Source organism: Cydia strobilella, chromosome 20 (genome assembly GCF_947568885.1).
Source record: "Cydia strobilella chromosome 20, ilCydStro3.1, whole genome shotgun sequence".
Classification (NCBI taxonomy): Eukaryota; Metazoa; Arthropoda; class Insecta; order Lepidoptera; family Tortricidae; genus Cydia; species Cydia strobilella.
Window position 1 is genome coordinate 12,050,920 of NC_086060.1, and position 288,358 is coordinate 12,339,277.

The following is a 288,358-nucleotide window of genomic DNA, read 5'->3' on the forward strand; positions in this document are numbered from 1 at the left end:
TTTCGACAAAGAAATTGACACCTAAGAGCATTTCAATAGGTCCGGGTTCATTAAAGCTATCGTCTGCCAGAGGTAAATTTTCAAATAATTTTATTACCGATAAATCTAAGGACTCCTCCGGTAATTCTGACGTAATCCTTTCAATTACGAGCGGTTTTGCTGAGTAGACATGAGGATTGTCAAACCTAGAGCTAAACTTTACCGATGCAAGACCGAATATTTTTTCTGAAATATTTCCGATGCCTTTAACGTTCGAGAAACGATTTTTATTTGAAATTGGTAAAGATAAACGTTTGCAACAGTCAAGAGTAATATAATCCTTTTGCGATCCAGGATCAATCAAAACTCGCAAATATTCACCAGAAGCATAATTCGTTTCTAGAAGTTTAACTTTTGCCGTAGCTAAAAGGGTTAAACAGTCCGCGTCATCGTCATTAGATTCCGCCTCGCTGCTACAAGGCGCGTACGCTACATGGCTTAAAGTGGATCTAGTTTGCAAACTATTATCAACCGTATCTCCTTGAGCGCGCGGTTGCGTATCGTTTGTCGGTTTATGCACAGGTGTGCAAGCGAGTGCCGACGGCGGCACTAAACTGGAAGAACAGTTTTGCGGCGGCATTAAACTAGACTGTTTATTTACCGGCGAATTGAAATGAAGCAGTGTATGATGCCTAGATGCACACACACTGCAGGTTCGTTGAGAACTACAAGCGGACATTTTATGTTTGTAACTAAGACAATTATTGCAAACTGAATTCGATTTTACGAATTTATACCTTTCATGCGGTGTCATTTTTGTAAAAACGGAACACTGATACAAATGTTCATGTTTATCGGTTTTACACAACTGACAAATTGGTGTCTGGGCGGGTCGACTGACAAAAGATTTGGTTTGGATGTTTTTTGGAGTAGGTAAACCTTTATCATGACTAGTAGGTTTAGACGCGTGAAAAGTTTGTTTTGACAGCGAGTGAGGTACGACCTTGGTCTGCTCTTTGATAAACTCAACAAGGTTAGCATAAGACGGGCACTTTTCTTTACGATAAAACATTTCGAATAATTTAACAGATTCCGAATCCAATCTTTGTAATGCGAGATGTAAAAAGAGGAAATCTGCCAAGTCGTTTAACTTGAGCGCCTTTAGCGCCCTTACAGATGCGTCGAATTTGCATAGAAAGGCATCCAAATTTGCTTCCGACCCGGTCGGTATAGTTTTAAAATTCAATAATTGATTAGCGTAGCCAATAGCCAGCGCGCGTTTATCCTCATATTTATCAATAAGAGCTTGCCATATAATGAGATAGTTCTCACCTGTGGCCGGCAGTCCGGCACACACAGACTTCGCCTTGTCCGTCAATTTACCTACTAAAAACTGCACGCGTTCGCTGTCCGATAGACGCGGATTGTTATGAATGACACTTTTGAATTGCTCATAAAATAAAGGCCAATTCTGAATCTCACCGTTAAATGGTAACAATTCAATGGCGGGCAACTTATGCTTTACGGCATAAGATTGACTTTTTTGTACCTCATTCATAGTATCCTTTATTTCAGCCTGCACGCGTTTTATTTGACAATACATCTCATCAAAAGCGATCAAAGGTTGATAATTAACTGTAGCGTTAGGTTTTTGTTGGATTAATCGCGAGTTATAAGTGTCCAAGACACGTTCAAAATCAGACCGCAACTGGTCCAAAGCCGCGACATTATTCACAAACAAATTGCGTTGTATTTCATCTTGTTGCGCCTTAAGTGATAAGGTATAAATATTTTGTAAACGCGTAAAATACGCATTACGTTTACCTTCGAGGATGACAAGTTCACCGGAGCCGGTGATGGCTGCATCTTTATCATCATCGGGCATGGTTAAAACTTGTTACTAAGCGGCAATTTACAACAAATATACCTACAGTAATTAATAATAACAGCGTACAGAAAGCGGCGGTAATTATTCAATACGGTACCAAATTAAACCTTAGTACAAATGAAATAAGAGCGAATTGAAATGCTAATATTATTTCGCGAAATTTAAACAACTAAGCAATGAAATTTATGAATTCACGTATTATAAACGACAAATACTCAATATGAAACTTAAAGTATTTAAAGTGCGTAAAATTATTAAAATCAATGCGGTTTGCGGGAAGAAGGTCGTAACTGTATGCGATACAAGTTGCGCTTACGACCTTTTATGTGAACTATGCAGTCGAACAATCTAGAACGAACGAACCTTCAAATTTCGGGTAGATGTGATATAACTATGCGAAATACTTGTGTTTGAGCGATATTAATGAAATCTCGAACAACTGCGTTTCGAATGATAAAACTAGGTATAAATAACACTTACTTATAATGCCGATTTGCGGGAGCGAAATACGAAATATCAAATTAGTTACCTGCGGTGCGGTATTGAGAAATGAATAAAAAAGGGAGAATAACTAATTTGATTAATCAAGCATAAAGTAGGTACTTAGCCCAGATTTATTTCGAAGCGAATAATAAGTAGTGTGATATTACTGTTATTTAAGAATAGGCTTATCACTTGATAATTAGATTGCAAAACTAATTGAATATTCGGATCGATGTGACCAAAACTATGGGTGATATTAAATCAAAATATTGAAAATCTTTCCCATATAGTTAATTTTATTTTTGCGGTGCGCTTTTTTGTGCTTTTCAGTCACGAGCGCGTTTAGTGGACTGTATTTGACTGATTCTGCGGATGTAAAATAGTGAAAGGAAAAACAGAGGGGAAAATGGGAAATTCACACTCACTTACTTGAAAATGTTCGTTTTGGGAATGCCGGCACGTGTGTTTCTTGCGATCACCACATGAGAGCTGACTTTTCACCAAGGCCTTGGACTTTTCTCGTTGTCTTCGACAAAACACTCATCACACACGTTCATTATACGGATTGTTCGATTAACACATAAATTACACAGATTTTTCTTGATTAGAGACGAGAGGATTCGACACGGAACGCTCAAATCGCCATATTGGATTGGAGACAATTGCTCCGCAAGATGTCGCTCGCAGCACGAGTGCGAGCGAAACAGCAATACACAAGAGTGTGAATATGAGGGAGCGGATGAGGTATAGGAGGATTTTTTAAGGGCGTACAAAATCTAACTATTTACTAAAACGAAACTTAACACGTTCGATATATAATTAATATTATAATAATAATTAATATTATATTATTGTAATAATAGTCCGTACTAATGTACGGACTATTATTCCTTTATGCTAGCGTTATCTATTCAACGACAAACATTCAACTCAAGTTTAAATGAAAACGTAAAAGTATGAATAGGAAATAGTAAAAATAACCTTGTGTAAAATGGATTACCCGGAAGTGAAGTTTTCAATAGAACTTGGCCCGGACTCTACAGTGCACTCCGGCCTTTGACGACGTATGGCAAATCAATATAATTTCATGATTTGCTCATTTTTAAATTGGCATTATTAGTATTACAGTCGTCATCAGACAGAGTTAGGCAAAAATTATCTATTTATGAATAACCGGGAAGATAACTAAATCATCTTTTATTTAAAATAACTAAATAATCCGTCATTTGTTATTTTGAATTTATCTGTCTGTTTTTTTATTCCGTATACTAAAATGACGTTTCATGTGTAGGACATGACATTTCTTAGTACCACATGAAATGTCATTTTACTACGGAATAAAAAAACAGAATTATAAATCAGTTTCATTTTTATCTAGATAAATTAGTTGGGATTTTAAATAAAAGATGAATGTCAGTAGTACAGTGTCAGTGTGACGGTTTGACCCGACGTGATATTCAATAAATTTATTATTATAAGCTTACTTCAATAACAAACGAGGCCAGTTATCTTCATCTAGATAATTTATCTAAATAAAAAAGTTGTCAACGCACTATTTGTGATTGAATTTATCTTCGAATAAATTTATTTGAAATGATTTTATTTGAAATAATTATCTATATAAGAAATTATCTAGATAACGCCCAACTCTGCCATTATATATATCGGCACAAATATCTGGAGTATCTGGACACGAACTTTAGCGAGCGCCTTGACAGTAGAGGCGTGTACAGATATATGTGAGCACCTTGGTTGCTCCGATTTGTCTAATGGCGACTGTACATACATAATCAAACCCCGTTATCAATGTTGTAACTAATTGATAATCAGGGTTGGCAAAAGTATCTACAGTATATACCCAGGTAGCAAAATGACGTCAAATGACGTCAGCGACGTCGTAATGACGTAATAATGCCGTCATTATGACGTCGATCACGTCATTTTACGTCATTTTGCTACCTGGGTAATAATGGACCCTAAGCATGTGCCAGACGGCAGACAACCACAGTTTCTGCAACATGACCTTGGTAGAAGTGAGTGGTTTACAACAAGCGGCTAGACGATTTTAAACCACTGCTTCTGCCATTGGTTGGCAGAGCACGCCTTTCTACCAAGGGCGTTGAAAGGTCATGCAGAATTTGGTTTCAACCACTTGCTGTCTAGTTTCTAGCTTCAACTGTCTAGTTGAAATTTTCATAGATGATGTATTTCTGTTGCTGCTATAACAACAAATACTAAAAACAGAATTGATTGATTGATTGTATGATTAGGTATTGTTGATGAAATTGTATGTAGATCTTTTTAGATTTTAGATATTTATTAATATTTGTATAATTTTTGACATTGTATTTCTGTATTGTGTTTTAATGTAATAAAATAATTTTATAATAAAACAGAATAAAATAGATATTTAAGTGGGGCTCCCATACAACAAACGTGATTTTTTTGCCGTTTTTTGCGTAATGGTGCGGAACCCTTCGTGCGCGAGCCCGACTCGCACTTGGCCGGTTTTTTAAATAAATGTTTAACCAAAATCGTACAGACTCATTTATCTGATAAGGGTTTTCGACAGATTTACCCATTTCAAACGATGTCACACAAAATACCCGTTTACATCGGAAATGAATCATCTTTGACAGCTCATAATACATTATACTATTGTTGTTCAAATTTATTTATAGCTAAAGGTAATTGTACGGTACGCTATTAATAATACATTTACAATACATTTTCTTTGTGGTTGAAGAAAATGTAATCCGCATAACTTATTTTATTATTAAGAGCTGATAAAATATTTTCCTTTAAATACCAATTTTAGGGTTTATGTCAAATTTCTATGAAAGTTTGACTTGGACAATGAAACTCAAGTTATTATTACTATAGAGAAGCCATATCCGTGTCATTCCAGATCTAGAGCAGAGCCCAACTGGGGAAGTACCTCCACCTTACAGAAAACCGCAGCCAAATAACACTAGACCCTACTAATAGTGTTGTGTTCCTGCCAGTAAGTAAGGTTGCCAGAGCTCAACGATGGAGAGGAGTGTTAGGGTCGGCAACGCGCGTGTAATATCTCCGGTGTTGCAGGCGTCCATAGGCTACGGTAACTGCTTACCATCAGGCGGCCCGTATGCTTGATTGCCACCGACGTGGTATAAATAAAAATTATATCAAACAATGAAATTGTCGCAATCACAACCTGTACAACGCGACCAAAACGTAAGCGCCGTAAAATTCATGGCGCTTACGCGTTTAGGTCGCGAGATTCACGCTCCGCTTTGGTTTGATGTAAAAACAAAGATGGCAGTAAAAGTGTGACTACAAAATTTACTATGACAGTAACCCTCTATCATATATTTATCTTTGCTCTAAAAGTAAGTTTAGATTGGCGTCTTGGTTTAGGTATAGTTACCTATCGGTAGGTGGCAACTTATACATATGTTATTTTTGCCATGAAGTCTTCTTAGTAGAGGGATCAAACTTCTTAAACTAAATTTTTGTCTGCCAATGTTTTGCCACTTCTAGCCCTCGGGGTGTGGCCCTCAGGAGATCTTCCTCAGTGCACATCGTTGAGCACAGAGAACACTGTCTCATGTGTATTGTTGTTTGGGTTACTCCACACTCGCAGAATGTATCACCTTGTCGCCCAATTCCGGTGATCAAATAGTGCCTTGAAGTAACGTAGATATTACTCGCATCATATTTCACGCAAGTTATTCCGATGTCGGAAAACAATCTGCGGCCCCCAAGAGAATCTAGGGCATGAGAATGGGGCGAGATTGTATTCTGATTCGTTTTTTATTCTATAAACAAAAACGTCTTGGGATGGTTCAGAAATTCATTCATTCATTCATTTATTCCTTTATAAAACATAGTTTTACATGTCAAATACAGTATTTCATATTTACAACTATTTACATCTAAGTTACATAGCAAAACACATCAGTATGAATATCAGTATTCAGTATTCAGTCATTTATTGCCTTCATAGGTACATAATAAGATGTTACATAATAATTTTGATCAGCTATGAACCCTGTAGAGCACTGCAACTTAATACTCACTAATTAACTACATTCTTACCTACGTAACTTACTAACTAAGTAATTAGTAATAAGTAGCTAAGGATCACGATTATAGGTTACAATACATAATATATTAAATTTGACATTCCAATTAAAGATTATATTACATGTTATTGAATTTCACATTAGATAAGAGATCAAATATTATTAAATTTACATTAAAATGGAATTTTACATTGCGATTGGAGATTAAATATTGTTAAATTTACCTTACGATTGAAGATTACATATTATTACATTTTACATATTAAATATTTTATTATATTATATTTCATATTAGGTATAAGATAATTATGTCGGGTAGGTACAATTATTATTTAAAATTTATTATTTATAGGTTTAAATGATAATTACTTTGTCTCGTATCTATAGGCATATGTTTCTCCGGAAAATTAATGAACATAAAGGTATCCAGAAGGCGGGGAATGTAGAGGTATAGTCAATATCAATAGTAGCGTGAAACAACGCGCCAAAAGCCGCTGCCCCTTCGATTATTTTTCCAAAATATAGAGATGGTTCAAAAGTATCTGAAACATGTTTTGAAACATCAGAGATCCAATAAGATTGTGTCAATGAATGTGAAAAATATCTTATTTTATAAAATCAGCTCTCAGCTCACGACTTTTGCGAGCACAAGTATTGGCTATGTGGATAGTTGTGTGGTAGGGGCAATATACAAGTGACGCCAACGCACGACGTGGTAAAAATTAAAACATCTTCCTCCTTGACCTTTTTCCCATTTACTTGGGGCGGTCCCATAAAAATTTAAACATAATTATACTTACTTTACTCTTTGATATAAACTTTTGCAGGACTACATTTCATACTGGGGTCCCTTTGCATAATTATTAAGACATAATGTAATGATTGTCATATTATCATTAGTCATAATTCTGAAACCGTTAACTTTTCAGGATTTTCCTCGGGTTATCCTATAGATAGGTTAGGTTTGTTTTATGGCAATCCTGAAAAGTTACGCGTTTCTGAGTAAAACCAAATTATGACTAATGTTAATATGACAATCATTACATTATGACTTTCAATAATTATGTCAAACAATAGAGACCCTTTCATACTATTGGGCACCTGCCACCTGTCAAATAAGCATTAACTACGTACCACGCCGCCTATAGGGCGAGTAGGGCGGCGCCACAGTCTGCAAATTTCTAAACACACTTCTGGTGACATATATCAATATGTCACCAGAAGGGCAAAACAATATGGTTTTGTCCATAGAAAAGGACGTTTTTTTTTGAATAAGGAAACAAATTATAGTTTATTAAATTATTACAAGACCCATCGTAGGCAAAACCTTATGGAGGTTTGTGTGCCGATGGGGAGTTCGAGAATAATATAAAGAAAAACAATTTTATATCCTATATCTTATGAGTCTTATCATAAGTATGATTCTTAGTATACATAGCTTGTGTCGTTAGTTTTTAATAAGTGCATTTAATGACTTATTTTATATGTTTACCAATTAAATAGTTAGCACAAACAACTTCTGGCAGATCATTCAATATTTTCAAAAATCGGCAGACTTTTATCTATAGAAAATTACAGACAAGGCGTCTCCGTTTGGTTATATCCTCTAAGTGATTTTGATAAATGGTATACTGAAGTATTTTTTTGCGAGGTATAATTCGATACAATTTAAACGGTTCGCGAGTAACGCAAAGTCATCGTATCCTTTGTACTGAGGTACATTGGCGAAAGATTGATTTAATCCTCTTAGGACATGAATTAGAGAACCTTTTTAAGGAATCTTACAGAAAGTGAAAAATATTTTTCTGAAGCTTTTATTTAACTAGCAATGTTTGGTTGTCGGTGGCTAATATGTTTCTTCGGGTCAAATCTTTCAAGCTAAATAAAATTAGACCCCACTTCCCATTATTCGATTGAGCTGAAACTTCACATACATAGGGTCAATGCGTTAGTTTTCGTCCAGCTCTAGCTTTCGTCCAATTGACGAAATTTGAATATAAACCTACTGCACAAATTTGGACTTATTGCAATCCTTAATGTTTAAACAATATATCTATCTACATAAAAATGATATTTCGCAAATTAAAAATGAAATATATTTGCTAATCCGTCAAGTGGACGAAATCTAGAGCATGGACGGAAACTAGCCCAATTACCCTATGTAAGTTGGGAGTCAACGCAATATTATTGTAGGTACCATCGAGCTGATCTGATAATGGATATTGGAGTTCTCCATAGAAACTCTGTCATAAAACAACGCAAACTCATTGTGTTTGGGTTTGTTAGAATTGTCTCGATAGTTGCCTGTTGAAAGGAAAGTACAGTCAGCGATAAGACAAATTATTAAAAAGAATAAGTATAAGTATCAATTTGTTATGACCTACATATAAATAAGTAACACAAAATAGGTACTACATTTAGCTGTATGGAGAACCGGTCATCTCCTTTCCTATTAATAAGTTTGTAGGTACATGTATTTTTTAACTGAAAAGGGGAAAACTTTTACCACAAAACCCAGCTATTTAAACTCCTAATAAGGCACTTATTCTCAAGTACGTGATTACATTTTTATCCTTTACTTCTACCGCTGGAGGAAGTTTTAATCATTTTTCTAAAGGACCACTTAACCTGAAATTTACCCTAATTACTTATGGTAACTTTATTTTTTTCATATTTTTTATACAGAACACAGCTATAAATTATGTTATACTTATACTAATTTTGAACGTATCGCCTATTAATTGGTGGAAAGTCTGGAAAGCGGCGCGAGGAAAAACGATAACAATGTTGCTTTTTAAAATCCACTCTCAAGTACCTCTTCATCATCAAAAGTAGCATTATTTGATAGCTTAACAAAAATATATATTTGTATATATTACATATACCAATTAGATTGTGACAAATACTTTTCGACGTGACCTGTATTCTAGGGTTGCAAAAAGTATTCTAGGGTGTCAGATTTTTTTGGTGCATTGTTTGATGTTACACACGCTAGTATTTCGGCATTTCAGTTATAGTATTTCATGATTTATTTCAACGTAAACATTAAGATAGTAAAAGGTATATAAAAACTAGAGATGCACCGGATATTCGGTTACTATCCGGCCCTTATTTTGATATCCGGCCGTATACCGGATAGTAACCTACTATAGAAATTTTTAGAAATTTAGACTATAACTTTCAGCCAGAAACTACTACTAATACTTTGACGCTACTATTTATAAATGCTAACTGTAACTGTGCATAAAGGGGCCCACTGACTATCAGTCCGCCAGACGATATCGGCTTGTCAGTTAAAACAAAAATTTGACAGCTCCGAACAACTGACAGGCCGATATCGTCCGGCGGACTGATAGTCAGTGGGCCCCTTAAAGAAACCAACATTAGCTTTTATTACAAGCTTTTTATTAACTTACAATGTAACTATGTATGTAAGTGTCAAATCTTGCAAGTTTAATTTGACCCACTACCCGGTTTCCGATGAAGCTGAGAATTTGCATACGTGGAAGTCGGATGACAATGCAATATTATGGTACCATCGAGCTGATCTGAAGATGGAGACGGAAGGTGGCCATAGGAACTCTGTGATAAAACAACGCAACCTAAATTGTGTTTGGGGTTTCTAGAAATTGTCTCGATGAGTATTAGTTACTTATGGAAAGAAAAACACAGTCAGCAGTAAAAGCTTGTACCAAAAATAATTATTTTGCCAAAAACTTATTTTGTTTTCTTCTCTTAATATAAAGAACTCAAAATATCAAAGGTAGAGAGACAGAATTATCATTATCACCAAGCACTGTCATCAAGTTACTTGTATCTTATCATCAGCTGCCGGTAACAATAAATAATCTTCTGAAGAATTGCGTTCGTCTCCGTCCGAGATGGGCGATTATTCTGAAAGTTAATTAAAATGAAATAAAATCTAATCTATTAGTTAAATATACCTACTTTGACAGATTTACATAAATCTATTCATTTAAGGGTCTCCGGCAAGCTCGGTTCTCGATACAAACTTTTTTTAATGCTCTGAAACTTTGTACTTACAATAGGATAAGGTATATCTATGTTTGTAATTAGTTTATTTAGCTTCAGATACCATAGTTAAAAAAATACAACGAATTTAATTTTTTTATAAAAAACTTGTTTTTGCTCTATTTTGTCTGGAGCTATATAAACTAATTTCAGACCTAGATATACCTCATGTCATTGTATGTGCAAAGTTTTATTACAATTCAATACGTAGTTTTAAAACGAGAGCGAAACTACGTTTGTATGGGAAAGTGCAATTCGGCCTAGCTTGCCGGGCTCTTAACTTTGTTTCATAAGTAGGCTTTTCATATGTCAATAAAACTGTCAGGTCTACATCACATTAAATGAAATGAAATGAATATTCTTTAATTCAGACCATGTCCATATACAATTAAATTACATGTAAAATTAATATTAAATTATATAATAAATTTCATTTGTTAGTAGCAGTATTAAGGTGCCGTAGGTTCAGCCATTTTTTTGTAAAAACGTACATTTACAACATACATACATTACACATTTTAACAACATAAGTACATTTTAGGCCAAATTTTGTCAACCAAAAACTATGAATAGAAATCATGAGGCCTTTCTCTAGTAACTTTTTTTTTTATACTAACATTTGTTTGTCGGAGGCAAACAAGCATACTTCATCGATATAGAAATCTGATTACAGTGATTACCTAAACAACTATCGCTCTATAGAAATAATTACTAACATAGGTCTAATCATGCATAGGTCATAGGACGCATGATTAAAAATTTGTAACAATTTTCGCATATAAGATAAAAATGTGAAAATTTCTTGAATGCGCCATTTTATTTTTGATCGAACTCATTGTTTTTAGGGTTCCGTACCCAATGGGTAAAAACGGGACCCTATTACTAAGACTCCGCTGTCCGTCTGTCACCAGGCTGTATCTCATCAGCCGTGATAGCTAGACAGTAGAAATTTTCACAGATGATGTATTTCTGTTGCCGCTATAACAACAAATACTAAAAAGTACGGAACTCTCGGTGCGCGAGTCCGAATCGCACTTGGCCGGTTTTTTTTGTTAAATATAACAAAATAAAAATTCAAAACAATGATATCCATCACGATCACGGGCACGCACAGTAGCCGCGTAGCCAACATGCCAATCGCTTACGCTCCCTAGCGAACGAAACGCAACTGTCACTGTCGCACCAATATGGAAGAGTGATAGAGAGACACAAAGCGATTCGATGGCGAAGCGCAAGTTATCGTCACACGCTCAATGTGTGAGAGAGAGAAGAACCTGAACTTACGGCGCCTTAGACCTGAATCGTGGCTCCTGGACTCGCTAAATAAAATGGCAGACATTTTTGCACATTAAATTATTGCGTGATGTTGGTTAATGAATTACCTTGTTTCATTAATAGCCTAGTCCATTATTATATTTTCTGCCGTTCCTTTTCATCATTCCTCCTGCTGTGAATTTCTACAGATATTTGCGGGGTCTTTGAGTGACATTTTTGACAGCTGTCATCGCAAATGAGAAATCGGAAACGTTTTCTTGTCGTCTATTTGGAACCAAAAATTGTAACAGTGTCGCCATCTAGACGAGCATAGGGCTAAGGTGTGGCGCCATCTATTCGAGAATTTTTTTTTTCCGACGAGCGTTTTATTCTTAGACTTATCTTATACGGAGTTACATATATCTTTTCTCTTACATACAATACCGATGACAAAACGACTCAGAATACACCCCTGAATCATGATGATCGATTGTCTCTCTACTTCGCGAGTCTTCGTCAAAACGTGACTCTTTAACAAAAAGACGTAACTACTGACTGAAGTTCTATAAATTTGAACCTCATTTTAAGTGCAATAAAGTCGAGATTCTGATTAACCAGTAGGTGTAGTAACATCGTTATAGTTTTTAAGTTGCGATAAGGTATTGAAAGTTAGACAATGATGGGTCCATTGTCGATTCTTGGACGTAACGATAAATAATAACGTTGACTTTGTTTGAATTGCGTCGTTCAAAGGTACAGTCAGCTGTGAAGATCGAGCATAAATTAGAGAATAAAGATTTCTTTATGGGTATTAATTTCTGTCGTAATTTAAAAACATCTTCTGACTACTCGTACTTGTTACACAAAAAAATATTTTGACAACATTCTTGAACTAAACGTTTTAGCGATTCAATTAACGATTAGCGATTAAATTTAATTATTGTAAGTTTAGAATTAATTTTGTTATGTTTATGGTTTTCTTTTACTAAACTAGCTTACAAATTAGCTTTAATAGGCTCTATTTAATAGAATTATACAAAATTAACTTTTTAAAGAAATTGTTATTTTTAAGTTTAGAGAACGAAGAGACCCATTCAATTTTCCTGCACGATTTTTTAGGTTGCGTTATTCAGCTCCTATGGCCATCTCCTGTCTTCAACATCAGATCAGCTCAATGGCAACCACTGCCATTAATAACACGATGGACCTTGTTTCGAGCAGGTGATGGGAGTATGAATCAGAAAACATCTCATTTATTCGTGATAAACTATAACATACAAAATTATAAAAACAACAAAGAAATATAAAAATAAAAAGAAATAAATAGTTTACCACGAAATGGTCCCGTCTCAGCATAATGCTAACCCAAAAGTCAGCGCTGATCTTCCGGCGAGACCATAAGAGGGCTACGAACGAACGCAGCTGTACGACACACCTTATGTGTGATAGAATAAAAACGTTAATTCTCTAAAAACCTATCTATAAATAATTATATACACGTTAGGTTGCGCTGACACAAGCAATATGCGTTTATGTCACAGTAAACCAGTGTTACTGTTAAACACTAAAAGTGGCTCACTGATTTAAACTTTCACGATTTTTACTCATTATTATTTACAATGACGGGACTTAATCGCGTAAAATAAGTATTAAACCCACCTCCGACGTTTCGTTTCGTTTCAGTCTTCTCCGAGACCACGGGGACAACGCCGTCCTCGAAACGTCGGAGGTGGGTTTAATACTTATTTTACGCGATTAAGTCCCGTCATTGTAAATAATAATGACTAAAAGTGGCTAATTGCCATATTACAACCATAATATTGAATTGTCACCCAACTTACATTGTGAAGTTTCAGCTCAGCCAAATAATTTTGCCGAGCATACATAAAAACTTCAAGTTAAAAAAAAACCTTGACAACATAATCACTCTTGCCTTCAAACAAGACACAAAAATGTATCAAATAAGTCGTCCGCAATCATAATTTTCCCAGTAACTATGAGGAAAACATGCACATCTCGCCGAATGGCGGAATTAAATAAACAGAAAGATCGTGCAATCTGCTACGTGGGGTAAATGGACGGTTGTTGACACTGGAGGCCGAATCTAATATTAGAATTTGCCATAGAAAATAAGCAAGATAAGTGCTCACTCCATATATAGGTAAAACCTCATTTATAATAAGTTTTAAGCGAACTTTATGAAAACTTGTTTGTAATACAATTTAAGCTTATTTACTATCAAATTTTAAAACTCGTTTAAAACTTATTAATAATACGTTTTACCTTACTCGTAGGTACCTCTCATACAACTTATTATTTCATTATTATTCACAACGACGGGACTTAATCGCTTAAAATAAGTCGTTGTGAATAATAATGAGTAAAAATCGTAAAAGTTTAAATCAACTTATTATTTATTGAGTATGGAACATGTGAGGAGTTAGCTAAGATTCCTTTATGAATTTGTAAAGGTCTTGATCTTATTTTAATAATACTAGACGATCACGCTAACTATTGGTGCGCGTGCGATACCTAATGACATACAAAAATACAAAATACAATAATTACAAAAATTCTTTATTTAATAAATTAGCAATATATAATGATTTAAAGGGATGGAGCCGCCCAGTAAGCATAAGAATGCCTGTGTCGGGAGACAACGCTCTTCCTTAACTATGTTTTTACATAGAAACAATAACACGACTAATACAATCAATTCTAAATTTAACATGCTAACTATAAACTATAACTATGTAAATAAAGTAACCTAAACTAAACAAACATAAATAACTATTTGTTATTATGAACCAATACCTAATAAGGTAATACATATTTAATTTTATGCTTAACTCGTTGGCATCTTTCCTATAACATCGCTAAGTTTCGAGAATCCAAAGCTTATATCTACACCCTTTTTTTGCACCCTTAAAGGCAGGATAAATTATTTTAGTACTTGAGACTAAAGTTATTTGTGCAACAAGAGAGGAAAGTTGGTTTTTCTTTCGAGTGTTTATTTTGAGTCCCAAGAAAGCGAAAGATTCTATAATTGAATCACGAGCGAAGCGAGTGATTCCAAGGTAGAATCTTGAGCGTAGCGAGGGACTCAAAAACACGAGATGTAAAATAACTTTGCTCTCGTGTTGCACACATAATTTTTCACCTCAGTAGTGAGAACATATTAAAGGTTAAAATGTATTTCGAATTACACAGAATAAACAGAAAAAAAAGTATTATCATATGTACGATACGATAAGATACGATACGATACGATACGAGACGAGACGAGACGAGACCGGACCGGACCGGACCGGACCGGATCGTACCGTACCGTACCGTACCATAAAAAAAATGTAATAAAAGTATGAAGTTCATGGCCTTCACTAAATTAAAAAGCTACATTGTTTCACTCCCTGGAGTGAGGAAAGTCGCACTTTCCTCACTCCAGGGAGTGACGAAAGTAGGCTTGTTCGAGCTGCTGAGGTGAAAAAATAATAAAAACACGGTAATAATGAACCTGGGTCGTTCACTTTTACTGTAATGTGTTTGACCAAAAAAAAACTTACCGGTCAATTCGAACAACGTGATAATTACTAGATACGAGAACAATACGAGATCTAATAGATACGTTATAGTTTAGTTCTCAACTAGTTATCTTTTGCAGTTTGATTCGAGAAACCAATTGTCATTTGACGCTACAATTATTGTGACGTTTTGGGATATAAATTAGATATCCATTGGATGTCTAAGTAGTAAGTGTCTTTTGGAATATGGACTTAAGATAAACACAAATAAAACAAAACACATGATTGTTACTAAAAAGCCAATTTCAGAAACACTAGGGCCACTATCCTTAAATAACAAAATAATAGACAGAGTAAAAAGTTATAAGTATCTGGGTTGTTGGTTAAATGAAGACTGGGGATCAGAGAAGGAAATACGGACGAGAATTGAAATAGCCAGAAACACCTTTCAGAACATGAGGAAACTTTTAACTAACAGGAAAATAAACTTAAAACTGAGGTGGCGAATGGTTAAATGTTACATCATCCCAATTCTTATGTATGGTTCCGAAAGCTGGACCCTGAAAAAGAAGTTGGTCAACAAACTAAGGGCTTTTGAAATGTGGATTTATCGAAGGATGCTCAAAATTAAATGGACAGATAGAATAACAAATGTTAGAGTTTTGGAAATCATGAAAAAAGGTTTAAGAAAAGGAAAACAGCATATTTTGGACATATATATATAGAAACAATAAATACAATTTACTGAAATTAATAATTGAAGGAAAAATTGAAGGGAAGCGTGGTAGCGGTAAAAGGCGCACATCATGGACTGGAAATATAAGAGACTGGTTAAAAGTGAAGAGCATAGATAGACTAATTCGCATGACTGAACATAGAGAGACATATAGACATATGGTCGCCGACCTCCTGGACGGAGATGGCACGTAAAGAAGAAGAAGTAATATCTTAAGCAAATCTTAAAGAGATCGTTCAAGAGGACATTCGGAATCGCAGAAATGTCAAATTTGACATGACTTTCTTAAATATCTCGTTACCGTTTCTGTTTCATATCTAGTGGATATCTAGTTGCCCGCTATTCTAAAACTAAATATCCGGCCGGCAAGAGGCGGACTTACCCTACATCATCTCGCATAAATAAGATTGTCGACGATCTCGCCGGATAATTATAACAACTTCAACGCTAAAGCAGCCTTCGCGACATTGCCATAAGGAAAATTGTCACAGTTTTTATTTTCTTGGTTGTAAATATTTTTCACCATACCAGCTCGCTCTTTATTCTCCAAAAACTGAAGAGAAATTTTAGAAATTTGAAATAGGATGGTTGAAAAATGTTGTAAAATAATTAATTATAATTTTACACAAAACTTTATTTAATATTATTATTTATTTTGCATTACATCAAAGCTTTTAACGAGTACTGAATAAGATGATTCACTTTCCCTGTAAAACAAACACGAAACGATAAGTTCTTTAAAATTTATTTAACATTATGTTCTTCATTCTTTTTAATTTAATATATACGTTTTTGTTAAATAGCAATAACAATATTTATATTATTTAATTCAAGAAGCAAGAAATATATGAACTCATATTTAATATTACTTACTTTACTTCCTTTCCTGACTGCGACCTTCACTCTACCTACAATAAACAGTTAAAACGTACCGTAAAAAGGCGCTACTTTGCTCCAATATTTGCTCCACTAAGGAAATTTTAAATATTTTTTAAATTAAATATTTGGATAAGCAAAATATACCGATTATTTGGGGTATTTTTGCTCCTACCTATAGTTTACTTAGGGGCGCAAGTGTGATTCAAATTAATAGGCTAGGCTCCGCGAAAAAAGAAAGATTATGTTATGACTAACGTAGCAATTCAAATTCAATATATATATTCAACTTCGCTGAGTGTATTAATATAACTAATAACATAGAAATATTTTATTTGAATATATTAGACGTTAAATCACTATACTGAATTGGAGCATGCTAATATTGCATATATCTAGAGTTAAAGCGTTTGATGTCTCCCATTATATAATATTATGTACATAATTACCTATACTTACTTACTTACTTAATGGCGCAGCGACCCAAAATGAGTCTTGGCCTCCGACACTACCTATACCTATCATTTAAAGGATTTTGAAACTTACCTCGTTTGTCAACTGTAAATAACAATAAAATAAAATATCATGGTGACTGAAAATTGCTTGTGAGCAAACATAAAACATAGGTTGAAACAACTTGATAAAGTTGTATTTTTGTACTCTATAACCGATTTAAATTACCCCTATTTTTTTTAACTTACCGTCAATATCTTTTATTTTCACTTTGTAAGTGCGTTCCAAAACTGAAAAATAATAATCTTTAGCAAAAACAGAACTGACATCGAAACACATTTTACCGCAATCACAGAAGAATGCGCTAAAATAGGTACCGTCAACCGGGGTGAATAGGGATGGCTGGGGTGAATATACACGGTGTGGCCTGTAATAGGAGCAAAAAATTAAACTATAGGCTGTACTCCTCATACCGACCAACATTTGTTCAGCGACTTTAAAAAAAATGAAGACTTTAAACTTCGTATTTTTCATACAAAATAAATGTTATCTTCAATGTACGCCATTATCATTGTGATTGACGTTGCCTGTCACACCTTAAACATAACAAAATTCGCAATACATTGCGTCTTGGAAAAAACTTTAAAGTGTATTAAAAATCAAAACACAAGTTACTTTTAAAAGTCGCTGAAGAAATGTTGGTAGGTATGAGGAGTACAGCCTACAGTTTAATTTTTTGCTCCCATTACAGGCCACACCGTGTATAGGGTACTATGATTGTGCCGATAAAAGATATGCCTAAGATCCTTCCTGGATCCTCATCAGATCCTTACTTTACGACATTGGAAGCGAATGTGGTGAATATCCCCTATTATCTAAGGTACTATAATAATATATTAGGGTATATTATGTATAATATATACCCTTTAAATAACATTCAAGTTGTCTTCAAAAATCGGGTAAAATACAGTTTTTCATACAGCTGTAATAATAAAAATCCAAAGAACTGAGAACAGTAAAACTACCCGATACTACAACTACGGTCTACAATTTTAATAACAAAAATTCCGTGAGACACAGATATTGAATATATTAATAAGCTCCTGATGACACTTTTCGGTACGGAGTGAAACATGTCGAGCGTTTTTCGACAATACGTGAGTGACCCGTTATTAATATATTTGATAGGGTCTACACAAGTCCAACATTTTATTAAGTATCAATGGCAACGTTATTTTTTTGTACTTTTCTTCCATGTATTTAAAATATTTTGCATTAGGTTTTATTAATATAAATAACTAGCTTTTTCCCGCGACTTCGTCTGCGTGGAATTAGTAAATTGGGTACCTTAATTCTTAAGCAAATCTGCTTTTTAATCCACCCTTTTTCACCCCCAAATTGGTCCACACTATACATTTCCACCCCATTTTTACACCCTTAAGGGATGATTTCGGGGATAAAAGTTATTTTATATCCTTTCCCACAGCTCAAACTATCCCCATACCAAGTTTCATCTAAATCGGTTCAGCGGTTATTGATTTCCCATACAAATTTCCACCCCCCTTTTCACCCCCTTGAGGGGTGAGTTCTGGGATAAAAAGTATCCTGTGTCCTTCCCCGGGACTCAAACTATCTGTATACCAAATTTCAACTAAATCGGTTCAGCGGTTTAAGCGTGAAGAGGTAACACACAGACAGACAGACGGACAGACTTTCGCGTTTATAATATTAGTATGGATAGTCACACCTTAACCTTATTCGAGTTAGCTTTGGACCATAGGTGGAAGGTTTTGAATGAAAGTGGGTGTTGAGTTGCATACTACAATATTTAAAGGAGATGTGAACAAATTGAAAGTGGAAAAATTCACTGTCTTGGGTGGGACTTGAACCCACAACCACCGGATCGCAAGCCCGGTGCTCTTCCATCTGAGCTACCAAAACCTTACCCAATACAGCGAATATTTGTGACGTTTTCAACCACATACAACAACAATAAGTACCCTTTTGGTTGAAAATGGCACATTTCTACCATATATGAGCCTTAGGGAGGCCCCAGCGTCATCTACCGTAAGAGTGTTATACTTTTTAAACGGCTGCCTGAGTTCCAAGTCATATTGTTTCTGTGCTCAATAGCATCGTTGGCAGACATTTCTGTTTGATAAAAAAACCGGCCAAGTGCGAGTCGGACTCGCGCACCGAGGATTCCTTTTTAGTATTTGTTGTTATAGCGGCAACAGAAATACATCATCTGTGAAAATTTCAACTGCCTAGCTATCACGGTTCATGAGATATATCCTGGTGACAGACAGACAGACGGACAGACGGACAGCGGAGTCTTAGTAATAAGGAACCGTTTTTACCCTTTGGGTACGGAACCCTAAAAATTAATTGAGTCTCCATTTTGAATTGGGCTTGTCCTTTGACAGGAGGCCTGCGTCCAGCTATGGGACAAAGTTGGTGAAGATATCTTACCTTTGATCACAGGTTTGATATGGTTGAGCATTGCATTCCGTGGGTACTTTGATGACAGGATTCTTATGTATTTTTTTAAGTCTTTCGTCCATTCGGGCACTGAAAAATACAATAGTCTCGTATGACACGGACATATTAAATACTAGCTTCTGTCCGCAACTTTGTCTGCGACATGACAGGATTCTTATGTATTTTTTCAAGTCTTTCGTCCATTCGGGCACTGAAAAATACAATAGTCTCGTATGACACGGACATATTAAATACTAGCTTCTGTCCGCAACTTTGTCTGCGACATGACAGGATTCTTATGTATTTTTTCAAGTCTTTCGTCCATTCGGGCACTGAAAAATACAATAGTCTCGTATGACACGGACATATTAAATACTAGCTTCTGTCCGCAACTTTGTCTGCGACATGACAGGATTCTTATGTATTTTTTCAAGTCTTTCGTCCATTCGGGCACTGAAAAATACAATAGTCTCGTATGACACGGACATATTAAATACTAGCTTCTGTCCGCAACTTTGTCTGCGTAGAATAATAATGATGATGATTACTTCGTCTCCGTAAAATAATGATGATGATGATTACTTCTTCTGCGTAGAATAATGATGATGATGATTACTTCTTCTGCGTAGAATAATGATGATGATGATACAAATAGGTAAGATTGTGTCAGATATTTTGCGGCCTTCGTTGTGTCACATATTATTGCAGGTGACTGTACTTTCTTTATTTGCTTGGTTCTGGGTTTCTTCTTGACTAAGAATATTTAAAAATAAGCTTACTCTTTTTTGATTTAACGCTCTGCTGCCTCTGGAACTTTTCTGGATTATCTGTAAGTTTTAGGTTAAAATTTAAATACATAATTATTTTTACTTTATTTTTAGTAAAACTGAATTGAGTTCCCAATCACATTGAGGAATGCCGGTACTTTGTGTAATACGTAATTTGTTAACACATATTGCACAGAAAGATTCTGATGCGTTTTTAGTTATTAATAACATACACTCACTTTTTGTTAAAAAATCTGTTTTAAAAGTTTTCATAATAGATGCACATGCGTTGATGTGCTATTAGAGCCCGTTCCCACTATGTCGGATGTCGGGACGACTTTTAATCGGGTGTCGGCGCCTCTGTTCACACTAGTCGGCTGTCGGGACGATTTTTAATCGGGTGTCGGTGCCTCTGTTCACACTAGTCGGCTGTCGGCCACGACCGCAGCTGGTGCCATTTGAGGTTCTCATTTGACGCGCGGGAGGCACAGGGGGTGCGGCGCGGGCGGGGTCGGTCCGACATCCGACATCATGTGAACAGCGCCTCCGACACGATTTTTTTCCGGACGGAGGGCTGACAAAACACACGATATTTTATGTCGGATCCGACACAAAATCGTTGTCGTTCGTGTGTGAATAGCTTCATATAAAATTTTCTGTCGCTACGACACCCGATTAAAAATCGGACAGACATCCGACATAGTGGGAACGAGCTCTTACTGTTATAATTAGTATTGTGTGTGTGTCATTATTAATGTGATAACTTCAGTTGTTCTTTTTTATCGGTTTAGGCACTCACCATCCGAATTATCATCTGAAAATAAACAGATTATAACAAAAAAAAAGGATTTGCAAAAGTTAGCGTCTATAAAATAACAAGTAAATTATTAAAATAAATTATATTTTCTCTAATATCTTTTTTATTAAGTCTCTTGATTCGTGACTATGGCAACGAGTTTAAATTACAAACAAGTAGAAAATACCTAAAATGACCATTAATGTTAGTCACTTACTGTATTTTTTTTACTTTGTAAGTATTATTATATGAGGGAACCGCTTAAAATAAATGTTTAAGAATTATAAGTGATATTTAGGTGATTAAATTTCTCGATTACCTTCTCGTACTAAAGAAATGGTTTGTTCTCGACTAGAATCATCATCTGTAAAAGTAGAACACAAAATAAATATATTATATTTATGTAAGTATATCATATAAACTAAAGTATATGTTTAAGTTTATGAATTCATAGTATATTAATTAGTATTTACTTTGTAAATACTTATTTTGTCAATAGTAGGTAGCGATTATCGTTTTAATTTTTCGAGTATTAATCCTGCACCTAACAACCATCTCTTTTTAGCCCAGTGGTTGACTGGTAGAGAATGCCTTATGGCATTAAGTCCGCCATTTGTACTTATAATTTTATGTGCAATAAAGTTTAAATTAATTCATTAAATAAATATATATGTAGGTAACTAATATTAATAATAAATAGTGTAATCCGGCAGCTTGGGCACTGCCCCGCATAATGTTTTGTATTTTTTAATGTGTTTTTATATTTTACTTTTATATCTTTTTTAAATTTTATTTTATTAGTTATATAAATGTATTTTCTGATGTTGACATGTAATATTTTAAGAATATTATTAATAAATTAGTAAGAGTATGAGTATCTATTCTAAAATGCTTAACAGAGGAATAAGTAAATACAGGAATAGTGTAATTATTCTTGGTCCAGAAAGATGAGCAAAATTAGCTACCGACTGGGCCGAGACAGGGCAGACCAAATAAGAGACAGCGGGACGACTATTTGTGTAGACTGGTGGAAGATAGGGGAGACCTTTGCCCAGTTGTCCAGCCGTGGGACCCAATACAAAAAACATTTACAAAAAACATTAGAAATGAGAGATTCTTATCTCTCATTTAATAAGCTGAAAGTTTGGGTACACTTTCATTATGACGTTTTAAATTTGGTTTGCAGCTTATTATCTCTCATTCCAAGTGAAACCCTTAATTTGGCTGAGTGTAGGTATAAACTAATCATAATACGAGTATAGACTTACCTTCGATGCCTCCAGTTTGCAAATAAGTAAGCGCTTCTTCAGTTTCCTGTGATTCTTCTAGAGTAACAAAACATAATTATCATTATCACTCATCAACTCATCATCATTATTATTTTTTAGTTCAAGACAAAATCATCACTTCTCTCCATAGATTCCAGAGGGCCTAATGATGTGTACCTTTATCAGGGGGGTGTCACTGCGCAGTTTAGGTATATTTGGCCGGCGCACCGCCCGGGAAGGTGTATGGCAGTGGGCTGCCGCTCGGCTCGCACGATAGTCGTGTCACGTGGCGCTCGCGCAAAATTGAAAATACGCAATGGCTTCGAAACCTAAATCGCGATCTAATCTTTATAAAAGATAATGTTCTGTTTACGGATGTCTGAATAAACGGAAGAAAAAACATATTTTTTAAATTCCGGACTATATTAACCGACATATTTTCAAAGGAATAAGTACTTCTGTGGCATACCTACTTCCGTGAGAATCAGACATACTATCTCCGGCTAAAAATTTTATGTTTACAGAATCAACGTTTGTAATTCCTACATATTTATCTTAAAAATAATAAATCAGTTGGTATAGGTACAAAAACTTGTCAAGTGACAACCCCGTGCCGACACTCGCAGCTCGGTCATAAAACTGCGGAGCGCAAAGAAGATTCACGGTTTGTGAGAATAAGTTTCAATTTTGCTTGCAGGCGGCGAGTGTAGGTATAATTTTATACCTAAATCTGGCTTTTGTGAAGGAGTGAATTTTCTGTACGGTAGTACTATTAGTTATTCTGTGCCTTTATGCAAAAATAGTTGTGTCATCAAAGCAGAACGTCATAAAAAACCGGACAAGTACGAGTCAGACTCGCCCATCGAGGGTTGCGTACTTTTTAGTATTTGTGACGTTTTCAATCAAAAGGTACTGTTCGCGTCCGTATACTGCATAGTAACTGCATACAAGGTTTACCAAATTTCACGCTAGATGTCGCTGACCAGACCGGGCAACTAGCTAACGATGTTCTTACAGAGCTTAGGTATAAGGTTTGAAAATTAATTTTAATATATTGGCTTTATTTGTGAGGTTAATGGTTTTATCATTCTATCCCATCCCAAGTAAAGAGCGCCCTTTTTGAAATTAGGAGTACAAACATATGGTCCTTCGAACCGGATTGTACTGGGCCTTAGTATTTAGTGGTGCGTTCCTGCGTCAAGTGGCAACGGATTGTTGTCGAGGACGCAGTCTCCGAGGGCGGCAGCGGATTGGAGCAGTCGACGGAGTCAGCAGCGCCGTGACCTTGAGTGACGTCACGGTGGATCAACTTGGCGGGAAGATTCAACTAAGGTTCAAGTACTAGTGAAGTGAAGTGTAAGAAGATTTCAAACTGTGAGTACATTTATGTTTATCTGTGCAAAGTGTCATTAATTGGAACTGTCACCTGTCAAAATAATATTGGAAAATAGAACTGTCAAATTTGGACTTAGAAAAATTCATAGACAGAAGACAATTTCAAAGTGTTTAGGACTTAGAATAATTTAAGAAAAAGTGAACCGACGGGGAACCTATGCCCGATTTCATATCGAAGTACATCAGCCAAACACTTAGAAAATTTATGAGCAAAAACAAAAAACACGTAACTTTTCAAGATTTACTGTTTGAGGACTTAGCAAATTTACGTGACTATTTGGGACTTAGAAATTTTATGATAAGTTTGCTGGGACTTGTAAATTTTCAAGATGAGTAGTAAGATGGAAGCTAGTGTCAATTTTCAAACAGATCAAAGTATTCGTATTACCAAGGCTTTCAGTAATTACAAAAAGTCTCCGAAGGAGCGGATTACCATCTCATACGTTGAAACCAGACTTGAAAGCTTAGAAAAAATATGGGATCAGTTTTCACGTATGCATATGCAGATACTGATGTTGCCAGAGCAAGATATGTTACAAGACACTGCATACATAAAAGACGATGTGTATGATGCAACCAACGAGTCATATATGGATTACAAGTGCGAACTTAAGAACGCTTTGAGCAAGTTAAAGGCAACACCCAGCAATGATAGTCCCATGTTGTCAACTACAGCATCAACGTCAAAATCGAGTCATGTGAAGCTCCCTAAGATCACGATTCCAACTTTTTCGGGAAAGTATGAGGAGTGGATGGGATTCCGGGATTTGTTCACTTCACTCATCCACAAAAATCAGGACATCGATGACATTCAGAAGCTTCACTACCTCAAGGCGCATTTGACAGGCGAAGCTGAACAGCTTCTTAGACACATACCCATTTCTAGTGAAAGTTATGACCAGTGTTGGACCCAGTTAGAGAGTCGCTATAATAATAAGCAATATTTGGCGAATTGCATATTAAAAAGATTTTTTGCACAAAAGCCTCTTTTGACTGAGTCTGCCACTGATATTAAGCATATGTTAGATTGTACCACGGAAACGTTGAATGCATTGTCTGGTCTCAAAATTGATACAAGCACTTGGGATATTATTATCATTTACATTGTTAGTCATAAATTGGATCCAGAAAGTCGGAAAAACTGGGAATGTAAAGTAAGCGAATCTGTATCTCTGTCTGAAGAGTTACCGACACTGGAACAATTTAAAGACTTTTTGCAAACAAGATATCATTCTTTGGAATTTTTGGAACCAAAACCGGGATTCACCCAAAAACCTAAATATGTAAATAACAATTACAAGGGAAATTTTAGTCAGGTCAAGGGCAATCAGGTGCAAAGGGTTAGTAATCTGCATATCTCCAACAATGTATCTTGTAATTACTGTAAAGGTGAGCATAGGATAATACATTGCAAAGATTTCAATGCTTTAGATGTCGATGTTAAGCGTAATTTTGTTCAAACCAACGGGATGTGTTTCAACTGTTTGGGTAATAATCACTCTGCCAGATATTGTAAACTGACAACAAATTGTCAAATCTGTAACAGGCGACATCACTCGCTGCTACATCAAAAAGGGGACACTCAAGCAAATGAAGGCAAGGTGCCATCAGCTAGTCAAACGGTGGCACACGTTCACACACAGGAACTCACAAATCCATCGTTGGAAGCTACACCGGGAACCAGTGTTTCAAATCACTTCTTAAATGAAGTCTCTCAGCATGGGTTACTGGCTACCGCTGTTGTAAAAGCCAAAATGTGGGAAAAGGAAGAATATCATCTAATAAGGGCACTAATAGATCCGGGTTCAGAAGTGTCATTCATCACCTCAGCGACAGTTCAGTTACTCGGGTTAAAACAAACTCCAGCTAAGGTTACAGTGACAGGATTGAGAGGTCAGCTGATTACAGTGCTGAAGTCTACGGTTCAAGTTACAATAGCACCGCGCTCTGACACTAGCAGTGCCATTGAAGTCACAGCATATGTAGTAGACAAAGTTACCTCGAATCAACCTTCTGCAAAGGTATCTATTACATCCTGGCCTGAGTTGCAAAGTGTCGAGCTCGCAGATCCTGAGTATCACACTCCAAATAAAATAGACATGTTGTTAGGAGCAAAGGTCTATGCTCGGATCATTCAACCAGGTTTATTCAAATCTCCCCAGGAGACTACGGTGGCACAAAAGACGTCTCTGGGATGGATTTTATGTGGTGAAATAGGTTTACAGGCGAACATCTCCTGCAAGCTGGTCAGCATGCACACTCAGGTGGAACAGTTGCTGAGGTCCTTTTGGGAACTTGAATCAGAACCTAGCAACAAACAACGGATCTTAACACCTGAAGAACAAAGATGTGAGGAGATATACGAAGCAACTACTACACGGGATGAGAACGGTCGATACGTTGTTAGATTACCGTTCAGGGATGAGCAACCAGCCTGTGTAGATGGTGGGTCCAGAGAGATAGCGTTGCGAAGATTCCACTCTCTGGAAAGGAAACTTCAAACCGATGAGCGCCTGCAAACAGAATACACAAAGGTGTTCCATGAATATAGGGATTTAAATCACATGGAACCTTTGTCAGAACAAGAATCTAAGGAAAAAGGATTTTACTTACCTTACCATGCTGTTGTGCGTGACGACCGGGAAACTACAAAGGTTCGTATAGTTTTCGATGCGTCTTGCAAGGGCACAAACGGGGTGTCCTTAAACAGCGACCTTATGGTGGGTCCTACGTTGCAGTCAGAGTTGAGGCACATAATCATGCGTTGGCGAATGCATCCAGTTGTCTTCATTGCCGACATCGTCAAGATGTACCGGCAAGTATTAGTCGATGAAAGAGACACTAAGTACCAACGCATCCTGTGGAGAGAGAACAACAATGAAAGGGTAAAGGAATACAAGTTAAATAGAGTTACCTTTGGGGTCTCATCAGCTCCATACCTAGCTGTCAAAACGTTGATTCAATTAGCCTTGGATGAGGGTGCAGACTTCCCTCTTGCAGCTAGTCGGATACGTCAGGATTTCTACATGGACGACCTGATGTCTGGTTGTCAATCCGAGCAAGAAGCAGTAGAGATCTACCACCAGATGAAGACGCTATTAAGCAAAGGAGGCTTCGAACTTCAAAAGTGGTCAAGCAATAGTAAAGCTGTGTTAGATGAAATTCGAGAAAGCACAGCAGGGAAAGAAGAGCAAAAAAAAATAGAAATGAAGCAAGAAGCGGTAAATAAAATATTAGGACTTACCTGGGATCGACATCGGGACGAATTTGCTTATACAGTTCAGCTACCTCCACCAACAGCACCTGTAACTAAAAGAAAGGTTACATCAGACATTGCGAAACTATATGATCCTCTTGGATGGATAGCACCTAGCATCGTAAGAGCGAAAATATTCATTCAAAGGCTCTGGTTGGCTGGTATCGAATGGGATCAAGAGCTACCGTCTCCACTGCTTGAGGAATGGTTGAACTATAGGGAAGAATTGTCACAGCTCACCAAATTCAGACTTCCTCGCTGGTCAAATCACAGAACTGATGCCATGTTAGTTGAACTACATGGGTTCAGTGATGCGTCGAACGATGCATATGCCGCGGTGGTGTATTTACGCGTTATTGATGCAGAAGGGTTGATACGCGTCAGTCTGGTGTCATGCAAAACCAAGGTTTCGCCAATTAAGCAAATTTCAATTCCTCGACTGGAATTATGCGGTGCGGTATTACTAGCTAAGGTATTAGTTGAAGTTTCTGAGGTGCTAGACGTGGAAAAATCGAATATACATGCATGGACAGACTCGGAGGTAGTATTAGCGTGGTTAAGCAGTCACCCAAGCAGATGGAAGACTTTTATAGGGAACAGATGTTCAGAGATCTTGACAGCCACTAGTCGGAGCCAATGGTCGCACGTAAAGTCAGAGCAGAACCCGGCCGATTGTGCATCAAGAGGGATCTCAGCATCTGAATTAAGTAACTTTGAACTCTGGCTAACCGGACCAGCTTGGCTGAAACAAGAAGTGATTAACTACAAAACATCAAAGACAGTCAATACTCACCTAGAAGAAAGGAAAATACATACTCACTTGGAAACTGTGGTAACTGAATCGGATGGTGAAGATCCTATGTGGTCGAAGTATTCTTCACTCACGAAGATGTTGAGAGTTGTTGCATACTGCCGAAGATTCCTGAAAAATAAAAGAAAAAATCATACCTACTTGCTGAAAGTTGAGTTAGACGAAGCTTTAGCAATCATGGTAAAAAAGAGTCAGCAACAAGCATATGCGGAAGAAATAGAGGAAATCAAAAAAGGTAGACTAAAGAAGAAAGGCCAACTTACCTCGTTTACTCCACAGCTCGACGATTTCGGAATAATTCGTGTTGGTGGGCGGCTCCAGAGCGCGGACATGGCCTACGATCAAAAACATCCAATGTTGTTGCCGAAATCAGCGTGGTTGACTCAGCTTATCATTCGGGATGCACATTTCCAGACTTTACATGGAGGAGCACCGCTAATGGTTAATTACATTAGGGCTAAATTCTGTATACCAGGTCTCAAGAACTTAGCTAAAACACATGTCAGGAAATGTATTCCATGTGTTCGTAACGCAGCCATCATTCGGAACCAATTAATGGGGCAATTACCCTCGCCTAGGGTGAACATAGCAAGACCGTTTGTACATAGTGGGGTAGATTACGCCGGGCCCATCAATATACGTGTTTCCAAGGGTAGGGGAAACAAGTCATACAAAGGGTATATTTGCCTATTTGTATGCATGGCTACCAAAGCCGTTCATATAGAAGCAGTTAGTGACCTATCAACTGCCGGATTTCTCGCTGCATTCAAAAGGTTTGTCGCGAGACGAGGTTACTGCAGCGACCTCTATAGTGATAACGGGTCTAATTTCGTGGGTGCGGCCAAGGAACTTCAATATCTGTTCAATGCAGAAAGGTCAAGTTTAGTTCCCGAGCTGGCTGACTGGATGGCCTCCAACGGGACTCAATGGCATTTTATACCTCCTTACGCCCCCAACTTTGGAGGACTTTGGGAGGCAGGGATAAAATCCTGTAAATTTCATCTCAAACGCGTAATTGGGAATGCCACACTCACATTTGAAGAGACCAGTACGGTTCTATCGCAGATTGAGGCGTGCCTGAATTCAAGGCCACTGTGGCGCATTGATGACAATGGAGAATCTCTTCCGTTAACACCAGGTCATTTCCTAGTGGGAGAACCTCTGATTGTAGCACCAGATCAGTGTTATGACCAAGTACCAATTTCGCCATTACGTAGATGGCAATTATGCCAACGTATGATGCAGGATTTCTGGCGGCGCTGGTCTCAAGAGTATTTAAATCAGTACCTACAAAGGCACAAGTGGACTCAGCAAACTCCAGAACCTAAGATAGGCGATGTAGTTCTAGTGAAAGAGCCTGACTTACCACCGGCTAGATGGCTCCTCGGTCAAGTGGTTGAAACACATCCAGGTTTGGACAGGGTAACGCGAGTTGTTACTCTTAGATCAAAAAATAGTCTTATAAAAAGACCTACTTCGAGAATTTGTGTTTTGCCATTAGCCGATTAAATGTTAACTATATTTAAGTTAAATTTATGTTGAAAGCAATATTTCTGTTAAAGATATAATATTTCTCTGAAAGTTATAAGTTTATTTGTTATTCTGTATTATGTTAAGAACAGTTGTTCTTGGTGGGCGGCATGTTCGCGTCCGTATACTGCATAGTAACTGCATACAAGGTTTACCAAATTTCACGCTAGATGTCGCTGACCAGACCGGGCAACTAGCTAACGATGTTCTTACAGAGCTTAGGTATAAGGTTTGAAAATTAATTTTAATATATTGGCTTTATTTGTGAGGTTAATGGTTTTATCATTCTATCCCATCCCAAGTAAAGAGCGCCCTTTTTGAAATTAGGAGTACAAACAGGTACCACATTGTCGCTTACCATAAGGACGAAATTAGATTGTATCTTTATACGAATAACCTGTCAGAGCGGTAACCTTTTGATTGAAAACGACACATTTGTTGTTATAGCGGCAACATAAATACGTCATCTGTGAAAAGTTTAAAACGTTAAATAAGTAGGTACAAACTTTTTTCCGGCGAACTGTTTGGCATTACAGTACGCATGATCGGAAGTCCATCATCATGTTCATCAGCGTCGGATTCTAATTAAAAAAAAAAATATCAAACATCTAGTACCTAAATATTACAACCATCATGCATTATAATTCGCTTGCGTTTGAGCATCAAATATATATTAGTGACGGCCAAAAATATCTTAGATAACAATAACACCACCACTTTATTACCAATAAGGAATTAACTATGTGTTTCGATCTATTTATTTAATGTAGTATGTACCTACATATTATAATTTATTGGTGTTAAGATAAAAAAAATCAAACAGATAATAACAATTTGTCAATGGGATACACACAAATACATACTAAATATAGTAGATATTATTTTTAATTTGTAGCAAAAATTTGGAAATTTACTTACCCTCTGAGGATTTTGGCCTTTTGCGCAAATAATCGGCATCTGAGAAAGCGACCTTTGTAATCTTATAAAATCTAAATAGTTTAATACCTTATCTTATCTTATCTTATAGTTTCGGGGGCCCTTACGGATACACTTCGACCCATAGGGATCTTTTGTGCAGTTTAATACCTACTTGAAGTCATTTCTAACGATCCAGCAAGGAAATAGATTTATTTAGATACAGTTATAGTTGTAGTTTATAGTAATTAAGGTTTATTTTTGGATTCAATTACCATGTTTTTTTTACCTAACCTAAACATAAACAAGGTTTTGTTTCAATTAGAGTTTTGAATGATTCACGGTTAGTTTCACTAGACTTATATTGACCGGGATATAGACCGTGATTAACTTTTGTATTATTTGTGAGCTCCCGATATTTCGACGCAGTTACATGCATCATGTTCACGGGTGACTGAAGATAGCGGGTGGGATATTGTCAAAGTTGTGTAGACAGCGCTCTGTCTGTGTGTGTGTGAACATGATGCATGTAACTGCTTCGAAATATCGTGAGCTCACAAATAATACAAAAGGTAATCACGGTCTATATCCCGGTCAATATAAGTCTAGTAAGGTTTTGTTTCGTTTAAGTCGGCACGGGTGGGTGGCACGTTTTTGGTAGCCACTGTAGCCAGCCACATATAATGGTTTTGTTTATTTATTTTGTTTTATTTGTAAAAATCTCTTGCGGGTTTAAGATATTAGGGTCTCATTTTAGCCTTAAGGCTAAAATTATATTGATAGGTAAGTCGATTCGGTCGTACGTAACCTATCTATTTAAAATCATCGCCGTTTATTAAGGTCATTTACTGACAGATAACAGGAATTTATTGTAATTACTCACTTTGCTGCAGGTTTTCATCATCTAAAAAAATTACAGATGTAGATAAAATCACAATCATCTATCAGAAAGTGAGAATTTCTTGCTGGGTGACATTTGTACCTAGGTACCGTCGATTAAATCGACAAAATATCCAAAAACTTAATTGAAAAAATCCGTAAACTGAGTATCAATAACAGTTTATAGGTAGTAGCGAATTCCATTGGTCGCGGGTTCAAACTCCGGCTCGTAACAATACCTTTTTTGGAACCTATGTACGATTTATCATTTGATATTTATCGGTCACATTTCGCTTTCGTAAAACTAGTGCCTGACGCGAATTCTGGGATTACAAGCGGCTTCCATGAGTCGTGGCGACAATCCGGGATATACGCGAGAAAATGTAGTTAATAAATAAATAGTAAAAAATTGCCACTTATTTTGTGACTTTCTACTTTTTTACTCTTTCCATCAAATAAAGGACTTATTCGATTTTCCATATATCTTTGAAACTTTCTCTTAATGTTACGCCATAATAATAATACATACCGAAATAACATCAAATTGCACATAAGTATATAATTTCACAGTTTAAATGAGTGGCATCACAAAAGCGGTAAATATAAATCATCATTCTCTTGCCCTTGTCCCATTCACTTGGGGTCGGCGCAGCATGTCTTTTTCCATACATCTCTGTCACCCGTCATCTCATCATTCACTTGCGTTAGCTTCATATCAAAAGCGGTAAATATAAATATAGACACTTATTTTTTATTGGGATTTCAATTGCTAAAAAATACCAACGTAATTTTTTTTAATGAACTACAGAAAATTTTAACAAAATCAGGATTCTGAGTACAATACAAATTTTCCTTCAGGTATTGTACTACGTTGCAAATAAACAAAATTTTAATACATTTATTTTACACAAGTACAAATACAATAGAAATATTTACTCACTTTTTCGTTTTTCTTTCGGATGTAGGCGTACATTTATGTCAACATTCATTTCTGTAAAAAAATAACATTTTCAGATTATTAAAAACCTACCAAATAACCAACACTAATAATTATTTCCCATAATACTTACTCTCGAGTAATTCATCTAGCCCTCCGCGCAAAGCTGCTCGCTCGACAGGACTAGAATCTGTAAATGCGTTATTTTTTATTACATAGCTGTTTTTTTAATTATTATCAGAGTTTGTTGTTCGCTCCTAACTTTTCTAATAATCATTCCAATAATTATTCCCAATAGTGCTTACTCTCGAGAAATTCATCTAGCCCTCCGCGCACGGCTGGTCGCCTGGCAGGATTGGAATCTGTAAATTTGGTTTTGTTATTACATAGCGATTTTTTATTATTATCAGAGTTTAATGTTCGCTCGTAACTTTTCTAAATCATTTACTACTACTAACCCTAGAAAGAGCCCAGAGAGCGGTACTAAAGGTAGCTACTTCCCGCCCATTTTTATACCCTACTGACCTCCTTTATAAATCATGGAAAGTACTAACTGTTCGTCAATTATATATATTAAGCACAACACTAAAGCAGCACGCCAGAATTCCTTTCAACCCTGAATACAGAAACAAAAGGCGCAAAGATATAATAGGTATTCAAACCGTTCAAAGGAAACACGTATTTTCATCTAGATTTTTTGTCTTCTTGGGCCCATTTTTGTACAACAGGTTAAATGTAAAACTAGACCTATACCCACTTAGCTATGCTTGTTGTAAAAATACTCTACGACGCGCCCTTCAAAATATGACGTACGATCGGTACGATGATACAGAGAACCTACAAATAGTCGTAACATGATTGTGTACTTTGAAATTTAATACTTAAGACCCATTTTGTTAAGGCGATAAGACTTCTATTGTGTAAGTACTACTATTAATTTATAATTAAGTGAATAATTAAAAATTGATTAATTTTGTCCTTCGCTGCCTGAAACACAGGAACTCCTAGTTCAGGCATTCGTAAACCACTTTCCTCTACTAGCAACTCTTAGTCTTTAAGATGAACCTCTGTACAATACTTTTTTCAATAAATTATTTGTATTTGTATTTGTATTTCCAATAGTGCTTACTTTCGAGCAATTCATCTAGGCCTCCGCGCACAGCTGGTCGGCTGGCAGAATTAGAATCTGTAAATTAGTTTTTTTTATTATTATCAGTTTTTTGTTCGCTCCTAACTTATCTAATAATCATTCCCAATATTGCTTACTCTCGAGCAATTCATCTTGCCCTCCGCGCACAGCTGGTCGGCTGGCAGGATTGGAATCTGTAAATTTGGTTTTGTTATTACATAGCGATTTTTTATTATTATCAGAGTTTGATGCTCGCTCGTAACTTTTTCTAAATCATTCCCAATAGTGCTTACTCTCGAGCAATTCATCTAGCCCTCCGCGCACAGCTGGTCGGCTGGCAGTATTGGAATCTGTAAATTTGGTTTTGTTATTACATAGCGGTTTTATTATTATTATCAGTTTGATGTTCGTTCGTAACTTTTCTAAATCATTTCCAATAGTGCTTGCTTTCGAGCAATTCATCTTGCCCTCCGCGCACAGCTGGTCGGCTGGCAGGATTGGAATCTGTACATTTGGTTTTGTTATTACATAGCGATTTTTTATTTTTATCAGAGTTTGATGCTCGCTCGTAACTTTTTCTAAATCATTCCCAATAGTGCTTACTTTCGAGCAATTCATCTTGCCCTCCGCGCAAACCTGCTCGCTCGTCAGGATTGGAATCTGTAAAGTAGTTTTTTTTTTATTACACAGCGGGTTTTTTTTATTATTATCAGTCTGTTCGCTCCTAACAAAAAATCGAAAAAAAGTCGATGGGGCATAGCTATGGTTAATATACTACTTACGTCTAACTGTGTAAAAATATTTTCCTTAATATCAATATCCAAATATCCAGAAGGAAAATGGGGACTACGTTTCTATGCCGTCTTCATAGATAGTCCACTATCCTCTTACCAATTTTTGGAAAAACGATTTTCGTAACAAGAATATTACTTACCCATACTACCTGTTAAGTCACTCATCCCCCCTCGCAAAATGGGACGACCATCGGAGTTTATATCTGTAAAATAAGTTTGTGTTTTTCGAAAAAATCATTTTCGAGTTTTTTACAACGACTGTCTTTTCTTTTAATCATCTAGCTTTTTTATCAAATTACGATAATTTGGTGAATAAATAGTCTGTACAAAATGTACAATAGCGCAATTTCACCGTGTATCCTACAAAGTCTGTGTCTCTTCGTGTCTGTCTTTCAACCGTTTCAACACAGATCTTTTTTGCATGTGTAAGTATTTTTGCATGTAGTATACGTGTTACTTTTTCTTAATTTGAGGCTAATTGAACATCAAGGTTTGGACCTAATTTACTTTTCAATATACAATGACCCACGTACTAATTGACTAACACGCAAAGACAAATAAGCTTGTAATAATAAGTTACCGAAAGGTTATAAGTACACAAATTTCGGTTAATATCTATAAATTAAAAAGCTTACCTGACCGAAAACTTCCGAAATCGTTTATTCTTCGTAATGCATTAATTTCAATAAGGATTACGAATATCTGGAAATAATTTAGGTAAGTAGGTACTTACTTTAAAATGATGTACTTTTTTTTGTCACCTACCCCTGTAGGCCCATTTCTCAAAAGCTTGTAACTTGTAATACAAGCAAATGTCACTTTTTGACAGCTTTTGTTAGAAAGGGACTTCCACTTGTATTACAAGCTACAAGCTTTTGAGAAACGGGCCCCAGATGTACCTATTGTTATTAAGACACATTAGGCTGATTACGCAAACGGAATAAATCAGAAACCCGTAAATTTCTACTAAACACTCCATTCTCCGGCGTCACTTGCTAACACACCAGGTAAATGTCGTTCGCTCCAGTCGCTAGATGTAGGTATATGTGTTATGATCAATAGGGGGTATTAATGCAATGTTCTGCTACCAGAGTGCAGCACTTAGCCCGTTTAGTAAACCATAGAGTAACTTATACATACTGTGCCCTTAAACAGTTTTTTGACAAGTTTTCAGAGATAATAAAAACATGACATTGGTGCATCAAGGCGGTTTGTTTACATAGGACCTACCGGGAAACGCGAATCCGAAATTTTGCTATCTGCCTCTTTGTTACTCGAATATGCAAGAGTGACAGAGATGTTAGATAAAGAAATTTCGATTTTCTTGTTTCGCGATAGACCCTCAAGAGTGTGGTAGTGGCGCCCCCTGCGCAGTTTCGCGTAATATTCCCTATAACGATCTATAAATTGTAAATACAGATGTCAATCACAATGAAAAAATGCCTCCTATCCCTCGTTTATATAATTCAACTTTAAAGGAGAAACTTATACCTACTCTCGTAAAATTGTAGAATAGTTAACTTACTGTAACAAAACACAGACACACACTCGTCATTATAATTAGATTTTTTCGACGAATGATTGTCCCTAAATTACGAATAATAAACTGACATGACTACGATCCCTGAATTTAGCGTTCCTAGAGAAACATTGTTTTAACATTGCTTATCTAAGAGTCATAAAAGTTAGTTTCTTTACGCTTATTATCCATTTCTAGCTATAAAATGTACGAAAGGTATTGTATTGTAAGTGTCAGGATGGTCCGCTCCACCGCCATAATCGAGGCGGGGACAAATTGGAATGATTTACATGAATGCACCTATTCCCATCTGTGCCCGGCGGGGACAAATGGGAATACACCGTCAGGATGGCGGGTGGACTTAAGCGAATTTTAATACCACATTACTCGTACTTGTAGTAGGTAGGTAGGTACTCGTATTTGACAACATGTTTATTGCTTATTAAAAAAAAAAACATTTATTTCGGACAACTCCCTAGTCCCTGCAGCACCACCTGCCTCTGCATTATTTGCACCTACCTATATTTTTAATATAAAATATATATATATATGGAAATTGCTCCACCGACAAGAGACTTACTCTTAAGTATATGATGATGATGATGATATTTTTAATAATTTTAAATACGTAATACATAATAATCATAAAATTAAATCGTTAAAAAAAACAAATGATTAGTGAAATCTTTTAATTTCAATACATACTTAATAGATACGTAACTAAATTAACAATAAAAATATGCCTTGCATTATAAAAAGCTACTTATTTACTATAATATAGGTATATAAATCAGGCAGAAAAAATCCTGGAGGCGATAAAACAACGGTACATAATAATAATAGGTAGGTAGGACTTATCATGTCGTCAAAACGACACTTGGCAGTGAGGTTTCAATGTTACATTCTTAGGTTGTTTCTTCAGGGTTTCTATATTCTAACCAATTAAACATAATAAATTAAATAATCAAATTAAATGAGGGCTATCGTTTTTTTGCTCACCAGTTGGCGCCTCTGTTGATGGTGGTCCAAAAGACTATAGAACAGCTGTCAGTCATTGAAGTGACGAACTATGGAAAAGACCACCATCTACATCTAGCGGCGAATTCATACGCGTTAGCCCTCATTCTAGATTACTAGACCATTTACAGTTAGACCAACCTCAACCTTTTTTTTTAAGAGGGCCTTAAAAACGGTTTTCCCTTGTAGCCCCGGTCACAGTTAAACATGTCTCTACAACTATTATCTACGTAATACGTTTTCGGTTATTTCGTTTAATATCGGTTTTAGATTTTGGTTTCGACTTGTAATTTTGATTTCAATTATTTATTCTAGATTCGGTACTTTCTGTTAAATGCCGACTTATTTTTCAAGCCTAACACGTAAAGCTATTATAACTATTGTCAATGTTGTTCCGAAGTAACAGTGAGAGCCCACAAGCCCTCTCCCTATAACGACGTCGACCTTGAGCAGGCCGCTGCCCATGTTGTAACCCATTTTGAAAATGAAATTGTATCGGTTTTTTAATCGAGTCGGTTTTTATTCTGGTTTTGGTTTTTAATTTATTTCCGGTTCTTAATTCTAGTTTTCGCTTTTGACTAGTTTCGGTTACTGATACTGGTGTCGGTTTTTACTCGGTTTCGGTAAATAATTCTAGTTTCGGTATTTAATTATATTTTCGGTTTAACTTTTCATTTCAAATGCCGACTTAATAAATAAACTACTGTCAATGTTGTTCCGGAGTGACACTGAGAGCCAACCGCCCTCTCCCTCTAACGACGTTGACCTTGAGCGGGCCGCTGTTGTTTTCCAAGATGGCTTACACGTCGGTCACCGTTTGGACGGCCGCGCCTTTTATGTCACTATGACTAGTTAGAGGATTTACAAGGACCACCAAGGTTTGAACCCCGTTTAGGTAGGCGGTGGTAGCTGGGTGATTCTGTAGTAGTAATATATGTTAAAATTCTAGATTATTCTAACGGCCTGAATAAACATGTAAAAGTCAAGTGGTATTTTTAGCTCAATTTAACAGTCAAACAACTGTCCTTGCCTTCAGCATCTAAGTATGCAACGATTTCGGTTTTTAATTCTGGTTTCGGTATTTAATTCCTGTTACGGTATCGGTATTTAATTCTAGCATTAAATTAACTCTTCGTTTAAAATTCCAACTTAGAAAAGTAACTATTGTCAATGTTGTTCGGGAGTGACAGAGAGAGCCAACCTCCCTCTCCCTCTAACGACGTCGACCTTGAGCAGGCCGCTGCTGTTTTCCAAGATGGCGTACACGTCGGTCGCCGTTTGCACGGGCTTGCCATTAATGTTGGTCACAATGTCGCCTGGTTGGAGGCCGCCACTGAAAATAAATTATTTATACTTAAATACATATAATTCCGCTATCCAAAGTTATCTAGAAGAGTTCACTCTTTAGAATAGAATAGAATAAGTTTATTTGCAGAAAAGGGCAAGGGGTAAGGGAAAGGGTAGGGTAGGGGGTAAGCAATAGTACCACCGATTGTGGAACCTTTATTTTTAACTTTACTTACTCTGTCCGTAGGCGCTTTCGTTACAAAGCGGAAAAGACGTGTTTATAGGCTACGAGCGTTGCGCGTAATGATTTGTACTGTTTTCTTTTATTAAGCTGTGCATTAAAGAGTATTCTAATTTTATGTTGTGATTATCTTCCGTCCACTCCGTATCAATCCACTCGGCAACCCCAAGAATTGGCTATATTTAACCTTCCAACAGGGGATACTAGGGCTAATAATTATTAGACATAATGTCGTTCACGAGTGAGTGATTTAAATGAACTATATATCTCACTCACTCTTCAACTCACTGATGATTTAACTCGCTCAGTAACTCATCTAGCTCAGTGTTCCTTGCTCGCTCTTTTCCACTCATGATTCGAATGAGCAGGCCGAGTGACGAGCGAGTGAGACGATGCGAATAGGTTTCGGAGCGGTTCGGAAAAAATCGGAGGGTGTCGGGAAAACATGGCGGGAACGTTTTTTATTTAATTTCGATAGCTTCTCTTATGAACCGAGAATAATAGTGACGCTCGGTGGAGAGGACTTTGGGTTTGTGTAGCTCAATCCAGTGATTAGTTACAGTTGTCAGCAAGTGCTCAGCTATTGCAAGATGCTAAAGTGACAGATTATGAACCTAATTATGTACCTACATAATAAGGGGCCCCATCCTCAACCAGCTTTTGCTCGGTCGTCAGAGACGCGATGGACAGGCACCGATGGAGGCAGATTAAAAGAACCAGGTGTGGAGCATCCACATCCACTGATGACCACGATCCTCAGTCATGAGGGAGCGACCACAGAGAGAGATGTACCTACATATATTATGTAGGACTTAAAAGAAATGATTTAAAACGTGTAGTTTGCGTGGGTAATAGGTACATACTTGTAAGCAGGTGATCCTATGATAACTTTCCACACCAGGATGCCATGGTCTATGTCTGTGGGCATCTGCAAAAAAAGTGTACAATATTAAACTATTTGAAATAAAATACCGACCTAGTGCTAATCGGACTCGCGCACGAAGGGTTCCGTACCATTACGCGTAAAACGGCAAAAAAAATCACGTTTGTTATATGGGAGCCCCACTTAAATATTTATTTTATTCTCTTTTTAGTATTTGTTGTTATTGCGGCAACAGAAATACATCATCTGTGAAAATTTCAACTGTCCAGCTATCACGGTTCATGAGATACAGCCTGGTGACAGACAGACAGACAGACAATCAGACAGACCGACAGACAGACAGACAGCGGAGTCTTAGTAATAGGGTCCCGTTTTTACCCTTTGGGTACGGAACCCTAAAAAGGTTTAGCAAAGGTGACAAAACATACCTCTGGATTCCTCATTCTGAGTTCCATGAGTATGTTGGGAGTCAACGACAGCATGGTGATGCCGAGGTACCGCCGGGACACTTGTGGGGACTTTGTTTTCCCTGTAAAATGAAAAACACGTTTCAGGCGGGGAATTGGAACAGCTAGATTGAAGTCGTTTACTGGGATTGGACGTTTGAGGAATTGGATGGTATTGTAGGTCTAATTCCCCGTAGTAAGTAAGAGGGAGAATAGACATTCGGAATATTTGTGTAAGAGATATGAAACGAACGCAAGTGAATGATGAGATGACGGCTGACAGAGAGCTCTGGAAGAAAAAGACATGTTGCGCCGACCCCAAGTGAATGGGACAAGGGCAAGCGAATGATGAGACATTCGGAAAATTGGACATACCGGGCCTGGACATTCAGGGAATGGGACATACTGGGACTTGACGTTCGAGGAATTGGACATTCGAGGCCAGAATCGTTTCACGTTTTCTTTCAAGGTGCATCTACACCGCAGTTAACTTTTGGTCTAACACGGTAACATTAGGTAACTTCTGTAGTTACTCCACAAAAGTTAACTGCGGCAGTTAGGCAGAGTTACTAATAGCAGTAGGGGTAAAGTCGAAAATTTTCGAAAATCGTGCCTCAGATTTGATTTGGAATACATTTTGCTATAAAGAAAGCCGTGTGCGTAATATGGTGGCTATTTTTATGATAGCTGATTTTGTCTTGTATAAAATAGTGGCAAAATAGGTAATAGGGCTAATAGGGCAAATAATACAATTGATTTTGATAGTTTACTATTGTAGGCTGAAGTGGGACTGGGCAGGTCACGTCTGCCGCATGCATCCGGATAGGTGGGCTAGTATAGCCACCAAGTGGATGCCGCAAAAGAAGCGCGGACGTGGCAGGCCCAGGCGGAGATGGCGGGACGACTTAGACACCTTCACTAATAACTGGCCGGAAACAGCTCAACAACGGGAGTCATGGAAATCTAAGGGAGAGGCCTTTGCCCAGCAGTGGGATACTACAGGTTATTAAAAAAAAAAAAAACTATTGTAAAATTAAATTAAATTAATCTTACACTTATTAGCAGAATGCACTATGTATGTATGCGGCATCGCGTTATAATACATTCGGTAGAGACACACTAGAAGAAAACGAACTAAAGGATATCGAACTTAAAGATGTCCTTCTGTTCTGCAGGAAAACAAGAAGATTTGAGGAGAATGGTGTGGGAATGCCGCCGGGACAGTAACCTGCAGCTCCAACTACAGGGAATTGGGCTGAATGAACGCGACATGTGATCGACAGCCCGCCTGCTTCCGGCCGGGCGTCCCTACACTACATCTACATCTACAAATTAAATTAATGCATGTCACGTTTGTGATTTCAAATTCGCATTGTTTAGTTCTATGGCACTAGATCTAGAGATAGTTTAATTAAATTGTACAAACAAGTCTTGTCTGAGCAACCATAATGATCTAATTTCAGTAGTGGAAACTGTGGCTTATGTATGTATAAATTAAAGTGTAATAATATATATGTGTAATTTTTCGCTGTTTGTTTCCCATTATCAATAAATAAATAAAAACTTACGTTTCTGCAGGAACTCCTTCACATAATCAATGGGTATAGCGAACGAGATGCCCGAAGTGACTTTCATACTGTTAATACCGATTGCTTCACCGTCCAGATTTACCAGAGGACCGCCGCTGTTGCCGAATGTGATGGGCGCGTCGGTTTGTATGTAGACCATGTCTTTGCCTGAAACGATTACATGTAATGAGGGAAAAGCCATCAAATTATGTAAAAAAAAACTTAACAAAATGGTACTTTGTGGGAATTTTTGGAAGCGTGGATATATTACCCGCGACTTTGTCAGTAACAGCAGCTAAAGTTTAGTGCCTGGATAAAGGGTAATAGCAATCATTCAATTTGAGCATTAAGCTTAATTGCTTGACACCAATTGGTGTCAGGCAATTCATCATGCAATTTTCACCCCTTTTTTCACTCTTTAGGGATGATTTCCGACATAAAAACTATCCACGGGACTAGAACTATCTATTTGAAACTTGGCAAATTGCGAAAATGTGTCTGTCTGTCTGTTACCTCTTCACGCTTAAACCGCTGAACCGATTTAGTTGTAATTTGGTATACAGATAGTTTGAGTCCCATGGAAGGACATGATACTTTTTATCCCAAAACTCACCCCACAAGGGGTGGGTGAAAATTTGTATGGAGAATCAATAACTGCTGAAACTTGGTATGGGCATAGTTTGAGTTGTGGGTTGTATAGAATAATTTTTATCCCCGTAATCACCCCTGAGTGTACCAATTTGGGGGGGAAAAAGGATGGATTTAAAAGCAGATTTGTTTAAAAATTAAGGTACCGAAATTACTAATTCCATGCAGATGAAGTCGCAGGCAAAAGCTAGTATTTGATAATGCTAACCTCGTAAGCCAAGCTCTGCACTCCCTCTCTGAGTAGAGCTGACAACACCAGCAGTCACTGTATTGCTGAGAGCCAAAGGACTCCCCATTGCAACTACCTGAAAACACACGAAGTATAAGCACAGAATAAGTAATAGTATTATCATACAAAGCGGTCACGCACCGCCCCGCCCCGACTCGAATTACCTCGACCCACGACAGCAGATTGACGGCCGTTTGCCGGCCGCTCAGTACTGTTTTTAAGCAACTTACACAATGACGCATGACGCGTGTACAGACGTGCCGTTCACACATAGAAACGCAAGTGATTTTTGATGTATAGCGTGTCCGCCCTGTGGTATAAGGCTTGATGTCTTTATTAATGGTATTAATCGATCAGGTTTGTTTTTGGGATCAAATGTCTATATGGGATCCATTGCATTAAAGCAATACAAAAGTCAAAAATGATAGTCATCCGACAGTCGTACTTCAGTCGCGAAAAGCTCCTAACAAAACGATAAGTGAACATGACGTCAAGATCAATGAGAGCCCATCATGAATGTATGGAAAATAATTAAAATTGCGTTTATGTCACTGCCAAATTGGTGGTAGCCACAAAGGTGAGAATGTTTAATACAATATTTAGTTAGTAATTGTGTCTGAACACTCAATTTATTTATGATTTCAGTGCATAATGTGATATCAGCCCTTTTATGAAGTAGATGTCATAAACTACTTTGTAACTGACTTTGTAGAAAGAGATTTTTTTACAAGAAAACCATATTTGGGTTAAACTTTTTGTAACACAATATTTTTATTCTGGTAAAATTTATAAAAATCTATAACCTAAATTGTATCTACATAGAGCACATAGTACAAACCCACTCGCCAGGCTTGAGGTCTGCGGAGGTCCCTAGCTTCATTATAGGCAGCCCACGCACTGGGATCCGGAGTGTCGCCAGGTCCGACTTCATGTCTATATCCTCTACTACACCTATGTGGACGGAGCCATCCTGAAAGAGGATAAATACTAATATTCATGTGATGTCAATAACTATTAGTATTTTTGATACAAGAAATGTAATAGGGACAATTTTACTGAGTATCAAATATATATCTGGTATGTGACATGACACTCATACAAGTAATTTAACTTGTAAGTTGTACCTACACTACAAGCAGCACCATTGAAAATAAGACATTCAAAATAAGAGTTTTGAATTCACGTTTAGTTTCACTAGACTTATATTGACCAAGATATGGACCGTGATTACCTTTTGTATTATTTTTGAGCTCCTAATATTACCCGTCAACAAGATCGTATCGTTCTTCAGTCACCCGTGAACAAGATGAATGTCTTCTTCTTCTTCCTCGGTCCCTCATTGCTGAGGATCACGGCCATTTGTGCTCCGTCTCCATAGTGTGCGGTAGTAAGCCTTATAACTAAGATGCATGTAACTGCGTCGAAATATTGGGAGCTCAAAAACAATACAAAAGGTAATCACGGTCCATATCCTGGTCAATATAAGTTTACATTTTAAATAATTTTATACTGGAAGCAACTGATATATTATGCAGTGATACTCCTATACTAAATTAGTATAGTAGCATCCATGTGTAGTGATTGCAGAATGTCTTGTAGTTGTGGTAAGCAATAAATAAGACCGGTAAAATACATCTCACCATAAGTACAGTTAAAGTATGGTATTTGTGAGATGTATTTTTGGTAGGTTCAATTAGTCAATTGAACCAACTAACAGCCCGTTTTCCTACAGTTTGAATAATGCATACAGTTGCTCAATGTTGAATGTTTCATACAAAAGGTTGCATCATCAAATCAATGTATAAAAACACTTACCGACAGCTTTACTCGCACGCTAGCATTCGGCTTATTCACGACCACATGAGCGTTCGTTAATATCAGTCCATCCTCCTTCACTATAAACCCAGAACCATTCGACAACGTTAAAGGCTCTCCAGAAAACAAGTCCATACGCCGACTGTCTTTTATCTCTATATAGACCACGGACGGCGCCGAAACAGCCACCACATCAGAAATAAAGTTAAACTTGTCTCTTCTCCCTTGCAAACCGTTATTTGAGACCGTGGCGGCCGAAATTCGCTCCTTTAAAGATACATAACCTACAACGCCCGCTGCTACCGCTAAAACACCACTGAAATACCTATTTCTACTATCATATTGCTTATTGTATTGTGAGAATTGCACTACGTGACATGAGCACCGATAGCTAGCGTTGGTTAGTGATTTTATTGTAAAATATTTGAAAAACAATCTCCGTGAAATCATTGTTGTGCAAGTGAGTTGTCAAAAATGTCAATCTTGACGTTTGGCGTTTGGTTACAACTGACGTTTCTAGTGCTTGCGTGAATAAGAGATGGTTATTTAAAATACGGTAACGGTTAAATCCAAAGAAACGTGTCGTTATTCTGTTGTCTACAGTGTGGAAAAAAAATTGGGCCCTGGAGGGAAAGTGCCTTAAAACCTTAAGTTAGCTCTACATTGTGTCGTTCTTAAGGGCTTATTACACTGCTAAAATAAGTGACTAACAAGAGGGACGCCGCTATACGTGAGACGCGATAAGAGATACATTCTATCGTTTCTCACGTATAGCGTCGTCCCTCTTGTTAAGTCACTAACTTAGGATAGTGTAATAAGCTCTTTAATACCACTTAAGGCACAGAATAAGTAACAGTATCTTAAGGTACCACATTGTCGCTTACCATAAGGCTGAAATTTTCTTGCATCTCTATACGAATAACCTGTCAGAGCGTCCTTGTTGTAAGCGATAATGTGTCACGTTTTTAGGTCATAATATTATAGCCAGTCAAAAGCTTAATTTAATTATTTATTATAAGTATCACGTTACGTCAATTATTATAGTTATACAAAATCCATAAATACATAATAGATATTGAGTTAAAAATTCAATTCAAAGTCGAATCCATATAATTAATTTTATTATTTATTACCTTTAAGGCCAAACATATAGGATAACAGATAATTATGATCCAGTGGGAGGTTGCGGCGACACAGACTGGTGTAGCATCTTCCTGATAGATTACAGTGCGAGCACACATTTAACTATTACTGATTCTGACACATTTTCTTTTTTGTAACTGAGGTGGCGCTGTTTGTAGAAGGTCTTTACATTTAAGAGGAAAGGGGACGCCCGCTTTTCCATACAAACGTAGTCCCCATTTTCCTCCCTGGATATTGACATTACTAAAAGTTTTCAAAAATAATATCCAGAGAGGAAAATAAGGACTACGTTTGTATGAAATGGCGATTCCGCACGGGTCCTCTTTCATCTTAATTTATTATGGCCTACTAACTAGGCTACTAGGCTTAAGTTTAGTCTTAACTCTTAAGTTATTATTGAATTGTTTTTTATTGTTATGCTGACATTTATTGAATAAATTTAATCTATAAATTATTTATTATGAAATAGATAAAACGTTTGTAGGCATCTTAGTGTCTTTCCAATTCGACAAGTTTTAATGTTTTTACTGTTTGCAATTTATTTTAGATATGAATGTAGGAATGACGGTAATAACATTATCAGATTGTTGTATGTTAAGGAATTAATTTAAATAGGTTTAAGGTTAAAGTGGTGAATAAATAAGAAATTGTATATAAAATAATTTAATCGTATTAAAATTTCTTATATTTACACTTTTTAATCACTTATTGTTACTAAAACGATTGTATTCTATGGATATGTTTTTTGGAACTAGGTATATACTAACTTATTATCTATTATTATTTATATTTATACATATTGTGACAGGTAGGTATTTCTTAGTTTACATATTTATCTAAATATCGAAACATTCCTGCAACTAAAACATTACTGATTTAGGGATTTATTTTGTATAGATATATTTATATTTTTTAACAGATCCTTCTTAATCAATTCAGATCATAAATTATCTTCTTCCTCCATCCCTTAGTCCCAGTTCTATCTGGATCATAATATATACACGACAATAACTTTCCTTAAGAGCGTAACCAAATTTAATCAAACAAACATGTGAATAACATAATAAATATTTTTTAACAAGCAGAAACGTCTGCGATCGATGCTATTAAGCTTAGAATAAATTTAAAAGTGGAAAAATTACTGCCTTGGGTGAGACTTGAACTCACGGCCTCTCAAGGCAGTAATTTTTCCAGTTTTAAATTTATTCTAAGCATAATAAATAATAATCGTAAAAAACAAAAAAAATATAGTTAAATTATTGTCAGGAAATGAAAAGGAACCGGGTATACGTCCGAAAATGTATTTATTTACAGATGTAGTGCATAATTGTTTTCCATCGTATTTTCTCGTTCGTATTTGTTATGCTAGCTCAGTCAATGTCAGTACTTTTTGTACCGAGACTGACTAAAATATCAGGACACGTTCGTATAAGTTTCCGTGAAAATATGATGGATAATAATTACACACTACGCATCTGTACCTCGATGTAACAACTATGGACAAGAATAATAAATTACAGTTGGTCAAACCAATTTGTCAGTCAGTAACAACCAGGAAAATTATACTGGTCCCTTTCTTTTGGATGCTAGTACTAGTGTAAGACGAAGATAGTATGATTCTCTCTGTCTATGTTTGAAATGAGACAGTCCTTTGACAAACTATAGATACCTTCTGGTTAAAAGAGCGTGTGATATTTAAAACATTACAACTATCACTACCCCATGAAAACTAACAATAAAATTCATTTTACTCATTGACACACTAAAACACATCAAAAGATTGTTTGGAATATATATAGCTGTGTGGACAAAACTGCTTAGATCCCGTTCTATAAAACTCGAGCTTTATTAGGATACATTACAATTTTTCATATTATCTAAACCTGCAAGAAGCTGCATAGTTGTCTAAGATGTGCATAATAAAATATTTTATTTTCACATCGTCGTTTTTATTCTCTTAGCAGTTAGTATTGTAGAAAGGCTTTTATGTATCTTGACACAAATATTACTCTTGCCTCTATTGCATAGTACGTCAACACTACACTTTTCACCTGACATTCACTATGGCAGATCTAAAACTAACTCCAATTCATCCAATCCTGACACCCGCAGTTCCCAATAGTCCCATTCACCTTCCCGTTCCCATTCATGTGGTGTTCGGGCGTGTACGTGTAGAGGATCTCACAGAAAGCCGCGTCGTCTCGGGGCAGCTCGTAGTCGAGCTGCTTTGCTGCTAGCCACGCGGCGCCCATAGCGCTTGAGACGCGGAGTCTGACGAGCTCTAGCTCGGGTTTTACCTGAAAAAATTAGGTTAGACGGTGAGCGAGATTTAAAGTTTAAATTTAAACACAAAATTGCAACTCAACACATAAAACTAAATACCTATGACGTAATAAATAATTTGCGGGGAATATCAAAATTTCAGATTTAGAAAAACATGTATTTTTGGAGCGTCCTGGTGGCCTGGCGATAAGGCGTGTAGATTCCAACTATCTAACTGATAGTTCTGTTGTGGGTTGTGGGTTTTAATCACAGCTCGTATTATTACCGCGCGTCGGTATTAATCGTATTATCCGTCACAATTTGTTATACATTGCAAAGAAACCTTACAAATTCCAATAAGGTCTTGATTTTGTAAGAAACTCTTCTAACTTTCTTATTTTATTATTATAATAAAACAAGAGAAAATTGTAATATCAGTCAGTGATAATAAAATAAATTGGGATATAAAAAACACATACCCTCCTAATATTAAGCTCTTTCAGCGCTCCAGGCTTCAACAATTCCCAGCTGTTCCACACAGAGCCAACGCATACGACTCTGACGTGCCTCGCATTAGTCTTTGGGACAAGTGCGGCCACGTGTGCTGCGAGTGCGCTGCCGGCTTCTGCGAATAGGTGCCGGGATAGAGCGTCGCCTCGGAGGGCGAGGTGGGAGAGTTTCTGAGTTAAACCTGAAAAATCAGAGTTATTTACGATTAAGCAGGAAATTGTGGCTATAAGAAGCGCGAAAGTATTCTCAATAAGAAAACAAGGGGAACTTCGTTTTCATGTCATCCGTCTCACCCTTCCTTAACGCCAATTTTTTAAATTGAAATGTTCAGAGCATCCTGCTATTACGGCGAAACAAGAGGTTCTTGTAAAACATCCGTACCGTTCTGAGAAAATTATCGAAGCCATAATTATGTATTTAATAACTACCTAACCTATTTAATATAATTCAATTGATATTTAATAAAATGGCGATACTACAAATCAAAAATGTATTAATTAATACAAAAATATTACGTTGCTAATCCGATAAAAGGTAACGTGCTAGTTAGTCAGTGCTAACTCGTTATACTTACTTGCGTATTATGTTCCCGCCCTCCCACCGCAAAAATAAAGACGCAAATAAATATAACAAACCAGCACCAAAAGAACAATACTAGATACGTTTCGCCTCTCTACGAGGCATCCTCAGGATATGCTGGAGGTTGACGGTCTGACGCCCGGCAGGTTATCTTTTACCGGATTAGCAAAGAAATATTTTTGTATTAATTAATATGGATTTCCGCAAGTCCGCCTGATTCTGTTCATTATTTAAAAAATGTATGTTCATAAACCAAAATATTTTTAAAACAAATTATCAAATGAAACATGAAAATCTACATAACGTCAGTTAAGCTCACCAGCGAACTTGGATTTATCAAAGTTCTTATAAGCATGAGGCAGTAGGTCCACTCTGTTCTCTGTCCCAAAGTGTTCCATGATGACCTCCCAGACGGCGTGTATTGGATGTGGTGAAGGACGCAATCCATCTTCCTCGTCAAAGATAGTCTTTACAGCACGATGAGCTATCCAGTAAGCTGAGAAATTAGAATAGTTGTTTAGAAAAGTTACAGTTTAGAAAACCGCTGGTGGCCTAGCAGTAAGAGCGTGCGACTTGCAATCCGGAGGTCGCGGGTTCAAGTTCAAACCCTAGCAAAGCCTAGCTCGTACCAATGAGTTTTTCGGAACTTCATCATCATTAATTTAAGAGCCTAGCTCTTGTCGGTGGAGCGATTTCCATGTATCTCTTTCCTGAGCCTTTCGTTTGACCGCCTGATACGACACGACGTTTATCTTTTCCTTAAGTTGGTCCATGTATGTTCTTCTTGGTCTCCCTCTCTTTCGCCTTCCTTCTACTTTCCCTTACATAATATTTTTTATGAATTCGTCGTGAACTTATGTACGAAATATAATTTGATTTACCAGTCGCTTTTCGGTGAAGGAGAACATCATGAGGAAACCGGACTAATCCCAACAAGGCCTAGTTTCCCCTCTGGATTGGAAGGTCAGATGGCAGTCGCTTTCGTAAAAACTAGTGCCTACGCCAATTCTTGGGATTAGTTGCCAAGCGGACCCCAGGCTCCCATGAGCCGTGGCAAAATGCCGGGACAACGCGAGGAAGATGATGTTTAGAAAAGTTACAAAAAGGTCAATGCGGGTAAGTTTCGCTACGGGACAAGTACTTGCTATATAGGGACAAGTATAGCGAGATGAATAAAAAGTCAATTACGCACGTTCTAGCGAATATGTCAGGTTAGTATCAAGCTCGTGCTAGGGCTACTTATGCATATAAGATTCATCGCTTAAATGCTATACCATTTGTACCTTTTTTGATGTGGAATAAAGTTTAAATAAATAAATTAATTAATTAACCTCCTCCTTCATCTCCTAAGAGAAAGCCCCAACCACCGCATCCATACTGCTGTTTTCCATTGTACAACAACGCGTTAGATCCCGTGCCTGCAATAGAAAAAATATAGTTTGTCAAAGGACTGTGTCATTTCAAACATAGACAGAGAGAATCATACTATCTTACTTCACTAGAACGTCTAGAACTAGCACCCAAAAAAAAAAGGATGAGTATAGGTTTTTTGGTCTTATTTACTGCCAATTTAGTTTGACCAACTACCTATACATATGTCACGCTCCGTGATTGTTGAACCATTTAGGGTCCTAGCTAAATTGGTTGTTAACCATACGCTATGGAATGTCCAATTTCGCTAGAACCCTAAATGGCGCAACAACCACGGAGCGTGACTATACTTTATAAAATTTGTCATCGTCAATGCATGTTAAAATTATCTATGTAACAATAAATATGCCAAACGGTCTTGCATAAACAGATCGATGGACGTTATTATGATGAGAAACACATTTTACCTAAAGGGTCAGTTGTTCGGAACTGTCAAATTTTTGTTCAAACTGACAGGCTGATATCGTCCGGCGGACTGATAGTCAGTGGGCCCCTTTAAAGGTTCTTTATTGTCAGACCAAAACCGAAAACGGAAAAGTTGCATTTTCAACCTTAAAAAATATAAGTAAAAAAGGAGGTGTGCCAATTTAACGCCTCTACCAACTAACCTTAATAGCTTTTAAATATATATTAATATTCATTAAATTTAGTATAATAATTATACTAACATAAGCCTAATAACGTAGAAACCATAAAAAATAACGAGTTTCGTAAAACCGTTATCAAAAAAATATAACCTCGTTACTTAAAAATAAATCAGTTAAAACTAATTATATTTTCCTATAGCACCTATAGTAGTTATATATATTGTTATTGTATAAGCAAAATGATTAAAGTACGTAGCGTTGGCCCAAGCTAACTGCATGGGATTCGCAGTGACCAAGTGTGGTAATATCATAATTAATGTCTTTATATTATGTATTTCCTGACTAGTCGCACTTGTTAGTAGTACAGATATTGTGTACATGATGTATATTCTACATGTATCTATTACCATGTATTGATGAATAAACTATTGTTATGTATGTGTGCGTGAGCGCACCTCCCCGCTTCCATTGGTACATGTATTAAAGCAGTGTGTCTATAGCCATCGGTTGTTTCACTCGTGCCCTTTCCAAATACAACATTGGCGGCGATCTACCTACGCGAAATTAAAAATGTCCACGTCCAGTGCGCATTTCGGAATTTTGCCAACATTTGATCACCATTCGCAGACCTGGAAAACATTTAAATCTCGCTTATTGCAATGGTTTGTGGCAAATAAAATAAATGCGACGTCGGACGCGACAGGCGAACAAAGGCGAGCGATTTTACTTAGCACACTCATTGACGGTACTTACAAACTCGCAGCGGATTTAGCGTTGCCCAAGAAGATAGAAGAAGTGCCATACGAAGATGTATTAAAGTTGTTGGAAAACCACTTTGTTCCAAAGGTGTTTGGTTTTAGTGAACGGTACAAATTCTATTCGGCCGTTCAACAAAACGGAGAAACGCATACCCAATGGGCGGCAAGGCTACGTGGTTTGTCAGCGGATTGCGACTTCACAAACGTAGAGGAAGTTCTTCGCGACAGATTTATGATGGGCATGCTGCCGGGACGGGAGCGGGACAAGGTTTTCACGCAGGACCTCAAGGAGCTGACGCTTACCAAGGCGGTGGAGTTGGCTAACGCGGTGCGCTGCGCGCGGGAGGTGTCGGCGGGTGCGGGACAAACGGCCTCGACGAGTGACCAGCTGTTCAAGATCACCAGCGAGACCAAGGATTCGGCCCGTGAGAAATGTGCAGTGTGCGGTTATTCAAACCATAAGACGGCCGAATGTCGTTTTTCTAATTATCGATGCAAGAAATGCCGCGGTAAAGGCCATTTAAAAAAAATGTGCAAAACAGTAAAGTGCATTATGGCGAATGACGTGAGCGAGGGAGACGACGGTAAGTTGTTTAATATTCGTTCCATAAAGGGGGAACCCATGTTAGAATGGGTAACCGTACAAGGCGTGCCCTTACAGTTTGAAATTGATAGCGGGGCAGCGGTCACGGCGATGTCACCGCGGCTATTCAACAAGCATTTCTCTAAAGTGACGGGTTGCGCGCCTAAGAAAAATCTGGCGTCATATAACGGCGGTAACCTGGCCTGCATAGGTATGGCGCCAATGCCCATAGAATACGCGGGGCGCACACAGCTGATTGATGTTTACATTATTCGCAATGGTGGCCCGCCGATTTTAGGTCGAGATTTCATTTCATCATTTAACTTAGAAATGACAACAACAGTTAATTACTGTACGCAAAAACGAGATAAAATGGAAATATTGCAAAGTAATTATCCAGCAGTGTTTTCAGACGATTTAGGCCTATTTAATAAGTACAAAGTAGGGTTGCAGCTTAAACCAGACGCGAAACCGGTTTTTTTCAAGGCGCGATCGTTAGCATTTGCTCTAAAAGGAAAAGTAGATAAAGAAATAGACCGCTTAGTAAGTCTAGGGGTGTTAAAGCCTGTTGAGTATTCGGAATACGCATCTCCAATAGTTCCGGTGTTAAAAAATAATGGCACCATGCGTATCTGTGCGGATTACTCGGTCAGCATTAATAAGCAGCTGTGTGTGGAACAATATCCGTTACCCACAATTAAAGAGTTGTTTACTAAATTACACGGAGGACAAACGTTCTCAAAGCTAGACTTATCTTCCGCGTACACTCAGCTTGAGTTAAAGCCAGAGTCTCAACATCTTACCTGCATAAATACGCATCGTGGTTTATTTTTCTATACACGCTTAGTTTTTGGGTTAGCAAGTGCTCCGGCCATATTTCAGCGCGCGATTGATAATTTGCTTAACGGTATGGAAGGAGTACTGTGTTTACTGGACGATATATTAATAACCGGTAAAGACGACAACGAACATTTGCAAAGATTAAACGCGGTTTTAAAAAGATTGGAAAACGCAGGGTTAACCTTGCAAAAAGAAAAATGCGTATTTTTTCAGGAGCAAGTGCAATACTTAGGCTATATAATTGATAAAAACGGGCTTCACAAATCACCTGACAAGGTGAAAGCAATCTTGGAAGCGCCGGTACCGACCAATGTAAATAAATTACAATCATTTTTAGGTTTAGTAAATTACTACCGTAATTTTGTGCAAGGGGCATCCATGATACTTTCACCATTGTATGATTTGTTGAAGAAAGGAGTCAAGTGGGGTTGGAGAGAGGAGCATGATCAAGCATTTGAAAAAATAAAAAAAAGCCTAGCCTCGGATCAAGTTTTAGCTCATTTTGACCCAAATGCCAATCTAGTTTTGACCGTTGACGCATCACCATACGGCCTGGGTGCTATTTTGAGCCAGATACAGCCGGATAACACTGAAAGGCCTATTTCATTCGCTTCACGTACTCTTAACGCGGCAGAAAAAAATTATTCGCAACTTCAAAAAGAAGCCACGGCAATCGTGTTCGCAGTTAAACGCTACCATCAATATCTATTTGGGAGGTCGGTGCCCTTTACGTTGCGAACCGATCATAAACCTCTAATCTCCATTTTCGGCCCTTATAAGGGCATTCCCGAAGTTACGGCTAATCGGTTGCAAAGGTATGCCATTTTCTTAAGCGCATATAATTATAAAATTGAATATATCCGGAGTGCCATGAATAGCGCAGATTATCTGTCTCGAGCTTGTTTACCTGACGACGGCGATAACAGCGAAGGGCCACAGCGGGGGCGCGCGCGCGGGGAGGGACAAGACCCGTTAATACCAGATGATCGCGCGTCATACATCAATTTTGTTATCGAAGGATGCTTACCGTTAACTACGGACGAGTTGCGTGATCAGACAAAGATTGACCCAGATTTAAGTAAGGTTGTAGGTTACGTTTGTAAAGGCTGGCCCAAGAAAATTAATAACGATAAGTTAAAACCGTATTTCCAGTGTAGATTGCAGTTATCTTATGAAAACGGCTGTTTGATGAGAGGCCATAAGGTCGTGATTCCTGCGACTATGCAGTCACGTGCGTTATCTGAGTTACATAATTCTCACTTAGGAATAGTAAAAACCAAAGCGGAGGCTCGGTCCAAATTTTGGTTCCCTAAGATCGACGAAAAGATTGAACAAATGATAGGTTCTTGTGAAACTTGTATTAAGTTGAGGCCCGCTCCCAGTCGTGCACCTTTAGCTCCTTGGAAATTCCCACCGGATCCTTTTACGAGAATCCATTTAGATTTTTTGGGCCCAATCAATGGCAACACCTACTTAGTGATCGTAGATGCACATAGTAAATGGGTTGAGGCGTATAATATGAAAAGCGGTACTAACACGTCGGCGGTGTGCGAAAAGTTGTACGAGTTTATGGCTAGGTTTGGGTTACCGCAAGTGATAGGTAGTGACAACGGGTGCGCATTTACGTCAAAAGAGTTTAAGGAGTTCTGTTTGTTGAATGGCATAACACCGGTGACGTCACCGGCGTACCACGCGGCTAGCAATGGGCAGGCCGAGGCTTCCGTGAAAATAGTCAAAAAGGGAATAAAATCCTGTTTAATAAATAGTCGAAATATTAAAGATTGTAATAATAAGTTACAAAAATATCTTTTTGACTACAGGAATTCAATACATTCCACGACGGGGCACTCGCCTGCTCAGTTAGTTTTCGGCCGTAAACTTCGGACACGCCTTGACATACTTAACCCTTCTACTGCGTCCTCCTCGCACACGTCATTGGATAATTATGTAAAAAAACAACAGTGTTTACAGAGTAAAGCGTATAGTGGAAAAAATAAACAAGAATTTAATATAGGCGATAAAGTTTTATACAAAAAGAACTTTAATAATAATAAGTTTACATGGTGCAAGGGTATAATTAGGGAAAAGTTGGGAAAAGTTGTATATTTAGTACAAGATTGTGAACATTTAGATAAGTATAAAAAACATAAAGACCAAATAATGTTATACAAGGGACAAGAGGACGGTTCGTTTCTAGATGACATCTCTCTAGAAGATTTATTTTCATCAGAACAAACCCTTTCATCGTCGGGTACTACTACCGGCAGCGAGGTGCAAAATAGTGGGGGAGGAGAAGGCGGCCAAGTAGTCGGTCTAAGCGCAGAAGGTGCAGAGTTAACCGGTTCTTTGCCGCCGCCCAACGACGACCCACAGGAACGGTTCGAGGACGCCGAGTCGGACGACACCCCAGTGGAAGGGTCAGATGATCCAGGTGTATCCAACCCGTCTACTACTGTCGGCCAGGACAGAGTCAAACGAAACCGTCCCCAAGTTAATTATAAACCCTATTTTAAGTAATCCTTATATTTAGACTAGTTGTAAACTATGGGGAGGATTGTTATGTATGTGTGCGTGAGCGCACCTCCCCGCTTCCATTGGTACATGTATTAAAGCAGTGTGTCTATAGCCATCGGTTGTTTCACTCGTGCCCTTTCCAAATACAACACTATTATCTATCTATCTATCTATGTATATTATAGATAGATAGACAGATAGATAGCGTTTATTCGTGGCAAAAAAGAGGAAAACACGTACATAGGAAACACAACATAAATAATATAAGCCACGAAATGGTCCCGACTCAGCATGGTGCTAGCCTGGCTGGGCTAGCGCTGATCTTCCGTCGGGGCCATGAACTAGTGCAGTTCTAAGAATACTAACACAGTATAAAACAAATAATAAAAGACACGTCAAGATTAATTAAAACAAACAAGATGCAAAAATAAAAATAAACAACAATTCGTTAAATAATAAAAATGAGAGTGAGTGGCGGTTGCGGAAGGGACAAAAAAGGCAGTAAGTACATACTTAATACACTTATGTAAATATAATAATCTATATTGAATCTAAATGTAGCTTGTCTCAAGTTTGAGGCATTCCTCGTTTAATTGATGTTATGTTATTAAAGTATGACGTTTATAGGATGACCTAACGACACTCCCTCACTCTGTTCTATTCATTCTATTCGTTCTATTCTGCTCTGTTCTGTTCGGTGCAATATGTTAGCTTAACTGATTTTATCCATCGTTTGAGTTTATTAACAGCTATGTTATTTATTACTCGTACCTCGTACCTACTTCCTATGCGCGAAAACAAAGTATAAATTTGCTGATTACGAGATAGCTTTGATGTTCGTAATGAAAAACCGTCAGATAACAGCTGCAATAAGTGTTGATAATATTGATGGGGTTTTTGAACTATGAAACAAGTAGAACATTTTTACAACGTTTTTTACTGAAAACCAAATTTAGATGGTGTTACGTAGTATACAAAATTAGGTACCATTGAAAATATTAAACTAAAATGCAATCATTTTACTAAAGCATATTTTTTGAAAAGTTATGCTTTCAGAGGAAGAAACTGGTTAAATAAAATACGAGAGAAGACATAGGTAATATGTATATACATTATATATTTTTTTTTGTAATAAATATATTATTTTTGAATCTGGCCGAGAAATTACAAATTGTATCACAACGCAATCTAGCTCTAATTCAGTTTTTTTTTTCTCATACAAGTGACAAAAACAATGTTTTTAAATAGTAACTAATCATTGTCATGTTTTTAAATAGTATGTATGACAGGCGTGGAACTACAACTTTCCACTAACATCGAAAGTCAAAACTCGATCCCTCTCGCACCTATGACGTGTAGAAGAGTCATGCACGTCATAACATCACGCATATCAGTTGAACCGGCCCCTTGATACATGATACTTGGTGTACATTGTTGTGTCAGAGGTTATCCAGAGACCTTCGGTTGCCCTAATTTCTGTCTGTTGACCAATATCCTGAATTACGACGTATATGGAGGGCATAAGGGCTTAGGTACATATTGAAAATATTAAGATGTAAAACTTTGAAGAATAATAATATTACGGATATAAAAAAGGAATGAAGTGAATAATTAAGTTTTACGTCCATTTTAATTGTATTATTCTTAACCTTTTTTAAATTCTACACCTTCCCGTGTTTATCGCGGTAACCGAAGACAATATTTTCTACACCTTGATTTTTACAATAATTTAAAAGAATATTTTTTTTTCAAAGTAGTATCAGCATAATATACCTTATCTCCTAAATAACTTAAGGGAAAATTTCTGTTTAGTAATTGTTTATTATTTATTTTGTCTAAATAGGATCTAGGTACGTTACGTTGTATCTTAAACAGCGTCTGTGTTTTGTCTATATTGTCATGAATAGACAACACAAAAATACCAGTAAGTAAACAAAACGAAATTTATAACAATAACAACAAAATCACTAATATGCTAGTACGAGCAAGATGCACTAGAGCATTTTACGTTACAAGTACGATTTTTTTATTTTACTTTTAAGATAAGCAATTGAAATTTGGGTTCAAATGAATTTGTTATAAAATTTCCAATATTTAACTCCCCATTCACTTAACGATACTTTTGCCTAAATTGTTAATTGAAAGTACCCTCAAGAAATACTATAAAGAATTTATACTTAGTCATGTTTAAAAAAAAACACATGCATTTACCTTTCCTCGTATTCGAAATAAAAAGTAGTGTTTAACTCATCATTTTTGAAAGGCATCAATTCAGGCTCGGACTATTGGCGCTCGAACGCAGTGAGAGCGTCAAAAAACCTCGGCAGAAATGCCAGAAATGAGTGCCTTTCATCCCTTGGTTAACAATCTACTATACGCACACACTAGCGAAAATGTTAGTGCCAAACTGGTAGTACTGGTAGTAGGATCTACCGCGAACACCGAATTCGCAAATGGCGGGCATCTTTCTATTTCACTTCAATGAGGGCTAACGCGTATGAATTCGCTGCTAGGGGCGCTAGTGTAGATGGTGGTCTTTTCCATAGTTCGAAATGTCAAATGTCACTTGTCACTTTAATGACTGACAGCTGTTCTTTAGTCTTTTGGACCACCATCAATACCCAAAGATTGATTGAACAGAGGCGCCAACTGGTGAGCAAAAAAACGATAGCCCTCATTAAGGCGTAATTAGAGTGATAGAGAAATTTGCCCGCAATTTGCGGACTTCGATGTTCGCGGTACGCCCTCTGTTTCTAGCCTACATTTCATATTACAAAGGACAACCCTTTGGAGTACAATTTTAACAAAGTATTCATATAGATGTTTTTGATATACCACACCATGTATATATTTTACAAGCAATGAAATTGCAAGTCAACCTACTAGGGAACAAATCAAATTATTTTATGAATATATTTTTTTTATTTGTGTTTTTTTAGGTACTCACACTACTATATATAAATTATAAACTGAAATAGATAACATAAACTAAAGAAAAAGTGACCAAGTCCACCGGTGGCCGATGCGGAATAGCGTATGTTATATATTTCAGTTTATAATCCATGTCAACCTATTGATTTAAGACAACAAGGTAACTGGTTTAAGACAACAATTTAAATGTACTTAAATAAGAGAAGCCACTGCCTAATTTAAGCTCTAATTCTCATCAAAGTCACAATTAAGCAAACACTAGAAACAACCAACATGCACTTGCATTTTCGACACAAGGCTGTGAAGTAAACAATTCTATTTCAATACTGTTTGCTCGCCAAGCCATACATTTGTCGTTGGGGAAATAGGGTTGGTTATTCAGGGTAAATTGACGTCATTATGGTTTAGCTTTTACTTTACCTCTAGTGTACGTGAAAAGTTGAAAACAATCGTAAGTAGGTAGGACAGACGGCGAAACTCACTTAATTATGCCAGTAGAAATAGTAGATTGTGTCACAAGGGAGCAAAATGACATATTTACGGCGAGGGCGTACAATTGAATCCTAAACTAAGCGAAGGATTGTATGATAGAATCCCGAAAGTAGCGAGGGATTCTAAAGTAGAATCCTGAGCGTAGTGAGGGATTCAAGTGTTTTACGCCCAAGATGGAAATAATTTTGCTACCATGTGACACATATTGCTTTTCACATCACCTTGAGGTAATTATAATGTTTAAAAATATTATTTAAGCTAAAAAAATAATACGCAAAAAAAATTAAAAATAGTGTCCTAGAACAGAAAAGTGTTACTTTGATCCTTCCTAACAGGGAAGAAAAGTGCCACTTTGATCCCTCCTAGCAGGGAAGAAAAAACCCTTTTTTGAATTGGTGATGTGAAAAATATGTTGTATGTTTTAACTTGACCGTAAATATATGTATGTAGTGTTACAGCCAAGTTCATTAGTTGGTACAGGAAATAATTTGTAAAATTAAAACGTTTGCACTTCATATTTTTCTATATGTCGCTTAATCCTTTACCAGACTGACAGTTCAACAATCGAATGTCAGTCTTACTCATCGAAAATAGATCACATATTTGAAGTGCTGTATGTGGGAAATATATATAGCCTGGTAAAGAGTTAATTTCAAACTCTGGTAAATCCATTCTAACCTCAGTAAAATAACTTACCCTATTACCTTTTCTCAATACCAAAATAGCATAATCTGACAGATGGATTTACCCATGGTATAATAATATACTCCGTCTGGTACTCTCTTCCGAGACTCGCGAACCACGTGACTAACACAAGCCTACGTCATCGTGAACCTTTTAACAGCACGATGACGTAGGCTTGTGTCAGTCACGTGGTTCGTGAGTCTCGGAAGAGAGTACCTTGATTTATTATAACATGGATTTACCCGAGCGACTCATATGTCGTTTTATCCTACCTTTTTCCGCTGAAACTACCTACTGAACTCTTTTTATCTTAAAATTTGTAAGCCTTCTTTATTTTTTGGAAATATAGGCAGAGAGGAAACGACACGACATTAATATAAATTTCGTGTATAAATGGGAATAAAATTGTAATTGTAACGTGTATAAATAAAATATTACTCACCAGCTATAAGCACCATGCCTCCGTTAGGAGCGCCAGTGAACAGCGAGCCAGCTGTGTCTGAAGCCACATGGACTCTTCTAGCACACGCTGGATCTTTCTGTCTCACTCGTTCCGCCAGCTCCTTGTTACTGCTTTCCTGCTCGCACCCTGAGAGGGTGAGACCCTGGGAACAATTATTGTATCAACATTCAAAAGAAGGTCAAAAGCAGCAGGCAGGATGGATGCAGTAATCTGGAAAGTCGTAAGATGGTCTCAATTAGCGTGCATATTTTAGATGTAAGTAAGTAGGCGGTAATGACATGATCAAACAATTATCCATTCTTGACATTTCGTTAAGAGGCGACTATCATTATCACAATCATAATCATCGTGTCGTTGAGCGCAATGAATATAATTATAAGTAACTTATATTATTATTTCGTAATAATTTACAGAATTTAGACTGCCTGCGTGTATACAATACAAAGTGCATGTAACATGATGTAACACAAAGTCTAAAGTCAATTTAACGTTATCTTTTACTGTCTCTATTATCTATGTTTCTGTACGTAATTGCAGCTGTGAAATAAGAAGTACTGCTAATTATTTCAATAAGATTGAAATACAAAATTAGGTACGTATATGTCGTATATGTTCAATTTTAAGAGACACAATACACGTTCCTTATTTGCAGAAATTTGCATAAACTCAAAAAACATGCATATCAGAAATTAGAAAACTAGAATCTACGTTATGTAGTCAGAACAATAGTTAATTTATCATCACCTTTTGTCCTGTTACAACATAATTTACAATTAGCCTCATGCATGAAGTTTATATTTGAACGAAATATGTTTTATTCGGATGTTTGTTACCATGTTACAAATGCATTTCCGTTTTTAAATTACCATTTAATTACTTAAAATTATAAATAAAAAGTACAAAAATTTGCCCGCGAAAAGCTAGTGAGCGAAACGCTCGAAACGCCACGTGACGTCACGCGTTCGACAGATTAGTGTCATTAGTAGCAAACGTAAGTTGGGCCGCCCAACGTGTGACGTCATCACGCTCTGTCGAATTCGCGCCAAAAATTATGAGCGTTTCAACCGCTCAAAAAATTTCAACATTTTAAATATTTTTTAATAAAATTATGTTAAGGTTTACAAAAGTATTTATAACATTTCCGGTGTTCCAACGATATAAATTATGAATCCAAAAATAAAAATAAATTCATGCATGGAGCTAATTATAAGATAGGTAAATCTATTTATATTTACATTTCTTCTTCCACGCATAAATTTATATCCGTACACATCACAGTCAATTGCAATATATTGGGAATATCTATTGATACCACAAGGGAACACTGAAGGTCGGTTTCATTAAAGTTTAAAATCGTCTGACGTCATTTACTAGGTATATGGTGGCTAATTTAGATCATTGAAGACAAGTGGGTTGACTATCTCTGTTTTACTTTGTTTAACTAGTCTATTATGTGCAATTGGATCGTGAGACCTCCCTTGTATTACTTAGTAAGTAGTTTAACCTAAAATTCGGTCAGTTTTCTGCTATTTGAAAACGCTTCGATATATGCACGGTGTCGATTTCAGTAAAGATAAAACGAACCCAGTGATGACCTTACAGCTATTGATTTGGCCCCCATGTATGTTCAACAAAAAATACAGATGTCGGCGTCGATTTTGTGTTCTTCTAAACCGTGGTAACCTAATTTTTGAAACTTGATTATTTCAAAAAGTATCACTAAGTCGAATATATTTTTTTAAACTAGTCAGACCCAGACCAACCAGATTTGACTGAAAATGTATATGGAATTAATCAATGTATGGACTTGGAGCCAAATTTCAATGATTTTTCCCAAACCATTAGGTACTTATTTCTGAACATACATCGGGGTTGTCAAATTGGTATGTCTTTATTTCCTCTATCATTGGCCTTCGACTAAACGCAACCACCTGTAAAATTAGAATTATCTAGCTATCCATAAATATGACATTGAAATAACTGAGCTATGTACATGGTTGTCTCCCTGGCAGCTAATAACACCCAGGAGCTATTTAACAGTTGAGGACTGTCAAATAATATAGAAACGAAAACAGACAATGAAAGTGGCCAATCACTTTTGTTGGCACAGATTGTAAATGTATGAGTTAGTTCATAACCTTTTCTTCAACAACGTACACACAACACACAACGTACAAACATACAGTTGCCAATTAGTTATTCATGCCACGCTCTGAGAAGAAAACGAAACGCGTCGCGTCTTTTATCACGTATACAATGCATATATTTGTCTTATAATATACCGCCACATATGTTAAAAACTGTAATAGATGTCATATATTAAAGAAAAAGTGACGAAGCCCTCTAGTGGTGAAGGCCGGATTGGAACCAGCGTCTTTAGCTATCGCGGCTAATGCCATGACCCCTAGGCCACCTCGCCACGGCGGTACCCGTCCCAATTTCTCGACTATATGCCATCTTAGTAAGACTAGGCGTCTTTGACCAGCTCTAAGGGCAAGCAGTGCGCGCTTGCGCCTCCTAAACGAATTCCTTACGGAATTACGTTATAGCGAGAGAGACTGGTGCTGCCATCTATGAACAAGTTTGGGAACAAATCAAATTATTTTATTACGTATTATGTATACACTTTTTTTCTAATAAAACACACAATTTGTTGTAATGATCAAAATCTTTAAAGGCTTACCAAACAGTCCAGAGGTTTGTCCAACGGAAATCCAGCATGTTCCTTAGCAGCGTGTATCATGTCTATGATCCTTGTGGCACATTCTTCTATACCAAGTTGCCAGTGATTCGTACCGGGACCTTTAGATGTGGCAACTACTTCTCCGGTTTCGTCACAGATGACCAAGTTTGAATGTGTTGCGCCTCTGAGAAATAAAACAATTATTAATTGTGGTTTTACGAATTCTAATTAAGTTCCAAATAGAAAATTCATTTATAAGGGATTTATTATGCTATCAGCCAACAACTACATTGTTTATGACACATACATACATATAATCAATCACATTACATACTATTTCCCGGAGGGATAGGCAGCGACCACGGATTTCCACTTACTACGATCCTGACATACCTCTTTCGCTTCTTTCACTTTCATAACATTCCTCATACACGCTCGCCGGTTTAGGGTGCTCTTGACGACCTAACCTTTCTTCAGGATTTCCCCGATCTGATCAGTCTTGTTCAGTGATCGTTCTCTGATCAGTGTCTATGAATATTTCATAAAAGGGACTTCCCCTGTACTGCCAATTGTCGCAATGTACTTCAAATCAATATATAGAAATCGCAACTGATAATGTCAAAATTGAATGAGCTATCATCGTTATCGCTAATATAATAGTGATAATATGCTAATATTAATTGATAGTGTGCTTAACTAGTGTGCGTAAATAATTGAAAAATATTCAATGATAAAACAACCTAGGTAATAGAACTAAAGAGAACCTCTAATGTATAAACGAGGCAGACATTTACTTCACCACCTATTTTAAGAGCAATAATTTAGTTTAGAATACTTAATGTATCAGAAGTTGATTTTATTATCTCTCTCTCTCTCTCTCTCTCTCTCTCTCTCGTATTTGGGCTATTAGCCAATAGATATGGCCAATCGGCCAATAGACAATAAGAACATGTTTTTTTGATAATTTTAAATCTACTTTCACATAAAAGACATTGATTCAGTTCATCTAGAATTGATTGATTTACACAATACCACTTTTTGTCTAACAATATAATTGTTTAATTTAAGTTTCTCTTTGTGTTGTACAAAAAATATAAATAATAATAAAAAACCGGCCAAGTGCGAGTCGGACTCGCGCACAAAGGGTTCTGTACCATTACGGAAAAAAACAGCAAAAAAATCACGTTTGTTGTATGGGAGCCCCATTTAAATATTTATATTATTCTGTTTTTAGTATTTGTTGTTATAGCGGCAACAGAAATACATCATCAGTGAAAATTTCAACTGTCTAGCTATCACGGTTCATGAGATACAGCCTGGTGACAAACAGACAGACAGACGGACAGCGGAGTCTTAGTAATAGGGTCCCGTTTTTACCCTTTGGGTACGGAACCCTAAAAAGTAAGAGCTGATAACTTTAAGTACGTTTCTAAATTTATGAAAGGCTGTCAGATAAGAATTGCAGTTTCACTCCAATAAACACGAGTATCAGTAGGCACTACGCATATTGATTAAGAGATATGACGACGTTCGATAAGATACGAAGAGATCGTGAACTTGGCTTTTTGAAGACGGTTTTATTTGTATGTATGTTAAATTGACCGATATGAGTTCTAGCGAAGTTCATAGTCATGCTCTAACGTTTTAATTAGAAAAGATAAAAAAAATTCAAACAAAAGTTATTTCTAATAATACTCTAATAATCATTGGCAGTGCATTTGACATTTTTTTCACAAAAAAAATATATATTTATTTCAGATCAAAAGCGATCCATATTTTGTAAGTAACATTTTAGCCTTAATACTATGTTAGTAATGATAACGTTTTATTATATAACGTTTCATTTTATTATTAGATACTATTGTTTAACATTGTTTTTATTCAGCTTTTAATTATTTTAGAACTTGGCTGTTACACTACGCGTCCTTAGGAAGGTCGTACCCATATTATCTAACATGGCAATTGTTTCTGCCAAGTTAGTTGTCGTTTTATTGTAAAATTATTCAGTAAAACCAGTTATCAATCGTCGATAGGTAGTTTAAAGGAACTGCAACGTCGAAGCCTTTAAAATAAATAAAAATTCAAGGCAATACTTTCAATGGTTAAATTGTTAACATTCCATTTACTTCAACTACATTAGATCTTATGAGTTCATTTTTAAAATGCATTTTGCACTGTTCTAAAATTTCAGGCGTGACTACCATGCCGCCAGTGTTCTCGACTCTGATTGGTCGTTAGACGTTAGGTATTCCCCGAACGATAATAAATACTTACTAGTCAGACCAAGCTGATTAGCTTGGTCTAACTCTATTGATAATTCATTTGTTTAACACTGGTTTTAGGTGACTATATATAATAAATTAAGTATTTTTTTTAATCCATCTAGCGATTAATTCCATCAAGTAATTTGTCTATTTTTTATTTTCACAAAAACTAATCTTGTTAGAAAAATACTTACCTGTGTAGTGTGTACTAAAATAGTACTATGTAATAAAATATAATTTACTACTCTTAGTAGGACAGTCTAAATTGTATAAATAAGCCGAAAATAACATGAATATATTTATAAACTAATAATCACTGGCATTGACATTTAGACAGCATCTATTATAGTAAATATCAATCTATAATTAAAATTCAGTTTGATAATAAAACCATTCAATGTTTGCTAAGTACCTCGTATTAAACGTTTCGAAACACTAGGCATGCCGCATGCCAAGGAGAACCTTTCTACTTTCAACAATACTGCTAAAACTTATTGACTAAAATAACGTTAAATACATCGTTACTCACCCTTCGACACCGCCGAAGTACATTTTGTTAACCATGCTAATTTAAAAGTACACTATAACAAAAGTTCCGGTGTGAAACCAAAATAAACACGATTGGTCGATATTCCCGACAAGACACACTCGCCACGAACACGGCGACTTGACTGACTGATCGACTGATCTATCCTGTGATTCTGTCAGAACGTAGCTGTCAGTGTACGTCACGGCTGCTAGTGCTGCCCGTTTTTTAACGATCGTTATTTCGTTTAGTAAAGTAACGGTATCTATGGTTTTAACGGTTACGTACTTATAAATGGCATGTTTTAGTTGTTGGATCTGTGCTTTTTGTGATGGATTTAGGGTGCCATCTAGTTATGTGTATTAGGAACTGGGTTGCTTGTTCAACTTCATTCCCTAAATGAAAGATGGCGTTATAATAATGCAACTTTTACTTGCGTATTTTCAAAGATAGATATAACTCCGTAATAGATGGATACAGTCTAAGGAAAAAACGTGCCTCGAAAATCACGAAAATTTGATTCTCGATCAGATGGCACAGCTAGTTTTGGCCTACTCTCGCATAGAGGGCGTTGACGGTTTCGTTTGTTATTTACAATTTTAACGCATATAAGTGAAAGAACATGGGTCAAAATCATACAAAAATAATTAATGCAAATAAAAAATCTATTATCCATATTTAAATACATTTTAACGTATTTTTATAAATCTTCATTTTTCGTTTTAAAGTATGTCGATAGATGGCAGTGAATTTACAGTGGTTACAAAATTTACTATGACAGTACCGCTCTATCTTATTATATCCTCTTTGGTATTTTTGATGATAATACTTTAAATTTAGATTTAGAGTGACAGAGTTTTGCCTGGCTATAGGATTTATGGCATTTTTGAAGTTGAATCTTTGCTGATACTAAAAGGCGGCAATTTGAATCATTTATGCGCGAAATTTCTCACATTGAATGTTTTTGGCGCTTTTTTCTGACACATTGAGGTCAATTCAAACTTACATTGTGACATCAAAATGATGTCAGTCGTGCGTACATTTCGCTCACAATTATCCGTAGCTCCGTACCTACATGCATGGGTGCAAGCGAGACGCACGAGCGACTGGCAATAAGGTAGGTAAATGAAAAAATTGCACAAACATCTCATATAATTGTATTTACATAATGTTACAAATACAATCACGTACAGATACACTCTAACCGAGGAGACATGACACCGAATTACGAGGAACATCGAGATCTTTGACTAGTATACGAGGCGGCATCCATTTTGAAATGACCACAGACTGTACTATAAATTCGTGTTAGGTTAGAAAAAACATTAAACTTAACAAAAAGCATGTTCACCTCGGTGACAAGCTCTTAAATAAAGAGAGAAAAAAAAACTATAACTTTTTCTAACTTTTTTCTATCGTCTGCTTATATGATAATGATCCTATCTAGAACGAATTTTTACTCATCTTTTTGCATTTCGTCCAGAACGATTTTTTCTACTCTTATCGGCGCGACCGAGGTTTAAACTCACGATTTTTTTACTATAAACAAACACTTCAAAAATGCAGTTTTAAATAACTTGAAGGATTAAATAAAGATGTTTTTGTGTTTGTGCAACATGAACGATTGAGATTATTTATTTATTTAATCGTATGGCTACAAACTGGTTCTAATTTAAGTTAACATATGATGATAATATCGTAAGTACGGTCTTCGAACAAGCTACGAAGATTTTCACTTCTATTGGTATCAAAGGATTGATTCACCCCGCGCCGCATCGCTTCACTTCGCGTTCGCGTGTTGTTCGCCAACGTAGTACGCTGCGTTATCCGCAATTATCTAAAATCGCATGCCGTTTGTTGCAACGTCGAAGGCTCAAGATGGCCGCTAACCGAACTACTGAGACAAATAATTTTCTTTTTAGTATTTCTTTGCAGATCCAGTACAGCTACTCAGTGGCGTAACTAGGGGCGGGGGGCAGAGGGGGCAAGTGCCCCGGGCGCCATCCAAGGAGGGACGCCAAAATGGGCAAAAGGCAGCAGGGAAACTTTTGTCAGTCGTCAGGGGGCGCAAATTTGGTGACTGCCCTGGGTACCATATCCTCTAGCTACGCCCCTGCAGCTACTTCCAATATGGATGCCACCTGTCTTCCATTAAAATCTAACACGCCAATTAGTCCCTCCAACAAACACACAATAAATATTTACATTATATCTTTATAGCTATATATAACAGTCTTTAGTAAAATACACGTAAGAGTCCATCACCTTCACTAATATTCACTAATGTAAATTAAGGCCATTTTAGAAGAATTAGATAAGCTCTTTACCATCTCTCTTTCTTTTTGTCCCTGTTGATTCAGAGCCTAAATCCAACTCAACTTTGTCTCATCTTTTCTACTCCGTTACCTCTATTTTGTAGAATAGATTTGTGAAGTCCCGCGTTTTTCGTATTTTCATACTCGTTTAATACTTAATTAAGCTACGTTTTGCGGTTATTTTTCTCGACTTTTCTATGAAATATCTGTGTATGCGTAAAGCTACTAAAATTGATATTCTACGGCTTTTTCTATGGCATTTTGGGACAATTTTTTGTGGGGCTTCAAATCAGAAATAAAGTGTTTGCAAGGTCTCGGAGTTCAATTTTTATTTGGTTCTCTATAATACTTGGTTCTCTATAATAGTTGTGTACAAGTTTTTATCTACAATAACCACCAACACAATTATAACTTTTTGTTTTCAGCATTCACCTTTGAGAATGCCTAATTCATTCACGGGACAATTTTTTGCTGATTCCAAGTATTAAGTAATAAGTTTATTTCTACAGTTCATTGTTCATTAGGTCTTCAAGTTTTTTTGACACCTCCAGCTTATCTGCGATTAAGAGTTCTAATTTGTGTTTTTCGGCGGTTTTGATTTAATATTTTAGTAATTCATAGTTTTTTTTAAATAGATATATCAGACATCAAATAATATTCGCAGCTTACGACCATTAAATATTGCATTTTCTTTCTTTTTTGACCATTTCAGGCACTAGAGATTCTTGAAGGAAGCTTTTAAGGGCGTTCGATTGGAATGATGACGGTGCAAGAAGCTATCGGAGAAAGGTGACGGCTCGCTGTCCCTGCTAAACACACGCGACGGTAGCCTGGAATTGGGGGTTTTGCCGTCGCGGGGTTTGACGTCACCTGAAAAGAAACAAATTGGAGTCACGAAAGCAGGAATAAATGTGTAGACTATGTTCTGGCCGCTGGAGAAGAATTTTTGAATGGCTATCGTGAATCGGGTAGATGAAGCTAAGAAAGACCACAAACAAGGCTTTAGTTGACCTGTGGTCACATGCCAAGATCGCAGAGAACCATCAGAGAACCAGATCCTTGTAGGAGGCAATTGTTCAGCAGTGAATATCTCTTTGTAAGCTATACTGTGAAACTGTCTAAGTTCTGGGGGGTCTTTCCGCAATATCGATGGTATGCGCATTGTTACTATCTTGACATATATTTGAGTTAAGTTTTCTCCCTGCACTGTCTGGCAAAGGCCTAGGGCTCTTTTTACAAGCTTTTTATTAACTTGCAATGTACCTATGTAAGTAAGTATGTATGTAATATGTAACTATGTTTGTAAGGGTCAAATCTTGCAAGTTAAAGTTGAACCACTTCCCGGTTTCCGATGAAGCTGAAAATTTGCATACATACGTAGGTAAGTCGGGTGACAATACTGCCAATGCAATATGGTACCATCGAGTGGATCTGATGATGGAAGCAGGAGGTGGTCATAGGAACTCTATGATAAAACAACGCAACCTAATTTTGAAACTCTAGGTCCATGGGGTCCCAGCGCGCATAAGTTGTTTGCAGAAATCGCGAAGCGTCTGGTTGACGTAACTGGTGACCGAAGAGCTGGCGGCTTTCTCGCACAACGTATCAGCATTGCGATACAGCGGGGAAATGCCGCCAGCATCCTTGGTACAATGCCTCAAGGGCCTATTTTAGATTTAAGCTAGTTTTAAGCGTTTAGTAGTACCACTGTATATATCTTGTATGTAAATAAATTTGTAATAATTCATTGTGTTTGGGGTTTTTAGAATTGTCTCGATGAGTATTAGTTGCCTGTGGAAGTACGGTCATCGATAAAAGCTTGTACCAAAAATGGAATTTTTGCCAAAAACTTATTATGTCTAAGCTCTGCAAAGTATTCAGTAACTGTCAATACCTGTCATTGCTCGTGCTGTTAGAGATATCCTGTTCCTCCAACGAAGTCTCGTGAGGCTTGGGCTCGGCGCGGCGCGCGGAGCCGTCCGACCGCCGCCGCGCGCCCGCGCGCCCGCAGAAGCACTTGCAGATTATACGTTTGAATGCGAACCTGAAATGTCAACAAAATGTCTTCATTCATTTGTTCAGCCGTAAACTATTTCCTATGGATGGTATAGAAAGGATGCCAATCTCCTATGGCAGAATTGTTGCATAAGTGACCGCTTTAATCTCTCCGGTGGCGCTAGTTAGGCTCTGGGACATGAGTATAACATGAACCAACAAATAACCCGACCAATTTACGTAGGTTGTTTTTGGTAGTATTTCGGTGTATGGTGGCGCCGCCTAATTAATGTTTTTTGATGGACACTTTTCATACATAGAGATTTGGCTCCTTTATATAGTCTCCATGCTATTTCCTGTGAGCCTTTGAGGTCTCGGACCCCCGCTTCGGGTCGTTCCTGGCGCAGAGGTTGTCCATCGCGGTTCAACGCGGAAACGCGGCGAGCATGGTGGGCACCTTGTCGCCGGGAACGATGCGGGGTGGGTTATTCGAATAGTGTTTAAAGATTAAGTAATTTAGTTTTAGTTTTATTTTTTGTTTTATTAATAGTACCTACATTTCTTAGTTCTTAGGATTTTTAGTTATTGTATTTTTATGTCTGTGTAAATTTAGATATTGTTTACCTGAATAAAGGAATGCTAGCTTTGAGGTTAGTATAGTTTTAAAACGGTTGCCAGAAAAGGTTGATTGGTGCAAAATAAATATAAATTTTAATGGTAGAAGTAGAACTAGTAGAAGTAGCAGTAAGTAGTACGAGCATATTATAAGTAAAAGTATACAGTTCATAATCGTAATGGTATGGTAATGGGCTGGTAACGCGCATGTAACACCCCTAGAGTTGCAGTCGTCCATAGGCTACGGTGGCTGCTTACCATCAGGTAATAGACGTGGTATTATTTTTGTTGAGAAAATTGCATTTGATTTACTTGTCCAAAAAGAATCCAGGATTTACTGACCTACTTATCATTGTTTAAATTCTAGTTAATTGGCGAGAAATGGTTTCTTACCTAAAGTCCTTAGAAAACAGAGCATAAATAAGCGGATTAATAGCCGAGTTGCAGTAACCCAGCCAAAACAGCACGGAGAAGATGATGGAAGGCACGCAGTCCCCACAAAAGGCCCTCACGACATAAACGCTGAAGAAGGGGAGCCAGCAGAAGACGAAGCCTCCGACGATGATGCCGAGGGTCTTGGCTGCTTTGGTCTCCATTTTGAAGCGTTTTACCTGGAAACAGAGGAATGCCGTTTGCACTTACATGTTATATGACAATCGTATAATCGTATTTAAAGTTAAGCAAGTAAGAGGGGCGTCCATTAAAATATTAGGAGACAAAAACACTAGGACTACACGACATACGAAAAAAACAGGATCGCACTATCTACCTTCAAAAGCAGAGGTTGAGGACTTCAGCAAAAATATTCACGTCCCTCAATAACATATGGGATAACGACCAAGAAAACTATTTGAGAAGAAACTTACTTGAGCTTTTATATTCCTCTTCCCCATTCTTCTCGTGGCCCTAGGCTTGTCATCGAACTCATCGTACAGCGGCCCCGGGGCCAAATGATGTGGCGGTCTGACTCTCAGTCTGCTTTCAGTCAATTCTCTGTGAACGTTTCAATTGGAACTTATTCTAGTGATTAGTATTAAAATTAGTGAATTACCTTTTAATAGTTCATCAGGTTAAATTATCTGACAAGTTACAAGGTGAATAACATAATATGTGTGTGCTTGGGAAAGTATTAACTTTATACCGCAAAAGAGTAGGTACTATTGTAATACTGTGTACTGCTCTAAAATACAATAAGAATAAAGTGTGATTACGGTAAACTTTATGAAAACTACGAGTGAAGTAACACTAGAAAAGTACAAAAATAATGCCAATGACAAAGTGAGAAACGGCAAAAGTAACGTAGTTAAATAAAAAATGAAATGATGAAAATGATTACAATGACGATTCTGGTGATGATGATGTCGATGAACATGATGTTGAAGTCGATAAAGATGATGTTGAAGTTGATGATGATCGCGAACCTGCCGTCGCGCTCGTAGTGAACAGCGTACAGCGAGGGGCTTGGGGATCTACTGGGAGACCGGGAGTTCTCGTGCGTCTGACAGATCTGTTCTGACGACGGGTAGGAGACAGAGATTTTGACTTTTTCATGCGCACGTCGGGCACTGGAATGTCTGGAAAAAACGACGACATAGGTCAATAACTAAGGTATCTAATAAACTAAGCAGGCAGGTTTACTGATTTTTAAATTTGGAATAGCAGCATGTTTTCCAACATGCATCAAATCAAATCTTCAAGCAAAAATTATTTTGTATGTCCGGATGTTCTCCTCTATAGGTCGCATTTCTAAACTGATTTCCATGAAACTTTGTAAGCAGATTTTGTTGATTCAGTTTTTGGAAATTTTTCAAAATGGCGTAGCCATGGGAGTTCCCAAGTTCTACAGCTCACAGAGCTATTAGTTTATAACTATACTAAATGTATAACACATTTAAATATCAAAAACATAACAAAACGCGTATAGAGAACGAATCCAAAAAAAAACGCACAAACGAATATTTTTTATTACATTTTACTGCGTACAAAATATGCCTACAAAAACAACAATGCATATAAAATTGTCAGTAAATGAACTGAACTTACTCAATTTGTACAGTGAGAATTTCTGGATGTCTCGCACATCTAATGCGCATCGCCTTACATCTTCGTTGTGGAGATTTTGGGGGTTCCTTTGTAAAGCATCGAACTTTAAATTGTGATTTCGATTTAACATACCTATTAAATTGTTTTAAAACGGGTCACTCATATATTATTAAGTCGAATGTCGACATGTTTCGATCCAATTTCCGGAGCAATCCTCTTCACGGAGCAACGACACGTCTTCACTGGTCGAGGGCGCGCCGTGTGTGTTTATATTATGTCTGAGTCCCACGAGAGTTTTGTAGTTAAAAATGGCGATTTAAAGTTAAATCAGGTACCTTCTAAGTCTCTCAGGGCTGGCACTGAGCGATGTACTCGTAGAATGATTCGAGGCCGTCGATAGAGGAGAGCCGTGAGGCCTAGTGGACCCTCGGCCTCTGTGGATCCGTAGTGTCAGTCTGTTGTCGTCGAATCTGTTGCCCATGCCTTTGCCTGGAATTTGTTGTTAATGGCGGTTAAAACTAGTGTCGTAGATTAATTTGTGATTGCGGGAGGTACAGATATTAACTAACGGACCACTAAATCTGCCCTTCTAATGTAAAGTCATCATCTTCATCGCGTTGTCCCGGCATTTTTGCCGGAGCCTGGGGTCCGCTTGGCAACTAATCCCAAGAATTGGAGTAGGCACTAGTTTTTACGAAAGCGACTGCCCTTCTAATGTAGTGTAATAATTAATTTTGAAATATCATCCAACAAGGTAAACAATTAAATGATATTTAATATGAGTGCTATACACTTTTCGTTAGGAGGGCAGAAATATCGAATAGAGAATATGCCAGAGTATCAGGTTTTAATCAGTTGTTAGCATATTAAAGTAAAATGCATGGAGCTCTGCTTGATGATATTTTTAATTCGTAAAAGATGAAAGCTACAGTAGTATTTTACCAAAGTGCTATTAATTTGACGCTGTTCTTTTACTATTTCTTCTCTACAGTGTACAATCCCGCGGACATCGTAAATTTCAGTTTGATCAAAAATTGTTTTTTTTTAAGGTTCACCAACAGTGGCAACAACAATATATAGACTGACACACTTGCATACTATTAAATTAACTAACCTAACTTTTTCAAGATAAGCGTTCTCCGTAAAAAAGACACACTCAGGTGAATTAATTCCTTACCTTTCGTAGTCCTGAACCCCTGGTTAATCGCCTTAGTAGTCCTCACAGCGGCCTTATAAATCCTCCAATAGAAGAACAGCATAACGAACATGGGGATGTAGAAGGAGCCGAGAGCGGAGTAGACGACGTAGCCTGCGTCGTTGGTCAGCTCGCACGTCCAGGGGCAGTGGGGGTTGGGGGACCAGCCGTCTTTCAGCTCGGCTTCTTCTGTCTGTGTATGAAAAATATTAAGGTTTATAGAAATAATTTATTCGTAAACACAAACGCTAAATTTAATGTCATTAGGAATTTTGTTGTATATTTTTGGCCCGATAACACTGAGAGACTTTCGGGCCTTCGCGAGTCGTTGAGTAGGAGCGATTAGCATGGGCATTCAGGTTTGCTCTAACGTATTTGCATGCTTCTAATATATAAACGGCTGGCAGTGTTAATATCTTATGGGTCTTAAATAGTTCCTTGGCGGGGTGATCGAACGGTTTGTTGGAGATTACACGCAAAGCTCGTTTCTGTATTTTGAATACCTTGTCACGGTTTGCGGCCAGACCCCAGAGATCAACGCCTCGGATAAGGATGGAGTGAAAGTATCCGTAATATGCCTTTTTTAGGTTATTTGGAGACAGGCTTGGCGCGAGTCTGGACAGGGCGAAACACGCCGATGAAAGTGAGTCGCAAAGATAGTCTATATGAGAGGACCACGTTAACCCTGAGTCAATGACATATCCCAAGTATTTAGTTTGTTCCACCTGTGGAACTAGAATATTATTTATTTTAATATTTAGGAGACTTCTGTTGGTGTTCCGTAACTGATGGATAATGGGTCAACAATTAAAGTAAGTCTACAATGGTCTTCAATAAAACTTGAAAATGTCCATTTATGCCAAGGAACCAACACAAATGCGATTGTTGCCTCTTTGAATTGTTAGAATTTTGTGATACATTTTTTTTTACTTTTTTGCATAAATCTTTTTGTGAACATAACGAATAAATGAGTTTATTTTTAGACTTACAAAAGCACTGAAATAGAAGTTCAGCATTCGAACTGAGTTTATTCATCTCCTTTTAACAGTGAAACTTTTCCACATCAAAATTATATTTAGAGCAAACAAATTCGAGAAACAGATAAGTGTCAGGATCAAAAGTACCTTAATAATAATCTGTCTGCCTAAAAGGGTAACCGTGTGAAGGTCAATTTCTACTTTTACATCACAGACGTAGGTATATAAATAGACCACCCAAACAAACCTACTATGCGAGACTACATTTATATTCAAAAGAATTTTAAAGAAGTTAAAAATATATTCTGGTTTTATTTTTGATGTTTATTCGTCTATACTTTATTTTCTGATTTACCTGATATAGATTGTGATAATTATAATCTTGGCATTATCAGAGATGATGGCAAGAGGCCCGATGGGATGTCCTTGGTCCCTTGGAGCTTGGGACGGATGTTGGTGTGGGATGCTACCTGCGTAGACACACTGGCACCATCCCACCTCCAACGGACTAATGTAAAAGCGGGCGGAGCGGCGGAAAGCGCCGAAATTTTAAAACGTAATAAATATAAGAGCCTCGGTAGAGAGTATCATTTCGTTCCATTTGGAGTTGAAACTCTAGGTCCATGGGGTCCCAGCGCGCATAAGTTGTTTGCAGAAATCGCGAAGCGTCTGGTTGACGTAACTGGTGACCGAAGAGCTGGCGGCTTTCTTGCACAACGTATCAGCATTGCGATACAGCGGGGAAATGCCGCCAGCATCCTTGGTACAATGCCTCAAGGGCCTATTTTAGATTTAAGCTAGTTATTAATTTCGTTTACGTAGTACCACTGTATATATCTTTGATTGTGATAATAATTAGGACTATATCTTCTCGTTATAAGGTATGAATCAAAATTGATAAATATGTTTAAAGAAAAGTGATGGTTAATACATGCATATTTTGCCCCTGATTAAAATAAAATCTAGGTTTCTCTGCCATCAGCTGATGGCATCACTACGTCATTGACAAAAAGGGGTAGCAAGCTTGGTTTTTACACAAATTCTTGCACAATACACTTCTACGCGGCATCTATCTAAACAATTGTCTGTGTACCACCTTGATACTTCGATTAAACAGGAATAGTTATTCGAAGCTAATGCTACGGAGCATTTGTAAAACCAAAAGGCAGCTTCAGAAACTGAAATACCCCTCTATCGTAAATGGTATAAGGTTCTTTTTCAATTGAAAAGTAGACATTTGCCTTATTACTTATTGATCCTTGACGTTCGGTCTGGCACCTGTCTAATCGTCTTACCTATTTACACCTACACCGATTTAAAAGCTTACGACATTGAGTAAGAGTCTGTTTTCGTTTGCATTATTGTCTTTTTCAAGTGGTTCTGCTGCCTTTGATTTGGGAACTTATTTTGATACGTATTGATTCCTTGCTTTCTTGCGTTTGAAGGTTTGAGTAATACATCATTTGGAAGCTTTAATTATGCATGTAGACTTCAGTTGGCTAATTTCGTAACTGACAGTGACGTCATTTTGTTTCAAATTAACGGGGGATATGGTTCGAATGTCATTTGTTGAGTCTACTTACATTCTTCAGTTGCCACGCCATTTCGTTGTTAATGTCTTTATAAAATGACGTTGTGGTGATTTTAACAATGGGTATATTTATTTATTGCATAAAAGAAAAGAAGACGTACAAAAGGCAGACTTAACGTTATAAGGAGAATATAAAAAAGTTCAAAATTAAAACCGATAAATAACTTAGGTTTATGAAACAAATTTTGTAGTTCTGATTCATGATGATTGGCTGAAATTGAGCTGTCAGATAAAATTTTATTCTTGTTCCTACATGAGTAAGGAAAGGATATGATTAAAAATAAACTACCTGAGAGAATTTATATGGCAATTAAATAAAATTTTCATTTTAAATATTAGTTTAAATAAATACCTACGCAGATATACAAAACAACTTAACTGGAATGACTTTATTGAAATTGAAAGTCTTTATTTCTGGCCTATCGGCCCATATTCTGTTAGTTTAAAACAAGTCAAAATGCTTTTAAAGTTTTTTTTTATTACACGTGCATGCATTAGCAAGCTTGTTCACACAACATATTGCCAAGGTAAATAATTATATTATTTATTTTGAGAGCAACACTCACAGAATGAGACATCTGGCGTAGTAATTCACACACATGTCCCTACTTAAGCCATAATTTTGCGAATATGGCTAAAGGGGTTTCTCTAATGTATATTTAGAGATGTGGGCCTAAAGTGGCGGCGAATAAGTGTAGTATTAAGGTAAAGGGATTTTCGAGGACCGCAGGATCGGTAAGAGTACTTATATTTAAATTGAGTATATTTAAGTCGGTTGACTTTGAATCCCTTTCATAACGAACAACCAAAAGTAGCATTGATTAACTAGATAAATTTATCAGCGTGATATGGATGATAGATATAGAATAACATAAGCACTTAACATCGCCAGCTAAGGTATAAACTTTCATTTAAGAGTACAGATGGCGTAGCATCTTAATGTATCTTTCTTTTTCGATATTTTTTTACAAGCTTCTGTTTATTTTCATCTGTCTCGTTGTCTGCATGTTTGTAATGAAATATTGCAAGCTAAATTTGACCTACTTCCCAATTTTCGATTAAGCTGAAACTTTAGATCCTTCTATAAGTTGGGTGACAGTGCCCCCGTTATGGTACCATCGAGCTGTTCTGATGATGGAGACCAGAGGTGGCTATAGGAACTGTGATTAAACAACGCAACTTTATTTTGTTAGAATTGTCTCGATGAGTATTAGATGACCGTTGAAAGAAAAGTACAGTCAGCGATAAAAGCTTGTCATGAATAATTTTTTTGTCAAAAAACTTTTTCTTTGTTACTTCTGTTGTTTCTGTAAATGATAATAAACTGACCTTCTTATCCTTCCATCCGACCAGCGGCGGGAAACAGATGACAAACGACAAAACCCACAGCCCAGCTATCAGCGCCTTGGCTCTCTTTCTACTCATGATGCTAGGGTAGCTGACGGGACGGGTGACGGCCACGTATCGGTCGAGAGAGATGGCGCACAGGTTCAGTATGGAGGCTGTGCACATCCACACGTCTACGGCCAGCCAGACAGAGCACCAGACACCGCCGAATATCCATATCTGGAAAAATGAAAATAATAGTATTTAATTTAGGACACTCTATTCCTATACAGAAGAAATAATAAGGGTCCCAAAATAGAACCCTGCGGAACGCCATAATATATAGATCGGAAATTACTTTTTAGCTAGCGAATTTGACAACTTGAGTACTAAGTATTGCTGTTTCAGTTATACTTGTTTCAGTTAATACGTTTTTGGAGAAGTACCGACGTTGAATTTTAATTTCTGTTGCACTATACATGTCACATTTATTTATTTAAACTTTATTGCACAGTAAAAATTGTACAAAAGGCGAACTTAATACCAGAAGCATTCTCTATAAACCTCGGGCCAAACAGAGAACAAAGATTCTCAAAGGTTTCAGATTTATATCATAAGGAGATTCGAAATTTGTCTATACGGTAGTTATTAGGATCACGTCAATTTCTTGCTTTGTGAATAAGATTAAACAAGGCAACTTTACAAGAAGATAATTTAGAAATGATCTATTATTTTTATATCTAAGTACCTATTACCAATGAATACAATTCAAAATCAAACACGCTAAGGCGCCGTATTGCACCATTCATGTGGCAAGGTTGGTTTATCCATAAATCAAGTTAACTACACTACAAATACTTGGTGAGTCACTATTCTTTTTTACAAGCGTTTAATAAAGATTCTATACCATTTTATAATAATTATTCCAACGACACAAGCTATGTATACTAAGAATCATACTTATGATAAGATATAGGATATAATATTGCTTTTCTTTATATTATTCTTGAACTCCCCATCGGCACACACACCTCCTTAAGGTTTTGCCTACGATGGGTCTTGTATTAATTTTAAAAAACTGTAATTTGTTTCCTTATTCAATAAATTAAAAAAATTGCATATAATATATCATATGTGGTATTTTCTATATAAAGGGACCTTATTGTCGATGGCGCTTACGCCATTATTAATAATGCTCCGATATTAATACAATGCCGCGCGACGCTGTGCGGCGTAAGCGCCATCGACAATAAGGTCCCTTTATATAAGAAATACCACATATGATATATTCTATGCAATTTTTTTTAAATTTAGAAATGACTCATATTATCTTTATTGTTATTACTTATTAGCAATAATTTAATTCTGGATTTGTGTGAAGGTAAAGATCTGTGGCGTCTCCTCTGTCAGTAAACAATGGCGTACCACAATATTCTCACAGATGATATTATTAGGACATTCTACATCGCACTTACGAAGTTTCGATTGCCAATGACTACAAAATATAACTCCTAACCAACTCTCAGTAGATTTCGGTCCCAAGGCCCAACACCTGTCTGTAGAGAGTACTCTCTATTGACCCTCTCTACTTTCCACAGTCTTAATCAATTTTCAAGTGGTGAAAGACTAAAAATGTGCCAAACACAACATTTTATCCCTTCTAAAATATTTAAATAAGATAACCCCTCTCCCCACCTCTTTATAGTTATACAGGTTGGCTTAAAAAATATTTATTTATTTATTTATTTTAAACTTTATTGCACAAGAACAAGTACAAAAGGCGGACTTAATGCCTTGAGGCATTCTCTACCAGTCAACCACTGGGCCAAACAGAAATTGAAATTTGAAATTGTTAAGGGTGGTTGGTTGTTGGTTAAGGTTGTAAGGTGTTTGGTGTAAAAAATAAGTGCATTCCCATTGCCAGGGAGGTATTAGGATTATACTGAGCAACTTCTACTATGGGACCAACCACGAAATCGCGAACAAAAATTTACCCTCCCATAGAAAATGGACCAACCAATATGTATGAAACAGCCAAATTTTTTTTGCGATTTCGGGGATGGTCCCATAGTAAAAGTTGCTCAGTATAATCCCAAAACCTCCCTGGCAACGGGAATGCACTTATTTTTAGGGTTCCGTACCCAAAGGGTAAAAACGGGACCCTATTACTAAAACTTGGTTACCTATAATTAGATAAGCATCAGTCATGATTGTTATATAGATTTAAGAGCATGTAAGATGTATTAAATAAATAAATAAAATAAATAAAAAGCCTTTTTATTTTCTTATCAACTACTTACAAACTTGGTAACACTTAATATTGTTAATTTATTTTAATTAATATATATATATGTTTACTTTTTAAAACTTATTTTACTCGGTTAGTATAGTTATTTTACTAATTTTTATGTTTATGTATTTAAAACTAAAAGTTGATCGAAACCCCACTTTATTGGGTAAATGTATTATCTGTTGGTAATCCTAAATAAAAAATAAATAAATAAATAAAACTTTGCTGTCCGTCTGTCTGTCACCAGGCTGTATCTGTACCCAAAGGGTGAAAACGGGACCCTATTACTAAAACTTGGTTACCTATAATTAGATAAGCATCAGTCATGATTGTTATATAGATTTAAGAGCATGTAAGATGTATTAAATAAATAAATAAAATAAATAAAAAGCCTTTTTATTTTCTTATCAACTACTTACAAACTTGGTAACACTTAATATTGTTAATTTATTTTAATTAATATATATATATGTTTACTTTTTAAAACTTATTTTACTCGGTTAGTATAATTATTTTACTTATTTTTATGTTTATGTATTTAAAACTAAAAGTTGATAGATACCCCACTTTATTGGGTAAATGTATTATCTGTTGGTAATCCTAAATAAAAAATAAATAAAACTTTGCTGTCCGTCTGTCTGTCACCAGGCTGTATCTCATGAACAAGAAATACTAAAAAGCCCTCGGTGGGCGAGTCCGACTCGCTTTTGTCCATTTTTTTTAGCCATCGTGTATAATAAATCAAGTACAATTAGCACAATTTATACATTTACTAAAGTAGTATAACGAATGACGTAAACACACCCACGTGCTGGTACTCGTAATTTGAGTCAATTGAGTGGCTTTCCCACTTTCACTAACACCGTAGTTTCAAGTATCAACCCACAGTTTATAATCCATACTTCCATACTATAGGTAATATTATAAATGCGAAAGTCTGTCTGTCTGTCTGTCTATCTTTCTGTCTGTGTGTTCCCTCTTCACGCTTAAACCGCTGAATCGATTTAGATGAAATTTGGCATAGAGATAGGTTGAGTCCCTGAGAAGGACATAGGATAGTTTTTATCCCGAAAATCATCCCTTAAGAAAGTAAAAAGCGGGGTGGAATTGAGATAATTAATGTAGTGCCTGCTAATTTGTGTGCATATGCTCAAATTGAATTATTGCTATGAGATTTTTTCCAGGCGCTACTTTAGCTGCTGTTGCTAAGTCCACGCAGACGAAGTCGCGGGCAAAAGTTAGTATTATATATGATAGGAACATTCTTACGCAAATTGACTAAGTCCCACGGTAAGCTCAAGAAGGCTTGTGTTGGTGGGTACTCAGACAACGATATATTATATAATACTTATACAAATACTTAAATACATAGAAAACATCCATGACTCAGGAACACATGCTCATCACACATATAAATGCCCTTACCGGGATTCGAACCCAGGACCATCGGCTTCACAGGCAGGGTTACTACCCACTAGGCCAGACCGGTCGTCAAGTAAATATAGAAAGTGACAAATTTGTGACCTTAAAAAGTAGTGTGGGCGCAAATAAACTAGGTATACTTAAGGGCTCATTGCATGGTTTTATTAAAGCCCACCCACATCAAACCCACGTAATTATTCAATTTTGTTACTTTTAGTCATTATGGTTGGGGTTTTGTAAAGAAACGCACGTAGGGGGTTTATGCATTATTATTTAACCGAAAGTAAGTATACTTAGGTACAGTCAATATTTGTGACGTTTTCAACCAAAAGGTACCACATTGTCTCTTGTCGATAAGGTTGATTTCTAATTGAAGCTATATGGAAATAGCGCCTTACTGACAAGCGACAATAAGTACCCTTTTGGTTGAAATTGCCACATTTATGTAAAGTAGCGGATCAGACTACGAGCTAAAATATCTACCATTCGTAAATGACTTACCATATTTATATATCATTTCATTTATTTATTCAATAACAATATTACCATCGTGTTTGAAAAATCTTAAATTTAGGCACATGCATACAGAAAATATAACAAAATAAACATAAATAAACTTACAATAAATTTACAATACACACCGCTGCAAATAGGTAGTCCAAAATTTATAAATATATATATATATTTTTTTAATAAAAATAAGAAAAATAAACCTAAAAATGTCAAAAAAAAAACTGTAGAGATTTATGTATATTTAGAAAAAGTTATCCAGGGTAGCAGATACTTTTGGCCCGTTGTTTCATTCGCTATTATTGATGTTGACTTAACATTGTAATGGGTTGATACCTAAATTAATAACATTTTTATTTTTTGTCTTCGGTTACCGCGATAGTTACTCATGAAATAAAACTATGAAAACTATGAAATATGTTGGATGATGCTGGACATTCTGATGTTTTGATAAGATGTGTCCCGCCGAGTTTGTTGCCGGTCCCATATTGGGATACCCTCCTACAATTTAGGAGGGAATTAAATCTTCTCGGGTCCGTGGTGTAGGGTTGGAGCCGGCGTAGTTTTTATCGCGTATATATATATATCTTTACTTGAAAATAATTGTAGTGTATAACTAGCCTTATGAACCGATTTTGCATGTACAACCAGCCTTAAAGTTTGTAGTCTATGATTGTTCATTATTTTAGTATGTGGGTATTTTTGCACTTTGTAATTTTTCCTCAGTCACCCGTTGACCACGAACGCTGTAAAGAGTTCGAAACGTCGGGATGTATTATAAATTCAATATACGCGATATAATCCGTTTTCATAGTTTTATTTTTATTTTTTATTTTTATTTATTTTATAACACAGAAGTGACGGATAAGTAGAGATAGGGTCGCTTAAAAAAATATGTGGCTTACACCCACACATACCTACTCTCAGGTCTGAACCGCTCCATTGAATTGTGAATGTGTGCGAGAAAATGGGCATATTATAAAATCACAGTTTTGTCTTAGTGACCATACCTATAATTTCAACTCCGTGAGGTACAGTCGAAGGCAAAAATATCGATCCAGACAAATGGTTCAAAAATATGTGTACACGACTTTATTGTCTAAGGTGTAAGAGCATACACATATTTTTGAAACTTTGGGAATGTATATATATTTATGCCCTTATTGTACAACAAATCTATTTCAGATATTGAAACCTCGAATGCCTCTGTAGGCTGTATCGTAACCTACATATTTAAACTAGAACAGGAACGACAATTTAACTACGAATATATCAGTACAACATGTGGGCCGTAGCAGGAAAAGGGTTAATGGGAACAGAACAGTCAGTGGGTGGCAACGGAGCGTTTATCCCGGAAAGATATGCAAATGTTGCTCCTATCACGGGACTTATACCGGAAAATATTTTGATATGGCATGGCTTTATATTTATCCATACTAATATTATAAATGCGAAAGTCTGTCTGTCTGTCTTTCTTCCGTGTGTTCCCTCTTAATGCTTAAACCGCTGAAACGAATTAGATGAAATTTGGCATAGAGATAGGTTGAGTCCCTGAGAAGGACATAGGATAGTTTTTATCCCAAGAATCATCCAGTAAGAAAGTAAAAAGCGGGGTGGAATTGAGATAATTAATGAAGTGCCTGCTAATTTGTGTGCATAATATGCTCAAATTGAATGATTGCTATGAGAATTTTTCCAGGCGCTATACTTACTTTAGCTGCTGTTACTAAGTCCACGCAGAAAAAGCGCGCAAAAGCTAGTAGGTATATAATTAAATATTTACAAGATACCACCTACAGAACATGGTAAAAAAAAACAATTTCAATTGAAAGTCTAGGTTAAAGCCTTAAAGCTAACATTTACTCTCCGCAATTAGCGCGTGTCAGATTGCAAATAACACGGCCCTCCTGAAAAGTGTCTTCGATATTTCTTCGATTATTTATACAATCTCAGATATATTTTTTATTTTATTTTACACTATAAGGACGTTTGTCTATTATGTCTATGCTTACTCTGTATTCTGATATGGCATACTACTTTGGAAAAAAAGTACAGTTATACATTTGTAAATATTGCTTCAATCATCAATTTTTTCCTGTATGAATCATATTAAAATCAAGATATATTCTATATAGCTTATCATAAAACTATACTCTGATTTGTAATTAGATTCCAAAAAACTAACCTCACTTTTTCTCTTTTCCGTATGTTTTAAGAAACTAAACAAAGCTAAAAGGCTACATCTATATTTATTTTAAATGCTAGAGTATGTAAAAGGGAAATTTGAGTTTACTTCTTTACATATTTTCCATTATTACGAAAGAAAAAGGATCTGAGTGAGGTTAGTTTTTTGGAATCTAATTACAAATCAGAGTTTAGGGCGTAGATTGTAACTTAAATGTATTATTTGAGGCAACAAAATGAAAAATCTAGATCTTGCCCATTCGACTTCCAATAGTACTCTGGCTCGTCAGGAAGCCAGTATGTTGGCGAGATAAATTTTAATTAAATTAATATTGCCACACGGCTCCTTGTATAATCTGTGCCGTGTCGGGTCAGGATGCTTTATGTTTTAAAACAGGTACAATCGATGATATAAATATGTATACAATTCTAAACCTTAAGGAATTGAAATAAGGTAAAAAGGTGTATACATATTTATGATTTTAATGGTAAAGTAGGTGTTGTTATTAAGCAGGGGATGTCACTTGTCATAGTCATAGTCATAGTCATTTATTCATATAACCATATACATTGCGTTTAAATTTCACATTATATCACAATTACAAATTTTATAAATAACAATTAAAAATTAAAGTATTACAACTATCTAACATAATAACAATTTGGCTTATAATAAAATAAAAAATAATTGTCTTCGGTTACCGCGATAGTTACTCATGAAATAAAACTATGAAAACGGATTATATCGCGTATATTGAATTTATACGATATAATCCGTTTACATAGTTTTATTTCATAAAAAATAATTCCCAAGTCTATGTCAATTCATCTAAATTAATTATTCGTTACTATTACTATTGATTATGTCAGAAAAAAAGAGAAAAAAACGATTTATCAATACTATATTGTACTTACCAATACTATGTTGTGAGTTGTGGTGTCTATTTGAATAAGGATTAGCACTGGTAATAAAAACCTTTTGAAACTTTATAATTGTCCTTTTTTGTTTACATACACTCAGAAAAAATATAATTTTTAATGGACAAAATTCCTTCTGGCTTAATTAATTTACGACGATTACAAATTTGGTTGAAAATGGTTTTTAGCACAATTACACCTTAAGTCCGCCTTTGTACATTGTATATATTTTTGTTCTTTTATTGTGTTTGTAATTTGTCTTATGTACAATAAAGTGTTTACATACATACATACACACATTACATTTTGACTAGATTTATTTTGGATACTATTACTAGAGGATATAATATTATAGAGCGGTACTGTCATAGTAAATTTTGTAACCACAGTAAATTCACTGCCATCTATCGACACACTTTAAAACTAAAAATGAAGATTTATAAAAATACGATAAAATGTATTGAAATATGGATAAATGATTTTTTTTATTTGCATTAATTATTTTTATTATTTTGACCCATGTTCTTTCACTGATATGCGTTAAAATTGTGAAATAACAAACGAAACCGTCAACGCCCTCTATACGAGAGTAGGCCAAAGGTAGTAGCGACATCTGATCGAGAATCAAATTTTCGTGATTTTCGAGGCACGTTTTTTCTTTAGACTGTATCCATCTATTACGGAGTTATATCTATCTTTGCTATTACTTTTGATCCAACTTCAGAATGGTCATTTCAAGTGGACGATTTTCCATTTGTACCTAATGACAGTGAACCTTTTGTTCTACCAAAGTACGGAGTGACCCTTAGAGTGGGCGAATAGGTAAAAGCATTATGAAGTGACCTTTTTGCACAAGTTAGTAGGTTCAGAAGTTTTAGGACTGAACCCTGCCCAGCATAGCTTATAACAGCGAGGGCACTTGACAAATTACCGCAGATTAATATGACGTAATCGAATTCCTACAAAAAATACTAGAAAGTGATGCAACTGCGTCCATTGACGGGCGCGTCGCGTCTCTTCGTCAATGGACGCAGTTGCATTAGAAAATATAGGAGGCGAATTATTGCGATTCGATTCGATTCGCCTCGGCGAGTCTAGTGGACGCCAGCCTTTACGACTAGGCCAGGAGGAAAACATTCCGTTTCTAGCTGTCCGAAAAGCCATTATTACAACAAGGCACGTGTATGAAGTGAACCGAAATAATAGCGTGACCGCGGCGCAGTTATCACGGACAAGTGTCAGGTAAGAAGAAACCGACGAATAAGTCTATTCTAGATGTGACACTGTAGGCAGGCGTGACTCAATCCGCGATTTCATCGCGCCGCTACAAGTACATGCGGCCGCCCCCAGTTCTGAGGTCCAGCCATAGTAATGAGGGCTAACGTTTATTCGCCGCTAGGGGCGCTAGTGTAGATGGTGGTCTTTTCCATAGTTCGAAATGTCAAATGTCATTTGTCACTTCAATGACTGACAGCTGTTCTATAGTCTTTTGGACCACCATCAACAGAGGCGCCAACTGGTGAGCAAAAAAACGATAGCCCTCATTGCCGCGCACCGCTACGGAACGGACGCCACCTAGCGGTCATATTTGTTGTAATAGTCGCGTTTTGTTAGAGAGTGAATCTTCTGTACCTAGTACCTACTATTATTTATTCTGTGCTGTAGGTTAAACTTGTGAGTGTCCAATTATGAGAGAGAGAGAGAGAGAGAGAAAATTTATTTAACATCACAAAACATTATTGAACATAAAATATGTACTTAGTAGTTTACATACTAATGTACCTAACTAGGTACATTACTTCTAAACTAAATTAATTGACATTGGCATTAAAGACAGCGTGATGTTAAAAAGGAGTCTCGACTCAGCATAATGTTGCAGTAATTTTTTTTTTTTTGTTTTTATTTATTTAGAAACAAACAGTCTTATAAAACATGTAGGTGAATAAGCTGACAGCTAGAATTTATTACAATGTAGACCTATAGTTTCCTGTATGTACATTTTAATAAAACTTAATACTATGAAATGCTATCTGAGACAACAGTGAAATTAACAAATAATGAGATAACTTAACCTAGCTTTAATACTAATTTAATAGAGAATAAACTTTCTTCTTAAATAACCCTAACGAACTGCCAAATACATATATCCGCGTTCATGCACTTTTCATTATACAACCTGCATGCGCGTTTAATATATGATTGCTGTGCATATTTAGTGCGACATGTCCCAACACTGAACAGCATTTTGCTCCGACAACCACGTTCTGTTCTACGAGGCACTCGAAAACCTATATTATGTAGAAGTTCAGGGGCATCTACAAGATTATTTATTATTTTAAATAAAAATATCAGATCATTACATGAACGCCTTAATGACAGAGGTTGAAGGTTGTGTCTTGAAATTGAGGAGGCGTAATTTTCGTAGTTACCCCTTATTCGGAATTCGAGAGCTTTAATAAATATTTTTTGCACACTTTCTATTCTCTTTTTATGTACATCATAGCAGGGATTCCATACCACCGAAGCGAATTCCAAGCGGCTTCTGACGTAGCTATTATAAAGTATCCTGTAAGTTAACGGTCTACGAAAAGGTTTAGCAATGCGAAGTATAAACCCTAATTATTTATAAGCCTTATTTAAAATGTTGTCGATATGAGGGATGAAGGTTAGTTTTGTGTCAATTAATATTACTGCAACGCTGGTTTTCAGTTGGATCCTATAAAAAAAAAAAAACACTAAGCCACCTATTACATAATAAAAAGGAATAAAGAAAAAAAAAATTAAGTGATAAAAGGAAAAAGAAACATTAAGTATTAAGAACATTAAATGAGAAAAAGAAAGATAAAGAATAGGTATATGGAAGTTGTATGAAATGAAAATGTGCATTGTGTTGTTGAGTGTGTAGTATTATTATAAGTACTTAAAAAATATAAAGGATTTTTTGTATTTTTGTAGGTTAAGATATTTACCGCCACACTATATCCCTTTCTGAAAAAACACGTTAGTAAGAGACGAAAGCTTGGCCGGTTTTTTCTGAACCACAAATCCGCTTGCTATCAAACAAACACATAATTCAAATCCCGCATCTAATCTCACATTACATCAAAACTGCGTATATTTTTAACAAGCTCCAGCTATTACCGGCACGCAGGGTTCTATTTTTACTGGCCCCTAAAATAATTAGTTGATTACAGCGAGACAAGGGTTCAGTAATGAAATTAGTTTGATACCGAGTTTGGGTAGTTAGACAAGGTGGTAAGTGGGTTGGGTTTCAAGTGAGATGGGACTTTTGTAATGTAAGTTTGGTTTGTGCTTATTTTAGCATTTCTTACGCTATGTAACGTGATGTATTATTGATAGTTGTGTTTTTAGTTGGATATTTTTTGTAACTAAGATTTTTGGCTCCTATTCTAACAATGTTATTCTCTATTCTCCACCGTAGACCGCATCATCACTTGCCATCAGGGGCCCGTTTCTCGAACGATATTAGACTAATATGATTAGTCCACGAACTGTCAAATCGTATGGGTTACCATGGCAACACACTAATAATATTAGACTAATACCGTTCGAAAAATGGGCCCCAGGTGAGATCGTGGTCAAACGCCTGCCTATTCATCATAAAAAAAAAGTAGTTGGGAACAATACCTATCTTTAAAGTGTCTTGATAATGGCTCCTCTGTAGACACGATGGCGCAACGCTGGTCCAGCGAGATGGCCATGCGATGGTTATATCTCCTCTTTACGATGGTCCAGCGCTGACCCATCTAGATGGTCATGCGATGGTTGAGAGCACGCAATATGGAATGGGCCACGTGTAGTACGCACCATCGCTGGCCTACCTGTCATGTGCGGACGAAAAACCGACAACGCGGCCATCCCGCCGCGCCATAAGCCATCCGACACCACTACGACACGCCAACCCATCTTAGTGGGCCAGTATGATGGTCCATCGTGTAGAGGAGCAATTAAGCGTTAATTAAAAAAAAAATGTCCACCTCCTGACCTGACTTTATGATTACCTATTCCTGACTTGATAAATGGTATATTATATCCCAGGTAGCATTTATACGTTATTATGACGTCAGCGACATCATTATGACTTCATGACGACGTCATTATTACGTCATTATGACGTCGCTGACGTCACTTTGCTAACTGGGATTATGTAAAACTGACAATTTAGGGAGGTTACTTTATTAATAACCTTATTTCACAAGTCAGAAGAATGAATGAATTTCATATTAACATTAAAGTTTAATTATTTGACTAGCATCATAAATTTCTACACATTATTAAATTGTAAAACGGGACTTAATCGCGAAAATAATTAAAAGTCAAAATATTTAACTCAATAATGTATGTCAGCAAAAAATATACACACAAAATGTGAGGTTTTCACCCAAAAGGTACCACATTGTCGCTTGTCGATAAGGTTGATTTGTAATTGAAGCTATATGAAAATAGCGCCTTACTGAGAAGCGACAATAAGTACCCTTTTGGTTGAAAATGGCACAAATATTGAAATTACAGTTTTTACATTATCTTATTCAAATTAAATAGAACGAACTATAAACGAACGAATGAACTATAAATTAAAATAATTATATTTAATAAATTATAAGTTGACATTAAAATTAAAATCTGAGGGCACGGTAGTGCCCCCGCCAAGTCGAGCAAATTATACTCTTTTGTAAGTACTATATTTAATAATAGCACTTTTCCAGCAGATTTTAGTGGTATTTACCTACGCTAGTCTTAAAGTATCTGTCGACCCACAAATATATGAAAACTATTTATTACACTCTCCACATCCGATATGTAAATCCGGCATTTCAGTTTATTTGAAAGTACAGACGTGGAATAATCTTTACCTATTCGATTTTTTTAAATCTCAACTTGATTTTATTTACCAAACATTTATTTAACTTGTTCGTGTGTATGCTCTGGAGGTGGCAGAAGGTGGAGGAGGAATTCTGTGATAAAATAACGTAATCTTGTTTAGGTGTTTTAGAATAGGTATACTATTCGTGTTATAGGTAGGTTACTAGTCTCGATAAGTATTAGTTGCCTGTTGAAAAAAAGTATAGTCAGCGATAAAAGCTCTTATCAAAAATGACCATTGTTGACAATTATGTTTATTAAAAGCGGGAAAATTTAACCGTATGCTATATTTTATAAAATTATAAGAGAATAAGTCGATGTTTTCCCGAGGGGTATTAGTATGGTGTTCTTCAAAAAAGGAGTGTACAGGTTTTTAAAGGGTCGGAAACGCGCATGTAATATTTCTGGTGTTACAGGCGTCCATAGGCTACGGTAACTGCTTACCATTAGGCGGGCCGTATGCTTGTTTGCCACCAACGTGGTACAAAAAAAGTCTATTGGTGCGCGCGTGACACGCTGCGAGTCTTATCAAGTTCGTATCATAACAATATCAAGTCAGGTTCATATTTTCAACGTTAAATAGTCATATCGGCAAACCGGTTGAGTTTAGGCTCGCCGCGCATAGTAATTTGAACGTAAACGACTTTGTCATTAGGGAACAGACTGTAGCTAACGATAGCTGGCTGTCTCTTTCGCGAGTTTGTCAAGTTATAGCTATCTCTCTTTGTCGTATTACTTTGTAGTGAGACCAGCCGTCTTCCAGATATAAGGAAAACCGGTTAAAAGTAAAAATATAATTTTGTGATTCTTAAAAGAAAATTGTTTTATAATTGGTCGGCAACTCGCATGTGACATTCATGGAGTTGCAAGCATCCATAGACTAATAATTAATAAATAATAATAATAAGATAATTTAGGATAATAGGATAATTTTTCACTATTAACATCGACCGAAAAAAACAGCTCTTATTTTTTATTTATTTATTTTAATTAGTAAAAAGTAGGTATAAATTTACACGGCCTTGCACATGCCGGTGTGCACACGCGAATGATAACTAAATGAAATCATTTTGATAGTATAGTGTACGTTTAGGTACGGTAATACTATTAGTGTTATTCTGTGGTTTAGGTATAGGTACATATACACTTTTTTGTTTTATTCTAATTTTTATATTTTTAAGGAGTTTAAATCTTCAGTGCGTTCGTTGCCTCGCAATAATAAAGGATGAGCAATGGCGGCAAGCCGCGCTGCCCACCAAAATTAGGTGGAAAGGTGGGATAGATCTGTTTGAGTCAAAGTTTTTGCTACCCACTTCAAACATGCGACGAGTTGCCTAGGTTAAATGACTACCTGGTTTTTATATCTGAAGAATGAAGCTTGAGAAATATAATATGTGTTAGTTGGGTTGTGTGATACCATCGAGCTGATCTAATGATGGGCATACGTGACCATAGGAACTGTGATAAAACAGGTAAAACAACGAAACCTAATTGTGTTTGAGTTTCTGAGTTTTACTTGCCTGTAGAAAGAAAAAGAGATGTTAGTATTTATCAAAACTAAAATTTTCACAAAAAACTTTCTCATACTCACATGCAAAAGCCAGTAACCTGCCCTAAGCGAAAAGCGTAAAAGGCATAACAATGAGATAAACCGTATCAATTTAGACCCGTATTCTGTTGTGTCAGGTCACACGATACTTTGCGGGATCTACTGGGCGTGTAGTGAAAGCGACAAAATTTAAGCGATTGTAAAGATAAGATAAGATAAAGTTAAGTATCAATTTGGACCCGTATTTTGTTGTGTCAGGTCACACGATACTTTCCAGGATATACTGGGGGTGTAGTATAAGCGACAAGATGTAAGCGATTGTAAAGATTAGATAAAGTTGCCGTTTCAAATACACCCGTATTCCGTTGTGTCAGGTCGCTCTGCTACTGTTGCTAATTTGAAAAGTTTTGCACATTTCAAGTCATCACACACACACACGTCACACTTCACACACACTTGTTACACACATTCATAGCACATGTTATGGATTATTTCTACGTAGTTAAACCAAGATAAGCCTGCAGAGATTTTGATAGCACACGCAGTGCAGGTGTTATTTTAAACGTCAAACTTCTATGAAATTATGACGTTTAAATAATACTGGCACTGCGTGTGCTGTCAGGATGTTTTCAGGCTTTTCTTGGTCTAACGCTGTAAAGGTTTTTATATACAAATACGCATATAGTTATCTTTTTCGCCGAATGAGTCTCTTAATATCTGTAACCAACATTTCGTGACGGTGGGACTAAAGTTGGCTGTGGAAATCCTTAACAAACTCTCGGAGACTCAATCTTCTTTAACCTCTAAAGTAAAATTGTGTCATTCAACCGCTAACTCCTTATTCTTCAGCCTAAGTTTACGAAGTTGATAAAATCATATCAATTCTTAAATCGGATAGCGCTAGCGCTCCTGGCCCAGATTCTGTTACGGCACTTTTTATTAAAGAAATCAAAAACACTATCATTAAACCACTAACCTATATTTGTAACCTGAGTTTAATCTCTGAATGCTTCCCAGATAGTTGAAAATTGGCTCAGGTATCTCCTATTTAGAAAAATGGATCTAAAAGTAACCCTAACAATTATCGTCCTATATCGTTTACCCCAACAATTATCGTCCTAGTGTTGGTTTCGTCTTGGCAACATTTTACATGAAAATGTTTTTGATGGGAAAGTTTATTCAGAAAGAGATATACACGGTGTTTCATAACCCACTGAAAACGTAAAAACAGTGTTGAGAACCGATAGGAGAATCGATCGCGCTATGTTTTAATGGGGGTATTTTTTTTACATGCCCATTCTACAGCTTTGTAACAATATGAATAACTAGCATTTGACACGTTATTTGTCATTGAGCAATTGGTAAACCTTATCTCGTTGCAGTAAGGTATGCAAATGGTCTGTTAACAGTGTTTACGATGGTAATTATCAATTGTTTGATGTCACTAAAACGACGAAGCATTTTAGAATTACCAGTCGAATAGAATTGTTAAGAAAACTGAACATCTAATATTTTTGTAAATATTTATCGGATTAAAGAATAAATCCCGCCGTCGCAGGGATCTGCATATTCTTTCTCTTCTTTTTAATGTTCTTTTTATTCCTTCTTCTCCTGTCTATCTCTCACAAAAATTCAAATTTATGGCAGATGGTAGTGGCCATCGCCTTCGATCGAGTGCAAATCTTGCACTGGCAACACCTCATCACAAATCTAGTGCGTATGGTAAATCTTTTGCGGTACGAGCGGTTCAGCTTTGGAATGGGTTGTCTCCCTCCTTAAGGAAATCGCGGTCCGTTGCATCGCTTAAGGGGCAGTTAGGGAAACTGTGGCTATCGGACCAGAATTAACTGTTTGTGACTATGGATGTATATTTATTATAAAAAACGTAGGTATTATATATATTTGTTATACTGTTACTTCAAATTTTTATCTTATTTTATTTATTTTCGCCCTCTTTTATAAATTTATTGACTTTCCTCTAGTCTATTGTACGCAGTGCTATATTTGTCTGCCGTTCTTCATAAATTCTCATCTACTCAAAGGTTAACTGGAAGAAATCCCTTAAAGGGATAAGTTCGCCTTTGTACTGCCTATTTCTGTGCCATATTTGTGTTCTATGTCTTTGTACAATAAAGAGTTTATACATACATACATACATAAATAAATAAATAATCAAGATGAGTTCAAAATAAAAAAATACTGTTGGGGTGTCTCAGGTTTTCAGTGGCTCAAGTAACACCGTTTATACCGTTCTATGACCATAAAGAATTATTTTTTAGCAATAGTACCTTAAACTAAGAATGTTATTTATAGGTACAATTGTATTTACATTATTTTGACATGTAATTATCTATTACTAATAAAATATATGAATATGAATATGAATATGAATATGAATATGAATATGAATATAAAACAATTAGAGCGTGACAGATTATTTTGTTCACAAACTGCAGAGATATAACATTGATTTAAACTTTCAAGATTTTTACTCATTATTATTCACAACGACGGGACTTAATCGCGTAAGATAAGTTGTAAATTTACCTCTCAGTCTTCTCCGAGACCACGGGGACAACACCATCCTCGAAACGACTTGTTTTACGCGATTAGGTCCCGTAGTTGTGAATAATAATATGCAGATATATAACTATAATGCTTGTTGTTTCATAAGCTACTCCTACTATTGATACTAACATTACTGACTGTACAAATGTGACGTTTTCAAGCAACAGGTACCACATTGTCGCTTACTATAAGGACGTAATGTTTGCGCAAGCTCACACGGATGACTACTATGCCATAGTACGCAAGAGAATTGCCTCGTTGCTCTGCAGAGTGCGGGCCAGCTCTTACCCCATCCTGGCCGATACGACTCACCTATAATGCGGCATTTTGAATGTGTCATAACCGCTATTAGGTGATAGTTGTAAGAATTTTATTGCTGTCTGTTTTTGTTTTGTCGCTTTCTGTTTTTTGTTCCACTAACACTAAGTTTTTAATCTTAATTGTTACTAACCGTTATGGGCCAGTGTTGTCTTAAATAAATAAATTAAATTGAATTGAATTGAATTTGCTTGTATCCTTAAAATACGAATAACCTGTCACAGCGTCCTTATGGCAAGCGACATTGTGGTACCTTTTGCTTGAAAACGACACAAATATTGCTCGTGCCTAGTATCAAATCTGAGGACCATCGAGATATAACAAAAATAAGTAACCTGTCAATATTTACGTCTTTCCTGATTCATCAAAAAATCAACCGATCCATTTTTCCACAATATTTTTTGTGAGGCCAATTCCATTTTTATAATTATGATAAGGTTTTGATCTTACTTTATATAATATTAAATATCAAAATTTCGGGCTTTAGCATCGATTTTGAGATTTGTGGCAGCAATGCAGTCGAAAGTAATGTCGCGCTGCAATACTGTAACAGCAATGCTGCCTATTGCATCATATGTCATTGACATTTCACTCGGACTTATTGGTGCGCATTGATGCGAGTCGTGTCTCGTGTCAAAGGGGCCTGCCTCGAAAGAAAATCGAAATTTCGTTATCTGCCTCTCTATCGCTCTTGCATATTCAAGTGTGAGCGCGTGGCCTTTGTGCCTGAGGCTCACACACAATTAGCCACGCGCGCAGGCACAAAGGCCACGCGCTCACACAAAAGAAATAATGGCTTTTGTTTAACAGAATGCCATTGTTCGTACAGGTAAGTGAACGAGCTCAGTAGAGATAACGTTAACTATAATAAAGATGCAGATAAAAAAAAAATAGAATTTAGTTTATAATATTGTCTTCGGTTACCGCGATAGTTACTCATGAAATAAAACTATGAAAACGGATTATATCGCGTATATTGAATTTATAATACATCCCGACGTTTCGAACTCTTTACAGCGTTCGTGGTCAACGGGTGACTCAAACAATCACCCGTTGACCACGAACGCTGTAAAGAGTTCGAAACGTCGGGATGTATTATAAATTCAATATACGCGATATAATCCGTTTTCATAGTTTTAGAATTTAGTTTTTCACGGTAGAGCCCCAAGTTTGTAACAAAAGAGCCTTACCACGACTGCAGACTTAAAGCAGTGTCAAAATGACATAATAAAATTCGCTAACGTACCTAACTTACTTTCTATATATCTCACTCGCACTAATATGCAAGTATGAGCGAGATGAAAGTAAGTTACGCTAGTGAGTATCTCAGTGTCAAACTGGTGGCAGGGAAGCCGTAGGGTAAACTCACATTATTTGGTGACACACCTAATTCGGTGATACAAGTTTTGAAGCATGACACCGAGGAAAGCTAGTGAATTGGGGCCTTTTTAATGGGCCTCACGGCAAAGCCGCCGAAGCCGTAAAGCCGTGAGGTCCTAACTCACTAGCTTTCCTGGGTGTCATGCTTCAAAACTTGTATCATCGAATTAGACGTGTCACCAAATAATGCGAGTTTACCCTAAATATCAAAACCATATCAAAGTTTTGTAACAGAATCGCAACTCAATGTCTTGCCTACGCCGCTTCGAAATAAGACTCGAAGGATTCTATTGGATTACGGACATTACGGCCCGCCATTGATAGAAATAATTGACCCACTTTCCAGCGATATAAAGGGTTTGCAAAGGTGGGCTATTCTTCGGGATTACTACTTTTATAAAACTAGCTGACGGGTTGTTTTGCAATCATGTACTTGGGCAGAAATGTAAATTGGATTTCAATAAGATTATCTTCTATGTAAAGGAATCAAAGGGCCCTTATCTTCTATGTAATGTATGTAAGGAATCAAAGGGCCCGCGACGCCCTGCACACTAACAGGTCAGGCGGTGTACGTGTCGGATGGCCGAGTGTTATGATTTTAAAATAATAATTTCACATAATATTGTCTTCGGTTACCGCGATAGTTACTCATGAAATAAAACTATGAAAACGGATTATCGATAGATAGATAGATAGATAGCGTTTATTCGTGGCAAAAAAGAGGAAAACACGTACATAGGAAACACAACATAAATAATATAAGCCACGAAATGGTCCCGACTCAGCATGGTGCTAGCCTGGCTGGGCTAGCGCTGATCTTCCGTCGGGGCCATGAACTAGTGCAGTTCTAAGAATACTAACACAGTATAAAACAAATAATAAAAGACACGTCAAGATTAATTAAAACAAACAAGATGCAAAAATAAAAATAAACAACAATTCGTTAAATAATAAAAATGAGAGTGAGTGGCGGTTGCGGAAGGGACAAAAAAAGGCAGATATCGCGTATATTGAATTTATAATACATCCCGACGTTTCGAACCCTTTACAGCGTTCGTGGTCAACGGGTGACTGTGGAAAAATGGTGGTCAACGGGACACAGTCAATTTGTGTAAGAATGTCCCTATAATATTTATAGCACTGTCGTGTAAAAAGAATATGAAGATAAATAAAAAAGTTCGTTCCGTTCAACGTTCCGCTCCGACTGTTCTTTACTGTCACCGAGAACAGTCATTGGCAACTGTCAGTAACACTACTTCTCCTTTATTTTGCAGTTGAACCTTATTCGTTAGCCAATAAGGTATAAATCCGAATAAAAGGTGAAATTGTAGCTCGGTATAAGCTCGATATATTTTTATTGACAGGTGCGATGACGTTGAAAGCTAAGTAATGGAGATTGAATGAAAATGTGATTTGTTTTGATAATGTTGGGTGAATTTCATGCCACCAATGGCATGAAACACCCAAATCCCAAGATTTGCAAAGAAATATACACAGGTAACAATAAATTATGGCGGAGGTTGTACAATCGCCATCAGATATATCGGAGCGGCCAAGGTGCTCACAAATATCTGAACACGCCTCTATTGTCAGGGCGTTAGAGTGCGTGTTTAGATATTTTTGAGCACCTCGGGCGCTCCGATATATCTGATGGCGACTGTACCAAGTTGAAAAATGTAAAAATGTATGCTGTTTTCATGAATAAATGCTTTTTATGGTTCCGTACCCTATTACTAAGACTCCGCTGTCCGTCTGTCCATCTGTCCGTCTGTCCGTCTGTCTGTCCGACTGTCTGTCATCAGGCTGTATCTCACGAACCGTGATAGCTAGACAGTTGAAATTTTCACAGATGATGTATTTCTGTTGTCGCTATAACAAATAAACAAAAAATACGGCTAAAAAGTACGAAACCCTCGGTGGGCGAGTCCAACTCGCACTAGTCCGTTTTTTTTACATCTTCGCTGCGGCAATTAGCTTAACTCGTAATTAATCATACTTCGTAAGACGTCTTTAGACCCCCTATCGCAGTGAACGTGTTAAGGGCGTAAAGCCGGGAAGTTGGAAGGGAATACAAGATCCCACCAAAAACATTTTCACAAAATGTTAAAAAGACGAGACCATATCACTCGCACTATCAAAAAGATCTCATGTAGAGCCAAGCTTCTAACTCTACACTTTCAAACTCTACAAGCCCTAACTTCACAAACTCTACACTGTAAGAGCGTTTTCATATTGTTTGTATGTATTTATTTATGCATTAAAAAAATCATTATTACTAAAAAACCGGCCAAGTGCGAGTCGGACTCGCGCACGAAGGGTTCCGTACCATTACGGAAATAAACAGCAAACAAATCACGTTTGTTGTATGGGAGCCCTATTTAAATATTTATATTATTCTGTTTTTAGTATTTGTTGTTATAGCGGCAACAGAAATACATCATCTGTGAAAATTTTAACTGTCTAGCTATCACGGTTCATGAGATACAGCCTAGTGACAGACAGACGGACAGACGGACGGACAGACGGACAGCGGAGTCTTAGTAATAGGGTCCCGTTTTTACCCTTTGGGTACGGAACCCTAAAAACGATAAATAACGCAAAAAAGGCGACAACATAGGTAACGATAGTCACAAGAAAGCCGACTAAAGTAAACCTGAATAGGTACCCAGTTATGAATTCCATAACTATTTAAACTGCATTATAGTATAAGGGGAGATAACAACAAGCCATAATTTTCGTAATTAGACACTTCGCCTGCCCTGAATTTCTCTTCAAAATAACTTTTGCCTTATAATACAATATAAATTGACATCGAAATCGTATAAAACTATACGAAATTAGGTATCACTTTATATTGGGTAAAGGCTTATCCTAAGTTTGCAATGGAAATAGCGGCTGCTAGCAACAGATGTGTCTAGCGAAGGGATAAATTTAAATTCAGCTGGCATTCAAAACACGACTTTAAACTAAGCCATTTAAGTCTAAAATCAATTGACAGCTTTCACGATTTTAGTACACGACAAAAACAAGCGAATATCGACGCTTCGCAGCGAAGCTACGTTCGAAATTCGAATGATCTTTATAGTTGGATGCTGAGATTCAACAAACGATTTTGAGTTCTAAATGCCCTAGACAAGGTTGGATTTTGATCGGAGCACGTTAAACTAGATATGAGTGTCTCTTTATGGAGGTTATTAGAACTTGTACTATTATAAACGCTTACTGAATGAAAGCAATTTAAGCGCTTAGAAGAACCAGTATTAAGTGCGTTTTAACCCCCTAACGCAAAAAAGGGGTGTTATATATATTTGACGCCAATGTCTCACTGTCTGTGATATCATAGCTCTTAAACGAATGGACCGATTTCGATTCGGTTTTTTTACGTGAAAGAGCCTCCTTGCGGTTATTTTAGCTATGTTCGATAGAAATTGATCCAGCAGTTTAAATAGTTGAAAAATCTATGCCATCATCATTTTGAAAAAGAGCTATTGCTGTGTGGCAGTGGCAGTGTTTTTATTTTGAATCTAGAGGTACTAAATGGTTGGAAAACGTTGGATTCTCGTGTAGTAGGTAAGAAATTGGAATACAGTCGGGTCGCATTGAATCGGTTATTTCCGGAATAGCTTTTTGTCCGTCGCCCGTTGGATTTTAAGAAGTAACATGGTTTTGTCCCTTGACTGAGCTGAATAGCCAAAATTTTAAAGGGTAAGAACTTTTAGTTTATGTGACAATGGTAAAATTATAAGTTTTAGACATTTCAACTAGGGAACAAATCAAATTATTTTATGACTAGCGACCCGCCCTGGCTTCGCACGGGTAGTTCAATTAATTAACACAAAATCTTTACAAATTATATCTACATATAAATATTCCTCTTGAATCACTCTATATATTAAAAAAAACCGCATCAAAATCCGTTGCGTAATTTTAAAGATCTACATACAGACAGCGGAAAGCGACTTTGTTTTATATTATGTAATGATATATAAAAAAAAAAAAATTAAGAATATTGTTAAAGCTGTTTAAAAATCTTATATGTGTGCACGGCCCACGCACACATGCATATTGTATTTAATAAGTACTTTCCTAAACACACTTCAGTCTTCAATAAATCGTAGAACAAGCAACACTCATTTGTATTATTTCAAAAAACAGCAAGATCCAAAATCAACCTTATTACAATCAACAAATATATTTATTTTGCACACAAAGATGGGAATTTGCAGATGGAGTATACATGAGGTCCAGGTTGCGCGCATACAGCGGTACATTTATAACAGTATGAACAGGGGTCCCCAAACTAGGCATAGCCTGTATCTTGGGCGACCAGTTAGTGAATTAAAAACTAGATTGAAAAAAAGTAAGTCTAAAGGTGAAGATAGGTGCTAATGCTAATAATGTTTTCATTTGTGTTTTTAAGTAGTCACACCATATAAATTATAAACTGAAATAGATAACATACACTAAAGAAAAAGTTACCAAGTCCACCGGTGGACGAGGCGGGAATCGAACCCGCGTCTTCAGCTTACGCGGCTAATCCTGACCACTAGACCACCCGGCCACGGCGGTAACCGTCCCAAATTCTCTGATGTATGATATCTTTGAAAGGCTAGGTGCCTTTGACCAACTCTAAAAATAAATAAATAAATAAATGAATAAATGAATAAATGAACAAATGAATAAATGAATAAATGAATAAATGAATAAATGAATAAATGATTAAATGAATAAATGAATAAATGAATAAATGAATAAATGAATAAATGAATAAACGAATAAATGAATAAATGATATGATATGATATGATAAGGGTGAGCAGTGTGTGCTTACACTTCCTATACGAATCCTTTACTAGATTACGGTTTCAGACTTTTTTTAGCTGAATGGTTACTTGTGGGTGGCGACAAGCAGCTTTGCTGTTGCAACATTACTGCTGCAGAGTTGACGCAGGCGATTTCATGGTCAATTATCTTAATAAACTGATTTGGTTGGAGTGACAGATTGAACGTTCCAATCGCGACAACAATGCAGCATCGACAGCAATTTGATTGGAGTGACAGATTGAACGATCCAATCGCGACAACAATGCAGCATCGACAGCAATTTGATTGAAGTGACAGTGTGAAAGTTCCAACCGCGACAACAATGCAGCATCGACAGCAATTTGATTGGAGTGACAGAGTGAACGTTCCAATCGCAACAACAATGCAGCATCGACAGCAATTTGATTGAAGTGACAGAGTGAACGTTCCAATCGCGACAACAATGCAGCATCGACAGCAATTTGATTGGAGTGACAGAGTGAACGTTCCAATCGCAACAACAATGCAGCATCGACAGCAATTTGATTGGAGTGACAGAGTGAACGTTCCAATCGCAACAACAATGCAGCATCGACAGCAATTTAATTGGAGTGACAGAGTGAACGTTCCAATCGCGACAATAATGCAGCATCGACAGCAATTTGATTGGAGTGACGGAGTGAACGTTCCAATCGCGACAATAATGCAGCATCAACAGCAATTTGATTGGAGTGACAGATTGAACGTTCCAATCGCGACAATAATGCAGCATCGACAGCAATTTGATTGGAGTGACAGATTGAACGTTCCAATCGCGACAATAATGCAGCATCGACAGCAATTTGATTGGAGTGACAGATTGTACGTTCCAATCGCGACAGCGATGCAGCATCGACAGCAACGCAATTTATCGAGGAAATTGACACTGGCAATGCCCGTTAGCCGCTGCTGCAAGGTCTACAGTCGTAGATCGAATAAAAACTTTTATGAAACAGACCTTTGACGACCAGTCTGGCCTAGTCTGGTAGTGACCCTGCCTGTGAAGCCGATCAACCTGGGTTCCAATCCCGGTAAGGGCATTTATTTGTAATAAGTCATAAGTCATAAGTCATTTATTCATAAAGCTAATTTACACGTTATAAAAATGGAACATATTTACATATGCCGTTAACAAATACACAAAATCAATTTGAAATAAACATAACATCACATAAATCACATTATTCGTAATAATATAGAAATAAAAGAATTAGCTAGTTAACATTAGTTAGTTAGTTTGTGTGATTAGCACAGATATTTGTTCCTGAGTCTGGGTGTTTTCTATGTATTTAAGTATTTATATATTATATATATCGTTGTCTGAGTACCCATAACACAAGCCTCCTTGGGCTTACCGTGGGACTTAGTCAATCTGTGCAAGAATGTCCTATAATATTTATTTATTTATTATTTATTATGAACAATCACAGAAAGAACATCTAAATGTTGGCTAAAAAATCTCTCTATATATCAGACAAGCGCAGACCAAATTCACATTCAAGCACATGTTGCGCAAGTATTTCTTGACAAACTTTCTTCTTCGTCAACTTAATGATTCTCAAGGTATATAAATATATATAGTATCTATGTATGTATGTTTATTTGTATTAAGTATATCAATATAGTCTACATATATTCATTTAATCTTGGTTACAAATTCATTTACTTTAAAAGACACTTCACCTACTTAATCTTACTGGTTTAACCCATTGGTTGACTGGTAGAGAATGCCTTAAGGCATTAAGTCCGCCTTTTGTACTTTAATGTATTGTGCAATAAAGATTAAATAAATAAAAAAGTTTTACCTCTAACTCGCAATTTAATTGACCGAGCGTTAGCGAAGGTCTCCGTTTCAGCTTAGGCAAAGATTCTTTCGTATGTCCGGATATTCTCTACAGGTCGCATTTCTCAATCGATTTTTGTGAGCGGGTTCGATGATTAAATAATAGTTTTTTGCTGATTCGGTTCTTCGAAATTATTCAAATTGGCGGACCCATACTGTTTATATGATATGATATGATAAACTTTATTTCAGACACATTAGGTATCCATAAAATTGGTTAGTAACAAGTGGTAACAAATAACAAAACAAAACAATCCACCTAGATGGTATGCTAACTCATTTGAAGTAGCGCGGTTACTGGCCGGTAACACAAAAAGGGTATAAAAAACAATATCTATAATACGTCAGTGTCATTCCAAACGCGAATACAAAATAATACTATGTAAAAAAAAAACCTGTAGAGTGTAGACTTTTATTGGGGAAGTGGGCAGACGGTTGCGGGAGAGTGGTCATGACCCTCGCTCCGGGTCGTTCCTTTTGCAAAGGTTGTCCATCGCTGTTCAACGTGGCAACGCGGCGAGCGTGATGGGCTCCTTTGCATCTGGAGGGGCGCAGGGCGCATTTTGTGAATAGTTTTTGTGTTTATTAGGTTCTAGTTTAGGTTAAGATTTTTGTAATGTTTTATTATGTATGACATGTGTGTTATAAATTGTTTAAAGTGCTCCAATAAAGAAAGAACCAGAAAGCAACCATCAGTGCCACCAGCAGAGGCCTCTGCCAGCAGCAGACCCGAAACCATACCGGTAAGCCAAGCCTCCTCTGGGTTAGTATAGACATAAAATGCCATTTGCGGAAAGACCTAAGCTCTCCTACGTGAACACGTTCAACGCAGCTGGCCAACTTTATTGCCACGCGTGCAATAGAGTATTTAAGAGCAAGTTCGGCCTGGCCAGCCACATTAGGGCTCACGCTAGACAACGTCCATAATGTTTATTTAGGGTCGCTGTAGCCGCCGTGCAGGTCTCGACGACAAATAAAAAGACTTCGATTTGAAGTAAACTTATAATCAATAGGTGCTGGTTACTTTACAAGGTACAGTTGACGTAAACGGTTAAAGGTGTAGAAGTGGTGGTAACTGTATGGAGGCTGATGCGAAAGTGGTTAAGCTAATTTTGAATGTTAAAAATGGTAGTCTAAATTTAGGCGCCTCTAATTGGCCGCGATACAGGTTATGCGGGCGCGCTATGGAGCGCTCCTATTGGTGCATTTAAATAAGCCTCCGCATAGTAAGCGAGCCCGACGGCTGCGTTTTGCTACTGCATTATACACATAAAAGGTTCCGTTCGCAACAGTCGCCGACATCGAAAACGATGAGGAGGACTATATATATTAGCACAATCACCATTAAAGTCCACATGGCTTTTCGCCACACATATATTAATTCAGTTTTTCGAGATCTACAACTAACAGAGCCACTATATAGTATTTAGTATTATAGTTACCTGGTAAATTCGTGTTTCAAGCTTGCTTGATTCCCTAACCAAAGCAAATAACATGTCACCCAAGTTTGTATTGGCAAAGTAAACATATATCATACATATTCCATGACATATCACATGCCATCGCAAAGCAAACAAACCACGAGACCTGAACAAGTAACTTGTATGCAAGTTATGTGATATAACTTTGGCCGAGTAATTTCTCGGCCCACAATACCACTTTGTGTCATTTGGTGTCGAGACACTGGGGCCGTGGGGTCCAAGCGCAAAAGTTATTTTTAAAGAACTTAGCAAAAAGCTCGTCGACGCAACCGGTGACCAGAGAGTGGCGGCTTTCTCTCGCAGCGCATAAGTATTGCCATTCAGCGAGGGAATGCTGCCAGCATCTTTGGCACAATGCCGCGGGGGCCTTATTTAGATGTTTTTTAATTAAGAGTAGTTTTGTTTTTTATTTTTTATAAGTTGTTATTCTTATGAAATAAAACTATGAAAACGGATTATATCGCGTATATTGAATTTATAATACATCCCGACGTTTCGAACTCTTTACAGCGTTCGTGGTCAACGGGTGTCACCCGTTAGTTAGTTAGTTTTAGTTTTACTTTTAATTGAATAATAATATGTTGTACAAGTAAAAATTATCATATCCTAAAGAAAAAAAGTAATTGTATAGGTACATATATTTAGGTTGCAAATAAGTCAGATTCATTTTAGTTCTTCTTCCTCTCGTTATCCCGGCATTTTTGCCACGGCTCATGGGAGCCTGGGGTTCGTTTGACAACTAATCCCATGACTTGGCGTAGGCACTAGTTTTTACAAAAACGACTGCCATCTGACCCCAGAGGGTAGACTAGGCCTTATTAGGATTAGTCCGGTTTCCTTAAGATGTTTTCCTTCAACGAAAAACGACTAGTAAATATCAAATGATACTTCGTACATGAGTTAGTTGTGCTGCGTTTAGACTCGAAGTTATTTCTTTTATAAATAAATGTAGGTTCATATTTAGCTTTCAAAAATTTCCGGAAAATCCTTCCCAACATCTCTTTCTTAGTGAGTGGGTATATCTCTATGTATTGTATGTATGTAAATTAATATATAATTATGTAAATATTTTACTAATTGACGTTAAAATATTTCTTTAATTGTATAATGAGTGGTTATTTTTTCTTCTTACCGTTTTTTTATTCGTACACTATCGATTTCTAAAACTTTTTGTTGTTTATTATCGAACTGCCTTAAGGTGTCTAGAAGAGATCGCTTACAGCGATAAGACCGCTTGTTGCTATCTTTATTTACATTGTAAATCTAAAATAAACCATCTCTGGTCTGGCGCTCCACAATACCAGCTCCTTCCCCTTGACTCCATCCAACGTCGGGCAGTTCGTATTGTCGGCAATCCCGAACTTACTGACGGCTTAGAACCTCTTAGTCTTCGGAGAGACGTTGGCTCTCTTTGCATGTTCTACCGTCTGTACAATGGGGAATGTTCCGAAGAACTTTTTGATCTGGTGCCATCATCTCGTTTCTATCACCGCACCTCCCGCCAAAGGAGCAAAGCTCATCCTCACTTCTTAGACACATGGCACACCATGAATAAGCGGGCAACCCACTCGTTTCTTCCCAGAACGTGCAGAATGTAGAATGAGTTGCCTTTGTGCTCTTCAAGAAGCGGGTATTTAGGGTTCTCAAGGGTCGGCAATGCTTAAGTGGCTCCTGTGATGTTGCTTACGTCCATGGGCGACGATGACTGCTTCCCATCAGGCGGCTCGTCTGCTCGTTTGCTGACTATCACATTAAAAAAAAAATGTTGTTTTTTTTTATTTTGTGGTGCTATAATATAATATACAAGGTGTAACAAAAATAATAGTGGGAATCCATTTATAGGCATATTCGGTACCGTGTTCTTATTAGGAAAAAGTAGAAGATTTTTTTTTCTGACACCAAAAATTTTTGGCGTTTGTACAGAGGGTTGACATATAAAAAAGTATTTTTCTCAAAAATGGACGGCAAAGTCGACGTTGCCGGTTAAAAAGTGGGTCGCGAAGGGCGTAGTTTATGGTCCGTCAAAAAATTAAAAAGTTAAAAACATTGCAGTCTCGATTTCGGGACTGCAATGTTGCATACAAATTCCATTATTTGTCGAGTTCCAAACTTTTTAAAAGTTGAAGTGGCCATATCAAATGAAGGCATAGGTCCATTAAACAGCCAAACAGATGATCAGTACTTATTATTATAATGTTGGTACCGCGACTATTATTATTATAATGTCGGTACCGCGTATTTTCAGCAGAATTTTAATTTAAAAAAATAAAAAGGCGGCAAAGCAAATCTTTTTACTTTTTTCTGTGAAGATATATACATAAGAGCGTTGCTTCTGTAAAATATTTATATTATATTTGTTATTATTGCGCCATTTTTGAGAAAAGCACTATATATGACTCGGCTGGAAGGCTACTTGCTGGCTTCGGATTCAATTAAACGGACTCCCAAGGTCGTCCGTTTAAAACCAAATCTCAGCCAGCAAGTAGCTACTTCCGAGCCTTGACAATAATGTACTATTTTTTTGCGTCAAAAATTTGTATCTTCTACTTTTCCAAATCAGAACACGATACCGAATATGCCTTTAAACGGATCCCCATTAATTTTGTTACACCCTGTATACTTTATTTTAGTTTACTTACGTGTAAAAACTATATTATAAAATAAAGAAATTGTACCGAGTTTAGCATTGGACTTACTCATTTGAATCATCCACTTTCAATATATATTATGGGGCATTTTCTATGAAAAGGGACCTTATAGTCGATGGCGCTTACGTCGCACAGCGTCGCGCGACATTGTATTTATATCGGAGCATCGTTTATAATGGCGTAAGCGCCATCAACAATAAGAGCCCTTTTTATAGAAAATACCACATATTTCTTTGTCGACAACTTTATTTAATATTTTTCCTATGTGCTCGAAACCAAATCCTCTTCCCACTATTTTCCTTTTATTTTCAATTTCCAATAAACAAAGTGGATTTGCGTCAAGATAATATATTCATGATAACTTATTCCTATAGAATAAGAATATATTTTCCTGCTTTCAAATAAATGTGTGGGCATAAGAAATAAAAAAGAGGGGCCGTGGCCCGTGAGTTCAAGTCTCACCCAAGGCAGTAATTTTTCCACTTTTAAATTTATTCTAAGCTTAATAAGAAATAAAAGTCAAAATATATTTATTTTGATATTAACTTCGTCTCTTCATCTGCTCGAACTTTCTAATAGAGTTCAAAACTCGTTTTGAATTTGTATAAACTTGAACAAGTACGTAGAAAATTAAGAGGAAAAAAGTTCGTTAAGTTTTTTGTTGTAGAAATCATGTGACCATGTGTGTGGGATCAAATTTTTCCACTTTTAAATTTGTTCTAAGCTTAATGGCCGTTCGCAGACGTTTCTGCTTGTTAAAAATTATTAAAAGAATTTTATTAAGTATTTATTTTTTATCAGATACAAGTACCACTAGCCTCGACACTACTCGCACCAGTGACTCTAAACGCAGCACATTACTAGACATGTTTGAACAAGTCAAGTCGAGGACGTAGCCATTTCGAGGACTTCGTTTCCATTGCACTAATGACATGCATATATGCAAGTTAAACCTTTACAAAGTAAACTGCAATACGGCAAAAAGGTAATGACACCAATACGCCAATGGTACACTTTTACTTTTTCACCGAGCAGAAAATAGTTCGTTAACTTCGTTATTACAGAAAAGCCTATCGATTTTTCGCCCCCGAAAACCCACATAAAGCAAATTTCTTCGAAATCGTTAGAGCCGTTTCCGACATCCCCGAAATAGCGCCATCTATTGACTTACCTTGAAAACTTCCTTAGCAGCGAAAAGCGTCAACACAACTACCCCCATTAACTGGAAACATATTCAGATATCACTTACTTACAGTATTACACTCATAACTTCAATGGTTGTTTCCCCTTTAAATGAGAAAACCTTTAAAGCGCGTTTTAGAAACTTCTTATAGCGCCATCTATCGACTCACCTCGAAAACTTCCCTAGTGGCGGAAAACGGCAACACAGCTACTCCAACCAGAAGATCGGCGACCGCCAATGATACGATGAATAGATTTGTGACACTGCGCAGTTTCGACGAGCACAGGACAGCGGCGATCACCAGACAGTTGCCTGAAACAATACAATACAAATATTTAAATGATTTTAAAATGGATAACTACATGAATTTAATTCGACTGTCTCTGTTTAAATGTATTTTTTTTCTACTCGTCGACTGTAATGGTTGAATTAAGATTTCGTATACCAAACTATAATGGAGTAATTTTCATGAGCCCAACTCAACTATAATATTAATTTCGATACGCTGTAGTCAACTATAAAAAAAATACCAATCACGTGCCGCCGCGCTCCCATAGAAATGACTAAACGGGCAAAAATAGCCGCGCGTTGATGTACCAATTTTCATTAATTATTTAGGTTTTATATTAGTAAAAAAAGTAATATTTTAGATGACTTGTAGAAAATAGTACATTTTACAACTAGTGTGAAAAGAATGTCTTTTTACCACTAGTACCGAGGTATCTTGCCACGAGCTGAAAGCGAGTGGCAAGACTCGGTACGAGTGGTAAAAAGACATTTCACACGTGTTGTAAACGACGTTTTTTAATACAATTGCGAAAAAATAATAAATTAATATATCATTAGTAGAATCATACCACCAAACTAAACCAAAACCAAAAGTACCTATACAGCCCGCGATACTTGAGCTGCCGCAGCCCGCGATACCTTCATACTCGTGCGCGCCCCGGCCGCGGCCGCCGCGGGCCCGGCGCGGGTTGGTCAACGACACCTCCTCATAACTCATGAGGCCCTGGTACCTGCTCCGCGCTAAATTCAATTTTAACTGCGTTTCGAAAGTATAGTTTGGAACTAAAAAGTAAAAAGCACTAGTTCGAGAAATTGAGCTTCTCGCACGCTACGCAGCCACAAAAAGTACCACTTTTTGAGCAACTGTATTAAAAAGTATTATTTATTTATTCATTTTAAACTTTATTGTACAATATAACAAATAAAGTACAAATGGCGGACTTAATGCCTAAAGGCATTCTCTACCAGTCAACCATCAGGCTAAACAGAAACAGTAATAGGTGCAGGCATTGAACAAAAAAGCAGAATAGGTAACTTAAAAAAATATAGCGATAAATAATACACACTACCGAAAATAAACTTACATATCCAAAATATACATACTATAATTTTATTATTCACTTAAAAGTAAAACTAAAAGTAACTAAGAATAACAACTTATAAATAATAAAAATTAAATAATACAATACTATAATTAAATAAACTTACATATACGAGTATATTACAAAGTAAGTTTAGTATTGTATTGTTAAGTAAGTAAGTATTGTGTGTTAAGTATTGTATACAAAGTGATATAATCAAGCTTTTCACTGTATTTATAGTAACTTAACATGCATGCAGTAATGAGTTCTATAGTTACATCAATTTAGTCATGACACGGCAGTGTTGCTGTCTCTATTGCACGCATATAAATATATTGCTGTCAAACTCCCACATTGACATTGACAACCGGCATCATGGGCAATAGAGATAGCAACAGGCGGGCAAAAAAAAAAGGTAAATGTACGAAAATCTATCTGCAAAGCGTCTCTGCTTTTATTGTCCACGCTCTTTAGCTTTAAAAACATACTTCAAAATTTCTAGTGCGTGCCATTTTAACATAAGGAAAAAATCCACTTCTAAAGAATTTAGAATTCGCAATTCACACAAAATCAAGTCGAATCGGAGAAAATAAAACGGCGAAAGAAAATAATTTATCCCGAAGACGGAGACTGTTATAAAATTTTCAGCGCGTATAAATTCATTATGCAGGGAATTGTCGAATATTGTCGCCAATCCGCTTTCTCAGAATAGGGAGGGGAAATACTTATTTGTGCAACAAGAGAGGAAAGTTGGTTTTTCTTGCGAGTGTTTATTTTGAGTCCCGAGAAAGCGAAAGATTCTAAGGTAGAATCTTGAGCGTAGCGAGGGACTCAAAAACAGGAGATGTAAAATAACTTTGCTCTCGTGTTGCACACATAATTTTTCACCTCAGTAGTGAGAACATATTAAAGGTTAAAATGTATTTCGAATTACACAGAATAAACAGAAAAAAAAAGTATTATAATATGTACGATACGATAAGATACGATACTTTAAGTTTAAATTGAATTTATCGCATTTTCTTTACGATAACCATAAATATAATACTCTTATAGTTAGACCAAAAGAAAAGTCTGCAGAGATTTTGACATCACACGCAGTGCCAGTGTTATTTATACGTCATAATTTCATAGAAGTTTGACGTTTAAAATAACACTTGCACTGCGTGTGCTGTCAAAATCTCTGCACTTTTCTTTTTTTAACTCTAAAAGCGTAAATTGCGGATGCGGATATTTTACAGCATCCCTTGAAAGAGGGTGGATTCCCGCGCTGAGGTGCGTGTCGGGTGTCGGGACAGTCCAACGTTGGTGCGTATTTAAGGGATTATTGGATTATAGGGATTTCACGGTTTAAGTTAAATCAAATTAGCAGGAAAATATCACTAAAATGATATATAACATTCACATTACACAGCATTAAAAAAATAACTTACTGTAACGTATGTTAGGCACTAATGAACGACGACTGGTCTGGCCTAGTGGGTAGTGACCCTGCCTGTGAAGCCGATGGTCCTGGGTTCGAATCCCGGTAAGGGCATTTATTTGTGTGATGAGCACAGATATTTGTTCCTGAGTCATGGGTGTTTTCTATGTATTTATATATTATATATATCGTTGTCTGAGTACCCATAACACAAGCCTACTTGAGCTTACTGTGGGACTTAGTCAATCTGTGTAAGAATGTCCTATAGTATATTAAAAAAAAAAAAAAAAAACACATTTTTAATATAAATAAGAAACTGTATTTCCACTCTTCTAACTACTACATCTTAAATCTTTGTTCATATACCGTTAACACTAATTGTGCTTAGATACGAGGTAAGCTTAGATACTGACATTGAATTGTGACCTTTTGACAGATGTCAGATACGTAATATACTGAATTCATAGGAAAAAATGAATTTAAAAAGCGTTCATAAGCAAGTCTTGTGATGATAGACATACCTATAGGTATTACTTCGTAAAGACCGGCCTTACGAGCATTACGAATGGGGGCGATACATTGGAGTCAAAATCGCATTTAGTTACAAAAGCGCGCTCAGTCGTGTGGCGAATTGCGCAGAGGAAAGGCGTCACCATTGGTGTTAACAAAGTGTAATGCATACAATTCCGACCGAACACCGACGCCTTCCCGTACGGGTAGTGTCACAATAATATCAAAACTTCCATCATCATCTGAGGCATTACAGCCGCGGGTGGGCCTTATCCTGGTCAAGCAAATCTCTCCAGTCCGATCTGTTTGTGGCTTTCCTTCTCCAACTTTTCACTCCTAAGGTCCTGATGTCCTGGTATACGCCGTCCAACCATCTAAGCTTGGGCTTTCCTTTCCCTCTGCGGTCCTCCGGTCGGCCTTCTAGAAGGCGTTTGGGTACTCTGGCCTCGTCCATTCGTAACACCAATATCAAAACTTTAACAAATTGTTAACATCAAAATACTGCTTCTGTTAAAACTTATCTATCTCTTAAATCTGTCCAAACTTTTCAGTATGCCACCATTCTTCACACTCACGTAAAATTCAATTTGAGAAGCTCACGTGCACTCGAAACTCGACGTTCCAAAACGTCACCACTAAAAGGAATTTCCTTACAAATACATCTTTTGCATGAAAAGGGTTTTTATTCTTATTGCATATAGCAATTCGCCTCACATTAAACAAAATAAGGTGATCTCCTAACCTAGCCAAAATTACAGTGGTTGATAGAAAAAGGAATTTCATCCACATATAAAACAATATTTACTGATTGAATAACTTTAAAGTTTAAACATTTCTTTGTAAAAGAAGTTTTTGAAGTAAAACTTCTTTAGGCGCGACTAAGGCGTAACTCAGGTTTTTTTCTGACGAAAGTAACGCTCAGTAGTGACACACGCACAATAGGACACACGTCAGTGCCAACATAGCGATAAACGTCAAAAAAGTTTTAGGTACTTCTATGGATGGTATAGAAAGGATCGCAGTCTCTTATGGCAGAATTGTTGTAAAAGCGACCGCGTTAAGCTTTAAATAATAGTTCCTAATCTCTCCGGTGGCGCTAGTTAGGCTCTGGGACATGAGTATAACATGAACCATATAAGGCAACAAATAACCCGACCAAATTACGTAGGTTGTTTTTGGTAGTATTTCGGTGTATGGTGGCGCCGCCTAATTACTGTTTTTTGATGGACACTTTTCATACATAGAGATTTGGCTCCTTTATACAGTCTCCATGGGTACTTCAATCGCGCGTAAAGATTACACGCACACACTTTTTTTTAGTGTTCTGTGCAAAACTTTGACAAACGGAACGCTTATGGGATCACTTCGATCTTGCAAATCAGTTAAATGCGTTTTTCTCAGAGACCGTTTGACATAGATACCTAAAATTTGAAACAGTTATAGCAATTACCACCACTTATATTGTAAATAAGTCAAAACCGCTTATTTCTTATTTTAGGGGGTAATTTAGGTGGTTGAGAGGGGTAACCTGTTTTTTATTTGTAAGAATCGAGTGGGGTACCATTAGAAAGCTTGCAAAAAATTGAATCGTTGGACTGATTTTGAATTTTTTTGATTGTGGTGTGGTGATTTTCGATTCAGTCGAAAATCATTTGATGAAGTAGGTACCTGAGCCTACCGCGAACCACGTTCGACGTGTTGCCACTCTGTCACACTTACGTACGAATTTACAAGTGACAGAGAGGCAACACGTCGAACGTGGTAGGCCCTTAGTCGAAATGGCAATCGTACAGTCGAAAAATTTGTTTTCCGTACCATTTCGTACCTTGTCTCAGTGACAATCAATATGAAAGTCGCTAGGGACCTCATACTATTGTAACTATGACAAGTTACGATATAATACTGAATGCTACTAAAAGTCACGGAACATGTAATGTATACAGGTTTTCTTGTAAACGAATTTTCGCCAAGTAATCGAAATAACAGCAATATCGCCTCCGCACAAGTTTTTATTGAGTTATGGCAGAAGCGAAGCCACGGAGCTGTTTGGGAATGGTAATCCTTTATTGTACCACCTGACTGAGAGGTTGTTAAGGCTGATGATTCAATGGAGAAATAATAAATAATAGAAATTTAAGGTATTTTGACAAGAGTTTAAACAACACCGCAGTGGATCTATAATAAATTAGATAAATATCTAAAGGAATGCCAGGATCTTAAAACATTTGAATGAACTATAAAAACTAAAAATTACTACATTCAACAACAAGTATGACGGAGTATGATGTAGGTTTGGACCCGGGTATGTCCATAAACTACGTCCGGACCCGGGTATGTCCTTAAACTATGTCCAAAAGAGAGGTATGGGCACTGCGAATGACATCTCGCTTTGTGTGGTAGGGCACAGGACAGCGGATGTCATTCCAGATCTAGAGCAGAGCCCAACTGGGGAAGTACCTCCACCTTACAGAAAACCGCAGCCAAATAACACTAGACCCTACTCATAGTGTTGTGTTCCTGCCGGTGAGTAAGGTTGCCAGAGCTCGAGGGAGAGGAGTGTTAGGGTCGGCAACGCGCATGTAACTCCTCTGGAGTTGCAGGCGTACATAGGCTAGGGAGACTGCTTAACATCAGGCGGGCCGTATGCTTGTTTGCCACCGACGTAGTATAAAAAAAAAGGTACATTACATTTACCCACAACAAAAACCTTACAGAGCTTACTGTGGGACTGGTCGATCTGTGTAAAATTGTCCTATAGTAATTATTTATTACTGCTAGCCACGTCCAATTAAGCCAAAGATAGATATAACTCCGTAATAGATGAATACAGTCTAAGGAAAAAACGTGCCTCGAAAATCAAGAAAATTTGATTCTCGTTCAGAGGGCGCTACTAGTTTTGGCCTACAGTCGTATAGATGGCGTTGACGGTTTCGTTTGTTATTTAACAATTTTAACGCATATCAGTGAAAGAACATGGGTCAAAATCATAAAAATAATTAATGCAAATAAAAAAAATCATTTATCTATATTTAAATACATTCTATCGTATTTTTATAAATCTTCATTTTTAGTTTTAAAGTGTGTCGACAGATGGCAGTGAATTTACTGGGGTTACAAAATTTACTATGACAGTACCGCTCTAGTATAAGTTACTCTATGAATTAAGCCGAATATGGGCAATCAGGGGAAGTAATTCGTGTAGTTTTGTAAATTGGTACAATTATACATCGTGGTGTCCAGATGAACATTCTTAAAGGAGGTGGGGGGTGTGCTGAGGGTCTGGGGGGGGAGTTGAAGTAGGTCATATTTATTTTTACTCTACGATAAATACTTTAGGAGCTACAGGATGTTTAAGCTAACTTAGAATAATTTTGATAAGCAGGTTGTGCTTATCAAAAATAAAAATAAAACCGGCCAAGATCCCCGAGGACTTTTAGTATATTCATCTGGACACCACAAGGTATATCTGTACCAATTTACAAAACTACACGAATTATTTCTCCTGATTTTATTAATTTTCTTGAAGTATACGCCATAAAACGAATGTTGAGTGTAAACGCACCTTTACTCCATTCTTCCAAAGTATTTCTCGCAGATGTCGGCCACAGGCGCCGTCGAAATATTAAAAAAAACTTTTGAATAAATAAGAAGTTTCAAAGTTTTCAGTCTGACAAGTGGCGCAGACTGTTCTGTGATTTACATTTGTGTTATTGAAGAAAATAATTACTTTTATTACAAAATTAAAGCTAAAGTTAAACCTGGAAATAAAATAAACTATAAAATTTACTTACCTACAGAAACAAAAGCAATTAAAAGAAAATAATTGGCATTCGAGTTTCAGTGGGACTATTTCGCCAGTGTCAAGGTATTAGACAGTAAGTAGACGACGAGACGAGCTGTCAGTGTCAAAAGTCACGATTTTGGTTGAAGAAATGTCACTTTTGACGCTGGCAGATAAGTATCATATCGGAAACAGATCGAAAACTAAAACTCGAATTGGCCTGTAAGTTTGGAGCATCAAAACCGGATTTGGTTTGCCATGTCCGTTTTTGATGAGTAAATGTTAAACGTACAGTATGACATGACACAAAGTTTTGGATATGTCACAATTTTTTTGATAATTTTCTGTTAACAGAGCTGCTATGGTAAAATGCGGATATGGCACAACATTTAAAAAAAATAAAAAGTTTGCCAATTATAGCACATTTTTTGTTATTTTAGGAATCATTTAAAACGATTTTGCTCAAAAATGGATATGGCACAAACGTATTCTCAGCCGACGTTATGTCAAAATGAAATCTAAATGATTTCAGTCGCTCGTACTGGTCGAATTAGCCTCATGCATGAAGTTTATATTTGAACGAAATATGTTTTATTCGGATGTTTGTTACCGTTATATCATGTTACAAATGCATTTCCGTTTTTAAATTACCATTTAATTACTTAAAATTATAAATAAAATGTACAAAAATTTGCCCGCGAAAAGCTAGTGAGCGAAACGCTCGAAACGCCACGTGACGTCACGCGTTCGACAGATTAGTGTCATTGGTAGCAAACGTTAGTTGGCCCGCCCAACGTGTGACGTCATCACGCTCTGTCGAATTCGCGCCAAAAATTATGAGCGTTTCAACCGCTCAAAAATTTTCAACATTTTAAATATTTTTTAATAAAATAATGTTAAGGTTTACAAAAGTATTTTTATCATTTCCGGTGTTCCAATGATATAAATTATGAATCCAAAAATAAAAATAAATTCATGCATTGGCGTCCTGAATTATATTCTAGTGCTACGGCGTAGAAGCGTAGAGATATCTACAAGCCGCGTAGTACTCTACGGTTAAACGTGATATTCTGACACATACAGGTCAATTCGAAGGTACACTGACATCAGAATTATATTTAACTGATGTCATACAGTTATCGTGCATTTCGCTCGAACGTACATGTATAGGCACGTACACGTACAAATATTATGAATCAATCATTATTCTGACGTTAGTGTACAGTCGAAGGCAAAAATATCGGTCCTGACAAATGGCTCAAAAATATGTGAACACGACTTTATTGTCTAAGGTGTAAGAGCGTACACATATTTTTGAAACTTTGGGAATGTATATAAATTTATGTCTTTGACTGTACGTTCGAATTGGCCTGGTATTCGACTCCTCAGTACGTGCTGAATGTATGGACCCGCCTGTACATGTATTAGCGCGGGCGAGACGAATAATAACTAAATAACATGATATTGTCTTCGGTTACCGCGATAGTTACTCATGAAATAAAACCCCGAGTTTGTTGCCGGTCTCATATTGGGATACCCTCCTACAATTTAGGAGGGAATTAAATCTTCTCGGGTCCGTGGTGTAGGGTTGGAGCCGGCGTAGTTTTTATCGCGTATATATATATATCTTTACTTGAAAATAATTGTAGTGTATAACTAGCCTTATGAACCGATTTTACATGTACAACCAGCCTTAAAGTTTGTAGTCTATGATTGTTCATTATTTTAGTATGTGGGTATTTTTGCACTTTGTAATTTGTCCTCAGTCACCCGTTGACCACGAACGCTGTAAAGGGTTCGAAACGTCGGGATGTATTATAAATTCAATATACGCGATATAATCCGTTTTCATAGTTTTATTTCATAAATAACATGATTCAAATATGATTCTGATGTCAGTGAAAGTTCGAATCGGCCTGTTCATTTAATATTATCTGTTAAACTTAGGGAACATAGTTGCAATATTGGATTACTTATAATTGGATGGTTTTACGGTATCTAATATTTTATTTCCTAGAGACGAAACTGCTTATTTTCCGAGAAATGTTTCTAACCTTATCCAATAGCTCTTGAATAATGTATCAGATGTTTAAAACAAGCCGAGCTTTGAAGTCAAACATCTAGAGTGTTACATATACTAAAGCTTACAGAACTTTCAACTCATGGGAACCAATAAATAAATAAAACTAATAACTAATAAACTAATTCTAATCTAATTTCTAATTCTAATTTCGTGAAAGCCTTTTTAGCTAAGTATGTAGGAATGTTATGAATATGACACTGATGAAACTAGGATTTTACATTGCAATTTTACATTTTTTTCTACCATTAGCCTACTTATTATTATACGACATCAATAAATTAAAATAATAACTATTAATAATAAACTGACAAATCAATTCAATTAATCATTTACCAATATTTTATTTATGACGATATATTCTTAGATTTAGTTTTAAGATTTGCGGTCATTTATTTTATTTTAATTTTAATTGATTACTAATAAGTAAATGTAATTAGCCTAGAATAATATTACAATTGTGTGCCCTTACAGGGTGTCATGATCTGACTTTATATTATGTAACACCTATTATGTACATGACAATACAACAAATAAATGATAAATAAATGGAAAATAAATGGAAATGGGATGGGATGGGATGGGATGGGTGCCGCGTCGCATGGCACTTTCAGTCAAAAATCCGAGGGTGATAGGGCCAACGTTTTATGAGCGTCTAACTACAACGTTGCGAACAGAACCATCTGACGAAGCATTTGAACGCCAATTGAGATCCTTCTTATTGGATAATCCATTATATTCTGTAAAATAATATATGGAAATGACGTCTAATATTATCAATAGATTCAATTAATTATATGATATGATATTGCTTACCTATTCTTATATTGTAATGCATTGTACTATAATTTGACGACCATTACGAGATACCTAGGTATAACTAGCCATATTGACATCGTTTTCGTGACCATGCTATTATTGACATCGTATATTTATTTCCCAACATTTATTTGACTTTGTGATGAATTTTTATCTGTATTGACATTTGTATATAATAAGTGACGATCATAATATAAACTCGTATAGATTAAGTTAAAATAATTTATAATGTAATTTAATATTATGAAATAAATAAATCTAAATCTAAATCATAGATTTAAGCCACTGTGGCATATAGTCATATTGGCTAGAGGCAATTGCTCGGTTTGCAGTAGCAATAGCAACAGCCCTAGTCTCCATTGTCTCCAATTACGTTAAGCGAAAGCGAAACAACTTTAGGCAGAAGTATCTCTCTGAGAAAGTACTTGAGCTAACATTGTTAGTGCATTAAGGTGGGTGTTTTTGTGATGTTTTTAAAGTAAATACATTTTATTAAGAGTTTCTTAAAGTATTTTTTTGGTATTATTTTTTTAAACAACAAGTTTTGATAACAAAACTTCCGTGAGACACAGACATATTATTCATATTCATTATATTTATTGATAAAGCTAATTACACGTACAGAGTACATAAAATAAAATTACAAAAGTAAACATCGTTTAAACTTAAAATCAAATCAAATACATATATCTTAAAGCGAAAAAAAAAACGGAAATACAATAATATGTCATGTCAGTCTTAATTATACATTAAAATATAAAATATTTAGAACGGGTCACTCAACAAGCCAGTCTGCGCCGGTCCGTCACCGTCAACGCAAGCTCCTGATGACACTCCTCGGTACGGAGTGAAACATGTCGAGAGTCAAGAAAGAGTCAAGATTCAATATCGCGATTTCGTGGTTGGCCCCACAGTAAAAGATGTTCAATATGACCTACATATGTGACGTTTTCAAACAAAAGGTACCACATTGTCGCTTGTTGATAAGGTTGATTTCTAATTGAAGCTATATGGAAATAGCGCCGTACTGACAAGCGACAATAAGTACCCTTTTGGTTGAAAATTTGTGGTTAGTAGGATGATAGGTTTATCAGCAGATTGGCAGCCTGGTTGAGTCGTACCTGCAATAACGAGCACGTCGATGAGAGCGAGAACGGCGAGAGAGACGAGGCTGGCAGGCTCGACCCAGCGCACGTCTTCCAGCAGCGCCGCGCATGCTGTCTGGTAGATTAGTTTTGGTACTCTCTTGGATTAATATTGTTAATTGGCTTTTTAGTTGGCTGATTGATTGGTAGTTTGATTGGTTGTTTTGATGTTCGATTGGTTGTGTGGTTGGATGATTGGTGGATTGGTTAATTGGTTGGTTGTGTGGTTCGTTGACCGATGGTTTTGTGGTTAGTAGGATGATAGGTTGATCAGTAGATTGGCAGCCTGGTTGCGAGTCGTACCTGCAATGACGAGCACGTCGATGAGAGCGAGAACGGGTGAGAGACGAGGCTGGCAGGCTCGTCCCAGCGAACGTCTTCCAGTAGCGCCGCCCATGCTGTCTGGTAGATTAGTTTTGGTACTCTCTTGGATTAATTTTGTTAATTGGCTTTTTAGTTGGCTGATTGATTGGTAGTTTGATTGGTTGTTTTGATGTTCGATTGGTTGTGTGGTTGGATGATTGGTGGAGTGGTTAATTGGTTGGTTGTGTGGTTCGTTGACCGATGGTTTTGTGGTTAGTAGGATGATAGGTTGATCAGTAGATTGGCAGCCTGGTTGCGAGTCGTACCTGCAATGACGAGCACGTCGATGAGAGCGAGAACGGGTGAGAGACGAGGCTGGCAGGCTCGTCCCAGCGAACGTCTTCCAGTAGCGCCGCCCATGCTGTCTGGTAGATTAGTTTTGGTACTCTCTTGGATTAATTTTGTTAATTGGCTTTTTAGTTGGCTGATTGATTGGTAGTTTGATTGGTTGTTTTGATGTTCGATTGGTTGTGTGGTTGGATGATTGGTGGAGTGGTTAATTGGTTGGTTGTGTGGTTCGTTGACCGATGTTTTTGTGGTTAGTAGGATGATAGGTTGATCAGTAGATTGGCAGCCTGGTTGCGAGTCGTACCTGCAATGACGAGCACGTCGATGAGAGCGAGAACGGCGAGAGACACGAGGCTGGTAGGCTCGTCCCAGCGCACGTCTTCCAGCAGCGCCGCGCATGCTGTCTCGTTCAACGAGCGCATAGCGCATGGTCAGCGCAAGGGGGGGTGTGTCAGGTCGCCATTGGTTCTGGAGACAAAGACATGTTTAGGTTAAATATTTTATACCTAAAGACGTAAATATACTTATATTACTCAATAAAAAACGTTTCTTTGACAAAATAGTCCCAGTGACAGACAGCATACGATGTTGAAATATAAGTTCGAGCTCCACATTCAAATTTAACAACTTGTTACGATTTTCGCATGCTCGCAGATCGCCCAGTACCCGTACCATGACAGTGTTTTGACACTGACTAATACGCTAACATCTACAATTCACTTTCTATACATCTTAATCGCACTAATATGCGAGATGCATAGAAAGTAAGTTACGTTCTCGATAACTTTTATGTCAGTGCCAAACGTAGCCACACATTGGCGCATAAAAAAGGAAGTGAAAGTCGTGTGTGAGATACACACCAATTACCAAGTCGATTGTCTAAGTCACATCAAAACCACTTCATAACCATAACAAATTGTTACATTAGAATCAAGCTTCGATAAGTTTACACAATTTACAAAACCTTTCATGTTTCTCAACCTCGTGAAACTGACCCATAACTCAACTATTGAATTACTAGCAAGGGATTGTGTACAAACTTTCAAGGGTAGTTTTAGATTGAATATGACCTAGCCCTGCGTTTAGCGAACACCAATTAGTTTGTAACTTGATTGTGAGAAATTTAAATTATAAAAAGACGCATCAGCTGCAGTGTTTTTTTAATTCAAATATTCTTTATTCATATAGGCCTAGCAACAAGCACTTATGAATACTTAGTTAAAACAAATATATGTAGAGGTTATCATAAGCTAATCGTTATATAATATTGTCTTCGGTTACCGCGATAGTTACTCATGAAACTATGAAAACGGATTATATCGCGATGTATATTTTTTTATCGCGTATATATATATATATCTTTACTTGAAAATAATTGTAGTGTATAACTAGCCTTATGAACCGATTTTGCATGTACAACCAGCCTTAAAGTTTATAGTCTATGATTGTTCATTATTTTAGTATGTGGGTATTTTTGCACTTTGTAATTTTTCCTCAGTCACCCGTTGACCACGAACGCTGTAAAGGGTTCGAAACGTCGGGATGTATTATAAATTCAATATACGCGATATAATCCGTTTTCATAGTTTTATTTCTAATCGTTATCAATTAAAATCAATATCCATCATCTTCCTCGCGTTTTCTTCGGGTCCGCTTGGCAACTTATCCCAAAAATGTGTGTAGGGAACCGCTAGTTTCTACGAAAGCGACTGCCATCTGACCTTCCAATCCAGTAATGATTAATTAATTGGGTTCCCTCACGATGTTTTCCTTTACCGAAAAGCGTTGCGTAAATATGAAATGGTATATATAATGTATCATTAGTATATAAAGTTCTTGACATCCACTGTTTGGTGTGGATTACGGTAAAAAAATGGAATCACTAGTTCGCAAAATCGAACTTTGTTAACGCTAATTAGCCAAGTAAATTTTAAGTAATTTTTTATTAGCCAAGTAAATTTTAAGTAATTTTTTTTAAGTTTTTTTTTATACTACGTCGGTGGCAAACAAGCATACGGCCCGCCTGATGTTAAGCAGTCTCCGTAGCCTATGTACGCCTGCAACTCCAAAGGAGTTACATGCGCGTTGCCGACCCTAACACTCCCTCGTTGAGCTCTGGCAAACTTACTCACCGGCAGGAACACAACACTATGAGTAGGGTCTAGTGTTATTTGGCTGCGGTTTTCTGTAAGGTGGAGGTACTTCCCCAGTTAGGCTCTGCTCTAGATCTGGAATGACATCCGCCATCCATTTTATTTTGTTTGACATTTAATGATGATTCTGAATTGCTAAGATTGACATCAATTTTTGACATGTTTTTGTTTATACATACTTATATAACGATCTTTATTGGGAGAGAAAATTATTTTAATTTATTTTGTATTTTTTAGTATGTAATGTTTGACGATCATGATAAGAAGATAAGCATAATTTTGACATTGATGCAAATTTATAGTGTAATTTTTATCCTAAAATAAATAAATCTAAATCTAAAGTACCTGTAACTTTTTGAGCAATGTAATTTGTATGTAATAAAAAGGTTTTTGTTACCCGTGGACCTTCTAGCCCCATAAGTCCACGTGCTACAAAGTCCTTGTTCCACGAAGGGTAAGAATCGGTGTCGAATTACAGACCCAAAGTTTGTAATTTAGTGTTCAAGCATATAAGGTCACGGTATGGATAAGTATCAAGGTATAAGCGGCAGCGTTTTTTCGCTAAATAATAGATGCTGAGCCCGTTCCTTTTGTCGCGCATGCCAATTTTTTATGTTATTTGTAAATATATTCCTATAATTTATCTTTTATTGTGTGGCAATAAACGTTTTCTTATTCTTATTCTTAATATGTGTTTATTACAAACCTGCTAAGAAACAGAAGTCAAATACTACAACTATGATTCACAAGATCAATACGTAGCTCAGTTCATCTCCAGTTCACAGATTTAATTAAGGTAGCTGTAATACAAGGCAAAAGCGTTACGTAAGCGACATTCTCGTAGAAGGCCCCTACAGCCAGTTGATCCTTTAGTGTGTGTAGCTCCTAACTTAAAAAGCAAATTTAGTGGTATAGTCTTTCGATTTCAAGCGGGCCCCGAACTGCAAAAAGAGTCATGTAATTCTAATTGGCACCTCAAACAACCAGTGTAGGTGTGCTCTCCGAAAACGCGCCTTTGTTACGCATCTCGATGACACGGTCATTCTAAACTGGTTCTGTAGGGTTCGACTCGTTAGCACTCAATAACCGCAGAGAGACTCGCATTATATTTTTCCATTAGTTCATTTTGAATCTTATTCCAATTACCATAGAGCTGTAATTCATTAACCGGTTAAAGTGATCCAACCATTTTTTAGGGTTCCGTAGCCAAATGGCAAATGGTCTGTCTGTCTGTCCGTCCGTATGTCACAGCCACTTTTTTCCGAAACTATACGAACTATACTGTTGAAACTTGGTAAGTAGATGTATTCTGAGAATCGCATTAAGTTTCACACAAAAATAGGAAAATTAAAAAATATATGATGTACATTACCATGCAAACTTCCACTTTGTTTGAACGAGATCTAGTAAGTAGTTTTTTTTATACGTCATAAATCGTAAACCGCAACTTACCTTTCACTCATGTTTCGCGTAAAAAATACATTGTACGAAACCCTCGGTGTGCGAGTCCGACTTGCACTTGGCCGGTTTTTTTGTACAGACACGCGCCGCTTTACTTAACAATAGACAAAGGATAAGCCGTTCGGGGCCCGCTTGAAATCGAAAGACCATAATACGCTTCCTCGCTTGACTCGGGCCGCAAAACTCGTCCCTAATTAACCGTCTAGCCCCCGGCCTTTTGTTTGGCTTTGTAATTACTTCACAGAACTCTATTTTTGATCTCGTGACAGTTGGCTAAATTAGTTAAGGCTTTAATTGTACTGCTATCTGGCCCAGTCGTAGACTATCTCGCTCGTGTAGACTCAACATTACTTTAACCACTATTAATAAATTTTACCACATTTCCTGAAAGTTCAAATTATATTGGACTTTCGGGAAATGTGACTTGTCTTCAAATTAATCATAAACGTTAGATTAATTCGAATATATTTGGATTTTTTGGGAAAGCTTTTAGATTCCTGCGGCCTGGACAAGGGTTAGGTAAGCCTCATGTAAAGGTGACATTTGGATGACAACTGCAGCTGCATTACCGTGGCACCATTACTGCTGCGGCGTTGACGCGGGCGCTATCACTGAGTGTCTGTTAATAAACTGAGTGATGGTTAAAAGTAAACTTTAATAGCTAAAAACATAACAACCATATAAGGCTGCGCATGCAGTAAAGGGTTAAGTAGGTAAGTTTAGGTTTAAGATAAAGTAAGTATGAGATAAGTTAAGTTGCATATCAACAGCTAACACAAACGCAAAGGAGCCTCGTCTGCCAACAAACCACTGTGTGGTTTGGCAGAAGAAAATATGTATTTAGTTGTAAGTAAGATCTTTGAATAAACGTTTATTTATTTATTTATTTATTTTTGAACGTTCTAAGCCTGGTAGTAATGCGGTCGCGAATGTCACTCATTCTAGGCCGCATCCACGCCGCAGTAACTCAGCTGCATTTGCCATCCAAATGTCACCTCAAGTATAAAGTGCAATCTTAACCGAGAGGCTTAGGGTGGGTCGCGAAGTTGGAATATCGACACAATGAGAGTCTTAATTCTTTTGTGGTGAGTGTTCCGAATCACCACAATCAAGGAGGAGTTTTAGCCGAAGGTTGCCAAGTTCCGGCGGTTCCGCGGCCAGTTCTCTGACACTGCGGGGTCGCGTAATACAACGCAACCATGATGTATTTTGCAGTTTTTAGTTTTAAAATATATTAAATTTAAAAGTGGAAAAATTACTGCCTTGGGTGAGACTTGAACTCACGGCCTCTGCTCAGTTGGCAGAGCGCTGGAGTATCTATCCAGAGGCCGTGAGTTCAAGTCTCAGTTGGCAGAGCGCTGGAGTATCTATCCAGAGGCCGTGAGTTCAAGTCTCACCCAAGGCAGTAATTTTTCCACTTTTAAATTTATTCTAAGCTTAATAGCATCGATCGCAGACGTTTCTGCTTGTTTAAAAATTTATTTAAAATATATTGCCTGTAATATGTATCCTAGTTTTAAGGTATTTATCTATTGGCTACTAGTTGCCAATAGATTCATTATGCTTATAATAACAGGTTACGATTTCTGGATTTTATGAATATGTGTTATTTTTGTTAAAACTTACACAAAAAAAAAAATTTTCAAAAACATGATATCTGCAGTCCTGAGTACGCGCATCCATCTTGCTCACGCTCACGCTCAGTGAGTGAGAGAAGAACACGAGCCATAATGTAAATGCATAAGACATAATTTAAATGCATAAGTATATGTTATGTAATTCTTTGTATAAATTAATCGATTAATACCACGGCTGTGGAAAACAAGCAAGTCCGCCTGATGGTAAGATTACATTGCCATGGTAGAGTGTACTCGATCCCATGGCGCCCTCACAAACGGCATGGAGGATGCAACGCCGGAGTGGGTTTAGTGGATAGGGCCAGGTTGTCCCTCCCCTCTCGCCAGTTGAGAGGGGACAGGAGCGGCGAGTCCCACACACCCCCCCATTCAAAGGCCTTATCGCGGCCGGGGGAAATAAAAAAAAATAAAAAAAAGGTAAGGTTACATGCGCATTGCCGACTCTTTAAAAACACAACACTTTTGATTTTCATAACCAAGTAACCGATACTTTAAATGTTTTTTAGGGTTCCGTACCCAAAGGGTAAAAAACGGGACTCTATTACTAATAAAACTCCGCTGTCCGTCTATCCGTCTGTCACCAGGCTGTATCTCATGAACCGTGATTTCTGTTGCCGCTACAACAACAAATACTAAAAAGTAGAACCCTCGGTGGGCGAGTCCGACTCGCCCTTGTCTGGTTTTTTTAATCGTAATATGTCCTATCCCTTATAATATATCTCTTATTCCAGTCAGCTACTTGTTGCACTTCTATTATCCCTTAATGAAATTACCTCGTCCTTTGAGCATAAAATTAACTGTTTTCTATTCGGCTCCGCTTCGCATTCGACTAGTTATATTAGTGCTGGGAAATAACGGTGGAACCTTTAAGGCTCACTACATTTAACTCTGTAGGGTGTAAACTGTTGATATGGGCACTGAATTCTCCATTTAATTTATTTATGCACTAGATGGCGCAGCGTACCGCCAGTACAGCTTAAGGCTGCACTGTCAGGGTCGCCATGTAATGTGGAGATTAGGCAAACGACTGGTCAGGTTGGAACATGAATGTATTTGTTGTTAGCGGCAACAGAAATACATCATCTGTGAAAATTTAAAATGTCTAGCTATCACGGTTCATGAGATACAGCCTGGTGAAAGACAGACGGACAGCGGAGTCTTAGTAATACGGTCCCGTTTTTACCCTTTGAGTACGGAAACTTAAAAACAAATCAAAATATTTTCATAAAATAATCTGAATTGTTCCTTAGTTATATTATATATCGTTACCCTGCATACCGTAGCAGTATAATTTAGTATTAAAAAGCTAGTGATATAGCCGAGGGATCTGACAAGCAAAATTTTACACAGAAGTAAGTTTTTAGAGTTATTGAGGTAAAAGGTAAAAATCCGCGCGTTGGCCAGATCTTAAGCCTTCAATAAGTCAAGGCGATGTACACAATCGGTTGTTCCATTAGTTAGACCAAATAGTAACATTTTTATAGTTTGTTATATATTCGTAATAAGCGCTGGTGCCTAGCGGTAAGAGCGTGCGACTTGCAATCCGGAGGTCGCGGGCTCAAACCCCGGCTCGTACCAATGAGTTTCTCGGAACTTATGTACGAAATATCATTTGATATTTATACCAGTCTCTTTTCGGTGAAGGAAAACATCGTGAGGAAACCGGACTAGTCCCAATAAGGCCTAGTTTTCCCTCTGGGTTTGAAGGTCAGATGGCAGTCGCTTTCGTAAAAACTAGTGTCTACGCCAATTATTGAGATAAGTTGCCAAGCGGACCCCAGGCTCCCTTGAGCCGTGGCAAAATGCCGGAATAACGCGAGGAAAATGATGACCTGTCTTAGGACTTAGTATCTCTGTACGTGGCTGACGTACGAGTTTGCGTTGTCTCATTTTGTATGAGATCTTGAGTTTCCAAAACGCCCCGCTTGGCGCGCTGTTCAAAATCCCATACAAAATGAGACATCGCATACGCTTACGTCCGTCACGTTATCGAATGAAATTTACACAAGGGGTCCTGAGGTCTGAAAGCCCAATGTTACTCACAAGTCTCACAACACTACTTAAATAAAATAGACACAAGACACGAAACGACTAATACAATGAGGAGAAGTAAATTAACATGGAAATTGCCTACACAAAAGATAAATTGAGGGCTTATCGTCCCAGAATGTAATTAGAGTTAGGTTACCTATACTTGATTGTAGGTGTTTATTTTTAGCGCTTACGTAATGCTAACGACAGACAGACGGACAGACGGACAGTGGAGTCTTAGTAATAGGGTCCCGTTTTTACCCTTTGGGTACGGAACCCTAAAAAACATTAACATTTTACAGTTTACACTGAATTTCCTCAAAACGACATCCCATAAAGCTACCTATATAAAATGTACAGATTTGGACATAAATATTTTTTTTATATAAATAAATTCGCGATAGACCCGTTTGTAAATGTGATTTAATAAATATTTTTACCATTGATTCAACAACATCGAATCCATTCAATGGCGACCAGCAGAGCGTTACAGATAAAATACTTACAGCTGACTCAAATTAGCTTTTATGTGTTCGTTTTAAGGTTCAGTTTAGCTTGGTTATGGTGGAAGGTTTTTTCAGAGGGTCGCACCTCCATTAAAGCTGGAGTTAATTGGAAAAGCAATGGCAGAGAAACGTGGTTACATTATACTGGTTTGTGTTGTGATTTTATTGACACCTTGTATTTTACTGAATTACATTTTATTGTAGATATTTTGGTAATTAACTTAAAAAGAATTGACTTGTAGGCATCTACAATATTTGTTTACTTAAACCTAACCTTTTTTTTTTACGCAGGGGTAAATGCATTTACGCATCTCACCCCCCGGGCTGGGGAAGCCGGGGGGGGTGGTATGTGGGAATTGTGGGACTCGCTCCTCCCGTACATCCTCTAACCAGAGGATGGGGAGGAGAATACCCACTAACATCCCCTGCGGCGTCACCCTCTCAGACGTTGTATGGGGGCATCATGGGCACTTAAACCTAACCTAACCTAACTATGTATTTACAATATTTACAATGTTTTCACTTGCCATATTTTCCTTTTTAGCCTAATTTTACATAATAAGAAAAAATAAGGCAAGTGCTATCATATAAAGTTACAAATCTGTAGAGAAATCTATATTGAAAAATCATTTATATTGTAAGGCATCTTTTTTTTTCAATACTTTTACTAAAGATTATGAGTATGTGTTGTCTATATTTTTGTTAAATCTTGTCGTATATTAAGCCCCGATGTCCTATTAAAAGGTCAAATTAAATTTTTGAACTATAATGGAATAAAATAAGGTTTCAAATTCTAAACGGCAAAAATGACTCAAGCTTGAAACCTTTGCGTTTTGAACATAATTAAATATACATAAATTTAATCGAAACAACACTTCGATCGACCTTAAACGCCGTAATAAAGGTAAACAAAATAAATTTACTGTACACGGGTTTAATTTAATGTGTTGGGTAAGTATAGGGTAATTTTGTTATGTATGACTGAGCATATTCTGCAAACTGGATACGTAGGGCATACAAAACAACAATAGGTTTTGTACAAAAAATAACTTATGTCTGTGTTTCAGAATATTTATTAAGATATTTGTTCTTGAGTAACAAGACGTACCTAATGTATTATTGCTAAAGAGCGAACTGTTCCAGATAAATTCCTCCTCCTTAAATAAATTTATTTAGAAGATGTCAAAGTGGAATTATCGTCTTAAATATCCCCAATCAATATCGTATAAATTATCCAATCTTCAAATCAGAGATAAGGCAAAAGCCGTCACTGGTAATCGATGGTGCCAAATTAATTCATTATTATCTTTTGAAGATCATTCTTATTCAGGCGATGGCGGGCAAGTTTTTGGGTCATACAAATCCAGTATTACTGGGACTTAGGAGCCAATTCGTTCATGCACCTGACATCAAATCGATATTAGAATTATATTGGATTCATATCAGTTAGCTGTCCTTCGAATTGGCATGTAAGTATTATCTACTCGTATATGAAAATTTAGATTTGTTTTTTAGGGTTCCGTACCCAAAGGGTAAAAACGGGACCCTATTACTAATGTCTGTCCGTCTGTCCGTCTGTCTGTCTGTCACCTGGCTGTATCTCATGAACCGTGATAGCTAGACAGTTGAAATTTTCACAGATGATGTATTTCTGTTGCCGCTATAAAAACAAATACTAAAAACAGCATAATATAAATATTTAAATTGGGCTCCCATACAACAAACGTGATTTTTTTGCTGTTTTTTCTGTAATGGTACGGAACCCTTCGTGCGCGAGTCCGACTCGCACTTGGCCGGTTTTTTTCTCTCCGTCTTTCCGTGGATTGGGAATAACATTCCATTTGGAAGCGTTTATTAGAAAATCGCGAGTTTAATAAATCCTCAGCACTGAATAATGAAGTGGCCGATTGGGCAGGCGTCAGTGGCGGACGCTAGCTGGCGCGGGTGCCCGGAGCGGGTGAGCGGGTTAAGAGGCCGTAGACGATTTTGGAGCAAAAATGTAAAATTGATAGATTTAGTCGTTGAAATTATACACGTTTTGTTACGTAATATCTAAATAACAAGTATTGATTTCTATTAGCACGTCTTCTCATCTTGCCTTTTAATAATGAGGTCGCGAGCGTGCGTCACCGGTAATGCATGAAGAGAAGGGGCAGTTTTTAAAAATTCATCAAAAAATCATGGTGGTAAATTATACAAATTGATGTATAAGAATAGTTTCAGCAAATGTTGTAGATTGTTTAAGTATCAAAATTACGTTAAAATTAAGTCGATTTTCAGAGAAATTGTCACTTGTTTTGAAGTAATTTCTGGAGAAAATCGATTTTGTCTAACTTTCATTTACACTACTTCAAAGTCATAATAATAAAAATGTAGTCTGATAAACGTCAAGTACAGGATATGTGTAATACAAAATTACCATGTTTAGCAGTCCAAACATTACGAAATTTACAAATAAGAGCGACAAAATCAGTGCTTTACGCGCGTTTACCTAAACGTCCATCAGAAAAGCAAACATTACTAAATTAGTGAGTCTGTTTTCAAAAAATTGATCTGATAAAAGGTAAGATAAGAAGACGTGCTAATAGAAACCAGTACTTGGTATTTCAATTAGGTAAGAAAAGGTGTAAAATTTCACGGACTAAATCTATCAATTTTACATTTTTGCGACTAAAATCGACACCGGCCTCTTAAAAAAGAATAGTACGTATAGTAAGTAAGTAAGTAAGTAAATATTCTTTATTGCACCAAAATTATACATTTTACATACATGTAAAACTACAAAGAAATATTTAAAGAAAGAATAGAACCAGGTAACAACAGGCGGTCTTATCGCTAAAAAGCGATCTCTTCCAGACAACCTTTGGGTAGTAGGAAATGTAGAACTCATACAAAAGTCAACAGGTAGTGCAAAGAGCTAAATATGGAGACTATTAAACACAAACACACATACTACAATTACTACTTATACATATAAGTATTAAATTTTATACAAATCTTAAGACATGGTTAATTGAAGAATGTTACTATTCATTAAATGATTTCTTTAATAATAATAATTCTTAGCAATTGACATATTTATTACATAATCTGACATTTAGTATTAATTATTACCTTATTTTTAAAATTCATATAGATTTAGATTTCAAAATAGCCAAATTGTTAATGATTTAAATTCTGTTTTTCTTGCTCTCAACTCTTAGATATGTTAATTGTAGATAACTTGTGTACATCATATTGCATGTTGTGAGAGATTTTAGATTTAGGTGTATATTTTGCATGCTGCAATTCAGCTAAATGTGTGATACTTTTTTGATTTATAATGTTTAAGACCTTTTTGTTAACCGCATTTAACGCAAATAAAGAGCTTACTTACTTACTTACTTACTTACTAAAACAAAACCTAACACACAAATAAATATACAATACAGTATATATATATATATATATATATAATATAGATATAGTACGTACTTACGTATGAGCAACGCTAAGTGGCGATGTTGTTAAAAAAAAACGAAAAACGAAAACATTATAAAACGAAGCTATGAATAAGGAACTCCATAGTCTCTATCGGGTCGTTGTTATAACGGATTTAACGTCGGTAAATAAAGGTATAATAAATTAGCGACAGACCCGATTATAAATATGATTTACTATTATGTGTGTCTACCACCAGTTTAGCACTGGCATAGAAAGAAAGAAAGAAAAGAAAGAAAAAGCATTTATTAGCACAACATAACAAGACTAAAACTAGAAATAATTAAACAGAATGAGGTTGCGCTAAATGGTCCTTACTCAGCTTGGTAGCCAACATCCCAGGTAGCAAAATGACGTCAAATGACGTCAGCGACGTCGTAATGACGTAATAATGCCGTCATTATGACGTAGCTGACGTCATTTTACGTCATTTTGCTACCTGGGATGGCACACTCCGCGCCGCTGATTTTCAGTAAGGCCCATAAACGTTAGCGCGAACGTAACTTAGTTTGCATATAAGTTTTTGGCTTAAATTAAATTTTTGGTACAAGCTTTTATCGCTGACTGTCCTTTTCTTTCCACAGGCAACTAATACTCATCGAGACAATTCTAAAAACCCCAAACACAATTAGGTTGCGTAACTGAACCTGTGCGCCATTTCTCTGGACCGATACGTGGCCGTCACCCGTCCCGTCAGCTACCCTAGCATCATGAGTAGAAAGAGAGCCAAGGCGCTGATAGCTGGGCTGTGGGTGTTGTCGTTTGTCATCTGTTTCCCGCCGCTGGTCGGATGGAAGGATAAGAAGGTCAGTTTAATATCATTTACATAAACAACAGAAGTAACAAAGAAAAAAGATTTTTGACAAAAAAAATATTCATGAGAAGCTTTTATCGCTGACTGTACTTTTCTTTCAACGGTCATCTAATACTCATCGAGACAATTCTAACAAAATGAAGTTGCGTTGTTTAATCACAGTTCCTATGACCAACTCCTGTCTCCATCATCAGATCAGCTCGATGGTACCATAATATTGCATTGTCACCCGACTTACATAATATATGTGTGCAAATTTTCAGTTTCATCGGAAACCGAAAAGTGGGTCAAATTTAACTTGCAAAATTTGACCCGTACAAACATGGTTACATAACTACATACATAATTTACTTACATAGTTACATTGCAAGCGCTGGTGGCCTACCAGCGGTAAGAGCGTGCGACTTTCAATCCGGAGGTCGCGGGTTCAAACCCCGGCTCGTACCAATGAGTTTTTCGGAACTTATGTACGAAATATCATTTGATATTTACCAGCTGCTTTTCGGTGAAGGGAAACATCGTGAGAAAACCGGACTAATCCTAACAAGGCCTAGTTCCCCCTCTGGGTTGGAAGGTCAGAGATGGCAGTCGCTTTCGTAAAAACTAGTGCCGTGGCAAAATGCCGGGATAACGCGAGGAAGATGATGAGGTACATTGCAAGTTAAATAAAAGCTTGTAATATATCTGGCTCGTACTGATATATTAGTACGAGTGAGATGTATTTTTTTTTTATAACCTGTAGTGTCCCACTGCTGGGCAAAGGCCTCTCCCTTTGATTTCCATGACTCCCGTTGTTGAGCTGTTTCCGGCCAGTTATTAGTGAAGGTGTCTAAGTCGTCACGCCATCTCCGCCTGGGCCTGCCACGTCCGCGCTTCTTTTGCGGCATCCACTTGGTGGCTATACTAGCCCACCTATCCGGATGCATGCGGCAGACGTGACCTGCCCAGTCCCACTTCAGCCTAGCGGTCTCCTCCCCTACGTCAGCTATGCCTGTTCTGGAGCGCAGTGTAGTGTGAGATGTATAGAAAGTAAATTACGTAGACGATTCGTATATGTCAGGTTTGACACTGTCAGTGACTTATGGTACGGGTAAAGGTCTATCAATAAGCGTGCCTAGTATTAATAATCCAGTGGTATCGACAGCGAAGGCCCAGCGGTATAATTAACTTCGCTACATAAGCTTCAGTGTACAAGCTTAGGGATGGGGCGGAGAAAAACCGGAAAATATCGTTTAATATGATTTCTATACTAAATCATCTACATAATCAGGGACAAGGGCACTTTTAAACCAAGGAAATGACCCATAGCTGTACGATATACAGAATACTTATACAAACTTAAAAGCGCTACTAAAATGGCAATTACATTGAATTATATAATTATTATACTATTTCATAAAGACGGGCCTTACAGGCACTAAGAATGGGATCGCTGGACTCGCTGGCGGCCGCTATAAAGCTCAAGTCACCACATAGTTTCTGGTTTTGCCTCTTTAGAACTCATGCAATATAATAAACAGCTAATGAGGTCTATCCATAAGCGTAGTATTAATAATCCAGCAATAGACAGCGAAGGCCCAGCGGTATAATAAACTTTGCTATACAAGCTTCGGTGTACAAACGCTTAAGGATGGGGCCGAGAGAAACAAGATGATTAGTGAAATGGATTTTTATATATCTCCTTTTTTTTTAAAAAAAACTTTGGGTTGAAAGTTTGTACTGGCGAATTCGTTGAATTGAATGTGATACGGAAGTTTAAACAACTATATTGCCTGAGTTCGAATTATGTCAGAACATAACACCAAGACAAACAGTTATACAAACAAGTGGGCCAAAATTACTAGTGTGTCTGATGATACTCATCGATACCAAATTTTATCTGAAATTGAAATTCAATAAGTACCTACCGAAACCCGATATATGATGTAAACGTGCAAGAGAACATCCCTCGGATACAATACAGCTGTACCAGTTTGTGTTCACGCATAAAACTATATTGCCAGAATTCGAATTAGGATACCCAATATCGATACCAGATTTCTCCTGAAACTGAAAACAGATAAATCTACCTAATACCGAAACCAAGCGAGAATATCCATCGGACAGGTACAATAGCTACGAGAACATGTAAAAATCTTTATACGTTGACACAGGGGGGACACGATATACATCAAAAATCCCTTGCGTTTCTATGTATGAACGGCACGTCTGTACACGCGTCATGCGTCATAGTGTAAGTTGCTTAAAAATAGTACTGAGCGGCCGGCATACGGTCGTCAATCTGCTGTCACGGGGCGAGGTAATTCGAGTCGGGGCGGGGCGGTGCGTGGCCGTTCTGTATAATACTATTACTTATTCTGTGACGTTGATACCGAAAATTACCGAAACCAAGTAATAGAACAGCCCTCGGCCACTTGGTGGCACAATAGCTGGGAGAGCTCTCGGCGCACAAAACAGCTGCTCCAGTTCGTGTCCACGTATAACACTGTATTGCCAGACATTTGGAGTTCCGTAAAAATATTATTTAACCGGGAGAAAAATATCTCTTATGAAGAATACAACGAGTCTTCCAACATATCCGTTCACACACACACACACAAACCCGTGCCCGTGTCCGTATCCGTGGGCCTTAGTCAATGGGGTTGGCCTGTCGAAATAATTAGCAGACGGCGCCAGCATAGCTTGCCCCGTCAATCCCTAGAATTGTGTCAATTTTTTTGTTTTTTTAATGCCCTGGATGCCAGCCCTTTAAGCCAAATCTAATAGAAAAAGGGGCAAGCTATGATGGCGCCATCTCTGCCTTTGACAGTTGCCAACCCCATTTGTGTAAGAATGTCCCTATAATATTTATCTTTATATTTATATGAGATGACAAGCGCGAAAATGGTGGGGGTAGTAACTGTGACGTCATAAAGACGGCGGTACAAAGATTTTTTTTAAACACCATGTGAGATATCAAATGAAAGGGCTTTGTGAGTAGATTATAAATATATGTGAGTAGATTACGATGTTTTCCTTCACCGAAAAGCGACTGGTAAATATCAAATGATATTTCGTAAGTTCCGAAAACTCATTGGTACGAGCCGGGGTTTGAGCCCGCGGCCTCCGGATTGCAAGTCGCACGCTCTTACCTCTAGGCCACCAGCGCTTACTACGAATATATAACAAGCTATAAAAATGTTACTACTTGGTCTAACTAATGGAACAACCGATTGTGTACATCGCCTTGACTTATTGAAGGCTTTGATAGAGAAAGATAGTCTTATTGCGATTCCTATAAGAGGAAAGAGAAAATAGTGCCATGCTTTGTCCTTATCACCGACCGGGTGGCATCATAGGTAGTAGGTAGGAGGCGGTGGCGAATTATTGAAATTTATAAGAGTGAAAGAGAAAAAATCCTATGCTGCCCAAATTTTATATGAATATTCTTTATCTTACCCCCGGTCGCTCGGTGGCGTGTCTATAACTACTTGTATATACTGTGTCAATGTTGAAGGTTAATGATTAACTTCAAGTATGAAGGTTGTTATCGATTGTCCGCCCTCTTTGAATTAAACATAATCGCACCGGTAAACTCAGGTAGCAAAGTGACGTCAGCGACGTCATAATGACATAATAATGACGTCATAATCACGTCGCTGACGTCATAATGAAGTATAAATGCTACCTGGGAATGAAGACAGCTGTTTCTTGTTAGGCTTAAATATCATTAATTATTATTATGAAAACGCATTGTTGAAATTGTATTTGTATAGTTTTTGTTATTTATTGTCTAAAAAAGTCAAAGTCAAAGTGTTTATTTGTCTTTATTTGTGTTTATAACATTTTAAACTTTCGCGGTTTAAACACATATTAAAACACATTTACAAACTCGCGATAGACCCGTTTGTAAATGTGATTTAATATTTATTTGTGTTTGTTTGTCAAAGTGTTTGTGTTGTGTTTTGTGTTTTTTTTTATGAAATAGGAGGCAAACGAGCAGACGGATCACCTGATGGTAAGCGATTACCGCCGCCGCCCATGGACACCCGCAACACCAGAGGGGTTGTAAATGCGTTGCCGGCCTTTAAGATGGGAATACGCTCTTTTCTTGAAGGTTTGAAGGTCATCGGTCCGGAAATACCGCAGGCGACAGTTCATTCCACAGTTTAGCTGTGCGAGGCAGGAAGTTTCTAGAGAAACGCACAGTAGAGGACTGCCAACCATCTAAGTGGTGAGGATGGTAATGTTGTCGCGTAGGGCGATGGCGAAAAGAAGCGGCAGGGATTAATCCGAACAATTCCTCGGAGCACTCCCCGTTATACATGTTTGTTGTTATATAAGTGTGTTTGTGTGTGTCTATGTTCAGATTAAGTTCCTTTTCTATGATTCTATATTTAAATATTGACGTATATCTGTTATTTATGTTTTTACTTCAGTTCTTCATTAAATCTGGTGCAATTCAGTCAACTGCTTGTGTTGTTCTTCCATATTTCCACTTATCTAAAACCATCGAAATCCCTCTTCTATACGCATACTACTTATGTTCCTGTACAATAATAAGAGCAAGTCGGCAATCAATTTGTATTAGAAGCCTGCTCGAAAGCACAATAGTATAATTAGGTTCACGCCCCGGGCAGAGATTCTACCAAGAAAGTGTTTTGGGAATGGTAATGACAAACGCTGGAGATACGGTTGCGAAGATTGTCAAGGAAGGCTGCTCTACGGATAACAACTGGAAGTGTTAAGGTATCGTTCTGATTTAGTCTACACAATCATTAGGTATTAGTTACAACAACGGGACTTCATTGCGTAAGTTTAAAATTTACCTCCGACGACCGAGAAGACTGGCTAAAGTTGACGCCAACATCTAGCCGCGCGAGTTTTTCGAACTACCCGCACTTGATGGTCTTGTTTATCAACATCTGAGGTAAATTGCGTAAAATTAAATTTTAATTTTTAAAATATAATTTTACGCAATTAAGACCCGTTGTAGTAAATTAAAGTTTTGAATTTGATAAAAACACTATATTTTACGTATTTTATTGTACAATTAAAATAACGAACTTAAAAATAACACGCGCACACACATTACGCAAAATAAATAATTCTACTTTTAACAATCTCTACTATAATTGACAAATAGTAAGTATCCGCATTTCGACGGTCTTACAGTTTTTTTTAAGTTGTCGATTGAAGTGTCAATAAAATTGATGTTCCCTATTTCCATATTATTTTATTGAAATTTATTTAGTTTTGTTTCGTGTTTTAATCTTGAGAAAACATGAGTGTAATACCTACGTATATTCACTGAGATGAAAATGGATTAAATTTTTCAGGTTGTCTAATATTTTTCACTGCTGAGGTGAAAAGTTGTGTGTACTACACGAGATCAAAGTTACAACTTACTACGCTTACTACGCTTAAGATTCTAAATAAATATTATAGAATCTTTCGCTTGCACGGGACTTAAAATAAGCACTCGAAGAAATTGCAAACTTTGCTCTCGTTGTACAAATAACTATTTCTCATGTGCGACCAAGTAGATCTTTCTGTAACTATTAATAAAAAAAAACCGAACAAGTGCGAGTCGGACTTGCCCATCGAGGGTTCCGTACTTTTTAATATTTGTTGTTGTAGCGGCAACAGAAATACATCATCTGTGAAAATTTCAACTGTCTAGCTGTCACGGTTCATGAGATACAGCCTGGTGACAGTTAGACGGACAGCGGAGTCTTAGTAATAGGGTCCCGTTTTTACCCTTTGGGTACGAAACCCTAAAAAGTGTCGCTTTTTGAATATCATTGCATTAGTTTCACGATGCTAGTGACAGTGTGTCAGATATAGAGTAGGTGTTCGCGCGCGTCTGATCAGGATTCGTCGATACCAGCCTTTGGAGGCTACGAACAAAGCTAACCTAAACTATTATTCAAGGTAGGCCACGAAGTGATAACAATTCGCTGTGTGATATTACCATAACTTACTCTTACTTGGCTGGCACGATGACCCAAAATGAGTCTTCCTCCAACACAAGAACACGCCACTTTGCCCGGTCCAGAGCGATATCACGCCAGCTTCCGCCAACGCCGAGTTCACGGAGATCCGCGACCACTCCATCCGCCCAATGATATCTAGGACGACCAACAGGACGGCGTCCAGTTGGCCCAAGTAGGCCCTTTTGGCTGACCAATCTTTACCCATCCTTTCTAGGTTGCCAAGCCAGCGGAGACGATGCGCTTTGGTCTCACATTATATTTGGCTCGGCTATTAAATGACTATTTCGGCATTCTTTCGGATCATCCAACTGCCAACGTCTCTTTTGATGTTATCAAAATATAAAGGAAATCGGTGCGTACCAAACATAAAAAAAAAACCAACAACACATGCTGGCATGCTTGCCACTATCAGAAGTCGCAGGAGCCCAATTGGTTAGTCCAAATTCGCTCAGTTCTTGGTGTATAGCTTCACGATGCCCTACATTCGGCGACAGACAGAAAGAAGTGGCAGCAGATTGTCAAAGAGAAACTGTTCCCTAGAAGGGACCACGACCCTCAGTAATGAGGAAGCCGATGCAAGGAGGAGTGGCATGCATAGGTAGATGTTCACGCGAAACGAAACGGTTCACACGATTACCGAACGAGTAGAATTATATTGTGAATTTCTAATTGAAAACATGTACTGATTATTATATAATTATCTTGAATGGAAAATGTGACATGTATTACCTATAATGAAAAAACTTATAACTATTTTTATATAATTGTTAAGAAATATTACTGGACATTTAAGTTAATTGCTAGTTTGACATACAAACTGATTGTAAATATTAATTTAGTGCATGGTGCATGCTAATTGCTATTAGCTAACAAACAGAATTTCGTATGCCCCTGGGTACGACATAGTGGAACAATTTTTCTTTTTTACCATCATATGCAATATCATGTTGTGTACACCTATGATCGACGAATAAATAATTTGTTTGTTTGTTTGTTTGTTTGTAGAGCGACGTCACGGCCCAAGTGTCAAAAATAGCTCCACATCATCGTATATCTGTCAATACCTACTCATATCTCTACAAGACCGAATAACGAAGTTTGCGTGTCATTATACATATATCATACACATTTTGTACTTTTTTATTTTTTTTATTAAATAGCTGCAAGTTTAAATCACGTCTTCTTATTGTTTGTCCTATCGTGGACAAATCTAGCGACCGTATACACGACGAGAACTACAAAATTCACTGCATCGGACAACGGGGACCAGCAGGTCAAATGAAGGGCACTCGCAACTGAATTGCCAACCAAGTCTACAATCTACAAAGGCCCAGTCTACCACCCTGCTCACCCTGTATACACGAAGAACGATCGAGCTACGAGGCAAACATCGAGTTTTATCAATTTCGGATCACTACAAGGACTATTTAAATCACGTCTTCTTATTGTTTGTCCCATCGTGGACAGTAGGTACAACTCCTTTCATAGATACAAGGAATTATATTGTGCTTAAAGTTTAATGGGAAAATGCAGGCGCATGTTCATCATCATCTCTTCTCCGTGCTTATTTATTATTAGATTATTAGACATAAACAGAATTACGTTTTGGACAGAAGCCTTGCTAAACTGTTTAATAATACAAGCATAATTGTTGCGAACGCAACCTTTTATTTGTAATGCAGTAGCTAAACGCAGCCGTCGGGCTCGCTTTCTATGCGGAGGCTTATTTAAATGCACCAATAGGAGCGCTCCACATAACCTGTATCGCGGCCAATTAGATGCACCTAAATTCAGACTACATTTTTACCATTCAAAATTAACTAAATCACTTTCGCATCAGCCTCCATATTATTACCACCACTTCTACACTTTTAACCGTTTACGTCAACTGTACCTTGTAAAGTAACCAGCACCTATTAATTATAAGTTTACTTCAAATCGAAGTCTTTTTATTTGTCGTCGAGACCTGCACGGCGGCTGCAATAATATAAGTTTTAGCCCCCACGCCAGCTCAATGCGGATTAGTGACTTAATTGTACGAAAAGCCATGCGGGATCGTACATGGAATCCCCATTACCTCATCCATCATTCAGTATCCTAATTAACGATGCTATTTATATATGAGCCTACCTGTAAAACGAAATTCGCGAAAACCGAAATTTGCAAATTGCGGGGATCTTTCTCCAATGAAGGCGTAATTAGAGTGGCAGAGTAAAATATCCGCAATTTGCGAATTTCGATTTTCGCGGTTATAGCCCTGGATTCTATGCGGGGCGTCTATCTGACAAGCATAAATAATAAAGACATAGAGTAATATTACAACGTGCCATACAACATACAAGTACAGGTTTGTGTACAAGTTTCTGAAATATGTGAAGTCATTACATTTAGTTTCAATTCCTTTCAATTTTATATCATAGCTTTTTGTAATTCAGAGGTACTTATAATTTGTTACAGCGGGCGCAGCATGGTTCAATTTTTATCGCCTGTCACTATGTCCGTCACTTTTGCACTTACATAACTTGTTAGAACGTGACAAGCATGGTGACAAGCGATAAAACTGCGACCGTGCTGCGACACGGGTACTTTTTGACCATAAACCCGGGACCGGCAAGTTCGCAGATTTGCGAACTCGACTCCACACTCGCGTTCGCGGCTTCGCGATCTTTGACATTTGCGGCAGTAATGTCGCGTTGTAACTGCTGCAGTAATACAGTACCTTAAGGATCTGCCTTCGCTTTAACCTCCTAACTCGTATTTTTAATTTGAACTATCCCAGGTAGCAAAATGACGTCAATTGACGTCAGCGACGTCGTAATGACGTAATAATGCCGTCATTATGACGTCGCTGACGTCATTTTACGTCATTTTGCTACCTGGGTATATACCACATATAAAATGGCGGTATGTCCTTTGAGTAGGACAAACGTAGGCGCAAGGTTAAAAACAGATTTACAAAATCACTCACACAGCTGAATTATTGATGTTGATAGAGCACATTCTCAAGTCAAACCATAAAAATAAATCTTTCACAATCATTACGCACACTCGCTCGACCCAACCTTTTAGTCCCTCAACCTTTTCTTAAGAGGATAGGGTAGCTGAACCCCTTCTCAAAATTGAGAATTTTAAGTGAATATATCCGTTGCGCTAATGGAGGTGGCTTCTTAAATTAGTTCGATAAGGACAACTGCAGCTTAGGCGAAAAATCCTGAGTAAAAATCTCAAAAAACAAGATTTCGTACTCAACTGTTTTCTCCTCCAAAACTTAACCAATCGTAACGAGATTTTGAAATCTAAATGATAATAAAATTGTCTGTATCGGACGGTTTTGCTTTTTGGGCTGATTGATGTCTGTTTTAAATATGCTTTTCTTTGCGGCCTAGACAATTAGACTGTTTTTGCGATGTTTGAAGTACTCTAGCGTTGAAAATATATAGTTTACTTTTATTGTTATTAAGACATGTAAAATATTTTCTAATTATTTAAATAGGTACAGTCAACAACCCTTTTGTTTTGTACGTAAACCTTATTGTGCGTTATTATATTTTTTTTGTCCATTGCTGTTTCTTTTCTATTTTGTTTTTTTCTGCGACGATAAATGACTTTTTCTTTAATTTTTATTAAAAAAAATATATAAAAAAAACGACACAAATATTGAAAAAAGAATTACTCCAGGGTCAAAAATACGGATGAAAGAGTCGAGTACGTTTCTATGGAAAAATTACCACTCCGTTACCCTCTTAACCGTTCCACTTCTTTGGAGGTGTTGTCAAAAATCTGAGGGCTTTTTTTCCGGACCTCCACTTGTGGTCCTTTGTTAGTGGTCGTTACGGACCCCATCCGTACTTACGTGGTATGAATGTATAGCTTATGCAAAAGAGAAAAGTTATCTGTGTAGTCTTTGTAATTTTAGTTGTCTTACGAGATTATTTATTTATTTATTTAATCTTTATTGAAGAAACGAAAAGCTTATCGCACAAAAGGCGGACTTAATGCCAGAAGCGTTCTCTACCAGTCAACCTAAAGACAAAGCAGAGATTGTGGGCGGTGTTACTGCTACTATATACTACTAACAAAATAGAAATTAAAATTTTACATATGCAAATTTTATATGCAAGAACTATATATGCAAATTTTATAAGAAAGAAGAAATATCAAATTATAATAAGGTTGAGGTAAAATTTACAAGTGATTTGTGTTTTTTTTTTTGTTTTTTTTTTTAATAATCGAATAATCGTACTCGTAGTTTATGTGACTGCTACATAACTCATAATTATACAATACAATACAATACAATACTAAAAACATAAACAACATAATTGGATACAGGTAACAACAGGCGGTCTTATCGCTTAAACGCGATCTCTTCCACACATTTACATACACTGCTTTATCTACACACATATTATTAGCTCCCTATAGTTTGTTCAGGAACCGCATTTTGTTTATTCATAAACCAATAAATTTAATGACTCGTTATGTGTTAGTGAAATAAACTATTATTAAAAATATTAAACGTAACATTGGTAGATATTTACATATTAAACCTAGAACAATTTTAATAATAAAACTTCCGTGAGACACAGACATATTATATATATTAATAACGGGTCACTCACGTGTTTTAAGTCGAAAACGCTCGACATGTTTTACTCCGTACCGAGTAGCGTCATCAGGAGCTTGCGTCGACGGTGACGGACTAGAACAATTTGATTAAATCCTTTGCATCTGAATAACGTGCTACTGCAATATTATCAAATACAATATTTCATATTTTTCATCATCCTTTATTAAAAACGTTTAATAATCACAGATCATAATAAGTTTAAAAATAACCCAACCTAATGAAAAAACGTTACTTATAATAATGACCAGTTTAAGCTTACCCCTTTTTAATTAAAAATTAGGGTTTTCAGTTTTCATCTCGTATTTAATGAGTTTTTACCTAGTTTTTTTATATGAAGTTGCGTATTACAGTTTAATTATGTTTACTGTGTAAATTTCAAACGGCATATATGTATTTTTACAGTACATATGGTGCTACTTTACCGCACTAGTGCGATAATGAGCACATTACGTAACTATGTCGAAAATTTAAAGGGCCATACGTACTGTAAAACGTTGCACGATGCATGTGCGAATAGGTAATTCAACCCGTGTCGATTTAAAACCCTCCCTTCGATCGTGTTTTAATTTATTGCCACTCGTTTCGTATTTCCTATTTTTCGCACTTGTGTACTATTACGGTTTTGCATTGAAGTAGTAGGTTTTTTTCTTTTCTGGCTTTTATTATACTTGTAACTCAGGACTCAAGTTTAAAAATTAGATGGGTGCATTGAAAGTAACGGAGTTCAAACAAACACGGTGTACTGTGAGCTTACAAGGCGGACTAAAAAAGCACTTCGCCAAGGGGAAACTAAGGTGAGTTGTGACGGAGGAGAGTAGTGACATTTTCTTGTCTCATACTCAAAACATAATAAAAATGACTGGTATGAAACGGACAAATGCATGGTAAATGAAACGGACAAATGCATGGACTAGTAAAAAATCTCAAAAGCATAAGTGCTACAGCACTTCATTGGATATGTTTCCTTACGTTCCATTTTATTTAGTGCAAACGCCATTCAATTCGTTATCAAATATCTTAACCGAACCCCGAAATCTCCATCCTTTTACATTACAAAATGGCCTCTCCAATAATACAGGTCAATTTCACTCGTGACGTCATGCGACGGGTTATGGCGAGTCATGAAGGGAAATTGAGGAAATGGCCTTAAGGGGAAGCCGGGCGATTTATTAAATGTATTTAATAGCGCAGTTTTCTGTAGGTGAATAGACGTGTTAATAATTTCTAAGTACAAGAGCGGTATGCTGATTTTAAAATCTATTACGGTGTTACCGATACCTATCGACATTTAATCGCAGGACTAAGTGTAAGGCCTGAGTGAACGCTCGTGTTGAGCGTGCAGCGGGGCGGGGCGTGCGGCGTGCATGTTAAACAAATGCAAACGTATAGGAGCGGCCTTAGTGCACGCTGCTCAAATCACTTGTGAGCCCGACGCCACGCTGCACGCCCCGCCGAACGCTCCGCTTCGAGCGTCCACTCAGGCCTTACACTTAGCCAATAGACTTGGACTCCTAAAATAACAAGGTCATGTAAATGTATCATTTCATAAGGACATCATACATAAACAGCTTTTGACAGTGAGGTCGATTCGAGCATAGAGTAACTTATACTAGAGCGGTACTGTCATAGTAAATTTTGTAACCCCAGTAAATTCACTGCCATCTGTCGACACACTTCAAAACTAAAAATAAATATTTATAAAAATACGATAAAATATATTTAAATATGGATAAATGATTTTTTTTTATTTGCATTAATTATTTTTATGATTTTGACTCATGTTCTTTCACTGATATGCGTTAAAATTATAAATAACAAACGAAACAGTCAACGCCCTCTATACGAGTGTAGGCCAAAACTAGTGGCGCCCTCTGATCGAGAATCAAATTTTCGTGATCTTCGAGGCACGTTTTTTCCTTAGACTGTATCCATCTATTACGGAGTTATATCTATCTTTGATTCGAGCATCGGAATGATTTTATTGTTGTTATTCGCGTTTTGTTATCATTCGCGTTTGGTTATCATTCGCGCGTTTCTCTTCGCTCGGACTTGTCCGAACATGTATCAGCGCATGAGACGCATGGAAGACCAATATTACATCATTTAGATGGCAAGTGTAAGTTTGAATTGGCCTCATAGTTTAAATAATGAGGTTGGCCGGTTGCCCTGTCAATCTCTAGAATTGTGTCAAAAATTTTTAATGCCCTGAAGCTGGCATTCAGGGCATTTAAGCCAAATCTCATAGAAAAAGGGGCAAGCTATTATGGCGCCATCTATGCAAACCTTTGACAGTTGCCAAGCCCATTGAATAGCCTCCTAAGGCTCAGGGTCCCTATAGTAGGTACTTACTAAGTTCGACGAAATTTAAACCTTGTTCAATTGAAGCACAGTTGCATTTGTTTTATTCGTTCATTTTAAAACAAAACAAAATCTATTATATTTCCTACATTATAGGTTTAAATTTCACTGTATAATTTGGGCATTTATTCTTGTATGAGTTGTATGGCCAGCCAGGCCCAGCCCTTAGGAAGGTAGACCTTAGCTTGCCCTTAAGGGCACGGTCGAGTGGCTCCGAAATCTCGCCTTAATAAGTTAAAGGGCGGAAAACTATGGCCTCGTTAGTGATCCGAAACTTTAGGATATTATACCTTTTTCTTCAAACTTGCTACATCTACGAAGAAAATTAAACTTCTCCTTATCTTCAGATTTCTTATATGTTGATATATAAAAATGAGCTTTCGAACTTTACAAATTGGTTTTAAATTGATCTCAATTTGGTATCTCAGTCATAATTCAGTGTGTGAAGTATGCTATACACAAATAAGTATGCTATATATAATATGAAATATCGGGAGCTCACAAATAATACAAAAGGTAATCACGGTCTATATCCCGGTCAATATAAGTCTAGTGATGCTATACATAGTATTGTATTGTAATTATAAATATATTGAAAGAAAGAAAGAACATATATTTATTTACGTCACACCGTTTTGTAATGTTATTTATTGTATTATTGTATGCTTAATTGTAGAAATGACTTGTAAATGTAAATATTTACCAATAAATATCATATCATATCATACCAGTTAGTTATATAAGAGAGGGTATAATTGAAAGTGACGGACGAAAAAAGGACCGACTCAGCGCTATGCCACGGCAAGCCGCAGCGCTATTGGTCAGTAGGTACGGTTGTCCAAATGTAATGAAATTTAAATCAATTCGTAAAGTTCAAATACTGTACATACAAGGTAGGTACTTAAATAAACATACGTAACCATATGTGACGTTTTCAACCAAAAGGTACCACATTGTCGCTTGTCGATAAGGTTAAATTTGGATTGAAGCTATATGGAAATAGCGCCTTACTGACAAGCGACAATAAGTACCCTTTTGGTTGGATGGCACATATAATGCCTTCAGAATGGATTGCTACCTTAAAGGATGACTCACGTTAGACCGGGCCGTGTCCGGGCCGGAGCCTCCGGCGCTTCGTTTTCTATGGAAAGCATCACGTGATCACCTGTCATGTCATAGAAAAATAAGCGCCGGAAGCTCCGGCCCGGACTCGGCCCGGTCTAACGCGAGTCATCCTTAACATCTCAGGGCGTGATCACATGTGTAGCGATTAGCGTACCTAATGGCGTAAAATATATAGAAATATTCTCGTATATCTTTAATACTCGTACACAAATGCAAAAGTTTTATCAACGTTTTTTTTTATGCCTGTGGTCCAAATTAAATGAAATTTGAAACCAATTCGTAAAGTTAAATTACGTTAGCTACTTATACACGGTGGCTAAAAAATAAGTGCATTCCCGTTGCCAGGGAGGTTTTGGGATTACACTGAGCAACTTTTACTATGGGACCAACCCCGAAATCGCGAAAAAATATTTGGCTGTTTCATACATTATGGCTGGTCCATTTCAGGGTAAAATTTTTTTCGCGATTTCGTGGTTGGTGTTGGTACCATAGTGAAAGTTGCTCAGTATAATCCCAAAACCTCTCTGGCAACGGGAGTGCACTTATTTTTTGGACATCCTGTATAATAAAAGTGTCTATATAGATATATGCCTTGAGCATGGATTGCTACATTTGCTACCTTAATAGCTGAGGGCGTGATCACATGTGTAGCTTATCGCGTAATGGCGTCCTTGACACTCGGAAATGGCCCGGATGGTACACGGTAGCTGCCCGATTCAGATTTCAACTTGTTACCGTTCTGAACTGGTTTTGATGCGCATATTTTTTTTTATTTTTTTTTAAAGGCACACTAAACAGACAACATTCAACATAGTTACAAAGAGTACATGAGTGGTAGGTATTGCATAAGAATGCCATCCAAAGCAAGCATGCACAGCAAGAAATAAATATAAGGAGCAAAAACTATCCTAAAACTATAAAAAAGTATCCTAAAACTACTCAAAATTAAAAATATTTAATCGTCTACCGCGATTTAAATTCATTATTTTACCTTTGATCCGACCTTTCTGCTAGGTTGCACAATCTGTGGTCACGGAAGACTGACGCCCCAGCCATATGTATCAATTTAATTTAATTTATTTATTTATGAAATTTAATTGCGGTAGACACGTAAATGCCATTAAATATGTGTACACAACGTGAGAGTTTAAAGTGTTATATGAGACTTCCGGTTCGTGCGCCATCTTGATAGTTAGCATCGTGATTAATTACTTTGTTTTTTGCTCATTAATATTGTTTAAAGTGTAATATTGACAGCTTATTATACAGTAAACTAATGTGGTAGTGTGCAGTAAATGGAGAATTAATTTTGAAGCGCGTTTAACCACCATCTTGGAGTCAACGGCCGGTAGTCCACGTGCTTCTTGTAAAGTCTAGCTATCGATTTACAAGAGCTAACAAATCACCGTACACTGTCTTGTACAACCGTACAATTTTTGTCGTTTTTAAACCTCTTAATACCTTGATACTGGCGAAATAGTCCCACTGGGCTGAAACCATAATTTTAAAAGAAGAAGAAGTGTTATATTGGTTTTGATACGACCTTGACAATCATTTTGATGATTGGCGCCCATATCACACACGACTTTCACTTCGTATTCACAAGGTCGTATTAAAATAAGATGAAAACCGTAACAAGTTAAGGCTGAATTGGGCTCTAGGTGAAGCTAAATAGCGTACGGAAGAGGTTTTATCCAGCGAGCACAAATTCTATGTAGTTTTGGATTATCTTACTTCGTCTTAAACTTTTGATATGTGTGTGGTACTGTGTGGTGGTCAAAAACGTGAAACTATAGAAGAGAAAAAAAAATATTCTTAAAAAAACGCTAAAAGATGACTGAAAATTCGGTCAGGATCCTTATCACACACAGAAAAATTTTTTTACTAAATAACTATCTTCAATTAGCGTAAAAAACAATTAATGTAACTCGATTTTCAGAATAATAATTAAGACGTCTTCACTAGGCTACACTTAGGCACTCGTCTCACGATCCCTTAACCCCTAATAGTTAATATTCAAAAGGAATAGCGTTACACTAATCAGATAACACCAAACTCGATTAGAGAAGCCAATTATAAAGTTTAACTTAGAGAATCGCATACAATTCCCTCACCAGTCGTGAACCTTATCTACTAACCCATAAAGTATATATTAGTCAGTAAGTTGGTGTTAGCTATGGATTAAGGCATTTGGGGCCCACGATCTGATTGTGTTATGTAAGTTTGTAGACGCACGAATGATCCCTTTCGGTTAGGGCGTTTATTAACATAATTTTTATATCGAATTATTTAATAATAGGTAGTTAGGAACGCAATAGTACATTGTGCAACGAGGGATTGGGAGTCTATAGATTCACGACACTCGCAGGCTTCAGTGAATTAGAGACTCGAGTTTGCACAAGCACCATATGTACTGTAATAGTACATTACGATACAAGTGCGTAAAATAGAAAATTCGCAACTCGTGTCGATTTAAAACACTCGTTGCGGATTTTCTAATTTTCGCAATTGTAATTTTTTTTATTTTTTTTTAATAGCCTATATTGTGTCACTGCTGGGCAAAGGCCTCCCCTGTCTTCCGCCACTCGTCATGGCTTTGTGCATGCTCCCGCCAGTCGCCACAAAAAGAGTCCAGGTCGTCTCGCCATCTCCTTTTTGGCCTGCCTCTGCCTCGGGTGATCTGTGGTGCCCATTCGGTCGCTAGTTTGGCCCATCTGTCCGTGTGCATCCTACAAATGTGTCCCGCCCAATCCCACTTGAGCTTGGCGGCCTTCACATGTTGTAATGTAATATATTTACAAAAATAAAAACTGGCGGATACTACGTAAATATTTTTTTAATGCATTACTCGTGATCTCCAATAAAATAATAGATATACCTACGTATACAAAATCTAAAAATAAAACATCTATTATGCCTGAAACGCAAGCCTTATTGAATTAGGACTAACTATATATTTATCTAATATATTTAATATTTTTTTAGTAATCAGTATTAATATAACAGAAGATAAATAAAAATAGCTACAATACGGCATAGCTAATACAAATAGGTCCATAAAACGTCTAGAATTGGTAATTTTATTCATGAAATCCAAGAAAGTTCGATGTAATTTTAACTACATTTTACCGCAACTAAAGTTGATTTCTAGGAATAGTAATTCCTTGAAACTTAGTTGAAAGTTTTGGTGAAGTATTAGAGATTTATTTCAAAGCGTCATCATCATCATATATTTAAGAGTAAGACTCTTGTCGATGGAGCAATTTCCATGTTTGGCACACCTCTGCCTTCTCTTTGACAGCCTGATACGACACTACTTTGAGCTTTTCTTTTAATTAATTTGAAAGCGTAATCGTCTGAAATACATACATAATGTGTTCAGTACTACCGCAGTAATGGGCCAGTCATTTTAAGCCTTAAAAGGGGGTCAACCTCGGAATGAGAGATAATAAGCTGGAAACTCGTATACAAGGTATTTTCTACAGGACAGACAACTTTTAAAAGCCGTATATGATCAATAAAAGATTATTAAGTAACTTTATAGAAGGTATTATTAGGTATTATTCACCGATATTCACGATTGACCTTGCTTCATAGTACGTATGTCTGATCACTAAGCTTTCTGTGTCCTATATCTTGAAAACGTCTCATTTAATAAATATTTGATACCTAACTTGTCGTAAATGTTATGCTCTACAACTCTTTCCTACATGTAAATAACATCGGAGCTATAGAAATTTTGATATCCGCGAAAAACCGATTTGTATGACATTTGACCTTGAATAACTTCTGACGCGCACACGATCTATGCGTAGATTTTTAAGAGAACCTTTAATACGTCATAACGAAGGTGTATACGAGTTTCCAGCTTATCATCTCTCATTCCGAGGTGAAACCCTTAATTTATCTGGGCCATAAGCATATTGGCGAAGAGCCGCCTCCGCTGCACCGTGCGGAAAGGCGGAGGCACGGCGTGTGTCCGAGGCGGATTACCGACACCGTGGTACAAAATTTCACGCCTTGCCTCCGCCGTTCTGCACGGTGCCGCGGTGCCACACCGCTTAGTGGATTCTTTGCCTAAGTGCAATAACTAATTTTACAATTTCGCTCAATATTGTAACAAGTTGTCCTATGGAACAAGGTATATAAGAAACACTCAATATTTACCTATATTATCATATAAATTGAATTTCTGAAATAAATAATTATTTAATTTAATTTAATTTAATTTTAATTTATTCATCAAATTTGATTAAATTTGATTAAGCGGTTTCGCTTAACCATTTTCATTATGAAGCTGTAATATCCCATGGTGAAATAATGTTTAATAAACGTTTAGAGTAGGTAAATCTCCGCTTGACAACACGTTGAGAAAGAGATCACTTTTACACATAGGATTCCATCTTTCTATATTAAGGCAAAACAGATTTCACAGTACACAGCCTAACAAATCCCTCGTGACATTAGCCAATGTGACCCGGTCGTCTGGCGATCCAGATACTAATTTTAATATGTGTGTACATAAGTTATCTGTGACTTTGCGAGTTCAAATCATGAGTTAATACAGGGGCGTTTTTTATGTAGGCTGGGTATTAGAATAGTAGATTGTGTCACAAGGGAGCAAAATTACATATTTACGGCGAGGGCGTACAATTGAATCCTAAACGAAGCGAAGGATTTTATAATAGAATCCCGAGAGTAGCGAGGGATTCTAAAGTTGAATCCTGAGCGTAGTGAGGGATTCAAGTGTGTTACGCCCAATATGGAAATAATTTTGCTACCATGTGCGACATATTGCTTTTTACATCACCTATGAGGTAAATATATTGTTTAAAAATATTATTTAAGCTAATAAAATAAGCCGAAAAAAAAATGTAAAAATATTGTCCTACAACAGAAAAGTGTCACTTTGATCCCTCCTAGTAGGGAAGAAAAGTGCCCTTTTTCGAATTGGTGATGTGAAAAGTTGATTATCGCGATCAAGGGCCTGACACTCTTTGATAGAGAAAGATAGTCTTATTGCGATTCCTATAAGAGGAAAGCGAAAATAGTGCCATGCTTTGTCCTTTTCACCGACCGGGTGGCATCATAGGTAGGAGGCGATGGCGAAATACCGATCATAAGAGTGAAAGAGAAAAAATCCTATGATGCCCAAATTTTATATGAATATTCGTTCTCTTACCCCCGGTCGCTCGGTGGCGCGTCTATAACTACTTGTATTGTATTGTATATAGTACTATGTCTATGATCGCATTAAATCTACTATGGATTACAAACCAAAGTTAATATTTTCATTGCTTATTAAAGTTACTAGTTTCAAAGTTGGAAATAATTATGAGTTTTAAATCTACCAAACTAAGGGGAGGTGGATTGCTATGGATAAACACTTGTGAAGTTAATAATTTTATTTGATTTCAACAGCCAAATTACAATTTATTTACAAAAATACGAATAGCCTATCTCGCCTATGCTTCGCCCATGAAATCCCAGAAAGAAGAGAGCTCTGATGCCTCTGTCGGCCTATTTAAACACAACTGGTTCTACCCCTTCCTCTGCCCTAACTGATCTTGAAGCAGTTTCCTTCGCCGTTGGGTAGATGGCGCTTTCGAGCCATCGATTGATGTGTTGACATTCGGTGTAGTTCCTCGCTCCTCCGCAAGGTGGCGTCAGCGCTGCACTCGATTGCCAACACGGCCGTCCTCTATGGCGCCTGCCTCAGGCGCCTCACGAGTTAAGGTACATGCTGAAACATATACATAAGTTAAGAATGTGTAAACTTATTAAAACATTATCGAGTCCACGTCTCCACGTGACATAGCTGTATATTCATACCTAAGTGATAGCCACAGTGTAAGTTACTTTTATAGGCCGCCTATGTTCAAAGAGGTTTTCTCACTTAAACACGTTCGCCTTGGTTTCACATCGGTGGATACCTACTTAAAAGCTTGCCACGCAACAGTTAAGATTTTATGTGTACCCAACTCGATTTTTACCACTCACAACCTCCACTGTGACTTCACTGAGATTAAGTTTTGATATAATACAGCGCATGTCACACATAAAGCAGATTCATAAATTTTGAAGCATTTATCTTAACTCTGAACTTTATTAATCCATTTTAAGTTTGTGAGGGACTATGTGTAAGATAACTTTGTAACAGTATTTAAAAATTTAAATATTTTTATTGATGAAATAAATGAAATAGTACTGAAATTGTAAATAGGTATAATGTTTTGTTTAGTATTTATCATAAGAAGTAAAGGGAATATAAACAAAGCAAGGTTGTTTTACTTATCATCTTACCTTGCCAACATGGTCTTATACACCTTGATTGATATTAATTAATACTCCAATCACCAATATTGATCCACCGTTTCATATGTTCAGCGGCAGTTACTCCAGTGTACTTTTTATTACTCCTTTCACTCCCAATTACCTCCGTCACCTCATACCTATCGTTTCCCATAATCTTGCTGACTTGAAACGGGCCCTTGTATACAGGTAACAACTTTTTGCTTTTACCATCATTACTCTGACTTTGAATCGTTACCATAACCAGGTCTCCCACACTGTATGCAGGTGCCTTAGTTCGAGATCGGTCAAACCTCTCTTTCTGATACTGTGCATTTGACTTAATATTACTATCTACATTCTCACGCAACCTTGTCACGTCTATCAAGTTATCATCGTATCCTGGCGCTAAACTATCGCTATCTGTACGTAACCTATATCCGAAGAAAACTTCACTAGGGACTGCTTGTATAGTTTTGTGTATGGTACTATTTAAACCTTGCTGTAATATTTTTACGTACTGATCCCATCTGTCATCGGTTGTATTGGCGCCTAGTGTTTTTAAAGCGTCAAGGATAGTTTTGTTGAATCGTTCCACCTGGCCATTCGAACGAGGCATGCCCGTTGCCACCGTATGCAAATGTATGTTCTTGTTAGTGCAATATTGAGTAAACTCCTTTGAGGTAAAACTACTACCGGCATCGGTTATTAAACGTTTTGGATTACCAAACGTTTTTGACAGATTTTCAAGTTCTTTAATAACACATGAAGTTTTTGTTGATTTTACCGCAAAGATAAACACAAACTTTGTAAAAGCATCCACAGCGACTAATAAATATTGATTTTTACTTTTAGTTTTAACAAAAGGGCCTAAATGATCAAGATGAAGCGTGTGGTAAGGTCTTGCATATTTTGGCAACGGGTACAACTCACCTTCTTTAGCCCCCCCTTTCTTTTTGTAGTAAATACAGTTAATGCAATTTTTAATATATTTTTTTAAAACATGTCTCATCCTAGGAAACCAATACTGTAAGCTTATTCGTTCAATGGTTTTGTCTACAGCAAAATGACCCAAATCGTCGTGGTTACATTTAATGATCTGCCATATGCAGTTTTTTGGAACCACCCAACGACGGCCTTGGGACGTTCTTCTGTAAACTTTGCCTCCTAAGACCTCATAGTTAGTAAAAATGTCTTTATTGTTATCGGCGTCTCCTGACTCAATTATCGTCCTAATGCGTTTTAATTCGGGATCTTGTAATTGAACCGTTAATAGCCAATCCGCTTCGGTTATTGATAAAACAATTTCGGTCTCAGATTTTTCTCCGGACGGCACGGGGTTACGACTCAATGCGTCTACATGTTGCATTCGCGTTCCTTCTCTATGTGTGATATCGAATGCAAACTCCTGTGTCGATAAAACCCACCGTGCTATCCGGGGAATAATTTCCTTTTTAGTCAACGCGTATCGAACCGCGTTACAGTCAGTGACAATCTTAAAAGGCGATCCTAAAAGGTACAACCGGAATTTTTGAAGAGAACAAACAATAGCTAACAGCTCTAACTCAAATGAGTGATATTTCTTTTCCTCATTTGTGGTTTGCCGACTATAGTAATGCACAGGCTTTTCTCCCTCATCAGTAATCTGCATTAAAATGCCGGCAAGACCTTCCCTACTAGCATCCGTATATAAAACGTGTTCTTTATTTGGGTCATAAATCGACAACACACTATCCGATGTAAGTTTGTGTTTTAATATCTGAAACGCTTGTTCATGAACTGTATCCCATACCCAAACCGCATCCTTCTTTAACAACCTCGTCAAAGGGGCAGAAATCATAGCGCAGTTTTTTATAAACTTTCTAAAGTAGCTTATGAGGCCCAAAAATTGTCGAAGTTGGTGTACGGTTTTTGGGACCGGGAAGTTCCCTACAGCTTCCAATTTGGATTGATTAGGCATGACACAATTAGGTTTAATTTTATATCCTAAGAACTCAATTTCAGATTTGAAAAAGTGACATTTTTTTAGGTTCAGGGTTAAGCCATTTTCGCGAAATATTTTTAGAACTCGTTCAAGCAATTTTATATTTTCTTCAACCGTTTCTGTGACCAAATATACATCATCTAAATATAAGATCACATTTTCAAATCTGAGATTCCCTAGGACCTTATTCATCATTTCTTGAAATACTGACGGGGCATTGACAAGCCCGAACGGGACACGAAGGAAGGAATAGTGCCCGTCTTCTGTAATAAACGCTACTTTGTCTATCGAATCCGGGTGCATGGGAATTTGGTAATACCCACTCTTCAAGTCTAAGCTGGTGAAACATTTATGACCCTGAAGCCTATCAACGAGATCTTCTATACGAGGCATGGGGTATTGTTTTTTAACCGTGACTTTATTAAGCAACCTGTAATCAATGCACAGCCTTTTTTCCCCGTTTTTCTTATTAACCAGTAATGCGGGGCTCGCATATGGCGAGTTACTTTCACAGATTATTTTATTTTCTAAGAGCTCGTTAACCATGTCTCTGATAATCTTTCTGTCAGCATGAGATGCCCTAAAGGGTCTGCATTGAATAGGTTGCGGGTTAGTAACCTCAATAATCATTTCATGATTAACCACCTTTCCCAACTCTTTAGTGTTAGACGCAACGCAGTCTCTATAAGTCCTAAAGAGTGCTGTCAATTCGGTTTGATGAGAGTCCGCATCCAATTCAAATTCAGCGATATTGTTACAAAACTCTGTAAATGTTTTCGCATAATCAAACAGGAGGCGGTTCCCCATCCGCGAGTATACCAAGTCAGATCGTTCAGTCACGTTTCGTCCAATTAACATTTCATAGTCAGATAAATCATTCGATATGTAGAAATCAATATTTTTTAAACACACAGAATCCAATTTAAAATCAAGTACCACCTTTTGTTGAACGTATTCTGAAATATCCTTTTTATAACCGTGCAGCAAGACGGGGGATGGCAAAGGAATAACTTTAAGGGAGTATTTGTTTACCAGTGATTGTGATATTAATGAACAACTACTCCCCATGTCTATAAATGCATCACAATGGTAGGTGTCATTCACGTAAATCTGTTTTATAAATTTATCACGTGAATTTAGGGTAGAAATGAATTTAGTCTCTTCCTGTTTTTCGGTTTTAGTTGAATGTTTTTTATGAAAACAGGCTGCTTCATCATGCCCCCTTTTGCCACAAAATTCACATTTTCGATTTAACTTGTCGCAATTTGCTTTTTTATGATTACCTCCACATACGTAACATTCAATTGGTTTTCGTTGAGTTTGGTTATAAACCTGATTGTTATTGGACGGAACGGTCTGACTTGAGCCTGACTGACTTGTTATCTTCGCGGAAGTACTAGGCTGTGTGGTAGTGACATGTGCACCTATCTTGCCTTGACCATCGCGTATATTTGAACTAAATTGTTTTGAGGTTCTGGATTTGTAAGTACGTCCGTGAAGGAAACTTGCCAAGCTATCACACGTTGTAAAATTGCTCGCTTCGATTGACGCGCCTATCCCAGAATCTCCTATATTGCCAACAATTATTGATATAATATCCATTTCCGAGAAATTTAGTGACAAACGATCGATTTTGCTCTTCTGCTCGAAATAAAATTCATACAATGATTGGTTTTCAGTCGGTTTCTTGTCTACTACTTCTTTCAAAAGTTGAAACATATCACGTCTTATTTGAAAGCTACAAGCTAACCTGCGGCGCCAGTCCGCCCAACGCCACGAAGGCCACTCTTGTTCCGTACGCAATAAAGAATCGTACCAGGTCTTAGCGGACCCTTTTAGTTTGTTAAGGGCTTGAAATTTAACCACACCATCTGACCATGAAAAAGTTTTAGCGTAAGATTGAATAATATTAAGCCAAGCACCTATGTCGTCTCGTAAAGGGTCAAATTCCGGTATAATATTGTTCACCACAGTAGAAGCTTTATCTGTACTTACAGTTGAGGTATCAGCCTTACGTGATACCTTTGTTTTCTTCTTTTCCTTTCTTGTTTGTTTCGGTGGAGGTGACGGAGTTCTCGTCCGACCACTGCTGCTACTTGAAGTAGAAGTTGAACGCGCACGCACGTGCTTGGCGCGTTTCCGTTTTCCCATGGTGGGCGTTGATTATCCCCAGTTCTGATTAAATCTACCAAACTAAGGGGAGGTGGATTGCTATGGATAAACACTTGTGAAGTTAATAATTTTATTTGATTTCAACAGCCAAATTACAATTTATTTACAAAAATACGAATAGCCTATCTCGCCTATGCTTCGCCCATGAAATCCCAGAAAGAAGAGAGCTCTGATGCCTCTGTCGGCCTATTTAAACACAACTCGTTCTACCCCTTCCTCTGCCCTAACTGATCTTGAAGCAGTTTCCTTCGCCGTTGGGTAGATGGCGCTTTCGAGCCATCGATTGATGTGTTGACATTCGGTGTAGTTCCTCGCTCCTCCGCAAGGTGGCGTCAGCGCTGCACTCGATTGCCAACAAGTTTTAGAAAAAATCGCCTGAGCTTTATACCTACTCGAGAAAATGTTCGATCACTCGTAATAGCGATAACCACGAAGACTCAAGACGCAGGTTTGAATCCGGCCTAGGACACTGGAGGGTTAGGTCACATTTCTAGGATATTACATCTATTGCGCTTTATAAGTTTCACAACTTATGTTATGGGGTTTTTGAAAAAGGGTGTGATCAGGTTTGTTCGGGCATTGTAATCTTTTTAATATGAGGGTATGCCGTTTCTGAGCAAATTCGGAGGTAGATTCAACACCTCTGACTGTCAATCACTTCGGCTCGGGCGCGGCCTGCAACGCATGTCCCTCTGTGTGTTAATATTTCCAAAATTCGTTATTTCAGTGGTGTTTGCGAACAATCAGTTTACAAGGCATGTGTGACGACCTCTCAAGGCCCTGGAAGTGCTAGCTAGCTGAGAAGGACCAGGATCCCCGAAAATCATCGCCGTGTGCTCAAGGTTAGTGGCTATCCCATAATGGTTGATTGCAATGCCTATCCAAAGTTTTTAATACGCTAGGGAACCTAGGACCAGCTGAGTTATCGAAGGGTTCATAAATACGTGAGCAAGGTTATTAAAGTGTTGGCAATGCGCAAGACACACCCCTGGAGTTGCAGGCGTTCACAGCCTACGATGACCGCTTACCATCAGGCGGGCCGTGGTATAAAAAAGTTTTTAAGCTGCGCCTCTGCGTATAATACGGAAAATGTCCAAGGGTAGTTTCATAGAAACCCTAATTTGTAATAGCGCATGTAAAATGTTCTCAACAGAAGCTCCGTAAACGCTCGTAAACTCCCAACGTATCTTGCCACAGACAATATTACATTACAGGGAATTTACTTTCTGAGTTGTACTTATGTTGAGTTGAATCACTGGAAACCTGAGGCTCTACCGCCAATATAGATGAATCAAAAAACGTTACCTGCCTCGCTCGAATATGCAAGAGCGATAGAGAGGAAGATAAGTGTTTTCGATTGTTCGATGTTTTTCTGCGAAGTAAGGGTACTGCGAAGTAAGGGTACTTCGAGAACCCCTGAATTACTTGCAAATGTCACTTTGACAGTGACAGTTGTTTGTTGCCATTAATTCCGTGAGAATAATATTCAGACTTTAGGACGTAGCAACCACCAAGTGGTGTTATTACTATTGTAGCTATTTATTTTGTGCAAGCGAGTGCAAAAATATATGACAGTATTATTGGACTTATTGGCTTTACGTAATATATATATAATGTGTTAAAGAAAAACTCTTTATTTACATAATAGATATAATATATACAGAGGTAAACTAAACGGTTGTGATGCATAGAGCAGTAAAATTCATTTTTGAAAAATATGCAAAAAAGATGACAAAAAATTCACTCAGGATCCTTAACATACCTTAAAACAGACCTTTTTTATTGCCCTATGTGGCAATTATCAAAAACATTTTTGTATGTATTGTGTATGTGTAATATAAAATATAGAAATTGAATTTAAATAATTGTGTAATCTATAAGAAAGGTAATATTGAAATATATGTAGGTAAATATAAATTTTTGACTATTAAATAATAATAATTTTATGTGTAATTAAATAGATTGAAATGATTGTGTAAATATATTGAAATTCAAATTGACATAATTAAGTTAAGTAAGTAGTAATAAGGTTCATTTAAGGCACTATTGTATTAGGATTTACCTGTAAAAATAGTTGCTCTATTTAATAAATAAAATAAAATAAATAAAATAAAAATAAAACATACCCAGACAAAACGTTAAGCTAAGCCTCTGCTTTCGCACTTTCTGTACGCTTTTAAACATGAACTGTTTACCACGCTTTCAAGTACCCTCGTGTAAGTGAACCGAACCTGGATCAACATACAGAGCAAAACACGCTGGTTTACTTTCGACATGAAAAACACAGGGGCTTGTTACAGCGTGTGGCAAAAACGAACGAGTGATTTAAAATACACTAGCGTGCGTAGCGAAAATGCCGATCGTTTAAGGGGCCCACTGACTATTAGTCCGCCGGACGATATCGGCCTGTCAGTTAGAACAAAAATTTGATAGTTCCGAACAACTGACAGGCCGATATCGTCCGGCGGACTGATAGTTAGTGGGCCCCTTTACGCTCCGTAGAGAACGAAACGCCAATACGAGTATCTGTCACACTAGGTATGGAAGAGTGATAGATTACCGTTTCGTTCGCTACGGCGCAAACGATTGGTATCTTGGCTAGGCACCCAGGTTTTGGTTAGTTTTCGATCTCTCGGATGTTGATGTTACCACGGGCGATGCTTTAAAAATAACGTGTCATGAAGTGGCATACGTCTTTAGATATTTTCCAAAATATTACGAAAATAAAACAGCCAAATAGCCACATACAGGGTAGCTATAAAATAAAAAATAAGCGCATTTCCGTTGCCAGGGAGGTTTTGGGATTATACTGAGCAACTTTTACTATGGGACCAACTACGAAATCGCGAAATAAAATTTTACCCTCCCATATAAAATAGACCTGCCAAAATGTATTCATGAAACAGCTAGATTTTGCCGGTTTAAATATTTGGATACCCATATTATCGCATGTACTAGGCGCACAGAGCAAGTGAGGATACCGGACCTAAATCTGACCATAGACAGATAAAGGTCCTAATTAATCTTTCTTATATCTGACATCTGAAGGCATGTGAGCTAGGTTTCGGGATAAATCTGTGGATTAAACAGACATATATATGCCTTCAATATTATTTTTACGGAACAAGGATAAAAAAAAAAGTTTTAAGTTGCTAGGTGTGCTTACTGTAGTTACACTATTTAAGAGGATAGTGCACGACCGTTTCGCCATACATCTCCACACAAACGAAGTCCCCATTTTCCTCTGAATATTGTCATTTCTTTCTGTCATGGAAATCTTTCTACGCTAGTCTAGTGTATAATTAGTTTAGCACTTTTTTATTTGTGTATCGTGCACTTTACCCACATTTTCTTATAATAATGGTAGTGACAGGTTTAATTAGCTCTTTTCAGGATATAATAGGCTGCCTACTTAAGGCGAAATAGGTTCAGAGGCGTCCCACAGGAAGGCAAAACTAATAAAATATTTGTAGATGTAATAAAATCGACGTTTAATAAGGGAAGCCCACAAATCATGTCCCTTCTTAACCTCGTAAGTCCCATGTCAATTTTTGTGCTTTTGAATTTGGAACTTTCTTTTATTTCTATATGAGTTGAAAACTTGAATTTAATTTGTACTTGTACAATACACGGGGACTTACGAGGATGTAAATTTTGTCCCTTGTTCCATGCTGCAGCAATGCGGCTCAAAGTACTCAACATAACAAATCGAATATGCTTTACTTCATAAGTACATATATAAATATTAAATAATAAATAAATAAATATTATAGGGACATTCTTACACAAATTGGCTAAATCCCACGGTAAGCTCAAGATGGCTTGTGTTGTGGGTACTCAGACAACGATATATATAATACCTATACAAATACTTAAATACATAGAAAACATGGAATGGAACTGCTTGTATTGTACAAGTTTATTGCGAATACGTAAGTTATGTAGTTGTGGTTTGGGATTTTGGGGTTTAACAAATAAGCACGCACTTGGCAGGTTTCCATGATTTATAAGGATGTAGGGTGAGTATATCTAACTTCGTGAAATGTGGTCTACAACTTTCTTCATTACTTATCTTGGTTAGGACTCGTATGCATCTTTTTTGTAGTAAAAATAGGTCTAGCATTTACACTATTGCCCCACAAAATGATACCATATTGCAGCCACGACTGGGCAAAAGCATGATAAGCACATACATGAGTTTTTAAGTTATTATTTATTATTTGTTTGAGTGTGTAAGCAAATCTGGATAATTTGACAGAGATTTTATCATTGTGGGCTTTCCAGTTAAGGTTTTCGTCGATGCTCAAGCCAAGTATTTAGTGGGCAAGTTGCTGGTAAGTTCTAGATTTTGTGATAGGTATGAATAATTTATTTGTAAAGCCAATCTTTGGTGGGGTCTAGATTGAATTAAGTTCGTTTTCTGCAGAATTATAATTAGATTATGTTTTTCAAGCCAAGGTGATACTGTATTAAATATTGTGTCGTCGTAAATCCTAGCGCTTTTTAAATCATAATAGGATTGCCAAAAGATCTGAATAAACAATCTTGAGGCCTGACTAAACCAACAACATTTAATTTATTTAACTGTTTTTGCACAAAAGCTATTAACACAAAAATTGCTTTTGAAAATGCGTGATGTTATTTTTGTGGTAATTTCTTGCCAAACTCATGGATTATTTTGTATTTGTTTCATTTTTAACATTTTTTTGCAAATGATAATTGCGGTCAGTACTCAGCGAGCTGCGTTCGGAGAAAGACCTGAACTAACTGCACCTTAAAGCAACAATAAAAAAAAAAACTGCCAAGTGCGAGTCGGACTCCCGTACCATTACGCAAAAAACGGCAATAAAATCACGTTTGTTGTATGGTAGTCCCACTTAAATATTTATTTTATTCTGTTTTTAGTATTTGCTGTTATAGCGGCAACAGAAATACATCATCTGTGAAATTTTCAACTGTCTAGCTATCACGGTTCATGAGATAAATCCTGGTGAAAGACAGACGTATTTACAGTGGAGTCTTAGTAATAGGGTCCCGTTTTTACCCTTTGGGTACAGAACCCTAATATTATAAAACTCAAAACAACAACTTACACAAAACCGATAGCGGGTTTAAGGAGATCAATACAATCACGCCATCTATCGGGATCGGGGGTAAACAATAAGGAAGTCGCCGGGAAAGGTGCGGTGCACTTGAACAAGCACAAGGCGGTTGTCAGGAGCCATTTATCTTGCTGTATCTTTACGGCTAAGCCAAGTCATAATGGAATTTTAACCGACTTACGAAAACGATGAATGGTTTTTACGTTAAAACATAATTATTTTATTTTATTTTTTCTTATTTATATTGCATGCCTATCGTAGGGTAGAACATAAGGACTATTCGAATTTAAACTGTTGTGATACATACTAACATTAAATCATTTTACGGTTTAGACTCGCTTGTTTTAGTCACTCGCGCGACATGTTTCGGAGAGCCTAGGTCTCCTTTCTCAAGCACTAATAGTGCGAGCAGCGTTCACGACGACCGTGTATTGCGTACTGTACGTCAGTGCAAGTGAGTCTAAACCGTAAAATGATTTAATATAAGGACTATTTTTTAATATAAAGACTGTCTGTCTGTCTGTCCGTCTGTCACCAGGCTGTATCTCATGAACCGTGATAGACAGTTGAATTTTTTTTATAGTAGTTTTAGTTCAGTTAATTGTAGTTTATTTGTATAATTAATGTGTTAAATTTCCAATAAATGTGTATTTCAAATCAACCATGAATACCAAACCACAGTGAAATGATTTTGTACTCATTCATTCATCACATTAACCAGTCAACACTCTCGATGATTGGACGTATTGAAAGCTGACAACTGTGACGTCACTAGATATCTGGATGATAACACGTTGGATGGATTGGATGCACCATTACTGGTTGTCAATTAATGATAGTTGATATCGAGTCTCATATTACACTGTACATATTACCAAGCCTATATCTGCGATTTCGCTGTCATAATCATTTTAATTTTCACATGATTTTCACAACTATTATTAAATACTCACAAATTACTTCACGGAAGCGGTTGCATACCTGAAAAATAAACAAAGATTTCTTTAAGACATATCTTTTTTTTAACCGGCCAAGTGCAAGTCGGACTCGCTCACCGAGGGTTCCATACAAATTTAACAATTTTTTTTTACAAATTTGTTTTCAGATTTTTCCCTGTATTTGTAGTGTAAGACGATAGTCTACAAATTGCTTTTAAAATCTTTATTATAGGTATAGCATAAAAATAGTGTAAATTTCTGATGGTGGTAAGATTGTTCATATATCTTTTATTTGCCAAATTTCATAGTTCTAGGTCAACGGGAAATACGCTATAAGTTTTGATTCCCTTGAGTGCCGAAATTTACGTTTATTGCGGTATAAACGGCCCTATCTTTTTTTTACGTTAACTCAGAAGTTTGACTTTTATACAGCTTCAAGGGACTATAGTCTTGAGTTTATGGTTCTAATTTCAACTCGATACCTCCACGCGTTCTAGAGATAGAGGGACAGACAGACAGACGGACGCACGGACAACAAAGTGATCGTAGAAGGGGACCCTATTACTAAGACTCCGCTTTCCGTCTGTCCGTCCGTCTGTTCGTCTGTCCGTCCGTCTGTCCGTCTGTCCGTCTGTCTATCTGTCACCAGGCTGTATCTCATGAACCGTGATAGCTAGACAGTTGAAATTTTCACAGATGATGTATTTCTGTTGCCGCTATAACAACAAATACTAAAAACAGAATAATATAAATATTTAAATGGGGCTCCCATACAACAAACGTGATTTTTTTGCTGTTTTTTTTTCGTAATGGTACGGAACCCTTCGTGCGCGAGTCCGACTCGCACTTGGCCGGTTTTTTTTCTTTTCAAGGTACGGAACCCTAAAAGAAACATTAATGCTCGGCCGGACATAATCTTGGTTTAAAAAATACATTTTAATTCATACTTTAATAACAAAATATGCAGTCAAAACGTAGGTATTCTTCCGTAAGCAATAGACGCATTATTTAGCATAAAATATTCATTAAAATTCGCTTCATATCTCTATCACTTTATCATGCACGCACACTCAATAATATTGCTTATCTAACCTCCTAAGGCCCAAGGTCCTATATAAGTAGTACTTCTTCAGTTCAATGAAATTTAAACCATATTTAATTGGAACAAAGTTGCATTTCTTTTGTTTCGTTAAATTTTCAAACAAATTCAAGTTCAAATTTCAGTGGCAAAATTTGGGTTTTTCATTTGTACGGCTGGGCCTTAGGAGGCTAAACATATCAGAGCATATCATAAGTTGGGGATCAGGGGTCTCTTTCGATTTAACAATTTGCTAAAATTTTGATTGGATTACGATAATATGACATGACTCTCAGTGCAACTCACGTCCACCAATAAAAAAGCGATATGTCCAAGCATCAAATTAGTGTGAGCGAACTTGAATGACATATCATGACAAACTCAAAACCTTAAAAAAATGTTATTACAAGATACAACTACCTTTATGTCATAAACATATTAGTGTGGGACCAAAACCAGATTTTTTGCCGAAATCGAACGTTCGGTTTTGCTTCTTCTTTCAAATCATGTTTCCGAAGGTACACCTACCTCCGGAAACATGATTTTTACGCCGATACCGAAACCGAAACTTCGCTCGGACAAATACAGGCCAATTCAAACGTGCACTAATATCAAGACAATTATATCGGAATCATATCACAGCATATCACGTATTGGGGATCAAGAGGCGTCCAATTACTTAATATGTGGCTGTTAATACACAAGAGGGCTTCATATTATCCAATTAGAGTAGCATACAAACCAATCAAATCAGCTAATCTTCAAATAAGCTGGAATTTATAAAACGTCAAAACGATTTATTGATGAAGTTAGTACACTTTAAACTTGCGTTTTGTACACATAATTAATGTCATTACCGGGTCTAACGCGATTAAATTTCGTTATTTCACCTTTTTCCCGACGTTTCTGTCTAATTTTTGTTCTAACTGACAGGCTAATATCGTCCGGCGGACTGATAATCAATGGGCCCCTTCAGTCTATTTAAATGGGTGTTGTGTTTACAGATCTAAAGTTGGCAACGCTTATCTAACATCCCTAAATTTCAAGAGTCAATAGGCTACGTTAACTGCTTACAAACACGTAGACCGTATGCTTATTTACCGCCCATAGTATAAAAAAAACCTTGGTTCATATTTTTCAGGAGGATAACATAATTTCGCCATAATGAAATTACAAGTTAGGCACGTGTAGGATAATTGAGTTGAAGTTTGCTTGTTAAAAAAACGGCCAAGTGTGTCGGACTGTGCGTAATGGAAGGTTCCTTAAATTTAAGCGATAAAAGCAACAAATAAAAAGCTGTAGCACAATGTCCTTTAATTTTCTGAAACGGCATGAAAAAAAAATTAGTGCGGTTGAAGGAATGAGGTTCGTGTTCTTGTTCTTGCCTCATTCTTACATTTCTTACTGAACTTAAGCGTGAACGAGACGGATGTACGTGTTCGGGACCGCGGAATCATATTTTTGAATATTAATTTGTTATAAGTTTTAACAAAAAAAAGTAATGGATGAATTCCCTCAAAAATAAATTTGCGCATTTTTAAAAACAATTTTCGTGTTTTTAGCTTTTGTGCATAAATTAATACAAATTTTTAAAGTGCGTTTTATATATTTTTTCTATCGAGCGAAAGTCAAAAAATCGGGATTCGAATCAATGAAGATTTTACACATTCATTTAGGCGGCGCATTTTGATTGAAATAACAGGTTATGATTTTGATCTCGATTTGTTATGGAACGCTTTTTCTGCCGAAGAAGCACTTTTGATCTGTCAGTGTCAAGGGCCTGACACTCTTTAATAGAAAATGATAGTCTTATTGCGATTTCTATAAGAGGAAAGAGAAAATAGTGCTATGCTTTGTCCTTATCACCGACCGGGTGGCATCCTATGGTGCAATGGTGGCAATCCTATGCTGCCTAAATTTTATATGAATATTCTTTCTCTTACCCCCGGTCGCTCGGTGGCGCGTCTATAACTACTTGTATAATACTATGTCTATGTTTATCGGGAGAAAAAGCGTTCCTTTTGACACTTACAGCTCACTTCCATAATAAATATAGATTAAATTTATAACCTGTTATTACAATCAGGATATGCGCTTGTTTTAGTTACGGAACCCCAATAAAGTCCGTCCGAGCGTTTGTGGACTTATCTAATTATGTGTTCGTAATTGTTTGAAGGCTCGGCCATTCATTTAGGCTGTAATTTTCCTTTTATACCTACTCGACTACAGCAGAAGTCGCTTTTTTATATAATAGGAAGCAAACAAGCAGACAAATCGCCTTGGTAAGCGATTACCGCCCGCAACACCAGAGGGATTGTAAGCACTGAGTTATTAATGTTATTATTAATATAGAGACGACATACCAAACAAGGCAATTGTCGCAATAACGACCTGTACCACGCGACCAAAACGTCGTAAGCGCCGTAAAAATTTATGGCGCTTACGCGTTTAGGTCGCGAAATTCACGCTCCGCTCCGGTTCGATGCCAAAACGGCAGCAACTCGTGGCGCAAAATACTGGTTCTCTGTAACTCCTCTGGAGTTGCAGGCGTATATAGGCTACGGAGACTGCTTAACATCGGGCAGGCCGTATGCTTGTATGCCACCGACGTAGTATAAAAATAAGAAAATTGTCATAGGAAAAAAATAGAGCAAGAAGAAGTTTTGTAAGTATGTAAAATCGTCGTCAATAGAACTTGCAAAATAATGTAAACAAATATTATGACAGATTTTGTTAGCGTTTGACACACAACCTAACATTTTTACGAAGGTTATTTTTCATGAAATATTAATAATTAACATTTAATTTAACTATAAAATTCTATAAATAAAATATTTAAGTATATAGACTGTTGATAAGGTCATGGTTGTCCTTTTAATGAGCTAGATTACGAAGTAATGAAGGTAAAATGGTTTGTATATTATTTGCAAGTTCTATTGACGACGACTTTTCAGCTTACACTCGCACTAATTTCTTTATAATTACAATTTCTAGAAACAAAAACTAGTATCAGTTTTTAATTCTACTATAAAATCAATTCGTTCTTTTTTTATAGTAGGTACAATTAATTTTTTTAATTTAAGCGTAGCCATTAAACTTTACAAACTTGAAAACATCAATCGATCACAACGGACTAAAGACTTTCGAGTAGTGATGTGACGATTATTCGGCATTCGGCCTATTCGGCCACTTTTATATTCGGTATTCGGCCAAATGTATAGGGATGTAAGAGATAAGGCATGCCTAGAAATAGTAACTTACGATACAATATCGGCATCTGAAGCTATCTAACGAACCTTTTTTTTGTTTTTTTTTTATAGAGGGGGAATGCATTACGCATACCACCCAGGCGCAGGGACGGGCCTGGGGACTCCCATACAGGCTAATGGGACCCATGGTTTACCCACTAAACCCCCTCTGTTGCCGCCTTACTGCTATACGGCGAGGTCCCAGGAACGCCGAAGTACTCTTCCGCAACCTCGCCAGCGGCCGTCCGGACTCGGACCCGGCTCTTGGGGAAATTACCCCTTCACCTCAATGGGCGCCTTGTTTGCGCCCGCCCACGCAGTATCTAACGAACCTAACCTAACCTACCTATTGATTTACTGTGACGTCCGTGAAAACATTACACTTGGGAAAAAAGCGTAGGTCCTCGGCAGTACAAGTTGCATAATTGTCGATAACGTAATATCGACAAAATCACACCACTCTGTCATGACGCCCAACATTCCTAACATTCCTCATCCGTGTACGGAATTCGCGCGCGGACAGTAGCTTCAGATGCCCGAAGGGCAAACTGCCCAGGCGGGGCTCCATCTAGTTACTTAAGTTGTGAGGAAATGTTTTTTGAAAAGAAACACTGCGGTGGGACCATGGTTTTGTAGTAGGAACAGCAAATTCTTTGCAGAAAACCGGGTCATGTAGGAAGAATTATGTACTTCTTTGTACACAACTGTCAATGTGAATGGTAATGTGCAAGGAATGAAGGTTTCTTGGTAGGTACATTACGCGGTTTTGTACAATGAATTATTCTTCTTTGTATATGCTGGTAATGTAACCCAGTAATGTACGAAGAACAAGGGACATTTACATACATGTCATACATTTTGTCTTCAAAAAACGGTTAAAATGACTGACTGATATATCGCTGACAGTTCTCCCGTCTCCAAAATATACTTAGCCAGCAGTTTTGAATATTACCGAGTACACAATTTCTCGCTATTAAAAAAAAGTTTTGATTTGATAAAATTAAATTCTATATGTCAAACAATTTGCGCGGCATCAAAATATCCTGACGTTTTCAAGCTTCGCGCAGTACAGTTGGCGTCATTTTTAGCGCCCCGTACCCAAAGGGTAAAAACGAGACCCTATTACTAAGACTCCGCACTCCGCTGTGTCCGTCTGTCCGTCTGTGTGTCTGTATCTCATGAACCGTGATAGATAGAAAGTTTAAATTTTCACAGATGATGTATTTCTGTTGCCGCTATAAAAACAATTACTAAACACAGAATAAAATAAATATTTAAGATGGGCTCCCATACAACAAACGTGATTTTGTTTTCTGTTTTTTGCGTAATCGTACGGAACACTTCGTGCGCGAGTCCGACTCGACTTGGCCGGTTTTTAGGTTCTACTGCGCTTTGATGAATATTCGGTATTCGGCCAAAATTCGTGGCATCTCTACCTTAAAACTTCAGTCGAATAAAGTTTGTAACGATCTATAATCGGCTTAGGAATTTATTTATAAGAGGCTTACTGTTACCGCGATTTGTATTAAGGTGCTTGAGGAAGTTTCAGAGGTATAATGATTATTAATGATATTGCTAAGATCACGGTAAGATAACTTGACATGCCAATTCGAACATACTTATATCAGAATGACATCTAACTGATCTAACTGGATGTCTTTTGTTTTTTGCTTTTACTTACCACTTAGTTCTGCCTGTAGTTTTTTGCTGTTACTTACCACTTAGATTACGTTCCCTCTGCATTGCCATGGCACATTACTTTAAAAAACTTTGTTCTGGCCCTCTTGCGACTATCTGTAAGCACTTAAGCAGTCAAATTTAGATTGATACAGTATTGCTTTTGTTCTAATCAAAGAGAAGTTCTGATAAAATCGACCTGTCTTAGCTGTCATTTTAGTTTAGTTTGCGTATCTGCCGCATGGCGCTAGTTATAATCTTAGGCATAATGTACGGCCAAGCTGAGTTCGGCCGGATATAACAGCTATACGTAATAATAGTGTCTATTGTAATAAGTATTTTTAACTTGTCTCTGTCTTTTGTATGTTATATTATATATTAATTTTGTTGTTTTTCTTATTACCTGTCGTGATTGTTTCACCGGATGGTCTCACCGGAAGATCAGCGCTGGAAGTCGCCAGCAACATGCTGAGGTGAGACCATTTCGTGGCACTTTTTCTTTTATTTATGGTTCTCTGTTCTGTATAACTTTCTATATGTGTGTGCTAACGAATAAATTATTTCTATTCTATTCTATTCTATGTCATTCGGTTATCATGCATTTCACTCGGTTGGTGTACCCAAAATAGTATTCACAAAAGCTTCGTCAGAAAAAACAACCACAAAAAAAAACATACAGTCACAATGTGATAGTTGAGCCATTTAGGGTTCTAGCTAAATTGGACATTCCATAGCGTAAGTATTGAACAACCAATTTAGTTACGACTCTAAATGGCTCAACAAGCACGGAGCATGGGTACAGTCATACAGTCATGGGTACTTGTCCGTACATCATGTATTAGCGCGGGCGATACGCATGATAACTAAAACATGATTCAAATGTACGTTATATTCAAATAATTTCAATGTACGTTCAAAATTTGAAATTGGCCTGCTGGTTGGTTTGTGTGTAAGTGGGATTCTTCTATTTTTTCTTACTTTCACCCGCGACAGGTACATAATAATGATCACTAAACGCACGTTACATATTTTAAACTTATATTATAACACCCCACTTTTACCACCAGTGCAGTAATAGTTGTAAAAAACATAAGTCTCAGTAAGATTCTATCGATTAAACTGAACTGTGTAAAGTGGTGGTACGGCTACAGACTTTAATTGATGATCCATTTAGAGTACAAGCTAATTTGTTTGTTCAATACTTGCACGTGTTAAAAACGACATTTGCTTTGTACAAATAACATCATTCGTCATAGGCCTATAAATTATAACTAGCCTAGCCTTACGATGAGTGCCTTGGCAGTGTCAAACTATACTCTGATTTATAATTAAATTCCAAAAAACTAACCTCACTCAGATCCTTTCTTTCGTAATAATGGAAAATATGTAAAGAAGTAAACTCAAATTTCCCTTTTGCATACTCTAGCATTTAAAATAAATATTGATGTATCCTTTTAGCTTTGTTTAGTTTCTTAAAACATACGGAAAAGAGAAAAAGTGAGGTTAGATTATTGGAATCTAATTATAAATCAGTTTAACGTCTGCATAATTTACTTTCTATACATCTCGCTCGCACTAATATGCCAGTACGAGCGAGAAAAAAAAAAAAAAAAAAGTGCATAGAAAGTAAGTTACGCTCACGCTAGCGAATATATCAGTGTCAAGCTGGTGGTAGCCGTACTACTCGTACCTAAATAGTCTAAATACGCCGTAGTGTGCCTATTACATTTATGAAGTCCACAGTCTGACGTCACAAACACTAATGATCGCAACTTGGCCAACTTGCTGCCTCGCTATCAAGTTCAAGAGCCCGTAGTTTGTGACGAACTTACATTGTTAGCTATGGCAAATACTGTTTGATATAATACGTTTTTGAGGACTTGTACGATATAACTACGTAAGTACCTACCTGCTTTTTTTGAAATACTGACATATTTTTTTATATTATATGCATGCATGTTTTGGCAGCAATTTCGTATTAGTGAAAAAGTAGATTGCACAACAAGGGCATAAAGCGATCCATTCTTATCCGAGGCAATTTATTGGTCCGAGCGCAGCGAGAACCAATATAGTCGAGGATTAAAATGGACATTTAAGCCTGAGTTAAGCGAGGTTTAGACTAGCAAGAAACCTCGCTTTATAGACTACTTTTCACTTCGATTGTGAGTAAAATATAAAAAAATATCCAATATTGTAGGTTATTTTACCGTATTTATTCAAGACTAAAGAAAATTGTACTCGGGCCGGTCGGGGGCGCGGGGCACGCCGGTCGGGAGCGCGTCTGCAAGGCTGGCAGTTTGTATAGCAGATTTTAGACTTTATTGCTAAGTCAATAAGGGTCGTAATAGCTGATTTTACTATATGCTCTAGAACATAATAAGCAACTTTATGTCTCCTACGCACGACTTAGTCGAACTTTACGAGCATGAGAAGTGCAAACGAGATTTTAATTTGACATTTAAAAGGAACGGGGAAAAGTAAACAACTACCGCTAGATTTCACAGGCATACTTAATAATAATATGTCTCCTGCCTGAACGGACATAATAATATCAAGAAAACGCTGATCCACCCTTATACTTAATATTGAGCAACAGATTCAGACATTGATGCCAAAATGAATACTAAATAGGCTTGAAAATTCTAATAACGTAACAATATCCAATTCTTGGCACGACGGTGGCTGCTATTCCATTTTTGTCCAGTTGTCACATGGCAACTGCAAATCTTTCGGCACATTACTGCCCTCATTTTGAAAAGGTGTCACTTCAGTATAAAATTGTTGTGACTTATGACTCTTTGAGCTTGGGAAAGATACTGACACTATTCGGGAATGCGATTTCGACGCATTGAGATTATATTGGTGTTGGTTTTTGATTTACATTTCTAATTCTCGAATTTTGTGGAAGGTAAGCACAACGTCGAAATATTGATTTTAGGTCAATGTGGAGAATACCGTCTATTAGGTAAGATCGTCTATCACGTCACATTGACTTTAGATCAGAATATATTTTGTAAAAGCGTTATTTTGAAACCTTACAATAGTCACATACTGTTGATAGTATTGATATGTCACAAAATTGTTTAAAACAATGGTTATGATGGAAAATTCGCCACAATCTGAGCATGCGCATTGTCAGCTTAGCGTTAGTACAGTCACGGACTTTAATTGTTGAGCCATTTAGGGTTCAAGCTAATTTGGTTGTTAATACTAACGGTATGATTATGTCCAATGTAAAGTAAACCCTAAATGGCTCAACAAATAAAGTCCGTGACTGGACTTACAAAATTGATTTAGGGCCGCATTCTATAGCCACCAAGGTTAAAACTGCATTTGTGGTATTTTCTATAAAAAGGGACCTTATTGTCGATGGCGCTTACGCCATTATAAACGATGCTCCGATATAAATACAATGCCGCGCGACGCTGTGCGGCGTAAGCGCCATCGACAATAAGGTCCCTTTTCATAGAAAATGCCCCATTTGAGTTCGTAGTTTAAGGTGTAGTAAGTTCAGGTCTTTTTTTGAATGCAGAGCACTGAACGCACGGCCGAGCGTGCCTCAGATCGTGTAGGTATATCAGTTTTAGTTTGAGTTTTAGTTATTTATAACAAAAAAAAAAACGATGACTTCGACCAATAAAAATTACGCCTTTTTTTAAACGATATTCAATGTAATAAACTTTGAGCAAATATAGTAAAACATTTAAATTGTGCGTTCGTGTTTAATGAGTTTGCGAATCGATGAAGTTACTAGAGAAATGCGTCATGATTGCTCTTCATATTTTTGGCAATCGTAATATGATCTAAAAAAGCGCTACGATTTATCAAAAACTCTGCTGGCTGGTCCCACTACACCTTGTTTGTTTTGAGGTTATAATTAAACATAGGCTAATATTAGATTGAAATTATATGCATTACAGGAGAATTTAGGCCCTGGCTCTTTGCCGCACATTTCTTGGCAAGCCACGGGCTCGATCGATAGAACTTCTTTAAAGGAAGCTTAAACATATGAACGTCTGTGACAATTTAAATTCTTCATGTCAACGTAGTTATATTTAAACCAAAGATTTATACATGTTTTTTTTGATTTCCGTTAAATTCGACACGTTGCTTGGTACATTAATAGAAGCTAATGGTATATCGCTTTTTGTAAATTTCGAAAAGAAATATTTTTTTCCTTTTTCATACAAAATAAATGAATATTGCATTGTAAAAGGTCCTTTAGAGTTACGTAAATGTTAGTGTGACACATAATGAAAGAAAAGTAGGTAATGTCGGAATTGTCAAACTAACTCACCTCAGTAACCTTCTTGTAGTGAATAGCTATCAATGGAAAACTCTTTACTGACGAAACTTAAAAAAATAAATAAAATTTGAAGGCAATGAAGAATCTTTTACACAGGCTCAGCAATTAAATTTATTTATTGAATATCTCAAAAACTGTAAGAGTTAAAATACTAGTTTCTTAGAGAAATTAACTTTATTTAACCTAAAGAATCTCCCCTTAAAATTAACGGAAATCAAAAATAACACGGTGTAGATTGTATTTACAATACTTAAAAACTGAACCCTTACACACTGAAACTGGACAGAAACGGCTTTGGACTGAGTAGCATGGCGGTCTTTGGTGTCAGAGGCTAAGATCCACTTCTGATCGTCGCGCCACAGCGTGTAAATAAGTAAAAACTAAATGATCATTTGGAGTAAGAGAAACATACTATGTTTATATTATGCATGAGTAGTTCGCGATTGAAAGATTCAAATGAAGTACTTCACTTGATGTCACTCTTTCATTCACTAGTTCAATTCGGATTTATTTAGTTCTTTACTTCAGCAGTTCAGTTTAATTATTCACTTCACTTACCAGTTTATTTACTTGCTCATTTACTTAGAGAGTGACAAGGACGCCACGATTCCTAAACCTACCTTCGATTTATAAATTCATACATTTGAGTGATTCATATTGAATGAAATTATCAATCGAATCCTTCATTCAACTCAATATATCCGCGAATTCTTCTTCTTTGCCTGGCCCTTTCCAATTTTATTTGGGGTCGGCCCTCCGTATCATGCGTCTCCAGGCAGCTCGGTCCTGGGTCGTCTCCTTGTTGACTTATCAATATCAATATATCCGCGAATGAGGGATATAAAACCAGTACTGTTGATATAGTTGAATCTTTTGAGCTACTGAACTAAACTGAACTAAAAGAGTGAAGTACTTCACAGCGTATGAAAGATGCATATCAATCTTTTCTTTTTAGTGACACATTTTGCGCATGACTAGTTTTTATGTGTGCAAATAAACGATTGATTGATTGATGGTATATTTTGGCGTCCGTTGGCTCGTTGGGTGGATGACGTTCGGAAAATTGCGGGGCACTTTTGGATGAGTCTAGCCCAGGACCGGGATGAGTGGCGTACAGGAAGAGAGGCCTATGCTCAGCAGTGGGCGACTGAAGGCTATAATGATGATGATGATGGTGATGATATATTTCCCTATCCAAGAATTAATTTCTGTTCCTTATATTTTCCAAGAACAAAACATCCTGTATATCGGGACCGTAATAAGTAATTAAAAATAATAGTTATTCTAATTTAGAAATATTCAATGTATAAATACAATAGTTAGTACTGCTAATGAAAATAAAGTAATATCACTGACTTGGAATTGGTTATCAGTCCGCGACTCCGCGCTCTTTTATTGAACGTAGTGGGAGGGTTGAGGCCATTATGTTACTGGGATTTCAAAGCGTGAACAAGTGTGTAAAATATAATCCAGTTGTTAAGGTGAAAACTGTGGTTTGAATTACTTTGATTAACCTGAGATCACGTGAAATTGGGTTGCAATGCAAAAACTCATAAAAGAACCGTTCTGCTGCAGCATTGGAGCATGGTAAAAAAAAATTGGACAGAATATTCAACCGGAAATCTATGTGCCCGTCTACTATATTGACATTGCTTCTGTCAGTCTGCCTGTCTGTTTCACTTAGCCTGTCAACCATAACGGGGTACATGACGAATTGGATTGGCGGCCCGCCACGGCGCGGTGTTTACTTTTGACAGTGGCATCCATCATTTGTCAAAATGAAATTATGATGTTGATTAGTGCGTGTGTTGTAAATCAGATTTTAGACGTTGATTTTCATACCTCAGTCTGACGGGACAGTTTTGGCTTGACATTAAATAGTGTAAGGATAAATGAAAGTTGCTTTTGTCGATAGTGACAATAGACAGACATATTCGAATGCAGCTTGCCCATTTTTAAACACAAAATACGTAAGACTTTCTGTTCGTAAGCTGCGTTCGCACATGAAAATGCCGATCTTTTTTTTTTTTTTTTTTTTTTTTTATTTTTTTTTTTTTTTTATTTTTTTTTTTTTTTTAATAGCATGTCGTAATTTAAACATTCTGTCTTGTTTAGTTTTAAGTAGACCCAGTTTAAGTAGTAGATAACTTAATTACGTATACGTAGACTTAGGATCTTACTACTATTTATATAGTTTTCCTGGATTTCTCCTCCCTCTGGCGTTATATTTTAATCTGAATGTTCTTTTCCTTTTGTGCACACATGTTTAGAGTTATGGTCCAGACCTGAACTGTAAGCCATCAATGTAATTTACATAAATGTCTGTAACTTGTTTTGTGAGCCAAATAAATAAAATAAAATAAACTTTGTCATGATCATACCACCGTTATTTTATAACCCTGATTACAATAATACGAACTGAATTAATATTTAATATTTTAACATCATATATTTTTAACTTTTGTTAAAGTAACTTGAATCAAAGTCAGATGTTTAATATTTAATAAAAAAGATTTTCAAGTGGGTAATTAAAGAGCTGACGCTTTTAGTTACTAACGTTTAGTTTGAAGAGGAGTCATATGTGTTATTGTGATTTAAAAATTACTTCATATCGATATCGAATATATCGATAACACTTGAGTCGATATTTAATGAATCACTATCATTGGTGCAATTTTGCCCCCTGTCAAACCAGGGTATAATGATTTTGAAGAAGATCAGAAATTATTTTGACAGTATTTTTGAATTGTAGGTAACGTTTGATTTATTATTCAAAATTTAAAACAATGAATAATTGAACAGTTTATTCAACCCATTATTTTCGACAAGTAATAAATACCCAAGTAGTAAGTAAGTTTTGAGTCACCCGATGACCACGAACGCTGTAAAGAGTTCGAAACGTCGGGATGTATTATAAATTCAATATACGCGATATAATCCGTTTTCATAGTTTTATTTCATGAGTAACTATCGCGGTAACCGAAGACAATATTAAGTAATAAGTACCTACTTATCGCAATAGATTGACTAATTTGTAGCACGCATGCAAAATAACAAAGAATATGATTAAAATTTGATATTCTTATGTCAAATTTACTTGGTTCCTATTTTTTTCAAAAAATCCCGGGATACCGGGATACCGGGATCCCGGTATTGAAGTTGCCAATACCGGTATTGCGAAAGGTCCGGTATTTGGAAGCCCTACTAGGTAGCATGATCAAATATCTATTAGTTTTTTCTCATTACACACCACTATGTTCAACACTATGTTCTAGCAATAAATATATTTCATTTCATTTCATTTCATTATAAACTGAATAAGGCAACCACATATAAGTGCTTTTGAACCCAACATTAGTACGTTTTCTTTTGTAATATTGCCCTCATAATTAATATAATATATTTAACCTTTAATTTGCACAAAAGAAAAAATCTTACAATACAAAAGGCGGACTTAAGGCATTCACTAATAGTCAACCTTATGGGTAAGCAGAGAGATTCTGTGTCAGCTTGTTTTGTAAAAGCAGATCTTATTAAAAGTGATTCAATAACCAAAGTAATTTTTGTTACGGCATATCATTAAAGACACAATCGTAAAACCATAGGGTAATCTTTTACACAACCCTATTAGGATAGGGTTAACCTAACCGGTCTAATAAGGGAAATATAAAACCATAAACTTTCCAAATTAACTCGAATATTGGCCGGATTAACTTTTCCAATTTAACCCTCATAGCTGTGTATTAACCGTAATTAATGAACATTTATATTAACTGTTTTTAATTAGGTGGCCGAAAACGACTGTGGTTAAATTCGACCTCCTTTTCAGGACGTGTAAATGAAACAAGGATAGATAGAGGATGCATTAATAAATGTATCAAGTAAAAGTATTTTGGTAGCTGGTTTTGGAAGTACATTGAATTTTAATATAATTTTAAGCCACAGAACAGATGCCCTGTTTCGTACCTCTATCACGTAATACTCGCAATCAAGGTTCGCTGCGAAAAGAACATTCAAAATCAAAACGTAATTTCGCCGTACAAAGTACACAGGCGTTTAGATCCTTCTTCTACTAAAATTGTTGAGTTAGTCTTCTTCACGCTTCAGAGTTTTGAATGAGAGGGAAGTTTTAAAGCGTTTCAAGTATTGGATGTATTGTTGAGTTTTACAATAGAAACGTTGGTGGTGAAATAGGTCTCGCATTTTAAAGAGGTAAATGGAATGAATAGCTTTACGTATTACCTTCTTAGGTAAGAATGTTTTCCTTCACCGGATATCAGCTACTCAATATAAATACAATTAAAACAGGCGAAAAACCTTCAGGCGATCGAATATATATATTATGTTCTAAAATTAATTTCTAGTAAGTTTCAATTTAAACTAGTAACTTACACTAATTCTAGTGCACTAGTGTAGTGGTAGTAGTAGTAAACACTTTATTGCACAAAACAAGTACATAACACAGAGAGAATACAGTAAATGTGTACAAAGGCTAACTTATCCCCTTAAGGGATCTCTTCCAGCAGAGCTAACCTTTAAGTAACTGAGAGAGATACAAACGAAATGGTAGTCAAACTAAGATAATATGTACATGAAGGCAAAAATTTAAAGAAATAGTGGTAGTAGCTTTAATTCTAAAGCAGGTTTCCATTCAAAAGATTATTTTGGTAAAATAAAAATAAAATGGTATGATTATTTGTCACATATGAATTAGATAGGCAGAAGAAATCAAAAATAAATATCTAATAAAGCCTGTATCTATTAAGGTGACATTTTTTCATTGTTTGCTGAATTTAAATTTCTAAGAACTTTATTAATATTCTAAGAACTTTTTCTTTTTAAATTTAGCAACTTTGGAAACTTCTTCTTAGTACAATTCCAGTTTAAAGTGTTTAAACTAGTCCCTAACTCTTATGATTTGACTATTTATGCGAAAAGATAAATGAACAATTTCCATGGAGTTCACAGGTAATAACTATTAAATTAAAAATTTATAAAACCCCCTACGCATTATGCCAAAAAATCAATTTTATACCTAAAATACCTGACATCAATTAGGATCGATTTTATAAAACATAGCTAAGAAACACCGCAATAAAACTTGCTTTCACATACAAAAAACCGCATCTAGACCGATCTATTTGTTTGAGAGCTACGATGCCACAGACACACGACAGACTTACAGACAGACAGACAAACATCGGCATCAAACATATAACACCCCTATTTTTGCGTTATTTTATAATCATAAAATACTCAAAAACTAATATTAAAGTAAAATAAAAAAGTAGTTTTTTTTTAATTAGTAAATATTATTAAATATTGCCATTAAACCCTTACCTCAAAGATTGGCCTCCAATTGTGGGTCAAATAAACGGCTCTAGAAGATTGAATCCTGGACAAATTAAACGGAAGTGTCTCAGGGACCGATTGTGTTCCACACGCAAAAATACGAATTCACGGTTTAGACTCACTTGTTTTAGTCACTCGCGCGACATGCCTCCCCCAACCGGCTTTCTCGGCAGTACGCAATACACGGTCATCGTGAACGCTGCTCGCACTGTTAGTGCTTGAGAAAGGAGACCCAGGCTCTCCGAAACATGTCGCGCGAGTGACTAAAACAAGTGAGTCTAAACCGTGAAATTATTTAATGTTAGTGTGTCTCACAACAGTTTAAATTCGATGATACAATTATTACAATATTGAGAATATTATAAATGAATAAATATTATCATTCTGTGGGCTATAGGATATTCTTACATTGACCAAGTCCCACAGTAAGCTCAAGAAGGCTTGTGCAAGGTACTCAGACAACGATAAATATACAAATACTGATTTAAACTTTCACCATTTTTACTCATTATTATAGATCTCATCCACATGGAACCTAATCATTAGTAAATGTAAGCGGAAACAAATATCGAAAGTTGAAAAATCGAATATCGTGAGTGTTGTGTGTCGATCCGGTGACATCCCTAGTGCGAAAAACGTTCAAGTTAATAAACAAGACCAAGTGCGGGTAGTTCGCAAAACTCGCGCGTCTAGAAGTTGTTGATGTCAACTTTAGCCAGTCTTCTCCGAGACCACGGGGACAACGCCGTCCTCGAAACGTCGGAGGTAAATTTAAAACTTATTTTACGCGATTAAGTACCGTCCTTGTGAATAACAATAATATACAAATACATAGAAGTCAAAATTTATTCCATCCATTTATTTGTCCTTAGAAAACATGCATGACACACAATTTTAAGCCAATTTTACGGTTTCACTCACGTATTTTTAGTCACTCGCGCGACATGTTTCGGAGAGCCTAGGTCTCCTTTCTCAAGCACTAACAGTGCATGAGTGAGTAGTGGGCAACAACAACAACACATATATTTTGAACACGCTTTAATTAGGTCGACCTGTATGTAACTATGTAATGGAATCTAAGGTAACTAATTTAACCTTCTTCCCTGTTTCCGATGAAGCTGAAAATTTGCATACGAATGTAAGTCGGGTGACAATGCAATATTATGGTACCATCGAGCTGATCTGATGATGAAGACAGGAGGTAGTCATAAGAACTCTGTGATAAAACAACGCAACGCAACGTGTTTGGGTTTTTTAGAATTGTCTCAATGAGTATTAGTTGCCTGTGGAAAAAAAGTATAGTCAGCGATAAAAGCTTGTACCAAAAAAATTTTTTTGCCAAAAACTTATCTTCATGTCTACCTGTCTGTGAGCCGTACGGTAACTAAATAAGGCATATGTTGATGACATTTTTGGCTGGAGATGTTTTGTGCGTAGGTTTAAAGGTCTCACTATACAAGTTTTTCGAAATTTCGTCTCTCTCTAGCGACCACAACACGGGTAACCAAGGAATGAATGGAATGATTGAATCTTTTATGCTCCTTCCGTTCACTACTCGCCGGGGTTCTTAGCTTTTTATTCGCTTTTTTGTATTACTTACTCTAATGTTGTCCCGGAAAATACCTAACCGGCGGGCTGAGTACGGTCGCATTTTTATCACCTGTCACTATGCCTGTCACTTACGCACTTACATACTTGTTAGAACGTGACAGGCGATAAAAATGCTACCGTGCTAAGTCCGTGATAAATGTGAAATCTACTCAGTCAGACCATTGGGATGGACTGTTAGCTTTTTTAGGAAATTTTATTTAAGCTTGTATGGTACAATATTTACTTATTGTTTTTTTTATTTTTAAGTTGTTTACCTTAATTTATATTTATACTAGCTTTTGCCCGCGACTTCGTCTGGCTGGAATTAGTAATTTGGGTACCTTAATTCTTAAACAAATCTGCTTTTTAATACATCCTTTTTTCACCCCCAAATACCCACACTATACATTTCCACCCCATTTTTTACACCCTTAAGGGATGATTTCGGGGATAAAAATATTCAATATCCTTTCCCACAGCTCAAACTATCCCCATACCAAGTTTCATCTAAATCGGTTCAGCGGTTATTGATTCCCCATACAAATTTCCACCCCCCTTTCCACCCCCTTGAGGGGTGAGTTCTGGGATAAAAAGTATCCTATGTCCTTCCTCGGGACTCAAACTATCTGTATACCAAATTTCAACTAAATCGGTTCAGCGGTTTAAGCGTGAAGAGGTAACACACAGACAGACAGACAGACAGACTTTCGCATTTATAATATTAAGTATGGATTTTATTTTTCATTTGACATGTCTACTTTCTATTTTTGTATTTAACTTGACATTTTTTAATAATTCTATTTATTTTTTGATTGATAATCTGTAGTACTATGTTATAATTGTTTTTATTATTTATTAATTTTGACATTGTATGATTTGTTTTTAGAATACTTTGACATGTATAATATATTGTTATAGATCTATATACCATTGTATATTGACTACTCCTAAACATAAGAATACTTATAAATTGTAATTGAATTATTTTTCTTTGTATCCGACGATCGCTATAGGACAAGTAATTGCTTAATTGTATCCTCTTACATTAACAACGAACATTGTATTGCGAAATAAATAAACTAAACTAAACTATAGAAATAGTGATATTGCGTTTCCATATGTAGTCTTTGTAGATCAAATATAAAATCAAAACATGCAGCAATTTCAAACGTACACTGACATCAGAATAATATTGTTTAACCTATAAGGATAGTTTGCTGTAAATAACAAATAAATCTAAACACCCCTCAAGTGGTGTTTTAAGCCGGACTCACATTTGTCTGTTGTGTTGTGTTGTGTTGTGTTGTGTCGTGTCGTGTCGTGACGGCAATCGGTTTCACACATTCAATATGGTTATTTGCACATTTGTCTGATACACGCTGCGTCTGACAAATGTCCACGCAACCATACTAAATGTATGAAACCGATTGCCGTCACGACACAACACAACACAACACAACACAACACAACACAACACAATACAACACGACAGACAAATGTGAATCCGGCTTAATGTTGGTGGTAGTACATTTAATTTTAGCAGAGCTGGCTACGCCTCGTAGAGTCGTAGCACGGCGTAGAGCTTGTTTCCTACATTGTAGCGAATACTATTCGTAGCGCTTTATTACATTATGTATTTCGAGGCCGACAATCACTCATGCTGATGACGAGAAATGCAATGAAAGGCATGCCATTAATAACAACAAGTGCGAGTGAGATGCCTAGAGGCGTATAATTGTGATTATAACTGGCTATGAATTTGATCTAGATTTGTAATGGATATGATCAGTGTAAAAAGTGACGTTTCTGGTTAAAGAAAAGTTTATTTTCTAATATCCTTAATGGACTTAAAAAAAATCTAAGCCTAACTTTCTTGCTAGACCCTTATGTGAAAAAAATTACTAAAATGTATTTAAATTTGTTAATAATAATGTCCACAAAAAAGCCGTTTTCCGGAACGTTTGTGACCTATTAATACAACAGCAACGTCAAAAGATATTTATTCCACATTTTCCGCTGATGAAAGTAAAGGAAAATAAGTAACATATTAATCACCAACTGCAACGCTAAGATAGCCTGCCCGGCAGTTTATCATTCAATTATGTCCGTGCCAGAGTAAAACGAGTAGTTATTCTTAGAACGCTTGCTAAGTAATTACCTACTGCAATGTTGAGATAGCGTCCCACGCGCCGATTATTCGTATAATTGTGCTGCCAGAGTGAAAAGAGTAGTTCGTTCTTACACTGGAACAAGGCGTTGCTTTTATTTGTACTCGTAGGCATTTGATGTGTGCAAAGACATTGTGTTTGTTGTTTCTGTATCCAGAGGAAAATAATGAATTCTCTACTGATTAAGTAAGTAAATATTCTTTATTGCACCAAAATTATACATTTTACTTACATGTAAAAATACAAAGATTAAAAATTACAAGAGTTTAAAAGGGGCGACATATTCGTTTACTCGAAAAAACCCTTTAATAAAGAATAAAAAAAAGAGTTTAAGAAACACATACAAAGTCGATCAAAATATTCTTTATTCAGATAGGCCTAGCAACAAGTACTTTTAATTTGTCAAGTTTTACAAATATTACCTTAATCTAAATATCAGAGCAATTTATTGATGCAGTTAATATTGCTTATACCAGGCTAACATGGCAATAATTAGACTGTTTGCTGATTAAATATTTTTCCATTAGTCACAATGGGTGTAATGTTGTATTATTAACCAATTTTATTTATTTTTATTTTATTTATTGAATACAATTATGGTTAAACGGCATTACACCAAATACCAATGCACCGAGAAACTTAAGCTAACAGAATATATCATTTAAAGAAAAATAAATACAAAAGTAGGTATAGGTAGGGTGGGTATTTTTTTTTTTTTTTTAGGTACAAGATACAAAATACAACAGGAAGAATAGAAATAACACATCACATAACATAGTAAGCCCGGTTAACATTTAATAAAAATTTAATATTATATTACATATTTAGTTCCAGTAGATAAATAGGGAAAAAGCCATATTTTATTGTAGTGAGTGCTACTTCAGTTTTTTTTGAAGAACGACCACATTTTTTTGGAGTGACAGAAAAACTACTCTTTTCACTGTGACTGTACGCAAAATCACTAATATTAATCAAATTAATGGCCTCAGCAGTAACGACGTAATTAAAAGTCAAACCTATAAACACAGTCATCCTCGTTAAATTTATTTCAGTGATGAATACTAATGAAATTTCCTTTTTTGCGAGGTTTTTCGTAATTAATTCAGCTTACTTGGGTACTAGTAGCGATATTCAACTTTTTAAATAACATTTTTTTTTTAACAATTTTTAATAACAATTAATTAGTGACATTGCGACTATAATTATATAATATTCCCTCACGATGTTTTCCTTCACCGAAAAGCGACTGGTAAATATCATATATCTCATGGGGTTTTAAGACCTGAAATAAATGATTTTTATTTTATTTTTATTTATTTATTTTAAAGTTAAAGTAAAAAGTTTTATTTCTATACTTGCAACACTGATGTCATACGATACCGATCTGTAAGTGTTGGTTGAAGAAATGTGACTTCTGACACTGACAGATCTTATCGGTATGACATCTTATAAGCATCGGCCGAAAGCCGAAAAATAGTTGATTTTCCAAGTAGGCATATTACAATGCGCTTATAAACGTCAAACAAAGCTACGCCGGCTCTAACCCTACCCTACGCCACTGCTCGAGAAGATTTAAATCCCTTCTCAATTAGTGTATTAAAAAATCGAATAATTAAAGATCAAAGTTTCAGGAATAACGATAAATCCAACTGTAACCTAATTCCTGAACCAACATTCGAAGATAAATCGTTACATAAAGTTCCATAAAAGCTAAATTAATAGCCGCCAATGCGGCATTTTACAAGTTAATCCTGTCTGTTTACAGATGTAAGTGTCAAAGTTTTTGGGGGAAGAAATGCCACTTCTGACACTGACAGATCTTAACGGTGTGACATCTTATAAGCATCGTTTGAATTGGGCTGAAAGATAGTTGATTTTCCAAGTAGGCATATTACAATGCGCTTATAAACGTCAAACAAAGCTACGCCGGCTCTAACCCTACCCTACGCCACTGCTCGAGAAAATTTAAATCCCTTCTCAATTAGTGTATTAAAAAATCGAATAATTAAAGATCAAAGTTTCAGGAATAACGATAAATCCAACTGTAACCTAATTCCTGAACTAACATTCGAAGATAAATCGTTACATAAAGTTCCATAAAAGCTAAATTAATGGCCGCCAATGCGGCATTATACAAGTTAATCCTGACTGTTATTCGTTGCTTATCGGCACTCGCCTAGGGATTTATAATGGGCTAATTAACATTTTTTTAAACAAGGCTTCTGTTGATGTTTTAATTGACCGAAGCATTAGCGAAGGTCTCCGTTTCAGCTTGAAATGAAATGAAATATATTTATTGCTAGAACATAGTGTTTTGATACAATCGGTGGTCTTAAAAGAAATAGTAGCCCTTATTTGCTACCCTATGATAGGCATGCAATATTTTTTATACAGTTGCTCAAAAAGTGCTACGTAACGTAACGTTTAGCGTGCGGAAAGTTGGTTTTCGCGAACTAGTGCTTTTTACTTTTCCAATTTTTTTAAATTTATTCTTGTTCCAATTCATGACTACTTATTGATGAGTGTTAATATTAGTTTCCTTTAAACGTAAAAACAACATAAAAACCTACTATTAATGTAAGAATACGAAAAATATAGATATTTTATATTTTGTTACTTACCTCTTCATCATTATAACACGTCTATTTTTTTTATATTGAATATTGACAAACCGTTCTTAATAAGTTGTCTGAATGGAACGGAACGCCTGTCAAAGAAGAGGCGTTTTTTCTTTCTGCTTTAAGTTTCCAAAGGCAATATTCGATATTGTTTTTATAAATGTACGATATACAAATAATCGTAATTAACGATATTTGGGTAATAATAGTACAATGTTATACATTTACAGTTGTTTCTGTCTTATAGAACGTGCATTTAAAAAAAAAAATTCATTGAAGTGGGTTCAATAATAATAACACCCAGCTAAAAAAACACCTCTTCATAATGTCAATGTCAATGATGTCACAGAATTAATAATATAAAAGTTTCGAATTCCTTACTTGTTGTTTTTCTTATTTTTTCGCAACTGTATTAAAAAACGTCGTTCGATACACGTGCGGAAATGTCATTCTTCACTCGTCCCGAGTCTTGCCACTCGCCTGCGGCTCGTGGCGAGATATCTCAGAACTAATGACATGCCTTCCGCACTAGCATCGAAATGTACTATATTAGGTTACTGCTGTTGTTGTTACTAACATAAGATATAAGCTATAAGTAACAAATTTATGGACCATATATTATGTTGTCTCAAATAAAGAAATTTAATTAATTAAAATAAAGGAAGCGGCAAGCAAGCATGCAAACAATACAATTTAAAATATAAACATATGATTCAGAGCGCCTTTAGTCGCCTCCATTTTCAAGCACTAACAGAGCATGATCAGTGTCAGGCGTGGCTCACTCCGCGATTTCGTCGCGTCGCTACAAGTGCATGCGGCCCACACCAATTATGGTGTCTAGCAGTAGTAGTTGCCGCGCATACGGAACGGATTCCTGCTCGCGCTTATCTCTCGTAATAGACACGTTTTGTTAGAGAGTGAACCTTCTGTAGCTAGTACTATTATTTGTTCTGTGGCAGTGGTCATACTGTGGTAGTGTGCCGCATACCTAGAGGCAGTTATTTTTGATCTCCACGTCTTATACAGGTCAGATGAGCGGTTACCTCGTGAAGCGATCGGAACAACATGTAAGATCGGCTTACTAATAAGCAATTCGGTATTGTTCGCAAATTCGGGGATTTTCCAAAACTTCCATGCTGGTATCACTTTACTTACGAAACTTTGATATATATTTGCATTTTTTTTTTCGGTGTAGAGTACTTTAGGGAGGCTTTCTTGGGAGTTTGACTTGTAGTTTACCTGTAAACAAAAAACAATAGAATCAATGTTTATGAATATTAGGTCAGGTATCAAAAAATCGGTTTAACTGTAGAAACAAAACTTCCGTGTGACATATTAAATATAATTTTTATCAAATTTTTTTTTTTCAATTCTCATGTACAATAAAGTGATTTACTACTACTAAATATATTAAAATGGGCCACTGTATTATTAAAAGTTCCTATTTTATAGCAATTTATTTGTTGCTCTGCATTTACGGTTTACCAACTGTTCGTTGTAAAGTACCGTATTTGAGGAAGCCTCCGTTTCATTTGAATGGTACCACGATCAAAAGATGAGCGCAAGCAGAATAGCTCGAGGGCGAACATGTCGCACAGAGCAAGCGGAAGCGTTAGCGATTCTTGGTGAAATTTAATAGTAAATTAGCCCCAACCCTTTAAATCAGGGGATGGAAGATTGTCATAAGCAACTTACAAAAAGAAGTGAAATACCACCAAAAACATTTTCATGTAAAATGTTGTCAAGACGAAACCATAAGTGTCATGATCTCTTGCAGAGCCAAGCTTATAACTCTACAAGCCCTAACTTCACAAATTAGTCAAATTATGTGGCTTGGCCGTTTCGTTACTACAACAACTATTGTATATAATATTGTCTTCGGTTACCGCGATAGTTACTCATGAAATAAAACTATGAAAAACGGATTATATCGCGTATATTGAATTTATAATACATCCCGACGTAAAGGGTTCGAAACGTCGGGATGTATTATAAATTCAATATACGCGATATAATCCGTTTTTCATAGTTTTAACTATTGTATAATAAAAAATAATGAATAGTGAATCAATTTTTCACCTTACGTCCATGTGACGGTAGCGAAACGGCCAAGCCACATTTTTTTTTTTTTAAGTATGGTTCATTTTAAACTTATAATAGGTTCGCCAAACTTGCGTTTAACGGCGAAATGATGCACTCATTTTCAACGTTAGTACCTTAATCTAAATTTAATGATTAGCTTATATTACTAAGGTTAATACATACTTTTATATCACATTAACACAGTGTAAGCTGTATATATACAATATTTACCTATATTACCTATTTAGTCATGCGTTGTACCCAATAGCAACTTCTTAATTTTTGATTTAAAGATGTTTTTACTAGCAAATTCGTCTTCTATTGATAAATTGTTTAATATTTTGACTAACGTGTAGTTTGTGAAGTTAGGGCTTGTAGTTAGAAGCTTGACTACAAGATATCTGATAACTTTTTGACAGTGCGAGCCTTATGGTTTTGTCTTGGCAACATTTTACATGAAAATATTTTGGGTGGGTTATTTACTAACATTATTATTGGAGTATTTGGGTAGTTTTACGTTACACAAATCTGTCTTGAGAAACCGAAATAACTTTCCCGCTATTTCTGTTACTGTGAGAGTAACCTAACGTTTTAGTGTATGCATTTGTGTACAGCGGGAGTTATCGCTGGAGGTTATTTATACTCGGAATGATTGGTTCCTGTTCAATAGTTTAATATAAACTTTTGCAGGCATGCCACAAAATAAGGTTGATAGTTTTCGGAAAGTGTGATGCTACCAGTTTCTAATTCAATTCAATAATCATTTGTTGAAGTGAAACTTCTAATGAGACTTCCAACAAGGTTGCGTTAAGCGTTTAACGCTACCATAGATAATTTAATGTTATACTCTATTACTAACTCACTAAAGTTAACTTTTGCTCGACCAGCATGGTGTCTCTTATCTCTCTATTTCTCTCTCTCTCTCTCTGTATACTTGTTTGAATATACAATACATGTACCAGGCGAACATAACCATGAAGGAGGTTTACGCTAATTTTTTTATAAATTATCAAACTTTGGAACAAGAGTGTGACCAGTAAGTTGAATAGGGTAATTTCCCGAAAGTAGGGTAATTGATGCTAGTTTCACTTCTTTCGCGCGGAGGGACTCCATGCACTATTTTTTTTTAAATAACAAAGATTCATATAGTCTGCATCTTTTAAAATGACTTTTTCGTCGTAGACGGTAATCTGTTAAACAAAAGCGTTTGTTCCTTTTGTGCACGCGGTCGCCCATTGTGTACCATTGTCTCTGATAATGGCACGCGCCGTAGCACGCGCTCAGACTCTATCTTCTTCTTCTTCTTCACGCGCCATCTCCGTCCATGAGGTCGGCGACCATATGTCTATATGTCTCTCTATGTTCAGTCATGCGAATTAGTGTATCTATGTTCTTCACTTTTAACCAGTCTCTTATATTTCCAGTCCATGATGTGCGCCTTTTACCGCTACCACGCTTCCCTTCTATTTTTTCCTTCAATTATTAATTTCAGTAATTATTAATTTCAGTTTTTTAGTTTCAGACTCAATGGTCGACTCAATCGACTCATTTTATTACGTAAAGAAGTAGCTCTTGCGATCTTCCGACACCGGGAGATGAACTTATTCGTTGGTTTAATTGTTTGTTATGTCTGCTGTGACAACCAACCCCTGAGACAACCATATCGTCGCTATACTAACATAAAACTAGTGAGTTACGAATACTAACAAAATTGATTTTGTTATCTAAATAAATAAACGTTTTATTATTATTATTTATACTTACTCAACCTCATATCTGCAACAATCATTGGATGGAAATGTCGCTTTTCTTTCATTCGGAATACGGGTGTTGTTGTCATCAAATGAGTGTTGCAGATAAGTTTGAGTAAGTATAGCGGCGATATCCGGTCTCCCAAACTAATCATCAGTATCTGAACAAACGCAAGATTTAAAAGGGAAGAATAGAATTTTATAGAAAATCTTCCACATTGGACTTCAAGTCTTGGTTTCCACGGTTTCTATAAGCCGTTGAAAACGCTGAACCCTAAACTCTTACGCACTTGGCCGATTTTTTACGTAACTAGCCCCAAACTAAGTTAATCCCCCGAAGCTACGTTGCGGCACGATTCATCCAACCATTTTCAATAAAAGCCAAAATACAGGCTAAAGGCAATCTGTATATCCCTTATTGCGATGGACTAAGATTCAAAATTGTACAATGTTTGACTGTGAATATCCTAAGGTATATTGTTTTATTTTAGTTATATATCCATTGTAATAACAAACATTGGTAAGCCGATGTTGAAATCGAACGCTAAAAGTTTTTGGAATAAATATCAAAAACAGACGTACACTCTAAGCATTAGATTTAAATGATATAAATAAACATAGCTTATTAAAATAACAATAGAAACCGTGAATTTTAAAATCGAAATACTTAATATAGAAAGACCCTTAGGCCTTTGCAGAAACAAATAAACAGAGCGGGATTCTCATTTTAAATTCTGTTCAGGTGCTCGATTCTAATTTCGTATTTTGTCATGGTTTTGATACGACCCTGACGATCATCCTGGTTATTGAGACTGGTAGGCAAGGAGAACACTATGTGTATGATAAAGCCCCCTCTAAATAATTATAGAGCAGGACAGAGAAGTAAAGATTTAAATTAAATAGATTTATTAATATTGTCTTCGGTTACCGCGATAGTTCGTCATGAAATAAAACTATGAAAACGGATTATATCGCGTATATTGAATTTATAATACATCCCGACGTTTCGAACCCTTTACAGCGTTCGTGGTCAACGGGTGACTGAGGAAAAATTATAAAGTGCAAAAATACCCACATACTAAAAATAATGAACAATCATAGACTATAAACTTTAAGGCTGGTTGTACATGCAAAATCGGTTCATAAGGCTAGCTATACACTACAATTATTTTCAAGTAAAGATATATACGCGATAAAAATTTACTAAATTTTATTTCATTTGTACTTTAGCGTGTACTGTCCGCGCGCGAATTCCGTGCACTGCTGAGGAATGTTAGGAATGTTGGGCGTCAACTCATGACAGAGTGGTGTCATTTTGTACGTACGGGCGGGGCGCACACCCCCCCACTTCCTCGACCTCCGAATGCACGGAATTGGCGCGCGGACAGTAGTTGCCCTCTCTCGGAAGGGTCCTAGGAGGTACCTTATTGACTCACTCAGCTTAAAGTGTGTTTTACATAAGTTAAGCTTAAGCGTTTTCTGAAAAAAGTTTCTTCTATCTATTTTCACAAAAAGCAATTCATGACCTCTAGACATTTTTAATCAAATAATAAATGAAATTTTATACTTACTAAATAAAACATATTTTCTGTGTAGCAATTAGGTATTTTCTTGGAAAAATTAATCTAATTTGTGTTTGGGTCGGATTATGTTTCAAAGAACAGAACTTGAAACAGTGGTTTTAATGTAAAAATACTTTTATTTTTTGTTGTGAGAGGAAAAATATTGAAATATATTCTTACCACCAGAACAGCTATTTTCAGCAACTATTTTACACTAAAAACATAAATGTTAAAGTAATATATATATGTATATAGTATAGTAAGTATCGAAGATGTTGACCGCCGTGCTTTCGCTTACCCTCTGCTAACTCCGAGTAGAATATAGCTTTGGGCAAGAGTTTTTAAGAGCAAGTTTGACCTGGCCAGCCACTTAAGAGCTTATGAGAGGGAAAAACCTTGATTGTTGAGGTCGCTGTCATCGAAATCGATGTGGAGGACTATATATATATATATATATAGTAAGTAAGTAAATTTTCGAGATGAGTGTAGATTACATAAAATATTTTTTATACCAAGTACTAATAAATAACAATAATTCAGTCTATATAATATAAGTCCCATGCACTGCCCAACTGCTGTACATACTGCTGGGCTGCGACTGATGACATATATTAAATTAAATTTGACACCTGTCATGGGTAAAGCAGAGCATCGATCGGTATTATAAGTATAATACTTGTAGGACGACGATACAATTATCGAAGAGATTATTTTAATTTTTTTTTAAACATTACAGCGTGCCCCCTGTGACTCTTTGCAGAACTCCTTTGGCACAAGTTAAGCATTTTAAGTATTTGGGCCACTGGGTCACTGAAGACATGTGTGACAATATGGATATCGAGAGGGAACGCAGAGCGCTGGCGGTGCGCTGCAATATGCTGGCTCGTAGGTTTGCACGATGTACTGAAGAGGTGAAGGCTACGCTTTTTAAAGCATATTGCCAGTCCTTCTACACGTGCAGCCTATGGATCAGTTATACGCAGCGGGCATACAGCGCTCTGCGGGTACAGTACAACAACGCGTACAGGGTGGTATTCGGGCTGCCGCGACACTGTAGCGCATCGGGTATGTTCACGGAGGGACGGATCGATGGTTTCCACGCGATCATCAGGAAGCGGTGTAGCTCGCTGTTGAGGCGATGGCGCGCCAGCTCGAATGCCATCCTCTGCACGTTGGCCGACCGGTGGGACTCACCGTGGCTGAAGCACTGGGTGCAGCTACATGCCCCATTATGTGAAATTTTGTTTTAATAATTATTATGTTTGTACTAACTCTAGATTTAAGTATTAGTATGTATGTTACTAACACATTATGGACTTATTTGTTCAAAATAAATTATTGATTGATTAAAAACAAGGTGATTTCACTAATAGGGCAAAGGTACCGTTTGCTGTGGCCATTGTTGTCTAAACTTAATAGAATAGAAAATTCGAATCCCGGTAAGGGCATTTTATTTGTGTGATGAGCACGGATATTTGTTCCTGAGTCATGGGTAAGTATCGTCGCCTAGTACCTAAAGTACAGTCGCCATCAGATATATCGGAGCGGCCAAGGTGCTCACAAATATCTGAACACGCCTCTATTGTCAAGGCGCTAGAGTGCACGTTCAGATATTGTGAACACCTCGGCCGCTCCGATATATCTGATGGCGACTGCACAAGCTTTGCGTGGTTTGAGGCGAGGACAATCTGTAAGAATGTCCCAAAATATTTATTTTATTTACTTATTTATATCTAGTTTTAAAAACTTTAAATAGTTTATCTTTTAAATTTTCAACTACAGTTTTGAATGATTCACGGTTAGTTTCACTAGATATAACTGACCGGAAAATAACAATAAATAAGTAATAAAAAGACCAAAAAAAGCAAAAGAAAGAAAAACGATAAAAGAAATAGGGAAAAAAGGAAAGGAAGAAAGGCGAAGGGACCGTGATTAATCATAATCGAGCTCGGAAACAATATAAAAGGTAATCACGGTTTATATCCCTGTCAAATAAGTCTAGTAAAAATTTAAACTGTCCAAAAAGGGTGCTAAAGTGTCCAAAAATTATCCCATACCCTACACAAGGCTTCTATTACGAAGCAGTTGCTTACCACCCACTGAATGCGCGATGTCGATCCTGTTAACCTCTCCTGAATCACTCTGTGTACCTTTTCTCCTAATTTATTATCTTTTTGTGTAAACAATTTTGAGCCCTCTTAGTATAATCGAATAAGCCTCCTTTGATATATTTTCCTTTGTCCGATGGGGTGTAAATAAAGGAAACATAGTAAAACCGCAGTAAACGCTTAAGGACAGTACGGCAGAACTAATAGTCAAAGTAAAAAATAAAGTGCAACACGTTATTTGCACAAATGTCAAAGTTATGTATATGCAAACTAAGTTGTTTATTTAAAATAGAATACTTAAAAACACAAGTCAAAGATTTATTGTCATGTTAAGTATAATTTATAAAAAAAGTGACGTAAAAATATTACATACTTTTTTAATTTTATGATTTTCAACTTCAATTTACCATTTATTTTTATAAAGGTACGTACATAACTGTTACCGTGTGAAAATATTTTACTAACTAACGTTTTATGTGACTTAAAAAAACAAAACGTTAATATGAAGATGATTGAAGCCGAAAAAATAAAACAATAAATTTAACGTAGCCGCTATGAATGAATGAATATATCAATGAATGTCCCTAATACGTATTTTTAAATAAAGGTAAAACTGCAAAGAAAATTTGAAAATGAAGGTACTTACTATAATTTATGAACTATTTTTGACCCAACCTGCTAAATTATCAGATTATTACAATTATTACAATATATCGTCTCAAAATCTTATTTGCATATCACATTGTATCTTAACCTATTACCTAAAATTGTATACAACATGACACTCTATAGGGCACAGCAAACATATTCAAGAGATCGAGTTTTTTGTACAAGATTATTGAAACTTGTATATGGACGCTAAATCAAAATATCATCCGCTGCTCATGTCCGCACCTGCTGCGACAAATATTGAAGTACTGGATCTTACATATCCACTGCCACTGTCTAAATTGTATAAATAAAAGGCACAAAAGACTCATCTTTACCCGATTACGGAGAAAACGAGCGTAGTGAGGAAATGGCGGTAATGTCGCGAAGCCGGATGTAATGTTGCGTTGCGATACTGTGTTTTTGAAGGCTTTTATCATTTCACTTGAGATGAGGCGTTTCGTGAGAATTGTGGCTTGGTTTTTCCAGTTGGAAGCAATATTTTGTTTTTAATTTTGAATCACTACTATTGTTTAATTTTTATTATAAGCAATAAAATTTCAAATTGCATCACGAAACTGAAACAATGTGATTTTTTTATGTAATTATTTTAGTATTCTACTTTGATTCAAATTCTTAACCATAACCAAAATAGGTATTTTTCCTGAAACTTTCTACCTAGTTAGTTTGTAGGTATATTTATCTAGTTAGAATAAGTATGTGTAGTAATAATTTTCTTATTCCTTAATTTTTTTTGATATTTTTTTGTTCTTTATATCCTGCTCTGTTGTTTGAAAGAGGTCGATAAAACCGCCTGTTAACCTTTATTTATATACTGGTACTTATTTTTAATCTGTTTTGTTTTTTTTTTTGGTTTGTGGTGCAATAAAGAATAAAATTACTTACTTACTGTAAGTGCTTCAAGATTTTTATGTATTTTAGTTGATCAATAGTGAATATAGTTTTTAAACGGATCACTAGTAATCATAAAAAAAATCGTATTACAGTATACAAAATTATATCATAACATACATTCATATTTAGCAAACTTTGTAAAAACAACACCAATGACTATCAAAAAACCGTATCCAGGTTATATTAAAAGTAAACAAGGCCACCGAGCAAAAGCCCGTATCTTACAAATTCATGAAAACGTGTTCATATTTCGCGCTGTCTATTTAGCACGCGGCCATCATATATTTCTTTGGGCGACATTGTTCGCGTAAATTGATAAAAAATGTCTTACATTTTGTTTGGTGCAAGTTACAAGATGATGTGGTAGTGATGGTAGGCTTGGGTTAAATTGAGAGGTGCTAAAACTGTACCATTGCAAAAAATATTATGAACAAAATTTCCGTGAGGCACAGGACGAGTGTAACTAACGCGAATAAATTTCATTATTTTTGCTGGGACGTCAGTCTTCCTTTTACCACAGCTAGTGCCACCTAGCTGAAACGTCGAAAAAAGGTAAAATAAAGAAACTTAATCGCGTCAGACCCGTTAATAACATTAATTATGTGTTCATTATTAATGCCTGTTGAATCTAGGAACGCCCATATTCTTCGGGCTTCAGCCGGCTGTACTTAATGTTCTATACCTCATAAGGTCGCCATATGTGCCTCTTTTTTGACATAAGTGTTCCACAGAAACAGATAGGTACAGATGCTATGTAATCGCTATCTCCAATGCTTTGGACCTACTTGCTAGCAACTAAAAGATTTGCCCGGGCACGCAGCGGAGTGCGAAATAGTCTACTACGAGGTCACTGGTTCACACTCGAGTGATACATAGCTTCGGTTATGATAAAAAAATTATAGAATACAGATAGAGTAGGATCGAAAAAATCGGCGAAGCATGGAGCGCGATTCAAATGTACCTAACAAGTTGTTATTATATTTACGCTGATTAGTACACGCAAATTAAAGTAGATAGTCGTGCGTGAATGAATGAATGATTGAAGAAATGAATGAATGAATGTTTATTTGTATCAAACAAGCGTATACAGGGTGATCAGTCCAAATGGGTCAGTAGAGAGGTCAGAAACTATGAGAGATCGCGAAATCTGTTATTAGGAACCATGGCGTCGATTTTAGATTTAAGAATAATGACATTCAAAAAAAAATTTAAACTCATATATAACCGGGAATCTAACCTGGTCAATATTTTTTATGTAATGGCGTGAGTATTTGTTTGTAATATTAATCCTGAAATTTGTATAAAAAAATTTGAAAACATTGAATGCCATCATCATGTTCCTCGCGTTGTCCTGGCATTTCGCCACGGCTCATGGGAGCCTGGGGTCCGCTTAGCAACCATTACCGATGACGCATGGAGCAAAACAATTGTTTTTTGGATGCACCCGAACTTAGACAAAGCTACTGCAGTGGCCATACTAACCTTTATCGGGAAGTAACGATTATGAACTTGGCCCACTAGCCGACTAGTCGGCCGTCTAATCGGCCATCATTGGCGATGAGTCGGCTAGTCGGCCAAAACCATAGTCGGTACATCACTATTTTGTTGTTATCGCTGTCTCTTATGCCTTAGACTTTTTTCAGGATAGCTAGTAGCTTTACCCGGGTGCGCTTCGAAGTGCGAAATAGCCCACGAGGCCGATACAAACCTTAATCACGTAAAGTGAGGGTAACGTTCCGTTTGATTGCGATAAATAAACGATATTATAGCGATATATTTTATCGCCTGCCGTTTATCACGCACACGTTGCGTGTGCGTTGCAACGTTTGCCTTTACGAATGTTTTTAACTCGTTAACTTGATCGAAAGCTATATAAAATTCGTTGTAATTAATTTTTAGGGTTCCGTACCCAAAGGGTAAAAACGGGACCCTAAAAATAATGATTACCAACAAAGATAGATATAACTCCGTAATAGATGGATACAGTCTAAGGAAAAAACGTGCCTCGAAAATCACGAAAATTTGATTCTCGATCAGATGGCGCCACTAGTTTTGGCCTACATTCGTATAGAGGGCGTTGACTGTTTCGTTTGGTATTTATAATTTTAACGCATACCAGTGAAAGAACATGGGTCAAAATCATATAAAAATAATTAATTCAAATAAAAAACTCATTTATCCATATTTAAATATATTTTATCGTATTTTTATAAATATTTATTTTTAGTTTTAAAGTGTGTCGACAGATGGCAGTGAATTTACTGTGGTTACAAAATTTACTATGACAGTACCGCTCTAGTATAAGTTACTCTATGTTACCAATTTACCAGTCGTGTGCGGTAAAGTGGTCAGGCGATCCGAATAGTCGCACTGGAGGTGCATTCGGAAATGTTTAATGTAATTCCAATTTGAAGTATACGAATTCCAAAGTATACGTACAATTTGTAGGTATATTTTCTCTCATTTAAGAATATATCTCATACCCGCGGTTGGTTATATACGTATTATGATTAGAATATAATATTTTACGACCGGTCTGGCCTAGTGGGTATTGACCCTGCCTGTGAAGCCGATGGTCCTGGGTTCGAATCCCGGTAAGGGCATTTATTTGTGTGATGAGCACAGATATTTGTTCCTGAGTCTGGGTGTTTTCTATGTATTTAATTATTTATATATTATATATATCTTTGTCTGAGTACCAATAACACAAAGCCTCCTTGGGCTTACCGTGGGACTTAGTCAATCTGTGTAAGAATGCCCTATAATATTTATTTATTAATATTAGTACATTCTTTGTACATCTAATATAATTATGTTCTCACTGCTGAGGTGAATAGTTCTTGCATTTCAAGCCTATTGCTACGCTTAACCCTTTACCTACGGGTGTCAACCAGAGTTGCCAGTAAGGCAACACCGCTGCAGTACGGGTGTCAACTATAGTTGATCGAAGATATGTTCATGTTCAATATTTTTTTAATCAAAACGAGACCTTGTGTCTTGGTAATAGCGGTCACATTATGCATTGGGATTAATATAGGTACAAAGAAAAAAATATCATAATGTTTCGGTAGATGGCTCTGACGTAAACATATTTTTAAAATTACCGCTTTTTGCTGTCAACTGGGGTTGACACCCGTACTGCAGAAGCGCAAATAATTGAACTCAATATGGCGGTCCTAGTGTTGTTTTATATTTCATCGACTTGTTGTAGGAGTGACACGTGTGGGTGTTTTGAATGTTATTTTTAGTTTTTTCACTTTTCTCTGTCCAAATAGTTACAAAATTGAAACATAATATTTTTTTGCTAAAAATATAACTTGCTGAGCTTTTATCCCGTACTTACAGAAATATCGACAGCTGTATCGGTATGCGCACATCACTATTATTCGTCAGTAGCAGAGAATTGTTTCTATGCGACATTTTAAGTGATTGATTTTTTGCAATATTTCAATAATTATCATCATTTAAGTATGTAGTTGTGTTACATATATAATAAACTAATACTTTAAAACTTGATTTTGAGTATTTCGCTAATAGTAACTTAAAATTCTTCAATTTCTTAGTGACTAATATTAAGTGTGAAATAAGAAATATTTGTGCATATAAATACACCAAGTGATTAGATATTAACTAAACATATTATATTTAATGTGTGTGTGAAATTTCAAGCACATATCTGCAGTACTTCCAAAGTTACAAGTAAGTAAAATTATGTCAAACCGCTGACTCTCGCCAATACATGCCCGTATTGAGCGGTGCCTGGGTGTTCAAAGTCCCCGTAGATAAAGGGTTAATATTCTAAATCAGAATTACGATCGTACCTAGCTAATATTCATTATATAACCTTCTGCTTGGTCGGGTCTCAAAATTAGTTCCAGTATTTCTATATAAATAATTGTAATGTAATACACACGTAATACATATAGGTAGTCTCTCAAACACCTGTCTCTTAGAGACCTTTTGATTAAAGATTATCTTTCGTAATACTCATACATAATTCATATTGTAGTCGTGGGTTTCTAGTAAGTAATATCATCAAAGCACAGGGAAAATCCACAATGTATTGGATTAGCTTTTGTGCTGAATGAGGATGTTCCCTTTTGTGTGAATTATGTTAATTATGTAAGAAATAAGAAAAGGAATTTTGTTTGTTTAGTATAATATCATGGATTTAGTTAAATTTATTTTTCAGTCAAGATTTATTTAGTGTTGCCAACGAAACGTCGATATTTTTTATATATATAAGCATAGAGTAACTTATACTAGAGCGGTACTGTCATAGTACATTTTGTAACCCCAGTAAATTCACTGCCATCTGTCGACACACTTTAAAACTAAAATTGAAGATTTGTAAAAATACGATAAAATGTATTTAAATATAGATAAATGATTTTTTTTATTTGCATTAATTATTTTGATGATTTTGACCCATGTTCTTTCACTGATATGCGTTAAATTTGTTAAATAACAAACGAAACCGTCAACGCCATCTATACGACTGTAGGCCAAAACTAGTAGCGCCCTCTGAACGAGAATCAAATTTTCTTGATTTTCGAGGCACGTTTTTTCCTTAGACTGTATCCATCTATTACGGAGTTATATCTATCTTTGATATAAGTGATTAAACAGGCGGATGTCGATTTCATACAGAAACAGAAAAAAACTATTTTCTAAGTCCTAATCAGTAACAGAATGGAAAAATTGTAAAATTGTACTCACGGTTTTAATTGCGCGTTTAATTAATTTGGCTTATGAAATTGTTAGCAATAATATTCACTTATGGTCTCTTTGCTTTGCCTTAAGGTTAACTGGTAGATAATGCCTTATAACATTATATCCGCCTTTTGTACTGTAAGGTTTTCTTTTGTAGAATAAAATAAATAAATAAATATTTTTTACGAATTTAACATTCAATTTTATAAAAAAATTTGATTAGTAGGCACACTCATAATTTTCATCCTCTATAATCTACACTTTATAAAAGGAGATCCAGACGTGGAAATGGCATTGGATTGGGCATATCCTCAGGAAACCTGACACCCACCTATCCAAAGTGGCCCTAACCTGGAAAGATGGCTAATCGGAAACATGTTCGCCCTAAATCTACTTGGCGCCGTTCTGTGGAGCTAGAGGCTGGGTATATTGGGGATGGGGTAGGAGGGGGCTCCCCAAACTGCCCAGGACCGGAGTCAGTGGAAGAAAAAGATCCGAGCACTACATCCCAGCAGGGGGTAAGAAGATCGGAGGGCGCCGTGATGGAATGTTATCGATCCCAGTGCGCCCTCACGAACGGCCAAGAGGGTGAAACGCCGGAGTGGGTTTAGTGGGTAGGGCCAATTCTCCCCCCCTCTCGCCAAGAGAGGGAAAAGGAACGGCGAGTCCCTCACACCGTGCGTAAGTGCATTCCCAAAAAAAAAAAGGGGGGGGGGGTACGAAGATGTAAAGAAGAAGATAAGATTTTCAATGACACATACGAGAAACATTGCACGATTAAGGACGTTTCACGCTGGAAGAACGGTCCGGATCCGAATACTGAAATCCTTTTTGAATTCGATTGTCCTTATCTGTCACATTGTCATTTAGGTTTGTTAAAAAGATTTACTACTTATTACAGTTTTGATTTCGGGGTCGCATCATGCAAACGATTAGAAAACACTCGGCTACGTTACGGTTTAAATTAAACATGTAACGCTGCGTCTTATGTCAGCGAACAACTCGCGGCGGGCCAACGGCGTTCGCGATCCCAACGAGTTCGCCCACGTAGTACACTTCTATAGGTATCAATGGATTGATTCACCCCGCTCCGCATCGCTTCGCTTCGCGTTCGCGTGTTGTTCGCCTACGTAGTACGCTGAGTAACCAATTGATGCCACAACTACGTGTAGGAAAGCTAGAAAATGGCCCAAATTGGCAAAACCCTTAAAAAAGGTGTATAACATGCTCATTATTTCGCCCGGCGACAGTTGTAACGGCCATGGTGATAAATTGCGGTGTTAATTTATTTAAAAAAATGTTAAATGTTTTCGGTGCGACCAACACGGGCCAAATTTACGGGCCTGGTATTGCCCGGGCATTTATTTTGGTATTAATAATTCTCTTTTTAGTGTAATTTTCTGGAGTTTTCCTCATCATAATTAAACGGGACACTTTGTTTGATTTTCTATATAATATAAAGTGATTTCTATATAAGGGTATGATCTAGACTTGAGCTATTCTAGACCGGGATGTTGACCGTGATTACCTTTTGTCACCCTTTTTGTGTTTTGTTTTTTTACCCGCTATCTTCAGTCACCCGTGAACATGATGCATGTAACTGCGTCGAAATATCAGGAGCTCACAAATAATACAAAAGGTAATCACGGTCTATATCCCGGTCAATATAAGTCTAGTGAAACAAACCGTGAATCATTCAAAACTCTAAGGGTATAATACATTTTAATGTCAAAGACTATTTGTAAGGAAGTAAAATTTAAGATTATGTGTTTTTCTGTATTTATTTATACATTTAATAAATAATGATAACTAAAAAACGATAAATAACCTAAAAAAGGCGGACTTAATGCTAATGGCCCTCTCCTGCAGCTGTTTTTGTCATAGGCGCCTCCCGACATCCGATATCGGAAAAGCGCTTCCGATAAATTCAGCCATGTTGTCGGAGCCCCCCGTCAGCTGTCGGACCGATAATATTTGTTTGCGAGCGTATGTGTAGGCACAATGCTGTAGTGTGCCTGACCGCTAAAGACGGCGCCCGGGCGCGCCCCGCGCCCTGACTACGCGGGTATCGGATCCTACATCCGATATCGGATCGGTTAACGTGAAAACGCTCTGAGACTCCCAATTGTGAGGTTCTTGATTCGTCTAGATGAGACTCAGTACCTTTCACGCCGACGGGTGACGCCGGAGTGGCTTTTAGTGGGTATACCTCCTCTCCTCCTCTCTATAGGAGAGGATGGCTGCAGGAGGGACTCCCACATATCCCCCAATGGCTCCCCAGGACGGGGGAATGCGTAGCGCATTTTACCACTGCGTCAAAAAAACAAAATAGTGTTTTAAAATGTAGCTAAGCCCAAAACAGAAGTATCAGAGGTGATTGTCCACAAGAACGGGACCCTAAAACAAATTGCGATGTTTAAAATGAGCGCATTGACCCGCGTGATGTAATCATGACGTTATCAAATGAACCGGAATTTATATAAAATGTCCATAGACCTAGCATTACATAGATCAGCAATACGCGTGCGCCCGTGAGGGACAGAACATACGCAATGCGACAATATGATTGGTCGAGTAGATTTGTAGCGCATCCATAAACCATACTTACGGTGGGGAATAAAAAAAATGTGGGACAGTGACAAGGACAAACAATAACATTCTCTGCTACTCCTACTGAAAAATACATAAGACTATCCCGTCCGGTCATTTCCCCCCACCCCTCATGCCCGATCCAGTTATACTAGATTCATGAAAATCCCAAAACGGATTATCCTAATGTTCTATTCTCTAAAGAATGTGATTTTGTAAGGGGCCCACTGAATATCAGTCCGCCGGACGATATCGGCCTGTCAGTTTTTCGGAACTGTCAAATTTTTTGTTCTAACTGACAGGCCGATATCGTCCGGCGGGCTGATAGTCAGTGGGCCCCTTAAATGGTGTTTTGAGATATGTAGGTAGGTACCATAATAACCTCCCAACTGTAGTCTAAATTTTAGACTACTATAGTTGGGACCATAGTTGGCAGCTTTTAGACTCTAAAAGCTGCCAACTATGATACATATTCAAATATCTTTGTTCCGGTGTGAATATTAACGTCTGCATAACTTACTTTCTATATATCTCGCTCGCACTAATATGCGAGTACGAGCGAGATGCATAGAAAGTAAGTTACGCACACGCTAGCGAATATGCCAGTGTCAAACTGGTGGTAGCCGTACTTGAGTTTCTCAACCATAAAATTGAAGATTTCAACTGTGATAGCTAGTCACGGTTCATGAGATATAGCCTGGTGACAGACGGACAAACAGACAGACAGACGGACGGACAGTGGAGTCTTAGTAATAGGGTCCCGTTTTAACACTGGGTTTTTTACCCTAATAAAACTCAAACTCAACTTACACAAAACCGATAGCGGGTTTAAGTAAATCAATACCCCTTTATCACGCCATCTATCGGAATCGGGAGTAAATAATAAGAAAGTCGCTGGGAAAGGTTCCTATCTGCGGAGCACTTGAACAAGGACAAGGCGTTGTCAGGAGCCGTTTACGAGTATCTTGCCGTATCTTTACGGCTAAGCCAAGATGCAATTTTTACCGACTTCCGAAAACGAAGAATGGTTTCAAATAGGGTCCCGTTTTTACCCTTTGGGGACGGAACCCTAAAAATGTGTCGAATGTTGACTGTTCTAGTAATTTTGTATGTTAATAAAAATAACTTATATATCAGTTAAATTACATGAGTAACTACAAAAGATTTTAAATAAACTGAAAATAAATCATATACGAAGGAAAAAATGACCAAAGCCTCCAGTGTCCAGAGTTTTTCAGTTTATAGTTTAAATAGTAGTGTGTCTACTTGAAAAACCACAAATTAAAATATTTTCATAGAAAATAATTTAATTTGTTCTTAGAGGATTTTAAATAAAACTAGAAATATCCTACATTTTAAATTTAAGCGCCCCACCTATCTATCAAACATCTGATGGACTTAATAAATTATGTTCGTATATTTATGCACCTTATGTCTTTATTTATTTCTATCTATATTAAGTATATTTACACTCACATCTATCTATCATAAGTTCATATACTTTCAATACATAATTATTAAATTCAGCTTACACACCATACTAGCAATTGTTCTGTCCAAATTCTAATACATGTAGAGTTTACACTCATACATATTAACATAATTCTAAACTTTAGAATCTAAAGCAATTTGTTGTAGTAAATACAATGCAACATTATGCTGAGGCAAGCTCCTATTTAACATTCATGAATATTTCTCTTATATGTGCAACTCAATTTCTTAGTTTTTAAGTCTAAATTTAAGGTTTATCTGTAAAAAAATATATTATGTTGAATAAAAGTGTTCTATGTCTAGGTATGCCGTATGCCTATGTCTATGTATATATTTATATATGGGGCATTTTCTATGAAAAGGGACCTTATTGTCGATGGCGCTTACGCCGCATAGCGTCGCGCGGCAATGTGTTTATATCGGAGCATCGTTTAAAATGGCGTAAGCGCCATCGACAATAAGGTCACTTTTTATATAGGAAATACCACATATTCGCTTCAAGCCGTAAAATATGCCTTACACAGTATTATTTTCTACAATATAATCAAGTCACTTACACTGTAAACGCCTTACATATTTCTGCTACGAGTATAACCTAATAAGCGGCCCTAAGTTAGTGCACTATTCGCTTCATGCATTAAAAGCGTCACCTGTGTCAAGTCCTCATTATGGAAATTGGAGGAAAGTCGCTACACCTATTTTAACAAACTACATTAGCTTCGAAGCTATTTGGTGTTCGTAGGTTCATTTTCGAAGTATCGTACAACCATATCGAATATCGTATATCGTACCGAAGTAACGCAGGCCATGACTCATTTTCGGTCATCGCCCTAACCAAGTAAGTCAGTAAGGTACCTAAAGGGCCATCCACACTCATGCGCGAATCACGGCGCGAAGCCGCGAACGCGAGTGTGGAGTCTAGCTCGCACCGCATAGTCTGGAGCGGGCTTAATAAGTAACGTATAGTTCGTTCGCGTTAAGAATGCAGTAAAATAAATTTTTTAGCCCCCCCCCCCGCTCCAAACCCTTACGTTGTATGATGTAAAGGTGATGTGGTGATGTTCGAATTCATCAGACGAGCACGGTCGCATTTCTATTACCTGTCACGTTCTACGTTGTAACAAGTATATAAGTGCGAAAGTGGCAGGCATAGTGACAGGCGATAAAAATGGAACCATGCCGCCACCGCAGCATTGCAGCTCGACACTACTGCCGACTGCATTACTGCCGCAAATGAAAAAGTCGATGTTGCAGCCCGGAATAGTCGGCAATAGTGTCGAGCTGCAGTAATGCTGGTGCAATCTGAATCCTAATAGGCGAACAAAACGCGAACGCAAAGCGGCGCGGCACGGCGCGGCGCGGAGCGGGATAAATTAATCCTTTGATACCTATCGAAGTGTCCTACTGGACTCTCAATGCGAACGCGAACGCCTTGGGACGGCCGCGCCGCGCCGCGTCGCTTCGCTTCGCGTTCGCGTTTTCGCCTACGTAAGAATAGTAAATAGGTAACTCAAATTGATTTTATTAATAATTCTGTATTTTCTAAGTATGTAAATTGTAATGTATGTTGTGATTTGTGATTATTTGGAATGAATGTTTAATTTTAATTTTGTACAATTGTACTTTTTTGACTTTCATAGGTGCATTATGTTAATGCCTAAATTGAAAAATAAAGAAATTGAATTGAATTGAAAAGATGCAGCGTAACGTCACCTTTTGTTACAATACAACGTAGGGATAGGCTACACTTTTAATGCGCAAGAAGGCTGTTCCCTCTGCATAACATAACTGCGGCGAATTTAACTCGGTAGTATTTGCATACAAAGTACAAATAAAATACGCCGTATTTGTAGTTCGTCTGTTTGTTTTCAACGTAACTCTTGTTTGCTAACAGAGATCCCGACAGAATTTGAGGTTATAATCATTTAGGGTTGTATGAATTAAAATAATATGCTACTTAACATATAAACGATTGTAGTTTAGTTTAGTTTTGTGAGTTTTACTTGCAGCTATTTATTCTTCAAAAACAGATAACAAAGTTTTATTTTATAGACAAGTGTGGCTACCATCAGTTTTGCACTGACATAAACGCTATCGAGAACGTAACTTACTTTCTATGCATCTCGCTCGTACTCGCATATTAGTGCGAGCGAGATGTATAGAAAGTAAATTACGTAGACATTAGCGTATATGTCAGTTTTGACACTCAGATAAATTTGTTCTCGCCTTTTTTTTTAGGAAAAAAGTCCTTCGTCGCAATTATGATTAATGTCTACACTTTAACAATTTTATTATTAGGTGGTACAATTCTGGTGGTGGTGGTTCTCGCCTTTGTACTTCCATTACTGTAATTTATTTTTGTAAACCTATTTTGTGTACAATAAAGTGATTAGTACTACTACTACTACTATAAGGGAATTCAGAAACATAGGTTAAGTAATTAAAATTATTTAGGTTTCAGAATTTCCCCCACAGCCCCATTAGGTAACAGCCTGTATAATCAGCCGGAAGTTAGCCGAGCGACCTGGGACTAGGTCACTGCCGTCTGACCTAATACTATATGGGGCATTTTCTATAAAAAGGGACCTTATTGTCGATGGCGCTTACGCCGCACAGCGTTGCGCGGCATTGTATTTATAAAGGAGCATCGTTAATGATGGCGTAAGCGCCATCGTCAATAAGGTCCCTTTTTATAGAAAATACCACATAAGGTTAGACATATTGCGAAGTTTTGTTATCTGTCTCTCTATCACCCAAGTAACATTACAGTGATAGAGATGCAAAATAATAGAAAAAGGCTAAACTTTACTTCTTCCTTTATAATATATTCGAAGATTGTATCTCATTGTTAGTTACAAGTACAAGTAACTTAGTTCCTTAAATAAAATATAGTTTATATAATATAATATAAAGTTTAAATCCAATAATTGAAATCCGTTGAGAATTGAACAGCGAAATGACATCAAATCAAAAAGCCTATAATCCGCTTCAATTGAATCTCTCCATTATCTGATCGCCTACCTGTCGAGCAAACTGCTTATAAAGCCTTAAAGGCTTAAAATACTTTTTATAAGTGCTGTAATTCTGTTTACTTATAGTAGGGATAAGTAAAAATATATGGACTGCTAAATAAATATTATATATTTTTATTTTTTATTAACAATATATTTACACGGCATTACAGACAAGCCAATACACCGAGAAATTAAACATTGTAAAATACACAGTATACAAACACATAAAATGTATAACGAGACAATGAATGTAAGTGACGTTAAACATAAAGCGGGATTTACATTAAGAAATTAGCGGCGTGAAATTAATGTCGTGACAGTAGTTTTACCAACAGTTTCACGTGTAATTTAATGCTTTCGTAATGCATGCAGCCTGCCATCCATCAACTCGCAGAACTTTAAACATTCACGGCACACAGTCGCCCATCTCCAAGCAAACAAGTCACATTCAGGTGCCGATGTCAGGAGCGCATTGATCAGCGTTAAGGCACGATATAGAATTTCTATGCGGCACTGTGCGCGCCGCCGGCACTGCCAGCAGTGGACGCGCTCGCGGTCGCATAGTGATTTTTGGCAAGTCCGGGACATACGGCCGTAAAACTCGAGCCACAAACTCCGGGCAGTCGGACTCACCACGCAGTATGCGACAAGCGGTGATCAGCAGTTTATTGTTGCGCCTTACCTCTAGGGAATTATATCCGAGGCATGCGAGTAAATATTTCGTTGGAATCTCAGGAATACCTTTTGGATCTTTTCCAGAAGTAAGGCGTAAGTGGACTCGTATGGGTGCCAGGTGATTGACGAGGCCTCAAGCTTACTTCTGACCAATGCGCTGTTAATCATCCCTTTGGCTCACAAAGCCTAGTCTCTTAAAATAACTATCCGCGAGTGTACGAATATGCTCGTGAAAACTCAGGCGCTCGGCAAAGGTCACACCAAGATCTCTTACGGAAAAGACCCTGGCGATCACCTCAGTTCCTAGCGTGTACTGCTCAGGTTGGGGGGTGGCGGACCGACTAAACTTGCACACGGAGCACTTATTAGCTATATTCCAGCTAGTAACTGAGGTAATATCCTCTTGAAGAGAGACACAATCCGCTATACTCTCTACTCCCTACACAACTTCAAATCATCAGCGTATAACAAACATTGAGCATGCTTGACCACAGATTCCAGGTCATCGATCATGAGTACAAATAAGAGCGGTCCAAGTATCGAACCCTGACTGACCCCAGACTTGCGGGCTCAGCACGGTAGCATTTTTATCGCCTGCCACCATGCCTGTCACGTTCTAACAAGTATATGAGTGCGAAAGTGACAAGCATAGTGACAGGTGATAAAAATGCTGACACCGCTGGTATGATACGGAGCAGAGACGAAACACCCATAACGAACGTACTGCTGGCGATCGCGCAAATAACTAGCGAAGAAAGCAAGCCACCTTGACACATATAAATGTCGCAGAGGTTTAACCTACATATGAAAGGATTTCAATGGGTACTAGATGACCATAAAATATATACTATAATTGAAAAATGAAAAAATGAAAAATTGTTTATTTTGGTTACAACGTTTCACAATTTACAATTTATATATGCTTGGAATCTCCTTGTAAGTATTGTAAATACTTGTGACAGAATATACTTACTAATACCTAATACTTATATACTATTATATATTATACTAGCTTTTGCCCGCGACTTCGTCTGCGTGGACTTAGTAACCCCAGCAAGAGTAAGAATAGCGCCTGGAGAAAGTCTTATAGCAATTATTCAATTTGAGCATAATATGCACACAAATTAGCAGACACTTAATTAATTAACTCAATTCCACCCCACTTTTTACTTTCTTAAGGGATGATTTTCGGGATAAAAAACTATCCTATGTCCTTCTCAGGGACTCAACCTATCTCTATGCCAAATTTCATCTAAATCGATTCAGCGGTTTAAGCGTGAAGAGGGAACACACAGACAGACAGATAGACAGACAGTATAGATAGATGAGCGCTGTTAATATGAAAGGAAAACTTAATTTTTATCTAAAAGCTTTAAAATAAGAAATGACTTGTATATGTTAAAGCAAAAAAAAAACGCACAATGTTACTTTAAATTAGCATTACCTATATAAAAATCTAATCACTGAAATCCGTTGAAAATTGAACAGCGAAATAACATCCAATGAAAAAGTCTATAATCCGCTTCAATTAAATCTCCTCTCCATTACCTGATTGCCCACCTGTCGAGCCGTTTAACTGTTTTTAAAGCCTTTAAAAGGCTGTAATTCTGTTCACTTATGTAAGAGTTTAGAGTAGAGATAAGTAAAAAATATGGACTGATAAATTATGGGTCATTTGCTAGAGATTGAACCGATGATAGGATGATAGGATTTCAATGACTATAAAATATATAGATTTAGATTTAATTGTATATATATATTATTACATAAGTTAAGCCCCGTTATGCAAAAAAAACTTAATTTTCAATAAAAAAATAGAAAGCAATAAAATACCACGATATTACTTTAAATAAATAAATAAGCATATCATAAAAGCTCAGTTCTTTCAAAAACACAAACGCGTATAACTTTGTTATTACTGCTACAGTCTTAAATCACAATTCATACACAAAATCGTAAAAATGCTTTAAAAAAGTTGAAATCCAATAACTGATCTCCGTTAAAAATTGAACAGCGAAATGACATCCAATCAAAAAGCCTATAATCCGCTACAATTGAATTTCTTCATTACCTGATCGGCCTGTCGTGTTTAACTGTTTTTAAAGCATTTTAAAGGCTTTTCATGAGTGCTATAATCCTGTTTACTTAGAGTAAGGATAAGTAAAAATATATGGACTGCTAAATAAATATAATATATATAATGTCGCAGAGGTTTAATCGTATGTTTGCGCAAGCTCACACGGATGACTACTATGCCATAATACGCAAGAGAATTGCCTCGTTGCTCTGCAGAGTGCGGGCCAGCTCCAACCCCATCCTGACCACTGTTGCGGGCCGATACGACTCACCTATAATGCGGCATTTTGAATGTGTCATAACCGCTATTAGGTGAGTTGTAAGAATTTTATTGCTGTCTGTTTTTGTTTTGTCGCTTTCTGTTTTTTGTGTTCCACTAACACTTAGTTTTTAATCTTAATTGTTACTAACCGTTATGGGCCAGTGTTGTCTTAAATAAATAAATTGAATTGAATTGAATTAATCGATGAAAGGATTTCAATGTCTTTTGGCATTAAGTCTGCCTTTTGTACGATAAGTCTTTCTTTTGTGTAATAAAGATTAAATAAATAAATGAGTACTAGATGACGATATGACAATATACACGGTAACCCTTGTAACGCAGCTGGCCAACTTTATTGTCACGCGTGCAATAGAGCATTTAAGAACAAGTTCGGCCTGGCCAGCCACATTAGGGCTCACGCTAGACAACGTCCATAATGTTTATTTGGGGTCGCCGTCATCGAAACCGATGAGGAGAACTATATATATAAGCCTTGTAAAGCAAGCAAAAACTTACATTTTTGATTAAATTATGAAGACTTTAAATAAGTATTTATTTGGATATGACAAAGCAAAAAAATGTGATTCAAGTTAGTATAAAAAAATACAAAATAAAAAAAAAAACCATCCCTTTAAACAACAAAAGTGTATTTTATTAAAATATTATAACTGCTACAGTCTAAAACAACAGTTTATACACTAGATCGTATTAGCTGCCGCGACAATACAAATAAAATCTGTAAAAATAATTGCTCATAGTGTACTTTTACGCTCATATCGAGATTCAAACGCAGAACCAACAAAGGCACTACTTACAAAGCTTAGGTATTAAATGACAGTGTTTATCATTCACTCATCTATGTGTAAGTCTATTAAAACAAACAAGTTGAAAGCTCGCTCGAACAGTTTAAGCGAGTGCAATCCGGCTCAGGACTTTGCTTTGTTTAGATACTTGAGCGACAATAGTTTTAAGTTATCACTATTGTGAACAGTTCATTTTGGGGGATTAGGACTAAAGAGGGGGCGTAAAGCCAGGATAATAGAGGGCAACATAAGATATGGCGTGCCGCGCCAGTTTTGTCGTTTTACCTCAAAAACTCTGATACTATAATTTATTTTAAAAATATTGCTTGCCTAATCCCTCTGCTATATAAATATATATTTTATATCGGCATGTAGTATCGGCATATTTTACATTTAAATTATTTAGCTGTGGTATTGTGTGGTTTTCCATGACTAATCGCAGGCGACGGCGAAGCACGGCCGTCGTGAACGCTGCTCGCACTGTTAGTGCTTGAGAAAGGAGACCTAGGCTCTCCGAAATATGTCGCGCGAGTGACTAAAAACAAGTTAGTCTAAACCGTAAAATTATTTAATGTTAGTATGTATCACAACAGTTTAAATTCGATTAACTTTCTTTATGATTTTTTTATATTTAACATTGACGTTGACCAAGTAATACCACCTGATCAAATATCTCAGAATCCATCTTCAATCAGATCGTAAAAGGAAAATTAAAAAGCTATAAATAACGTAGAACGTTAAAGTGTACGTGAAAATTAATTTCCTCGGATTGCTTTTAAAAATAATACGAGCAGTTCTTTCACAATCTCGGGTATTAGATTTTAATTCAAGAATTCCTGGTTCACACTCAATAAAATAAATGGAAATATTTTTGGTTTACAAATATTAGAAACAAAGATTTAAAAGTAAAGGCAATTGGAATCAGATCAGTTAGCTGCCATTCGCCAGGAAGACTACAATCCTTGCACTTAAATTCTTTACTACCACTATATGTAACGTTTTCAACCAAAAGGTACCACATTGTCGCTTGTCGATAAGGTTGATTTCAAATTGAAGCTATATGGAAATAGCGCCTTATTGACAACCGACAATAAGTACCCTTATGGTTGAAAATGGCACAAATAAAGGTCATAAGCACTTTAAAGTGCCGGGATTGGACCAAAAAGCGTATAGCGACCGCATTACGCTGACACAGCAGTTAACGTTAACATATTACTGTGTCTTGAGGCAGTTAAAGAGCATTTTAGAACTACCGTCAACCGGGGTGAATAGGGATGGCTAGGGTGAATAGGGACAAAACTTAAAATGTAACCACATGAAATAAAACTATGAAAAACGGATTATATCGCGTATATTGAATTTATAATACATCCCGACGTTTCGAACTCTTTACAGCGTTCGTGGTCAACGGGTGACTGAGGAAAAATTACAAAGTGCAAAAATACCCACATACTAAAATAATGAACAATCATAGACTAAAAACTTTAAGGCTGGTTGTTCATAGTTTTATTTCATGAGTAACTATCGCGGTAACCGAAGACAATATTATGTAACCACATTTTAAGTTTTGTCTTTCGATTGAAAATAACAGTAAATTTTGTATGATACTATTTGTGTGGGTATTTTTGAGGAAATTGTCAGGTAAATCACATTTTATGTTTGTCCCTATTCACCCCAGCCATCCCTATTTATCCCGGTTGACGGTACATATTATGAGATTTCATTGGCTCCTACAGCCATTTGCCCGTTTTGATATTTACATGTGCCATTTTCATCCAAAAGGGTACTTATTGTCGGTTGTCACTAAGGCGCTATTTCCATATAGCTTCAATTTGAAATCAACTTTATCGACAAGCGACAATGTGGTACCTTTTGGTTGAAAACGTCACATATATAGATACCTACCTCAATAATTTGTGAGTAGGTATAAGCCAGGCAAGCCGCAATACATATAAATTATAAATTAATCAACAATACATAAAAAAATATACATAGGTTTATATTGACCGGGATATAGACCGTGATTACCTTAAAAAAGTAATCACGGTCTATATCCCGGTCAATATAAATCTAGTGAAACTAACCGTGAATCATTCAAAACTCTAATATACATAGGTATCAACCATGTTTAATTGTTATATTTTTTTTGCCTTTTCCGGAACTTTGTTTAATTTTTATTTAAATTCATCAATATCATCAACTCATTATAACATACTAAATAAAGTTGATGTAAAATTATCAATAACGGTTTTTATTATGCATGATAACATCTATTACGTACGTGCATTTTTTGCAAAAAGTTTGAGTTTAATATTCTCATACTGTCAAGTGTAAAAATATGGGTGTACCAACTTACTCAAAAATATGTCCCATAGTTCTTAATTCGCTAACATAAGAGCTATGGGACATATTTTTGAGTATGATGAGTGCACAAAAGTTTACAAAAGCAATCAAACGAAAACAAAATCTACTTAAAAAACCGGCCAAGTGCGAGTCGGACACAATTTAAACAATGTATCTTTTATGTGAAATGTCTTTAAAAAACCCGTAGGGGTCGGATCAAAAACTAAGTGATTAAGTCCGACTCACGCTTGACTGCACATTTCTAATAGGTTTTCCGGTGATCTATAGGTAAAGATCTATTTTGTGTATTTTTTCAAAATTTTTGACCCAGTAGGTTCGGAGATAAAGGGGGAATGGTCATTTTTTGCCTATTTTCTTGAATAACTTCTAAACTATTTACTTTAAAATTATAAAAAAAAATATTTTTGAGATTCCCACAAAGAGCTCTTTCATTTGATATGTAACACGATATAGTTTGACAAACTTTATTTTTTAATTTTGTCATTTACCCCCAAAAGTGGCCCCCGTGTTTAAAATTAATATGTTTACTTTACATGTCCATCTTTGGGTCACAAACTTACATATGTGTACCAAATTTCAACTTAATTGGTCCAGTAGTTTCGGAGAAAATAGGCTATGGCAGACGGACAGACAGACAGACAGACAGACGCACGAGTGATCCTATAAGGGTTCCGTTTTTTCCTTTTGAGGTACGGAACCGTAAAAAATGAGATTTCCGAACATTTCCTTTACATGTTGTATTCCTACTTACTATAAGTACTTTGTTAAGTCGCATATTTTTGGGGTGTAATAATTTGCGATTGGTCAAAGCAAGCACGCGATTGGTTCATAGATTACCACCACCACGCGATGACCACAGAATTAGGCGAGTAGTTCAAGGAATTCCATTATTATTATTTGACTATTAGGGCACCTCCCTAACTCTCTAGTCAACTCTATGCTATGGCTGTGCTCGACGCAACGTTGGCGCAACCATAGAATAAATCATAGTATTGTATAATTAATTAAACATAGACTCCTTAACTCCAAAAAATCTTTTTAATTTAAGATTAGTAATATTGTCTTCGGTTACCGCGATAGTTACTCATGAAATAAAACTACGAAGCGGTTTTTTTTATCGCGTATATATATATATCTTTACTTGAAAATAATTGTAGTGTATAACTAGCCTTATGAACCGATTTTGCATGTACAACCAGCCTTAAAGTTTATAGTCTATGATTGTTCATTATTTTAGTATGTGGGTATTTTTGCACTTTTTAATTTTTCCTCAGTCACCCGTTGACCACGAACGCTGTAAAGGGTTCGAAACGTCGGGATGTATTATAAATTCAATATACGCGATATAATCCGTTTTCATAGTTTTATTTCTTAAGATTAGTAGTTAAGTTCTGTAAATATTGCATGTCTTTTTAATGAAATAAACAGATTAATTTTTTTTATATACCTATAGAAATGACACTTCCTACAAATTCCCTATATTGAACACATGTTGAATTTTATAACAAAATCTAGTAACATAGATAGCAAATGAGTAATTTATCACAATAATGTAGATATTAAAATAATAAGTATATGGAAATAATACAAAAATACAGGACTTGACAGTTTCAAAATTTAAGTAATTTTTAAACTTCAAAAAAGGAAAAAAGTAAGGGTACCATTCGATTCCTTACATTTTATCCAAAAAAATACTGTATGGCAACTATATACATAAACGTAATATTTCACCGACAAAAACGCAATTTTCTTATTTTGTCCATACATTCAAAATGGGCTCTCAGTGAACTTGACGTCACGTTCACTTATCGTTTTGTTAGAAGCGTTTCCCGAGTGAAGTACGTCTGTCGGACTTTGATTATCATTTCTGAGTTTTGTTAGCTTTAATGCAATGGCTGATCGATTGATACCATTAATAAAAAAAAATCATCTAGCCTATTCCTGGATATTTCTTATTGTTAACGATATTTTATGGAACTTAAAGCTAGTTTTCATGATATTAAAAAAAATATAATATTGTCTTCGGTTACCGCGATAGTTACTCAGGAAATAAAACTATGAAAATTGATTATATCGCGTAAGTATATTGAATTTATAATACATCCCGACGTTTCGAACCGTTTACAGCGTAAAGGGTTTACGCGCAGCCTTTACGCTGTAAAGGGTTCGAAAAGTCGGGATGTATTATAAATTTAATATACGCGATATAATCCATTTTCATAGTTTTATTTCATTAAATGAAAAGGTTAATATAATTTTATTATAGCAGTTGTTTCACAAGAAATTCATAAAATACAGGCGTGACTTTGAAAACTTGAGTTCGTCTGCAATATTGACTTGTAACGATGAGTTTCTTGTAATTTAGCTTCGTTACGGTTTTAAGTAATTAACTAATTAAGATACTAAGATCAAAGGCTAATTAACAAATAATCAAAGTTTGAAGAAAGTCACCGGCACAAGTCAAGAACCTTTTGAAAGTCACCCTTGCGTTGGAGTGATAAATAAGTTAATAAAAAGTTTACACGAATATTTTTCTTACTTACTTATCTTTTACAAAATGCTATTAATAATTAACAGCCGTATTCGTAAAAAGTTGAGCATTGGTCAGTGGTCGCTGATAACCAGATGCCAAAAACGATGATTCATAAACGCGAATTAGGAGTAATCGGGTGATCATCTCTATGGCTATGAAGTGTCAAGACGAAACGTTTTTAGGGTTCCGTACCCAAAGGGTAAAAACGGGACTCTATTACAAAGACTCCGCTTTCCGTCTGTGTCCATCTGTCCGTCTGTCTGTCACCAGGCTGTATCTCATGATTCACAGATGATGTATTTCTGATGCTGCTATAACAACAAATACTAAAAAGTACGAAATCCTAGGTGGTCGAGTACGACTCGCACTTGTCCGGTTTTTTATTATCCAAAATGTGCCACAGTAAAAAGTATCAACATATTTTTAGTAATGTTATGCACTCCCATCCATTCACCTATTATTAACTTTTATAGCAATAAAAACCCATTTCCTTATTTCTTCCAAGTATGTAATATCAACCAACAATTAGGCTGTTTTTAAGTAATTTTCCTCCGCGAATGCATCTTATTATTGCGGTTAAATGCCAGCTATTATTTCCTGAAATCGCTTTCAGAAAATACTGGAAAATTAACCTTAGGAGTTGAAAATACGGTTTGTTTTTTGTTGAAAATGTTAGGTGAAATTGTCGCGTGTTCTTTAGAGCATAATGCTCAAATGGCTAAAGAAAGTAGGCTGAAGTGAGTAAATATGGACAGAACGGCCAAAATAATAGTAAAGTAAAATGAATTTTGAATATACAACTGTTCACGTATTTATGAACCCTTCGATAACTCAGTTGGTCCTAGTTTCCCTAGCATATTAAACTTTGGACAGGCATTGCAATCAACCAATATGGGATAGCCACTAACCTTTGAGCACACGCCGATGATTTTCGAGGATCCTGGTCCTTCTTCAGCTAGCTAGCACTTCCAGGGCCTTGAGAGGTCGTCACACACACCTTGTAAACTGATTGTTCGCAAACACCACCGAAATACCGAATTTTGGAAATATTAACACACAGAGGAACATGCGTTGCAGGCCGCGCCTGAGCCGAAGTGATTGACAGTCCGAGGTGTTAAATCTACCTCCGAATTTGCTCCGAAAGGGGATACCCTCATATTAAATAATTACAATGCCCGAACAACAACTGTTATAACACTTGAAACTCTCGCGTTTTGTACACATATTTATAACATTAACGGGTCTACCGCGTAATTAATGTTATTAACGGGTCTAACGCGATTAAATTTTATTATTTTACCTTTTTTCCGACATTTCAGCATCCCAGCAATATGTCAATTTAGATATTAGTAAGCAACACTAAACTACCCGACATTAGTTTATATAAATGTTCGGGGAGACAAATAAATTAATCTACCCGTTTTTGTTTAATGTTTATTTTCCACGGCATGACACGCAACGCTAACAATAAACGCACACCGGTTGGAAGATAGATCCCTTGGTTTCAACATCTGAATCACTGGTCCCCATGGACGATGATTTGTACCCGTCTTTTTCTGTTGAAATTTTTCGGGTGTTTTTTTTAATTTCGATAGCTTCTCTTACGATCCGAGGTCCGAGGATAATGACGATCCAATCTGATCCAATGACATTAATTATGTGTACAAAACGCGAGAATTTAAAGGGTCTACCGCGAATAAATTTTACTATTTACCCATCCGACGTTACTGCTAGGTTGCACTAGCTGTGGTCACGATAAACTGGCGTCCCAGCAAAATGTTAACGGAGATATTGGTAAACAACATTAAACTAACTGATATTAGTTTAAATACTCGTAAATGTTCGGGCTCATAAAAGTGTACATCTGGAGCATTGCACTGTACGGAAGCGAAACGTGGACAATGAGGCAACGTGATAGGAAGAGGCTGGAGGCTTTTGAGATGTGGTGCTGGCGTCGAATGGCAAAGATCAGTTGGACTGAAAAAAAAAACCAACGAAGAGGTTTTACGTATAGTAGGAGAAAAGAAGACTTTGTTAAGAACTATAGATAATAGAAGAGGAAAGATGCTTGGGCACCTGATACGACACGACGAATTTATCAAAAACATCATAGAAGGCACTGTTTAAGGCATTCTGCCAATCTTTTTATACCTGCAGCCTGTGGGCCGGCTATACGCAGCGAGCGTACAATGCTCTACGAATACAGTACAATAACGTTTTCAGGATGCTGATGGGACTGCCGCGTCACTGTAGTGCGTCCGGAATGTTCGCGGAGGCGCACACGGACGACTTTTTTGCGATTATACGCAACAGATCGGCGTCACTTATGCGGAGACTGTGTGGCAGTAACAATAGTATCCTGAAAACGTTGGCAGGTAAGATAGATGCACCATTACTCAAACACTGGAACAGTCTACACGTGGCCGCAACAGATGTTGAGAAATGGTGCATCTAGATTGCCTAGATTTTATTTTATACTAGCTGTTATTGTATTTTATTTTATAATTTATGTGTGTGTTTTGTGAATTGTAATTGTATGTCACTAACCTTATTTCATTCTAAGTTTTGTTGTATTTACTAACACTATATGGATCAAAATGATTCGAATCAAATAAATAATTGAAAAATTGAAAAATTGAGAAGGGAAAGCTGAAGCAAAGAGGAAGGAGGGAAGACCAAGGAGAGCGTACATGCATCAAATAAAGGAAAAACTCAACGTCGTGTCGTATCAGGCTGTCAAAGAGAAGGCAGAGGACCGCGAAACATGGAAATTGCTCCACCGACAAGAGACTTACTCTTAAGTATATGATGATGATGATGAAATGTTCGGGGTAGATAAATAAATCGCGGTAGACCCGTTAATGTCATTACTTAAATATAAACACAACCAAAAGCGTAAAAACGGGACCCTATTACTAAGTTTCCTCTGTCCGTCTGTCTGTCTGTCACCAGGCTGTATCAGATATCATTTTGATGTTGTGTACGTTCGAATGGGGTTGGCAACTGTCAAAGGTTTGCATAGATGGCGCCATCATAGCCTGCCCCTTTTTAGGGTTCCGTACCAAAGGGTAAAAACGGGACCCTATTACTAAGACTCCGCTTTCCGTCTGTCCGTCTGTCTGTCATCAGGCTGTATCTCATGAAGCGTGTTAGCTAGATAGTTGAAATTTTCACACATATATTTCTGTTGCCGCTACAACAACAAATACTAAAAAGTCCGGTTTTTCAATGAGATTTGGCTTAAAGTTCATAAAATTCCATTGTAAAAACAAAAAATTGACACAATTTTAGGGATTGACAGGGCAAGCTATGGTGGCGCCATCTGCTGAATACTTCGACCATTGTCCATGCCGCTATAAGTCATCACTAATGGAGTGTGCGAGTGGAGGTCAACTGTGACTCATTAAATGTACAATAATGACCTAACTTGAACCTGATAACGATATCATGCCGTTGTGTTTAAAAATAGAACGATGCGATTAAATCGTTGTCGGTACAGTCAGGGTGAATAACCATAAGTAGAGGGCGGTTGATGGATGTCACTAGTCACATAACGTTCTTTACAGTACAAATAGGGACTTCCGGTTCGAGCGCCATCTTGATAGTTAGCATCGTGATTAATTACTTTGTTTTTTGCTTATTAATATTGTTTAAAGTGTAATATCGATAGCTTATTATACAGTAAACTAATGTGGTAGTGTGCAGTGAATGGAGAATTAATTTTGAAGCGCGTTTAACCACCATCTTGGAGTCAACGGCCGGTAGTCCACGTGCTTCTTGTAAAGACTAGCTATCGATTTACAAGAGCTAACAAATCACCGTACACTGTCTTGTACAACCGTACAATTTTTGTCGTTTGTAAACCTCTCAATACCTTGATACTGGCGAAATAGTCCCACTGGGCTGAAGCCATAATTTTAAAAGAAGAAGAAGAAGAAGTACAAATAGTGCTATTTTACCGCACTAGTGCGGTAATTAGCACATTACGTAACTATGTCGAAAATTTAAAGAGCCATATGTACTGTTAAACGTTGTACGATACACGTGCGAATAGGTAATTCGCAACTCTTGTTGATTTTATTTACACCTCTAAGTAAATTATACCATGAAAAATCGGACAAGTGCGAGTCGGACTCGCCCACCGAGAGTTCCGTAGGTACAAATTAAATTTTTAGTATTTGTTGTTGTAGCGGCAACAGAAATACATAGTCTGTGGAAATTACTATCACGGTTCATCAGATACAGCCTGGTGACAGACAGACGGACAGTGGAGGCTTAGTAATAGGGTCCCGTTTTTACGGAACCCTAAAAACGACGGAGAAATCTTTACCCATATACATTTTTTAATAAGTAATAAATCGTCCTTTCATGCGTATAAAAAAATTAACACATTTATAGACGCGTCACTATCGCGAATTTATTTATAAAATAAATAAATTAAAATAAAATGAAATATATAAAATCTTAAAAAAATAATAATTTTGTCTTACGGTTTGTTATACAGGGCGCATCTGTTATTAGTGCTTAAAACCCGCTTATTCTTTAACCTCAGCTGTAGCATGTGAAGAGATCGTGTGCCACAATCGAATACGACTTCCGGCTTCCGATTATGTCCGTGAACTTAAATAAATTGATGCATAAATATGCATCACTGCAACTTGGAATAATAAAACGGTGACGTTTGCCATCCTGCTGACTGCATTGCTGCAGCAAACGTCAAAAATTCGTGGAGCAACTGCAGCAATGCAGTCGGCAGTGATGTCGTGCTGCAATACTGCTACAGTAATACTGGGTGTTATCTGAATCCGAACGGTACCTTAACATGTCGAACATGGTTTTAGTAAAATAGAATACCTTTTCATAGCACAACTCAAAATTGAAAGCACGAAAAAAAGAAAAATAAACATGATATTGATACGTACTTAATTTATAGACAAAGGCTAATAAAGAGAGAGAGAGAGAGAGAGAGAAGGAGAATAATAAGCGGTCTTACCGCTAATGGACGATTTCTTCCAAACACTGAACACTTGAACTTGTCGCCTGCGGTATTTCCGGACCGATATGACCTTCAAACCTTCAAGAAAAGAGCGTACTCCCATCTTAAAGGCCGGCAACGCACTTACCACCCCTCTGGTGTTGTGGGTGTCCATGGGCGGCGGTAATCGCTTACCATCAGGTGATCCGTCTGCTCGTTTGCCTCCTATTTCATAAAAAAAAAAAAAAAAAAAAAACAATCATATACGATAATGCAATATTGCCCTTAAGATATGACGGAGTCTTTAGGTATTTAATAAAACACTAGTGCGTCGAGTCGAGATGCGCTACAAAGCCTCATATTTAAGACAATATCTTTAAATTTACTCTAATAAGACTCAAAGTTACACAACATTCTTTGCCTCATTTACACAAATTTTACTAAGTACCCAAAAGGTACAGTTAACCTACCATGACCCTTTTACTTTCCATCCTGTATAACTTTTTCCTATATAAGGACACAATTCTTGACCCAGGAAACCCATTATATTAAAGCTATTAATAAGCCTACACCCTCATCCCTTATACAAAACCTTCAAAAGTAAGCATAATTACGCCATCTTAAAAACCCACCCGAAACATATTTGCTACCTTTTTACCATTCACTCTTAGAATATAAAAGGGAATGTGTCACTTTAATCTCGCTACTCGGCTTTCAACTAAAGCTAAACCGATCTTACGTCATTTTGCGTCTGAAATATTCAAATATCTTAAATTTGAAAGAAACTTAAAACTTATGCTAAAGCCAGAAGGTTCATTTCAAATTGAAACGGATCACGTATGCAATACGCGTAACCTCAATTCCCTTTTAATAATCACGATCCCAAATCGGACGGCGCCTTTTACACTGATTTCAAATATTTCAATGCAAATTAGACTTTATTATAAAGGGAGAAAGGACATGATGGCCGCATTGGGTTATCGCCTAATTTGTCAACAAATGGAGTATTGTCGGAATACAAATATGGGTTCCGTTCGAATTAAATTTTGTAGTGTCACCACTTCTGTAAATATGTTTTGCAAATGAACAGGATGTATTACAAATTTAAATTGTGTGATTCAGATTAAACTACATTTATTAATTTCGTGACAAAAATGGGAAGAATAGAACTACAAGTACATACATGAATTGGTATTAGAAAATACAATTAGATCAATTTCTAAATTTAAATACCACCACGTTTATTTTTTTATCGTTATTGACTAAGTTCTTGCTTAAATTTGAGATATCAAAATATTACCTGTAGTTCAGATCCTTAGGGCCACTTGTACCATCCCACTAACCCGGATTTAACCGGTTAAACCGTTAACCCAGTGTCAAATTGTACTGTTAAACCATGGTAACTCCAGGTTTAACCGGTTTAATTAAGTGGCGCTTAATAAATTTTATATTGAAAATGGACTTAGATGGATATACCTATTATTTTTTAATCAGACGGATTACCAGCTACCTTACCTACTAGTTTTTTTTCAAGCATTATCGCACGTCCATTTTTAAAAAAAACATGTGCGAGTCGGACTCGCGCACATAGGGTTCCCTATCATTACGCAAAAAACGGCAAAAAAATCACGTTTGTTGTATGGGAGCCCCACTTAAATATTTATTTTATTCTGTTTTTAGTATTTGTTGTTATAGCGGCAACAGGAATACATCATCTGTGAAAATTTCACTGTCTAAGTATCACGGTTCACGAGATACAGCCTGGTGACAGACGGACAGACAGACAGCGGAGTCTTAGTAATAGGGTCCCGTTTTTACCCTTTGGGAACATAACCCTAAAAATTATTAAGTCTCCAAAAAACTGTCTCCATTAACATCTTTTATATTTCTACCTGTGGTCTGACAATAAATGTTTTCATTTCATTTCAAAAAACTAATATTTAGCTACACTAGTCATAGAATGGCGAATTTCGACATATATAGGTAGCATCCAAGATAGATTTGCAATCTGATAAAAGATCAAGATAACACATAACAATAACTTGTTCTACTAAATTAGCTTTAATTTGATCTCTAAAAGGGTACAATTGTGGTCCGATTCCCACGCCACTCCCACAAGTGGGCTCGCCAAAGCCGTTCACCCCTTATATTGCTAATAAGTGGACTATTATTTTGGTCATATAAAGAGAGATAATCGGAATTGTGTAAAGCCTGACCAGATACAGGCTGGCTAAAAAATAAGTGCATTCCCTAGACTTATATTGACCGGGATATATACCGTGATTACCTTTTGTATTATTTGTGAGCTCCCGATCTATACATATAATAAAGCGGAAGACGGTCGAAAGTCTGTACATGGAAGATATTCGAAAAAAAATTGGCTGGGGATACTTAGAATCGATAACAGAACACATTCCAACAGTTTTTAGAATTTTTGTCTGTTTATCTGTTTGTCTGTTTGTCTGTATCTGTTTATCTGTTTATCTGTTTGTCTGTTTATTTGACCGCGCATAAAATGAAAACGGCTGAACGGATTTTGATGCAAACTTTACTAATCTGTCGAAAAAATCCACGGCCAGGTTATAGGCTATAAAAATTTGAGAAATTTTACCCCTAAGGGGGTTAAAAAGGAGATGAAAGTTTGTATGGGGTTCAAGATTTATTTTAAGCTAGCAATTTGAAACTTCGTAAGAAGATATATTATTGAAATACAAGAAAACTAATTTCAGCGTTTTTGAAAATTCATCCCCTAAGGAGGTGAAATAGAGGTTGAAAGTTTGTATGGAGATCAATTTTTTTTGAGTGCGTTACTTGAAACTGTATAATGGGCATATTATTATAATACAGGAAAAGTTATTTTAGCGTTTTCAAGAATTCGTCCCCTAACAGGGTTAAAAGGGGGTTGAAAGTTTGAATCCATTACAAATGCTTTGAAACTTCTTAGAAAGGTATGATAGACGATTACAAAAAAACTAATTTTGACGTTTTTGGAAATTTAACTCCTCAGGGGGTTGAAAAGGGGATGAAAGTTTGTCTTGGGGTGCAAATTTTATTTTAAGCTAGGAACTTAAAACTTTGCAAAACGTTAATTATATTAAAAAGCAAGATTTTTTTTTCAGCGTTTTTAAAAATTCATCCCCCATGGTGGTGAAAAAGGGGTTAAAAACTTTATCTTGATAACTATATCAATTTAGCTACTAGGCCAAGTTAGGTATCGTTTTTGTATAAATCGGGTATGCCGAATTCATTTATGATATCAAAATGACACAATTCCCGAGTAAAAACACGAAAATTATGAAAAAAACTTTTTTTAATTTCTCTTTACGCTTAAACCGCTAAACCGATTTAGATAAAATTTGGTATAGAGATAGTTTGAGTCCCGTGGAAGAACATAGGGTAGTTTTTATCCAAAAAATGGAGACTGCGTTTGCATGGAGAAGCGGCCGTGCCTTTTCCTCTTAATAATGGTCACGAAGGTGGGTACTTTAAAAAAAAAAACATTTTTCAGTAAATGTCAAACGATTTGGGACTTATACGCGTTACCATGCCTTCCCGAAAAAAATCGAATCTTTCGCGAAAGTCTCGCAATGCATTGCGGCCACAAGGGGCACGGTCTTCAAGAGTCTGAGAAAAACCACGGTGAGAGACTCAGTGGCGCTCTAGCCAGGCAGGTCACTTCGCTTTCGGCTGAAACGGCAAGCCAGCGCGAGTCTCGATTGTGATCCCAAATACATCGTACGCAATACATATGTAGGCGCAGATCCTGACGGAGTGTGGCGCTGGAGAAGCCGTGTTCATCCTGCGTATCCCCCTCATTCCGAGCAACTTCCCGTTCCGCTTCAAGCGCCTACAGGTCCCTGTGAGCGTCTGCTTCGCTATGACCATCAGCAAGTCGTAGGGGCAGACGCTACGCAGTTGCATTTCCCACTCCGAAAACAAAAAAAAGGGCCGCCGGCGTCATGCTTAGACTGATTTGACTGGAGGACCGATTTGGATGACATGATTTTGATGGTAACACCCAAATATTCCGAAATACGTTTTTCCGATTTTTATAACCGACTATTTATTTATAAACGACTTTCATAATCCCGATTATTTATAAGTCCGAAATATCAAAATTACGATTTTTAAAAACACAATGGAATAGAATCACGAATGTGCTATTTCCGAAAACTTTAAATCCGATTGTCACTTGACAGAAAGCTTAAAGTTCCGATTTTACACTTTTCCGAAAATATTTTTTTTCCGAATTCCTAAATTCCGAAAAATCATTGTCCGATCGGAAATAAAATAATTCGGTATTCAGAAATTCGGTTTTTTACAAGATCGGAAAAATTAAATCCGTGATATTCAAATGAAGACTCACGTTTTTGTAATTATTACGGGTACCTGTCGTGCCGCATTATGTTAAATTCGGCATAAAATTAGACAGAACTGCGAACCTGCGAACCCGAACTGTTGCTAGAAGTGGGTTAGGTTAGGTTAGAACTGCGACCCCCAAGAAAACGAACTGTTGCCAGAAGTGGGTTAGGTTAGGTTAGAATTGCGACCCCCAAGAAAACGAACTGTTGCCAGAAAAGTGGGTTAGGTTAGGTTAGAACTGCGACCCCCAAGAAAACGAACTGTTGCCGGAAAAGAGGAAATTAAAAAATTGGGATATTTAAAATAGGAATCACGTTAATTCGGAATAAGGGCAATTCCGAATTCGTGATTTTGAAAATTGTAAATGTTAAATTCGGTGTTTGCCACTATCGGAATTGTTATAGTCGGAATTATGTAGTTCGGAATTTACAATATTCAGCTTTTTGGGTTTTCGGAAATATAAATCTTCGTGATTTTCATCATTCGTAATTATGACAGTCGGAATTTTGATGGGTCGAGCATTTAAAAATCGGAATGATAAAATTCGACATTCTAAAATTCGGAATAAAAAATTTCGGAATTATGTAGTGTACCCGATTTGCATAGGTACAGTCAAGGACGTAAAAATACAAAAATGGTACTGTATCGTTCGATATACACCTACTACTCTATGCCGTTTAAATCACGTCAAAAATTTGAATAAGGGCAAAACAATAATTCATTTTGGAGTGTAATTTTATTTAGTGGTAGCAAAGAGGATATAATATTATAGAGCGGTACTGTCATAGTAAATTTTGTAACCACAGTAAATTCACTGCCATCTATCGACACACTTTAAAACTAAAAACGAAGATTTATTAAAATACGATAAAATGTATTTAAATATGGATAAATGATCTTTTTTATTTGCATTAATTATTTTTATTATTTCGACCCATATTCTTTCACTGATATGCGTTAAAATTGTTAAATAATAACAAACGAAACCGTCAACGCCCTCTATACGAGAGTAGGCAAAAGGTAGTAGCGACATCTGATCGAGAATCAAATTTTCGTGATTTTGGAGGCACGTTTTTTCCTTAGACTGTATCCATCTATTACGGAGTTATCTATCTTTGGTGGTAGGTACCTTATTGTAAAATATTTTATCTGGACTACAGTCCTCTAGCGTATCCATCTGTCAACTTTACTTTAAGTTCTGTCTCCAGGGGACAGGGAGATAAATTAGGGGTGAATTAGCCGCTTACTGACAGACTGAATTCCACGCAGGCGAAGCCGCGGGCACAGCTAGTATTAAATAATACAAAAGGTAATCACGGTCTATATCCCGGTCAATATAAGTCTAGTGAAACTAACCGTGAATCATTCAAAACTCTAAGTGCATTCCCGTTGCCAGGGAGGTTTTGGGATTATACAGAGCAAACTTTAACTATGAGACCAACCACGAAATCAAGAAAAAAAATGTTACCCTCCCATAGAAAATGGACCAGCCAAAATGTATGAAACAGCCAAATTTTTTTTCGCGATTTCGGTGTGCCATGTTGCGGAATTTCATTGGAACAAAAATTTTCATACTTTATACTGAATATTAGTAAATGACAACAGCGCCCTCTTAGCAATGATTATATATTACTGGTCAGGCTTTAATGTCGTTGTAAGATTAAATATTATATTTTTAAGTAGGTAACTCACGTCTATTGAGCTTGTATCAACTATGATGAGGATATCGCAATATTCTAAACTTATATTATAAAAAAATCTGTAAGTAGACCTCAAGGGCTCTTTCACAAGTTAATATAGTGTTTAGATTTCAAACAGTCCCCTTACGGCTTATCCTTTGTCTATTGTTAAATGAAACCGCACGTGCTACTTACTAGTATAAAAAAATGGTAGGGCCGTTTTAACCGGTTATTGAATTACCACTGTATGGAGATTGCAATAAGGTTTAAAATGAACTAATGGGAAAACATATTCCCATTGCTGTGTGGTCTTTGCGGTTACTGAGTGCCGGCCAGTCGAACACTACAGAACCAGTATAAAATGTGTCATCGATATATAACAAAGGCGCGTTATCGGTGAGCGCACTTACACTGGTTTTTTTAGCGTTGGACTAGCCCTCGCTCGGGTGCCATTTAAAATTATGCACGAACCAGGTAAGGGACAGGGACGGATTGCGACATTTAACAGTGATAGTGACACGAAAAATACATATATAGGACTATTTATAAATACAACAGCCAATTAAAAGATAGTTTATTCAGAAAATGAAGTAAGTAGTTAAAGGTATATACAAATATAAAAATGTAACTTAAATATATCTAAAATTAATTAAAAAAATAACAATAAATAATAGCTTTGAATAAAATGTAAGAAATCGAAAGGTTACTTTTTCCTTTTTGGAAGTTAAAAAAAAACTTAAATTTTGAAATTTTTAGGTCCTGTATTTTTGTATTATTCCCATTTATTATTTTAATATCCACATTATTGTGATAAATTGCTACTTTGCTATCTATTTTACTAGATTATGTTATAAAATTTCACATGTGTCGTCTATCTATTTAAAATTCCTCGGCCCACCTATAGGCCCGTTCACAGCTGAGGGAAAATACACAGTGATTTCAAAAACCTTTAGCAGAAAAACATGCAGCTACAGAAATGTTAATATTGCAAATTACACACCTGTTGAATCTAAGTAAAATTGCCGAAGCTTATAAAAAAGATTATATTAAAACACTCGCCATACTCTTCAAAACGCTCGCTCCTAACTTTAGGCATAATTTTCAAACTTTTTATTACGTTAGCTTCCGAACTTGAGTTTTTCTCGTACTAACTTGGGAGAAATGAGAGAGTAGGTTGAAAACAGGGTCTCTAGATAGAAATTTAAAAATATCTAGTAAATAGCTTGATTTTTATTTAGCGTCATTTTGTATATGTACATGTTTTCGTACAGGGCTCGGTGGCCTATTTGGCAGTCGCATATGTTTTGTGATATATCCCACATTTTAAATTTTTTAATAGATTGTTATAATTTCACATATTTTAACTTTGCATCATTTCAGTAAATCGCAGTAAGTTCTATCAAATAACTGTTGATTTATGTAAATCCTACTATGGAGTATGAACTGATGAATAATCACTAAATGTTTTGAGCATTACATTGAATTCCGAGTAATGGCTACTTTTCTCTAAATATCGATATCAAAACAATTATATAGGTGTTAAAGATGCAGAAATAGAAAACCACTGCGACATAACAATTCTCGTTACATCCGGTTTTTAATCCAACTTCTTCTAAAGACTTTTTACTCACACAAAAAATAAAGAAAACAAAGAGGACTCCGGTGGCCCAAAATTCCTGTAATGTGAAGCAAAAATTCGACATCTGATAACACAGAGAGACACGGGATCGAATCAGGCCCGCTAGAGTTAAACATGCAAATTGGACGTGGACTATGTATTCGTCTTGGGACAGGCTTGCTCGTACGAGACCACCTACAAATCTCCATAGTATTTACGGCAATCTGAAACTGGTTGCTTTATAGATATAGGTAATTGTCATACTTATAATAAAGTTTCGAAGTGTCGGCGCCGTTGACTGGACAGAAACGACTTTGTACAGAGTAGCATGGCGGTCTTTGGTGTCGGAGGCAGATCCACTTCGGTTCGTTGCGCCACAGCAGTAAGTAAGTAAGTATAATAAAGTTTTAAAAAAACCGGCCAAGTGCGAGTCAGACTGGCGCACGAAGGGTTCCGTACCATTACGGAAAAAAACAGCAAAAAAATCACGTTTGTTGTATGGGAGCCCCACTTAAATATTTATATTTTTAGTATTTGTTGTTATAGCGGCAACAGAAATACATCATCTGTGAAAATTTCAACTGTCTAGCTATCACGGTTCATGAGATACAGCCTGGTGACAGACAGACAGACGGACAGCGGAGTCTTAGTAATAGGGTCCCGTTTTTACCCTTTGGGTACGGAACCCAAAAAGCATCCAGTGGGTGAGGCTGGATTTTTACAGAATGCGAGGAAGAAACCAAATGCTTATCTATTAACAATTAAAAGGGAGTCAATCCAGTTATTAGACCACATGGACATTGGCAAATATATGTAGAAGAGGAAAATTCCTGGAATGTACAGAGATGCCCCGATATCTAGCAACACTAGAGAGGGGATGGGGGGAGACCCGATGGAGACTTTAAACATGCAAATTGGACGTGGACCGTGGATGCGTCTTGGGACGGGCTTCGTACATAAACATCCGCATAGTATTTAGGGAAATCCGGTACTGGTAACTGTACAAAATCGGTGCCGATTTCTATTTTTATGATTATCAATATTTGAAATAATGTTGTATTGATAGAAGATACGTTATTTGGTAAGGAAATAAATTATTATTTTTGACTAAAATGAATTTTTAAACAAGCATTTATTGCCGCATAGCCGGATGTCTTTCCAAGTCATAAAATGAGGCATTTTCTATGAAAAGGGACCTAATTGTCGATGGTGCTTACGCCAAACAGCGTCGCGCGGCATTGTATTTATATCGGAGCATAGTTTAAAATGGTGTAAGCGCCATCGACAATAAGGTCCCTTTTTATAGAAAATACCACAAATTTGCAATTTTACATATCAAGTCTTATCCATTCGCCATTTTCAAAACTACCCCGCTTTCGACGTTATCCCAATGCAATTTATCTTAAAAATAATGTTTTTTATTTCACTTCTTCGTCACACTCTTGGAAAAATTCAACCCAACCGGTCATTTTTCTTCCAAAACTCCCCATTAGAAAAAGCCAACTCTAGCAGTTCCTGACACACGTTTGACGCCAATTAGCTTAGTTGTGGAAATGTTTGTTAAATTAAATGGTTTGTTCTGAAACTTTTTGGTAAATCATACAGTTCAGCTAGGTGCTTAGGGTCGGCAACGCGCGTGTAATATCTCTGGTGTTGCAGGTGTCCATAGGCTACGGTAACTGCTTACCATCATATGCTTGATTGCCACCGACGTGGTATAAAAAAAACATACCCCGCTTTCGACGTTATCCCAATGCAATTTATCTTAAAAATAATGTTTTTTATTTCACTTCTTCGTCACACTTAAGTGACAATTGGAAAAATTCAACCCAACCGGTCATTTTTCTTCCAAAACTCCCCATTAGACACATCCAGAAAAAGCCAACTCCAGCAGTTCCTGACACACGTTTGACGCTAATTGGCTTAGTTGTGGAAATGTTCGTTAAATTTAATGGTTTGTTCTGAAACGTTTTGGCAAATCATACAGTTCAGCTAGGTGGTTCAGCTCAGGACTCTGTTTATTCATTTTTCATGGCAAACAAGCATACGGCCCGGCTAATTGAAACGGTTGGTGCTATGAACGCGTGCATATGAATAGCCGAAGCAATGCATGCCCGTTGATGCCGAAACTTGAAATTTTTTTATTATGTAAAATATCTTGAAAAAAACCGGCCAAGTGCGAGTCGGACTGCATACAATCCTGTATCTGTTTTACCCAATGGTTGACTGGTAGAGAATGCCTTAAGGCACTAACTTCTACTTTTTGTACAATTTAATATCGTCCAATAAAGTAAGTATAAAACACTGCTGCAATAAGAAAAGTATTACCTTATTAGCTTATTACTTATATACTCCCTAATTATATCAGTTAGGTATAAATAATCCCCCATGATTACATCCTTAGATCAATACTATCTTTGCCCTTCAGCTGTAGCTTAAGGCTAATTTAGAATTCCGTAGCCAAATAATTATATAATTGCCTTTAGACTGTCTGTCAATCTTATTCCGTTTGATGGACATTAATAGTAATTATAACATTAATATTATATATAATAATATAACATTATCGTTGAGACACTAGGCCCGTGGGGTAAGGGGGCACGGGGGCTCCACAAGGCGCTCAGCAAACGCCTAAGGGAGGCCACAGGTGACCCTCGCGCCGCGCGAGTCGCGCGGGCGGCATTCTCGCGAAAATATTGGCCATACCCATACCTATCCAGCGCGGGAACGCCGCCTGCGTGATGGGCACCCTACCAAGGGCACAAAATTTTGATTGATATTTTTAATTTTTAGCTTTAGTTATTGAACGAATGAATGAAATTCTTTATTTTCAGGCAACTATTGGCCCATAGATAAATACCTTAAAACTAGCATACATATTAACTGAAAACTAAAACTAAAAACACAATTATGGCTGCGATGCAGTTCGCAACCCCTGTCAGTGTTATTATAATTGTAGTTAGTTTTAGTTTTATATTCATTTTAATATTAATTTCTATCTATATTTTATGACCAATTTAAAAAAGTAGTCATGACACTTCGGGAGTCTTGGAGTCTGTATCTGTTTAAATTTAATTTTTGTCTACTTATTTATAAAAAAAATTGACATATCCCTCTTTTATCCTATTTTTTGTGCTTGGTACCTAGTTTTAAATAAATAATATTTAATGCAATGGTTTATAACATTCATAATTTGAACAGATCCAAAAATAATTAAATAACTTAAAAACTACTACATACATAAATTACTACACCACACAATCATACATCAAATACTAAAGAATAAAAAAAAACACAACAATTAAAAATGTTTCTTACTAGGTACAATCAAATGGCAGACTTTTTTAAAGTTCGTTTTGTATTACTTTTTTGCTCTTTTGATATATTTTTCAAGCACCAGAAAAAGTTCAGGGACTATTTATAATTTTCCAAGAAAAGGGTCGAAGTCACTTTTCCGAGTATATCAGATTTATTTTGGTAGTAAAAACTTACAAGGTTGACTTGTATTCTGGCAAGCGTATTGTGGTTCAAATAACAATGAAAATGACTTGTGCTCCTTGCCAAACTATATTTTGATTTTTGACATGTGTCATAATCTGATGAGGATAGCGGGACAGATTTAATAAGTAATATTAGTTTAAAAGTTTATGGTATAAAAATTTACAATAAGATTTATAATAATTTGTAACTGCTTGGTAAGTTATCTGGGGGCACGGCAGTGCCCCCGCCAAGTCGATATAAATTACATAAAAAAATCCATATAAGAGTGTTGTCCGTCGAGCAAGGGATTATCTAAAACCATTATAAATTGTATCCTTTACGCATTTTTTATGGATTGATTATTTTCAAATGTATTTTATATTGTATACATAATATAATAATATACCTAATGTTTAATGTAGATATATCTATGAACGTTATTACCTTTAAAAAACTTTAAAAAAACCCTAAGTGGTTTGTTTTGCTAAAACAATAGCTTCTTAATGTCTTGCCGGTCGAAGTGTTTAGCAGATAGAGCCAGCATAGCTTGCCCTGTCAATCCCTAAAATTGTGTCAAATTTTTGTTTTTTTAATGGAATTTTATGCCCTGAGTAGTGAGTGATTTTCCCTTTAAGCCAAATCTCATAGAAAAAGGGGCAAGCTATGATGGCGCCATCTATGCAAACCTTTGACAGTTTGTTGCCAACCCCATTGTGTATAATATTAATTAGTCAAACAAATAATATCGCCTGAATAATTTCAATTTAATTAGTCGTCTTGTCAGTATATAAGGTATATTATCTGACTGCAACATTTTTTAAATATTTAGTAATAAAATGTAATTAAATATTCCTTAAATTAATTGATGTAATCAACCGCGAAAATAACATTGTTAATCACGCAATTACTGGATTACAGCAACTAAAGTAATTTCAAAATTAGTAGGTAATTATACTTTTTTGCGTTCCTCTAAATTTGTCCATAAGTGTATATCATGCTTATGCTTATGAAACAAGTAAATTAGTGGTAAATTAAATACCGCAATTACTTCATACAAAAATAAAACTACACTAAAATTATCCCCTGAAGCAATTTTCATCGATTTTTATTTTCAGAAATATCTTTTCCCCATAATCGATTACAATCGCTATAATTTTTTCATAATATTAAAAAAATACAATAGGAAATGTTGGTTTCGAGAACAGAACTCATCCATGTAGAAATAAGAGTACTTTCTTGCTACAAAAAAGTCTATACTAAAACAACTCTATTAGGAAAGGGCGATTCTCTGTTTTCAGGGTAACTTTAAAAAATAATTAAGCTAGAAAATATCAAAAAAATTAATCGTCCTTAAACGGCTTAAGAAAATTTCATATAGATATTATTTAAAAAAAAAACAGTTCTTTCTGAAGTCAATTTATATACTTTTTTTATTTAGGCTCTTATTAGATTTAAATTAAAGAATAAAAAACTTTTTATTGATTTTAGATAGATAGGCCTACGAATTTAGTTATATAAAATATTAAAATAATAATTGTAGGTAATTTTTAATTAATAACATTAAAAATAAATTACCAACCTCAAAATCCAACGACTTTCCAACAGCACAACACAAACTTCAATCAAAATCACTGAAAACAAACAAAAACCACACTAAAACACTGGCACAAAATTCCAAATTCAAAAAACTAAATTGCCGTTCGAATTTCGAATTCCGAAAGTTTATTTCGCGCGCGACCGTTGGGCACCGATATAGGTTAGGTGCGTTCGGTTCTCTTGAATACACTGGCCGTCTTAGCTTTTGGCGCATGCGCGGTGGCTGAATGCATTTATAACCGGTGACGTTCGTTATTAAAGTGACGTAGTTTTGTTTTGTTTTTGACGTGAAGGGTGAGTATTAGCAAAGATAGATATAACTCCGTAATAGATGGATACAGTCTAAGGAAAAAACGTGCCTCGAAAATCACGAAAATTTGATTCTCGATCAGAGGGCGCCACTAGTTTTGGCCTACACTCGTATAGAGGGCGTTGACGGTTTCGTTTGTTATTTATAATTTTAACGCATATCAGTGAAAGAACATGGGTCAAAATCATAAAAATATTAATGAAAATAAAAAAAAATCATTTACATACATTAAATACATTTTATCGTATCTTTATAAATATTTATTTTTAGTTTTAAAGTGTGTCGACAGATGGCAGTGAATTTACTGGGGTTACAAAATTTACTATGACAGTAACGCTCTAGTATCAGTTACTCTATGGTATTAGATAAGGCAAATGTTCTGTTATTCAAATATAACCGGAAATATTTGGCGAAAAGAATTTGTTCATATTTTCTTCGGTTTATAACTTGAAATATGAATCGAAGCTTCGGTAACTCACTTGGTTAAAAGCGAGCTACCAGTGTTCCGAAAGTCAGCCAGTTTGCTCCGAGATCAAGGGGACAACGCCGTCCTCGAAACGTCGGAGGTAAATTTAAAACTTAATTTTACGCTGTTAAGTCGTTGTGAAAAATAATGAGTACCGCAGTAGGTAAAGGGACAGAATAGATAATAGACGTACGCAACCTATTAGGGACAAAAATGAATCTACATACTCATAGGTACATATATAGGTAGTTTGGCAAGCCGTGAAAATTTTTGACAGGCAGGCCGTGACAGGCATGGTGACAGGTGATGAAAATGCAACCGTGCTACGGCCGCTGGGTTTAATTTATTGCCCGTATTGGATTTACGCACTGTATGTCTATCGTAGCTTATAATTATAGATTGATTAAAGCACAATTAAATCATAGTTATGATATTTTTTTATTATTAACTTGCAGATTGTTTTCTTCAAGCCTAAAATGGCTTAAAAAACGATCAATAATGGCTTTAGATTCTATTAAAAGGCGAAAGTTTTAAATGTTATAGATTCTATTGCATTATTTATGTGGAATTCATGGTTTGCTCGTGTTTCTGATTTATTACTTGAGATTATAATTTATATGCCATCTGAGGATAAAATGCATCACTGGTAGGGTCCTTGCGCTAGTTTTCGTCCAGCTCTAGTTTTCGTCCACTTGACGAAATTTGGATAAAAACCTACATTGCCGTAAAAAAAAGTAGATTTTATGACTAGAATCAGAATCAGAAAAGTATTTATTGCCACGAAAAAAAAAATACCTTAAGAACTAAGTACAAATCATGATCATCATCATCATGTCAGCCGATAGACGTCCACTGCTGGACATAGGCCTCCCCCAAGGCTCGCCACTCCGACCGATCCTGTGCCGCTCGCAACCACCGAATTCCCGCGACCTTCACCAGGTCGTCGCTCCATCTCGTTGGAGGCCTACCGGCAGTTCGTCTTCCGGTACGCGGACGCCACTCCAGAACCTTTCGGCCCCACTGGCCATCAGTTCTGCGAGCAATGTGCCCCGCCCACTGCCACTTAAGGTTTGCAATTCTGCGAGCTAAGTAAGTAAGTACAAATATAAATCTTAAATACTAAAATAGGTACAATTTAATTAGATTTTTTATACATTTAACATGAATGATTGGGCAATGGGCTCCAATCTCAGCATATGCGAAGCACTCCAAGCAGAAGGCCTAGCGCTGGTTTTCAGATTGGACCCTTGAGATCGGTCGGTCGCAGGTTAACAAATTACCGTGCTTGGCTAGGCTTAACAATTCGTAATACTAATAAAAAAGAGTAGAATATCATAATTGCAATAAATTAGAAGTAAAACAAAATAAATCACCAACATAAATGGACTAGGGAGTGCCTATCGACCCGAGCCGGAACGGCGAGGGTCGATAGGCACAGCGAGGTTAAAATGGGTTTTATTACCGAGTTATACAATCTACTTTTCACTTTAAATAAAAAAAACAACAGGTAGGTACTTATTTTATATTTTAAGAAATATTAAAAGTACAATTGGTACAATTTTTAATATGTAGATTTATGTTTTTCCCGGGTAGATTAATTGTATTCTGAGCCAATTGGGGAGGCGAAAGAGGTATTCCGGGCAGATTTATTCTGATTCGATTCGGGAGTAAATGTAGGCTAAATCAAAAATTAACTAATTTTCCCTAGGAACTAAAATACGATTTTTGCCCCGCTTTGCAGGTCTAATATGAAGCACTTTTAGAGCATGAGAAGTGTCCCCTTTTGTGCGCTTGCAATACATGTTGTCCGTCCGCGAGTTCTGAACACACTGTGGTCTGCCACTGTCTTGCCAGACAAGTTGGACCTTAGACGAACTCACAGACCAAGGTCAGACGGTCTGAAGGATTATCAGCGACCGTCTAGCAGACGCTTTAATAATATTGGACATAGTACGAAATGGAAGGTTTTAATAACTGTCTAATCTTAGGTACCGAGCAAAAGCGAAGGTCTTCCTTTCAGCTTGGCCAAAAATTATGGACCAGGCAGACACAATTAATTCAGATAATCGAGTTTCTACTGTATGTATGTAGATATTTGGAACTCGGTCTTCCCATTTGATTTTGAGTTTATGTCTTAGACACCTTAGGTGATATGTGTCTTTTTTATATCGGATTTGTAGAGGCACCATGTCTCTGAGCCATACAAAAGGACCAGGATGATTAGCGCCTTGTAGACGCTAATCTTCGTCTCTAGCTTAAGATCATGGGACTTCCAAACCCGGTCAGCGAGTCGTCCGAAATTGGCAGCGGCGTTAGCGATGCGGAATGGTATCTCCGAAGCCAAGCTGTTGTCATGCCGGATAGTACTTCCGCCGCCTCAATACCCTAGATGTCAAACGCCAACAACGTAAAGAGGGACCGAAGCCCTCGTACGCGTATACGTATAACGCGTCTGGCCAACTCTATTGTAGCACCTGCAATAAAGTCTTTAAGACCAAATTCGGCCTGGCCAGCCACATTCAGATTCAGATTCAGATTCAGATATTTATTAATAAAATTTAGTATTTTACACGTCATTTTCAGTATAATAAATAGTTATATTAAATTATCACTAATTAATTTACATTTTTAGTATACATTTTACAAATATAGGTACTTAACTTACGTATCTATTTTTATGTGGTTGGGTTGGCTGCCCTACTGACAAAGTCGTCGATGGTATAGCACGCCAGTTCAGTTAAGTGCCCTGAGTTTTTTTTCGAATGTTGTATCGCTTGCATCAATTATTTCGGCAGGAAGCGAGTTGTACAATTTTGCCCCAACAACAGCGAGTGACTTTCTAGATTTAGCTAGTTTACGTTGTGGGACAACTAAAAGGGGTCTCCGTCGGGTGCTTCTTTCCCTGGTAGTAGAGGAGACATAGTTGTGTAGATTTGCTCTTATATACTTGCACGCAGTGAGGACATAGACACTTGGAAGCGTAAGTATTTTCAATTCTTTAAATAATTCTTTTGCAGGATGGTCGTGACACTTTCCTGTTATGATCCTTACTGCGCGCTTTTCGAGCCCATAATAGGCGTAATCCATAATTGCTGAGGTCGCCGTCATCGAAACCGATGAGGAGGACTATATATATGTAGATATTGATAATCTGTATATGACACAGGCCATTGCCCGATGAGAGTAGAAATTATTATTTACAACGACGGGACTTAATCGCGTAAAATAATCGCGCGCCTAGAAGATGTTGATGTCAACTTTAGCCAGTCTTCTCCGAGACCACGGGGACAACGCCGTCCTCGAAACGTCGGAGGTGGGTTTAATACTTATTTTACGCGATTAAGTCCCGTCGTTGTAAATAATAATGAGTAAAAATCGTGAAAGTTTAAATCAGAGAGTAGAAATGTTTGCTCATCGGCAATCAACACGCGATACGATTGTTTTAGATTGCTCTGAACTACTTACGTATTTCAAATGATAGGGTTTATTTACCTACGTTTTTTACTTTTACAGTAGGAAAATAGAGTTTTAAGGATGACTCGCGTTAGACCGGGCTGTGTCCGGGCCGGAGCTTCCGGCGCTTACTTTTCTATGACATGACAGGTGATCACGTGATGTTTTCCATAGAAAACGAAGCGCCGGAAGCTCCGGCCCAGACACGGCCCGGTCTAACGTGAGTCATCCTTTAATTTGTTTTACATTTGTTTAGATATGTATGATCGTATTAAAAATAAATTAGATATTTTGAAAACCTCAATTCATTCATTTAGTCATTTAGTCATTTATTCAATATTGCATTGTCATGTACATAATAAGGTGTTACATTTTATATAGCCAGTTCATGACACCCTGTAAGGGCACACAATAGTACAGTTCTTCTATTCTAATAATTCTAATTTACACATTGCAATTAAGGTAACATAATAAAATTAACATATTAGCGTATCAGTGGTTTAGTAACCTATTAGTTAGTCTCATAAATTAATTTAGTAACTTCAACAATAGCAACGTCAACAATGCACCGATACAATAATTTCTGATTGAATTAACTTGTCAAATTATTATAATTATTATTTCTTCTTCTTCTTCTTTTAAAATTATGGCTTCAGCCCAGTGGGACTATTTCGCCAGTATCAAGGTATTGAGAGGTTTACAAACGACAAAAATTGTACGGTTGTACAAGACAGTGTACGGTGATTTGTTAGCTCTTGTAAATCGATAGCTAGACTTTACAAGAAGCACGTGGACTACCGGCCGTTGATTCCAAGATGGTGGTTAAACGCGCTTCAAAATTAATTCTCCATTCACTGCACACTACCACATTAGTTTACTGTATAATAAGCTATCGATATTACACTTTAAACAAGATGGCGCTCGAACCGGAAGTCCCTAATTATTATTTATTTAATGAATGTCAATTAATATTAAAGTGATGGCAGCAATATGTCAAGTTAACAGTCTTACACTAATTCGGTGTCATATTTATCTAACGTATTATCTTCCAGGAATGATTCGACTGTGTAATAACAATTTTCTATTAATAGGCTTTTCAGTTTAGAGTTAAAAGTTTTCTCATTTAGTTCGTATTTGATAGCATTAGGGATTTTATTAAAAATTTGGATACATTTATACTGTGGTCCATTCTTATACATAGCTAAGTTAGGTCTAGGTAGTAGCAGCTTATTTCTATATTGACTTCTAGTTTTATACGTATCGACTTTTAATGGAAATAATTCTGTGTGTTGTCTGACAAATTGTACAGCCTCCATTATGTATATTGAGGGCAACGTTAACAGTTTAAACCGTATAAAGTGAGGGCGGCAGCTGTTAGGAATGTGTACGTTCGCTAAGATTCGTATACACTTTTTCTGTAGGATGAATATATCTTTGGCGTCTTCATCATCCATGCAAATGTTTAACTAGTTTGATGAAATACAAATATTTTTATAAAATATACTTGGACAGGCCTTGTAAAAATACAGTACAAAAGGACTGCGTATTTATTCATCAAGCTTATTTTTATTCAAAATTTTATTCTGTTTATCAATTTTAGGGTACACAATTATTATCTTTATTCCGTAGTTCTACGAGTTTGCCAAAGTCCAGCCCGTTTGATATATTATAGCCAACTTAGCAACCTGTGGGACATTTAATTATAAATTATTGATTTGTAAATTGGTGATGAACCGATAGTCTGGTAATTTGCTTTTTTGGTTATGTTTTTTAATGGCGTCACCACAGTGTTTGTTGTCTTTTTTTATGACATAAGCTCAGGTAAAGTTTATTGCAGTCCATTGTTTTGTGACGGCCGGCATTTGCAAACTAAGATAAGGAATCCAAAATGCATCCTAATAAAATTGGTTATCTTTATGGGAAGGCGAAGCTTAGTCTAAACAACAACAACTAATGAACTGCCCTTACTACCTATTGTTTGTCTTATTACCTGTTTTTATCATTTCCATCATTAAGATAAAGAATCCTAAGTGCATCGTTATTGGTTATCTCTTATTATTCTCTGGTTATGGGAGGTGAAGTTTAGCTTGCTCGTAAGGATCGAGGTAAAAGTTTTTCTGAAGTGGTTCACCGGGAATGTTCCCGATTGTACATATGTATGCAGCTTCTATTGTAAGTAGATATGTATGTTATTAATAGGTGTTTGTATGCAAATGTGATGAATGAACCACTTAGTTAGTATACGGCCTATTGTATCCTCTCGTTAATGTATAAATAATGTTTTATTATTTATGGTGGACACGTGTACATTTTGTAAGAATATTTTTTTATGTAATGAATACCTACTTATATCTAATGAATCTTAATCAATAATGCATTCTTGGGACGAATATGTGAAGGATTTATTTATTAATTAATCATTCACATATCCATTTAAAGAATGCGTTCGTTTTATTGGAATAATGGAAATGATTATGTTTTTATTACCGACTAGTCAATATTTACCTAATTAAATACTCGTGTTTTCTTATTTTTTGTTACTGAATATACAGAGTGATTTTGTTTTGTTTTGTGTGTTTGTCGTATTGTTTGTCATTGAGGTTTTTAAAGGGTCGGCAACGCGCATGTAACTCTGAAGTTGCAGGCGTCCATAGGCTACGGCGACTGGTTACCATCAGGCGGCTTCCAATAAAATCATTTGCCATCTCATTCGTTCAATGTTTTCTACGGTAGATACATACGACAGATTTTTTTCGCGATAAGTTCACATTAAAAAAAAAACTTTGTGACTTACAAATTTACCTCTCAAAATATGGTATGACAACAAAATCATGTACAGTCGCCATCAGATATATCGGAGCGGCCAAGGTGCTCGAAAGTATCTGAACACGCCTCTATTGTCAAGGCGCACATATTTTTGAGCACCTCGGCCGCTCCGATGTATCTGATGGCGACTGTACAAACAGCAACACTCCTGAGTACATCGGTGAATCTAATTATCAGAGGGCGGAATTGTTCATGGCAAAAATCAAACGTTAATAGAGTTGGAACGTTGAATTTTGTCGACTTTTTCAGCTATCGATAAGTTCAACCTGACTTTAACATTAACCTCTTTGATTAGCTAGTTGGCCATTTGACCTCTTTGATTAGGTTAAAAGTAAATTGCATGGCAGTTAACTGTCATTTCTGCCACTAGTCTTTTTGCAACTAATTCACGTTTAAAAAAAATGGTAAATCCAAAAAGAAAAACAATTAACAAATGGAGAAAGAAATGTCCTTGTCTTACTTACAACGAAAACAACTCAACAATATACTGCTCTAAATGTAAGGTTCACTTAAAGCATCTAAAAAAGATATTGCGTTAAAACTCACATAACGAGTAAAAGACATTCGCCTGAGTTTAAACAGGTAAAGAACGATAATAGTTTTTATCTAGATTTGATAATATTTCTCGTTTGTTGCAACATTCCATGGAAAAAATTAATAATCCACATCCGGAATTTTTAAAGGTGACTGAACTTATCGATAGCTGAAAAGTCGATAAAATTCAACGTTCCAACTCTATTAAAGTTTGATTTTTGCCATGAGCAATTCCGCCCTCTGCTTATTATAAAATGCATAAGGTACAGTTAACAGTGTGAGCGATCGATGGTACTATGTAATTTCATATTATCTAAAGCATAAACATATAAAAACAACCAGCGAACATGGGTAATTTCGCAACTTCACCATCAATCAATCCGGAAGATAATGTAATGGAGAGTGAAGGCTCTGTTATTTTTTGGACGGTCACATGATAGATCATCCTTCATTTAAGATCCGAGTTGTCGGCGGTGTAACCACTGCCTTATCTAACAGATTTTGATAACGGGGATGGGCCGGAGGGCCGGTCAAAGTATTATACAAATAGGGATGCTGTCCGTATTTAATAGTATTTTATACAATCGTGATAAAATGGAGAGCTTTACAGTTGAGTACCGTGTTAAGGCCACGAAGCTTGCTGAGTGGCCTTAATTGGGTACGAGATTGAAAAGCTTGATTATATCACTATTGTATACTGTACAATACTTTTTCTACGAGTCAACAAAAATAATACTTTAAACTAGAATCATATATAATATTGTCTTCGGTTACCGCGATAGTTACTCATGAAATAAAACTATGAAAACGGATTATATCGCGTATATTGAATTTATAATACATCCCGACGTTTCGAACCTTTTACAGCGTTCGTGGTCAACGGGTGACTGAGGAAAAATTACAAAGTGCAAAAATACCCACATACTAAAATAATGAACAATCATAGACTATAAACTTTAAGGCTGGTTGTACATGCAAAATCGGTTCATAAGGCTAGTTATACACTACAATTATTTTCAAGTAAAGATATATATATATACACGATAAAAACTACGCCGGCTCCAACCCTACACCACGGACCCGAGAAGATTTAATTCCCTCCTAAATTGTGTGTACGTCGGGATGTATTATAAATTTAATATACGCGATAAAATCCGTTTTCATAGTTTTAGAATCATATAGGTAAACAAACCAAAAGTATATTTTTCTCTTACAAATGGAATGCTGGAATGGAAAATGCTGCAGCGGCAGAGGGCCGGGCCCTCTTAATATTGATGATGATTTATTCGTCCACACCTTGTTCTTTTCCCAAATAAATTTTCTTCTAGGTTAAGGAAAAGGAAACCTAACTCAGTCGTGTACTTTTTTCATGTAAAAATACGTAATAGCAATTTATCATTTGTCAGTGACTGTCAAAACGGCGGCCAATCTTACGCAGGTCGCTGTCACGTACTAGTTTTTTCTCTAAACCAGAAAACCTTTAAAGATCCGTCTAGTTCTTGCGACTACAGTCAGCGTCAATCAAGGGCCTGACACTTTTTGATAGATAAAGATAGTCTTATTGCGATTCCTATAAGAGGAAAGAGAAAATAAGGCCATGCTTTGTCCTTATCACCGACCGGGTTTTTTTTCATGGGTTATGGCAGCATAGGTAGGAGGCGATGGCGAAATACCGAAATTTATAAGAGTGAAAGAGAAAAAGAATTATGCTGCCATATATTAACCTGTCAATACATGAATTTGTCTTTCTCTTACCCCTGGTCGCTCGGTTTCATGTCTATAACTACTATTATATACTATGTCTATGGCGTCAATAGTAGGGGATGAAACAACGCGACAAAAGTATCTGCCACATTCTTATTGTTCTTCATAATATGTATATATTATTATTTATCTCCACGGGACTTAATCGCGTAAAATAGTTTTAAAATGCACCTCCGACGTTTCGAGGACGGCGTTGTCCCCGTGGTCTCGAAGAAGACTGGCTAAAGTTGACATCAACATCTTCTAGGCGCGCGAGTTTTTCGAACTACCCGCACTTGGTCTTGTTTATTAACTTAATTTATTAATAATGAGTAAAAATCGTGAAAGTTTAAATCAATATGTATATAGACATTTTATCTTTCAGTCAAAGGTTGACTGGAAGAGATTCCTTATAGGGATAAGTCCACCTTTGTACATTGTATTCACTGTCTTAGTTTCGACTAAAACGCAATGTGTTACCATTAAACAGTTAAATAGCGTTTCGACCACACATTAGTCTCGCTAACGACACCGCAGCCTAAACGATCGAAAAACGCGGCACGTCCCGCGAACCGCCGAATTAGGACGAATCAATCCAACGGGAGCGTGGATTAACCTGGAAATCAGCAAAGGAACAAAAATTTTTTAGCGGTATCATACCTATGTAGAATACTAACAGGTGTAACTTATCTCGCGGCCTTTTTTTTTTTTTTTTTTTTATACCACGTCGGTGGCAATCAAGCATACGGCCCGCCTGATGGTAAGCAGTTACCGTAGCCTATGAACGCCTGCAACACCAGATATATTACACGCGCGTTGCCGACCCTTTAAAAACCTGTACACTCCTTTTTTGAAGAACCCCATACTGTAGCCCCTCGGGAAAACCTTGTATGGAGGCTGTCAATTTGTCAGTATTCATTATTTGTGACGTTTTCAATCAAAAGGTACCGCATTGTCGCTTAACATAAGGACGAAAATTGCTTGTATCTTTATACGAAAAACCTGTGAGAGCGTTCTTATGGCAAGCGGCAATGTGGTACCTTTTGATTGAAAACGACACATTTACTAGTCTCTTATGTATAGTGCGTGTTTTGTATAATGTTTTTCGTGCAATTAAGTGTATTATGTATTTTGTTTTTCTCTTGTTCATTCTTTTGACAGGCCGATATCGTCCGGAGGACTGGTAATGGGTGGGCCCCTTTAGGTAAATGTGACATTTCTAAATAAATGAATGTGCTGTTTACAAAAAATGTGACGTTACGATCAAGTTGAAGTTAAAAATTGCGATTTTTAAGGTGTAATATTGCATTTATGTACATATAATTATTTTTGTAGATGCTATACAATATTTTTTTTAATTTAAGGAATCAAATGATAATTTTTATTTTATTTCGAAGTTAAAAAACCTAAATTTTGAATCTGAGGTTTTTATATTTTGTTAACAATTCCAGTTTTTTTGTGATAAATTGCTAATTTTCTATCTATTTATCTAAATTTTATTATAAAATTCCACACCAGTCCACCAGTAATTCATCAGTCCTATTGCGGTGTGACATAGCTGCCGACCGCATTGCTGCAGCTAATATCATAAAGTTAATTTTATCAAGACACTATTAAATTAACCTCAATTTGATCTCAATCTCAATTTCTAATCCACAATCATGAATCGTACGTGTGACTTCGTTACTCCCAACGAGCGAGGGAAAAAGGACTAATTTCCAAAAGTGAGTTATTCGTAACAATTTAAAGGGTTGTCTTATCAGCATGCAATCCGTTTCAGCTAACAAAAAAAAACTGCCCATCACAAAAAGTACCTTATGCAGTGGTTATAAGGCATCTTTTCGTTTGAAATACTATCTCTAATTTTCTAAAATGGGGTAAACAAACTAATTAAATTTTTACTCGACTACCTTTTGTCTCAAAATATTTATCAGTACGGTTTTTACTCACTATTATTTTTAGTCGCTTTTGGCGACATGTTTCGGATTCTTTGGGAATCCATCCTCAGGCACGAGTGTCCGCGACGGTTGTACGTCGTGCACTGATAAATATTTTGAAATATGTCTCACGATAGTTTAAGTGCGATTACCTTTTGTCTCTTTATTCGATTGATTAAAATGGTCGTAGGTATTATTTTCGAGACTGTAGTGTAGATACTATAGGTACTCACGGACATATTTAGAGGAACGCAAAAGATTTAATTACTGGAACCAAAACACCCGAAACATGTCGCGCGAGTGACTAAAAGTACGTGAGTGAAACCGCTAAGTTAGCTATTAATATGTCTCACGATAGTTTAAATTCGAAAATATTTACCATTTGTGCGGGTGGCGGTGAAATTAAACGTCCGGAGAGCAGTAGCAACAAATGTTTATTATAATGTTAAAACTAATAAAAGAAGAGTTGAATAATGTTAACCTTGTAACGTTAAGTAATGTTCTTCTTCTTCTTCTTCTTTTAAAATTATGGCTTCAGCCCAGTGGGACTATTTCGCCAGTATCAAGGTATTGAGAGGTTTACAAACGACAAAAATTGTACGGTTGTACAAGACAGTGTACGGTGATTTGTTAGCTCTTGTAAATCGATAGCTAGACTTTACAAGAAGCACGTGGACTAACGGCCGTTGACTCCAATATGGTGGTTAAACGCGCTTCAAAATTAATTCTCCATTCACTGCACACTACCACATTAGTTTACTGTATAATAAGCTATCGATATTACACTTTAAACAATATTAATAAGCAAAAAACAAAGTAATTAATCACGATGCTAACTATCAAGATGGCGCTCGAACCGGAAGTCCGTTAAGTAATGTTATTAATGAATGAATGCACCCGGTCGTGACGGTCCCGAAAATTACATTGATTCTAATTTTGCTGGAAATGATTGTGGTAGTGTTTTCGCTGACCGGGCGCACGTGCAGCATCATTCATAAGTACTTGTTGCTAGGCCTATATCAATAAAGTATAATTGAACTTTAAAATCTAATCTCCCTAAGATATATAGTTATAAGTTCCAGCCGTCGATTCAATCACAGGAGTCAACTAATCACGATCGCGATTAAATCAGCCAACTAATCGATCGACCAATCAAATTAATTGAGCTCTGGAGCTGAACTCTTTGGAGGAACTTGGATGTTATTTATATTTAGAATTATATCAGAAGATTCAAGTATCTATTAACGAATCCTTAATTTGTGTGCGTGTTTATATAAATGTATACCTATGTTTTATATTTATCGTCACCTTATAACCTCGTAAGGCCCAATGTGCATTACAGTGGCCACTCTGTTTAAATCTAATTTGAACCTTACACTAACTGAATTAAGTAGCATTTCTTTTGTTTCATTGTTTTCTAAAACAAACGAAAGTCACCCTAATCTTCTTTACAACAAGGTTTAAATTAAAAATAGGGAAACTTTGTATGGTGGGCCTTACGAGGTTAACATAACAAGCCTTATTGAGCTTACCTACTGCGGGACGTGGAAATTCGATTTGTGTAAGCTTTTTTTCAACAGCCTATCCTGTTTCCCACTGCTGGGCAAAGGCCTTCCTTTTCTTCCGCCACTCATCACGGCTTGGTGCATGCTCCCGCAGGTCGCTGCAAAAAGCGTCGAGGTCATCCCGCCATCGCCATCTCTTTTTTGGTCAGCCTCTGCCCCGGCACAGAATAAGTAATAGTATTATCATACAGAACGGCCACGCACCGCCCCGCCCCGACTCTAATTACCTCGCCCCGCGACAGCAGATTGACGGCCGTTCGCCGGCCGCTCAGTACTATTTTTAAGCAACACTCACACTATGACGCATGCCGCGCGTACAGACGTGTCGTTCACACATAGGCGCAAGTGATTTTTGATGTATAGAGTCTGCGGTGTAAGATTGTTCTTATAAAATTTTATTTACTTATGTTATTTCAGTACTTACGCCGCGATCCGACGACCTAGGCAGTTTCTAGGAAGAGCCGATACAGCAAAATGCGGCACAATTATTGTATTGTTATTCTATTTTATGGGAATCATCAAAACCGAAAAGTCTTGGAATCTTTTGGTACTGAATTTATTACAGCATTTAACTTACCGTGTTAGTAAAACAGAAAGGTAATAGGTATGTTTGTGTGGGTTAAAACTTAAAAGCTAAATTGGAACCATAATATCTTGACGTTCAATTCACACATTTGCTACTTGCTCTCATCATATAGTAACTTATACTAGAGCGGTACTGTCATAGTAAATTTTGTAACCCCAGTAAATTCACTGCCATCTGTCGACACACTTTAAAACTAAAAATGAAGATTTATAAAAATACGATAGAATGTATTTAAATATAGATAAATGATTTTTTTTATTTGCATTAATTATTTTTATGATTTTGACCCATGTTCTTTCACTGATATGCGTTAAAATTGTTAAATAACAAACGAAACCGTCAACGCCATCTATACGACTGTAGGCCAAAACTAGTAGCGCCCTCTGAACGAGAATCAAATTTTCTTGATTTTCGAGGCACGTTTTTTCCTTAGACTGTATCCATCTATTACGGAGTTATATCTATCTTTGCTATCATCATCTAAGTAGTACCCACAACACAAGACTTACTTATTGAGCTCTCTGTGAGGCTAGGTGGTTTTGTGTTTGAATAGATTTAATATTGTTCCATAATATTTATTCAAAAGGCGGTTTTAATGTTCAAAAGCGACCGCTTAGACCAATGAAGAACAGCATGAACAATTATGGGTACCTATTGGAAAGCTGCCTACCTACTTTGATTTTCCAACGAAGATTAAGAAATCTATTTTTTCTTTGAACTTTGCACCAACGTTTTCTTATAATTGTTCATTTATAATTCTTTGTGTCAACAAGACAAAGCTAAAAGGAAACAGTACAGTACAAAATCGGCAGGAATACTAATAGATTTAAATGAAGTAGGTGGAGAAGAATAGGTTTGCAAAAGAACGTTTACTAGCAAGAATTTAAATTCCCTTTCTGAGTTATCATAAATCCACTCAACAATAATAAGTCCAAATTGTCCAACTATTATCCAAAACCAAAGATAGATATAACTCCGTAATAGATGGATACAGTCTAAGGAAAAAACGTGCCTCGAAAATCAAGAAAATTTGATTCTCGTTCAGTGGGCGCTACTAGCTTTGGCTTACTGTCGTATAGATGGCGTTGACGGTTTCGTTTGTTATTTAACAATTTTAACGCATATCAGTGAAAGAACATGGGTCAAAATCATAAAAATAATTAATGCAAATAAAAAAAAAAACATTTATTCATATTTAAATACATTTTATCGTATTTTTATAAATATTTATTTTTAGTTTTAAAGTGTGTCGAAAGATGGCAGTGAATTTACTGGGGTTACAAAATTTACTATGACAGTACCGCTCTAGCAAAGATAGATATAACTCCGTAATAGATGGATACAGTCTAAGGAAAAAACGTGCCTCGAAAATAAAGAAAATTTGATTCTCGTTCAGAAGGCGCTACTAGTTTTGGCCTACAGTCGTATAGATGGCGTTGACGGTTTCGTTTGTTATTTAACAATTTTAACGCATATCAGTGAAAGAACATGGGTCAAAATCATAAAAATAATTAATGCAAATAAAAAAAATCATTTATCTATATTTAAATACATTCTATCGTATTTTTATAAATATTTATTTTTAGTTTTAAAGTGTGTCGACAGATGGCAGTGAATTTACTGGGGTTACAAAATTTACTATGACAGTACCGCTCTAGTATAAGTTACTCTATGTCCAAAACCAACCAATCAAGTGTCAAATGCTCGAGGTACCGGAACCGTTTTATTGTGTGTAATTCTCATACCCGGATTTTTGGGGGCAGGAATGTTTTACACTCGCCAAAAAATTGGTAAAACCTGTAAAGAAAAACATTTGAACATTTCTAAGCCCGTTTGAGCTTACTACTTATTTTTAGAGTTCCGTACCCAAAGGGTAAAAACGGGACCCTATTACTAAGACTCCGCTGTCTGTCTGTCTGTCTGTCACCAGGCTGTATCTCATGAACCGTGATACCTTGACAGCTGAAATTTTCACAGATGATGTATTTCTGTTGCCGCTATAACAACAAATACTAAAAAGTACGGAACCCTCGGTGGGCGAGTACGACTCGCACTTGGCCGTTTTTTTTGTTTATTGTAAAAATTAAGAGCGAAAAACAGATTTCATACAATTTTTTTTAATGCTCCTGACTTTTATAATAATTAAAAATTCGAAAAAATCTGACGTAGGGGCATAGCTGTGGTTGATATACAACAAATTGTGTCAAATATTTTCAATAATCCAGAGAGGAAAATGAGGACTACGTTTGTATGAAAAAGCGATTTCGCTTGGGTCCTCCACTTTCATCTTAAGAGTGATGAATCTGTGTCCACCTCTCTGTGCTGAAACCTCGCCGTACAGCAATTATAAACCTACCTCGAAACCTCGAGAAATACAATCCGAGGGAAATCATTTTACTTCGTGAATTTCTTCAGCGGCCAAATGCTGAATTGGTTTCGTATTCTATTTTATTTTTTGTAGTTCCTACGGAGTCTGGGTCAGATGTCATTTCAATAAAGGAAAGGAAAAGAAAATATACTGCTGAAATTTAATTTCAGTGCAAAATGTAAATATTCATAAGTTGATCATTTATAGGTACAGCAAATGGTGTAGGTAGTTACATATTTTAATGTATATTCATCATTCGCTTGCCCTTGTCCCATTCACTTGGGGTCGGCGCAGCATGTCTTTTTCTTCCATACATCTCTGTCACCCGTCATCCCATCATTCACTTGCGTTAGTTTCATATCATCTTTCACACAGTCCATCCAACTTTTCCTCTGTTTTCCTCTCCTCGTACTTCCCTTCACATTCATTCTTAATACCTTTCTCGTCACATGACTCATCCCTCCGCATCACATGCCCGTACCATCCTTTAATGTATATTATAAAACCTATGTATATTATACGCCTTTGAATTTCTTCACTGATGTGTTCAGGTTCACTTACGATGTTTTCCTTCACCGATAAGGTAGTGGTAAATATCATATGAAACTCAGTACATAAGTTCTGAAAAACTCATTGGACGAGCCATTATTTTCTTTCTTTCTTTTCTTTCAGGATTTAATCCCGCGACCTCCGAATTGAAAATATGCCATAATGGGAATAATGGAATACTCCTTAGGGACTACCATTAACTATTATCCCCTCTATGCGTTAGTAAAATATGCAAGTATTCGGGTAATTTCAAAATTCCACCATAATAAAAGTAAATTTTCGGAATTAAGAGCCAGCTCTCATTTTAAAACGACTAGCTGGATTACTCTGAAATTTTGTACAATAGGATAAGGTACATTATAATCTTGTAATTAGTTTATGTAGCTACAGATACAATAATATTGTCTTCGGTTACCGCGATAGTTACTCATGAAATAAAACTATGAAAACGGATTATATCGCGTTGACCACGAACGCTGTAAAGAGTTCGAAACGTCGGGATGTATTATAAATTCAATATACGCGATATAATCCGTTTTCATAGTTTTATTACAGATACAATAGTTAAAAAATACAGCGAATTAAGTTTTTCATACAAAACTTGTTTTTGCTCTATTTCGTTTGTTTTATAAACTGGAGCTATATATACAAATTACAGGCATAGAATAGATATACCTCATGCCATTGTATGTGCAGTTTCATTATTTACAGTCCAACAAGTAGTTTTAAAATGAGAACGAAACTCCGTCTGTATGGGAAGGTGAAATTCGGCCGTGCTTGACGGGGCCTAATTACTTTGTTATTTCGACATTCGGAATTTCCCGACCACTTTTCAAACAAGTGTATTGATAAAGTGCGTGACTTAACTTTGACTTGTTATCATTAAATACACAAAATATACAATCCATATTCATTTTCGTAGTCAAATTCATTCGTCTATGCAAAGCACTGTTGTCGTTAAAACATTGACCCGTTGTATTTAAATCGGTCCACTTACTTTCCATTCTCTAATGCACTAACTACACCCGATACCTCATACAATTTTACACCTTATGTAATAAGGAATAGAGTTAAATATATTTTTAAAAGCTAAGGGCAGATTTCGCTGGCTAGTTATAATAAAAAAATATTCTATCTAATTATCCATAATTCTTCGTTTCGCATTCATGACTTGATTTTTATTGAATAAATTATTGAGCTACGGTATTTGACAATGTAACTATTATATCTCGGTGAGGGCATTTATTTAAATATTTTAAAGGAAGGTTTGACGACCGGTCTGGCCTAGTGGGGAGTGGCCCTGCCTGTGAAGCCGATGGTCCTGGGTTCGAATCCCGGTAAGGGCATTTATTTGTGTGATGAGCACAGATATTTGTTCCTGAGTCATGGGTGTTTTCTATGTATTTAATTATTTATATATTATATATATTGTTGTCTGAGTACCCATAACACAAGCCTGCTTGCTGGGCTTATCGTGGGACTTATTCAATCTGCGTAAGAATGTCCTATAATATTTATTTATTTTATTTATTTATTTATTGGTATTAGTTATCATATATTATACTCATGTTGATTATAGAATAGGTAAAAAATCTAAAGAGGTAAAACGTTAACTTTTGATAACCGGAGCTACCGAATATTTACTTGTGGTGGTGAACCTGCAATCCTGCATACAGCCTAGAGGTGCTGGGTTGAAATCTAGGTAAGGACACCTAAAAAATGTGTTTTCATCACGAATACTTTGTGCCTGAGTGAGTACCTATATATAGCTTACTTATTTAATAAATATACAGGCTGGATTTTTTTATGGGGTAATGAGGACAGCAGGGCAAGGGTCCTGTGATGATACTCGAAAATAGTCTTAGGAAACGTTCCTTCCCTTCCTGAATTAAGGATATTTCACTTTACGTTCGCTTTGAATCAACCACTGAATAAACCTCATTATACATTCCAATGCATCAATTCCAAACTGCGAAAACTAAGTTTAAAATGTAACAATGCCTTTTATGAATTTTGCTCTTTAAACAGAAACCCACAAGCCAATATAAACTATGGGAGTTATTTCAAAGTTGAAAATCACCGTGACTATTAAGTACTTGGAAAGGATCGTTCAAATAGTTTCAAATGAAAACTGAGACACGCGAATTCGAAATTCAAAAGCAATTTTCAGAAGATCGTAAACCGTTGATGTGTTCTTAGAAATTCGACTATAAGGCTTTATGTTTAAGGTTGTGTTTTGTTTGTGCAGTAACTGTAGATATGACTAATAATAAATTGTTAAATGTGGCGTTCCGAATTTGAAATTTACCGTTAGTAATATAAATGGCCATTTGTATTTTCACGAATGGAAGAGAAAATATTAAATTGATGATTATTTTATTTTCACCTCAGCAGCTCGAACAAGCCTACTTTCGTCACTCCCTGAAGTGAGGAAAGTGCGACTTTCCTCACTCCAGGGAGTGAAACAATGTAGCTTTTTTAATTTAGTGAAGGCCATGAACTTCATACTTTTATTACATTTTTTTTACGGTACGGTACGGTACGGTACGGTACGGTCCGGTCTGGTCTGGTCTGGTCCGGTCCGGTCCGGTCCGGTCCGGTCCGGTCCGGTCCTGTCTGGTCCGGTCCGGTCCGGTCTCGTCTCGTCTCGTCTCGTCTCGTCTCGTCTCGTATCGTCTCGTATCGTGTCTTATCGTATCGTACATATTATAATACTTTTTTTTTCTGTTTATTCTGTGTAATTCGAAATACATTTTAACCTTTAATATGTTCTCACTACTGAGGTGAAAAATTATGTGTGCAAAGTTATTTTACATCTCGTGTTTTTGAGTCCCTCGCTACGCTCAAGATTCTACCTAAGAATCACTCGCTTCGCTCGTGATTCAATTATAGTATCTTTCGCCTTCTCGGGACTCAAAATAAACACTCGCAAGAAAAACCAACTTTCCTCTCTTGTTGCACAAATAACTATTTTACTCTCACAAAATCCGATGCATGTATTGTACAAGGGCCCACTGACTATCAGTCCGCCGGACGATATCGTCCTGTCAGTTGTACGGAACTGTCAAATTTTGTTCCAACTGACAGGCCGATATCGTATGGAGGACTGGTAGTCAGTGGGCCTCTTAAAATTTGGGGGCATTCTACTGCTGTTTACTCCAATAATTTTCTTTCTATAATGTATATAATTTACTAGCGACCCGCCTCGGCTGCGCACGGGTAGTTTAACTAATTTATACAAAACCTTCACAAATTATACATACCTTCCTTTCCATCTATTAAAAAAACTGCATCAAAATCCTTTGCGTAGTTTTAAAGATCTAAGCGTACATAGGGACAGACATACAGACAGCGGAAAACGACTACGTTTTATACCATATAGTGATAAAATTTTTTTTTTTTTTAGAATATTATTTATTTATTTGAAAACATAATATACAGCATAAAACAATAAATACCAACTACTTAAAATTACAATAAATCTAAATAAATATAAAAATAAAAGTAAACTAAACTAAACTAAATCTAAAAAAGGCCCCTGCGGCAAGGTCCCTAAGAGGCTGGCTGCGTTACCCCGCTGAACTGCCAGACTGATGCGTTGAGCGAGGTAACTGCCAGCTCTCAGGTCCCCAGTTACGTCCCTGAGTCTCTTTGCAAGGTCTCCAAAGAGACTCAGAGCGCCAGGACCCCACGGACCCAGGGTCTCGACGCCGAAAGGAACAAACCTGTATTCGGCACCGAGACCGCGGTATTTGCCCACCTTTGCATTTTCGGCCGCCTCCGCAGCAGATGCCGCCCTCAAAGAGGTTCCGTGGAGATGTGACGGGGCCAGCGTGCCTACACGTGATAATATTACATTAATATTATTAGCATAAATTTTGGTTGGTTCGCATGAAACAAATATGCAAATTAAAAGAAAGTTTGCATATTTATTTCATGAGATAGTTCCTAGACAATTTTTTTTAAGTAATTAGTTTCGGGTTTTTCCATAGTGCCTATAAATAATATGTTGACAATGATTTTTACTGCGGCGTATTTTTCATAATTTTGACAAACGATTGCGTGATTAAGGAAAATATTTTGAATTCGTTTTAGTTAAATTATTGTAGTTTTAATTTTAATGATATTTTGTAAAAGATGTGTAGGTAAAAGTAACACAAATTAAAAAAGCCGGCCAAGTGCGAGTCGGACTCGCGCACGAAGGGTTCCGTACCAGTACGCAAAAAACGTTTGTTGTATGGGAGCCCCACTTAAATATTTATATTATTCTGTTTTTAGTATTTATTGTTATAGCGGCAACAGAAATACATTAACTGTGAAAATTTCAACTGTCTAGCTATCAAGGTTCATGAGATACGATACGATACAGCCTGGTGACAGACGGACAGACAGCGGAGTCTTAGTAATAGGGTCCCGTTTTTACCATTTGGGTATGGAACCCTAAAAATTATGGTATTTTTGGACCAGTATAAAACTATTTCTAGGTTAAATTAACACTGCAATCACTACTCGCATTGAGACGGAGAATTAACCCTTCCACTGCTGTATAGATGTCCCGGCAGATAAGTGGACACGACAAGTACTCGTAGGGTTAATAGAGATATCGGAAGGAGCCTTATTCCATACTCTACTCAAGTCTACTCTAACCTTTTGTATTAAATTTATGTAATGTTTTTACTTTTGCACTACAATTGACATAGTGCTGGCACAGTCGTGTTGAATTTTATAACAAAATATAAATGAAATAAAACTACCTCGTCACTCGTTGACCACGAACGCTGTAAAGAGTTCGAAACGTCGGGATGTATTATAAATTCAATATACGCGATATAATCCGTTTTCATAGTTTTATTTCATGAGTAACTATCGCGGTAACCGAAGACAATAAAATATAAATGCTTATTTAAACATAATTTTCATGATTTTATGATTTCCATATATTTTTTTTGTTCGTCCAAGTTATTGTGATAAAATAAATTGCTCATTTCCTATTTAACTAGATTTTGTTACTAAATTCAAAATGCGTCATCCATCCCTCATCATCCATCTTGAGATGGAAAATAATAGGGTTGTTTCCACATGTTGAATTTTATAACTGAATCTTGTTAAATAGATAGAAAATGAGCAATTTATCACAATAAATTGGAAAAAAAAAACTTCCAAATAGGAAAAAAAATAATGACACCATTAGATTCTTTACATTTTATTAAAAAATATATTGTACAGCAACAATATACATAAACACAATATTTCACCGACAAAATAGCAATTTTCTTGTTTTCCACGGCTTCTAAGCAATAGCATAGAGAACTTATACTAGAGCGGTACTGTCATAGTAAATTTTGTAACCACAGTAAATTCACTGCCATCTGTCGACACACTTTAAAACTAAAAATAAATATATTTATAAAAATACGATAAAATGTATTTAAATATGGATAAATGATTTTTTTATTTGCATTAATTATTTTTATATGATTTTGACCCATGTTCTTTCACTGGTATGCGTTAAAATTATAAATAACAAACGAAACAGTCAACGCCCTCTATACGAGTGTAGGCCAAAACTAGTGGCGCCATCTGATCGAGAATCAAATTTTCGTGATTTTCGAGGCACGTTTTTTCCTTAGACTGTATCCATCTATTACGGAGTTATATCTATCTTTGGCAATAGCGACATTACATGCTGACGTCACAATACCAAGCGTTTCGTCAGTAACGTGCGGGTGCCAGACTTTGAACATCATTTGTGAGTTTTGTATTGATTTAAGACAATGGGTCCCATACAGACATTTGATCCTTAAAACAAACCTGATTAATTAAAATTTGTGGAATACCCTATTCTTGGCTATATGCGAAGTTTGGTGGTGGGGAAAATACAAATGACGCCAACGCACGATGTGGCGAAAATCTAAACTTCATACTACTTGGCAGCTGCCAACTGTCAAACAAGCAATATGTCCCTTACTCACTAGGGCGGCGCTACAGCGCACGGAGCGAATATTAAGTAAAAACACAAAACTTGTAAAATTACCTTCATATATGAACGCAAAACACATATTTTAGGTACAGCCGAATAATCACGATTGTTTCCACGAAGTGTCGAGTTCTGAGAAGCCGATCTAAGTACTTCCAAAGCTAAATTGCCGGCAATTAGAAAAGCGCAAGCAATTTCCGTTCGCGGCTTAGATATTAAACGTCAGCATTCCACTTGGTTTTTGGTAAGTTGTAATATAGCAATTAAAAATAATTAATTGAATAGGGAAAAAGTCACTAGACTTATATTGACCGGGATATAGACCGTGATTACCTTTTGTTTGTTTTGTTTTGTAAAAGTAATCACGGTCTATATCCCGGTCAATATAAGTCTAGTGAAACTAACCGTGAATCATTCAAAACTCTTAAGGAAAAAAGTCTTGTTTGATAATTAATTATGAAACAGGAAAAATAAATCTTCTTTGGCAGCCAGTTACGAAAACCATAGTTAAGGGGCCCACTGATTACCAGTCCGCCGGACGATATCGGCCTGTCTGTTGTTCGGAACAACTGTCAAATTTTTGTTCTAACTGACAGGCTAATATCGTCCGGCGGACTGATAATCAGTGGGCCCCTTTATGAAAACGAACCAAAGGTTTTGTGGATATGATACATATATTAATTTTTGAAATGTTCTTTTCACTAACTTTCATTAGATACTTTCACTTTCTCGTGCCAAAGAAATGGACATACATACATACGCTCGAAAACCATTATTACCCTCCTCCTTCTGACGCAGTCGGGTAGCAAAAAGAAGGAAAAGGAAGTCTTAGAATGTTTTAAATTGCTATCTTCGTCGGTCCGCCAACGCGTGCTCTCTATGATGCTTCTCGGTACGGAGTGAAACATGTCGAGCAATTTTCGACATAAAATATGTGAGTGACCCGTTTTAGTATAATATATAATATATTTAATACCTATGTCGGTATCTCACGGAAATTTTGTTTTTGAATTTCTCAAGTTTTTTTTATACCACTTCTGCACCGTAGCCTATGGATACCTACACCTCCAGGGGAGTTACATACGTGTTGCCAGGACTTTATAAACCTGTTGTAAAACTTTATTTGAAAATTTGCTGGCTGTATCTCTAAGAGCGCTATTTTTATTATGCACGGAATATTTTTTTAACAAGTTTATGTTTTTCTTTTACTTGTCATGTCATGAGCTTCTATTTAGAAACTCGAATACCGCCAGCTCTCCACATTATCCAATCGATCACGTTTTAAAGACACTGATCGATTGTGGAAAGGATGATGTTCCGCTCCCATACAAGTTAGGCCCAACGTGGTATATTTTTAGGCTACAAACATGAAACTCCCGATATTAGAAACTCCCGGACACTTCACAGAATATTATAAAAGCGGAATTTCTCTACGATTTTGAGGTTAGGAATTCTGCCTTATTGGGTATGATCGTACGGGCCATGTTAAATATTATTATGCCGTATTACATGGAAATAAGGTGCCGTAAATAGTGTAAAATATGAATATGAATAAATATGAATATGAATAAATATGAATATAAATAAATATGAATATGAATATAAACATATCGATAACATGGGGCGTTTATGCAAATTACGAATGTGAATGATTGTTCTATTTTGTTCTTGAAACGAATGGAGGGGTTTGATCCCACCATGCATAAACTTGAGTCTCGGATTCACACTGCAGCTGTATTGCAGCGCGAGATTACTGCAGGAAACGTCAAATTTAATATTTTCTCGATAAATTGACATTTTGACGTTTCATGGAAAGCAGTCGGCTGCAGCAGTATTGCAGCGCGACATTACAGCCGCAAATGTCAAAATCGATGTTGCTGCCCGGAATTTTGACATTTGCGGCATCAATGCATTTGGCAGTAATGTCGAACGTCATAAGACGTCCCTGGTGCGCCGGGTGCGGGACAGTCCCAACATCATCTTAAGAATGATAGCGGATAAGCCTGATTGTCCGCTAATGCTACACTGTGCGGGGCTACATTCCCCAATGGGCTCCATACAGTGGTAACTCGTAGCTTAAGTGTGTAGGTTTAGGTATAGATATAATTGTTATTAGGCTTAGGTACTAACACTTTTGAAACTGTTTTTTACTAACAAAATGTATGTGTCACAGTTACATGAAAATAAATGATTTAATTAATTAATTAATAAGAGCCGTAAGTGGCATTCGAAATTCATTCAAATCTTAACCGTATTGAGTATTCGAGTGCAATAAGAATGAGGGTGGGCGGTAAAGGCATTTATTTGTGTATTTATCACAAATATTTAAATAACAAAACTTCCGTGAGACACAGACATATTAAACTTATTAATAACGGGTCACTCACCTCCCTGTCCTGATGACGCTACTCGGTACGGAGTGAAACATGTCGAGCGTTTTTCGACTTAAAATACGTGAGTGACCCGTTAATAAGTTTAATATATCACAAATATTTGTTCCAGATTTATGAATGGTATCTATTAACTTGCAGCAAACACTAATCTTATATGTTAACGTGCCCTTATATAAAGGCCGACCACACTTATCCGTATTAGTAGTAGAGAACGGAATAGCCTGAATCGTTCGCTATTAGAAAGCGGGCGATCTTGATAGCAGACGATCAAATGAAATGGGGCATTATCACAACAACAACCTTGTAAGAGGCAATTAGTAATATGGCATACAGATATACAGGGGGGTAAAAAATAATGGGCCCTCGAAAGAAAGTACCTTAAAACCTTAAGTTAGCTTATTTTAGTTTAAGGAAACGTTCTCTTATATTTTAAAATAAACAAAACTGCATTAATTTTTTTTACAATTCACATGTTTAAAAAATATATTCTTGTGTACAAAATTTTCGATTTTAAGGATATTTTGTACGACAGAAGAGTGTAAGACCTAATGTTTCTTAAAGAAATTTTATATTAACATTAACTGTAGTGGAATAAAATAGCAGATTTTTATTTTTTGGAATTCTTAGTCATTTGGTTGAATTTCTGGGCGAGACAAATAAATAAATAAATATTATAGGGACATTCTTACACAAATTGACTAAGTCCCACGGTACGCTCAAGAAGGCTTGTGTTGTGGGTTCTCAAACAACGATATATTTAATACTTATACAAATACTTAAATACATATAAAACATCCATGACTCCGGAACAAATATCTGTGCTCTTCACACAAATAAATGCCCTTACCGGGATTCGAACCCAGGACCATCGGCATCACAGGCAGGATCACTCCCCACTAGGCCAGACGGTCGTCAAAAGACAAACGAATTTCAATTGTTTTTATGCAGTTTTGTTTCTTTTTAAAAATGAAAGAATGATTCCTTTAAGTAAAAGGAGCTAACTTAAGGTTTTAAGGCGTTTTCCCTCCAGGGCCCATTCATTTTTTCTACACTGATTTTCTAGACCTAACGGAAAAATAAGAAGGAATATAAAGCAATAAAGTTTATCAATAAACAGAAAGTACTTCTCAAATAAGGAGTTACATAGACTTAAAAACCGGCCAAGTGCGAGTCGGACTCGCGTACGAAGGGTTCCGTACCATTACGGAAAAAAACAGCAAAAAAATCACGTTTGTTGTATGGGAGCCACATTTAATAGTAGTAGTAGTACTAGTAGTAAACTCTTTATTGTACAAATATACACATTAAAAATTACATGGTACAAATAATAAGATGTACATAGGCGAACTTATCCCTATGAGGGATCTCTTCCAGTTAACCTTTGAGTAGATGAGAGGAGAAAGTGAAAAGAGGGTGACAAATGTAGCAAAATGTACAACAAGGTACCAGAAAGATAAAGGATATAAATACATACAAAATGAATAGGATAAACATATAATATATTACACAAAAAGGAATGGGGAAAATACACTAAAAATTGGAAAGAAGTAGAAAAATATAAAGCAACATACAATACAAATATAGGCACATTAGTCAATCAGATAACCACAGCTTCTTTAACCTCTCCTTGAACGACGCAAGCGATTGCGCCTGTCTGAGCGAAACTGGCAGCTCATTCCACAGCTTCACTGAACGCACTGCGAAGGACTTGTTGTATCCACGAGATTTGTGAGAGGGGATGGCAAGTGATAAATTCGCGCTAGAACGGAGACGGTGGCCACTGCCTTCAGCCAGAAATTGAAATTTTTGAGAGAGGTATACAGGAGAAGAAGGTGTAAAAAGAACATTGAAGAGAAGAGAAAGAGTGTGAAGATCTCTGCGGCGGCGGATTGGAAGCCAATTGAGTTTATGACGGTAGTAAGATACATGATCGAACTTCCGTAGGCCGAAAATGAATCTTATACAGACATTCTGTAAGCGCTCTAACTTGTCCAAGAGCTCTTCTGTCATGTCAAGATTCACAGCGTCGCCGTAGTCGAGTAAAGGCAGTAACAGAGAGCGAGCGAGCATGGCTTTGGTGTCAAGTGGAAGAAAGTTCTGCAGGCGCCTTATAGAATATTTATATTATTCTGTTTTTAGTATTTGTTGTTATAGCGGCAACAGAAATACATCATCTGTGAAAATTTCAACTGTCTAACTATCACGGTTCATGAGATACAGCCTGATGACAGACAGACGGACAGCGGAGTCTTAGTAATAGGGTCCCGTTTTTACCCTTTGGGTACGGAACCCTAAAAAGCAGCTCTCCAGGTTGCCTAGCCAAGCTCTTTGTTTCAGCTAGCAATCTGTTTATGAACAAAACTTCCGTGAGACACAGACATATTCAACATATTAATAACTGGTCACGCGTATTTCTAATCTAATCTGTAATCTGTTTATGATTATATTAAACGTTAATGCTGTATTTACTACGTTGCAGCGTAATATTTACTACGTTGTACGTTTAAGGCGGTTCCCTGAGCCAGAAGGCGAAAAATCTCCTTATATGATCCTGTTTTTCTAAGAGGCGTTGATATTCGTAGACGTGGAAAAAATATATGTAGTTCTTGACTATATTATCTTTAATATCATAGCTTCCGATACACGAATTATGACACTTCGCTCGATACAATTAATTCCTAAAGTAACCTCTAACTTAGGACTTTTAATCCAACTTTACTCGGTTATTTATTATGTGATACTATAAATAAAAAAAGAAGAAAAAAACAATCTTAACTTAAGTAATAATTTCATAGCTTTCGAATTTCGATATTGTAGGGTAACGTTTTTAAAATAAATAAAAATCGACAAGATTCGATCAAAATTGACACTTGGCGCGCATGATCTTTCCCGTTCTTTCTTGCGAAATGTGACAGAGACAGCGGCAAACCGACAGAATGGCCTTAAGCGGAAGTTGTTCTGACTTCTGAGTACGATAAAACAACACGAATAACATAAGCATTGTTTGTTAAAAGATAAGAAAAGAAACAATGGGACATGTAAACGAGAACGGATATGAAAGATTACATAATTTCTGGCTACATAATAAGCAGGTGCTTGTCTATAATTACTTGTTTAAATATACTTACTTCAATAATTTCTGTCGCTTGTGTTATTGTAAACTGATTTCTAATAAAAGCAAATGTTTAGGTACTTAACAGCCGTATTCATAAAAAGTTATTTATAGTTATCTAACTTCATCATCATCATCAGCCTACTCTCGTCCACTGCTACAAAGGCCTCTCCTATTGCACGCCATTGAGCACGATTGCTAGCTTATATGTTTCAAACTTGGATTTAAAAAAACCGGACAAGTGCGAGTCGTACTCGTCCACCGAGGGTTCCATACTTTTTAGTATTTGTTGTTATAGCGGCAATAGAAATACATCATCTGTGAAAATTTCAGCTGTATAGCTATCACGGTTCATGAGATACAGCCTGGTGACAGACAGACAGACGGATAAATGGACAGACGGACAGACGGGCAGACGGACAGTAGAGTCTTAGTAATAGGGTCCCGTTTTTACCCTTTGGGTACGGAACCCTAAACAATTGCACTTTGTTGACGAACCCTCTTATTTTTACCAGATCAGAGGGCCTACTGCGAACACATAATTATATACATCAGCCCCATAAAATAGCCGTTTAACCCCTTTACATTTTCCCCTTATTATCTCCAAGTTTTATACCAACGCTAAAAACGATTTGCCGTATCCTTGTTTACACACATCATCAAAGAACACTCGTTTCGCCCTACTGATTAATAAAAAGTAAAAAGCGTGTTCAAAGCTGCCAAATCTAACCCGTAAAATTCAACCAGACTTGTAGCTTCAATATTAGCCAGCAACCTGTTACCTTCGTCCCCCGGTGAAGATTGTAAAAAAGTGTATGCATTTTGCAGCGAAACGAGGCAGATAGCAAAAGAGATTTTCATTCCGTAATGGCCGACCTAGATGCAAACTACATTGATGGTAAACTGCGTTCGCAGCCCATTGCGGGCTTTATGAGTTTGAAAGATTCCTTTGGGTTTAGCAACGCCGCAGTGGTTATTGAAGCTTGCAAGTTTTTCGCATATAAAATGATGTGATGACGGGAGTTTTCATTTGTATTGAGTATTCACGTAGTATTTTTCTGTTTCGCTTTGATTTCGTTGCAAATGTTTAAGCGCGTGGCGTCATTTACAGAAGTGGTTGTTTAATGTTTTATTTTTAATAATATTTTGTAAAGCATGTATTTGTAGTGTGTCATATGATTTAGATTTTCATTTGTGTGCGATTGTTCTCCATTTTGCATACAATATTCAAAATTTTCTCTTTTTACCCATCACGAAACAATTGTGTTTCGGACATTTGGAAGGCTTGCGCGAAGCCAAAGCCAACACGTAGAGTCTTTTGACACTAACTAGATATAAGCTGCCCTTGCCCGTGTCATGGGACGCACGCAGAAGCAGCAGCACCTGCCAGGGTAATGGACTATTAAGCGTTTTTAGGGTTCCGTAACCAAAGGGTAAAAACGAGACCCTATTACTAAGACTCCGTTGTCCGTCTGTCCGTCCGTCTGTCCGTCTGTCCGTCTGTCCGTCTGTCTGTCTGTCACCAGGCTGTATCTCATGAACCGTGATAGCTAGACAGTTGAAATTTTCACAGATGATGTATTTCTGTTGCCGCTATAACAACAAATACTAAAAACAGAATAATATAAATATTTAAATGGGGCTCCCATACAACAAACGTGATCTTTTTGCTGTTTTTTTCCGTAATGGTACGGAACCTTTCGTGCGCGAGTCCGACTCGCACTTGGCCGGTTTTTTAATATATAAAGAATTTGCCTATTGAGTAAAGGCGATGGCCTAAATACTTGGCTAAGTACGTGGTAAAAAACCCGGACGCCTTTCTAATAAAACGGTATGCAATTTTATTTCCGGCTGATAGTGACTCACCGTATTCTAGTTTTTTTTTAGCTTAGGTTAGGTAAATACCTACAGGGTTCGGTCTCAAAAACTAATATTGATAAAGATAAAAGATATATTTATTTGCAAAAATGGAGTGGTAAACATGACAGTAGGTAATTTTAAGTGCGTACCTTTTAAGTAGGTACATAAAGAAGAATTCATACGATATGCGAGTACTAAGGCTAGTTAAATAAAATGAAGCCTAAATTATGTCTAAAAACATCAGACATGCCATTATTTTTCCCATCTACACCGGAAACATGCCAAAACCGGGTTTTAATATTTTCCTTTAAGCTTATCCAAAATCAACGGCCTGACAACATTTAATTAAAATTTAAACGTAGTGCTTTCCTTATTGCACTCATACGTTTAAAGTTGCGTGTGAAAGAGATGCCATGTAATACAGAGGAAGCTACGGACGTGTACATGCTGCATCTACCGCAGTGAGCTTGTTATGATCATCGTAAATGTAATGTTACAGGAAGTATACATATTTGAACTTTCTGCTAACTGTCTAAAAACTTTTTATGTACTAGCGTAGCGTACTACCAGTATTATTGTAGTATTGATTGAGAAGATATTTAAACAGTTGTAATAAGTTGAATGTTTATATTTAAATATTTTTATTTTTATTTATATATATTCAACATTACATGTCATGTGCATTACAAAAGATGTTAGTTACAGGTATTTGGTACATGACACCCTGATAGGGCATAAAATGCTAACAGATAGATAGGTACATTAAGTACTTACAATTCTAGCTAAAATCAAAATAATTAATATAATTTAAAGCTAAGATAGTACGTGCAAAGCAAAGGTATGTCAAAACAATATTAATTAAATTAAGAAGTATACAATGCGATGTCATAATCTGTTATTATAATTATTTTTTAATATTTACATAATCATATTCATTCGTGCTATATTTAACGGCTTCCATTTCAACAAAGTGTCATCATTTAAAAATTCGTCAATTGAATAGTAAGACTTATCGGTGAGCAGCATTTTTAACTTATTTTTAAATATTTATCAAACATATATATGTATCAAACAAATCAAATTATTTTATTAAGTAAATATTTTTATTTGTTTTGTTAAGTAGTTACACTACTAAGTATATATAAATCTAGATCCGACCTACGCCAATGAAAGGCTTGGTCACTTTTTCTTTAGTATATTACATCTATTTCAGAGTACAGTTTATTGTTATAACGTCCCACCACGAAAAATAGTCGTAAAAGTAACTGAAAACAATAATTACATAAGTTTTCCATGAATAGTTACGGCTTTTATGCGTAATGAGACAGTTAAACATTTACTTTCCTAGAAAACACAGACATTTCTCAAAACAACTTAATTCAATTCTCCCAGCGTCATACATGTTATATGGAAACCACCATTTAGCGGTGGCTAGGCTTAAATGGACACTTAACTAGGCTGGATCATTACGGTAAACGCAAATATGGTAAGTTGCAAAAGTTAATAGTACAAGTTAATGTAAACTGCATACAGGGTGGCTAAAAAATAAGTGCATTCTAGTTGCCAGGGAGGTTTTGGGATTATACTGAGCAACTTTTACTATCGGATAACCCTGAAATCGCGAAAAAAAATTGGCTGTTTCATTCATTTTGGCTGGTCCATTTTCTATGGGAGTAATGGGAGGATAAACTTTTTTTTCGCGATTTCGTAGTTGGTGCCATAGTAAAAGTCTATCTACAGAAGATCGCGCGCGGACAAAATAGTGCAAATGAGATCGAAAGACTATCTAGGGTTGTCACAACATAATACTTACTTGATCATATAAAACTGTCTGTACAGAGCCTTAGTTTAGATAAATATCGTTTTTATTCACCGAACAGCCGACAATATCGAGACAATTGATCGCGCGTGTTAGATAATAAATGATTAAAGAGACCTAGATATAATTTAAACTAAATAAAAAGCAATACGAATAGTAATAAAAAGTTGTTAAACGTATAGTGAATTAATTTTGTTAACCGGAAGTACACTTTGTACATTTTAGTTTCGAATAGGGTTTTGTGATGTAATAAATTATAAATAACGGTTAGATAAATCCTAAATTAATTATGTGAAATGATGAATAGTTATAACAGTAGTTTATAAGTAAATTAAATTTATATTAATAACCGGAAGTTGTCTTGATTGTCTTGTACAAACTTAGTTCGAATGAAGGTGGGGACTTCAGCATAAAAAGGGTTGTCCGCTTGTGGAGGGGGCATTCTTGCTCTGACTCTAGCTGGCGACGGAAGTCTGGACGGCTAAACTCCACACCTTCAGTCTCTTTACCTTCGTGGTCACATTGTGATATTTATTAGAAAAAGTTGATTTTATTTAACACGTAGTGTTCTGGAAACGTGGTGTTCTATTTTGGCGGTGTCCGAATATAATGTAAGTACTTATAATAAATGTGTTTTATTTCAAGTATGGTTTTCTTCTATTCTAAATCTATTATCATTTTACCTGACTAAATAAATGACCCTAGATACATTGTTTACAATGAATATAATAAAATAGCTTAAAGGTCTTCATTTGTTTTAGAAGTCTTACAAAGGTAAGCTATTTAAATACATGTTTTGAAAGGAAATGTAACTAAATAGCTTATCTTTGCTTCGTTTGTTTCACCAGTCTTATATATAACAAAGATATTTCTCCTTTTAGCTATCACGCGCGAAAAAACAGTGCAAATGAGATCGAAAGGCTAGCTAGGGTTGTTACAACATAATAACCCGTTACTTGTTCATGTAAAACTGTCTGTACAAAGCCTAAGTTTAGATAAATATCGTTTTTATTCACCGAACAGCCGACAATATCGAGACAATTGATCACGCGCGAAAAAAACAGTGCAAATGAGACCGAAAGGCTAGCTAGGGTTGTCACAACATAATAACCCGTTACTTGTTCATGTAAAACTGTCTGTACAAAGCCTAAGTTTACGCCACAGGGAATGTTAGTGGGTATTCTCCTCCTCTCCCTCTGACTAGCAGAGGGAGCCTTGGGAGGAGCGAGTCCCACATACCACCCCCCCCAATGGGCTTCCCCAGCCCGGGGGGTGAGATGCGTAAATGCATTTATCCCTGCGTCAAAAAAAAAGGACTGTTACCACATAATAATCCGTTACTTGTTCATATAAAACCGTCTGTACAAAGCCTTAGTTTAGATAAATATCGTTTTTATTCACCGAACAGCCGTCAATATCGAGACAATAAAATTGAACGCGCGCGGAAAAACAGTGCAAATGAGATCGAAAGTAGGGTTTGCAATCCGGATCCGAAATATATGAAATTATCCGGATCTGGATCCGGATCCACGGATCTTCCCATACATTTCAGGTCCGTCGTGAAAACCCTAATCGAAAGGCTAGCCTAGGGTTGTCACAACATAAAAATCCGTTACGTGCTCATAGGCACCATGTTTAGAAGTTATTGATATAAAGGCGAAGTTTACATAAATATCGCTTTTCAACGTGCAGCTGTCAATATCGAGACAATTGATCGTGCGACAAAAACGGTTCCGTACCCAAAGGGTAAAAACGGGACCCTAATTACTAAGACTCCGCTGTCCGTCTGTCTGTCACCAGGCTGTATTTCATGAACCGTGATAGCTAGACAGTTGAAATTTTCACAGATGATGTATTTCTGTTGCCGCTATAACAACGAATACTAAAAAGTACGGAACCCTCGGTGCGCGAGTCCGACTCGCACTTGGCCGTTTTTTTTTAGACGCTTGAAGCCACAATCGTACCCCTAAAGATTCGCATGCGGCTCGCGCGCCGCGGTTTCCCTAACAAAACATTCCTAGTTTATTTGAAGATGTTATTTATTCGAACTGTTTGCCATCCCTGACCATCTTCATCGTAATTGATTTTGTCTCTGACAAAATAGACTACGATAAGATCGTCGTGACATTTATAACAATTTCGCTAAAATTACTCAGGGGCCGATACAGATTTTATAATTTGTTATGGCTTTAATCTTATTTTTATACGACCTTACGACGAGTGGAGGACCCGCGCGAAATCGCCTTTTCATACAAAAAAAGATATAACTCCGTAATAGATAGTTCAGTCTAAGGAAAAAACGCCTCGTTAATCACGAAAATTTGATTCTCGATCAGATGGCGGCACTACCTTTGGCCTACTCTCGTATAGAGGGCGTTGACGGTTTCGTTTGTTATTTAACAATTTTAACGCATATCACTATATCAGTGAAAGACCATGGGTCAAGATCATATAAAAATAATTCATGCAAATAAAAAAAAAACATTTATACATATTTAAATACTTTATATCGTATTTCTATAAATCTTCATTTTTAGTTTTAAAGTGTGTCGATAGATGGCACTGAAATTACTGTGGTTACAAAATTTACTATGACAGTACCGCTCTTTCCTATTAAAAAAAAAATAAAAAAATCATTTAATTCGGACGATAGTACAATCCATATTTTGTTAGTTACAATTATACTTAAATTACTATGTTAGTACCTAAACTAAGATGTTGGGAGGTCCAGTGCCTAATAAGTGCACTGTCCCATCTCCCTGCCACGACGGTCAAGAGACTGTGGCGGCTGTCGCGCACCCTTCGGAGCGTCGCGTGGAAACCATCCACATGCGCGTCGGCGAACATGCCCGACGCGCTGCAGAATCGCGGCAGCCGCAACAGTACCCTGAACGCGTCGTTGTACTGTACACGCATGGCATTCATAGAACGCTGCGTGTACCTCGTCCAGAGGCTGCAGGCGTACAGCGAAGTACAGTACGCTCGAAAAAGTGTTATTTTAACTTGCGCTGTACACCCGCTGAACCTACGGGCGATCATATTAGCCCTAATAGCTAATGCCCTACGTTCGCGTTCAATGTCCGCGTCGTCACGCAGATCGTCAGTGATCAAGTGCCCAAGATATTTGAATGAATATACCCTCCTCAGCTGCTCGCCATTCAAACGAATGGGTGGGACGTATGATGGGCACCTGCTCCCCGCCTTGAAAACCATGTACTCACTTTTCGCGACATTATATCGTAAGTTATGTTTTTGGGCATAAGACTCGCACTTCTCAATTAGTATTCTCATACCACCGATTTATGGTATTACTTACTATTATATCCTCTTAGGTACAAATCTAGTCTTAACTTAATTTTATTTATTTAAGCTTTATTGCACAATACATGAAGGTACAAAAGGCCTTAAGGCATTCTCTACCAGTCAACCAATGGGTTAAACCAGAAAGATTAAGTAGGTGCAGTGACTTTTAAAGTAATTTTCCTCTGGATATGAACATTATTGAAAATATTTTGAGACAATAATTGGTTTGGTTGTGTAACCACAGCTGCAGCTATGCCCCTACGTTTGATTTTTAATTCGAATTTTTAATTATTATAAGAGTTAGAAGCATTTAAAAATCTGTTTTTCCCTCCCAATTTTTACAATACACAAAAAATCTAAAAAATGTCAAACGTATCAAATTATGTAAAAATATTTTTCATTATGTCAATATCCAGAGGAAAATGGGGACTACGTTTGTATGGAGAAGTGGACGTCCCCTTTTCTCTTAAAGATCACGATGAGTGGTGCATGCGATATGAAGTACCTTTTGGACCCGGGTATGTCCTTAAACTGCGTCCGGACCCGGATATGTCTTTAAACTACGTCCAAAAGAGAGGTATGGGCACTGTGAATGACATCTCGCTTTGTGTGGTAGGGCACAGGACAGCGGATGTCATTCCAGATCTAGAGCAGAGCCCAACTGGGGAAGTACCTCCACCTTACAGAAAACCGCAGCCAAATAACACTAGACCCTACTCATAGTGTTGTGTTCCTGCCGGTAAGTAAGGTTGCCAGAGCTCAACGAGGGAGAGGAGTGTTAGGGTCGGCAACGCGCGTGTAATATCTCCGGTGTTGCAGGCGTCCATAGGCTACGGTAACTGCTTACCATCAGGCGGGCCTTATGCTTGATTGCCACATTGCCACCGACGTGGTATAAAAAAAAAAGTAAATGTTGTGTGTGAGGTTCGCGACAGTTACCAAGACGATAGGCAAAATCGTGTCAAAACCATAACTAGTTTATCAAACATAGACAGAATCATACTATCTTTGTCTTTTGTGTACTAGCGGCCAAAAGAAAGGGATGAGTATAATTTTCCTGGTTGTTACTGACTGACAAATTGGTTTAGATAGATAGATAGATGGATAGATAAAACGTTTATTTGGATGCTGCAAAAACACACAATTTTATAAGTAGGTACATTGCAGTCAGAACAAAACTTATGTACTAAATTAAATTATCAAAAAAAATTACTTAAACACGAAAAAATAGTTTTTAGTGGTTAGCACTGCGGTACGCTGTGTGCTGTGTGCATTGCAGCAACAACAAAAGGGTTCCGACTCAGCTATACGCTCCACTCTATTGAGCGAAGCACTGATATTCTGCCGGAACCCAGATCACGTTACAGTTTGGTAAATATGACGGTGATAAGTATATTACGGTACTGTAAACCAACTGGTTAGACCAACTATAATTATTAATTTACCTCAAGTTTCTGATCTTGTTATGATACACTCTTGACTCTTGATGGCTGTACGCTGATTGGTAAACGCGGAATGCGCACATGAGATACACCTATGAGTGAAGTCCTGGTCGTATCATAGCAGAAACAAAACCTTAACAATTTTTTTAACCAGAATGGGCCTCTCAAACGCTCGGCTTGTTTATTGTTACTTGCGCGATTTTCAATCATTTGAAGATTTTGAAGGAAGTTGTTTTTGGACAATCTATTTCCGAGTTTAAGGTTTAATTTGACAATATTGACGTAATTTATAATGCAATACGGGATGGAATTGTCGCAAACATCATAAATAAAAATGAAATAAATTAATAAATAATAACATAGGCACTTAAATGGTATGAAAGCGGAGTGGCCCAATACAGGGCAAAACATCTCGAATCTCCAAGAGACCTCCCCGAGGTCCTACTCAACATCAAAGGTTTGATAGGATTTCTCGAGGAGCTGGGCTGGCAGGACCCCCCCTCATGTCACGCAAAATAGGCGCCAGTCGTCGAGTTGCGGAAAATCGCTCGAACTACAATACAATACAATACAATACAACATAGCTTTTAATTTTTAACAAGCAGAAACGTCTGCGATCGATGCTATTAAGCTTAGAATAAATTTGGAAAAATTAATGAAATTAACAATGGGTAGCACATCGTAACTGGTGAATTTCCAATATGACTTGGAACTCCGGTGGCCGTTTAAGAAGTGTAACACTCTTACGGTAGATGTGGCTAGGGTCCCCTAGACCCATATAGTGGGAAGATTTGCTGACTATGGATGAGGTCTTGGTGGCTCAGTTGGCAGAGCGCTGGAGTATCTATCCAGAGGCCGTGAGTTCAAGTCTCACCAAGGCAGTAATTTTTCCACTTTTAAATTTATTCTAAGCTTAACATAGCTTTTATACTAGAAATGGCATGAAGCAGTGTCTTAGCATAAAATTTTAGTTTTTATTACAGTTGTGGACTAGTGGACAGTCAACACTCCATCAAAGCTGTTAGCCATGCCCACTCCAAACCTTTCAATCCACTATAAAAGTATCAATAGTAGCGGATGAAACAACCTGCCAAAAGTATCTGCCACACCCCCTACCCCCCTACCCCTACCCCTGGTGTAAATTTCATTCGATAGCGTGACTAGCGTTCGCGTTTTCAAAATTTGTAGGGCAACGTTCAGAATCGTTCACACGGCGTCCATGTGGAAAAGCACGTGTGAACGATTTTGAACGTGGCCATACAAATTTTGATGTCACTACGTTATTCGGTAAATTCCAGTGTATAGATAGATAGATAGCGTTTATTCGTGGCAAAAAAGAGGAAAACACGTACATAGGAAACACAACATAAATAATATAAGCCACGAAATGGTCCCGACTCAGCATGGTGCTAGCCTGGCTGGGCTAGCGCTGATCTTCCGTCGGGGCAATGAACTAGTGCAGTTACTATACTAACACAATATAAAACAAACAATAAAAGACACGTCAAGATTAATTAAAACAAATAAGATGCAAAAATAAAAATAAACAACAATTCGTTAAATAATAAAAATTAGAGAGAGTGGCGGTTGCGGAAGGGACAAAAAAGGCAGTAAGTACATACTTAATACACTTATGTAAATATAATAATCTATAATAAATCTAAATGTAGCTTGTCTCCAGTTTGAGGCATTCCTCGTTAAATTGATGTTTAAGCATAAACTTTTTTAAAGTTGTTTAAAGTTGTTGTTGTTGTTGTTTAAAGTATATGGTATACGGGAAAAATTTACGCCGAGTGAACCTAGCCATATTGTCAGATTTTACTCTGTACCAAACTATTATAAAAGTAATTAAACCCTGATAAGATTTTATTTGGCCTTCGCCATGTTGCGGATTTTCAGTAGTAGGTAGGTATTAATTGTTATTACTGACAAGGACGTTGAAATTCATTGAATCTAACCTAATGATTTCATGTAGGCATATTGTATTTACCTTTAATCTAGTTTCCACTTTGTTTTATTTGATCTCCTTTACAAAAAAAGTTTTCTTAGTAGCTTTTATCTATAATATTCACTTACTTACGAATATCATACGGAAACATTTCCCCACTATTCCCACAATGATATACGCAGTGAAAGCAGATGGGCCAAAGTACTCGGTGATATGAAAGGCTGATGATGACGTCATATATAACGTCCTTGTATGTGAACACATCACAGAGGCAACAGGGACTAAAACAGGCAGTACATACATTATTATGTACACTACTACACTACACTACACTACACTACATACTACACTGTTGTGTCTCCGGTTTCCGCGATAGTTACTCATGAAATAATAAAAAACGGCCAAGTGCGAGTCGGACTCGCGCACGAAGGGTTCCGTACCATTACGGAAAAAAACAGCAAAAAAATCACGTTTATTGTATAGGAGCCCCATTTAAATATTTATATTATTCTGTTTTTAGTATTTGTTGTTATAGCGGCAACAGAAATACATCATCTGTGAAAATTTCAACTGTCTAGCTATCACGGTTCATGAGATACAGCCTGGTGACAGACAGACAGACAGACAGACGGACAGACGGACGGACAGACGGACAGCGGAGTCTTAGTAATAGGGTCCCGTTTTTACTCTTTGGGTAAGGAACCCTAAAAAACGGCCAAGTACGAGTCGGACTCGCGCACCGAGGGTTCCGTACTTTTTAGTATTTGTTGTTATAGCGGCAACGGAAATACATCATCTGTGAAAATTTCAACTGGCTAGCTATCACGGTTCATGAGATACAGCCTAGTGACAGACCCATTGTCCCCTTAAGTCAACCCTTAATATTCCTTTTTTTAAGGAAAAAATACTAAATTCGAGCAAAAAAAAACCTGCCAAGTTTAGGGCTAGAATATCCCACAAAATATATCAAAATAGAACCACTGGGTTGTTTATACTCTAATAGAGGGCAATATTGATGGCCGTCAGTACCACACATTTGTGTAAATGTAGGTCTAAATCTGTTTTGAATGAATATATGAATGAACGAAAATGAATGAAAATATTGTTTGGGCTAGGTCTACCCAATTTCCGATTAAGGCGCCGTGAATTCAGGTTCTTCTCTCACTCTCACTGAGCGTGAGCTTGAGCGAGATGGCTGGAATGTGCATGCCCGGGATCGCGGTTAGGTATCATTGTTTTGTTTTTAGGGTTCCGTACCCAAAGGGTAAAAATGGGACCCTATTACTAAGACTCCGCTGTCCGTCTGTCCGTCCGTCTGTCCGTCTGTCTGTCTGTCACCAGACTGTATCTCATGAACCGTGATAGCTAGACAGTTGAAATTTTCACAGATGATGTATTTCTGTTGCCGCTATAACAACAAATACTAAAAAGTACGGAACCTTTGGGGCGCGGCTCCGACTCGCACTTTGCCGGTTTTTTAGGGTTCCGTACCCAAAGGGTAAAAACGGGACTCTATTACTAAGACTCCTCTGTCCGTCTATCTGTATGTCTGTCACCGTTGTATCTCATGAACCGTGATAGACAAACTAGACAGTTGAAATTTTCACAGCGGCAATACAACAACTATGAAAATTTCAACTGTCTAGCTATCATGGTTCATGAGACAGACAGACGGACAGCGGAGTCTTAGTAATAGGGTCCCGTTTTTACACTTTGGGTACGGAACCCTAAAAACCCAGCCAAGGGTCGTTAAAAGGCAGACTTGTGATACGAGGGTTCTGTATACTTTTATATTTACCTTATGTTGATTTATTATTTTCTATTTGCGGTATATAAGCACATAAAAAACTGAGAAATGTCTAACAACGGAACTGACAATAAAATCCCTATCTCCCTACTTAATATAGGTATATATATAATATTATAAATGCAGAATTGTCTGTCTATTACTTCTTCACTGGTGTCTGAGTGACGTACTATACGTATACGTACGTACATACAACAGTTTTTGCCCTATGAAGGACTTCCCAGCAATAAATTTATTTATTTATTTATTGCATTCCATGGTACATATAGGTACAGCTGTAATCTTAAATTAAGTTCTAACAACATGCTCCCTGAATATGGTAGTTCTTAATAGCTAAATACTTACTAAAAATTTAAAGCTCTTTATACAAGGGGTAGACTCTGGTTGGAGCAAAAAGCTTTGGAAACTTAGCAAACGGCAACTCCAAATAATAACGGGGGTGTTTACTGGCCATTACGGGGTCAAGGGAATCCTGGCCAAGATGGGGCACGCTGACAACACCGATTGTCGTATGTGTGGCGAAGAGGAAGAGACAATAGAACACCTTATGTGTGAATGTCACGCCCTCGACAGACAAAGAATGAAGGACTTTGGAACAGGCTACCTGGTACCAAAGGAATTCAAAAAGCTACCCATAAGGTCCATCATCCGGAGATCATCATATGGAGATGGTGGGGAAGGCTCTTGAGTAGCGGACGGATCTTTCCTAGGGGGTAACTGCACAAAAGATCCCTATGGGTCGAAGTGTATCCGTAAGGGCCCCCGAAACTATAAGATAAGATAAGATACTTAAAATTACCCTACAAAACATATTATAATATCTAAATTTAATAATGCACGTATACTCGTACTTCCTAAAATAATTTACAATACATAATAATGTATTTGTTTATAAACTGACCTTCTCCACATTAGACTTTAGAAAGTAAATTACGTCAGGATTTATAAATACTCTTGCACACCTATTTTGACAGTAGAAAAAGGCAGCAAATTTAAAAAAGTAAGCGCGAAGGGTTGACTTCTCATAGAATATTTTTACTTCGCGCCTTTTACTGACAAAGTGGGTGTGTTTGAATATAATTCACATCATCATTCGCTTGCCCTTATCCCATTCATTTGGGGTCGGCGCAGCATGTCTTTTTCTTCCATTGCTCTCTCGCCCGTCATCTCATCACTCACTCGCATTCGTTTCATATCATCTCTCACACAGTCCATCCACCTTTTCCTCGGTTTTCCTCTCCCGATACTTCACTCCACATTCATTCGTAATACCTTGTTGGTCAAGCAAATCTTGTAAGTAGAAAAAATGTAGGCCGGAAGGGTTATCGTCCCATAGAAAATTTGAATTTCGCGCCTTTTTCTACTGACAAGATTTGCTTGACCAACTATATTTATAGTCTAGAAAAACAAACGAGGTAACTGTTATTATTCACAAACATGTGTTCATGCACTATGCAGTGCATGTTTGTACAATGATGGCTAAGTGAGATACGTCGACCAATTATTCAGAATGCATTTGTCAGTATTCAAATTGACTGTCAGTACCAAAACATAGACTGACCGCCTTTGACCACCCACACAAACCGAAACTACATCTACTGATTCTCGAACACGATTCAAATTTAACAATTTGTTATGAGTTTGATCTTATTTTGATGCGATTTTGAAGATATAGCTCAGGCTGATTGGTTAGGCAGTAAAGTTAAATCACGCTTATAATCGGTTCTATCGCTAATTTATTTTGTTACCATTATTTACCGACGTTTCGACACAGGTTTCACTGGTCGTGGTCGCGGCTAACTGACGTCCCAGCAAAATGTCAAAACAGCAATATGTAAAGACGAATCAAAAACTCTCACTAAGCGCCACTTGCACCATCCCGCTAAGGCGGAATTAACCGGTTAAACCGTTAACCCAGTGTAAAATTGTACTGGTAACCATGGCAACTCCGGGTTTAACCGGTTAACCCAAGCAGAAATATCTGTGAGCGATACAATTTTTTTTTGATCCATCATTGAAAAATTCCGCTTTCGGCAAGACTTGAACTTTTTTTTTTACTTCAATATTAAAATGTATCATTAAATAACTTACATACTTTGTATTACGGTACCGTCGGTACCCTACTATATCTAAATGTAATTGATTCCTTTCTCAATTTTTTTTCACAAAATTAATCTGTCCTTCTATTCAAGGCGTGGGCTGAACGTAGAAACCCTTTTTATAATTGATTCTCAGATTCCGATATTGTATATTGTATTCTTAAAAACCGGCCAAGTGCGAGTCGGACTCGCGCACGAAGGGTTCCGTACCATTACGCAAAAAACGGAAAAAAATCACGTTTGTTGTATGTTAAAATTTTGAGCGTACTCCCATTTTAAATGCTGGCAACCCACTTGCAATGCCACTGGTGTTGCAGGTGTCCATGGGCGTCGGTATTTGATTAACATAGAGCGATTCGTCTACTCGTTTGCCATTAAAAAATATATCATAAAAAATATTCCTACCAAAGCATATAACTCACATAGAAACATTAAAGTTTGTGTAATTTTTTGGTGGTTATATAGGACGCCCGAGTGGTTATGTGGGACTCCCGTCTAGGCTAATGAGGCCCACGGTGTACCCACTAAAACCCCCCCATATGCCGCCCCGCCGCCCTATTGGTGGGATTACAGGAACGCTGGGCCACTTGACCATTCACTAACCGGTTAAATCTGGAGTTACTATGGTAACCTACCAGTACAATTTGACATTCGGTTAACGGTTTAACCGGTTAACTCCAGGTTAGCGGGATGTTGCAAGTGGCGCTAAGTATATTTTTTGCCCCATTTGGCCTCAGGAATTCATGGTTAAAACCCTTCCTTTTATTTTTCACTTATCTTGTACCCACGAGTTGCATCGACTAATGTTTAAACAAAATCATATTTTTGCAGTTGAAATGCTCCGAGCCGTAAAAAGCAAAGCGTTTGTAGAGAAATGCAAAGTTTCCGATATTGCAATAAGTCAACAGTCACAAAGAAAAAGTACACAAAGGGTGTAAAGAGACGTGGAGTCGAACTCGCGCACGAAGGGTTCCGTACCATTACGCAAAAAAACGGCAAAAAATCACGTTTGTTGTATGGGAGCCACACTTAATTTTTTTTTCTGTTTTTAGTATTTATTGTTATAGCGGCAACATAAATTCTGAATATTTCAACTGTCGTCTAGCGTCTAGTTATCGCGGTTAATGAGACAGACGGACAGACAGACAGACAGACAGACAGACAGACAGACACCGAAGTCTTAGTAATAGGGTCCCTTTAACCCTTTAGGTACGGAACCCTAAAAAGGTTTCTGGGAACCTTTTTCTAACCGTCTAGCACAAGTTGCGTTCTCGCGCGCGAGTCCATATACTTGAAGTCGCGCAAGATGTATGGAGTCGCGCGCGAGAACACAACTCATGCTAGCAGTTCTGTGTTAGGGCTTTTTTGACAGGTATTTTGGGTGAGTTGAGTTTGTTCGGAAGTCACAAGAAATTAGCATATTTAATTATCCAAAAATTTGTCAAAAATTATCTATACGAATACAGGAAGTGATGAAAATGATTATTTTAAATTAGTAGGTAGGTAAGTAAATCCAGCAATTCCAGCGTTTCTAATAAATTTCAGAAAGTTTTGGCAATTCTAGAAATTTTTTCTAGAGTTTTCCAAAATGTTTTATTTTGCATCAAAAAGCCATTGAATTAAATTATTACCTCTTAAGTTATAATTTGCATTTGTCTACCAAAAAAAATAGTTTGCAAGGCTGTTTAAAAAAAAGTTGGTTTGCGCGAATGTGTTTAAGATCGATTTCAGCGGTAATAGTCCATTACGATACAAGTGCGAAAAGTAGGGAATTCGCAACGAGTGGTCATAAATTAAAACACGACCGAAGCGAGTGTTTTAAATTGACACGAATGGCGAATTACCTATTCGCACGTGTGTCGTACAATGTTTACAGTACATACAAATTATGGCCCTTAAAATATTCGACATAGACACGTAAAGTGCAAATTACCGCACCAGTGCGGTAAAGTGCACCATATGTACTGTAAATGAATGAAGCTCTAAATTGTTTACTCCTAAATTTCTTTACGGCTTGCAGTTACCAACAGGTGCATACAATTATGCACGGTATTAACTCGCAGTGGATCGTGAAACGGCTAACTATCCGTGAACGACGCGCGAACGACGCGCGAACGACGCGCGAACGACGCGCGAACGACGCGCGAACGACGCGCGAACGACGCGCGAACGCTCCTCGTGTACTAGGGTTCTATGTAATGCACCATAATTTTTTGTTTTGTTTTATTCTGTTTTTGTTTTTGCTATTATTTTTATATTCCCTTTTCTAAATATCTTTTTTCTTTTATTGTTTTGTCCTGTGTATGTGTGCTTTATGGAATAAATGTCTTTCTTCTTCTTCTTTCTTCTTATATAGAGTTACGGCGCGATTCGGGAAATGAATTAGAGATTCACTAGACATGAAATAGTAAAGATATGTGACGTTAAACGGCAAAAGGTACGTTATGGCGGCTGGCGCTTACGTCGCATAGCGCCGCACATTATTGCGGCTCCAATATTAATTGGAGCGGCGTTAATAATAGCGTAAGCGCTAACCGCCATAAGGTACCTTTACCCGTGGACGTCACATATCTTTACTATTTCATATCTAGTGAATGTCTAATTCATTTCCCGAATCGCGCCGTTCCAAGAGATAACTGCAACGATTTTGATAACAAGGACTGTGCAAGTGTTATTTGAAATATGAAAAAATGAAAAATATATTTATTTTGCACACAAAGATGGGAATTTGCAGATGGAGTATACATGAGGTCCAGGTTGCGCGCATACAGCGGTACATTTATAACAGTATGAACAGGGGTCCCCAAACTAGGCATAGCCTATATCTTGGGCGACCAGTTAGTGAATTAAAAACTAGATTGAAAAAAAAAGTATGTCTAAAGGTGAAGATAGGTGCTAATGCTAATAACCTTAGCTACTAGGGATTTACGTTGGTCAGTCTGTCAGTCAAGTCTCTTAAGGCTAAGTGTCTATACCTATAGGTTAAGTGTCTGATTATGTAACATAGAGTACTACTACATATGGACAGAAATTGAGGCTTATGGCCGCGATATTTAAAGCATTATACAATTATACAATTTAGAGCATTATACAATGTTTCCTTTCTCCATACAAGTGCACCGTAGCGTCATATATTTATACGTCATAATTTCATAAAAGTTTAAATATATAACTTGCACAATCTGGGCTATCAAAATCGCTGCAGACTTATCTTGGTCTAATTCTAGCTCGCAGCGGATCGTAAAACGGCTAACGATCTGCGAACGACGCGCGAACGCTCGTGTCGTTTGGGTTCAGAGTCAGATTAGCTTGGGTATGGCTTACGTATGGCGGGGGAATGTTTGTCGCAGTATAAGTAAACAGTACTTTTTTATTATTATATAGGTAGCCTTCATTGCTGGTAACTAAACTGCACATCCTTGTATATCAGTTTTCCTCGCATCATTTTCTTGATTAATTGTTGTCCAGCGTGTCCTGTGACACAAAGCCCTCTTCCAGCTTCTTCCATTCCTCTCTGTCGTTGGCTTTTTAGGCCATTCTGTTCCTCCAATTTTATTGATGTCATCTTTCTATCTTTTAAATTGGCCACCTTGCTTCCTTTTTCCATCTCGTGGGAGGCATTCTGTAATAATTTTTGTCCATTTACAGTACTTAATACTTATTAATTTTTAAAGTAAACACGAAAGATTTTATCATTTATTATATTTGATTGTTAAAATAGTATATTTATTGTAGTTAGTATAATGGATATTTGTTCTCCAAAGGGTAAAAGTAATGCGGTTGTACTTCTGCTTAGCACTGCACTTTCGCAGCTCGGCCTTCGGCCTCGCGTGCTGTTGTGTACGTATGACACGCTTCGGCCTTCGCTGGCTTACATTTTCGCCGGTGTTTTAAACTTGAATGAATAATTAATAGAGTGAAAATAAGAATGAAAGTGTAAAAACCGGCCAAGTGCAAATCGGACTCGCCCACAGAGGGTTCCGTACTTTTTAGTATTTGTTGTTATAGCGGCAACAGAAATACATCATCTGTAAAAATTTCAACTGTCTAGCTATCACGGTTCATGAGATTCATACAGCCTGGTGATAGACAGACGGACAGATAGACAGACGGACAGACGGGCCGTTCCCCGTCCCGTTTTTACCCTTTGGGTACGGAACCGTAATAAAAAATAGGCTTTTTAGCTCTTAACATTGAATATGTCCACACCACAGGAGAGACGTATAACCTAAGGTGCATTGTGATAGTTCCTTAGCTTCGTATGAAATGTAGATATCTAGTAAGTTAATAATTAATTGTATCTAACATAGTTTTCAGTTCCTGCATGTATGTACATGTTCGACTAACCTGTTATGGATTTATGCGGTCCGAAATATATATTTTTAAATAGTTTCGTAATTATTTATTTATTTATCGTATGGCAATACACACACTTCTTAAATTAAACTCATTAGCTTTCGAATTTCGATATTGTATTGTAGGGTAACATTTTTAAAATAAATAAAAATCGACAAAATTCGATCAAAATTGACACTTGGCGCGCATGATCTTTCCCGTTCTTTCTTGCGAAATGTGACAGAGACAGCGGCAAACCGATGGAACGGCCTTAACATCAAAATCTACAATTCCGCAGATACAAACTCGCGTTTTCTGTCAGATTTTTAAAATCTTCAACTGGACCGTTATATCTGGTAACAGGGCACTGAAATACCATATGATGTATGGTCTGTTTCGGATCTCCACACTCGCACGCCGCCGACTCGCTCCACCCCCACTTGTGCCAGAGGTACGCACAGTCGCAGGTCGCGTCTGGTATCGAGTCCTTAGACGGTTTAATGCACACCATATTTGTCGGCTTTCGTTAAATGTGTTGTCTACATGCTGCTGCTGGGATAGTTTCGAAAGCGGGGTACCTAATTTAAAAATGGTTAACATCTACTAAGCCAGGTATTTTAAGACGCAGCAGTAGCTGTGAAAATCAAGTCTATATCCTGCTTCTAATATTTGTGCCGTGACATTGTAAAAGTTAAATTGCTTTTCCGAAGTCTGATTCATCCTTCCACTCGGTACTCTATCCGCATACAGAACAACAGGTGATTTGTAGCTTGTTAGGTAGTAAAAGGTGGCATCATCATTTATCGGTCCTCGCAACACTACCATAACCGGAATGACACATCACTAGGAGCGTCCGCCATCTTGTAGATCGGTTTTTTGGGCGTTGTACCACGCCACGTACTATCCAAGACTAAACTCTCATATTTTGTGATTCCGTAATAAATATTTGTTTAAATGGTGCTCTGGTGTTTTTATTATTACAGTAGATAGATAGAATAGGTACCTATCACCAGGCATAGAGTATCTTGTGCAGTGTACCTATCGAAATTCATAGGAAATTGATAAATCCTAATCTGTCTCTGCGTGCCATATCACCTAAACCTAATCGAATTTAAACTATCGTGAGACATATTAACTTAACTAACTTAGCGGTTTCACTCACGTGTTTTAGTCACTCGCGCGACATGTTTCGGAGAGCCTAGGTCTCCATTTTCAAGCACTAACAGTGCCTGAGTGACCTAAACCTATTTATCAATAGCAAAATTGTAATGTATCTAATCGGCCTAGGATTTAACAGGTTAACATAGCAACTATTGACATTGATATTGACAAGGACATGCAATGTCAAGCACTGCAGGAGTCGTAGCACGGTACGCTTATCACCATGCCTGTCACGTTCTAACAAGTATGTGAGTGCGAAAGTGACGGACTTAGTGATAGGGGAAACCATGCTGCGCGGGCAGGTACCTATATTTACGTATACTACACTACTACATATTTTAATAATATCATGAGAAACATACAATTCACATTATGGCTTAAGAACTAGCAAGAAATCCAAAAGAAGTGTACACAGCATGTTTTACAATTCAGCGGAAATGTTACAAGTTAATTTAACTATCATAGCTACAGGTAAAAGAAGCCCTCGTACGCGTATACGTATAACGCGTCTGGCCAACTCTATTGTAGCACCTGCAATAGAGTCTTTAAGACCAAGTTCGGCCTCGCCAGCCACATTCGAGCCCATAATAGGCGTAATCCATAATTGCTGAGGTCGCCGTCATCGAAATCGATGAGGAGGACTATATATATATATATATATATATACATACAGGTAAAATTAAATTAAATAATCATTTATTTTCAGGCATGGCCCATAGAAGTGTTAGTAACAAAAAACTTAAATACTAATGTTAAACAGTACAATTAATTAAAACCTACCAGTCAGATATTTAAAAATAAAACTAAAAGACCGTTTGAGATATCCTCAACATCTAACATTCGGCCATCCTGACAATCTAGGAGTTTGTCCTCAAACTCACTCTAGGATTTAACTTTTCACAACCTTCTTGTCCAATGTACCACACGACTCTTATTACATTTCAATATTAACTTATTTTAACATTTTTACTTATCACAGATTAGTCTAAAGTCTCGTAAAGAATTTGTTTCATTAGCCTTATTTACATTACGTGACATGTCGACCTTTACCACACAGCACACTAGTCTCTAATGCGACAAATATTCACCTGATGTGACATTTCACTCCGCACCACATTAGGCTCTATTTGCGGCCGTGGGAACCTACCCACTCAGTCCATAACATTCAAAATAATAGCCTGAAGTGACATTTCACTCCGTACCACATTAGTCTCTACTTGCGGCCGTGTGAACCTACCCACTCAGTCTTAAACATTAAGAATATTCACCCGATGTGACATTCCACTCCGTACCACATCAGTCTCTAATGCGGCCGTGTGAACCTACCCACTCGGTCTAGAACATTATTAACATTCACCTGATGTGACATTCCACTACGCACCACATTAGTCTCTACTTGCGGCCGTGGGAACCTACCCACTCAGTCCATAACATTCAAAATAATAGCCTGATGTGACATTTCACTCCGTACCACATTAGTCTCTACTTGCGGCCGTGTGAACCTACCCACTCAGTCTTAAACATTAAGAATATTCACCCGATGTGACATTCCACTCCGTACCACATTAGCCTCCAATGCGGCCGTGCGAACCTACCCACTCGGTCTAGAACATTATTAACATTCACCTGATGTGACATTCCACTCCGTACCATATTAGTCTCTACTTGCGGCCGTGTGAACCTACCCACTCAGTCTATACCTAACATCAACAATTATAGCCTGATGTGACATTTCACTCCGTACCACATTAGTCTCTACTTGCGGCCGTGTGAACCTACCCACTCAGTCTTGAATATTAAGAATATTCACCCGATGTGACATTCCACTCCGTACCACATTAGCCTCCAATGCGGCCGTGTAAACCTACACACTCGGTCTAGAACATTATCAACATTCACCTGATGTGACATTCCACTCCGTACCATATTAGTCTCTACTTGTGGCCGTGTGAACCTACCCACTCAGTCTATACCTAACATCAAAAATTATAGCCTGATGTGACATTTCACTCCGTACCACATTAGTCTCTACTTGCGGCCGTGTGAACCTACCCACTCAGTCTTGAATATTCAGAATATTCACCCGATGTGACATTCCACTCCGTACCACATTAGCCTCCAATGCGGCCGTGTGAATCTACACACTCGGTCTAGAACATTATCAACATTCACCTGATGTGACATTCCACTCCGTACCATATTAGTCTCTACTTGTGGCCGTGTGAACCTACCCACTCAGTCTATACCTAACATCAAAAATTATAGCCTGATGTGACATTTCACTCCGTACCACATTAGTCTCTACTTGCGGCCGTGTGAACCTACCCACTCAGTCTTGAATATTCAAAATATTCACCCGATGTGACATTCCACTCCGTACCACATTAGCCTCCAATGCGGCCGTGTGAACCTACCCACTCGGTCTAGAACATTATTAACATTCACCTGATGTGGCATTCCACTCCGTACCATATTAGTCTCTACTTGCGGCCGTGTGAACCTACCCACTCAGTCTATACCTAACATTAAAAATTATAGCCTGATGTGACATTTCACTCCGTACCACATTAGTCTCTACTTGCGGCCGTGTGAACCTACCCACTCAGTCTATACCTAACATTAAAAATTTTAGCCTGATGTGACATTTCACTCCGTACCACATTAGCCTCCAATGCGGCCGTGTGAACCTAGCCACTCAGTCTATAACATTAAAAATATGCACCTGAGGTGACATTTCACTCCGCACCACACTAGGGCCGGGTGAACCTGGTCACTCAGTCTAAACATTAACAATATTCACCTGAGGTGACATTTCACTCCGCACCACACTAGGGCCGGGTGAACCTGGTCACTCAGTCTAAACATTAACTGATTAACAATATTCACCTGAGGTGACATTTCACTCCGCACCACACTAGGGCCGGATGAACCTGGTCACTCAGTCTAAAACATTAACAGTATTCACCTGAGAAGGCATTTTGCTCTGCACCACACCAGTCACCAGTGTGGCTGGGTGAACCTGCTCATTTGTTTAGTATACTTATCCATATTTGCAACAAATAACAATCTCAGCGGCAAAAAGGCAACCTTTAGTATTCATCTAAAGGCAGTAAGTATTATCATAATTAAATATATGTTCACATATATAAACATGACTTTCATAAACAACAATCATTTTCTTTGACTTTCATTTTTCCTTACTATTTACATCACGTTACTTAGGTGGAATAGCTTTTTTTCTCAACCAGATAATTCTATTTTACTAACTATTCTCTTTTCGCTATCTGTTACTTTGTTTCAGACATCCTAATACCATAATATCGTACATTTCATAATATTTCGTGTAAAAGTCAATCATATTTTAATGAATCTACCGAACCTGAATCATCAACATATCATATCAATCATCTCAATCTTGTACTATTGACATGCATGACTGTATACAATTATTAACCTAGACATATTTTTTCTGAGATGTCACAAGCGTTTAGTAGTGTTAAAGAAGAAACACCATACATGTATCATTAAATAACGGATTAACCATTAGATATTATATTATATTAGGATAAGCATTAGTTTAGGTAGACCACATAATGACGCCAGCAATGATGGGCAATGCTCTGGCCACATCAGTATATAGTGATCAGACCATCTGCAACATTGAACATAGGGCTGCACTGCACTCGAGCTAGCGTCATAATCAGTTATCAGTTCGACCTCATGATGAAAAGCCTTCGCCCAATAAGGTCAGCAAGCAGCACTTCAGAACTTCTACGCCTCGTGCGCCTTCTAAATCGCATCAGGAGATTTGCGACGTAGCTAAGTTGGTCCTCAGCGACTCCACTGAACCCGATGACTGTGCACTGCTTAGGCCTGCAGACTCGCACCGCCACACAGGCGCACACACTCGCACCGCCGCTTAGACGTATAGCCTAGCACTTCCGCTCAAGTATGCAGACTCGCACCTCCGCTCAAGTGCGCAGACTCGCACCGCCGCTCAAGTGCGCAGACTCTTGCCAGTACATTCTGCAATCATAATTCAGGGCAATAACTATATTCGTCATGTTAAAGCATGTTTGGATTCAACATTTCAAATTTCGGTTCAACTATTCTTGACTCACTAACATTTTTCTAATAATTTATCAAAATAATGTTTGATCAGAAGGATTAAATATGACCTTGCGGAGAAGACCTGTGCCCAGCACTGGGACATCATCTGTAATTAATGATGAAGGCTACAATTACATCAACAATATCAACATGCACTAAGATGTACACTTACAAAACAAGTCAAATACTCTATCGAGATTCTTGATTAGGTAACTCTATCCCTCATATTATAAAAAAATTTGGCAAATATTTCATTTTTGGTTCAAGCTTTTATCGCTGACTGTACTTTTCTTTTCACAGACAACTAATACTTAGACAATTCCAATAATCCCAAACACGGTTTGGTTTGCAAATTAGGTTGCCTTGTTTTATCACCGAGTTCCTATGGACACCTCCTGTCTCTATCATCAGATCAGCTGGATGGTACCATAATATTGCATTGTCACGCAACTTACTTATTTAAATTCAAATTCAAATTATTTCGGAAACAATGTCCATAGTTGTTAGTAAAAAAAAAAAAAAAAAAAAGTTTACTTAGAGCTAGTATTAGTAGGCACCTTAAATTAATATATACATAATAACACACTCAAGAACAATCATACATAACCTAGCGAGCAATGCAAAAGGTTCCAGTGCTTCTGGAAGCGCCCCTCACATCGCTCTGCAATGGTGTTCAGTATGCTGTTTGGGCTGCCCCGCAACCTCTTCACTAAGGATGCCACTCTTTTGCGCAAAATAGCTGCAAAGCTGTCCAACTTGTTGTGGCACTTATGTGTGCCAATTTTTAGCTTCATCGGAAACCAGAAAGTGGGTCAAATTTAGCTTGCAAGATTTGACCCGTGCAAACATACATAGTTATATAGATACATTGCAAGTAAATAAAAAATAAAAAAAAACTTGTAAAATAAGTTTTATAAGCATTCAGTAATATCAATAAAACATGTGATCAAAATATTAACCTAAGGTGTAGGTCCAATACTGTAACCTGTGCTATAGTTTTTGTACCACGTGTTTACGAAGCGTTACACTATCAACCTTTATACTATTTCTGGCACATAACATTCTAAATTCCCTTTTCTTAGTTTTAATTTTGAGTTTAATACAAAATTTTGATCAGTAAATATCAACATTTTCTTACATAGTTTTCTAAGTCTATATTTTATATTGTGATGTGATCCAAATAGTAAATCCATTAAGAACATACATGACCTCTTGTAACCAGTCCACCTCTAAATATCCTTGTTCCGGTTCCTGCCTTTAACAACACCCTGTTGAGTGAGGCTCCATCTATCTCTCCCCTCACACTGGCACCAACATGCTCAAACCCGGACCAAGACCAGAGACCAGCCCTATGCCACTGCGCAGCCCGTTCTTGACAACTAGTACCTGCTCCTCTACCTAACACTCCACTACTCCGGCCCCTCCTTTTATGTTCCTGTTCTTAATCAAGATTTTTTTTTTTTAATTCTAATGGATTGCAGTAGACCTTACCCAAATTACGGAATAATTGCTCGGTCTAATATCATATTATTATTTTTTACCTTTTAACCAACTATTTTATCTAACCCTCGACTTTTGATCAAAAACTCAACCTCTAAATTTACTCCCTTCTTAAATAACTATAAATCGCCCATTTACCATCCTCATATACTAATCTGTCTTATTTTATTTCTCTTGTATGCCAGCATCCTACGCTTTTCATAACACCTCTATACACAACACTTAACCCAGTGATAACTCACACATATATCTCATACAGTTACACGATCCACAATTTCCACTGAAGTCTCACAAATTGGTCTCAACCTTAAGTGTCTGACACTGAAGTGTGAGCCAATACTGACTTATGGCAGTACTGTTGGAGAACTTCAAATAGCATACTATCTTGCATCTTTATTGCAAACCGAATAGTAAAGGCTTGGAACAAATTACCCTCTGAAGTTGTGAACTCTACAAGTGTGAATCAATTTAAAAATAGACTAGACAAACTATCAAAACTGTGAAATCATCATGCTAAGTGAACTATGATTTAGACGTAGCAGCATCAGCTGCCTGTCTAAAACAAAATAATAATAATATCCTTCATGTGATTAGATAAGTCATAGGTCAACAAACCAACACATAGTAAATCCTGCATAGACCATATCTTCATATCGAGCAGTCTTTCCGCTGAATCGATTGTATGCCAGTCCGACCTAACTGATCATGATTTAATTATGATCGGCATCGTAACGGAACGTAATAAGAATACTACTCAAAAAAGATCTCATTACAGAAACGAGCCGTACGAGCAATAGCGTGTGTCTCTGATGACGTCTCTGCTCGTCAGTACTTCACAGAATACAGTATACTAACACTACCCTGTGTACTTATTCAGCAAATAGCGACATTTACCTACGCCAACACGAACAAATTTACTGTGAAACAGGTTAATCTAAATCATCATCTGCGTAGTAACAAGAACGCGGGCTGCCTCGCATCTGTGCCACATAAGTTAGCGAAAAGTGGACGATCAGCCTATGTACTTGGCCCACGTATATACAACCACCTACCTAAAAGTATCAGGGATGCACCTTCCTTCCATAATTTTAAAAGTAGATTAAAACACTGGTTACTAAAATCACCATTTTATGACATAGATGAATATTTTTCCAGTGAAATTATTGATGTACCTAAATAAAATTAACTATAAGAATAAAAATGTACTTAGAATTGTAACATTGTGACATACAAATTGAATGTGTAATATACTCATAGGTATATGTATACTGTATTTATTGATACTATACGAATTTCAAATCTTATACAACCCTGACCTGTAACCTAATGTTATTAATAAATTTTCATTTTCATTTTCATTTTCATTTTCATGATCTAGACTAAAGGTTAACTACGCCGGACTCAGCAGAGAACTTGAATTTGCTGACTGGTCCCCTGTTGTGCGAGCAAGCTCTGTGAATGATGCCGTGTCGGTTTTCTCAACCATTGTCTCAGAGGCGATCTCCAGAAACTCCGAAAAGATTCAAGTAAGCCGCTCTAAATTCTGTATCCAACCTTGGATGACTCCGGGGCTAATTAGGTGTTCCAAACAGAGGGACAAACTACACCGGATATCGCGGCAATTTCCGAAAGACGAAACTAAAAAACTTGTATACACAAGATATCGCAACTTTTTTACTAATCTTCTAAGAAGGCTTAAAGCGGAACATGAGGCAAAAGAACTTACTGCCCATAAAAAGTCGCCTAAAAAACTATGGAAAACCATAAACAAAATTATACATCGGAACCCTACAAAATCTACTGCGCAAAATCTGACAAAGATTAAAAGTACTGAAAAAGAGTCCCTGAACGTATGTAACGAATACTTTGCTTCTGTCGGTCAGAACCTTGCCAACATAATCTTAACAGAAGAAAATGAAACACAAGAGTCTTTGGCAACCAAAGTTAAAGTAAATACATCAAGATTTAACTCAATTTTCATCTCCCCCACCGACAAAAGTGAGGTTCTCAGCCTGATCCAAAAATTGGACCCAAATAGTTCTCCAGGCCTTGACAACATTAACAATAAAATTTTGAAAGCCATTGCTTCGGTTATTGCTGAACCTCTTGCAGTGATTTTCAACAAAAGTATAGAAAGTGGCATATTTCCCACGGCTTGGAAAATATCGGCAATAGTACCGATTCACAAAGGTAATGCCAAAAATGAACCCTGCAACTATCGGCCTATATCACTACTGGGATGTTACTCAAAACTTCTAGAACGAATTGTAAATAAAAGAATAGTTACATACCTTGAATCCAATTGCCTTCTAGCGGATCGTCAGTTTGGTTTCAGAAAGGGAAAATCGACCGAAGATGCCGTTACTCTTCTCACAAAAATTGTCTCTTCACATTTGGACGGGGGCCGGGCCTGTGTCGGAGTCTTTTTGGACTTAGCAAAAGCCTTCGACACCGTTTCTGTCCCCGTCCTTTTGAGAAAATTAGAGGCGTATGGGTTTCGAGGGAATACACTAAGGTGGTTTACTAGTTACTTGACTGAAAGAAAGCAGTGTGTCCAAATTGGGGAACACTTTAGTGATCTGGGGGCGGTTTCTTTCGGCGTACCACAGGGCAGTATTTTAGGTCCTACACTTTTTCTATTGTATATCAATGACATTACACTTACTCCGCTACAGAATGCTGAGCTACTGTGTTACGCCGATGACACCGCTATCGTCTTTCACGGTTGCTCTTGGGAAAATGTCTATAGCCACGTCGAGCATGGTATGTCTCTACTGTCAAATTGGTTAAAGCAGAATCTGCTAACTTTAAATACAACCAAAACGAAATTCCTTTGTTTCCATAAGACAGCGGCTTCTTCACCTGGACTACAGATGAAACTTAAAGTCCACAGTCGTGGCTGCACTGTTTCTTCAGCCCAAACTTGTATGTGTGACCATATGTCAAGATCGAACAAAATAAAGTATCTCGGTATCGTGATAGACGAGAAACTAAACTTCAGGCTGCATGTGGAGGCGGTGGCGGGTAGGGTCCGAAAGCTGATGCACACTATGAAGATGCTAAGAGAATCGGCTGATTTACCCCTATTAAAAACTATTTATACCGCTCTTGGACAATCGATAATCAGATACTGCATCCTTGCATGGGGAGGTACAAACTCGACTAACCTTCTGAAATTAGAAAGAGCGCAAAGAGCGGTGTTGAAGGTAGCCTTGAAGAAATCAATTAGGTATCCTACGAAGGTCTTGTACAATGACGCTCAAGTACTCAGTGTTCGGAAGCTCTATCTTCTGAGGGTGGCTATGTCGGTACACAAAATGGTTCTCAATTCATCAGACTACAATAAGTTACTTAAAAATCGAATATTTAAAATTCCTGCGACTGCCGCCAAAACCACATTTGCACATCGTTTTTCGGACTTTCTCCACCCCCGAATCTACAATCGTTTAGTTAATTTGTACAACTTTAAGGAATACTCGGTCTTGGAAACAAAAAAGCTATTAACGGTTAATTTGATGAACTTATCCTTTTTAGACACAGAAAACATTATTAGGATAATATCCTAACATAACACACCCATGCACACCTCACACACACACACACACACACACACACACACACACACACACACACACACACACACACACACACACACACACACACACACACACACACACACACACACGCACACACAACGCATTGACACTCAATCAGAATTAGGCTTTAAGTATATGTTTCTCTTTTATGTTAGCTATAGTTGTATTATTTATTACTAAGCTTTACTAGTTTGAATTACCTTATTCTACTTTTAATTTTCTGTTCTACATGGTTGCTATAGCCGCTTATGTATATCTTTAAGTAAATCATATGATTTCCCTCACGGGACAGGCTTTGCCTAGTGTGGGGGTCAGTATAAACTGTAAATGCTCTAATGTTTCTGGAAATAAACTATTTGTATTTGTATTTGTATAAGTATACCCTTAAGCCAACAGCCAACAAACAAAGAACTTGTGTAGAGAATACTTAACTTTTGTCATAGTAGCAAATGCAGTATCCACTTCGTAACTTTTGACATAATAGTTAGCTGCAGTCATCTCTCACCGCAGATTTTCTTTTGCCAATGCTCTTTGCTTTCGCTGAAAAAATAAATCCTTGTGCAC

General features: G+C 36.9%; 4 protein-coding genes, 1 long non-coding RNA gene and 1 other non-coding gene across 7 annotated transcripts; 2 read left to right on the forward strand and 4 right to left on the reverse strand.

The window, feature by feature from the left end:
* Positions 1-17,379: 17,379 nt before the first annotated feature.
* On the reverse strand, positions 17,380-20,598 carry LOC134750694 (uncharacterized). The gene is made up of 4 exons (XR_010128576.1): positions 20,550-20,598; positions 19,762-19,860; positions 17,538-17,579; positions 17,380-17,394 (listed from the first exon to the last, which is right to left on the reverse strand). It is a non-coding gene; the product is annotated as an uncharacterized LOC134750694 (long non-coding RNA).
* On the reverse strand, positions 19,158-19,230 carry Trnaa-ugc (transfer RNA alanine (anticodon UGC)). The gene has a single exon. It is a non-coding gene; the product is annotated as a tRNA-Ala (tRNA).
* Positions 20,599-36,514: 15,916 nt separating the features above from the next.
* LOC134750693 (uncharacterized) lies at positions 36,515-65,293 on the reverse strand. The gene is made up of 15 exons (XM_063685929.1): positions 65,154-65,293; positions 62,361-62,544; positions 59,657-59,819; positions 49,726-49,812; positions 48,714-48,890; positions 47,785-47,996; positions 47,150-47,340; positions 46,882-46,886; positions 43,901-44,199; positions 42,924-43,055; positions 42,065-42,161; positions 41,209-41,376; positions 39,623-39,723; positions 39,175-39,239; positions 36,515-38,116 (listed from the first exon to the last, which is right to left on the reverse strand). The coding sequence occupies exons 1-15, from the start codon at positions 65,186-65,188 to the stop codon at positions 37,951-37,953; spliced, it is 2,082 nt and encodes a 693-aa protein (XP_063541999.1). The 5' UTR covers positions 65,189-65,293; the 3' UTR covers positions 36,515-37,950.
* Positions 50,851-55,222, forward strand: LOC134750712 (uncharacterized). Of its 2 annotated transcripts, none has more exons than XM_063685943.1 (2): positions 50,851-51,754; positions 54,556-55,222. In XM_063685943.1, the coding sequence occupies exons 1-2, from the start codon at positions 50,983-50,985 to the stop codon at positions 54,567-54,569; spliced, it is 786 nt and encodes a 261-aa protein (XP_063542013.1). In that variant the 5' UTR covers positions 50,851-50,982; the 3' UTR covers positions 54,570-55,222. The 2 variants fall into 2 exon arrangements, with proteins under 2 accessions (XP_063542013.1, XP_063542014.1); XM_063685944.1 differs by having other exon boundaries at positions 54,565-55,222.
* A 998-nt stretch (positions 65,294-66,291) lies between the features above and the next one.
* Positions 66,292-231,286, reverse strand: LOC134750680 (octopamine receptor Oamb). Its single transcript, XM_063685915.1, has 11 exons — positions 230,979-231,286; positions 119,310-119,473; positions 107,396-107,538; positions 77,211-77,447; positions 73,296-73,506; positions 72,454-72,607; positions 71,497-71,649; positions 70,942-71,068; positions 70,469-70,686; positions 69,360-69,509; positions 66,292-68,335 (listed from the first exon to the last, which is right to left on the reverse strand). The coding sequence occupies exons 2-11, from the start codon at positions 119,425-119,427 to the stop codon at positions 68,332-68,334; spliced, it is 1,515 nt and encodes a 504-aa protein (XP_063541985.1). The 5' UTR covers positions 119,428-119,473; positions 230,979-231,286; the 3' UTR covers positions 66,292-68,331.
* On the forward strand, positions 189,925-190,344 carry LOC134750798 (uncharacterized). The gene has a single exon (XM_063686042.1). It carries the CDS (start codon positions 189,925-189,927, stop codon positions 190,342-190,344), a length of 420 nt encoding a protein of 139 aa, XP_063542112.1.
* Positions 231,287-288,358: the final 57,072 nt, after the last annotated feature.

Excerpts from the sequence above, each read along its gene's own strand:
- LOC134750712 (XM_063685943.1), top strand. The coding sequence starts at position 50,983 with ATGTCCACGTCCAGTGCGCATTTCGGAATTTTGCCAACATTTGATCAC.
- LOC134750693 (XM_063685929.1), bottom strand. The coding sequence starts at position 65,188 with ATGGTTAACAAAATGTACTTCGGCGGTGTCGAAGG. Across the intron at positions 42,162-42,923 it reads ACCTCAAGCCTGGCGAGTGG|GTAGTTGCAATGGGGAGTCC; the intron begins GTTTGTACTATG and ends GTGTGTTTTCAG. Across the intron at positions 41,377-42,064 it reads TGCAGAGCTTGGCTTACGAG|GCAAAGACATGGTCTACATA; the intron begins GTTAGCATTATC and ends TAATCGTTTCAG.
- LOC134750680 (XM_063685915.1), bottom strand. The coding sequence starts at position 119,427 with ATGCGCTCGTTGAACGAGACAGCATGCGCGGCGCTGCTGGAAGACGTG. Across the intron at positions 73,507-77,210 it reads TCGGATGGAAGGATAAGAAG|ACAGAAGAAGCCGAGCTGAA; the intron begins GTCAGTTTATTA and ends TTTCATACACAG. Across the intron at positions 71,650-72,453 it reads AGCCCTGAGAGACTTAGAAG|ACATTCCAGTGCCCGACGTG; the intron begins GTACCTGATTTA and ends CGTTTTTTCCAG.
- LOC134750798 (XM_063686042.1), top strand. The coding sequence starts at position 189,925 with ATGGATATCGAGAGGGAACGCAGAGCGCTGGCGGTGCGCTGCAATATG.